At 37.2% G+C, this 238184-nt stretch overlaps 6 protein-coding genes and 1 long non-coding RNA gene across 18 annotated transcripts; 6 read left to right on the top strand and 1 right to left on the bottom strand.

Moving 5' to 3' along the window:
• Positions 1-1409: 1409 nt before the first annotated feature.
• erbb3b (erb-b2 receptor tyrosine kinase 3b) lies at positions 1410-28628 on the top strand. Its single transcript, XM_079848399.1, has 28 exons — positions 1410-1956; positions 8994-9145; positions 9254-9434; positions 11628-11753; positions 12618-12680; positions 13720-13838; positions 13975-14116; positions 16333-16446; positions 16591-16708; positions 17002-17075; positions 17196-17286; positions 18609-18823; positions 18932-19064; positions 19157-19250; positions 20372-20529; positions 20614-20667; positions 20763-20904; positions 21716-21835; positions 21939-22037; positions 22119-22304; positions 22418-22573; positions 23034-23109; positions 23189-23335; positions 23422-23519; positions 23613-23789; positions 24407-24478; positions 25200-25446; positions 25898-28628. The coding sequence occupies exons 1-28, from the start codon at positions 1878-1880 to the stop codon at positions 26710-26712; spliced, it is 4248 nt and encodes a 1415-aa protein (XP_079704525.1). The 5' UTR covers positions 1410-1877; the 3' UTR covers positions 26713-28628.
• Positions 28629-29374: 746 nt separating this feature from the next.
• pa2g4b (proliferation-associated 2G4, b) lies at positions 29375-38117 on the top strand. Of its 2 annotated transcripts, none has more exons than XM_079848655.1 (13): positions 29375-29616; positions 30329-30457; positions 31421-31526; positions 31626-31695; positions 31779-31871; positions 33039-33102; positions 33185-33263; positions 33348-33426; positions 33518-33651; positions 34776-34870; positions 35952-36079; positions 36830-36883; positions 37331-38117. In XM_079848655.1, the coding sequence occupies exons 1-13, from the start codon at positions 29529-29531 to the stop codon at positions 37394-37396; spliced, it is 1185 nt and encodes a 394-aa protein (XP_079704781.1). In that variant the 5' UTR covers positions 29375-29528; the 3' UTR covers positions 37397-38117. The 2 variants fall into 2 exon arrangements, with proteins under 2 accessions (XP_079704781.1, XP_079704780.1); XM_079848654.1 differs by having other exon boundaries at positions 29410-30226; positions 30270-30457.
• Positions 38118-39962: 1845 nt separating this feature from the next.
• LOC307145507 lies at positions 39963-41420 on the top strand. The gene is made up of 5 exons (XR_013818964.1): positions 39963-39977; positions 40242-40325; positions 40438-40464; positions 41009-41031; positions 41117-41420. It is a non-coding gene; the product is annotated as an uncharacterized lncRNA (long non-coding RNA).
• A 1428-nt stretch (positions 41421-42848) lies between these two features.
• esyt1a (extended synaptotagmin-like protein 1a) lies at positions 42849-56272 on the top strand. The gene is made up of 31 exons (XM_079848725.1): positions 42849-43391; positions 45750-45791; positions 46471-46605; positions 46743-46816; positions 46940-47012; positions 47094-47183; positions 47277-47332; positions 47630-47750; positions 47986-48162; positions 48502-48584; positions 49162-49210; positions 49388-49477; positions 49568-49669; positions 49777-49848; positions 49956-50042; positions 51078-51227; positions 51306-51464; positions 51544-51720; positions 51927-52009; positions 52766-52814; positions 52908-52997; positions 53088-53183; positions 53333-53404; positions 53489-53575; positions 53696-53842; positions 54236-54357; positions 54482-54580; positions 54704-54835; positions 54914-55019; positions 55110-55159; positions 55248-56272. The coding sequence occupies exons 1-31, from the start codon at positions 43050-43052 to the stop codon at positions 55273-55275; spliced, it is 3240 nt and encodes a 1079-aa protein (XP_079704851.1). The 5' UTR covers positions 42849-43049; the 3' UTR covers positions 55276-56272.
• Positions 56273-57573: 1301 nt separating this feature from the next.
• Positions 57574-104815, top strand: fmnl3 (formin-like 3). 8 transcript variants are annotated; one of them, XM_079849085.1, is made up of 27 exons: positions 57574-58163; positions 77812-77895; positions 78735-78815; positions 79907-79983; positions 84851-84934; positions 85278-85412; positions 86621-86729; positions 86967-87043; positions 88077-88170; positions 89073-89147; positions 89222-89332; positions 89490-89639; positions 90667-90768; positions 92802-93144; positions 93960-94043; positions 94231-94355; positions 94448-94650; positions 94743-94977; positions 95308-95376; positions 95475-95555; positions 95646-95775; positions 96969-97129; positions 97217-97318; positions 98044-98136; positions 99503-99626; positions 101156-101286; positions 103021-104815. In XM_079849085.1, exons 1-26 carry the CDS (start codon positions 58050-58052, stop codon positions 101245-101247), a joined length of 3135 nt encoding a protein of 1044 aa, XP_079705211.1. In that variant the 5' UTR covers positions 57574-58049; the 3' UTR covers positions 101248-101286; positions 103021-104815. The 8 variants fall into 8 exon arrangements, with proteins under 8 accessions (XP_079705211.1, XP_079705212.1, XP_079705213.1 ...); XM_079849086.1 differs by lacking the exon at positions 101156-101286 and adding an exon at positions 101717-101765 and having other exon boundaries at positions 103021-104778; XM_079849087.1 differs by lacking the exon at positions 101156-101286 and adding an exon at positions 101720-101765 and having other exon boundaries at positions 103021-104778.
• Positions 104816-105411: 596 nt separating this feature from the next.
• lrp1ab (low density lipoprotein receptor-related protein 1Ab) lies at positions 105412-231252 on the bottom strand. 4 transcript variants are annotated; one of them, XM_079849082.1, is made up of 90 exons: positions 230720-231252; positions 206728-206850; positions 194093-194230; positions 185568-185687; positions 185311-185439; positions 184937-185191; positions 169270-169432; positions 168402-168624; positions 167114-167303; positions 166779-166922; positions 166417-166653; positions 166112-166292; positions 165584-165806; positions 164821-165010; positions 164465-164593; positions 164184-164324; positions 163542-163667; positions 163320-163436; positions 163141-163221; positions 162880-163047; positions 157135-157317; positions 155785-155982; positions 154119-154364; positions 153270-153467; positions 150788-150992; positions 150516-150680; positions 150171-150415; positions 149705-149836; positions 146219-146446; positions 144994-145168; positions 143912-144006; positions 143663-143812; positions 143393-143533; positions 142448-142573; positions 142227-142358; positions 141995-142129; positions 141785-141914; positions 141544-141670; positions 141199-141350; positions 140565-140689; positions 139663-140037; positions 133412-133601; positions 132470-132674; positions 132059-132248; positions 130941-131066; positions 130700-130828; positions 130469-130588; positions 130225-130338; positions 128420-128569; positions 128147-128269; positions 127352-127468; positions 126759-126887; positions 126540-126662; positions 126302-126442; positions 125592-125779; positions 125315-125498; positions 124978-125063; positions 124761-124880; positions 124416-124603; positions 123863-124068; positions 123123-123311; positions 122879-123027; positions 121977-122070; positions 121771-121887; positions 121556-121675; positions 121325-121447; positions 120455-120580; positions 120199-120315; positions 119176-119282; positions 117609-117741; positions 117376-117498; positions 116532-116654; positions 116312-116443; positions 115775-115912; positions 115534-115653; positions 113908-114185; positions 113648-113826; positions 113348-113454; positions 113140-113259; positions 112078-112254; positions 111833-111973; positions 111339-111503; positions 111085-111246; positions 110786-110954; positions 110550-110651; positions 110112-110182; positions 109909-110002; positions 109142-109180; positions 108356-108500; positions 105412-107066 (listed from the first exon to the last, which is right to left on the bottom strand). In XM_079849082.1, exons 1-90 carry the CDS (start codon positions 230814-230816, stop codon positions 106929-106931), a joined length of 13665 nt encoding a protein of 4554 aa, XP_079705208.1. In that variant the 5' UTR covers positions 230817-231252; the 3' UTR covers positions 105412-106928. The 4 variants fall into 4 exon arrangements, with proteins under 4 accessions (XP_079705208.1, XP_079705207.1, XP_079705209.1 ...); XM_079849081.1 differs by having other exon boundaries at positions 125592-125775; positions 126298-126442; XM_079849083.1 differs by lacking the exon at positions 109142-109180.
• LOC307145690 (galanin receptor type 1) lies at positions 135552-136740 on the top strand. The gene has a single exon (XM_079849094.1). It carries the CDS (start codon positions 135638-135640, stop codon positions 136673-136675), a length of 1038 nt encoding a protein of 345 aa, XP_079705220.1. The 5' UTR covers positions 135552-135637; the 3' UTR covers positions 136676-136740.
• Positions 231253-238184: the final 6932 nt, after the last annotated feature.

Raw genomic sequence — 238184 nt, forward strand, 5'->3', positions numbered from 1 at the left:
ATATGACAAGACCTGTTTCTTCTGCCAATCTCTAATCAGTGATATCCTAATAGGCAATATAATTAAAATTTCCATCAATGCAAAGACAAGAATCACATATCAGCTACTGTTCAATAAGAAACATGTTAGCCAGACTTTCAAAAATTTGAAAAGAAGTACCACAAAGCAAGGTTTTGATGTCAGATAAGAAAATGAATCAGCCTGTAGCTGCCATAACTGTACATTCATACAATGAAGCGTGATCTTAAGCGTTTACTCTTCTCTCCGATGGAAGTGTTTACCACTGTAGCCTACAGTGGACAGTCTGTTGAGATCAGGCATGTTCTGCTGTGGGTCCAGAAGTCGCCAAACCCCTTGACAATGTGCCTATTGTGATAGCTCGGTCTATATGCATCAATGGGGGGGGGATTAAGCAGTTGGCATGGCACGAGTACAATAATGCTCTTCACTGTGAACAAGAAACCCATGCAAGTCCCCCGGCGGATGACGGCCCGCTCATAAAACTCTGCGAGACTCTGACAAGATAGGCTACCTGTAGAATTATTACCACTCAACCAACCCTATGTAATTAGCATAACTAAATGCCCTGAAGGAAGGTATTTAATGGCCTCGTAAATTAGTCATTCTTCGATTAGGTGAACGTTCTGTTCCCTAGATTACTTCATTTCTATGAGTGTTGAAATGTATTTTTTTGCCAAATTTGAAAGGGGGAAAAAAGCGACATTTGTAGAATTCTAACTAACTTTTCCTCTTTATATGAAACATTGTTGCTGTGTGTTACAGAGAGTGACTATTTGAAAAAAAATTCTCTTTAAATCATTTTACAGTCCTCACAATATAGCAATTATAAATATATATAGTCTACAGTTTATTCTTTAAACTCCGTATAGCAAATAGAGGGGATACTCAATTAAATTTGCGAAAGAAAGAAAGAAATTTGCCTCCTTCCGCATATATATCCAATCATTGACAGAGATAACCATTCAAGCCAATCAGCTTTTAGAAATACGCTAGTGCGTCATCATACTTTCAACAGGTAACAAGAAACTTTAAAGATTACAATACAAATCAACGAAGAATCACAAAAAAGTGAGACCGAACGATTGATCCATTTATTTACTATACTGACAATGTTGTGTTGTTGATCAGGGATATTAAAATGTCTCATTAATTATGAAGACTATTTTAAGATGTTGAAATGATGTTATTTCAGGACATGGATTCAACATAATCTAAAAAAAGTTTTTTTTTTTGTTTGTTTGTTTGGTTTTTAAAAAAAAAGATTGTAAGTAGGCTATAGTCAAAGGTGTCCCTGATTTTAATTCTTTACTTCGTGAAGAAACATATAGCCCATTGGTTTGTGAGTCACGGCAGGCTGTTGTGCCAGTTTCCGAAGGGTGGAGAAGCGCAGTGTTCATGCAGTGATTGGTAAATAGCACAGCGCTCTATCGGGCCAATCCACATCTCAACATCATAAAGTGTACACTCAGGGAGTGGTGAGCCTGCGTCATACTTTCAACTTTCCCTCTCACTCTCTTAATCTCGTTTTAGCCTAGTAAATAGTTTATTATCCGTTGACTAAGTGGGAAAATCCAATGGGAATGGTGCTACTGTAAAGCGGAACTTTTTGATGATACACACAACGCGGATTATCTGACAGGGAACAGAGATTATTCAACAGGGAGAGCAGCCGAAGTAAACAACTAAATGAATTTCGTGGATGTTTTATTTTAGCATAAAACTTCATCCAATATCACCCTCACGCTGTCCATCTTCCGTGAGAGGGGAGCACTTGGTGTCTGGATTTTCCGCAGCGCGCGGTATGTCTGAGGGCGCGCTCGTGTCAGCTCGAGACGATCCTTCACTCGCGAGACGAGATGAGACAGCAGGTGCTCGCGCTCAGCGCGCTGATGTGTTTCTGTCTACTCCGGCCAGTAACTTCACAAACTCTAGAAGGTATAAAAGTCTTAATTCTCTTATATAGATATAAATATTATTGTTAAAATGCCGTTATAAGACACACACTTATAGTCTATACCTAAATACTGTGAATTTCTGTTGAAAATTATCGTTGTCTCCCCTAACAATTCTTCGTTTGAGTTTAAAAATTAACGATTTGTTTGATTTTCTTGTCATGGTTTATGCCCCCTTAAAACCCCTGGGTCTATGCCCTTGTTTAGATTTCATGGGTTGTTTCACATTTAAACTATGTAATATAATGTAATCTTTACCTGGGTAGTTAAGCAGTAACACACATTAACTTTTTATATTTAAGTACTAGCCAATATCTGTATAAAGGGAAGCAGGTGCTGTGACTGGCCACAAGTTTTTCACCAGTTTAAACAAGCTTTTTGCACTTAAATAGTCCTGTGGTGTGACAAATGGATTTTTAAAAGCACAAACTTTCCGTGTAGTCATTACAACTTATGTAGAAATCATAATAGTGGCATATATAATGTTTTATATGAAGTTTACCATGTCACAGTGCAGGACACTGCTGTCACTGCTTGACGTCATAATGTCAAACACTCACTTGGACTTTCTAGACATCGCTGTTGACCACAACCCTAGATTAGAACAACGTTCTTATAAGAATGGACAAGAGTGAATGATTTGGGAAGTGTGTGTGAGTGGGATGAGCTTAAACATTTCTAAAAATAGGGGAACATGTCTAACATAATGGCGACTATATGCTTTTACAGTAGGATTTTGATTATCTGATTATGCCATTAGCCAGACAACATATGAGGCAAAATAATTAGCCTATGCATGACCCTCAACTATAACATGTGGCACAGTGGTGAGTCATGTTGACTTGATATATTTACTCTCTTGAAATGATTAAACCAGTTTCAACTTAAGCTTTAGGGCACAAATCTTTTATCCTCAGGAGCTCTTTTTCAGAGAACATTAGCTTCAAGCACTGTGAGTCCCTTGATAGCCAATCACACGTTACTCAGCTGAACAGAATAAGGTGTGGGACTATAGTGCCATATCATAAACGACTCTTTAATAACTCCTTTACAGTCATGGTTCCAAAGTTCAGCCTCTTTTAAGCATACAAGAGGTTTGATAGGAAGGACTTTACTAAGTTAATAATCTAATCACCCTTTCCTTCCGGAGAGAAAAAAACTGAGAAGATTTTGAATGGAAGACATCTGCTTTGACCTAATAAAAGTGCAATATCCAATATTAAGATACTATAGATAGGTAAAGCCTGTTTGTTTTCAAAGAGAAATGCAACACTTCATTGAACAGATTTAAAAAGAAAAGACAGAAACCATGCATACTTCAATCCAACAGCCGAACGTAACGGCCTCAGATCTGGAGCAGTCTGTACTTGCAGAAGTTCACGTGAATAGGCGTGGATGTGTGTTTTGGAAGTTGTCTTTTTTTGTTTAACGTCGGCTCTTCTTTCAGTTTGACACTAGTACTAGTGTCATATCTTTCTCAGTGTGTCTACTAATCTATCTTTGCTTTCCCTCATGGGTTCTTCCACTCACCCTCTTTTTTCTGTCTCTTGTTCTGTCTGTCATGAGTGCCCAGTCCCCGCCCTGACTATCTTTGAACTATAATCATTGTGTGCTGCTGGATTCTATTGTATGTTCCATAGTGGCTTCTGCTCACTGTCTCTGATACTGTTGATTTAAGATTACTTGTGTGAATGAACAGGACTCCATAAATCCATACATTATTAGCATCCAAACATCATATGTGTGTGTGTATTAATATGCACATGCTATCTAGACAATACCTGGCACAACAGCAAATATGTCATGTGGGTGTGTTCACCTTTACATGTGCATGGCTGCATAGCCTTTTCTATAAGGGTGTTTCTCAGATTTCATTCCTCATTCATCATCACTGACTGCTGGACAGATAATAGGGATGCACTGATTAAAATTCTGGTCAGTACAATAATTACTCAATTTTATGGCAGGTAAATATTAAAAATGTCTACTATTTTGTCTAAAAAATCATTTTATTCATTTTGTAATGCAAGTGAAATTAGGCATCACAATATTATAATGTACAATATGAAATATGGAAGAATGGAATGACAAAAAAGGGATGAAAAGTCTTATAGTATAAAAAAAGTGCTCTTAAAGGATTACATTTTTGCTGTAAACTTGCACTGTCCATTTAACCTCATAACACATTAGGTCTATTTTGACCTGGAAGCGAGAAATTAAAAACAATACTTTAGGAACCAAACTTTGGGTCAAGACTATCATCAAATACATATCACTTAGATTTTTTTATTATGATTTAGAGATATAACCTTTTTTTTTTTTTTTTTTTTTTTGCTCCTTTTGCAATCTTGTCTTTTTTTTCTTTCTTTCTTTCTTTCTTTCTTTCTTTCTTTCTTTCTTTCTTTCTTTCTTTCTTTCTTTCTTTCTTTCTTTCTTTCTTTTTTTCTTCCTTCTTTTTTTACATCTATGAGATAAATTTGTCCCAAAAATACTTTTGTAAATTATATTTAGCCTTTTTACCATGTCTCACAAGCACTTTTGGGACTGAATTATGTTGATAAGCATGAATATGCATGCAATTAATAAACCATTGCAGTACAAAAAACATAATCCTCTTTTTCATCTGAAAGTGAAAGTTTTTGCAAGTAAAATTAGGCTAATATATTTTGTTTGAAAACTTTCCAGAGTAATATTAATCTTGTTTTGATGTTGTTTTGTTAGAAAATCAGGTAACACTTTACAATAAAGTTTCATTAGTTAACATTTGTTAACTACTTTAGTTAACATGAACTAAGAATGAACAATACTTCTACAGCATTTATTAATCATTCATTTCAACATTTTCTGATACATTATTAAAAAGTTGTATTTGTTAACATTAGTTAATGCACTGTAAACTAACATGAACAAATAAGGAACGATTGTATTTTTTATTAACTAACATTAACAAAGATGAATAAATACTGAAACAAATTATTTGTTCGTTGTTAGTTCATGTTAGTTAATACATTAGTTAGCCTAATGTTAACTAATGAAACCTTATTGTAAAGTGTTTCCGAGAATCAATATAAACCAGACCCGGGAATGCAAAAAATTGTATGCCAATTTTGAATGCATTATGTAAAAAGTAGCAAAAAAGTCGATTAAAATCTAAGAATATGCAGAAAAGACCATCTACAGATTAATATCCAAAATTGGTCAGTAAATATGTGTATAATAAAAATATGTGTATAATAAATATAAATATCCACTGATACCAATCAAATATTGGCTGATAACAAGCGTGGTTATAATAAAGTGTGCAATCCTAGTAGCCCTAGTTAACATTCAAAGTCAATATATAACTTATATTGCAGAAACTAGAAATAAAAGGGCCATGTTTATAGATATATTTATTGTGTTTACAGTGTTCATACCTGTTCAAATGTATTCATTATTAATTAATTATTCAAATTTTGCATTTGTTCTTTATCTAAGATAAAATTGCATACAGAATAGTGCAAACAGCAATCCATGTGACAGCACTTCCTGTAAGCAGCACATTTTTATGCATTCCCAGAATAGATGCTGCCATAACTCGTCCCCTCCAGCTTCATTCCTCGGGAGTATCAGAAGCACAGTTAAGTGAGTTTGACTGCTGTTGTAAAGTCACTCAGTGGTATGGTTGTACACATTTCAGGATGCAGTAACATATAGACTGGAGCAATGTAAAGGACACCGGTCACACTTAGATTATGTCCCTATGCATCACCCCCACCCCTCCGGACTCCCCCCTCCTCTTGATAGAGTACTACGCTCACACTCATCCTATTGTCTGGTTGTATGATCTCAGCCCCGCATACACACACACACAGTCAGTGTCAATCAGAGCTACACATTAACAGAGCCACACATTTATAGCTAAGTGACAATACTGTGCTTTGTTCATTAATAATGCCCCTCTAGATCTCATAGCCAGATAGAGCCTTAGGCCTCAGACATGCAGCTGAGCATTACACTCTGCCAGTCTCGGGAATATACCGTTTAACCCCTCGCAAAATACACCCACAATGCACACTAGGTTCTCTTGGCTCTCAGGCAGTTGCCGGCTCCCAATGTTTAAAGATTTTTTTGTTCTTCCTGAGTGTTGTTTGCACACAAGTAATATTTTACAGCAACACTATGATTAATGGGTTTATTGAATGCGATCGCAAGCAGGTTCACCAGCCAGAACTTGCTGTGTTTGTTTTACAATGTCATTTTCAAGTTCTCCTATGTTCTTAAAAGCTATATTCAAAGTTAAACTCACGCCCCATTGACATATTTGTGGCCGGCTCGTCCCACCTTTAAAGGTTGATTTACACAACTCTGCTCTACAAAGGCAAATCACAGTACAGATTTTGTCTAAATTAAATGAAATTGGGTTTCTTAAGCCAGGTGAACACTGAAGAATTTATAATAGTCCTTCATGATTGTTGCTTGTCTGACTGTACAAACATGATTCCTGCAGTAAGCCATGTCACACTATAGGATCTCAGTTTTCATTAAAGTCAGACCGTACGGCAGTCAAGACACGTTAAAAACAGAGACTTCATATTTTGGCCTAGGATCGACAAAATTTGTCTCAGACGACCAAATCGTGGCAAAAATCGCTTGCACCCGGCTTTAGGCCAGTTTTCAAACCCAGTGGATCTCCTACCATTGTGTATTTTGGATGTCTCACTCATCTAACACACCTGATTCAGCTCATTAATAAAGACAGCAAAAACCCAAAATGGGTGTGTCCGATTTGAGAGACATCCAAAATGTGCAGTGGTAGGGAGTCCCGTACTGTCTTAGACTGTGGTCTGTTGTGTGACGTACAGGTTTGGCTCAAACATGCTCAGTTCCTGTGCTAGTTTGCTTTGCCTTTGTTGAGCAAAACTTATGCAACAGATTTTTACAGAAGGTGCTTTAACAACAATATAAACTTTACATTATGCAAATGTTTCCAGAATGTTCATATTACCAAGAAAAAAATTCTTAAAACATAAGAAATTAATGTTTTTGTTATCATTAAAGCAACAAGAACATTAGGAAAACGTTCTTACAACATACAACTATTAAGGGCCGTTCACCAAAGATGATAACTATAAACTTTAAATAATTGTACTAATTCTATGAGAATAGATGTAATGATAATGAGAAAAACAATATTTTTGGAATCACTTTCAGAATTATATTTTCCAGCTAATGAACAACAAAATTGTTGACAGCCAAACAGAATCCACTAGATTTTAAAAGAGCTTGAATATAACAAGTACCAGATGTCATGACCACAGCTCGCGATTATATATTAAACAAAGCGGTATCCTGTGTTGGTGTATAGTTATCACTATAGTTATTCTTGGTGTGAACAGGCCTTCAGCTGGATGGTTTTTATTCTCAGTGTACTTCTTTAGACGCATTCTCTGTTCATTTTCAAACTGAAGTTGAGTTTTACTAAGTCTATTTGTACTGAATTTAACCTGAAATATTCTTGATATAACTAGAAGATTAGGTTTATTGTCATGTCTCACAAAACCAGGATCTCAAATCTGTATGCTACAATGCATCTTGGGTAATTTTGGATGCCACAGTATTATAGAGTGATACACAGAGTGTCAGTTAAGTAAGTGCATGCACACACGTGCTCATGGTAAACATGCACTGCAGTACACTCAAGGAAGTCCCTTGAGTGTTTTATAGGTGGGGTGAGTGAGAGAGCAAGAGTGATTTCTCTATCAGTTGTCATGTCTCAGTCACCTCAGGCCACTAACCCCAGATTCCATCTCTGTCTGAAGCTGTTTCCCACTATTATGCTCGTCTCTTTTTAAGTCTGTTTAGGGACTTTCAGTTGTCTTGTACTACATCCTGACCTGCAGCATCTTGGTGACCTCTGACCTTGCCCTCACATTATGTAAATGACCTTGTGGTGTGGCTGCTGCATGATGTCTTTGTGTGCGCTGTGAGTGGAAGCCTTGTGTGGAAGTGGCCACTTCAAAGGGGCTATATATGTGTACAGAGGCCTCTGTGACTTTTCTTCTGCAGTCTCATACATTATTGCCATTTACAAACAGATTATCAGCCTATATATTTGAACGGTATATCATAAAGAAGTGTTCCGGCCCTCCGGGTTATTTACTACTTAACATGTCTACGGGCAGCATATCTAGCATTACTAGATTACTCCAGGAAGTTTACTTTGCCCTTTGGTTTGTATAGGGAAAATGCATGAATATTAATATACTTGCACTTGGAAGTCATGCAGGCAAGTGAGCAGTAACATGAGTAAATGTTTAAAACACCCAGTATCAGACTAGTTCATAAGCCAAAACTAAGGGCTGTGCTAAAATTAATCTTTGTAATAATATACAATTAAAAAATGTAAGGTTGTCGGCGGCAATTGCCTCGTGGTCAGTGCGCCGACATGTAGCGCCTTTGCGCTCGGGCGGCCCGAGTTCGAGTCCCGGCTTGTGGACCTTTCCCGATGGCATCCCCCGTCTCTCTCCCACCTCGTTTCCTGTCATCTCTCTACTGTCCTGTCACAATAAAAGGAAAATCACCAAAAAAAAACAATATACAAAAAAAAGTAAGGTCGGTAAGATTTTAAAATGTTTTTGAAAGAAGTCTCACCAAGGCTGCATTAATTCGATCAAATTGCACTAAAACAGTAATATTGTGAAATAGTATTACAATTTCAATTAATTGTTTTGAATTTTCAGCATCATTGCTCCAGTCTTCAGTGTCACATGATCCTTCAGAAATCATTCAATAGGCTGATTTTCTGCTCAAGAAACATTTTCATGATCAAAAACACTTTTCAAAACATTTATTTGAAATAAATAAAAATGTCTTTACTGTCACTTTATTGTCTGCTGAATAAAAGTATTAATTTCTTTCTTTTTCATTTTTTTAAAAAGACATTGAAGGTTGTGACTTTAAATTTCTTTTCAAATGCCACAAACTCAAATACAGTAGCCTACAACATAATTAGATGTAAGCAATCTCTTTCCCCACCAGTTTGCACGGGCACCAAGAATGCTCTGAGCTCCACTGGCACCCCTGCACAACACTACAACAACCTGAAGGAACGCTACACCGGATGTGAGGTCGTCATGGGCAATCTTGAGATCACACAGATGGAGAATGACCTCGATTTTTCATTTCTTGGAGTAGGAGAATTTTTTATACATATATGAAATGGTTGATTTGGCTGTAACATTACTGTAACATAACATTACTGATTACTGTAACATGCTTGTCTTATGCTTCTCTTTCAGAGTATCCGAGAAGTCACAGGCTACATCCTCATTGCTATGAACCAGTTCCGTAGGTTGCCTCTGGACCAGCTCAGAGTGATTCGTGGTAGCAGCCTGTATGAGAAGGAATGGGCCCTCTCTGTCTTCCATAACTTTGAGAGTCACAGTGGCCTGGAAGATCTGGGCCTCACCAACCTTACAGGTGAGACAAGATTGTAAAAAAAATCTGTGAGGGAAAACACATGACAGATGTCACATCGAGTTTCCAGCAATGAGTAATTTGTCCAAACCGAACATGCAGCGTGCCACTGCAGAAACAGAAACCAAGTGTCAACAAAGTGTCCTGCCATTCATTGGTTGTGGATGGTTAGGACAAAAATCTCTTGGATTACAAATGCTTCCTTAGATAATTCCTTTATGTGGAGCATTTATGATCTTGTAAAGCTACCTTCTCAAAACAAATGTGACAGAAAGTAAATTTGATATCAGTGTTTTGCGGAAGTGTCTAGGAGTATTTAGGAATCTGGCAGATTTGCATAGTGTAGCTCTGGCACACCCATTTCACTCAATAGAGCAAACTGATATACAGACAGGCCCTCAAAAGAGCTTGAGCCTGGCAAAAGTGTGTCTTGTGTGTTTTGTGGATCACATCATTCAAACTGCATATTTTATATAATTTGACCTGTCCAGACTCATATGAGATGTCAGAAAAGATGCATTGAAGGGGCACATACATACCCTGGTAATCCAGAGTAGTTCTCGCGACAGCACAAGTTGTATTTGCTCAGCAAGTTACTCTGGTGTCGAGTAATGATGCTCATTAAATATGCCCCTCAATCTTAACTGCACCAATCACATCGGGTTATCTGATATAGGCGGGCCAGAGGTGAGCTAAACAGATGACGACAGTGCTGTGACGTTGAAGTCATTAGTAAACATTGCAAGATGGCTATGGATGAACACCAGTTGTTTGAAATGGCTTTGGCCGCTACAATGAACGAGTTAGACTTGGCTTTTTATCTAAAAGAGGAACAGAAGACGCCGCTCGAATCGTTCCTTTGCAAGAAGGAAGTTTTTGCTGTTTTGCCGACTGGATACGGTAAGAGTATAATCCACCAGTTAGCTCCGCTGGTAGCTAAGCGTATGGGGTTTATTGTTGTGATTGGTCGTAGTGTTATCCAATTGCGTGCAGTGAGATTTTCAAATGCATGCTTGGTGCCGCCCCTCGAGCTGGCCGATTTTCATTAGTCGATGCCAGACCATTCATCTTTTAGATTTAGGTCTGGATTTCCAGGCTAGCACATACAGGGGTTGGACAATGAAACTAAAATACTGAATACCTGGTTTTAGACCACAATCATTTATTAGTTAGGTGTAGTGCCTTTGTGATGCCAATACAGCATCAGTTTGTCTTGGGAATGACAGAAACAAGTTCTGCACAGTGGCTAGAGGGATTTTGAGCCATTTCTTTTCCAGAACCGTGGCCAGGTCACTGTGGTGCAGGAAAACATTTTCTGATTTGCTCCTCCAAAATACCCCAAAGTGTCTCAAAAATATTTAGATCTGGTGACTGTGCAGGCCATGACAGATGTTCAACTTCACTTTCATGTTCATCAAACCATTCTGTCACAAGGTTTGCAGTGTGGACTGGTGCATTATCATGCTGGCCTGGTACACAACCACCTTCAGGGTTCAATGTTTGAACCATTAGGTGCACATGGTCCTCAAGAATGGTTTGGTAGTCCTTGGCAGTGGCGTGCTCATCAAGCACAGTAGAGAATGCCATGATATTGCAGCCCAAACCATCACTGATCCACCTGTGCTTCACTCTGGGCATGCAACTGTTCGGGTGTTAAGCCTCTTTGTAGCTTCTCCACACCGTAACTGTACACGTGTGAGAGACAGTGAAGGTGAACTCATCAGAGAACAATACATGTGTCACATTGTCCACAGCCCAAGATTTGCACTGGTGGCACCATTGAAACCTTGTGACCAAAGGTTTGGCTATTGCAGCCCAACCATGAATATTGACTCTGTGTAGCTCCTGACAAACAGCTTTGGTGGAAAGAGTAGAGTCAAGGCACGCATTTAATTCTGCAGTGAGTTGGGCAGCTATGTTTTTAAGTTTTTTGGAGACAGTCTGGGTTAGTACAAGGACATCCCTTTCAGACAGCTGCTTCTTTCGTCGACAGTTACTCCTGTTTGATGTGGTTTGTCCTACGTGGTGGTTTGCTGACATTACCCTGGACATTCTGAGACATTTCCAAGAACTATAACAGCACCTCTTGATGGGAAACAGAAACTTAAAATTAACCTTCATGCTCAATACAGTGCAGCCAGCTATATATATATATATATATATATATATATATCCCCCTCTATGTGTCCCCTGCAGAGATCTTGGAAGGTGGAGTACAGATTGTCCATAACAGGAACCTCAGTCATGCTCCATGGATCAACTGGCGGGACATTGTCAAAGACAGTGATGCTCACATCCAGATCCAGCACAATGGAGAAAAAGGTTTGTACATTCACACCCTGATTGGGTGGTTATAGATTGAGTGTGTGAGATAAATGTGTCATTGAATTGTTTTATATTCATGTCCAGAAAATGTTGTAATCATTTACTCACCCCCATGATGTCCCATCCCCATATTGTTGTCTTCCATCTTTAAAGCATAATAGATGTTATCTACCATATATAGAATGTGCATGATGATGATGATGATGATATGAAAGAAAAGTAGCCTAAAAGACTTCTTCTGAAGCCTTTTTAAATCTTTTTTTTTTTGAGGAACAGTCTCTTGAATATTGTAAAATGATCCACTGGAGGCAAGTGTAAATGAGAACCCAAATGCAGTTTATTATGAACAAAACCAAACATGAAACAAAAACATGGCGTGGCATGAAAACTCAAAACAAGACATGAACAGAACTCACAACAGTGGTTACAGGAAACAATACTTGACAAAGACACATGGCAAACATGAGGGCTTAAATACACAGACTAATGACAAGGGACACCTGTGAACAATGATCAGACAATTAACAAATGACAAGACACATGGCAGGATCACATGACAAACAGGGAATCACATGACAGACATGAAGTATGACAAGACACTGAAACATGACAAGAACAAACCCAAAATCGTGACAAATATATGTTCAAGAACCAATGGCATTTAGCACCAATGATTTCATTGTTTAAAAATGCGGTTTTGAAACAAAAGCACAAAATGAGTTTAAATGAGACAATACTGGGTTAGAAATGAGTTTAAATGAGACAATACTGGGTTAGAAGAACCAAATAAGAATCTATAAATGATAACAAAGTGTAATTTATTTTGTGAACTATTCCTTTGACCTCTCTTTGTGTTCATAGGGTCATGTGATTCTGCATGCGGAGAATTCTGCTGGGGTCCACATAAAGATCAGTGCCAGAAATGTAAGTAACTGAGATTAATTTCACATACACCACTGTTCAAAAGTTTGGGGTTGGTTTAAGTTGTTTAATGTTTTTGAAAGAAGTCTCTTATTCTCAACCAGGCTGCATTTATTTGAACAAAAATATAGTAAAACTAATATTGTGAAAAAGTATAACAATCTAAAATGACTGTTTTCTTTTTTTTTATTTTTTTATATTTGGACATTTCATTTTATTCCTGTGATGTCAAAGCTGAATTTTCACGTGATCCTTCAGAAATCATTCTAATATGCTGATTCAGTGACACATTTTAGAATAAGAATTTAAAACTAGAAAAAATGTAGCGCTCCAAACAGGAAAAAAGTCCTTGTACTGCAGGTGCGTTGAGCCAATGGTATATTGAAGAATGAACAAGAAGGGTGGCTGACCGCACACTGATCCACTCAAGACTGGAAAAGTCTACAAAAACATTTTTTTACTTTATAAAATGCATCATGCAAACAGTGCAAAGTGCATGTGCGTTAAAAACAAATAAACACCAGCAAGCAAACGTTTCAGCACATTGCTATCTTCAGTGCTCACTTAGCAAACAACATTCACCCTTTTTAAGCAGGTCAGCAATTAAGGACAATCAGCTGAATACAATTATCTCAGATAAACCTCAATTATCACAAGTAGAATTCCAAGCAAGTTCCATCTTGCACACATATAGCAGAATGTTTCAGATATACAGCTTCAAAGGATGATACAGCATTACAGACACAGCAAATATGAAAAAAAAAAAAAGTATATAGAATAAGAATTTAACAATGAGAATCATTTATCAATGTTAAAAACAGTTGTGCAGCTAAAACATTTTGGTGAAACTGTGATTTTTCAGGTTTCTTTAGAATTTTTTTTTTGTAACATTTTAAATAACTGTCACTTTTACTGTCAATTTAATGCATCCTTGCTGAATAAAATTATTAAAATTAAAATTTTGTTTGAATAATTTAATAACTTTCTTTTAGTCATACACAATGAAACGGAGGTATTTTGTCTGTGTGTGTGTGTGTTTCAGTGACAAAAACAGTGTGTGCACCTCAGTGTCATGGCCACTGTTTTGGGACCAACCCTAATGAGTGCTGCCACACAGAGTGTGCTGGAGGCTGCATTGGACCAAAGGACACAGACTGCTTTGTGAGTACTAGCACTATTGTCATAATGCTCTCATTGCATTGCTCAAGATCTGTCACATCTATTGTAAGAAACAAATACAATGAAAACAAAAAAAAGCATTGTAACAAACTTTAACTCTTAATCCTTTTTCAAAAAGGCATGTTGGCATGTCAATCACTCAGGCTCTTGTGTCCCTCACTGCCCTTGGCCTCTGGTGTATAACCGGCAGACCTTTCAGCTGGAGCCAAACTCTGAAGCCATGTATCAGTATGGTTCGATCTGCGTACTCAAATGTCCCCGTGAGTTACAAGCCACAACACCCGGTTTACCACAGAGAAGGCCTTCACTAAAGCATGAGCCAGAAAATGAATAGTTTCTGGGGAATGGTGGCTTGGTGGATAAAGATCTAGGATTGTAATTCAAAGATAACTGGTTTTTAACTTGGTAGAACTGATGTATGGTCTAGTAAATTATTGTAAATGAACTGTGAATGAACTATTTGAGCATTCAGTGAGAGCTTTGGGTGACATGCCTCATTGACAGTGCATCAGAACTGCATTGACGTATCCATGGAAGACCATAAACAACAACGTTAAACATAACACAAGTTTAAACAAATGCCAGATTTGAATCGTGCTACACCACTCCCCTTACTGTGTTTTACTTTTAGATTAAATTTGAGTCCACAATTAACACTCTCCAAACACCACTTGCGTTGGCGTTGGAAAGTAAATAAAACACAGGATAGTTGGCTGTTGACATTTTTAGGAATTTCAACCTAATACATGGTTCTAAACCACAATGTATGATTGTTAGACTATGATTGCTAAATCTGACTTAAGCAATATGTGACCCTGGATCACAAAACCAGTCGCACGGGTATATTTTCTGGCAATAGCCAACAATACACTGCATGGGTCAAAATTATCGATTTTTCTTTTATGCCAAAAATCATTAAGCTATTAAGTAAAGATCATGTTCCATGAAAATATTTTGTACATTTCCTACCCTAAAGATATAAAACTTTTATTTTTGTGAGTGAATGCAGCACAATCGCGAACATAAATGGACAACTTTAAAGGTGATTTTCTCAATGTTTAGATTTTTTTGCATCTTCTGATTCCAGATTTTCAAATAAGTGTATCTCGGCCAAATATTGTCCTATCCTAACAAACCATACATCAATGGAAAGCTTATTTATGTATACTATGTTATATATTATTAATATGTAATATATTTATGTTATATTATGTATATCAGTGGTTCCCAAACCTGTCCTGGAGTACCCCCAACATTGCACGTTTTCTTTGTATCCCTAATCAAACACACCTGATTCAACTCATCAGCTCATTATCACATGGGTTAATTATCACATGGGTTAATTATCACATGGGCCATTTTGAAGTGCGTTCCACTTCGTGAAGTGGACGATGGAAGTTTATATGGACAAACCCTCGTTCCCTCGATTTTGACCGAGGGAGCGAGTCTGCTTCAAATGTACACTTCAGGCACCTATATGTCCCACAATGCAGTACGATTGTGACGTCACCATATATCTCGTCTAATCACCACCACACAGACAACTCAATGATATATTAATTATAATTTTTTTAATTTAAACCAACCCAAACACACCTATAAACATTTGGATGCTGCATTAAACAAATTCTTAAAGGGAAAAAATTTTTAAATAATAAATCAACTCCATAGCTGATTCCAAGTGATCAAGGGCTTAGGACGTTCCAATTCAGCCCATTGCAGTTTCCACCAGTAGTGGGCACTCGCAATGACGTACATCCGAGTGAACGAGACGAAGTGAAGTTAGCGAGTGAAGGGCATGACAATTTTGGACTGGAATGCAGCACAGGACAGGTTTGGGAACCACTGATGTATATTATGTATACATCTCAATTTCAAAAAATTGAACCATGTGACTAGTTTTGTGGTCCAGGGTCACATATGAACAAATCAAATCAGAGATACAGGAATGAAGAAAACAGACTAAAAGTTTCCCTTTTCACTAAAAATATATCCAGAAAGACACCGAAACAAAAACAGAAATAACCACTAAATAATTCCTTTAAAAAATAAATGTTTTTATAATATTATTATTTTTTTTATATAGAAATGTTATTGATATTTATGTTTTTATGTGACGTAAGCAATGAGAGCAAAGGAAATAAGTTACCAGAAGTCTACCAAAAAGCCACCGAAACGGAAAACATGAATAACCATAAATAATTACTTCCAAAAATAATAAAAAAGTAAATAATTCCTTTTTTTTTTCTTTTTTTTTTTTTTTAAGAAATACAAAATACACTTTCATGGCAGGCGGCTCTTCTTTAGGAACTATGCCTATATATGTATCTGTAATAATGGTAGTCTACAAAGCACATTAATGGTTAGTCACACACACACACACGCACACAAAAAGAGAATATTGTAACTCTCTTAACACATAATAATGAGTGCAGCATGTAGAATGGGTGACCTTTCCTCTTATTTTTTTCTTCAGCAAACTTTGTTGTGGATGGCAGTGCATGTGTGAGCAGTTGCCCTCCTGGTAAAACAGAAAAAGAGAAAAATGGCATTAAACAGTGTGAACTTTGCATTGGCCTGTGTCCCAAAGGTAAAGTGCCCATCCAACCATTTTAATTACTGGATTATAGCAGATGCATGCATTGAACTCAATGTGCTTAAGAGTCTTGAGTAAAGAAAATTAATCTGTTGTCATGTGACCCCTCATATTTTACACCCCTCTTTCTCTCTTTAGTATGTGAGGGAACGGGAGCCAATCATAGACAAACAGTGGACTCCAGTAACATAGACAGCTTTATTAACTGTACCAAGATCCAAGGAAGTCTACATTTTCTGATCTTGGGTATCAAAGGGTAAGACACACACAAACACACTTTGATAAGCTCTCTCAGACCTGAACAACACTGTACCATAAACAGTCTGTCCTATATTCCAGACCTTTCCCCTGTAATGTCATCGAAGGTTTTAATTAGGTCTTTACACGTGATACATGGGCTATTTCTCATGAAGACTCCAGCTCAGATTCTTTCACTGCCTTCCACAGGTTATTAATTAATGAATAAACAGAGAGCAGATTGATGAGTGCCCACAGAGAGTCCATTACTGAGATTGTTTATGCTAATATCTGCACTGTTCTATTCCGCAGAGACGTCTATCATAACATACCACCTCTGGAGCCTGAAAAGCTCAAAGTATTTAACACTGTCAGAGAAATTACTGGTATGATACTTTACTTTAGGCATACCCTGATTGCTCTCTGTTTGTGTTCTTGTTGCTGTAGTTTTTGGTACGTCATTCCGTCTCATGTTGTGACTCAGTGTGCGTGTGTGTGATTTGTAGGCATTTTGAACATTCAGTCTTGGCCCGATGAACTCAGCGATCTGTCTGTTTTCTCCAGTCTCACTACCATTCAAGGAAGATCTCTGCACAAGTAAGACTGAGTGTGTGTAGGTGTGTGTGAGAGTGTTTTATGTGTGTTTGCATGGTCTAATGTTAACTTTTTGCAACATACGCAAATGGGTGAACTGACGTAATGGAAATGCAAATTCAAATTGCATTATTGTTATTCCAGAAAACCTTTTTCTTCTTTTACTTTGATATTTGATACACAAAAGGTTGGGGTTAATAAAATTGCTTAATGTATTTGATCAAAAATACAGAGTCAGAGTTCAGAGTCAATAGCCTTGTGGGCAGCGACATGTAGTGCGGTTGTGTGTTGTTGTTTACTTTTATTATGCGCATGGAGACATTTTATTTCAGTGAGTTTCAACATGCATTCACACACACACAAAAAAGCAACGTACACAAATATGAAAATCACACAGTATAAAAATCTCAAAATCAAAAAGACAAAACAATCCCCCCTGACTCATCACTGAGACCCGCACAGTAAATTCTACAAAAATACTATCTTTCATTTAAGCATTTTACTGCCTGTGGCAAAAGGGATTGTTTCCCCCTATTTTTAAAAAAGAACTTAAATCTCCAACCCGAAGGTAATAGCTGTTTATTACCTATATTAGCTATTACCTTCAGGTTGGAGATTTTAAATGCCAGTGGGTTTTTTTTGTATGTGTTTTTTTCATTAAACAGTTGATGCCTATGGTCTGATATAATGGCTTTGTTGTGCTTCAGATGACCTGAGTTTGAGTCCCGGCTCAATAAAAGTATTCATTTATTAATTTTTAACCTGTGTGTGTTTGAATAATCAGTCATTATTTTGTGTCATATCCTGTTTTTTTATTCCTTTAAATGTTTGTCTCTCCACTAAGTGTTTTATTGCTTTTTATTCCTGCAGTGTTTAACATTGTGCATGCGTCTCACCATTGTTTTTTGTTTTCCCTGTGTTTTGTATGTTACTCCCCTCATTCTCCACATGTGCTTATGTCTGTCCTGCAGCCCTAAGAGGTATGTACTCCCTGCAACCCATCTAAAAACCGGTATTTCTGTATCGCCAAATCTCTCTCAATCACATGTGCAAACATTGTCTTTTTTCCTGCTGTGGGTGCCAAGTAATGACAACAATCTTCCTGATGAGTTGTGAAATCTTTCTGTAGGGATAACAGGGGCATGTATGAGCACATATTCAAACTGGCATGAGATGAGGGTCATGAATGGTTCATGTGCTTTCATTTGTGATCTGGCACTGGGAGCCTGTGGTGTGCTCAGGGGAAATCACTGTGGATCTGTCCCTTCTTTCGGTCATTCTCCCTTTATGCTCCAATTTCTCATTCATTTCATCCTCTCCATTAGGCCCTTCTCTTTGTTGGTGATGAAGATTCCCTCCCTCACATCTCTGGGACTGTATTCCTTGCGTGAGATCAGCGATGGCAATGTATACATCACTCAAAATATAAACCTGTGTTATCACCACACTGTCGACTGGAGTCAGATCTTCACCGGTAACCGCCGGCAGCGTAGACGTAATAACAATGACATCAAGGACAACAAACCCCAGACCCAGTGTGGTCAGTTAAGTTCCTCCCTAACCGCAGAATGTGTACTGTCTTTTTCACATATGTTATTATGTTGTCGTCTATTGTTAACATGCATGTCTTTGCATTTCGTGTAAACAGAGGAAGAGGGCCATATTTGTGACCCGTTGTGCTCAGACGCAGGATGCTGGGGCCCGGGGCCTGAGCAATGTTTGTCATGCAGGAACCACAGTCGGCACGGTACCTGTGTGTCTCACTGCAATCTCTACTCCGGGTCAGTGTGCTTGGTAGATTTGTTTTATTTTTATATATTTATAAGTTTATTGAAAGTTGGTTCAGTGTATGAAGAACTGTGTGTGTCCACAGAGAGCCACGGGAGTTTAAAGCATCTAATGGAGAGTGCCTTGCTTGTCACCCTGAGTGTCTGCCCCAAAATGGGAAACAAACATGCCAAGGAGAAGTATGCAACTTCAAACTTTTCTTTCTTTTGTTATGATTTTGCTACCCATGGGGGCTTAAATAAGTGTTGGTATAAACTAAAACTAAAACGATTGAAAATCAAATGAGAAACTTAAACTTAAAAAAACGTTTTAACTTTCATTTAAGTTGAAGTACTAAAATGACTAAAGCTAAAACTGAAATAAAAATAAAAAAAGCTTTATTAAAAGAACAAAATGAATAAAAATGACAAAAGCACAATAAAATTACTTACACTAAAAGTAAAATAAAAGCTCATTCAAAATATGAATAAATGCTATCTTAATGTATACATAAAACTTAAATAACACTGGCCCAAAATTTACATTAAATATTCATTTCAGAAATAATTAAATGTCCATAATTCGTTTAAATTCAAATCAGTTCAATTATAGACTGCTTTTTTTTTTAAATTGATTTGTTTGTTTGTTTATTTATCTATTTTGATAATTGATTCTGATTCTCAAATTTTTAGTTTCTATTTTTATAGAGAATTTTTAGATTCTCACTTTTTTGGGGGGTCACATTTGAAGCCACATAGCTTTCTCATGCATTTTTTCTATCGGTCTGGGAAACCATTTTAGGCATGTAGATTCTTAAACACATTTCTGTTCCTGTGCACAAGTCACATCCTCGCTTTTGTATTCTGTCAAATAACACAAATAATCTGTGTGTCCTTTGAAATAGTTCAGATTTTTCCCCACTTAGATCAGCTGTTCTAGTGATTTGTTTTACTTCAACTTTATGGTATCCAAGTCTTTGTTTTTACCGGTGCCTGTTTGACACATTTTTAATCAACCTCTCACATCTTTCTTACTGTGTATGATAGTGCTAAAGGGTGTTATGATAATGATGTGAACAACTTTTTACGGTAAAAAAAAAAAAAAAAAATCCAACCCACGCACTCTCTGTGTAATGTCTGGTTGATTACAGTAACTTGCCAGACAGGCTTTGCTGGATCTTTGCTTCAGATCTGTTCATTGTGCAATACATCACTATTAACAGTGACTTAATAAAGAAATTCATTCGAACTGTTTGTCCTAGTGCAGGTGCTTAGTGACAGGAATATTTGTTCTATTAATATATAACTTCTTTGTGCATCAGGGTGCTGATCAGTGTGTAGCATGTTTAAACCTGATGGATGGCCCACATTGCGTTTCTACTTGTCCTAATGGAGTGAATGGGGAAAAGGGTCAGACCATATTTAAGTACCCTAATGCAACAAGTCATTGTGAGCTATGCCACCTCAACTGCACAAGAGGGTAAGTCCAATTGAGAGAGTTTGCTGAAAACACTGTGTATTGGAATGTGAATGTGTTCCTTTGTTGTATTTGTCCCCTCACCAGATGCACAGGCCCTGCGCTCAGAAACTGTGTAGATCATGACAGACTTGTGAACAGGTTTGTAGCACCATCTTCTGGTTACAATTAGAAAGTACAAACGTTTTCAGATATACACATCAAAAGTTTTCCTTCACCAAGCATTTTCCTCTCAGCTCTCAGATCGCAGTTATAGCAGTTGCTGTATTTGCTGGTATCATTGTGCTCTTGGCACTGTTTGCGCTTGGCATGCTGTATCACAGAGGCCTGGCAATCCGTCGCAAAAGAGCTCTGAGGAGGTACCTTGAGAGCGCTGAGGTAAGTAATTTGGTCTCTTTGAATATAATGCTTTTTACTTAACCTATATGTAATTAAAGAAAACAAGGTTCCTTGCATTTTTAATACAATGATCGGATACACACTACCGTTCAAAAGTTTGGGGTCAGTAAGATTTTTTAAAAGAAATTAATGCTTTTATTCAGCAAGAACCCGTTAAATTGATCAAAAGTGACAAATAAGTTCAAATAAATGCAGTTTTTTTAAAGTTTTTTTTTTTTTAGGATTGACTTCCTATTTAAAATGTATTGCTGTTTCCACAAAAATATGAAACAATACAACTGTTTTCAGCATTTACAATAATAATTCTTGAGCACCAAATCAGCAAATTAGAATGATTTTTGAAGGATGTGACACTGAATACTAATGACTCCTGAAAAATCAGCTTTACCACCACAGGAATAAATTCAAATAAAAAATAGTTATTATAAATTGTAATAATGTAATCATATTTCTCAATATTACTGTTTTTACTGTATTTTTGATCAAATAAATGCAGCCTTGAGCATTAGAGACTTCTTTTAAAAACATTAAAAAATCTTAATGACCCCAAACTTTTGAACTGTAGTGTATATAGAAAAGTGAAGACCCTTTTAAAGGCATCACAAATGTAGAGTCTAGTGATACAGATTAATATTGTATTTGAACATTGCATGCGGAGAGTAGCTAAATAAACAGTGGCATCTGAAAGTGACATTCAGACATTTCTGTGTCATAACTGTGTGTTATTGGTCACTGTACTTCCTTGGCTATCAATATTATATAATGCGCATTTCCTCCTGTCTCCACACAGAGCATTGAGCCGCTGGATCCTGGAGAGAAGGGGACAAAAGTGCATGCTCGCATCCTAAAACCACAAGAGCTGCGAAAGGGCAAACTTCTGGGCTACGGAGTCTTTGGCACTGTGAATAAGGTTGGAATGCCTCTCACATTTAAGTTTGCCTGTGGTCAATTCAATCCTGAACTGAGTTACCTGTTCTCTGGACCGTGATTAAGCTTAAGTGACTTATCCTCAGGGTTTCTGGATCCCTGAAGGAGACTCTGTAAAAATCCCTGTGGCAATAAAGACCATCCAAGACCGCAGTGGCCGGCAGACCTTCACGGAAATTACTGATGTGAGACATCAGCTTGCACTAAAGGTACACTCATACATGCATTGCTTCATGCCTTCATACTTATTTTTCACCTGTCCACAGCACATGCTTGCAATGGGAAGCCTGGATCACCCGTATATAGTGCGTCTCCTTGGGATCTGCCCAGGGACAAGTTTGCAGCTGGTCACCCAGCTCAGTCCTCAGGGATCCTTACTGCAACACCTTCGCCAAAACAAAGACAGCCTGGACCCCCAGCGTCTGCTCAACTGGTGTGTGCAGATCGCAAAGGTGAGATGAGAAGAGTATGTTCTGAAGTGTCCTGATAAATTCTTTACAAATGGTCTTTACATAAAGCTCTTCGGTGCAAAATTATTATACACAACATCTGTATGTATCTTTAGGGCATGTATTATCTGGAGGAGCACTGCATAGCACATAGGAACCTTGCTGCACGCAACGTGCTGTTCAAGAGTGACTACATGGTACAGATCTCAGACTTTGGGGTTGCGGACCTGCTCTATCCAGATGATAAGAAATATGTGTACAGTGAGCACAAGGTAATATACAGATTACATTTCTCCTGAAATAAGATACACACTACCGTAGAGTTTGGGTTTTGAAAGAAGCCTCTTATGCTCACCAAGGCTGCATTTATTTGATAAAAATACAGTAAAAACAGTATTATTGAGAAATATTACTACAATTTAAAAATAACTGTTTTCTATTAAATTTTTGTGGAAACCTTGATACTTTTTTCAGGATTCTTTGATTATATTATTATATTATTATAGAAATTTCGAAAGAGCAACATTTCACTTTTGATCAATTTAATGCATCCTTGCTGAATAAAAATATTAATTTCCTTCAAAAAATATTACTGGCCCCAAACTTTTCAATGTTAGTCTATATATTTTTAAATATCAATAAAATGAATATAAAATGATGTATATGAGAAATAAGTTTACTAAAAAGGCATCATCTGTTGAGGTTGCTGATGAAATGGCCTCTTTTTTTCAGACGCCAATAAAATGGATGGCATTAGAGAGCATCCTCTTCAGAAGATACACTCATCAGAGTGATGTGTGGAGCTATGGTGAGTCTCAGTACTGTTGAATATCAGTTTTAGTTGTTTAGAAGTTTATCTGAGTGAATGTTCTTCTTATTTATTCCAGGTGTGACTGTATGGGAGATGATGTCATATGGAGCAGAGCCATACGCAACTATGCATCCTCATGATGTGCCAGGTTTACTGGAGAAAGGAGAGCGGCTGGCTCAACCACAGATCTGCACCATAGATGTCTACATGGTCATGGTCAAGTGTAAGGCGGATGCTAGATGCATTTGGGCAATGATTTAAAACATTGAAGGTCCTTATAAACACTTTTTATTCCCCATCTTTCCCTAGGCTGGATGATTGATGAGAATGTAAGGCCTACATTTAAAGAACTGGCCAATGAATTTACAAGAATGGCAAGGGATCCACCACGATACCTTGTGGTGACAGTAAGAAACCAAGATTTTCTTTGCAAGTAGTCAAATATAGACACTAGAAGTCAGTTTGTGACTGATTTCATTGATTTCTGTGCCATAATGTAGCCTGCTCAGAATTGCACTGGTTCAGAGGAAAGCCACCAACGTGTCAAAGGCACTCATTTAGAGGCAGACTTGGAGAAAGATGATGATGATGAGGTATTGCAGGATGGCTTTGCTACTCCTCCCCTCCAGCTGTCACCAACTAGAAGTCATTCTCGCCTCCGTATGGCCTCCTACAGGGTGAGATGTCCAACATTTCTATCATGTTTACACTATCGTTCAAAAGTTTGGGGTTGGTAAGATTTTTTTAAATATGTTTTTGAAAGAAGTCTGCATTTGTTTAATCAAAATACAGTAAAACTTTAATGTGAAAATGTTCTAATATTGTTTTCTATATTAGTATATTTAACATTTAGATTTATTCCTGTGATGGCAAAGCAGGATATCTAGTAGCCATTACTCCAGTCTTTAGTGTCACATGATCCTTCAATAATTATTGCTGATTTTGTGCTCGAAACTTTTTTTTATTTTTTGTTTTTTTATCAATGTTGAAAAGTTTAGCTGCTTAATATTTTTTCATGATTATTTGAGGAATAGAAAGTTCAAAAGAACAGCATTTATTTGAAATATAAATATTTTGTAACATTATAAATGTCTTTACTTTTTAATCCATTTCTGCTGGAAAAAAACAACAACAAAAAAACAAACAATTGTACTGACCCTAAAACTTTGAATGGTAGTATATGTTTGTTATTCTTGTCTGAATAGAACTAATAGTATTAAAGTAACATGTCCTGGGTATAAATAGAAACTGCACAATGATCATCTTCTCACTCTCTCTCTCTTTTTCTCATTAGGGCACCTCAGAACACACAACAACTATAGGTTATCTCCCTATGACCCCTGGCCCAGGGGACGACCCTAGACAGGTCAGCTTATATATCATGTCATCTATCATGTTGACTTTGACTACAAGCTTTCATCTTAAATAACTGTTTTGTTATATCACAGTATGGACATGCATTAGATCAGGAGTTTTCAAACATTTTGATGCCAAGATACCCCTTTCCTAAAATATAAAGGCAGCCATATATATTTTCTTGTATAAAGACCCATTTATACTGTTAAATAATAGTACAAAATTGCATAATAGGCTTTTATATTACTTTTATTATGAAATATTATTTATTTATGTCATAGCTTGTTACTGTACTGGAGCAGAATAATTTATCTAAAAAATACTGACAAAGATTGAAGGTCCTACGATGTCCAACACAATATTCAAATATTCAATATTTCCAGTATTTCTCCTGCAATAATGACTAAATGATTTCAGTTTACATCTTGATTGTTTTTTAATTTAGATTGTTATTTTAATATATTAATAATTTTTAATTATTTTTTTTAGCTATGTATATCTATATATTATAGTATTTGTATGTATGTGTATTAAATGTTGTCTATATATGTGAAGCATCACAATAGATGGAACTAACTGCCCCCAGGGATTAATAAAGCTCTAAAATAATAATAATAATAAACAGTCCTAAAAACTTCTCCTTTTTTTCTGTGGACCCTTATTTAAAAAATGCATTATTTCACAAATAAATACAGAATGTGAAATAATATACTTGCGTTGTTTCCACCCAGATGAGAGCCCAGAGGAGGAAGACTGGCTCAGTGAGGACAGATTCAGAGTGCTCAGAGGGCAGGGGGACCATGGTGGACATTGAAATGGCTGAACTTACTTCTCAAACAGGTAGTCTTCGCAGAGGTCGTAGTCGTATGGACAGCGCCTACATGTCCAACGGCGTGTCTGTGGCGTCGGATCCGTTCTCCCCAGGTCTGGAGGGCGTAGATGAGGACCATTATGGATACGTGCTGCCCACGGAGAGAGGTAAAACAATATTGACCTCAAATGTATTACTTGCCATGTACACACTGTAAAGTTTCAGGAGTGACAACTGCATTAAATACATGAGTGAATTCCCTGTATTATCGTTCTGTGTGTGCACGGAATACGACTAACTCCCGAAATTCCTATGATTGATACTGTGTTAACCATAGCAACATTCTGGTGTCTCGTGTGTTTGGTATCCGCTATTTTTGATCAAAGTAATATTACAGCGACCAAAGACTCGTTCTGTTCTGCAATTTTAACAAAACCACTGCCAACAGCAGCAATGTGTTTTGTTTATGCTTGGAAGGCTGCTTTGCAGTGCTCTCTTTTGCTGTGTTGCAGAATTAAGCACTAAAAAGTGAAATGACATCCGACTTTAGCTGCAGTGTGTACGTGGTTTTTGGGACTCAACTGTGTGCATTTTTATGACGCATATTTTCTCATTTAGATTCCAGAAGCACTATTTCTCATAGAAGGATATCCAGTAACTCCAAGAGTGCTCTCTCGACACCGAAAACAGACACCACACAAGAGTACGAGCTAATGAACAAAGAGCCCCCTCGACTTTCTCCTTCAGCTACAGATAGCGCTGACGCTTCGTCTGCACCGAACAAACCATCTTCCCCTGCTTCTCCTTACACATGCAACATTTTACCACAGAAGAGAGACACTGACTTAACACAAACTGAACAGTCAGATAAGGCCACTAGTCCTCCTGAAGAGGACAGCCTGGAGTCTGGTGAATACGGTCTGGATGAAACAGTAACATGTACTGGCGGGAGTCAATCTGAGATCAGCGCTGTCGAGGAAGAACCCTCAGAGGAACGGCAGCCACAAGAAGCGGTGGTTGAGTATGAATACATGGACATACGTGCAGACATACACCAGCAAAACGTAGCAAGGGAGAGCACAGCGAGCAGTCCGGATGAGGTGGAGAGTGGCGTCAAAGAAGCAATTTACCAAAATGTAAGCAATCTGCCAAGGTTGACTCCAAGACATGAGGATTCTGATTGCACTACACAGCGCAGTGAATATGTGGACATGGAGGCATCTGAGAGAACTGGCTCTGAGGATGGAGATCAGGCTGATTATCAGAACATTCCACTAAATGGAAGGCCTGTTGTGGGAGAGGAGTCACAAAAGCCTGGTCTAAGGTCCTTCATAAAAGTGTGTACTGGAGTGGAGGCGCAAAACACTTCATTTGACAACCCAGACTACTGGCACAGCAGATTATTCCACAAGCAGGACGCTGTATGCACGTAATTATTGACCTCTACTCACTAACAGAAACAATGTGATGGATGAACGATGGAAACTGAATGGACTGGGATAACCAGGATGTTTCTAAGGATGTATATCTACCATGTGTTCAGTATATGAACACATGAATTTATGCTAATGTGCCAACAAAATAAACTTTATAAAAGTATGAAATGTCTTGTTGAAGATTGGCCTACCTCTATTTGTTTGTCTCTGAAGTCCAACCCCTGTGGTTTTGTATACAGATTAATGTTTTTTTTTTAAGACGATGATTTTTGTTTACTCAATGAGGAACCGTTCTTTTTGGAAAAATACTGTTGTTTAAATTGTATATTGATTTTCTCAATAAATAAAGTAATTTTCATTTGATTACTTACATTTATTGTCTCCCATAGTTAATTGTTCACATTATTATACGTAAAGATTTTGCTATCACCAATGTCAAACAAGCGTAGGTCATTTTATTTGAAAATATTTTTCATTAAAAAATGAAAAAGTCACTTTATTTAAAAAAAAAAATCTGTTTTATGACACCACAAAACAGTTTTCACTCAGAAATTAGAAATCAGCTATTAATTTCACAAATAATTACAATGAATGAAACAGCAAGTATTGATAAGTATTGATAAGGCTACTAAAATATTAGTGAGAATTGACTGCTGTGATCAGACATTAAAGGCGTGAATGTGTGCAAATTAGAGACAAAGGAATGCTTTTCTAATCAGAGATAAAAAAGACTGAACTAAAAACTCCAATTCTGTGCGAGCCAGATTGTTGCATATTTTATTAATCTATAGGCAAAATGAGAAAATAAGGGTTTAAAACGAAACTGAATCTAGAACATTTTTATATGGTATGTCTGAAATAAAGATATTCTTTTGTTTTCACATGTTATGTGTTTATCAGGTTTCATTTATTTGTTATATATATGAGTCTGCACTCATTACATCAAAACTCATAATCTTCATTAGAGGCAGTAATTATAGGACACTGTAATGATAAAGGTTTAATTTCATCTTTGCATGACTTGTTTGTGTCTGGGTCTGATGAATCCTCAGAATCAAATCTAAGATTATGGAAAGAAGATATAGATGATGAAATATCTTTAGAAGATTGGAATGAGGCATGTAAGGAGGCTCAGATGAAGAAAGTCAACAGTAGCTTGAAACTCATTAGGTACAAATGGCTGATGCGGACATACATAACTCCTGTTAAGTTGCACAAGTTTAATGATAACATTCCTGATACCTGCATAAAGTGTAACGAGGCAAGAGGTACATTGTCCCACTGTATATGGGAATGTGTGAAAGTGAAACCCTTTTGGCAAGGTATTATTGATATGATTGGCCAAATTCTATCCAAGATACCACTGGATCCTAAGCTTTTTATCCTGTGTATATATATCCTATCAGTTCTCCCTTATAGAACAAAGAGGTCAGATTCATAGACGTGTATTTTACAAGCTAAACGTATAATTGCTCTTAATTGGAAAAATATCAATGAGCCAAGAATTGGAATGTGGATTAAAGAAATGGCGTCAAATATGGCAATGGAAAAGATAACGTACATTGTCCAAAATAAACTACCGTAAATGCTTTTGAAGATGTCTGGAGAACTTTTACTAACTTCTCAAGGCACAATGTTAATGTTGGTAACCTGCTACAACAAGAACAAGCTCTGAGGGATCTTCTACATACATCTGTGAAACACCCTCTACCTGATTTAGGTATCTGTAAAATCTACCCCCTTTTTTCTTTTTCTTTATAATTTTTCTTTTTCTTATTTATTTATTATTTTTTCCATCCGGGGATGGGGTGATGGAAGGAAGAACAGGGTAAAAAAAATGTTTGCTGTGTTCTACATGATTGTTATTCATTGTGTAATCTGATGTGATATGTGAACTGAAAATGTAATTAATATATTGTCAAAAAAAAAAACATAATCTTGCATGTTGTTGTCATCTTAAGTTCATCTACGAAATTTGTACATTTTAAGTCAGACATGGCAATTTAGGATTCAATATTTGATTTAGATGACACTGACATATTTTAAGATATAAGTTTCTATCAGTTAAAACAGCTCAAACATGCATTTTAGTCTGGGACTTGGTTTAAGCCTTGTCTGTGAAACCAGGGTCTAAAGTCCTAAAGTCTATTGTCATAAAATAAACTTGTTGTGCATGTTATTCTGAGGATTGAGACTACACAAAATCTGATGGAAGCACTAAAATATTATTTAATTAATTTGTATTTCAGTTGTTGACAAAATTACAGCTAGCTTGACTGAAAAGTCGCACAATAAAACTATTGTTTACAAGTTATGTTTACCTTGGTTTTCATTATTTTCTTCACACATTGGCTAAATTCTATGAAAGCACATTTCCTCCACATAAGAAAAAAAAAATCATGATTTTGTAAAATCATATTTATGACATAAATGTCGAAAATATTATAACTATGACAAAGAAAGTCCAAATTACAACTTTTATCTCGTAATTATGATTTAGTCTTTCATAATTTTGTCTTGTCATGTGTATAGTATAGTATGGTATAGTAAAATGCCGAACTAGAAAGGATATGAGATATAAGGCCTACTATTAATATTTCCTCGAGCTCCCGCAGAGGTCACTCTATCAGTGTGCCCGCATGTTTGTGACTTTTATTTTGAAGAGCAGTGCAGTAAGCGGCCATCTTGCGCGTTTCCACGGCTGCTGGTGGCGCAGGCTGTGAGATCTGAAGCGTGCTGTGCTCCATCATCCTACAAGCGAAGCGAGGGAAAAAGTTACGAGCTCCTCTTGAATCCCAACACTGACAACAAGCATGTCAGGAGACGACGAACAGCAAGAGCAGACCGTTGCTGATGACTTGGTGGTCACCAAGTACAAGATGGGGGCCGACATAGCAAACCGTAAGGATGATTCTGGAGCTTTATGCGCGATTAAGGGTTGAATTTGACCGAGCGGGGGTTCAGCTCAGCGCTCGGCCATGTGTCCGCGAGCTGTAGTGAGATTGCCATCGATGCCAGTCATGTCTGTTTATTTGACTTGGCGTAACTTGCAATGGTATCGACAAGCATCAGCACCCTATGTTTTGTGAACTTAACTGCGTTATTTTATCTTAATAAATATTCGGCTAGCGGGTTAGCCAGTTAGCTTTAGTTGTAACGTAGGGACATAAAGTGATTGCCCAGAAAGTTTAATTCTGTCATTTTTACTCACTCTCGTGTTGCTCTAAATCTGCATGACTATGAACCCGAAAAGGAAATGTTTGACAGAATGTAAGTGATTGACAACCTGAGTCACCATTCACTTTCATTGCATAGAATGAGAGTAAGTGGCGACTGACCCTGTGATTCTGCTTATCTCCTGCAGAGTTTTACAGTCGTCTGTGTGCATATTTAGATCGTAGTGTCATAGTGTCCAGTATTGTCTTCAAGTCAATTTAATGCCAGGTGCTGAGAAAGCTTCAGCAAATGTCAGCCTTCAATTTGTTTGTCACGAAGTGCTTACGGATTTAATGTGTATTGATCTCCTTCAGACCTGATCATAGTGCTTTAGGTAGGGTTTTCAAATCCTTTGGGAGGGAAACTTTGTTGTTTCATGTGAAATCTTTCCCCTCAGAGGCTTTGAAGACTGTCATTGAAGCAGCCAAGCCTGGTTTGTCTGTCCTCAGTCTGTGTGAGAAAGGCGACGCTTTCATCACTGCGGAAACAGGCAAGGTCTTCAAGAAGGAAAAAGAAATAAAGAAAGGTAAGAATATTTCTGAAAACTCAGTGTTTTTCCATTGCATTTTATTCATTAAAATCTAGAATGTGGTGACTTTTTAATTATTTTAAATTTAATTATTTTTTTTATTTAAAGCTGCATTCTGTAACTTTTTTGGGTTAAAAATGATCCAAAATAAATTTTTGAGCAGGTACATAACCAGCCAGTGTTCAAAACTATCTGCTTGCCTTAGCTCGATTCTAAACGGTAAGCTTGTAATAATGTTTTTAATTCCAGTGGTACTGGTGGATTGCCACGGGAAATTCGAGCATGTCTTTGCGTCATTACGTCACATCTGTAGACATAAAGAAGTTGTCTCGGCTACGGCTAGTATTGCGTGTGAGGATGTTGGAGGTGGAGATTTATAGCCTTTTTCTCACAGCCCTTGATATAATTAAACTTTTCAATTTGATGGCGGATCCAGAAAGGTTCAAACGACAATCACCAGTGACAATTGGAAATTCACCCGTTGTAAAATGCAAAAGACTTTGGACTTCAGAGTGGCTGCAAAAAAAAGAGAGACTGCAACCGGGCCCATGCAAAAACAAGGATAATATCGGAAGGTCATTAAATGTAGTCACGCAATGCTGATGTTGTTAACATTAACAATTTGAGAACAAAGTATAATTTGTGATCGTGTCATACTTCCAAAAAAGTAGAATCTGTGATTCTGAATGACAACATACACACCGGCACGGCGACTGACAGCCGCACATTCTCCTCAAAACATTGGATTCATCCGCGCTGTGCCATGCCGAGGCACAACCCACGTAAAGTTGATAATTCCGCGAATAACTGCAATTGCAGATTTCAAACAGAGATGGCGACAAAGAGGAAAAACTACGGACTGCAGCTTTATTTAAAAAATGTGGAAAAATTATTTCTTATTGTTTATATATATATATATATATATATATATACAAATGTGGTATTCTTCTTGTGTGACAGGGATTGCCTTTCCAACCTGTGTGTCTGTGAACAACTGTGTGTGCCACTTCTCACCAATAAAGAGCGATCCAGACTATACGCTTAAAGACGGTGACTTGGTTAAAATGTGGGTATTATTTCTGCTTTATGTATATATGAATGTGTATATATATGTCCATCTGGTTATCAGAACATTTCCTCATTACTGCATTCTGTTTTTACACAGTGACCTTGGAGTGCATGTGGATGGCTTCATCTCCAACGTTGCCCACAGCTTTGTAGTTGGTGCAACCAAGGTATGTCTCTCTTCTTTGTGGATGCCACATTCTGTTTCATTCTGTTTAAACATGCACTAATGTTTAATTTGCTGTTCTTCTAGGACAATCCTGTGACCGGACGGAAAGCGGATGTGATCAAAGCTGCCTACTTGTGTGCAGAAGCTGCTCTTCGGCTGGTTAAGCCTGGGAATCAGGTTAGATAGAATCAGTCTGGTCCTGTAAATAACCGCTTATAACATCCTCATGAATAATAGTGAATAATGATTTAATCTTTTTTTGAGTCACAATAAATTCTCTATTATAAAATGGATATTTTTGTGGAAGCTAACTAATAACCTTGGTCTACATGTAAAGGACAATATCTTGGGAGAATGGTACTTAATAAAATAATGTTTAATCAGTGTTATTTTAGTATTATTTTTAATTATATTTTAGCTTTTTTAAAAATATATATTTTCAGTTTTCATTTAAATTTCACTTAAAAAGTTAGTTCCTCCAAAATTTAATTCTGTCATCAGTTGCTCATCTTGTTCATCATCGCAACACAAAAGATGTTTTGAATGAAATCTGAGAGATTTGTTTCCCTCCAGTTAAAGTCTATTCACCTAAGACTCTGATGCTTCTAAATGTTCATAAAGATATTTAAAAGAAATCCATATGAATCAAGTGGTTTAATCCAAGTCTTCTGAAGAGTCGCTTTCTATGATGAACAGATTGAATTTATTCTTTTATTCACATATAAACATTGATCAGTGAATGTAATTAAGTCTATATCATATAATTGATTGTGTCTATTCAAAAGACTTGGACTTGGATTTCATCGTTTTATGAACGTTTTTAAGCGTATAGAATAGACTTTCAGTATCTTCGTTTGTGTTCCAAAAGTAAACGAAAGTCTAATGGCTTTGGAACGACATGAGATTGAGTAAATGGTAACAGAATTTTTCTCATTGCTTTTCCAACTTGAGCACTACACATAGTCACAAAGAATTGTTCTCTACACAGAATCTGAACCAGTGTCACAGACCATAATAATGCCAGCATCACTTGGCCAATAAGTAGGCTAGGCTATCGTTTTATTTGTAGCGCAGAAATCCGTAATCGCAGTAAGATTTGTAACCTACTTAATTGTCACATTTAATGTGTTAGTTAATTTTATTAAACAATTAACAAACTTTTAGCTTTCATATTCTGTCAATTTTAGCACGAAATACTAGCAATAAATGTCATTTTGGTTGTTTCAACTTATTTAACAGCTTAAAATTAAACCAAGGCAACATTTTCAAATTTTAATTTAAGTTCAAGTTTTTTTTGGCTAATAGTTGAAATGATTTTTAATATTCTGTTTTTCTGTCTCATAGAACACTCAGGTCACAGAGGCCTGGAACAAGATTGCCCAATCATTCAAATGCATGGCCATAGAGGGTGAGCTGAACATTACATGAACTCACTCACTTTTAAAGCATAATGGCGTGGTTTTTAAAACTCATTCTGTCTCTCTACACAGGCATGCTGTCTCATCAGTTAAAGCAGCATGTCATTGATGGAGAGAAGACTATCATTCAAAACCCCACCGACCAGCAAAGGTCAGGACGATGAAGCGTTAGATTGTTTTGGAAAATAACTGAGTGTTCCTCTGCTAAATGCTCTCTGTCCTTGTCTGCTCTAAGGAAGGACCATGAGAAGGCAGAATTTGAAGTGCATGAGGTGTACGCTGTGGACGTGCTCATTAGCACTGGAGAGGGAAAGGTGAAGACTCTTCTTAGCGTCACTGTTCCCTCAATGTCTACCATTAACATGCCATAGATAGCTGATAACCTCGCTGTCTTTCTCCCTGCAGGCTAGAGACTCCGGGCAGAGGACAACCGTTTACAAGCGAGACCCCAGTAAGCAGTATGGCCTAAAGATGAAGACCTCCAGGGTGTTCTTCAGTGAGGTGGAGCGGCGATTTGATGCCATGCCATTTACTCTGAGGTAATTTATTTTCAGTTCAAGTCACAGTTGAATATCTTTAGTTATTTGAAGGACAACCACTTCAAAATTAAATGAATAAATCCTTTATTAAAGAGGTAAATCACAGAGGTAAACCTGGCTAGAAAGCGAAATTGTTTTTTAAATAGTTCCTACTTAACTAAAGGAAATAGGGAAGTATGATCTGTAATTTTCACAACAGCCCTGGAGCTGTCAAAAGTCCATTCAATTACTTGATTTGTTTTTCTGTAATTCAGTAATGCAAATGTAAAAGAGCAAAAAGATGTATCACTTTCAAACTGAATGTAAGGGTTTCTTTATTTCATGTATAAATGTTACTTGAGTGTAAAATTAAGTCAACTTTTTTCCTTTTGCCAAATGATCAATTGTTCAATTTAGTTAAAAAAGGATAAATCTCAATATGAATAAAATTTATATAAAAAGGTCAATTAAAAGGTAATTTTTTTTCCATTTATAAAATGACACAGTATTAAGTATATGTACTGTTCAAAACATTAGGGTTGGTACGATTTAAAAAATATATATATTATGCTGACCCAAGCTGAATATGTTTGGTCAAAAATACAGTAAAAATAGTAATATTTAATAAAAAGAAACTCCTGTGATGACGGCTGTATTTTCAGCATCATAACTCAAGTGTTCAGTGTCACATGATCTTTCAGAAATCAGTCTAATATGCTGATTTGATGCTCAAGAAACATTTATTATCAGTGTTGAAAACAGTTGTGCTGCTTAATATTCTTGTGGAAACTGATTTTTTTTCTCCCCAGGATTCTTTAATGAATGCAAAGTAAAAAAAAAAAAAAAAGCATTTATTTAATCTTTTGTTACATTATAAATATTTCTTTTGATCAATGTAATGCATTCTTAGTATTAAAAGTATTAATTTCTTTAAAAAAGAAAACTGACCCGACTGAACGGTACATGTATTAATAAATATGAATGCATTATATAAATAAGATATTAGACCAGGTCACTTATGCATTTGACTTAATGTACTCTAGTTGTTTATGTGCATTTTCCTCCCAATCAAACATATGCAAGACGAACTATTCACCTCTGTTGTTCATCACATTTCATTTAGTCTCTCTCCTGTGTGCTATCAGGGCATTTGAGGATGAGAGTAAAGCTCGGCTGGGTGTGGTTGAGTGTGCCAAGCATGAGCTGCTTCAGCCCTTCAGTGTCCTGCATGAGAAGGAAGGTGAGACACAAGTACCTCAGACTTAAAATTTCACTTCTATATCTAAAATGTTCAACCAAGCATGAAGATAATACGGTTAAGCTTTTACAACAAATCACTAAATGCAAATGAAAAATAATTTCCTGTCACGTCGGTGCTCAGAGAAGCGCATCCAGCACATTTTTCCGCATGACCAGGTCAAAAGCCCTATTCGGACGGGACTAGTTTTCCAAATGACGTTTGAGTTACAATTCTTATCAACCTACGTCTGTGATTTCATGTACGGCTTCGGACGGGACTAACATCTCCGTGTTTATTACCGAGGTAGGAGTGTCTGTGTTTTACATGTGGGCATTGCAGAAGATCACGTGTTCAGAATGCGTGGATTGCGTATGAAATATAAAGTAAAACGTATTTAGTGTTTTGTAATCATTTTATAAAAATTGTAGTATAAAAAAACTAAACCTACATGTATCATCATGATTTTATATAAATGGGTTCTTATAATAAACTTACTGGAATAAAAAGTTTTAACTTTTATAATTTAGGCTACACGTTATGTAATGAAGTGCAGAAATGAAAGTAATCTTACCTGAAACTGATATTACAGTAGCCAGTCTTAACGGTTTACGTGATTTGGCTCTTCTTGTTGATTTCATTTTTTTATTTCTTCGCAGTGTACCGAACACGCAAAAAGCAGAAACTTGAACACTGGCGCGATAGCGAGAGATTGTACGGTAGTTCACGTTGACCAAAACACAAGAAAAAGCGTTTTGGAAAAAAACATTTTCGCCAATCACAGACATTCGCATTCGGACGGGATTAGATTTCTCTGAGGACCGCCGAGTTTGACGAAAAACAGTAGGTAATTTGCTCTGGAATTTTTACAGAGGTCGTGTGAGAAAAAGACAGACATGGCAGATTCGGACAGGATTAAAATCTCAAAGTACGTCTGTGAAACAGAAATTTCTCTAACGTCCCCCCGTGAAACCTGTCCCGTCCGAATAGGGCTAAAGATGGTTACTATTTTAGAAGTTTGGTGTCATCCGCAAAGTTTCAAGAGTCACTTTGTTAAACCTTCACTCTCTTCTTCTCTTTCAAGGTGAATATGTTGCGCAGTTTAAATTCACAGTGATGCTAATGGCAAACGGCCCTCTGCGTATCACCAATGGGGCTTTTGAACCAGAGCTTTACAAGTCTGAGTTTGAAGTACAAGACCCTGAGCTCAAGGTAAGAGACTTACAGGGAACTAATGTGTGTTTAACCCCAAGGGGCTGCTAAGGAGTCTATGAAAAATGTAAGTAAAAAAAAAAAAAAAAATTCAAAATATATAAAAAATGATTTACAGAATTTGACATTATTTTCATTCTGATTTCCATAGAATGATCATTGGAGATGATCGTTGGAAATCATGATCATTTTTTGACAGAACAAATTTTTCAATAATATATTAAAAAAAAAAAAAAAAAAAGTTAACTGTTTCAACTATACAAAGTACAAGTATGACAAATTGTCTAATTATGAAAATAATTGTCAATAGTATCAAGAAAATATTTAATTTAGCTTTTTTCTACCCAATTTTTATTGTTAAAAATGAATAAAAATCGAATTGACATAGTCTCTGGAGGGGTGCAACAGATTATAGTTGACAGGCCAGGCGCATGTGATTCGCTGATTAATTCCAAAAGTTAACCATCATAGTTAAAGATTATCATTTGCACATGTTTTTTCTTGCCAGTTTACATATTCAAGCGCTTTTAAACCATTCCAGCACAAGAAGAGGTGAAAGAGAAGGCGCGCTGTTATCTGTGCGCACACTGATAGTGCGCAAACACAGCATTTATTCCTCTTTCATTTACCATTTTAGTGAAGTGGTCCCTTGAAAGGAACATGGGACACAAATTTGGGGGTCCTTGGCAACAAAAAGTTTGAAAATCTGGTCTATACAATGAGACGTTTTTTTGTTTTTTTCTTCCGCAGGCGTTGTTGCAAAGCTCAGCCAGCCGCAAGGCACAGAAGAAGAAGAAAAAGAAGGTTGGTTGTGTCGACAGCTGCTTACACAATTTTTAATGGCACTTTGTTGTGAATATGAAACCATATCAGCGACTTAAGATATATAAAGACTGACAATTCATCTTACTATGAATGGGAGAAAGTGCACTGCGCAATATGGTGAAATACAGCCTGCTTTCTAAATAAAAGAGCCTCTCACCAATTGGTAAAGTCATGGCGTCACTGCAGCTGCCGTTAGAAGCTCCGGGTGCTATAGAATTTCAATAAATATAATAAATATGAAATCTAATCGTAAGCTTGGTGAACAGCTTTGGAGAATATGATCTTTCAACACTCAAAGAGCTGTACTTGCGTGACTGAAATAGCTGCCCGAGAGGCGTTTCAAAGATGTCCGCCAAGTGAAATGAATTGCCTTAAAAAATAATTTACATACATTGACCATATTTACATCATAATTCTTGTCCCCAGGCATCCAAAAATGTGGAGAGTGCTACAGGACAACCAGTGGAGGCTGAGAGCGAAGCTGCTGCATAGACTCCCACTGCCAACAAGCTGACTGACAGAGCCTCTGCACAGCCCAAAGAACAGAACCGTTAAAGCTTATTATGACCTGCCCCACTGAGAGGCCTTCCGGCCAAGCCTTCTATCTTTTTGAATACCTCCTCATTAGATATATAAGACTGCTACAGGGTTTGTGCAGTTTACTTGCAATTGGTTGTCTTTAAACGAGACTGCTCTTAGAGAGGAGTGTACGGATGAGCAGGCAGACACTGTCCAACCGTGTTTACATGAGGCGAGTGCTGGGGTTCTTTTGACCCTCTCTGTCATTGTACAAGCCATCATGAACAATAAAAGTGTAATGGTGGCACTGTTTAAGCAGCATTGCTGTGAAGTGCCATTCATGTCCATGCAAATGAAATCCCTGTTTGAAATCTGTTAAAGATTGAGTTTTTTTTTTTATTATTGGTTTTTGGGAAATTATGATTTGTATGGAGCGGTAACTGCCGCACCACAACTTAAATATAGCAAACAACTACAATAGAAGCACTGTTTATCAATTTGATAAGCTTTGAAGCATTCATTTTCTAGTATTTCACAAATTACAAAATTGCTTTTCCAGAATCTGTTTCAATGTAGATCTTCCCTTCAGCTTATTGGTCTGACTTCTGAAACCATTGTTTTGTTTTGACTAAACTGACTGACCAAATTATCCTGCCATTTTATAAGCGTACATCTAATAAATTTAATTAGCCAATTTATGGATCAGAGCCTGGTTTGTTTCAATTTAAGCACTCAAATATGAATTAATATTTTTATTTGTTTACTCTGTGGATAACCCTTACGTTCTTCTAAACAACTGTGATGCATGAATCCATCAGAATGCAGTCATGTGATAAGCAGTGGCCCCAAAGGGAAAAGCTGTTCGAATGTCAGAAGATACAAAATGTCAAACCAAGTGGCTGGCATCTGCAAAACCAATGACATTATACTTTTTTTTTTTTTTTAGAGAGAATGTATCTGAGCCATTCTTGCAATAACTTGACCAACTGGTCCTAATGTGTCCTTGTAGAGAATCCATTAGTGAATTCATATTAACTATGGACATGGTCTACTAAATCTGACAACTAGAAGTGTCCACATTTTTTATTTTAAAATCTAGTGAAATGGTTTGCTTAAACAGTTTTTTCTTAAAATGTGTGCCATTTGTTGTGATATTTGAAAGTTTCATACATTAAGAGTGGCTCAAGTGCTTAAATGCTTGTGCTTATTGTACATTAACAGAGAAAGACTTTATTGAATGTGTTGGAGGGAAGTGGTTGTAGGTCCACAGTTTCATATCAATTACTATTATTATATTAGTCAAATCTGCATTGTACTGGAGCCAACACGTTTTATTTTTCTGCTAATTACTGTTTTTACTCCAACTACGCCTGAAACTCCTCTGTTATCTCTAGCTTTTTACAGTTGGATGATTAAATGCTGTGGCAAAATCGTCAAGTTGGTAATTTAGGCAATTGAAAACGTTGTTTTTTCATAAATAGAAAACGATTAAGAATATGTCCATGAGAGGATCAAATTACTCTGAATCATCACAATGTTCAATATATATATATATATATATATATATATATATATATATATATATATATTAGGGGTGTAACAATATCCTCATGTCACGATTCGATACATATCAAGATACTGAACTCATGATACGATGATGTTGCGATACTCCAAGACATATGATAAAAGGTTAAAAAAAAGCTGAAAATACATTATTATTATGTCACTGACTAGATATATTTAAAATAATCTAGGCCACTTTTTATTGGTAACATAAGACATTTGGCATTATCAGGAGCCATAGATATTCCCCCATTGCTTTATACATTATATTCAACATTATATATGTAGTATTGACACTAAAACTCTTAAAACGTATAAATTATATTTATAATGTATAATTATATACATTTTCATTTTGGTTGAACTATACACAATACAGAATCAATGTGACACGATATATTGTTACAACACTTCTAATATATATTTATATATTATTATTATTATTATTATTATATACAACACCCTTTTATATATTATGGGTGTCAACATTTGAAGTGGATCAAAAAAGTTAATCAAATTTGTCCAAAGACAAGAACGGGTATTGTTCAAAATGAATGTGCAGCGCGTGCAGAATTATAGGCACGTGGATTTTCTGATCTTTTTTTTTTTTTTCTCGCACATTTTACCAATTCCAAACCACATTACACTTAATAACTACTATTCATTTTGTATTTAATAATTTATAACTAAGTGATATATAATTGTTCATGAAGGCTGGAAATGAAAAACGCCTTATATTCAGGTGTGCATGAAGACTGTCTTTTTATAGGCATTATAGACAGACAGATTTGAGAAGGACCAGCACCACATGCTCTCGTACCATGCATGTATGTATGTGTGTGTGTGTATATATATATATATATATATATATATATATATATATATATATATATATATATATATATATATATATATATATATATATATACACCCCTACTAATATGTAGGCTTTTGTAGATCAGTGGCCACGTGATAGCCTACACCTATTTTTGTAAGGGGAACTAAGTTGTTGAAACGAAAAAATTGCATTCTTGTTTCTTTTTTTAAAAACGTTTGATATGTTATAAATAATGATTAATATAGAATGAATAATGCATTTACATGTTATATTTAAAAAATATATATTTTTTTTAATTTTATTTTATTATTTTAGTTCAGACCTTGTTTAGGCAAATAAACACGGCTTGTGTAATCATTTGCGTTAATTTGATGATTATTGACAGGTGTAATAGAATAGCACACGTTTCTTTCATAGTCGCTGAAAAATGACGCAATCGAGGCGTATAAAAGAGCCCGTCCTCCTCATGACGTTCTCTTGAAGTCGTTATCGCTTGACGAGGTAAGGAAGTGGTCTCTGCCGACCTTGTGTTAACATCTCTTACAATCCATATTAATCCAAGATATTTACGTGCCATCCAGCTCTATCTCTAACATTACTTGTTTATTTACAGGACTATCTTGTCATCATGAGAGCGAAGGTAAGTTCAACTTTCATGTATACGTTAAATGGTGTTTGTCATTATCTGGCTAGTCTTGAAAGCAACTAGGATGCTAATACACTATTTCCTATAGTTTTTTTACGCGATAACTATTTGTTGTTTAAATTAGTGTTTTGCTCAAATGGTCTTGTCTGTTTTTAGTTTTTTTTTTTTTTTGGAGCGTGGAATAGCCACACGCAGTTGTTATGTTTGGGCCTTCTCTGCCAACTGTTAACGTTAGCTTGCCAAGGCGGTTGTTTCTCAGGAGATATTTCGCTGGCTCACGTTGAATTTGCAGCTGCCGCTTGTTGCTATTATTGTTTGCTTAAAGTGAAAAATGGCACTCTGTTAGAAACTAAGTCGTATTCATTGTCGTTGTTTCTTGCATGTATTTTTCCGAACCGCCATGCTGCATGGCGATCTGGCGAAAATGTAGCCATTGCGCTAGTTGCTAATGCGCATGTACAGTTTTTCTCCTTAAATGCTTTGTTTGTCTGAATTGCCTATTAAATTCAAATGTATTAATGATTGTGCTTTCTTTTAGTGGCGAAAGAAGCGCATGCGCAGGTGAGATTAAACAAATGAGCTCTCACTGTTGTCCCTCCTGCGTTGAAATAAGCATGAAATAACGTTCCTTTTTTTCTTTCTATAGGCTGAAGCGTAAAAGGCGAAAGATGAGGCAGAGGTCCAAGTAAAGCGGCCGCCATGCGCTGAAGCTGGGAGTGCTCCTCCACTTCAATCTCAGCACGAGTCTGCTGGAAGCCCAACTGAAGCTCCACTCAAGCACCATCTATGAGGCCTGCTATCATCTGAATGAGGATTTGGTTTTCCATCACCTGGTTCCGTGGAAGCATCCTGGTCTTGATGACCATGTGAACTGTTTTGGACATTCCTCAGACCTGTCAGCTCAGCGTGTTTTTGTTAATGTCTTCAATAAATCTTTTTGGTTTAAAGAAGCCTTTTTGTAATGTTTTATTAATGAAGTGAACTTATTTGTTAATGTTACAGCGAGATAAGTCTAAGGTTGTATTTGCAGGAGCAGTAGTGTGGCCGTGTAAAGCAGTTTAGGTCACAATTGTTTGCTGCTATTAGATTTGTGCTTGCTCCAGTTTTCCCTATGCCATGTGGAGTTAATCTTAAAGAGTGCTAAAACAAGTTACACTGAAGCAATTAAATAGTTTATACTCCTTTAAACTACAGCGTTTCATAGTGTCCTAAACATGAAGCTCAGACAGAACAGCCATTTCCAGGCATAGTGTTCAAGGTCTGGTTATGGTCTCCTTTATATAGCACTTTGCAACATTTATTGATTAAAGCAGCTTTACAGTGACTAATGCAAAGTTCATTTTGGCTGAAAAGTTGGTCATTTTTCATATATCAGTTGTGTTGTATAGATCAATTATATTAACTAATTTAACCCATGAAGTATTTCTGCATAAGTGTCATCCATTTCAGATCTCATATAATAGTGTCAGTGTAGTCAAATCCATGATGTTGATTAAGATAATTATAGTTGTAATAGTAGTTAGAAAAAAATCCTAATAGATGTATCTTATTTTAATGATTGTATAAACAATTAAGGCCCCTTGCTAGGTTGAGAACCACAGTGACTGGTATAGTTGACCGCAGCTTTAGCTATTTGAAGTTAAATCAACTGTGCTTTTAGTAATCTGACCGCAGTAGTAGCTGTATTAGTTCTTGACATTACCTCTGATCTTTGGACAGAGTAATTGTAGGAAGCATGTCATTGAATAGAAAATGCCATTGATTTTAGATTTATGAAACTGTTGCATTACTAGGCTACCTATTAAATCTCAGTTGCGGTTTTGTGTAGCAACTAACTCGGTGATGTCAGAGAATGTCTATGTATGTTGCTACGCAACAAACTCGATGAACAAACTCGGTGACTACAGTTTGCAATGCATTCAGTGTTTTGATTGTAATTCACTGCAGCTTTGCCGGTAGGACATAATTTAGTCGAATTTTGACTAAAATACTGTTCGTTTGCATTACACTTCTTTAAACAGTTAATTTTCTGCTTAGCGTGTCGTGTACAAAAGCACACCGCATTGGTTGTCACATGACAGTGCTATAAACACCCACGCGACAGCTTAAATGTGTCCTGGAGGATAAATATTTTTAACGTAACTTACAGTATTTTTCTTTTTTTTAAATAACTTTAAACTCCCTGATTTCGCGTTTAGTATTATATGTAGCGCAGAGCACCTCTAACAGGGCTTCAGTGACTGGTGAATGGCTGAGTTTACAGCTGCCGTCTTCGTGAAATATGCATTATCCAACACCCAGACATTTTAAGGTTCTCGCTGTGGTTTTAACAACCGAGAAGGGCTGAAGCCTTTAAAACACGCCCCTACACGCCCTTCTCTTAGCAAACTAACGTTACAAATGCACAACTTTCCGCTGCTAAGGAGCTGACGGTGGTGCTGTTTTTTTTTTTTTTTCCGTAGAATGACAAATTATAAGATATTTTCTGTTCATATTTAATCGTACGTGTATAGCACTCGTTAGTTTTGAGCTGTATTGCCTGGTTGTTATTGTCTAGCGCTCACGGTAGACAGGATTTGATGCAGAAAGAGCCGATGTCATCTGATGATGCGGGGCCGAGAGCGGGTGCCTCTCCGGAGGCTGCGGATTTGCCTCTGCCTCAAGACTCCGCGGGGAAACACGCCGTGTCAGTTCTCTGGTCCTTCGGAAAGTGCGTCGCTGCCTTACTGCCAGTCTACCTGGCTGGATATTTCGGATTCAGCATTAGTTTAGTTTTGCTCGGTCTTCTGGTTTATACGGGATGGAAACACAGTCGCGATGGAAAACAAGCGCGACTGTTAAGCGCGATGTATCTTTTGGAGAATGAGCAGGATGTAATCCCTACAAGGGTGTTTCGAAGTAAACGGGACTTACCGGCATGGGTAAGTGTTTTTATACCATAATTGGTATCATTCTGGAATGGTTCTCAACCGTTCACCACCGCAGTCTGCAGCAAATGCTTTGCGCAGTAAGACCGTTTTTATCATGCGATTTCTTGCTATTAGGTCTATTTTTGTTTACAACAAGCGTTAGAAGTGAATGGGTAGCCTACTCTCGTGGCACTGACAGACTGATTTCTTGTTACTGGTATGATTTTAATATTTGTTCCCCTACTTTTACAGTGCAAATTGTTAGCTATGAAAACAATCCCATCATTCTTCAACCTGTGAATATTTCCTCTCATAATTACACACTTATGATGCAAATTATAGATATTTCTTTAACATCTATTTTTTTATTTTTTTGTTATTACTAAGTAGCTAATCCAGTAGTGACCAAGTACTAGTACTAGTTAGAGTATCTTTTCCTATTTCACAATTTAACTATTGATTATATTAGTACTTCCAATAGTGACTAGTAGCCTGACTATTCAATTAGTCACTAAAACGTTACGTGCTGGTACATTTACCTGTTACTGGTCACTATCCCATTAACAAGTAAATATCCCATTTTGAACTGCTGCTAACCAAATGCATTTACCATTGAATTTTAGATCTGTAATTCAGATATAAACTATTCACTTCTGACATACATTCTTGTAAGATATTCATTACATATTAGTACATATAGGCCTTATAGGCTGCTACTAGTGAGTCACTATCCCATTCACTAGTTAGTATAGGCCTACCACTTGTGACTGGTAACCATTACATTTACCACTGAATTTTAATGAGGACCTGTAGTTCAGATAGTAACTATCCACTTAATGTATGACTAGTATGCTTTCCAGTTGCTGGTAGGCCTACCTATTTCAGTTTTACTAATAACTGGATGACAGTACTTAGTCTTTAGTTAGTTAGATTAAAATAGTTGCTGGTATCTGTTCCAGGTTTCCTAGCAGTAATTGAATAGAGACGGCTGCCTGTGTATTAGGCACTATTAATGTGTATTCCAGCTTGTAGTAGTAACATGTTATTCTTACTAGTAAGATTATTAATTGAATAATAAAGAAGCTAAATCACTATTCTGACTAGTCTACATATGACAGGTAAAAAAAAGTAGTTGTAACTGGTGAGTCATAGTTTTGGTGCTGTGTTCATAACAATATTACAACATTATCTTCAGTCAGAATGCATGATCATGCCCCTGCATTACAGCAACATCATTTTGAAACCTGCTTTCAGCCACTTCTGACAATTACATTTTTTTTACAGTTTTGTCCCTTTCATAAGCATTCCTCTCTGAAAAAGTTGAATGTTTATATTCTTCTCTCCTCACTCCTTTCTTTGCCCAGCCATCCCTCATTAACTTCATTACATTCCAAAGTCAGACCAGCCCTTGCTATATTTGGATCATTGAAGTATCCAATCTCATGGGACTGAGTCACCAGCAGCAAAATGGCAAAATGAGCCATTTGCAGCAAGAATTTGGTGAGGGGGTGATGGGAAAAATGAAGAAGTTGAGAATTGTTTGGAAAAGTTTGACTTGTGCTCAGAGAAACAGTGGTACCACTTTCCTCACATACCTCAGTAGCTTTTACATAGTGGCTTTATTTAACTAATGTTTTTTTTTTTTTTTTTTTTTTTTTTTTTGTATAAACCTACCCACATCCTATTACAAATTATGTGTTTAAATTTAAAGTGCACCGGTGTCTTTAAATATATATTCATAGGTAAATATGTATTACATATATTTTAATACCTTTTTCCAGTGTCTTTATTTATGCATATAAATATGTATTAGCCTATATCTTTTTCTAGATATTAAAAAATGTATATCTCAAAGTTCCTGGTTTGGGAATCACTTATGTAGAGGATCAAGGATTAAAATAGTTTTTTTACATTTATTATTATATTTAATTGTATTTATTTGAATGTATTACTTATTTACAGTTAAACATTTAATATGAAGTCAGAGATTACCTTTAATCAAGGTTTCATTTGCCACTAAATACTTGTTTATAAACACACCATGCTTTATACATGCTCTCTTATGATTCTTTCTGCTTACTATTATATGATCTACCATTGCCATATAGATTTTGTTATACATTTACAAGTATTTTTGTGCAAGAATGACAGTATTTTCAAGAATTGGCAGAACTTAATATTCCGGTGTATGCACAGCTGATCTCTTCCCTGGAAAAGGCTGTGTTTTGTTAACAACAGCTCCCGACCTTCACGGTATTTACTTAGAGTGTACAAAATAAGAGGTCTCCTTGCATACAGCATGTAAAACCGATCTGTTATACAGCCCGTGTTGACATCGGAATTCAAAGTGTACTCCTTGTTTTTCCACAGGTGAACTTCCCTGATGTTGAAAAGGTTGAATGGATTAACAAGGTATTAAACTCTGTTCAAATACACAAATGTGCATGTGACCTCTGTTCTCATTATTTCTGCTCTGTGTCCCTGGGGGCACTGTGTATGTTTTCAAATTCAGTGCCTAAAGATAAATAGTTGAACGGTTATTCTTGCACACCAGGCTTGTTGTCAGGATTCAGGCTTCAAAGGTTTGTCTCAAATAAGTTTGGATAGTGAGAATGGGAGGGTGGATTGTGGGATGTGCTTTCAAAGCTCACTACAAACACACACTGCTCTTAAACATTACTTGAATTGGTGACATTTGCAAACAGCCTATTATGATGCAGGTTTTGTGATTTTGATCGATTTAAGTTGTTGTACCAATGTATAGAAAATCTAGTTTTATTGATACTCAATCTAAAAAGGATTTTATTAGAGTTTATTGAGTGCAGCAGTCTGATAAGAAAATAAATGCTCTATAGGGGTTTCCTCCTAAGTGCTTATGGTTTCCGTCTGAGGTTTGATTGGCAAATTAGACTTAATGTGTATGGAATCGTTTCAACAAATGTAATGCTCTAATGTTTGTTTATCTCATGGAGTAAATTATATCCCATTACATATTTATATAATATGCTTGTCATCAAAAATGTCTTCATTGACTTGTCATCTTTGTGAGTCTCCACCAGTTCTTATTGTTTGTAACTGTCCTGGCTCTTAGATATTGCAGCAGGCCTGGCCGTTTATTGGACAATATCTGGAAAAGCTGCTGGTGGAGACTATTGCCCCTTCGATCCGAGCCGCCAGCGCTCATCTGCAGACTCTCAGCTTCGCCAAAGTTGACTTGGGCGACAGGGTATACAAATCTGTGCCTGATAAAAGTTATTTGCATGTGTTTCTCATATTTACATTTGATTCTCAATTGCTGTTCGCCAGAGATATTTTTTTAAACACAGACTATTGACTAAGATGTTTAAACATACTTTTTAACAGCCTCTGAAGGTAGTTGGGGTGAAGGCCTACACTGAGTTTGATAAGCGTCAGGTGATACTGGATCTTTATATCAGGTAGTGTTTTGGTCTCTTTCTTAGCAAACAGGTTCTCAACTTTGGAGTTGTGACCTCATCTTATTTTATAGAATTTTTTATAAACTATTTTATTGTAGGCCTATTTTTTTATCTGTTTTGCAGTTATGCTGGAGATGTGGAGATTAACGTTGAGGTGAAGAAGTACTTCTGTAAAGCTGGAGTGAAAGGCATTCAGGTAAGGAAGAGGACAATGGGACTCCTTAAAGATAACCGATAAAAGACTCATTGACTGAAACCAGTATCCCTCCTTCTATAGCTCCATGGAAAATTGAGGGTGATCTTGGAACCTCTAATTGGAGATGTTCCTCTTGTTGGAGCCGTCACCATGTTCTTCATCCGCAGACCTGTTAGTCAAGCATTTTCCATTTTAATTACTATATCACATCATAATAACCCCATTTTACTACACAAGCTTTGTTTCTACTTCAATTCCCCATAGACACTTGACATCAACTGGACTGGCCTTACCAATTTATTAGACATACCTGGTTTGAAGTGAGTGCATTTGTTTTGTCTTTTGGGTTTATGATTCAGATATACCACAACTCCACTGGACCTGTTAATACTGTAACTCTTTCTTCTCGTATGCTTCATTCATTGATAATCAGTTGAGCACTGGTCTGATTATTCAATCTGCTTCCCTCTATTCAAATAAAGCAGGGAAACATGCAGTCATTCATATTTATCATAGCTTAACCCATTATAATCACCCAGAAGCCATGCTGTCAAATATTTTAAATGTATTTTGTTTGTGTTCCATCCTCTGTACGAACCCCTTGCATTCATTTTCAGTGCCATGTCGGACACTATGATAATGGATGCAATCGCCTCTTTCCTGGTTCTCCCCAATCGTCTCACTGTGCCTTTGGTGGCCAACCTGCACGTAGCACAGCTGCGTTCCCCTCTCCCACGGGTAACACTTCACTGTGCTTTAATGGAGTATTTAACTATATTAACCTCCTTATTTGAACTATTCATGATCCATCAAATGTACTTTAATACTCCATAGTTTCATCACGCATGCTTGTCCAGTGTAGCTGCTTCATAATGTTGAACTGCAAGGGCGTGTGTCTCATTTACATAATTACATATGCTAATTTAGACACACCTCATGCACTCTGCTTACTCTTGTTTGTGTTTTCCGACAGGGCATTGTGCGTATCCACTTGCTGGAGGCAGAAAACCTTGCTGCCAAGGATAACTACATGAAAGGGGTGATATCTGGCAAGTCTGATCCGTATGCAGTGCTACGGGTGGGAACGCAGATCTTTACCTCTCACCACGTGGACAACAACCTTAATCCTCAGTGGAGAGAGATGTACGAGGTCAGAGAGAGAGAGATGTGCATGGGTATCATGTGATCAGTGTGGTTTATGTGCACTCATTTCTGAGTAAAAGGAAGCTGTGGTTTTTCAAGCTACTAACACTATTCAGATATCTGTGTTGTGACTGTTGTAACGGCTGGAAACAGCAAGAAAAAACAAAAACAAAATGTGGTAGTGCAGGATGTGACTATCATGTGTTGAGATCAGATGAGCATTGAGCAAAAGCACAAGCTCAGAGAAAACAACTACAAGATTATTTGTTCCAAATCTTAAAGATGTCAGCATGTTAACTGCTCAGTGCTGTTTATCATATTTTATATGTGTTTGTGTGTTTGTTAGGTGATTGTTCATGAAGTACCTGGTCAGGAGCTGGAGCTGGAAGTGTTTGATAAAGACCCTGACCAGGATGATTTTCTTGGGAGGTATTATTTTATATTACAGATTATAAATTAAATTCTAATTAATAATTATATAAATATAATATATACTTTTTTATGTATAAAAAGAAAAATATATGTATATCTTAGAATTAATATAAAATGATCAAAATATGATCTAAACATGATTAATATTATAAATAAACAAATAATTTATTATATATATATATATATATATATATATATATATATATATATATATATATGAAGAGTTCAAATGCAAAAGCCTCTAAGTGCCATCTGGAATTTTCTTCTAGAATGATTATTTTTATAAAGCTTGTATATTTAAGTTAAGTAATTTCACTTAAATGACAATTAATAGGTAATTTGCATTGCCATTTAAGTGAAATTATTGAACTTAAATATACCAGCTTGATAAAAATGATAATTCTAGAAGAACATTTCAGATGGCACTTAGAGGCTTTTGCATCTGAACTCTTCATATATATATTCCTTATGTATCATTGTTTTGATTTCTTATTTTATTAATGTCTTTATTAATAAAAGAACTATGCTTTCCTATTTTTTGTGTTCCTCTGTCTCTGAATTATTTTCTTTTTAGAATGAAGCTGGATTTAGGTATTGTAAAGAAAGCAGTTCTTTTAGATGAGGTACATCTTTTACATTGACTTTCTTTTATTTATATATCATTTTAGATGTTTTTCTTATACCAAGAAACCTTTCTATTATTGTTCTGTCTATCGATCATATTTATTTCACCACCCTTTCAGCAGTGCAGTCAGCATTGTTTATAATAGTAATGTAATGCTTTTTCCCTGTGGTTTTAGTGGTACACTTTAAAGGATGCAACATCTGGCCAGGTTCATCTCAAGCTAGAATGGCTCTCTCTGCTGCCCTCTGCAGAGCGCCTTAATGAAGTAAGATCTTACATGATAGACTATAAAAAAAACGGTGTATTTGCTGCTCTGCTCCTTTAATTTCCATACTAAACCTTTTATTAAATACAGGTGCTGGAGAGGAATAAAAACATTACGATATCTGGTAAGACAGCAGATCTTCCTTCTGCTGCCATTTTAACTGTTTATCTGGACCGGGCTCAAGATCTACCAGTAAGTTTGTATCCTGAACCACTATTGTCCTTCTTTCAACATCTATTGTTTTGTTAAAAGAGTGCTTTAGATTTTGACATCATTCAGTACAATGTATTTCTATTCAGTTTAAAAAAGGTAACAAGGACCCCAGCCCCATGGTGCAGGTTTCTGTGCAGGATACCACCAAAGAGAGCAGGGTATGATGTCATCGCTCTTATTATACATCATATGTAAACATTTATGGCATATTTATACATTTTGGAGTCACGCTATTACATATATTCTCTCATTATTAATAATCCAGACGGTGTATGGGACTAATAATCCAGTATGGGAGGATGCCTTTACGTTTTTTATTCAGGACCCACGCAAACAAGATATCGACATCCAGGTACAGTAGGTATAGTTATATTGTTAAATATTGTTTTTCATGATCCTTCCAAGTGCATATTTAAAGTACACGTAAAATGTCTGTAAAGTTTCAAAGATCAAAGTGAACAATAAATAGAGTTTGTAACAAATCTGCTTAAAGGGATGGTTCGGAGTAAAATCAACCTAAATTTGCACCATGACCTTGAGCCAAACACCCCCCCCCCCCCAGAAGCCTTTTTTCCCTTGGTTGAACATGATTAAAGTTAGAGCTTATTTCGAGATATCAACCGAATGGCTTAGTGCAGGCGCTATTGGCTCCAAATTTGTATCTCATAAATTACCCCACTAATAATGCCCAGAATGGTACCAAACTTCTACAGTAGTACAAATAGGTTCTGTACTAAAAATGTTCAACCAAGGGGAAAAAGGCTTCTGGGGGGGTGTTTGGCTCGAAGTCATGGTGCAAAGGACCCTAGGTTGATTTTACTCCCTTTAATGCCACCCTGTGGTCTTCATTGGCTGCCTGTGAACAACATACTTTGACCAGCCCTCAAACACTGTAGTTGTAGCTGAGGCCTGGAATTTGGTTTATGTTGTCGACATGTCGAGAAGACGCTGCTTTTTGTGCTGTTCGTATCACTGTGTACAAGTGCTGAGGAAGCCTCCGGAGCTGAAATTCAGATATCGTAATATGCGTTTTGTTTCCGAAACGCGCTGTAAGCGGCAGACCAATCACAACAGACTGGGCCGTCTGACCAATCAGAGCAGAGTAGGCTCTCAGAAAGAAGTGGTTTAGAGAGGCCGAATCGTTTATCGAACTGTTTCAGACACTGCGAGAAAAGCGATGATACTGTTGTGCAATGAGAAAATTAAAGCATTTATTTGTACCTTGGATGCATATATTCCTATTGTAGGAGATTCCAAGACAAAATTAGGAACCTTTAAAACTGCATAATATGGGCACTTTAATTGTAAATATTTATGTTAACACCTATTTATGTTAACACCCACCATTCAATGTAATTGTGTTTATCTTTGCTTCCACCTGTTCCAGGTGAAGGATGATGACAGGGCTTTGACTCTGGGCAGTCTGTCTATCCCCATGTCCCGTTTGCTCTCCAGCACTGAGCTCTCTATGGATCAGTGGTTTCAGCTAGAAAAGTCTGGACCGGCCAGCCGTATCTACATCACAGTTATGCTCAGGGTAGGATTGATTTTTTTTTTTTTATGATTAAAAACTTTGAGGACACATAATGCAGGAGTTCTGTGATGTTGGTTTCAGGTGTTGTGGCTAAATGAAGAAGCCATCCTTACCACACCTGTGTCTCCATTACCCGGAGATGGAGATGTTGAATCAGAAGTATCTCCAGGGGCAACAAATGTGACTCCTACTTCAAAACGTCCCGAGCACACTAGTCCAGACAGCAATTTTGCTTCAGAGGTGAGCCTGTTGAGAAGTGTAGAACTTCGGATAAAAAATACAGACTTGAAGTTATCAATATTTGTAATTGTCAATATAGGGTGTTCTGCGGATCCACCTGGTGGAAGCCCAGAGTCTTATCGCTAAGGACAATTTAATGGGTGGCATGGTAAAGGGAAAGAGTGACCCATATGTGAAGATCCGAGTGGGAGGAACAGCCTTCAAGAGTCAGGTCATCAAAGAGAACCTCAACCCCACCTGGAACGAACTTTATGAGGTATGCATGCTGATTTATTTTGTGTGCAACATGGAGGGATATGGCTTCTTTCTCAAAACAGAAGGATTCCATCTTGATTTCTGCTTTAATAGATGCTTCATTCCTCCACTGCTGCTGGCTTGCCTTGTTCAAACATGTATTTTCATCTCTGCAAACTGCAAAGGGTATATGCAAAAGTAATGCATACCTGCCTGTTTGTACTGTAGGTGATCTTGACCCAGCTCCCAGGTCAGGAGGTGGAGTTTGACCTTTATGATAAAGACATTGACCAGGACGACTTCCTTGGCAGGTGAGACAACAACCTTCCTCTTCTGCTTTTAGAATGTTATGCTGTAGTTTAGTTGTATTTGACTGATTCTTGAGTAATAATGGAAAAAAACGTTCTGTTCAAAGTTTGAGGTTGGAAAAAATATTTTTTTAATGTTATTGAAAGAAGTCTCTTATGCTCACCAAGTCTGCATCTGTTTGATAAAAAAATACAGTAAAAACAGTGATGTTGTGAATTTTTTTTTATAAAATAGAAATAGAAACTTGAAATTGATATAATTTGTAATATTATAAATATCTGTATCGTCACTTACTGAATAAAAGTATTAATTCCTATAAATAAATAAAAACTTACTGACCCTAAACTTTCGAACTGCATTGTATGTTTTAGTGCAATATCCTGCTTCCATTTTTGCACAAAATGTGTTTTTTCCTTCCTTTGACTCACTGTGGATATCACACATGTAGTACCTTTTGGTGCCACTAGCTAATAACAGGACCTTATTAAAATGAGGGCGATTATTTAAAAAATTGACAAATCATGTTATGGTTATGGTCTGAGGACAGATGGTTTTAAGGGTAGTGAATGAGATAAAATAAGATACGGTAAATACAATGCAAGTGTACATTTGTGTTAAGAATATGCTAGTGATAAAATCTGATTTGTTTCAAAGTGGCAGGTAAGATTGTGTTGTGTGTTATAATATTTTGGCTAGTGTATGTAGAGTATCAGTTCTTCTTTTAATGAATATCAGTATTGTTTAATATCTGCTTGCAGGGTTAAAGTAAGTCTCAGAGACCTCATCAGTGCTCAGTTGACTGATCAGGTGAGTCTCTCAGTGCATGTTTTGTTTTGTTTTTTTAAATGTTTTCTATATCTGGTTGTATGTTTGTTTATTTATGCCGGCTTCCTCATACAGTGGTATACTCTGAATGATGTGAAATCTGGAAGACTTCACCTTGTGTTGGAATGGGTGCCTAAAGTTTCAGATCCAACCAGACTTGATCAGGTAACAGTTTATATATGCTTTTATTGTTCATCTGAATTCATTAAATATTAACATTTTGTTGATTGGTTTTGTGCTTTTTTTTGTATCCAGATTCTACGTTACAACTATCGTCAGTCTTACCTGAATAAAATGGTTCCCTCTGTTGCACTTTTTTTTGTGTATATCGAGAGAGCACATGGTCTGCCTGTAAGCTTCATTTTATTTTCATCAAAATATTTCATTTATTTCGTCACTACTTAATTTGCCATAGCCAGTAGTTAGCATCAACTTCGCTTCAATGAACTGTATGAATATATTAGCAGCACCCGCATTACAAAATTTGATGTTGTTCACAGTTAAAAAAGAGCGGGAAAGAGCCCATGGTGGGAGCGGAAGTGTCATGCAAAAACATATCCTACCGGACCAAAGTAAGGCCCCTTAAATCATGGGTAATTTATGCTGATGTTATTAATATATCAAAGACTCACAAGGGATCATTTTTCCCCCACTAGGTTTTCAATCGCTCGACTTCTCCACAGTGGGATGAAGCTTTTCATTTCCTGATCCATAATCCAACAGAAGACACTCTTGTAGTCAAAGTGAGAAGCTGCATTTTACAATAAATATTGATTTTAAGGTGTGCATTTATGTCAGAAGGACAATAGTGACATACTTTTTTCTGCTCTGGAGTGTATTTTATGTGAGTTTGGTGTGTGTAGCTCTCTCACAGCTGGGGTCTGGCTCTGGGTTCACTTGTGCTTCCGCTGAGGGAGCTGCTGAATGAGAAGGATCTGGTGCTGGACCGCTGGTTCAGTCTGGATGGAGCCATGCCTGAGAGTCAGATTCTGTTGAGAGCTGAACTCAAGGTTAGAAATCACACATATTTTCAACATGTGCTGAGCAGCAGACACATTTACATTCAGCCACATCCACATCCACTCTTTTTCCATATAATGTGTTCTATTCAACATGGAATTAAACACATGCTCACCAATACTGCATGTATTTAACCAAAAACATTATTACATTATATTATATTATATTGTATTATATAGAAAATGTAAAAAAAAAAAAAAAAAAAGGGATTCTGTGATGGCAAAGCTGAATTTTCAGTATCATTACTCCAGTCTTCAGTGTCACATGATCATTCTAATATGTTGACTTTGTGCTCAAGAACCATTTCATATTAATATCAATGTTACTTACCCCAAACTTCTTGACAGTATGTGTAAAATAAAAACATCTTACCTGTTTATCAGCTCCTAGACAGCAAGCTGGCACAATGTAGTGATGCGGAGGATGCTAGTCATGTGATCCCCAGAGGAGAGGAAGCTGCTGCAGCCAATCGTGAGCTCCGACACAGAAGTGTGCCCGCCCAAGGGTGAGACACAAAAGGAGCTATATTTAATTTGCAACCGTAGGTTAGTATTCATAGGTAGAGGCAAAAAAGTAACTGACCTTGACATATGTAATGGTTGTATGTTTGTGGATGGATGCAAATACAGAGGTGAGGATGCCAGTTCATCCGGGAATGCCCAGATGAAGCTCTCTGTTGCCTACTCATCTGAGGAGAACCGATTGGTTATAACCATCCATGCCTGCAGGTAGGAATCATACAAGTACCACAAAAACAAAAAATAACGACTAATGTATATTAAAGGAAAAAAAGAGCCTTATTACTGGTTATGTTCCTCAGTTTATTTTCATAATTCTGTATTCTTGCACAGGAACTTGCCGTCCTATTCTAAGGATCCTCCAGACACTTACATCTCATTCATTCTTCTTCCGGACAAGAACCGGAACACCAAAAGGAAGACCAGTGTTAAGAAGAAAAGCCTTAAACCTGAGTTCAATGAGAGGTTAGTAAGAACATCATTAAATCATTATCTGATGACACACAGAGCCAAAGGTTAACCATCTTTCACTCTCTCCTACAGATTTGATTTTGACATGCCACTTGAAGAAGCTAAGCAGAAACATCTTGAAGTGTCTGTCAAGAACAGCGTTTCCTTCATGAGTCGTGAAAAAGAGCTTCTTGGCAAGGTATTCATCACGCGACGTGTCAGATAACAACACCACAAACATTATAGACCCTCTTAAAATGACTAAATTTCAATCACCATTCTGTTTCAGCTTCAGATAGACTTGAGTCAGCTGGATCTTAAGACAGGAGTATCACAGTGGTATGTGCTATACTGTTGTTCACTGTAGATTACTCTACAGAGATTACAGAGTGTTTGCTTACATCTATTCTTATTTGTATAATTTCAGGTTTGACTTGTCACATGAGACCAACTGAATGGCCTTCCCATGTTGACTTTATTCGCAGTCGTTTGAAGTGAAGGTCGATTTCACGGATGTTGACTTATTCCGACTCTAGCAGGGGGTCGGAGTGTTCCTAAAACAGAGTGTCCTGAGTTTGACGGTGTAAGGACTAAGATTGTATCTTGCTGTGCAACTAGCTTTGACCCAAAATATAGCCTGCTTGATTCCCATCATAAAGGATGTTCGCACAAGAAGGCTACGAGGATGCCGCCTTGAGTCAACATGACAGCTTGTTGGAGAAATGTTACATTTTTAAGTATTTAATTTGTAGCTTGTACTTTTTAATGAGCTCCTGCACTTTATGGGTCATTGAGAATGCAGCAATGGGAAGTTGGAGCTTCTGTTCAGCTGTGATTTTTCAGTGTTTATTACATTTCATTCCAACATTTTAACAAAAATGCTTTTGGAATTGCTTAGTTCCACATCAAAATAACCAAATTGCAAAATATTAGTATTCAGTATTTCTTATTAAAAAAAAAGAAAGTCTATGAAGAAGCCCAGATAAAAGGAACATTTTTAATTGTTTCCTCTTTGAAATCTAAGGCAAGACAAGGGTTTTGTTTAGTTATTATCTGAGCACTTCTTTATATCTTTGTGTTTCACATATTTTTGCTTCATGTTTGTGAGTTGACACATATCAAAAAAGTTTCAATCACTGTGCTAAATCTGTACTTTCCCAAAGATTTTTTTTTACAAATATTTTGCGTATGTATGTTTGAACCAAAAGGTAGCATGAATATTTAAATTTGAAGTGCCAATGAGTCTCTGAGAGATGTTGGTCAAAAATGTTACAAAAAATGCTTGAGTTGTGTCTTTCAGTAAAGATTTAGTTTCTGATGAGAAAGACACTTGAATAAACAGGTGTGGGGAGGAAAATAAAGTGTTTCTTTTTTACATTGAAATGTAGTGCTTCTGCACCCTATTATTCAGAGCCTGTATTGCAGTTTTAATAAATATGTCATTTGCACTTAAAAGACACGTGCTTTATTGATCGATATTTTAACATGCATTTAGTGCATTTAAAAAATTGAATTTCTTTATTCAAAATGAGTTCAGTAATTATATTCAGAATTATATACAGTTATGATATTTGATGTTTGATTACAGTCTGGAAAACAAAAAAAGTAGTAGGCTTCGCTACTATGGCAAGCCGTTTAGCTTAAATTGTACCCAGCGTTACTCGTCGTAATTGCATTTTTACTAGTAAGAATTCAATTAGAGAGCTCTACAATTCAATTCTTACTAGTAGCAATTACAATTATAGAGCTCTCTTATTCAATTATTACTAGTAAAAATTACAATTAGCTCTCTAATTCGATTATTACTAGTAAGAATTACAAATACAGAGCTCTCTAATTCAATTATTACTAGTAACAATTCCAATTAGAGAGCTCTACAAATGAATTGTCTCCATTGACTTCCATTCAATTTTAATTACAACTGAATTGTTACTAGTAAGAATTACAATTAGAGAGCTCTCTTATTCAATTATTATAAGTAACAATTCCAATTAGAGAGCTCTACAATTCAATTATTACTAGTAACAATTACAATTACAGAGCTCTCTAATTGAATTTTTACTAGTAAAAAAACGAATTAAAGATATGTATAATTGCAGAGCTCTGTAATTGAATTAAAGAGCTCTGCAATTGCATTCTTACTCGTAACAACTGAATTAGAGAGCTCTCCAATTGGAATTGTTAGTAGTAATAATTGAATAAGAGAGCTCTCTTTAAATTGTTACTAGAAACATTTCAGTTGTAGTGCTCCGTAATTAAAAATGAATGGAAGTCAATGGAGACATATGATTCATATGTCTCCTTTGACTTCCATTCATTTTTAATTACGGAGCACTACAACTGAAATGTTTCTAGTAAAAATTCATTTGTAGAGCTCTCTAATTGGAATTGTTACTAGTAATAATTGAATTAGAGAGCTCTTTAATTGTAATTTTTACTAGTAATAATTGAATTATGAGCTCTCTAATTGTAATTGCTACTAGTAATAATTGAATTATGAGCTCTCTAATTGAATTCTTTCTAGTAAAAATGCAATTACGACGAGTAACGCTGGGTACAATTTAAGCTAAAACGGCTTGCCATATTGCTACCGCCAAATAGTCCAGAATGAAGTCATTAAAATGCCACAGCGGGGGCTACTGGGATTCCCAATTAGAAATGCTGTAGTTCCAGCTTCCGTGTGCAGGTGGCGACAGAGAGAACGGAAAACCCCAGCCATTCATCTACGCTAGCGATGTGCAGTTTGTATACTTGTAGTTAGAGGGTGGGATGGGATCAAACGCATCTCGCATGTCGAAAGCTTTCATTGTGGACGCAGTGAGTTCACAGATGAGCACTAATCGGGATCCCACAAAATAAACAAAAACTCGACAGCATAGACAAGAGAAGAGAGACAACAGAATAAAGAAGAATTAAGAGGACTGACTGCTTGACATGGATTGTCCAGACATCTGCAATACAATACTTTTTAAGAGGACAGCAAAGTAATACTTTTGGGATTTTTATTCACTTACATGATTTACATGATCTCATCATTATTTAATATTAGTGCAAATTAGGAATCGGTTCTGAAAAGGATAACTTTTTTCTTTTTTTGTTTTTTAACAAAACAAAAGTGGAATGTAATCGCACGTATTGGATGTATATTGGATTTATAAAGGACGCCGGGAGGCAAAGACTGAATTATACACAGAGCATCTGAATCCTGTATCACTTTATAAAAGTAAATATGGGGAATATTGAGAGCGTGGACGGGCAGTCTGAGATGAAGCATCATATCATGCCCTTGAAAGTTCCAATGCCTGACCCAACAGAGCTGGAAGAAAGATTTGCCATAGTTTTGGTGAGTATGCAACAGTTACGTGTATAAATATAGAGTGTAGTGTGTTTTTACGTTTAAAAAATATATTTCAAACTTTTTCTTAGGCATTTAAAATATTTGTATTAAGTTTATTTTCACTTTATCTTAAAAGTATTTACACCGTGTATTTACATTAAATCATAATGTTAGCGTTCCCTTCATTTAAAGTAACTATTATTGTTTTCATCCAGTGTTCCTATTGATATTGCTTGGCATCTCAAACTTTACAGTGATAATCACAACGCTTAGACGAGCTAAAGAGACGTGTTGACATTTCTCTGATATGTTCCGTATGTCAGCAGCTTTATGACTTTCTCAAATGTTTCACTGCCACCCCCATTTTGTTACTCGCACGCTTCTCCTCAGTCCTTTTGTCTCTGAAGCTTCATCACGAGCGCTGACAAATGATGTGATATTTCGCGTGAGGGTGAAAGACACAGACACAAAAGTCACTTTACATCCCAAAAGTTTTCTTTGGTAAAATGACATACAGGGAAAGAGTGTAATTTTGTGAGGGATGTAATGTAATTCATCTCCTCATAGAGCGCAGCATTTTCTGAATTCCCCCAAAACTCCTACGAGCGAGAGATGGTGAGAGATCCGCCTCCTCTCTCTCTCTCTCTCTCTCTCTCTCTCTCTCTCTCTCTCTCTCTCTCTATCCAGCGCCTGCTGCTGTGAAATCTTTGAGCAGATCTGTGTTGAACACACACTTACACACTCATCTGTCATTATGAATCTGACATTATGAGGCAATCAGGCGTGTTTATGTAATACAGTAACTGAATCAACATCATAGCATTTGTAAACATCGCCCACCCCTAATCTGTCATCTTGTAGATTCTTTGTAGTTTTTTATTTAGACTTTGTTGTTAAACTGTTTATCTTTGTTTGCGTTTAAAAAAAAAAAGATTAATAACTACTTCCTTACATTTCATTCTTAGTTGTTCTCTGAGGATAAAAAGTCAGTCAGTCGGTCATAGATAGATAGATATTTTTTAATTGATCAAAGAGTTGTAGTTTAGCAACAAAGTGACCTCATTCTCTCCATACTGGACTGATGCTGGAAAGACTGACCATCCCAGGGTGGATCCGAGGTCAGTTTTAGAGCCTTGTCGACAGTCTTTAAGTTCGGCCAGATTTCCTCTCACTGCTTTAACTCTGTGGGAAAGCATAACATTTTGAGTCACATTTGTTTCAGTGCTGTTATCGAATGGCAGCATGTGCTGGGCTCTGTCTGTCCCACTCGAAAGATAAAGGAACATCAAAGTGTGTGTCTCATAGTCAGAGAGCGCTCCACTCAGGAAAACAGGCCTTCGGCTTCACGCTAGATACTGATTAGACTCACACAGGTTGAGAGTGTTTCTTCCGTCATCGATTCAGTCTGAACAAAACCACATTCTTACATAGTAGTCACATGTGCGTGTTTATATGCATTCAAAAGAAACAAATAGGAAAAATGTGATTCTGACAGCCACAACCTCTCTTTTATTGTGCATTTATAACTTTCCTGACAGCATACAGTGACGTAACCCTTTGATTTCCGATGTGCAACTGCTTGTGATGCACATTTAGCTCAGTGTGAGGTAAGGTTGTATCTGCTCGTACCATCTTTCCTCCCTCAGACACACGCTCTCAGACGGACAGCGCATAATGATGTCATAGGTGTAGGCTGTGCCAGCCCAGCACAGTAATATCCGTGCACTGATGGCTTTAACAGGAGCTTAGCACACAGCAGGGCGGGCTGTGTGTGGAGATGGATCAGGGGATGAGATCCCTGGGTTACATCAGACGACTTCATGCACCCCGCTAATAAAACGCTTGGTTCAGGCCTAACCGAGCGCATGTGCCGTATACATCGTTTTGCTCTTTTTCCTTTGTCTGGCTGATTCAGACTCTGCTTCATCTCAGCTCTCTGCGGCTGGAAACAGCTGCCTGACATTTTTCCCTCGTTTGCGAAAGGAAATTGCATTGTGGAGCTGGCTGAGGCTAGTTTCTCCAGCAGTGCCTAGAGAGTTTAGTGTGTTGGCTACTGGCTTTCTTGATGTTCTCAATCTAGACTATTGCATTGGTTTGCTTTGGTCACGCTGCCTTCAAGCTTCAGTCAGAAGACTGATGGTTTTCTTTATTTAAATTAGCAACATCTTGACTAAATATGTGTAACGGAGGCAAGCTAGTAAGAGCTGTGAGAGAAAACATCACTCCCCTAGTCTAAAGAGTCTTTAGCATCCTTGTTAGCTCGCCTGCCTCCCATACTGGAGACACAGGTTCTAATCCTCCTCGGAGCACCTTCCATGTCGGAGACGCAGGTTCGAATCCTGATTGGAGCGCCTCCCATGCCAGAGATGCAGGTTTGAATCCTGATTGGAGCGCCTCCCATGCCGGAGACGCTGGTTCGAATCCTGATTGGAGCGCCTCCCATCCCGGAGACGCAGGTTCTAATCCCACTCGGGATTTGAGTAGGACCTGTTACATATGTACATATCAGATTTCATAATGACTTAAAAAGGATAGTATACCTAAAAATGAAAATTCTGTCATTTTCCCACTTTTTCTCCCAAAAAGATTTTTTTTTTTTTGGATGATTTATCCCTTTAAGAAGAGTTTTTTTGTTTGTTTGTTTTGCAAGCTTACGAAGTAGGTGTGTTAAAGTCAACATAAAGACTGTTCTCTCTCTTAATCCGATCCTGGTCTTATTGTGCATGATTCATCAGCACACATTATTCCAAATACATGTTTGTCTTTATAATCTTCATCAAAATGTAGGCTCCACCTTGTGATCACCATTCCCTCTTATTTTCAACACTTCTCCTCTAACCACCTGACTTCGTTCTGGGAGCTTTTCGCAATCCAATCAATTCGCAAATGTCTCGTCCAATTTTTATCAAAAATCATACTTTTTCATTCAGAAATACATTAAATTACAGAAATAATATCACAGGCAACCAATGAAGACCATATAGGTTGGCATTGTGTGAATTTGTTACAAATTTGTTACAAACCAACATAGATTCGTGCATGACAAATAAAGCTTATTACTGACGACTTGTTTCAGGCAGTTCAGAATCGGTTCCTTCTTTTGGGAGACAATAACTCCATTTATTGTGCACTTTGATCTTCAAAACTTTGCAGACCTTTTACATTCACAAGCAGCTACATTAAAAAGGTAGCCTAATATCAGAAAAAGCATAATAGGGGCACTTTAATGTGAATTTATCAGGTGTAACTCATTCTTTATCCTTAATTAGGTTTTTTTGTATTGTTCTTTGGCTATTTGTTGCTATTTACTTCAGAACTTCTGCCTTTTTATCTAAACTGTGGCTGAAAGGCCAAATTGCAAGTTACGTGTGAGGTTGTTGTTTTTTTTTTCATTTACTGATGTGTGATGTAAGCATGCAAGAGGATCAATGTAAACCTGAAATTTCCCACCAAAATCTGAACTGACAGCTCAAAAGAGACTGCCCGATAATGGATTTGTGTTCATTTTAACCTTGCAGTTTTAACAATGTAGGTGGAACCCTAAATCCATATGGAATATTCTATGGTAATGGAACACTCTTACACCTCACTCTCTGTCTGAAACTGAAGTTGGGGTCTGGCTTCCTGGCTAAACTTCTCCATATGGGCCTCTGTTTTGTTAAAGAGACAGGAGGTGTAATTTTTTTTCTGGTGCAGCCATGGAGCGGGAGATGTGTGTGTGATATCCTCTTTCAAAGTGCTCCCGCTCGACTGCACTGCGGCGGATTCCTGCGGTCTGCTCTCGGTTAAAGCCACGGGAGAACTTTAGAGAAGGAAAATTCCCTTTGAACTGGCTGTCTGCCACTATGCACCGTTGTAATGACTTTACCAACACTTTTAGCAGAATGCCATACTGTGGGGCTATTTCAAAGTCCTACTGGGTTTATTGTCTTGTTTGTCTACTATGAAGTACACGCAGAGAGATTTGCCATCTTGGTTATTGTAGTAAACTTCTACTTTTCCCAATTCAAAGAGCTTTAGTTGTGCGAGTGTTTAAGTGCGTGCTTTGCCACACAGGAAGAAGCAACAGTGACCCTTCCTGCCCCATTGCTTGTCAGTGTGACCCTTGACACTGTGCTGTCCATCATGTCACAGTATTTGATAGATGTCACTCAAGTAGAACTAATGGAGTCAAGCTGTGGCTCCTGTTTATGGGACATTAAACCTAAATCATTTTCATTAGTTTGGCCTGTGTTTCGGTTATCCGCTCTGTGTGTCCGGTCAGCCTGCTTTCGGGCCGAGTGGAGCGCTTCTAAAGAGCCTGCAGGTGGGGAGGAATCGGCCATTGTTTGTTTGTTATGCCGCAGACTCATGCTGTGGGAGTGTACATCTGTCTCTCGTATGGCCCCGTCGCAATGTCAGCGCTGGGATGTCTGAGGCTCCTCTCTGTGGGCATCCTTGTCCTACACGATAACACACGTATGCATTAAGTCTGACAGGTTTTTGTGTTGTGCTAAGTTTAAAGTGCCCCTATTATGCTTTTTTTAAATTTTCCTAGTTTTGTTTTGGAGGTCTGCTGCAATAAGTTTACATGCATCCAAGGTCAGTACATTGCAGCATCAACTCTTTTCTCTCAGTGAATGAAACGGTTCAATCAATGATTCAGGCTCTCTAAACCTCTCTGAGAGCCTACTCTGCTCTGATTGGTCAGATGACTCAGTGCGTGTCGGAAATGAAACGCACAATACCTCTGAATTTCAGCTCTGGAGGCTTCATTAGCAATTGCAGTTATACAATCAGTAACGATGGTGTCGGTTTTACTGTATTAGTTCGAGCCTGAGTTCGAGCCTCATCCTTTGGAAATGCATACCAAGTGGATTTGCTTTTGCAGCTCAGGGAACTGTCTCTCAGCTACAACTACAGTGTTTGAGGTCGGGCCAAAGTAGAAGTTGTTCGTTGGCAGCCAATAAAGAAAATATAGACTGGCATTATGCAAATTTATTACAAATCTACGTAGATTCATGCAGGAAATAAGACTGGAATTACTGACTGCACTTTGATTTTCAAAACATTGCAGACCTTTTACATTCACAAACAGCTACATGCAAAGTAATATCAGAAAAAGCATAATAGGGGCACTTTAAAGGGTTAGTTCACCCAAAAATGAAAATTCTGTCATCATTTACTCCCTCAAATGTTGTTCCAAACCCGTAAGACTTTCGTTCATCTTCGAAACACAAATGAGCTTTCTGTCCCTCCATTGACAGTCTACGCAACTACCAATTTGATGCTTCAAAAAGTTCATAAATAGATCGTAAAACTAAACCACATGAATTGAATTGAAAAGAGACACCATCGCTTTATGATTAACAGATTTAATTTAAGCTTTCATTCATATATAAACATTCATCAATGCACACATCAGTTGTGGTAAATGGAAGCTCAAGCATGTTTGCTTGACGTGCGAGAACCAATGAGGTTCATTCTTGTGTTACGCAGCACGTTTGAGCTTCAGCGAGAACCAATGAGGTTCATTCTTGTGTTACGCAGCACGTTTGAGCTTCAGCGAGAACCAATGAGGTTCATTCTTGTGTTACGCAGCACGTTTGAGCTTCAGCAAGAACCAATGAGGTTCATTCTTGTGTTACGCAGCACGTTTGAGCTTCAGCAAGATCCAATGAGGTTTGTTCTTGTGTTACGCAGCACGTTTGAGCTTCAGCAAGATCCAATGAGGTTTGTTCTTGTGTTACGCAGCACGTTTGAGCTTCAGCGAGAACCAATGAGGTTCATTCTTGTGTTACGCAGCACGTTTGAGCTTCAGCAAGAACCAATGAGGTTCATTCTTGTGTTACGCAGCACGTTTGAGCTTCTGCAAGAACCAATGAGGTTCATTCTTGTGTTACGCAGCACGTTTGAGCTTCAGCGAGAACCAATGAGGTTCATTCTTGTGTTACGCAGCACGTTTGAGCTTCAGCGAGAACCAATGAGGTTCATTCTTGTGTTACGCAGCACGTTTGAGCTTCAGCAAGAACCAATGAGGTTCATTCTTGTGTTACGCAGCACGTTTGAGCTTCAGCGAGAACCAATGAGGTTCATTCTTGTGTTACGCAGCACGTTTGAGCTTCTGCAAGAACCAATGAGGTTCATTCTTGTGTTACGCAGCACGTTTGAGCTTCAGCGAGAACCAATGAGGTTCATTCTTGTGTTACGCAGCACGTTTGAGCTTCAGCAAGAACCAATGAGGTTTGTTCTCGCACGTCAAGCAACTATGGTTGAGCTTTTGTTTATGTTTGCTGATCAATGTTTATATGGTATTCATTAAAAGTATAATGAATATATATTTATTTTCTTTCCTGTTAAGCATAAATCGAACAAACTTTTTGCTTAAACAAGAAAAAAAATTGCTTGCACGGTAAGAAAAATTCAATTAAATCAACTATATAGTCTAAATTTCTTATGCAGTGTTTGTTGCCTGTCAAGTAAATTTATCTTGTTTCAAAGATTTTTTTGCTGTTGTTGATTTTTTACTCAAGTCATAAACACCAATTTAAAGATGTATTTTTTGTAGTGTAGCTGCCATGTACAATATATCGAACAATATATGCAAATTTACTTGTGGATGGTTTATATTTGGCCGTAGGTGTGTGTGTCAGGCTGTTCTCTTGCAGCTGTGTTGAGGGTCCACTCTGAGCAGTGGTTTCCTCTCCAGCACAATGGAGGCTCTGTGAGTGTGTGTTGTTTTAGAGAAAGGGCCTCTCCCCCCGAGCCCTTTGTGCTCGTTTCTTTTACTCTAGAGCTCGCAGGAACTGCTGCAAGAGTTCTTACTTACAGATAAATACTATTTCTGCACATGTCTGTAAATAAATGTTGTTTCGTTTTTGTCAGTATCACAGAACTTGTGATAAGGAAACCTATGTTTCCTCTTTTTTGACTCCTTTTCTCAGACTCACGTTCAGAAAAGAGTACATCCGTTGTTCCGTGTATTTTAAGGTTGGCAGGACTAAGTGGGTGGTGACTCTGCACTATAGAACTCACCATTATTATTATCTCAGGGTGAATTTACTCACCACATCATTATGACATGGGTCTGGTGGCCTCCTCAGCTACAGATTTTCTTCAGGATTCTGCACAGCAAGTTCCACTTTTCCATGCTGGCAGCATTTTGAGCCACTATGGTGTTTTCATGGATAGATCTGTCTGTCTCCATCTGTCCATCTATATGTGTGTATGTATGTGTTTGTGTGATACGTTTTTCTTGTTGTAAGCATAAACCTCACTAAAATTAGATTAATTAAAAAAAAGAAAAAAAAGACAAATTTAGATATAAATATAAATGAATATATATATATATATATATATATGAAGAGTTCAGATGCAAAAGCCTCTAAGTGCCATCTGAAATTTTTCTTCTAGAATGATCATTTTTATCAAGCTCGTATATTTAAGTGCAGTAATTTCACTCAAATGACAATTAATAGGTAATCTTAATTGTCATTTAAGTGAAATTATGGAACTTAAATACACAAGCTTGATAAAAATGATCATTCTAGAAGAAAATTTCAAATGGCACTTAGAGGCTTTTGCATCTGAACTCTTCATATATATATATATATATATATATATATATATATATATATATCAGGTCAGTTGCCATAAAATATACGCTATGTGTACAAGAGTGTGTGCAGTCGTGCATGTTTCGATGTCAAAGTGAAGCTGTCTCCTGTTATCCCATTCCTGTTGTACTCTCTGTGTATATCCGTTATGACCCTGTTCCTCTCCATCTCCTGTGTGGCCGACCGAAGACGCAAACAGGACATCCTCCTTTTAAGTCAGCCAGAGGCTGTGATTCACTATAAATTATATTTGCCGAATGTTTATCTCTATAAGCTCAGTTCCTTCTTCATAACTCCAGATCTGATTCACATGGTTAGAATTAATTCTGCCCCTATTTAATAACTGAGATGTGTTTGATCATGACACCATTAAAGAGAGTCTGAATAATTAATGTGCCGCAGATCCTGTCAAGTAGAAAGAGAATTGCGACGTCACATCTGGAATCCTCATCATGATCTTCAGCAGTTCCTGAAATCAAAGGAAATATTTCTAATGAACCACATCACTGAAAAGAATAGTTCTTAAATGAAGCTCAAGAAGACACTTTCACATAGCATGCTTAAAAGTGTACATTTTTCTCAACATTTTAGATAAGAATGGCCAGGTTGTCTTACGAGCTTCTGAACTTTTCTGTTTTAAAGGGAAATGTGTTTCTGTGTCTTTGACCTGACTTATGATTTGTGGCAGACATGAGGAGTTGCTAAAAGCTCCAGGGAATCTGTTGGTGGAGAAGAGCATAGTTCAGTAGTTTGCAGGAGGCACACCACAGCTGTAGACCATCGAGGCGTTAATGGCCTCATCAACATTACAACATCTGTGTTCACCAGTTAACGCTCGCTGTGTTGTTGAGAAATTTGAGAGGGAAATTTCATATGCCGTGCTTTTTCAGTGTTCTCTAACAGTTCTGAACTGCTAGTTTTACTTTCAATGAGCGAGTTCATTCTCTTTTCACAGCTGATAATAGTGGTGTGTCCTGGGGCAGATAAACAAAGGCACCACAATCTGCAGTGAAACCTGGTGAAATGGTCATTACAGAAAGGTTTTCGTGTGTAAATCATTTTAATTAATAATTATATATATTTTTAATAATAATAATAATAATAATAATATATTACTATATATTGTTATTATCATTTTTATTTATTTTTAATTATATTATATATTTTAAATTATTATTATTATTATAAAAAAAATTTTTTTGAATATTTTATTGTAGCCTTAGCCTATTATTATTATTATTATTATTATTATTTTACGTATTTTTATTATATATTTTATCTACTTCAAATTATTATTTATTATTATGTATATAAATTAAATGTTTTATTTTGTTTATTTTACTTTTATTTATTATATTTGATTTATTATATTCAACTTTAAGCCCAAACTATACTTCGGTTTTTATGCTTATGCGCAGTTCAGTGCGCGTGACGCAAATTTCGTCACCAGAATAGTACGCATGCAGCCTGATATTTGTAACAGCATGCACTTTGTACACGCAGGTCCCACATGGGCATTGCATTGGTTTTGCGCTAACCAGTTTGTTCCACAAGCCATTTTTTCACAGTAGAAAACAGAACAAAAGAGACAGAAACAACAACAAAATATCGGAGACTGCAACAACAACAGAAGCCTGAAAAGTGATTGTGTGAGGGGGTTATGAGATGGCCGAAACTTTAAACTTTAAAGCTACAATATGGATTTTCTTTTTCGCCGCTAGGGGTCGCTAACTTCTTAAAATAACAAAGGCGTAGGTTGATGACGCATAAGCGGAATTATGGAACTTGCCGTCATGCCGAAGGATCTAATAATGTTTATGGATGAGTGTGAATACATTGATGTTTTTAATAAGACTGTGGTATAAAGCAGGTCGTGATTGCTAATGAGAGAGATATCAGCGCCACACGCGAGTCCTGCGGATATAAAGGAATAAGGACATTTCATTCTACCGAACTACCCACAAGTGCTGAATTAATACTCACACAGGTCATTTTATTTATCGCTGTTTCACTTGGTCTACACTATCACACTAAACTGCATTTGAGTGTGTTGAAAGTTGTAATGGTATTCTATGTGTTAGTTTGTCTGTATGAGATTAGCAGTAAGCTAGATCAACATTAGAATAACATACTGATCACATTCTAACATTTCATCATGTTGAGGTGTATAACATTGATTAGTTTTATGTACACTTGCTCACCTCTACATTTGCGTGTCACTGTCAAGTCGAAGTTTGTCACGGACGTGGAGCTTTCGGCATATTAATCCTCATTGTAGTTCTCCTTTTGTCCCAAAGTCTGCTTGCCATGGTCCATAATGTTCGAACGAAACAACAACAGCGTGAGCGTGCCGCTAGACGTAATGCAGTTGTCCACGTCTATCACCATGGTTACTATGGCAGTACGAGCGGAAACCAGGAATAACGCGGATATTACGTCATTGACAGGCTACAAGTGGGACAGGGCGACAGGGACGAGCCATTATTTAAAATGGGAATTTCTCTGAAATTAAAAATCTTTGGGAACTTTTGGGATATTGTAAGTACGCAACTGCAGGAAATATATCACACTGTGCAAGTGATTTTTGGATATTTTATTACAAAAATCGTACATATTGTAGCTTTAAAAGAATACAAAGACATTTTTATCAGTCATAACTTAGACACTGGACAAAGATGAAACTTTCTAGAGCGCATGTGCCTGCATCCGTGCACGCTATTAAATGGAGTATACTTTACGTTAAAAAAATAAGTATACTTTGGGCTTAAATCCTGAATGGTTTAGAATGGGGATTGTTTGTGTTTCTTATATAAACAACTGGTGGGGGATGGTGTGGCAGTTCACTAGTACCTTGACCTCACTCTTTCTGTGGTGGGTGGATGGGACATTTGTGTTTTGTGGATTTGCTTTGTTGTGATTGCCTGGTTCAGGTTACTGGTTAGGATTGGGAGATTAGGTGTCATTGCAGTGAATGGAGGATAGCATTTTCTCACACTCCATTTTGTCTTGCTCAGTGCCAGGAGACTTGCTTGAGAACTGCCCTGTTCTCCTTTTGGTCAGAGTAAACTGTTACTTTTAAACTAAATTTAAAGGTGGAAGTCCCCCTGGGCTTGTGATACCCTTCATGGCTGAGGTGCCTGTGCTTCTTTCTTGTATTATACTCTGTTTCAAGGAATAAGAGGAACAGAAGCTTAAAGACTTCGTGTTGATGTGGTTTTGTAAAATATGGAAATTCACCCATGAACCCAATACTGTCGTTTACATGTGATATGTGATGTCATTGCTCAAGGTCATTTTCTTCAGTGAGACTCTGTTAGTCATTCTTCTGGGAATGTCCTGCAAGAGGGTCCATAGACAGATATATAATTTTATTTAAAAATATAAATAGCATTAATTCCAAATATCATATCATATCATATCATGTTATACTATATTATTGAATTAATATCTAACTATGGTATAATAATGATCAGTGAAGGATCATAGAAGGGTATTATCTTTTAATGTTAATAAAATTCGTCCATGTTTGTCGTAGGGCCAGTGTTTTCAACCAGGGTCTACAAATGTACTGCAAGAGTTTTTTTTGTAAGGAAAGAATGTTTGGAAAGTTTTAATATTTTACTGCTTTATTAATGACTGTACAGAGGGGTTTCTTCAAAACACACTTTTCCCCAAAAGTACCAAACAATTTTGGAAAAATGGGAGGAAAATGCTTCAGCTCAGTGTGACGTTCAGTAAGAGCTATTATTTCCCATTCAAACTCGCAGTCCACTAAATCTGGCTGGGTTGGTGTACATTCCTCAGGCCCTGCGTTGACGCTCGGCGCCTGGGGACCTATTAGGTAGAGCTCAGTAGCTGAACGGCGGAGACGGTTTAGATGGGGAGACGGTGTGTGTCTGGCGGTCTGCTCTGGTCTAGTCGACTATGCTGACACATGCTAGATCCATTGAAAGAATATAAGATCCCAGACTTTCCCCCTCATTATTCCTTTACTACAGTAGGCTACCATTAAAACTGATAAAATGGAGTGAAGTTGGAGACTCTACCTGTTGACTTAGTAGTCAAAGAGCCATTTAGATCAGTTTGTAAACCACTCTTATTGGCTTTACGGTTTAAATTACATTAAGCTTGTAGGTTTAAGTGGGCTTTGGAGGAGTTTATGTTGGATGTCTCCCAGAGTCTAGGCTCAGGCATGGGAGCAGTCCCTCGGAGCTGTGCATGGGCGCAAAACATATTTGCATTGTTTGTGTTTATAAATGCAGCTAAGAATTTTTGCTCACATGAACTCCTACTGACCTCTCAGAGCGGACGGAGGACCGGCCAAATAAGGCTGTAAAAGTGTGTGGCCCTCTTTTAAACATGCCATAGCTGTCCCCCTGGTGAAGACTAATATTTGACCACATTAATACGGGTAAGAAGGGCCATTTTGATGCTGATTTGTGATGTTGGCCCTTAAGCAGGGTCTTTTATCTGTCTTTTAAAGTCAATATGAAATCAAAAATTGACCATAATTACTTTATTAATACATGTTCCTGGTCTTATTATGAATGATTCATCAGTGCATGTTATTTTAAAGAAAAACAGGTTTGTTTTCCTAATCTTTCATCAAAAATAGCAACTGTAATAGCAATTGTAAATAATATCAATTGATAACAATAATACAAATTTCTCTATCTCTAGTCTGGGATGCTGATAGGCTCCAGCATCCTCATTATTATTAATTGTAATATAATATAAATACTTAAGTAATAATAATTATAATAAAATTATTATTAGTATTTAAACAAATAGCATTATATCTTGTTTTACCAGATGTTTTCAGATGTTTCTCTTAAAGTCGTTTATGACATAAGGAATTTCTTGATGTAAAGTAAAAGAATAGAGCTGTGAAATGAATGTGAATTAAGTCTAGATTATTTGGTTTTGGAAAACACTGCTAAGAAAGTCTCTTCCTTTGGTGTATTGGCAAATATAAGATATTGTTGAAAAATACAGAAATAGATCAGATTTATGTCATATTATAGAAGAAAAAAATTGTGAATACATTTCATGTTGAATTTGAAGAGTTTACACTGGTATTTCTGGCAATGTTACAATTCATAAACAGGAGGCCAAACCTCCAGATGAGAAAGCACAGATTGGTTTCTTTGTCTGTATGTTGTCTTCCTGTCTGAACTGTGCTCTCCATCATGTGTGGTGTTTTGTAAGGAGGGCTGTGCGTGACTGGGGTTTGTTTCCCCCTTCTGTTCTCTGTCTCTTGGGCTCTTTACTTCTCTTCATTCTCTGCAATCTGATACCCAACTACAAATCAAGCTACTGTTCTCCTAAGACACATCTTTTGCCTGTCCCACTCCCTCATCAGCCAACTGTCCCAATGTCTAGTTAATTTTCCCAACTCCACCTGTAATTTGTAGCATGGTCTTTGCTCACTTTAATTTTCAGTTATTCACATGGTTCATCTCATAATGGGTCTTTCCTCTCCCACACTTCTGTTCCTCTTTTTTTGAATTTGTTTGGTCTTATTAGAAAGGGGTTTTCCAAATTTGTCAGAAAATGTAAAAATTCATGTTCCCAGAAGTTAAAATACATTTCACTTGAGTATTTTTTGTTGTTGTTTTACTTTAGTGTTAAAAAGCGAGTGTAACTGATAGCCACAGTCTATTGTTCAACATAATCATTTGCCAAACAACTCAACATGCCAGAGAAAGGCAATGGTTCTTTGTTGTGTCCCCACAGTCACCCTTTTACAAACTATACTGGGATCAAACAGAAGCTCTTTTTGTCCCTGTCGTGGGTAGCGTCACTCTATTCTGGAAGTAAAGAGCTTTAGGGAGTTGATTTTATGCTTTATTTTCAGTCATTGGTCCTACTTTAAAAATTGAAGGTATTTTCATCTCACATGTAAGATGTGGGTCTCTTTTTAAAGTCATTATGGCAGGGAAACAAGACTGGACTTTTGTAGGAAAAGTCAAATGAGATTAGCAAAATTAGATTAGGGATTGCCAGTTAGCTGATCCTTTTACTCTAGCAGAGTAGCAAGGAAGGTCTTTTGGGGAATGTAGAACATCTGGTGTTTTTTGTTTTGTTTTGTTTTGTTTTATCATTCATATTTTTGGACATGACCACCTTTTTATATTGTATAATGTTTGCAGACGTTTCATGCTGAATATGTGGGACTTTTTATGCCAAAATAACATGTTCTTCCTTTCCAGGAATTGACAAAGCACTTTCATTCCATTGTACTGTGTGCCATCTCAGTGGTTAGGACCGAATTCAGCATTTTGCTATTTCAGACTGCTGTTTTCAGTGTGGCCTGGGGTGGACAAGCTAGTTTTTCTCATTCAACTCTATAAATATTAAAATCTTCATAGTGTTTTCTTTGATCTTACTTCAGTGAGTTTTAGTATTGATGGTTTCCCCTTTGATTCAAAGACGTTTATGTGTTCTATGTTTTTTTGTGTGTTGTACTTATGCAAGTTTCTTTGTGTTGGTGTAGCACTCCAATGGTTTGGCTAATAATATCTGTGCAGGAAGCTCTTGGGGCCTGAGAAAAAACCCCTAGGGTAAATACTGCAGAACTGAATCCGAAAAGTGAAACTTATTTACTTAGTCACTCGTTTCTGGACCAGAAAACAAAGAAGCCTAAAACTCAGAGAGCTACTGTAGATCAGATAAAGACTCATCTGAGCTCTTTGCAGCCGCTGTTATCAGTGATGTGGCACCAGATCTTGGATCGTCATGTGAATGGAGGACTGGAACCTCTCTGTGTTCTAAGTGCCCTAATTACATATCAGACCAACAAATGGTCACTAGGCAGTCCTGACAACCCAGCAACAGACATATGGCCAGATCCAACCTCTGACTTGCTCTTTCATAGCTTAGGGGGCTGGAGCTATTTAAGTATCATCTTTGTTTCAGATGTTTCTTATAATTTGCTTATGAGAAATAAATAATGCAATTGTTGACTTGAAGTAAAAGAATACAGCTCTGAAATTAATGTGGATAGCAAAGTATTTGGTTTTGGGGAAAAAGATGAAGAAATGTTTGAATTCATATTGAAATCTTTGACTTTTGATTCCAGACTTTAGTATATTATCAAATATGAGACAGTAAGATCTCTCCTTTTATATACATAGCATATATGTAGAGGCATTTTCTGAGAATTGGGAAATTTAAGAAAAAAATATACTGTTTATTTAGTCTCATTTCTGTCTAGGTGAAAAATATGAGAATAATGAGATTATATTTCTTTCAAACTGGATTTGATCTACAGCCTCTTTTGCAGTTGACATAAAAATGCAGTATAGTTGATATTTCCTCAGAGACTGGATGCTTTCATATTGACTAAGCATGGATGATGGTATTTTTGTAGGCTTTTCTGTCCTTTCTTCCTCAAAAACAATGGATGCGGTTTGTTGTGTGAAATGTTCGGAAGCAGTGAGCTCATCAGAAAGAGCTGTCGTTTACGTCATTTATTACATGCTGCATGCTAACAAGTGTAGGAGTCACCCACTCCATCTTTGACATTTGAGTTGGAGAGAGTAGAGAGAGAAAGATTTAGAGAAAGAGATAAAACTTTTATCCTCCAAGAATGTAAAATATATACGCTGTGTCAAAGAGAAGGGAATGGAGGGAAAATAGAGTGAAATAAAAGATGAAGTGGGATCATTTATAGCCAAATTCATTACTGTTATAAACACGACACATTCCTTCTGTAACTGTGGACATCTGGAATGCACAATGTCGGTCACTACTGAAGAAAAAAAAACTTTGGAAGGGGAATTGTGGGAGGGAATGGTAATGCTTGAGATCTTCACAGACAGAGCCAAATAACATTCTCCAGGGCCTCTTTTTACACATTGTCATTTCTGCTGAATTTTGTTAGCTTTTCAGACATTACAGACCCTAGTCATCATAATTGGGATGTGTTCCAGTCGAATGTGGTTTCAAACAAAACAAATTTACTACATGGTCAGTTGAGTCTGTCTGCTGTTGTATTAAATGTTGGAAGCTGAACTGTCTGAGAAACACATCGGATTCATTAGTCAATTCCTAAATCTACAGCTCCATTGTAACTGAACAGCTGTGAACTTTTATAAATTATTATATAAAAAAAAAAAAAAAGTTTACTAATGATTGGTGCATTCTTCAAAATCTTTAGTTTCGAATCTGTGTTTTGGAGCGTGTTTGAACAAGTAAGATGATGTTTTGTTGTGTAATCTTTCTGATATTATAGATTACAATTTGATAAAAGTGCATGCAGTTGTTTAGTAGAACATGTACTTTTACACTGTCTTCTGGTTGCTTTTACGCAACTGAAAACTAGCAGGTGGCCTTGGCGTTCGGACTTTTAAGTGCTTCGAAGAATTGGTTCAGTTGATTAAAATAGAATTCACTTATGACCTGATTATTTTTGTGAATCACACAAAAAACTCAACAGGTTATCAGTTTGCATTAGTCTGACTAGCCTAATCCTTCACTGAATGAACTCTGCTGCAAAACTTTGAGTTCTGTCATGACAAGAACTCAGCGTGATTGACATGGTAATGGATATGACAATGTTGATATGTTTGGTCTTGGCGGAATAGATCTGCTATGCTGCTGCTGTTATTGCTGCTGCTGTAGAGCAAGTACGGGACTTGCTACTACCAATACATACACGACACACTGCTGTGAGCAAGTAAGACCTGCTGCTGCTGTACAATGTAGCATACATGAATTACCCGTAGCAGATATATACAGGTGGAGTTGGGGAAGGTGGAGGGTTTCTGAAAGTGTGCTATGCTGCTACAGCAAATGCTGACCAGTGTTTGAAGGTTGAGCAGCGAGCTCATTGGCTACTGATACAGCAAGAACCAATCAGCTGTGCCCTATAGAGAATGCTGGGATTTCATGCAGATTGAGTTAAAGGATTAGTTCACTTCAGAATTAAAATGTCCTGATAATTTACTCACCCCCACGTCATCCAAGAAGATGTTCATGTCTTTCTTTCTTCAGTCGAAAATAAATGAAGGTTTTTGAGGAAAACATTCCTGGATTTTTCTCCATATCGTGGAAGGTCCAAATTGCAGTTTCAATGCAGCTTCAAAGGGCTCTGGAATAAGAGTCTTATCTAGCGAAACGATCTGTCATTTTCTATAAAATAAAATAAAAATATATACTTTTTCACCACAAATGCTTGTCTTGTGCCACGCATTACTTAATCACGTTGAAAGGTCACGTGTTCCGGTTCAAAAAGGTAGGGAAGGATGAAAACTTCCAAAATCATCCGACATCTTTGTTTTACCTTTTTTTTTTCTTTTTTTTTTTTTTTGCAAATGGCATTTGACTTAGTCTTTGCACGTTTGCTTTGTAAACACTATGTTGGTATTTCCGCCTATGTCACGCGTGACCTTTCAAAATGATTACGTAGTCGTGCGTTGTTAATCGCAGAGCTAGTGCAGGAGGAGCATTTGTGGTTTAAAAGTATATAAATGTTTATTTTTCTTTAGAAAATGACAGATCGTTTCGCTAGATAAGACCCTTATTCCTTGGCTGGGATCGTGTAGAGTCCTTTGAAGCTGCATTGAAACAACAATTTGGACCTTCAAACAGTTGTATCCTATTGAAGTCCACTATATGGAGAAAAATTCTGGAATGTTTTCCTCAAAAACCTTCATTTCTTTTCAGCTAAAGAAAGAAAGACATGACGTGGGGGTGAGTAAATTATCAGGAAATTTTAATTCTGACACTACTGTAATACATACTGCATTCACCACCAGCCTTTCCCAGACTTGTCACTGAATATGATTCATATGGGCTTGTGGAAAGGTGTAATCACTTTAAAGTGGAAATAAAATAAAACAAATTCTTTCAACACACAATATTCACTTTCCACAAATCATCGAGTCAGAATGACTGGAAAAATATGTTGTTTATAATGATGTGGTCATGTAATTTCACTGAGATGATATGTTGCCTTGGCTGTAGACTTAGAAGCTGTTGACTTTTGGGGTGGATGAATCACTCTAATGTGGAGTGCAAGGATGTAGGTGATGCTCAGGCGGGTGTTGATATGGGCGTGAATGGCATCTTCAGAACAAACACCTTTTCCATCTTCAAAGGGAAACCCAGTGAGAGGTCTGTAACATGCTGTGATAATCTGGCTCAGTGCCTATCTGCTGTTCGCTATCTTTAATCACAGGACAGAGTCTCAGGTTAATAAAGGGAAATTCAGTGTTTGTTGGAGACAGTTGTCAGCTAACACCCCACAACGGACTCAGTGTGTGTTCCACCATTAAAGACATTTAGAAGACAAATCACTTACAGATCTGTTTGTAGTGCAAACGTGACCTGAAATAAGAGAGTAGAAGGCCTATGTGCAATGTCCTGGTAATAAGTGGCATGAAGTACAATAATTTAGATATCAGTAGAACAATAGCATTATTATTATAATCACAATGATTTATGAGAATTATGAGAACATACAGTAAATCTAACACTTAGTCTACTGTTTAAAAGTTTGGAGTCAGAAAGATTTTTTATTTAAAGAAATTAATACTTTTAGGAAGGATGCATTAAATTGATCAAAAGTGACAGTAAACATTTATAATGTTACAAAAGATTTTAAACTTTAAACTTTGTATTTATCAAAAAATCCTGAAAAAATGACAGTTTTCGTAAAAAATATTAAGCGTTTTCAGCGTTTCTTGAGGACCAAATCAGAATGATTTCTGAAGGATCATGTGACACTAAACACTGGAGCAATGGCTGGTGAAAACTTTCCCATTACAGGAAAAAATGTAAATATATAAAACATTATTTCAAATTTCACAACATTATTTGTTAAGTATATGTTTTTATTGTATTTTTGATCAAATAAATGCAACCTCGTGAGCATTTTTTCCAAAAGCATTAAACATTTTTACCGACCCTCAAGAAAATTTGATCACATAAACGCAGACGGTAGTGCTTGCGTTTGTCTGTACTTAATAAACTTCAGTAGTCTAGGGTGCGACAGAGTTACATTCAGATGCATGTGTCATGATTTAACCGAGTGTGTTACTCTTCACGCAAGTTTCTGTAAACATACTGACTTTAACAAAGTTCCTTTAAGACAAGTTATTTCACTCGGCAGACATCTTTCAGACATCAAACTCCTCTCGGGCATACAAGTGCAGCTCCTATCTCTCTGAATGGTGAAACATCCAATTCTCCAAAACTCTTCACCAAGTTTACAATTGAATTTCATATTTGAAATCACCAATGAAATATAACAAAAACTGTCTCATAAATTTTGTTTTTAAATGCTCTAATCATGACAAAAATGTCATGATTCAAGCGTTTAGAAACAAAATGTATGCACTTTCTCCCATTCCTAAGTAATAGGAGTGAACCGTCTTTCTGTATATAAAGTCTTTGACTTTAATAAACTTGCAAGCAAGGTTCTATTTAGCTGTTGCTCCGCTGTAAAATAAGTTTATACTTATGTTCATAATATCAGCTCTTGCGGCACATTGTGTGCTCTGTACACAGTAACACAGCGATGCACAAAAATTAACTTTAGTAAAAGCATCTACTTTTACTTAATTACTTAATTCCGAAATAAAAAACCTTTGTTTAAACCTGCACTTGTGCTATGGACATGAATGCTACTTCATGTGATGCAGTTTGTTGTGTAACTTTCTAACAACCCCTTAGTAAACACATAACAACACACTACAAACTACTCAGAACACTATAGCAACTGCATAGCAACACCCTGGCAATCACCCACAATTGTGGCAGTGAGTTTTGCAAAGGCAAGCACTGCTCATAATTTCCTTCATATAGTTTGAGATGGAGAATTCGGTACAAAGATTTCCTTGATGTCTGACTCTGAAGATACATTTTAAACAGGATATAAGAAGTCAGCACAGGACGTGAGATCAGAGATTGCGGGGTTTCGTGTCTGGGTAGAAACCACTGTGACCCAAAGAAAACGAGCACAGAGACGTCTCTGCAAGGTCGTTGCCATGGGTACACGGAGGAATACATGACTTCCTGTGTGTTCTGATGCAAAAGCGCTCTCTGTTTTTCAGAACTCAATGAACCTGCCGCCAGATAAAGCACGTCTCCTCCGGCAGTACGATAATGAGAAGAAGTGGGACCTCATCTGTGACCAGGTACAGCCTCCACAGTGACCCACTTTTATGCCACACCCTTGCTTCTGTAATGCAGTCCAGAAGAACATGCCTCCAAGAATGGTGTCGTCGACATGGCCTTTAAAATATTATTATTAACAAGTTAAGAGAACAAGATGCTTGACATTTTATAGACACTTAGAAAGTTATATACAATTTTAATTATTCCTTACAAAAAAGACAAGGTAGATTACAGGATTCTGAATGACAGGATATCATTTAAAGGAACAGTACACCCAAAAATGAAAGTTCTGTCATCATTTACTCTCCCTCATGTTGTTTTAAACCCATATTCTTCTGTGAAACTTCTTTTCCATGCAGTTAAAATGAGCGGGGACTGAAGTTTTCCATTAGTCGTATGTATGGATTCTTTTTATTAACATTTTATGGTGATTTTGGTCCCCATTCATTGTAATTGCATGGAAAAGAGCAGCCTGTACAGTCTTTAGAATTTCTCCTTTTGAGTTCATACTGTCATGCTGGCTTGGAATGACATGAGGGATTTTTTTAGAGAAACTGTACCATTAGGTAAAATTGCACATCTTGTTAAATACAGGATCATGTAGAAAAAATGATGACTTCAATGTCTTGTAAAACTACTATTTATAAACGTCTAGTCATGCATCTTGACAAATCTATGTGGCTGAAAAAGGGAGTTCACAGTTACAGCAAAAAAATGTTTTAGAATAATGTCAAAGTTTTTTAAACAAACAATATGGAATGTTAAAAATATGTGCATGTGTTAGATAAACGCATTCATATTTTATTGGAGATGTTTAATAATCTGTGTATAACTTTCTCCCCCTCTTCTGGTGTGTTAGGAGCGTTTCCAAGTGAAGAATCCTCCACATACATATATCCAGAAACTACGTGGATATTTAGACCCAAGAGTCACACGCAAGGTCAGCATCATCCTCTAGAAAATAAAACCAATGTCTGTTTCTCAGCTGGTTGCATGTGAACATGATTTACAGCAGTTAAAGCGGTTGTGTTGTGAGAAATCTAATTGCCCTTCATCTCTTTTAGTGAATGTTCTTTTAAAACAAATTGTAACTTTAAAACATAAAATTTTCTTCCCTGTACAAAAAGACTATCTATTGAAACTGACCTGGACAATTGGGTTGTTCTGAACTTCCACAACTTACTGAAGACAGAGGAATTCTTTACATAGAAGACTAAAATCAACAGCAGAAAAATAGCCTTTAATTCTAAAGACAGGGAGGAAAATGCTAAAGAAAATACATATGTAAAAAAATGTATATACATTTATATACAATATATAAATTGTATAAAATGTTGGGGTCAGTAAGATTTTATTTAATTCAGCAAGGATACATTACATTTAAAATCAAAGACATTTGTAACATTGCAAAAGATTTCTGTTTAATACATAAATGCAAATTAATGCTCATCTTTTGAACTCTCTATTCATCAAAAAATAATAATAATCCTTAACAAATGTATCACAGTTTCTACAAAAATGTTGAGCAGATAAACAGTTTTTAACTGTTTTCAACATTGATAATAAGAAATGTTTCTAATTCAAAGCAAATCAGCATATTAGAATGATTTCTGAAGGATCATGTGACACTGAAGACTGAAGTAATGATGCTGAAAATTCAGCTTTGCCATCACAGGAATAAATTACATTTCAAAATATGTCAAAAGAGAAATCAGTTGTTTTAAACTAATAATATCTCACAATATTGTTTTTTTTTACTGTATTTTAGACCAAATAAATGCAGTCTGGCTAAGAATAAATACCTTCTCTTAAAAACATTTAATAATCTTACGTACCCCAAACTTTTGAATGGCAGCGTATGTGCAGGACATTAGTGTTGACATATTTTAATCGCTAAAAGGTTAACCATAAATGTTGTTTTACCCGGCACCAGTTAGTGTTTATTGAAATGTTTTAAAAAAAACTTTATTCTGGGGAAGTTGCAGAGTTTTCTCCAAACATGCCGATAATCATCAGTTTCTCTGTGTGCAGAAATTCCGCAGGAGGGTTCAGGAATCCACCAAAGTCCTGCGAGAGCTGGAGATATCGCTGAGAACCAATCACATAGGGTGACTAATTCCTGTCTCCTCTCATTTAATCCTTCTTTTACATCTCTTCGTCTTGTGCTGATCTCTATAAATACCCTTCCCAGCAATCACCCAGAGTAACATCCCATGATCCTCCAGTAACCAATGCAGTGAGGTTATGAGGCTCCTGTATACAGTGCAGGGAACAATAGCACTGCTAGTGGTATGGGTGGGAAGCTGTGGTATTGTTTGGCTTTCCCCCCTCTAAAGAATCACTCTTTCTTTGTTCTTCCTGTTTTAGAAAGCTAGAGGTAGTGTTTGCCCGTGCACAAATCCCTGCTGTTGGGCTGTTCTGCCAGCTTCCCTGTGCTTATAGCACTGTCTGTAGACCTCGGCAGCGTCCAGATGGTTTTTATTCATCTCGTCCCTCACACACAACCCCCTTAGCAGCTTTAGCAAGCAGGAAGCTGAGTAGTGTATGCCGGAGAGCCAGGAAGCCTGGAGCATCCAACAATGTAGTGTGTGAAAGGACACGTACACACACACACACACACACACACAAAGGTTTATAACTCACATTGATGAATACAGACAAAACACTGACACAAATCTGCAACACAGTGAGGTACAATGAAACATTGACAACTGGGAACATCTTTTCACTGTTTATATTCCGCTTTCAAGGACACACACACGCTTATACATACAAAAAATCAATGTGTTGTGAAACTGTGAAGCCATTCACACACAACTGCATGCTTTGTTATATCCGTACCAGCTAGATGAACCCATACACACAAGCGATGGGAAGTAACTATTTGTTTGGGCCGTGCAAATGAACAATTAAAAAATAATGCTTCATCGCTCTCCACATAGTAGCAAATAATTTGAGAGATTTTTTGTAGCAAAATATTCAGTTACATGCTGCTGTTTGGTGTTTTTAACTCAGTTATATAAATTAGGTTGCATTCTAGTTTTTTTTGTTGTATTTAGTGTGAACTTAGTCTGTTTATTTTAAGAGAAGTTTATCAATTCAATGCTAATTTACACTAAAATAATATTATTTAAATTGACATTTTTTATTAAATATTGTTATATCATTTATGATTTTTTAAGTATTATCATTTTGTTTTATTAACATTTTAACATTTTATAAAAGCAATTTTATATTTTAAATGATACATTTAAAGGATAAATTATATCATCTTGTATTTAAATATTTAAGAAGATATTGTTCTTAAGTTTCTAGCAAATTTTTTGTTAGTTGTGCGTAGTTCAGCTAATGCCACGAACAATCAGTTATCTTTGATTTTTTATTCTTTTTCATGGACTTTTAGTTTATCTTCAATCACGTGTTTCTTTAGGCTTGTTCGACTTGAACCGGCGCTGCACAGACCGATCGGGAATGACATCAAAGTACCTCGAGAGCGAATAGAGAGCAGACGTATGATTTTGAATCGCTCTCGCGGTACATTGATGTCATAAACCGATCGGTCTGTGCAGCGCCGGTTCAAGTCGAACAAGCCTTTTGTCTTAGTTTCCCGCCAGTCAACAGTTGTCATGGACACTCATCTAATCATCACACCTGTTCGTTATCATCTCATTATCACTGTGTATTTAAGTTGTTCTGTTTCATCCTTCAATGGTCGGTTGTTGTTCGTGTTTGTGTGTAGACACGCTGTTACTTTGCCTTAAAGGACCATTTTTGTTTATTGAACCCTTTTTGGACTCTCCTTCATCTTGTGACAGAACAACCGACCTAATATGGATTATGCTGCGAAATTTACGGCTGTGGCTCGCATGAGCCACAATTTCTTTACCTTCACTGAACATTTCTTTCGTCTTGCCATCACCAGCAAGACCCTAAAGTATTTTTTTCTGGATTGGGGCTAATTATCATCACCCTGTAGACCTCCCAGACACCTCTGGACTAGACTGGAGGGAAGCCATCATCTGGTGTCTGGAGAACATCTATCCCCGGTCCAGAACACAGCCAGACCCAGAGCCCGTTTCACCACCTTCGACCACGGAGAAATCGGAGTCCCCCACAGACAGAGAGCTACCACCTGCTGCGACGCGTGGGCCAGAGCCCAAGATGAAAAGGAAAGAGCTGAACCCCGCGGTGAGTCTGACCAGGGGTGCGAGCCCACAACACTAAAGGTTGAAGGAATGCTGATGGAAACTGAAGACTGGCTGATGATCTTCAATGCGGACGTATCAACTCTGTACTTCATCAAAATTCACTAAATCGAGAACGATTTCCATCTGCCGCCATCACTGCAGAGATCAACCAGTCCTACAGCCCCGCCTCTGCTAGATGTTTGCAGCCCTTCGCCGTCTCTAGGGATGCCTTGCTGTAACATCGAGCCTCAGGTCGTTCAACCACCAGCAGTGCCTGAGCAAAAGGATCCTGCTGCTCTTCCTCCAGCATCTGATCACTTCGCTCCATCTCGGCCCGTCGATCTGACGGCGCCGCTTTGGCTCCTCCCACCTTCAGCTCCAACAGATACCCTTGGCCTTGCGGCTCCACCGGGTTCCCTAGTTCCACCGGCTCCCTAGTTCTTGCGGGCTTTCAGCTACGCTCCGTTCCTCCACCTCTACTGCTACAGCGGGTTCCTCTTTCCCTTCAGCTTCACCTCTGTCCTCCGTCACACCGGCTCCGCCTCAGCCCTCGGATACTCTGGCTACGCCTCAGATCAACATCATGGTGGCGGCATCACCTGGGTCTCCAGTGCCAGCGATGTCGCTCAGTTCCATCGGCTCTCCGTCTGCGCCAGTGGATCCTTCGGCCTTGTCAATGTTGGTCATACATCAGTTGTCATCAGCCACTGTTACACCTTGGCTCCTCTCTCCCTCAACTCCGCCGTTGGCTGTCGGCACTGGTTTTAGGCTGCATCGGCCTATCATCGTCATCCTCACGTCACTATTCCTCCATCGCCATCTCCTGTCACTATCCCTTCGCCGCCCCCTCGCCCACCTCCTAAGCCCTCACCCTCACTGCTCCGTTATCTGTTTGTTATTGTTATGGTGCGAGGTTGTGCCTTCCGGGAGGGGGCGTAATGTCAAGAAATGCTCAGTTATCTCTGTTTTTTTCATGGACTTTTAATTTATCTTCAATCACATATGTTTCTTTGTCTTGGTTTCCCGCCAGTCATCAGTTGTCATGGACTCATCTAATCATCACACCTGTTCATTATCATCTCACTATCACTTTGTATTTAAGTGTCTCCGTTTCACCCTTTAGTGGTCGGTTGTTCATGTTTGCATGTAGACACTGTTACTTTTGCCTTAATCTTCACTGGTTACCTGAGGTTATTGTCATTAAAGGACCCTTTTTGGACTCTCCTCCTCAATCTTGTGACAGCTAACTACTTCTTAAAGTGTAAAAGGCGGTCATTTTAATTACTATATATTGAGTAGCTGTTAAACTACTGTTTCAAAGTATCTTCCTGAACAATCATACACACTCACATAGAATGTGAGCAAAATCTCAGAAGACACTGGTAAAATATGATTCTGAATTACTTCCTTTGTCTTCTGTGTGAGCCATAAATAACCAATACACTCCTCTCCTGCATTATTAAGAGCTAGGGGTAATGTGTTTCTCATTAAGAACAAAAGGAAAAGAATAGGCAGGCCATTTTCACTGACTTTTTGGGGCTGGATGAAATGGAACAGAGGACTGTTTATTGCATGTGTCCGATCCCTGGCCTCTTTCCGATGTGCTACTCCTTGCTTTGCCAAGACAATCTGAAATAGCATCTGGCCGGACAGGAAAAGAGTCTAAAGGGGAGCGGGGAGCGGGGAGGGGGAGGTGGTAGACAGGAAGCTGATGATCGAGTGAGCCCCCACCACCTTTTCAATCTGAAAAGTCTGTTTCTTGCTCAGTTCCACTTTCTTGTCTGTCTTTCCTGTGCTCTTTTGGGAGTCCTGTAGCTTTTTTTCTGGTGCGTCCATGGCCATTTAACAATAGCGATAGATTTCAACTAATCATTACAGCTTGGGTTTGAGAGGTTAAAATAAGAATGAAAATGAGAGACTGGCAGAAAAAAAAGAGTGCATGTGTGTATATAAATGAATGCTTGCTCAGGGGAGGCAGTCTAAACACTCCCACTGTCAGAGATTTAACCTCCTCTCTCAAGCTATGATCTCCACGTTCCTTTGCTCTGCATGGTGGGAATTCCTTTTGCTTAAAGTTTCCCCCTAGAAATCTGGAGCTAAATGAAGGAAATATAAAACTAGCCTCTATTCTGGACTTTCCATATTAGTCTTGCCAAACCAGTCAACTCTGAGCTTGATTTTAAAGTCAACATGAAACAACATTTGCTACTTCTGTAATATGGTGTATTTAATGCTATAGGACATTTAACAATAAAAAGGGGCTTGATGTTATCCACCAGTGATGAATCATTAACAATAAATCCATTTTCACTCGTCAGTCTGAGGTTTAAGTTTGATGTCATATTGACAGTCTAGAAAAATAACTGTTTTATTTCTTCACTCCTTTTTAAAATCTTTGTCTCTGTCTTTCATGTTTTTTTCATATTTTTAGTCTTTGTTATTATGATCTGTTTGTTGAAGTTTGGGGTCTGTAAAAAAGATACACAACAAACATTTCTTATTATCAATGTTGAAAATGATTGTGCTGCGTAATATTTTTGTGGAAAGAGTGAGACATTTTTTCAGGGTTGTTTGACGAATAGAAAGTTCAAAAGAACAGCATTTATTTGAAATAGAAATATTTTGTTATATTCGAAATGTCTTTACTGTCACTTTTGATCGATTTTATTAGATCCTTGCAGAATAAAAGTAAATATTTCTTACTGACCCCAAACTTTTGAATGGTAGTGTATAGAGAGTGTTTGATTTCAGTAGGATGTTAACATCATCTGTTTCTTTAATGTGGCAGGTGGGTTCGTGAGTTCCTCAATGATGAGAACAGAGGCCTGGACATCCTGGTGGAGTATCTCTCCTTCGCCCAGTGTGCCGTCATGTAAGTGACACAACCTAAAAGCAACCAACCACAGTCAACTTCACAACACGCCAATCCATGCACCGTCTTTAGGACATTTAAAAGATCCCAACAAGAAGCCAGGCTTCTGCTGTAGATAAGGACCGTGATGAATTCACTGTTGTTTAATGATTATGAGGGTGCTGAAGGCCCTGTTGTAGGTGCGCTGCATTTTGTTTTGTGCTTTGTTATGCTGTGCTATATTGTGCTTGGATGGTCCTGTGCGGCTCTCTGCAAAACCCTGGACCCCCTGTTACTGAGCTCTGTTGCTAACCCTCCCCACCCTTACCCCCGCTCTGTGCGGTTCCCTGTGTATGCGGCTCAGGTTGGATTTTGAAGGGCTGGAGATTGGCGAGGACTTTTCGCTGGACAAGGCTAAGTCCTGGAGCAGGTCCATTGAGGATCTGCACCAGAACGGCTGCAATACGCTGGTGCGCTCTGCGCGGCAATCCGTCCTCCGGTATGTACTGGCCTGCTTGTGCTTGCTAAGCTTTGCCTCGCTTTAAAACGACTGAATGTTCGCTTATGTGATAACTTGCATTGGTTTGATTCAGGCTGCTGGTAATAGTAAATGTAGTTTGGAGAAATGTGAAGAACTGGCACTTTCCAAGAACAGGGTAAAAAGAGCCTCAAAGTACCCCCCCCCCCACCCCCCCAAAAAAAACCCTATAAAGCCAACCCAAATATTTGACATGCAAATTTCTAAGGCCTCTAAATTATCAACATGATCAAAACTCAATCTACTTCATGCCTTCTGTCATGTGATTAATAGTTTATACTTTTTTAGAAAGTAAAAAGGCCTTTTAGTATCATTTAAAAAAACGTCCATCTTCAGGTCATGGTATATGTGTGTTTTTGCTGTGAAATATTTACTGATTTCTATAAAGTAAACATACGATTTTTTTATGATCTTTCTTATTGTTAGTAATATAATTGGGAGATATAGAGTGATAACCGATATTTATATGGATCTTGAGTAGTCTGCTATACTGCTTTAAAGATCTTATTGATTTACATTATAATTATCAGAATTTCATCTACATTTTGGTCATATTAATATCAGCAACTGGCCCTATTTGCATATTTTTGCTCAGTTTGGACCTCTGAATAAAACTGAGGTGTTTTTTTTCCCTCCTTAAGAATGCGTTCCAAATTATCATTTTGAGCCATAAAGTCCTGATGTATCAAATATGATTTTTTTTTAATACAACCATTTTAATACAGGATTTTAATATAACCATTTGATGTGTTTTAAACTAGCTACTCATCCTAGGTTAATTTTATGTTGGATAATTACTATAATAAATATAATAGTTTTCACATCAAAAACTTTTAGCCTCTTTTTGCATTGTTTCATGAGTAATTCAACCTTATTTGAGGAAAGTGTCAACTATTGTTCCTGACTTGTCACAGTTAGCTTCCTGTCTCACTTCTCTGGTAATAAGAATGCTCATGCTATGATAGGAACATTAGTGCTTTGCACGAAACTAGGAGTTGCATGCGTGCATTATTTTGCTCACTAAGCCAAAGCCACACTTCCTGAGGGTAGACAACTCACACAAATGAGAGTATTTCTTTATGTGGTGTGTATGATTGATTGTTTGTGTGTGTGTTCTGTCAAATCAAACACTGCACTTGTGAACTACTAACTGTGTCCTTTTATTACAGCTATGGCTCAACTGCCAACAGCAAAACCATCAAGAACTCCAGATTAGTCAGTCAAAAGGATGATGTACACGTGTGCATCATGTGCCTCAGAGCTATCATGAACTATCAGGTACAGGATGCACAGACCTGATTGGTCACAAAAACCTCAGGGATGTCTGCTCATTCTGAAACTGCTTCTTAAAGTAGTATGAAACCTTATCAAACACAAGAACTAATCCATATTGTTTTTCATATCAGTGTCTGTCCAATTTACAAAGGCAGCACAACATTTTTATTCAATAACCATTGCATTGGGGTAAATGTTTTTTATACTCAAACCACATTGCATTTTCCTTTCTCACCCTAGTATGGCTTCAATCTCGTCATGTCTCACGCGCATGCGGTCAACGAAATCGCCCTCAGTTTGAATAATAAGAACTCAAGGTAAGAATTAAGGTATTGGTTAACAGTTTTAAGGGACATTTACACAGAATGTGTTTTAAGTTAAAAAAAACGAGTATCAGGGCAATGAAATGGGAAAAAACGAAGAAAACATGGTCAGAAGAGTGCAGAGATGGCTCTGCGCGACTGGTATATACGACAGTAACGTTAAATACAAGTACTCCACAGCGACTCTAGGGGTCGCTGTTTGAGAAAAACGAAAACTGCATAGTGTGCTTTTAATATGTCTTAATGGTTTCACTGTAAATTATAAGATGACTTGATCTTTTTCACCTCCAAAATCTGTACATTTAGGAGTATTTCACTGTAAAATTACATAAAATGTTTCATTAGATCTATTAAACTTTTTCGTTGTATAGAATATGGGATCTTACCGTTAACCAATTAACAGGTTTTTACCATAACATTTTTACACTTTTTTTTACAGTGTAGGTAACTAACAGAGGAGCCTGTTAAATGCAATACTGTCAGTGGCCTTTAGTTTTCATTAGGCTGTGAAGTTGGAGATTAGAGAAGTGCATTTGTTTGGTAAGAATGAACTCTTTAGAGCGGATTACTGTCAGTCTGACTAACTGCATTTGTAGTGAAAGCTTAGATCATTTCAGACTGAAGCATGGAAAAACCCCAGCCTTTCTTACATCTTGAACAGCATCATTCCTTGAGCTCAATGAATCAGTGCACTAATCTATCACTCAATCACAGCTGTAAATGTTTTCTTGGATTGTGTCATTCAAAACATCTCTGAAAAAATGACCCCACCTACAATTACTGATACTCAACATCAGACCTGACCCCTATGAGAGGCTCAAGATGAAAGTGCGATATCACATTTCTGATTTAGAAAATTGTATAACAATGGACACAAAGCTGCTGTTCTCCCTGAAGGATAGATCTAAGCAGGTGTGGGTGGGTGATGATCTGTCAAGTTGGTAATGTTACCCGTCTTATTGTGCGAATCCTGCTCTGCCACTCTAGGCCAGTTGAATGCTCACTGATGCTTTTGTTCTGCTTATAGAACAAAGGCGCTGGTCCTGGAGCTGCTGGCTGCTGTATGTTTGGTGCGAGGTGGTCATGAAATCATCCTCTCAGCGTTTGATAACTTCAAAGAGGTAGATCCTGGGATATACACACCTGCATGTGTATTACAATAACCACTGATGCTATATTAAATGTTAAAAAAAGTTGTTTTGTTTTAGTTTGCACATACAAAGCCAATTAGCTGGGAATATTTTTTTGCTTCCCAAATGCATTTGTGGGAAAACACCACATTTTAAGCCAGTCGTTTCATTAAACCCACATCTTTGATAAAGATCTGTGTTTTGGGGGGAGTGAATTGCCTGCAGACTCAACCGTTCACTCAACCTCTCAGTTTTGTTTGCCTAGTCATTTAAATACCGGAAACGGGCCAATTACCCCGTAACTGTCCAACTCTATCCTGAGAAAGTAGGAGAGCTAATCAACACAGCAGTTACAACAATGCTGTGAGAGAGACTGAAATAATATGCTGCCTGCAGACTGGCAGAACTAGTCTTCAAAGAGTCTGTGTTAGAACTAACTTTGAATTTAGACTAATGAATTAAACGTTCCACATTTAATTCAGCAGGGCATTATTGACCAAAGCAAGAAGCTGATTGAAGTATTTTAAATAGTTAGTAGTATTGTTAATAGCAGCATATTCTGCAAGTTTCCATTTTTCCATGGTGAAACATGAGGCCTAACGTTGCTCATTTGCCCTTTTGATCCCCCTCTTTTTCCATAAAGTCTATAAAGAAGTCTGACTTTTTCCTGGTCTGAATTCTCCATCTCACCTTCTCTGAACCCCATAACCTCATACCCTGCTGTTTTGAGAAATAGAAAACTCAATATTTTTTTCTGTTATGTTTGTTCTTCTCAAAGTGTTGTTTATTTGTGAGGATATTAGAGTTGTAACTATCACTTTTCATATTTAACACTTGAAATATCTGACTGTACTCAGCGGTTTCTGTGATTGTCTAAATAAAAATATCTGCAGGTTTGTAAGGAGAAGCACCGCTTTGAAAAGCTGATGGAGTATTTCCGTAGTGAAGATGGGAACATTGACTTCATGGTAGGTGCATGAAAGCACTTGGGTATTTTTGTACCTGTTTGTTTGTGCGAGACATGAATGTGTTTGTGTCTCAGGTGGCCTGTATGCAGTTCATCAATATTGTGGTCCATTCGGTGGAGGACATGAACTTCCGTGTACATCTGCAGTATGAGTTCACTAAGCTGGGGCTTGATGACTTCCTGGAGGTATTCAGTCAATGTTCAAAATACTCTAAAATTATTCAGTGTTTAAATGGGCAAGTCATATGTTTAGTGTGTAGATGCCTTTTTTATTTGAAATACTATTTAATAATTATAAACTATAAAAAGTAACCACATTATGAAATCCCCTGTTTCCTCGCAGAAATCCAAGCACACAGAGAGTGATAAGTTGTCAGTGCAGATCCAGGCTTACCTGGATAACGTGTTTGATGTCGGAGGTTTGTTGGAAGACGCTGAAACAAAGAATGTGGCCCTGGAGAAAGTGGATGAGCTGGAAGAGCATTTGTCTCATGTAAGAACCATTAGATACTCCCTTTCCTTCCATTGCTAAATGTTATTATTATTAAAAAAAAGTGTAGAATGGTAATAGAATAGCTGCACTCCTGTCTTATGTTTTTCTTTTTTTAAGAATCCCAATTTGTGCACTGTGAACACAAATTAAGCTAAATATAATTGCTTGTGGGGGATATATTAGTTACAATTACCAGTAGAAATGTAATGTGATGGAGAATCTTTAGAACCAGAAAGATCTCAATTTATCAACTAAAATGAGAAAATCATACTGGGTTACATTAAAAGTTATGCAGAGCAGATTATATTATAAGAAATAAAACTATTTTTTAAATAATCTATCTATCTATCTATCTATCTATCTATCTATCTATCTATCTATCTATCTATCTATCTATCTATCTATCTATCTATCTATCTATCTATCTTAATGACTTCACCCTTATCAGAGTTCACTGAGTTCAGGGAATTCAGAGTTATTCCCTATCATTCACCACCACAACATAAAGCAGCACACACAGCTTAATCATTCACTTTTGGTGCAGAGGGATCTTAAAATATAATTTATAATCTGACTTGCAGACTGATTTGGCTAAAAGTGCTTAGTTTAGCACATACTGGGCTGTAAATCTGAGAATGCAGACAGTGTGAAAACAAACCTCAGATTGTTCCTCTGATCTTGACTCAGTAGTGGGCCTTTCTGCTGGACTATGTTATGCTCATGGCAAAGGTCATGAAATGAACAGAGAATCACACAACAATCCCTTTGCTCTCGCTGGGGGTGGGGGACAGAATTCCCCAAATATTCCACTATGTGTGTAATCTCCACTGTGAAAGTGAAAGTGATGCTGCCTCATCTGCTGTGTCATACTGCTGGGAAATTATCTTTATTGATCTGTTAGAGAGTGAGAGACACGGAAGAAAGCTTAAAAGGGTATGGGATAGATGTTCTGAACTGCCTCTCTCCTCTCATGTTTGTTTCACCACCTCTCACGCTGTCATGTTTGCTCCCTTTCTTTTTGTTCTAGGTGACAGAGAAGCTTCTAGATGTTGAAAATGAGACCATGATGAAGGTAGCAGACCTGGAGAAAAAGCTGTTACACAAAGACAAGGAATTGTTAGCCATAAAGGTAGGCCACCATTAATCGCTCTCAATCACTTAAATCACTTTCACTCATGAGCTTGACATGCAAATAGCTCATAGAATTATTAATTTATACATAAAAGTATAACTTATAATATGAATAAGTAATAGTAATGATGATGACAAATTTAATCAAGAATTTGTCATTAGTAAGGACTGATTATTCATCATTTGTAGCTTTTGCATGGTCTGGTTACTAGATATATAAATGTTTAAAAACATACCATGATTTAATGTAATAAAATACTGTTTTTTTTTTGGACGTTTACAATGGTACAACCACGTTTTTTATATGCTGGTATGCTGATTAGCATCTTAATATAAATATGTTCTTACAGTATATCACTCACACTTTGATTTACTTTAATTCATAGTTACTTATGATGTCATGTAAATTCTCTCTCTCTCTCTCTCTCTCTCTCTCTCTCTCTCTCTCTCTCTCTCTCTCTCTCTCTATATATATATATATATATGGAGAGATTGAGATTTGGATATCTACTAATAGGGTATTCTTTAAAGTGCTGTCAAAGAAAATACCATGGCAAATAATTATGATAATCATTTAGTTCAGTGGACCCTTTTCAGTTATTAACATTGTAAAGCAAAGTTGAGTATTGTATTGATGGATTCTGACCAACTTAATCTCTTGATATTTTTACCTTTTTTTGAAAGTCATAAAAATGCTGTTTCATGAATAGTGGAATTTTTCCTTTGCTATGGGGCAATGGAAACGCAAAAATTATATTTGTTGTAGTTTCAGTTCATAATTACAGAAGTTTACCCAACTATAACAACGTTCACTTCTGAGAACCCCCGAAAATGTTAAAAAGATGTTTATATATCAAAATATAGTATCACATACAGTATCATCCAAACAGGGGCCGGTTTCACAAAGATAGACTTTGACTATGGCTTAGATAGTAGGTAGTCAGACTTCAGATAGACATCTAAATTAGACCGTTGCACAAAGCACTTAAGACTCTGACTATCTTAAGTAGGACTACACTGCAATGCATTCTGGGTAAAATAAGACACTTTTCAAAACAAAAAACATGGCGGATCGAGTAAGCGCACTCAACCGCTCAGTGCAGTTTACCCCAGCAGAAAATATGTGTTTGTTGGAGGAGTATAAATGACGGAGTATGTTTTTATGTTTCCACTGTTCGATCGCGCCCGTGCCTCTCCCTCTCTGACACACACACACACACACACACACACACTTCAGCATTGCAATCTTGACATCGCAGCCTGTTATTATGCAGCATTCACACCAAACACGAATAGAGCGTCAAATTCGCGTCTATCGCGTCTAGTTCGACGCTTGAACATTTTGAATCCATTCACGCGTCCAAGGCGAATAGGACGCGCGTATAAAGCGAGCGTTTGAAGCGAAATAGACGGGCGTTCAGAGCTATGACTCCACTACCCCCAGTTGCGTGAGCGGTGTATTGCATTTCACGCATCGCCCGTGACGCTTGCGTCCACTGCTCAGACTATGAAAAGGGAGCGCGTCGATCGTTGCTCGCGTTGACTATGTAACGGCCCTAACAGTTACAAGGACATTTTACTTGGGAATGTAATAACTGGAAGAAATTTTTAAATTATGAGCCATTTTCCCTTTTCTTTTGGCAGTTTGTAACTGATTGTTACTGCTGGTTGCCAAGGTAACAGAGTCTTAGACCTAAGTTAGCCTGGGGGTAAGGTGTCTAATTTTTTTGGTCTAAATTAAGTCTGTCTTTATTTTTGTGAAACAGTCTAACTTGCATTAGACTAGTCTATGAGCAAATTTTAGACTTGTCTAACACTATAGACTGGTCTAAAATAGCTTTGTGAAACCGGCCCCTGGTTTTTATGACTCACTTTGAGTCATAACCAAACAGAATGTGCATGAACGGAACCATATTTAGTACTCAAAACAGGACTGACAACCATCTATCCACCATAGTATTTTTTGGGGAAATTACATATGTTGTATGTATGACTCTTGACTGCTCTTCTTTCCTTCCCATGGTTATCCAGGAGACGTATGAGTCCGCCAGCACACAGGTGCACACACTGCGGCGGATGATCCAGGAGAAGGACGCTGCCTTCCAGAGGCACAACAACATCGAGAAGCGGCTGCTGGAGCTGGAGCAGCAGGGCACCATCCGTTTACGCAAGCAGCCTGATGGGGACATTGCCATCGAGGCTCTGGGTGGTGGAGCAGCAGCTGGAGCTCCTCTGAGAGACCTGAACTCACTTACTGCAAGCATGAGTGGGACTGGAGGTCCGGGTGTCACTTCATTCGCTCCTATTGAAGCTGTTTCTCCAGCCCCGCCGCCACCACCACCACCTCCACCTGCCCCACCGCTCCCTTCAGAAGGTACTCAGAGAATAGCCAGGAAAAACAATAGGGTGAATGTGTGTTCTGCATATGAAATTCACTTTATCATGTGTCACATATATTCATTATGCAATAAGCTATCAAAGATCTTCATGGGGGTGCTCTTGGAGACTCAAAGCAGATTTTATGTGACAAAAGATTTGCAGTATAAACCTTCCATAAGAGGGATAGAGAGGGAGATGCATTTATTTGATCAAAAATATAGTAAAAACAGTCATATTTATTTGAAATAGCAGCATTTATTTGAAATAGAAATCTTTTGTAATATTATAAATGTTTAAATTACTTTAATTACTGTCACTTACGATCAATTTAATTCATCCTTGCTGAATAAAAGTAATTAAAACAAATCTTACTTAACGGTAGTGTATATAAATAACATAACATAAAATAAATCATTTGATTTTAGGCAGACAGGGAAAATATTTGATTTGGCACCAGCGCAAGCCCACTGTCAGTGGAAAGCGGGTATGTAGGGATTCCCTTAAAGCTCCAGATTATGGAGACTTTATTAGAGTTATTGTAGAGTAAGATAAACAGAAAAACAAGGCAAAGCTGTGCACGCTGTTTCCCTCTGAGCTACAGACCTTCAAATATACAAGTCATTGCATGCTTAGCAGGAAAAGGAAAAGCTAAGGGTGTTTCCTTTAGCTAAGGAGCGGTTTCTGCTGAGGAAGCAGCTGGACTGGAACTAACTAAATATCCATTAAGCTTCTGACTGTATAGGAACCGTTTTTAAGAGTAAAACTGAAAATAAACACATGCTAATTTATAAAATCTCTCTTGTTTTATAGTCGAGTGTGTTCCTATTCCTCCTCCACCTCCTCCACCTCTGCCCGGATCATCACCATCAGTCATCCTTAGTGTTGGCTTATCAGGTAATACATCATTAAAAATAGTAATAAGAAAACTGCACTAAAGTATCTTGGCTCCAATTTGTTGACAAAAAAAGATCAAAGTGAGTGACAAATCGCTCATGATCTTGTCATACACAATTATATATACATATATATTCTAAGTTAGTTAAGGTATTGCATGACCCTTATGTTTCTTCATCTCTCATAGCCATACGCATCAAGAAACCCATAAAAACCAAGTTCCGCCTTCCTGTCTTCAACTGGGCTGCACTGAAACCCAACCAGATAAATGGCACCGTCTTCAACGAGATCGATGATGAGCGTGTGCTTGAGGTAATATTGAGCGTGAATCAGATTTGCACATATTTTGAGTGTGTTCCTTGAAACTCTCCACTCATCCTAAGTGCTTTTGTTCTGTCGTGTAGGAGTTAGATCTGGAGAAGTTTGAGGAGCTGTTCAAGACTAAAGCCCAGGGTCCTGTGGTGGATCTGTCATGCTCAAAGAGCAAGGTTTCCCAGAAGGCCATTAATAAAGTGCAGCTACTTGATGCCAATCGCTCGAAGAACTTGGCCATCACTCTGCGCAAGGCCAACAAGACCACAGAGGAGATTTGCAAAGCCATTCAAACGTACGCACATACTCAAGATTTTCGTCATATTGTGTCTTCATCTTCTCAATAATCTCATCTGAGATGAATATGATGCAATTTCCATGTTGCAGGTTTGATCTGAAGGCCCTGCCGGTGGACTTTGTGGAATGCCTGATGCGGTTCCTGCCCACGGATGCCGAGAGCAAACTACTGCGTCAGTACGAGCGGGAGAGGAGACCTCTGGACCAGCTTGCAGAGGAAGACCGCTTCATGCTCTTCTTCAGCAAGATTGAGCGGCTCACTCAGAGAATGAGCATCATCACGTTTGTGGGCAACTTCAGTGATAATGTCAACATGCTGACCCCGGTGAGCAACTATGATGGTCAACAAATGGAAAGCTGGGAATCTTTTTAAATGGATTTTTTTGTTTTTTATTTTTTTTTATCGACATCCTTGTTGTTTGTGGAACAGCATTTGAATTCAGTATTTACATTTTAGGCGTAGGCACAGGCGTAGACTTATCAACCTGTCATTACTCTCTGATTTTAGAGTTGTTAGGCTTGTGGTAAAGTTTGTTTGACCATTTTATTCCTGGACCAACAAAAGATGTTTATCTAGAAACGCATTCTTGCCAATATCATGGTCAGCTTGATCAAATCATGAATTGACATCTCTTTAACTCTTTGACATCCACAGCAACTCAATGCCATCATCGCGGCATCAGCTTCAGTGAAGTCTTCTCAAAAGTTAAAGAAGATTCTTGAGGTAAATGTCTACTTGTCTTGTTCATTATAAATGCTCAAGATCATCTGAAATTTGTCTAGAGTTATGCTTAACTGTCTGTTTTTTTCGTCTCCACACAGATCATTCTGGCTGTGGGCAACTACATGAACAGTAGTAAAAGAGGCTCAGTGTATGGTTTCAAACTTCAGAGTCTGGATCTGGTGAGCTTGGTTGTAGAAGTGGCTTTCTACATGATGGTGTAGTTAAATCACAGTGCTGTTCTCACTCATGCTGTTGTTGTTCTCTCTCAGCTGCTAGATACTAAGTCTACTGACAGGAAGATGACACTGCTCCACTACATTGCTCTGGTCGTCAAAGAGAAATATCCTGAACTGGCTACCTTCTACAATGAACTGCACTTTGTGGATAAAGCTGCTGCAGGTCTGTGTCCTACAGGGTTGGAATTTGAATTGAATTGACCATGTCACTTTGGATGTTGAATTGGTATTTCAATTAGAAATACAAAAAATGGAATTGTACAGAATGGCAATTCAAAGAAAGTTACACAACAAAGGAAATTCATTATTGCTTTGTTTGGCTCCATTTAGAAGCGTTTTGGGGTAAATTAGAGCATTGAGTAAAATAAATTATTTATTAATTTATTAAATATAGTGAAAAATACACTACCGTTCAAAAGCTTGGGGTCAGTATTTTTTTCATGTTTTTGAAAGAAGCCTCTTATGCTCACCAAGCATAAGATCATTCATTTGATCAAAATACAATATAAATGTTTTCTATTTCAATATATTTTTAAATGTAATTTATTCCTGTGATGGCAAAGCTGTATTTTCAGCATCATTACTCCAGTCTTCAGTGTCTCTCATGACCCTTCAGAAATCATTTGAATATGCTGATTTGGTACTCACGAAACATTTATCTGCTACTTAATATTTTTGTTGAAACGTGATACACATTTTTAGGATTTTAGCTGAATAGAAATATCAAAAGAACAGTATCTTTTATACATTATAATTGTATTTACATTATATGATCAATTTATATTGCTGAATAAATGTATTAATTTCTTTTTAGAAAAAATCTTACTGACCCTAAACTTTTGAATTGTAGTGGATGAATAAATTTGTCCAATAAGGTTTAATACATTGAAGTCATTTTTATCGAATTTATTCATCTACATTAATGTTAGTTTATAAATATATTATTGTTCGTTGTTACTTCATATTCATTCATAACACAGTAATAATGAATAATTAATGCAACCTGAAATGTTAAAAATGTCATTAGTATATGCAGACATTACCAATAACCTAGATTGATAAATGCTGTAAAATTTCATTGTCAGTTAATGATACCTAAAGCATTAACTAATGTTAAAAAATTAACATTCATTGTGAAGTGACACCTACATTTCTATAGGTACCATTTTAAACAATGAGTACAAATGCTATGTAATGTTTATGGAAATACCTTTAAGTTCTGTGTATGATTATCTTAATGGGTGATCCACACTGAAAAATTAACTGGAAAATCTACTATATAGCAATTATATTAATTTATTTGGATTTATTTCCGTTTTAACTGTAACTACATTCATTTCAAATCTTCGGTGACAGTGTCCCTGGAGAACGTGTTGTTGGATGTTAAGGAGCTCGGTAAGGGCATGGATCTGGTCAGGAGAGAGTGCAGTCTGCACGACCACGCCATACTCAAGAGCTTCCACCAGACCAGCGATACACAGCTGGACAAACTACAGAAAGATGCCAAGACTGCTGAGGTGTCCTTTCTGTCTTTTAGAAAACACTTTCTGGCAATAATTAAACAGTACCAGATTATTTCAATCTCACATTGTATCCACTTACAGGAGGCCTTCAACAATGTGGTGAATTACTTTGGGGAGAGTCCTAAGACCACGCCGCCCTCTGTCTTCTTCCCAGTGTTTGTACGGTTCATCAGAGCCTACAAGGTAATCCATTCAGTTATTCACTCAGCAGTTCTAGGCACAGCACACTAACGGATAATGAATCTTCATATTCTGACTAGGAGAAAACACATTTGTGGTTCTGTATAGTCATCAGGTCAGGAAGAGACTTTTAATTTCTAAGCCTCAGGGGGGAAGGTGAACCCGACCTGCTTTCAAGTCATTGAGGACAGGAAGGAATAGTCCACATGATCTGCTACCTGGCGTGTTTAGTAAACATGAAGTGGTGAAAGATCTGGCCTGCTAACTGAAGGGTTGTAGGTTGAAACCCTGAATGGACACACATTTTCTATGTGTGTTTATATCCTTTGGCCATCCCAGTTTGAGTGTCTTCCCTGTTGAAGTGTCAGCGTCAGAGCGCTGGGGTGGAGTAGCAGACGTTAGTAGAGGGTGAATAACAGGAAGGGGCAGCTGGGCTGAGATTTAAGGGCAGCTGCTCTGTTTAGACTGGGCTTACCTTCACCGCCTTTAACCCGGACACACACGCATACACACACCTCTTCCTCACATTGTTCTGCTGGTGGATTTATGAGTCTACATGAGGAACCGCAAAAAGCTCCAAGATCTCTGTGTGCTTGTGTGCGTCCATATTCATATCCCTTCTCAGAGGTTGCTGTGATTGTTTAGATGTGAGGTCGTGGCCTGTGTTTTGTGCAGTGTCAGGGTCCGGATCACACTCACATCTCTACCGGAACTGTTGTTTTCTGCAGGAGGCTGTGGAGGAAAACGAACTGAAGAAGAAGCAAGAGGAAGCCATGAGAGAAAAGCTACTAGCACAGGAGGCCAAACAGCACGACCCCAAGGTGAAATCTGAACCCGTGAAAAATAACTAAAATATCCCTTAAATTGTTTATCATACTAGAATTTAAAAGCTTGGTAATATTTTACAATAGGGTTCCATTTGTTAACATTATTTGAAGTCCCCCTGTAACTCTACACCCTCGCTTCATTTAGTATACATGCATTCATGATTATGCAAATTAGCCCCGCCTCCACTCACTCACACCAGCTCAGAGACCCACTCGTTCAACTCGTATACAAGTTGATTTATCAGAATGGTAATGCGTTTTAGGTATCGCTCTCTACAACGGTAATTAATATGATTATCATTTTGCTTGACTACGTTATCAAACAGCTAATAATGTGTTGCTAATGTTACACAAACCATGTTCCCGGTCGCCATCTTAGAGTCAGACAGCTGCCTTCTAACAATCAGCATCCTTAGAAAGGCTTTGAACAACTTAGAACGTCAGCGGAGAAAGGCATTTAGTTTATCATAACATTGTAAAATACATCACATACATAATTCACCCGCTATATTGCTAAATGTACCTGATTTTTCATATCAACAGAAAAATATACCGGGATAACCTGGCTTCTCTCGAGACCGCAGTTAAGGATATGCTAAAGCTCGTCCCCACGTTGACGTGATTGGTTACATGGTAGTTTGTGACGCCAGAAACACCAGCGATTTCAGCATTCTTTTTTCACTGCAGTTTTAAAGAGAAAATACTCAGCAATGGTGTTGACTTATGACTCTGCACATGGTTTGTCTTAAAGCATATTAAAAACCACATAGACATATAAACAACATTAAAAACTTGATTTTCACCACAGGGGGTCTTTACATGAACTTACAATGAAAGATATTTCTAAACCATTTAGTATCTTAGTTAAAGGAATAGGTCGCACAAAATTTTTAATTCTTTCATCATTTACTCACCCTCAAGTTGTTCCAAACCTGTATGAATTACTTTTTTTCCCTGCTGAACACAAAAAAAGATATTTTGAAGAATATGGGTAACCAAACAGTTGATGGGCCCCATTGACTTCCAGAGTATAGAAAAAAAAAAAAAAAGAATTCTATAGAAGTCAACGGGGTCCAAATGTTTGGTCACCCATATTCTTCTAAATATCTTTTTTTTTGTGTTCAGCAGAAGAGAGAAATTCTTTGGAACAACTGAAGGGTCAGTAAATGATGACAGAATTTTTATTTTTGGGTGAACTATCCCTTTAAGGACATTTTCAACATTATATTTATGCAATTGGTTAATGGTGCTTCTGGTTTTTGTTACAAACAAAAAAACAAAAAAAACAACAACTTGAATTTGCCCCTGATTCTTTTAAATATTTAAAGTGGTGAATATATGTCTTGTTTCCTCAATGCAGGTCCAGGCTCAAAAGAAGAAACTGCAGCAGCAGGATTTGATCGCAGAGCTCCGGCGCAGACAGGCCAAGGACCACCGGCCTGTATATGAGGGCAAAGATGGCACCATTGAAGACATTATCACAGGTGGGCTAGGCAGGACTGCAATACCCATCAGCCAGGGGTCCAGAATCACTGTGGTGGTCCACTGCTCTCCGCATCAGCAATGTACACTCTGTTATGTTAAACAACAGCCCTTACAGCTCGATCAGCACACTTTACAAGTGCACATCAGTTAAAAACAATGGAATTTGAATCAACTCTCAGGGATCTTCAGAGTTAATTATATGGTGTATTAATTAAGCTCTTCTCTTTCTAAATTATGTAAAGAAATCATAGAGGATGCCTATACGAGATATTGCAGAAACTGTACAGGAAGATATAACACCCTTAAATTCATTGTTTTTAACAAAAAAAACAAAAATAATCATTATCTATTATTAACACAATGTTCTCAGACAAGGCTATTTATATTTATCTAATTATGAACCACAGAATTGGCACTTTTTTGGCAAACACTTTTGTGAGGATTTTGATGCTACAATTCTAAAACAAACAGCCAAAAATGGATCTTTGTAGGTTGAGGACTTGTTCCGCAAAGTTCTAAAATTGCTACTTTTACATTTCATAAACAATGCTCCAGACTTATGAAGCCATAGATATTATTGATAGAATGAAGAATAGTCACTTTTTCCTCTCCTGTCACTCCAGTCACAAAGAAATCAGGATTTAATATGTAATACTGCTTAACTTTCAAGGAGTTTTAGCATAACTTTAACATGTGTGTGGTTTAATGGTTTATTCCAAAAGTTTACTATGCTTCCTGTGCCTGGGTTAATTATTAATTAACAGACTAGTTTTTCCTTAAAACCCCCAAATTCCTGTATATGAGGTATATAGTACTGTTCAAAAGTTTGGGATCTGTTAGATTTTATTCATGTTTTTAAAAGAAGTCTCTCCCAAGGCTTCATTTAATTGATCAAAAATACAGTAAAAACAGTAATTTTGTGAAATATAATTTTTTTTCTATATTTTAAAATGTCATTTATTCCTGTGATGGCGAAGCTGCATTTTCAACATCATTACTCCAGTCTTCAGTGTCACATAATCCTTCTGATTTGCTGCTCAAGAAATATTTCTTATTATTATCAGTGCTGAAAATACTTAATATTTTTTATGGAAAGTGTGATACCTTTTTCAGAATTTTTTGATAAACCGAATAGACTATTTGAAATAGCAATCTTTTTTGCTGTCATTTTTTGATAAATTTTATGCATCCTTGCTAAATAAGTGTACATTTCCTGGAAAAAAACCCCTCACTGATCCCTGTGAATGGTAGTGTAGAAGATTTTATGATGTCTTGTGTGCTTGATCATACAAGACCAAATATACAACCAAAAGGCGGCAAGCAAAGAGACATTAATTAACAGAGACAAAGATCATTTTTTGCCTGTCATAAGTTGAAATAAGTTTGCTATGGCTGTTAAATAAGATTGAGAACATATTGCACAAAAAAATCCAGGAAGTTGCAAAGATCAAAACGAATGGTTTCTTTTTTCGGAACACTCATATATAAGGTTCTGTCTCTGACCTCCTTCCCTCCCTCCCTCCCTCAGTGCTGAAGAGTGTGCCCTTCACAGCCCGCACGGCCAAACGGGGCTCGCGCTTCTTCTGCGATACCAACCTCTTCGACGAGTCCATCTGCTAGCCCCCCAAACCCCCCCAAAAACTGCCCCTAATGCCGCAGGTTGTCCCGTTCTCTTACCAGTCGCAAAGTGCATGCATACCCCCACCACTCGCATGACCCACTCTGTCACTATGGTTACCCAGCATCCTCTACTAACCCAAGCACAACAGAATAGTGAGAAACACAAGCTGTAGCTGTTCACAGATCTGAAACAGGGACAGGTCAAATCTTTCTTAAGGGAATTATGACAAATGAACTGAAAATGCATTAGTATATAATAAATATAATATAATATAATATAAAATGCTGATTTGATGTAATATTAATATATGTTCAGGCTGTTAAAAGAATGTTCTTATCATGGGTCTTTTTATTTGTCATATTGTCCAGAGAGATTTGGCCTGTGTAACAGTCCTTGTTATGTTTCACTTGGTTTGTTATCTGCTAACTCTCATCTTCTCCCCCATGACTGTTTGTTCTACCTTTCCAGCAGAACAGGGGATTAATCTGAGTAAATTTGAGCACAAAATAATTGGAGGGTAAGAAAGGCATCATGGAGCTTTATCTCGCTTTGCTCCTGTCTGCCTTTTTACCGTCAGCTCAATTGCTTTAGCTGTGCTACATTTTGCACAACGCTACAGTGCTGAAGCTTATGTGGCCAAATGTAGTCTTGTACTGAATATTGCTTTTTTTGCATTGCTAATTATATAGTTTATGAAACTTTGTCACTGTTTGAAAGCAATATAAGATATTTAGCCTTAAACTGTGGCCTTATTTGGCTGTTTTTATAGCACAGAACAAAGAACCACATGATGGTGGTGATAGTTTGTAGATGTCTAATATTATTACAAACTGAACTTTGAATGGCACAAAACTTAATATTATTTTGCTAGTATAATTGTTGGTGGAATGAAATCTTTTCCTTGTCATGTCTGTTGCATGTGAAGCTGTTTGTCCGCTGTATCTTTGCACTGTGCTGTTAAGCTAACATGTTTACGTATGTCCTCTGCTGTATATCGTCACATGCATGCAAATCTGTGTTCTGTTCAGCAAGATCTACAGTACATGTAATGGTCATTTAGTGGTATAGTGTTTCACTATGTACAGAAATGTTATAGTATCTTTCAAGACCTTGCTGAACACTGAATCCATCAGTTCAAACGTATTTGTAATGTGCTAAATGGTCTTACTGCAGTGATTATGTCTTTGTTAGTGTTTTACATTGTATGCTTTATACTACAAGCAGTTATTGAGATTAATATTAACTGCGTATTTTAATACTTTAAAGTGTTAGTTTACCTAAAAATGAAAATTCTGTCATCATTTTCTCACCCTCATGTCGTTCCAAACCCGTAAGACTTTTGTTCATCTTACGGACCAAAACATTTGAACGCTAGTGTACAACAAAGTTAGACGTGACCAATTGCTTTCAGGCTCCAAAACGATTATATTCGATAGCTTTGTATACGTTTTTTGTCCTTTTTGGAGCTTGAAAGCTGCCAGTCACTGCTGCTTTCATTGTAAGTAAAGACACAAACAGTGTCAACATTATGCTGAATATCTCCTTTCACAGATAAAAGCAACCTGAGGATGGGTAAATGACAGCATCACATTTTTGGGTAAACTGTTTCTTTAAGATCTGGGAACGCAAGAGCAAAAAAAAAAAAAAAAGCATTCCATCAACCTTTTCAAAGACAGCATAATTATTTGCAGCCAACTGAGGTGCTGAAAATGACCCCTGCTACCCTGAGTGTTCCCTGATCTAACTCTAACTCTCTCCCTCCCCACTCACAGATCTCCGAAGCCAGCCCTTCCTGCGAGCTGACGCGGTGATCCGGAATGGGTGGAAGCGACCCTAAAGACCCCTCACTCACTCACCCTCTGCTACTCTCCCCCCGTTTTCTGAAATGGCATCTTCCTGCAATTCACGGTGACTGAGGGAAGTGCAGGACCAAAACAATGTCTTTGGTTTTAAGGGGGTGGGGAAATTATTTATTTATGAAAATCCTTTTTGGATTCTGCACTGGAGGCTCTTTCAATAAAGCTATTACAGCACAGACATTCAGGGCTGCCACCCTGGCCTCATGAACGCTCGCGCACGCAAATCCTGAGGAGCGTTGGTAAAAGCTTGTGTTGGCACAGGAATAATGGTTGTTGTGGTAGCAGTATACACAGATAGCAGTAACACTAGCCTGCTGACCTTGAAGAGCCTTCCAACGGGATCTCAGGCCCATTAACGTGGATTTCCTCTTATTGTGCAATGTAAGCATGACTTTCTGTCTAGTGGGATAGCGCTGAGGTCACTGACTTTCTGGCCAGAGTCCGTTTGTACAGTTCTTTAAGTATGAACAAGTTATTTGTTAATCCTATTCCACTACCTGGCACAGAATAGCCTGTCTCCAGTATTTTAACCCAGACCAGTACTATGGTTACAAAGAAGTGCCTTTCTGTTGAGTCAGTATTATTTCTTATAGCCAATATTGATGTATCTAAGTTTATACTATTGTTAATCGTTATGTTGTAACATTTCTTATGCTTAATGTAAATATAATATGCAATTATCCAAGAAATGCATTGCAGCGTTAACAAAAGAGCCTGGACAAGTGCTCTGTTTGACTGACTTTGTGCCTTGTATTGATTGTATTGATGCCTCTATCTTCACTCCGTTCTTTAAATCTGTTTAATGCTCATATACCAGAACAAAGTGTACGTAACTTTGTCATGCCGTGAAACTTCTCAGAGAATAGCGCTCTGGTCCATTTTTTACCCCCCAGATTTGTTGTATATGAATGAATTTTAATCTGTTTTTAAAAGGATACCAAATGGGAACCACTCCTAGATTGTAAACATGACTATATAATCTTTTGAGTGCGCAATTTGTACGTAATTCGCTTTAAGTTAGTAAATGAAGGACAGTCGTCATGATTTGCAGGAATTAATTCATTCAAAAAATAACGTTTTATAAGATGAATTTGTCATCACTTGTCCTAACCGAGTAATTACTCTATTTGCACTAACACTGATTAGGCCTAGCGATTCGGAAATCTCTATTTAAGCAATAATGTAGTTACGCTAGGCCGCGAATTATTGTGAAACGGCCTCAAGTGTCTATTGCTTTTATTAGATAGACAGTCTATAAATGTTAAAGATATTAAGGACAGAATAAATTAAAACGGTGTTGTTTCGCGTCATAGTTGGAGGAACGCTGTTCTGACCAATCATAAGCCAGGACCGGAACTCTCCGTTAAAAAAGGAACATATTACTGTACGACACTGCATGTTGACTCAAGCTCGTGAGAAGTGAACAAAAATAAAAACAACACTAAAGTTTTTTTTTGTGTGGTATTTTCTAGGAGTTGTTTCTTAGACTGAATTTTTTTATTTACCTACTGTTGTACCACAGCATAAACTAAATCAAGCCATTTGGGAGGAAAAGCAAAGCACAAAATGAATGTACCAAAGTTTTAATGTTATTTGGTTGATATGGACCAATGAATGCAGCAGTTAACTGGATATTCTGTTGAAGTGGCAAATAAAAATATTTGAGACTCGACTTATGTTGTCAATAAATGTTTGCACGATATACTGCAGGAGCAATACGCTAAAGAGGACAAGTTTTTGTATTTAATATTTATTTTCCCACTGTATATTGGTTAGATTTAAAACATCTGGGATCATATTTTAAAATGACACCAATTACAAATGATCAGCGTGTGTCCCATTTTACCTGTATTCCCCCTTATCATATCTAATACTAGAACAACAGTAAAGTTTAGATTGATTATTTGATTTGTGACATGGGCTTTTAGGTAATACATTTTGTATTACAAGCCCAATATTAGCTTGATTTTATTAAATCTTGAGACAGGACCCTTACAAAATATATCAGTTAAGAGTTAAGACTTGACAATTTCTTTTCTAAATGGAAAATAAACAACCATGCACTTTGAGGCTTTTTTGTCTATCATCCTGGAAACCTCTGAACTCTTGAGAAAAGCTTTTTGTTTTTAAACTGTACCCATTACCAAGCTACAGCAGAGCACCAATCCAGAAACCACTTATTTTGTTCTGTACACATTTTTATTTCTCAATATGTGTTATTGTCTGTGATTCATGAAGTTCTCTAGCTGGAAACAAAAGAAACAAACATCACGCTGTCTCTCCAAAAGAAGGGCTGAGCCACCATGCATTTCTACTATAAAAAGCAGTTTAATTATTTTGTATATAAAAAAAACCCATAAAAATAAAATGATCCAACAAAACTACAGAAACGGTTGCAGGGTTGTGACACTAGTCATCTGTGACAGTAAAAGGCCACTAAGGGCCGCGCTAAATGACATTTGATCGTAAACAGAGCAGACACTTTACGTTAAGTCCAGATGCTCGGATGAATACTGTTAACATGTAACTGTTGAGCAGACGCTAGTCTTTTCGTGCTGTTGGATCCATGCATTAGCCTATGGCACACGGGTTACCTCCATTAGAAGCAGTGGAGGCTCGGCCGCAAGCGGGGCTAGCCGAGTCTCTCTACAGGTCAGGCAGATGAGAATGATGGAAGAGTAGCAGCAAGGCAGTGAGTTATTACTGGATCCACACGCACCTCACAGGAATGCACTTACACTGAGCATAAAAAGTCCATAAGACACAAAACTAGAGAAGTAAAAGTGACACACAGCTCCCACTGAAGTGGTATGGAACAGTTCTGTCAAAAGCACACAGACCGAGAGCAGACGACAATCATCTCCTGGCTGTTTCCGGCGTGCTGGAAGACATGGCGTCAGATGAGGCCTGCTCTCCGTGAATCAGTCTCACCCATCCTTTGGACGTACACACCAAGGCCACTGATACCCTGGAAGAGTTCTGGAATGTTCTTACATTTTCCATCTGTTTGGATTCATTCACTCATTCATTCAATCCATGTTGAGACACATTTTGCATCTTTTCATCCATTTAAAAAAAAAAAAAAACCAAGCTAAAACAAAGACAGTTATATACTGCTAATCATACGGGTGTCTGCTTGTATTCCTGGGTATATTTGTCAAGACACTTTGTTAATTATATATGTAAATATATATAAAATCAATCTGTGCAAGGAGTATGACAATCATCGTAAGCGTTGTTCTCTGAGATAACAGTATAGAAATAAAAGTGATGCTGACTCGTCGCAACACTCACACAAGCGTATTCGTTCTCAGCCATCTGAAATCACACACGGGCGAAGTCAGCATCAGTATCATTCAGTCGGCCATGCCCCCCTCCCTTATATTTCATTAGCAACACTTTTGCTTTTCCTGAAACAAACATTGATCTCTATACAATTCATACAAAAATAAACTTAAAAGAAAAGAAAAAAAAGAGCGAAAAAAAACATTTCCCATATTGTTGTTGGCATGAGGTGTTGTTGAGCACAGAGGTAGTGGCTAAATGGAGGGGAGGGGCGAGAAATTGGGTAAGCAAACATTTGAAAAAAGGAAATGAAAAAAAGAAAAGAAAAAATTCTTGTATAGAAAATGCTTTCTTTTGTTGACCAGAAGGATTTCTCGAAGAATAAAATATAATACTGCAATCACATACAAAAGTGTCCTTCATTTTTTTCTTATCTTTTTTCTTTACATTTTGTACAGTGTTCCTGCTCTTGTTGCTTTTCCTCTGACGTGTAAAGGCATAACGGTCTGCGTGAGGGTGGGCGTCCGGCCGGGACTCTACGCCAGCGGGTCTCCCATGTCATCGTCTCCTGCAGACAGCAGCTCCTTCTTCTCGTCTGTGCTGGCCAGAGAGTTACGGCTGTTGTGGGCGCCCATGTAGAGGGTGGCGTACACAGGGTTGGTGAAGTTTGTGGGCTGCAAGAGAGACACTGATATCAAACTTCTGCCTGATGCAGATAAACTGATGCTTATTTTTGTTATGGCCCACAACTGATAAATTACAGACATTACAATTCTATACAATTCTATACAATTCTATACTATACTAATTCTATACTATAAAAATTAAAGACGAAAAATAGTGAATTTAGGCATCACAACATTATAATGTCAAGTAGGCCAATGGGTATTCATTTTGGGATTCGCTAATTATTAAATTGAACAGTGTTATAACATGTTACTTTACAAGTAACTTTTGACTCTCTTTTCCAGCACTTTAAACATAGTTGCTCCTTTGCGCTTAAAGACGATTAAAGATAGTCCAACGCCATGGTACAACGAGCACACTCAGGCCCTTAAGAAAGCAGCCAGAAAAATGGAGCGCAACTGGAAGAAAACAAACCTAGAGGTATTTCGCCTTTCATGGAAAGAGAGCACGATTGCGTACAGAGAGGCTTTAAAAGCTGCTAGATCTGCTTATTTTTCAACCATATTAGAAGAAAATAAACAAAACCCTAGGTATTTATTTGAAACAGTGGCTAAATTAACGAAAAATAAAGCTTCAACCCCAGACGTTTCTAAGCAGTAATGACTTTATGAACTTCTTTACTAAGATTGATAATATCAGGGAGAAAATTATAACTATGCCACCGTCTACTACAGTATCGCATCAGGCAGTGCGTTCTAGTCTCCTTGAGGAAAAATTTGATTCATCATTGCTATAGGAGAGACAGAATTTTCTAAACTCGTTAAATCATCTAAATCGACAACGTATGTTAGACCCTATACCGACTAAGCTACTGAAAGAGATGCTTCCAGAGGTCACAGATCCTCTTCTTAATATCATTAATTCATCTTTGTCATTAGGATACGTACCAAAAACTTTTAAGCTGGCTATGATTAAACCGCTTGTTGAAAAAATGCAACTTGATCCTACAGAATTAGACAATTACAGGCCGATCTCGAATCTACCTTTTCTGTCAAAGATACTAGAAAATCATATCGGTTATGTGCAGTTGATTTTGTGTGTGCATACATATATATATGATATATATACACAAAATCAACAGCACATAGCCGATGATTCGGACACACTAATAATTAAAAACAATTATAATAGATAAAATTAAAATATTAAAGAATATTTTAGATATATAATATAATGTATATATACACACAATTATAATGAATACAAATATTCTAAAAAATCAAAATGACCGAGTGCTTAAGAACATAAAATATCAAGAAAATATCATTAGTGTCACCTTATCTGGATCCAAGGTGAAGTCGGAGTCCAGCAGCTCCCCCGCATCATCATCGGGCTCTCCTTCATAAATCTTGTATGCTGGGTTCCCGATCTCAACGTTCATGGCTCCGTTGGTCATCCTCTGGTGCTGGAATCCCTTAGCTCTGCAGACACAAACACCAGTGAGCAGTTACATCTTTGTCCATGTCTCTTCGCAACACACCTCTGCAGGCCGAGCCAAGGCACAGGAATTTACACTCGCGCATACACAAAGTAGCCTATCATCAAGCAACTCACAAACACAAAGACACAGCTACATCCACCAGGGTCTCTCCTGCCGTATAAAAACATGTACAAGGAGCAATGCCACTTTGTGGAACCATCCATGTGCTTTCAGGAGGAGACTGCCAGCCAGAGTGAGCAACTCTGCAGGGTCTTAGAGAAAGCTGGATGTCCACAAGACATGGTCCATTACGATCAATGAGGAGCCAAACACTTCAAGCACAGCGACACTGCTCTCACAAACAGATATAAACTGACACACGTCTACAGGATGGCACAAGGAGGAGAGAGCGGGACAGGACGCAGACCAGTGCTGCATCTTGCACCAACCAGTTGATCTATTTTAGGTTTCGGTCAATAGATCCATGTGTTGAAACTGGTGAAAACCACAGGAATAGCACAGTAACAGCACAGGATCAGGCAGGAGAAGCAGGGAGAAAGAGAGGTAGAGTATAATGATGGGGGAGGAAGAGAGGAAAGGATGGACTAGGATGGGACCCTGCTGTTATAGAGTCAGAGTTACCGCGAACATCTGGAGCTGGGCTTGCCCCGCCTCACAGACCTGAGAGACAGAAAGTTGCAGTTTAACTACAGAGAGAGAGATGAAGTGAGAGATCTGGAAATTGAGTTTAGTGTTAAAATAAAGAGGAATGTGGAGAAATGAATGCTCTAAAGCAAGGGTCTTCAAAAGGGGGGCACTAATTATAAGTTATTTAAGTTTTGTGAAAAATGAAAATGCATATTATTAAAAACTAACATGGAATTACAATTATTAAATGATTGTTTTTGTATATAATTACTTTTTTTACCTTTTATAATTTTGTATATATTATATTTTTAGTTTTGTAAACATATTGTCTTCATCCAAATAAAGCATAATATTTATTATATGAAATAATTACATACAAATATTTTCTTCAACCAAAATAATAAAGTATAATTAATAAATAATATAATTTTTATATTAAATACATTTTATTACATAAAAATATGATAATATAAATTCAAAGCACAAGCGAAGTCTTTAATTTTCCCTTCTAGATGAAAACATAAGTAAAATTAAAACAACGTACATGTATTTAAATGTACATAAATAATGATTATTTTAATGTCTTTGTAAAACATGACTCTCTATTTAAGGCCCTTGGACTGAAACAGGTTAAAGACCCCTGTTCAGAAAAAAAGTTTGATCAATAAACAAAATAAGTTTGGCTAGAGAATAACTGAGCCCTGGAGTGTCTCTAAGTACTAAGTTCCTCTGTACACAATCAAATTGCTGTAATTACTTACCCACGCATTCTCTTCTTGTACCACAAGATGGCACCAACTACTAAGAGCGCAAGTAAGAGCAGTAACATCACTGGGATGACCACTGACGGAGTATCTACACAAAGGAGAAACATGCATTATTACTGCCCAGATTTGCCAATGAAAAGCTTTTTTTATACCTTGAATTGAATCTAAAAGCAAAAGAAAAATATGTGGGCACTTACTTCCAGAGTCTGTGTTCTGAACAGGGGCAACATTTTGCTCACAGCGAAAACCTGACCAGCCTGTGTGACACCTACATAACACACAAACACACTTTAAATCACTGGCAATCTTGACAGTGTTTTGTTCAAACTTTGTTAATCTATTGTTGCAGCAAGCTTGTTAATAAGTTTTTATGACCATGCTATATGTTGATTTGTCAGATATCTTAAGTACAGAACCCAGCACATTCAGGTAGACAATGTTTGATCTGGTGTACCACAAGGCTCAGTACTAGGCCCACTTTGGTTTTCTATTTTTTATATTCTATTTGCACTTACATTTTTTATTCTTTTTGGATGATATTTATTGCTGTGCTTCTAATATTTGTACTTTTTTTGCAACAAAACATTTACAAGAACATAAAAGCAAATTCCTTTATAAAGCTTTGACCACTTTACCTGCACTGTGGCAGCATAGTATGAGGGTCTACAGAGCATTGGCCCTCAGTGCAGAAATCATCACAGGTGTAGCAGCTGGGACGCTGGATGTTATCAGCACATCTACACACAAAATATTAATTATCTTAGCACCCACATAAACAGCACATAACTGATTCAAATCCATTTCTATACAGCACATCTCAAACCTGTGAGACTCTATGAAAGCCTAATCAGTTGAATATGCTGGTACGTACTTGCATGTTATTCCAGATCGTAGCACTTCACACTTGCCCGTGCCGCAGTATTCACACTTGTTCAGCTCACATTGTGGACCAAAGAAAGACTCATTACAATGGCAAAGTTTTGTGCCGTTCATCGTCTCCATACAAAGACCTTCATTCTTACAGAAGTCATCACAATGACCTGCACAGATTAATTTCCAGCAGTTATTTCACTTTATCATGTATGTTTCATTCATTAGCAAGGCTTTTGTGGACACACACAGCTAATAAAAGACAATCCTCTGTTTACAGTCACAAGGAATCAAACTTACGGTACTGGCACTGGTCACCCAGGAAGCCCTTTGGACAACGACAGGTTGGCTGGTTGCCCTGGTTGACAGTGCAGGTGCCCTCATTCTTGCAGTAGTTATTACAAGTGTGCTGTTCACATCTGGACCCGGTGAAGCCAGTCTGACAGCGACAGGTAGGAGCACCTGAAGAGAGGAAACAGATAGATAATGTTGCTGATGTGGTTATAGAGATAAATGTGCAAAGCCCTGGCCACAATCTCTGCGAGTGTGTGTACCTGTGCGTGACGGTGAGCAGGTTCCTCCGTTCTGACAGTAGTCCCTGCACTTGTTGATTTCACAGCGTTCTCCACTGTAACTGGTGGGGCATCGACATTTGGGCTGGTTCCACGGGGTGAGGAAACAGCTTCCGCCATTCTGACACTGAACGTTACAGGTGGGAGCTAAATGAAAAACACATTATTGTTGATCATCTGAAGCTTTATAATGTAATCATGATGAGAAACGCCTGATTTAATTTATGCACATGAAGTATGAGGAAAAAAATATTAACTTTATTAAATATCATAAATGATTTCAATCAGGCTGAAAAACATAGCATACAACCGATATTTACATTGAACTTTGAATATTTGGTCTTGATATGAAATATTACTTTTTTAAATGGTTATTCCATATTTCAGTGCATAACGTGGTTTCAGCATAGCTCTGGTTGTGGTATAAAATGATTTAGTAATATATAGTGTGAAAGCAGTTGATTGGAGGGTCTTACTGATGGGGGACTGGGTGGCGGGAGGCACCTCCATACAGGTGCCATTGTCAGGTATGTGGTCGTTAGGGCAGGTGCACACTGGCCCGCTGGGACTGAGCAGACACAACCATTCACACTTCTTCCTATCACATGGGTTAGTCACTGTAAAAAAAAAAAAAATACATTAGACAGTGGGAAAAGACTCCCAATATTTGTAATCATGCATTTGTAATGCATCCAAAATACACTTTTACACAGACACTCACTCTCAGGCTGTTTGTAGCGGTGATAGAGGGCTATGTCAGTGGCGTGGTTGATGCCAGTGGTCAGATTCTCCGCCTGGCCTATACCAAACTTGTTAACCCGGAAAACAACGTTATTGGTGTAGGTAACCCCATAAATGTAATCCTCAAAGATATCAATGCTGAAGGGGTGGAGGAGATCTGTATGAAAGAGAGAGAAGCTGAATAATTCCCTGAAGATGACACTGCATGCTATAATTATAGCATTAAATAAAACAAATAACAATATAACATAAATATTAAAGAAAGAAAGAAAAATACACATTACCATTCAAAAGTTTGGGTTCAGTAAGATTTTTTGAAAGAAATTAATAGTTCTATTCAGCAAGGACAAATTAAAATTTGACGTGGAAAAAAATTACGTGGATTTCAAAAGGCTTTTTCACTTTCTATTCATCATAGAATCCTGAAAACAATCAGCACAACTGTTTTTTAAACACTGACAATGTTAAGAAATGTTTCTTAAGCACCAAATCAGCATTTTAGAATGATTTCTGAAGGATCATGTGACACTGAAGACTGGCGTAATGATGCTGAAAATAATTAACTACATTTTAAACAGTTATTTTAAATTGTAATAACTAACAACATTACTTATTACAGATTTACTGAATTTTTGATAGAAATAAGAGCAGCCTTGGGGAGAATAAGAGTCTTTTTTCAAAAACACTTAACAATTTTACTGACCCCAAACTTTTGAATGGCATTATATTATATTATATTTAATGGTGTAAAATCGATGAATCGCAATTAATCGCATCTAACATAAAAGTTTTTGTTTACATAATATGCATGTATATATATATTATTATATTTATATACATTATATATGTCTATGTGTGTATATATACTGTATACACACTCATATTAATACATATACATCTACACATACATACACATATATATTGTAAACAAAAACTTTTACGTTAGATGCGATATTATATTTATTCTATTATATTATAGATACATTTTTGCTGATATTTTAATACCAGAGTATACTATCATGCTAATAAAAAAATACTGAACTGTTTTTGATGTTGGATACAGCCACAACAGGGTCAGAGCCATCCAGACGCACACTGCCAATCATGGAGAGCTTGACATCTGCCCAGTACAGACGCTCATTGAAGTAGTCCACTGCAAGACCTGTTTTAGCGAAGAAACATTAACACATGGATTTCATCTTAATATAGTTAACAAATGTCATTAAAAGCAGCAATTCTGCTGGTAAGACCTGTAGGCCACTGGATGTTCTCATGGACCAGGGTTTGTCTAAGAGTGCCATCCATGGCTGCCGTCTCAATCTTTGGATGATTACCCCAGTCTGTCCAGTACATTGTTCTGAGATATGAAACAAAAATTGTCATGAAAAAAATCTAATTAAATACACATTTATATATAGCACATCTCAAACCTGTGAGACTCTATGAAAGCCTAATCAAGCCTAATCAAATTAAATACACAATACAGCATTAGTGCATTTGAAGCGACTGTACCTTAGAGTTAATGAAACATACAGTGCAATGTCTCTTACCCTCTCTGAGGATCCACTACAATTGCGTAAGGCTCGTCAATCATGCCAGAAATCAGCGTCTTTCTGTGCTGGCCTGTAAGCTGAGCAACCTCGATCACATCACGTCCTGAATCAGTCCAGTAGAGGTTACCAGCCACCCAGTCCACCGCGATTCCACGTGGCATTTTCAAACCTGAAATCTAAAGCGGAGAAAGGATATATTCAGAGAAGATATCGCAAAGCACGAAGTTCAACATTGAACATTGAAGGTCTTGACTCACATCCAGGTTGGTGATGCTGCCCTCGCTTTGCCTCGTGTTCCGGTGAGAGTTGGAAGTAGGACCTGATGATGAGGATGGAGCGGGCAGCTGGAAGCAGGAAATGCCAGAGGTGTGCCAGTTTGTCCAGTAAATGCGATTGGTCTTGACGTGCAAGTCCATGGCATCGATGCGCACGTTGACGTCGCCCTGGAACGTCTGCTCGTAAACCATCCCAGGATTTAGACTGCGAATCTCATTGTCATCAGCAATGTAGAGCACCTGTTTATTAATGTTCAGACCTGCAGACGGACACAAAATAGTTTAGTAGAATAGAGGGTAAAATAGAAGGTTTGTGAAACTGTCTAATATGTGAAACTGTTGGAGAAGGCACACAACTTCACATTAAAGGGATAGTTCACCCAAAAATGAACATTACCCCATGATTTACTCAACCTCAAGTCATCCTAGGTGTATATGACATTCTTCTTTCAGACGAATACAATCGGAGGCTCTTCCAAGGTTTATAATGGCAGTTATTGTTTTGAAGTACATAAAAGTGCATTTATCCATCATTAAAGTGCTCCACACTGCTCTGGGGGGTTAATAAAGGCCTTCTGAAGCAAAGTAATGCGTTTGTGTAAGAAAAATATCCATATTTAAAACTTTATAAAGTAAAATAACTAGCTTCCGGCCAAACTAACATAAGGATTCCACTTACGCCTAAAGCGCAACTTACGCAACTTGTGACGTCGTAAGTAGTCTGTCATGGCGTAGTGTAAATAATAGCAGTACGTCGCATTACTCGCTTAAGTTGCGCTTTACACTTAAGTGGAATCCGTATGTTAGTTTGGCCGGAAGCTAGGTATTTTACTTTATAAAGTTTTAAATATGGATATTTTTCTTACACAAACACATCACTTTGCTTCAGAAGGCCTTTATTAACCCCCGGAGCAGTGTGGAGCACTTTTATGATGGATAGATGCACTTCAGAACAGATAGACTTAAAAACAACCATTCACTGCCATTATAAAGCTTGACAATAGAGCCAGGACATTTTGTTAAAGCTACACTGTGTAATATTTTAAGTTGATTTTTAGCAAAAAACACGCTATTTCAAAATTATACGTTCTCATTAATGTGTAATCACTTCAACCAACTAATTAAGTATTCTCGTAAGTGTATAATCTGCCATTTAGAATACATACGAGCGAGTCGCTCGAATGGCGGAAGCCATGTTGCGCATCCATCTTGAAAATACATTAGACAAAGAGGGACATACAAGCTTCACCTTTCGCGTTTTTACATGCAGTGGCACCGTGACGAATGCGAGAGAGAGATTTGCTTGCGTTTGCCGGCAGATTTGAAATAATACGGCCACCGTAGGAGTTAAAACGCCCTCGGAATGGGAGGGGCTAGAAAGTAATATTCAGTTGGTAGTCATATACAATTTCACCGCTAGATGGGAGTAAATCCTACACAGTGTAGCTTTAATATAACGCCGATTGTATTCGTCTGAAAGAAGAATGTCATATACACCTAGGATGACTTGAGGTTGAGTAACTCATGGGCTAATTTTCATTTTTGGGTGAACTATCCCTTTAAAGACAAGCTCTTGAAGATGATTTAAATAATAAAATCAGTACGTACTGTCAGCCTTGCATGTGTGGTTCATCCTGGTGAAGTATTTGTGGCAGCTGCACTTGTAGGAGCCCTTGGTGTTGTTACACATGTGAGAACATATACCAAACTGCTTGCACTCATTCTTATCTGAAAAGAGATGAAATGTTGATATGCACGTTGTAGCTGGTAATAAAAATCTCGGACATAAATCGGAGAGGAAGAAAGTCTCTTTAGGTCATTTTAAGATGTCAGACCATGTGTGCTGTACCTTCACAGGTGTTGTGTCCAACGCTCTGGAAACCATTTTTGCAGGAGCAGAACGTGTCCGTGCCGTTGGAAACACAGTGAGCCTCATCGCCGTCTCCACATAGAGATTTGTTACTCTTACAGTCATTCAGCATGGTGTCTACAAAAATACAGACACATGAAGTCAATTCAAGCAGGACTTCAAAAATGATAGATAAAATAACACTGAAATTAAAAGCCCTTTTCAATATCAAATTATAAAAATTAAAACTGATTTTATCCACAGAGATTGACACATTATGATAAACTATTAGATGGTGAATGTGCTGATTAAAAAGTACTTGAAAATAGTTAATTTCAATGACTGTCTATTTGAGATAAATGTACTCTACGTGACGAATGCATTTCTGTCTTAATCAAAGAAATTCGTTACTGGAAGGTTAAGGGTTTCATAATATATTTGATATACAATAAATTATTTGAAAAACCACGTGTGTGATAAAATAATAGTGTATTAATTTGTGTGTAACTATATAGATATGGTTTTTCATGACCTCACCTGTCTTGCAGCCAATCTCATCTGAGCCATAATCTTCACAGTCGTTGAAGAAGTTGCACCGCAGGTTTGCGCTGATGCATTTTCCGTTGCTGCACTTGAACTGGTCTTTATCGCATGTGGATGTGTGGTCTCCTGTATGAACAAGAACCATGTCACAGGTCATGAAAACAAACACTCACTGACTCCGATATAAAATCTTTTTATAGAGCAGAAGACTAACCACAGTTGGTCTCATCTGAATTGTCCCCACAGTTGTCCACACCATCGCAGCGCTTGCCACTCCAGAGACAGACACGATTATTCAGACAACGGAAATTTCTAGTGGGTGGGCACTGGAAGTTTCCTGAATTACAGAAAGGAAGACTTTAGTCTGAGCTTACTGTGCAATTATGTTTTTTTTCTATTAATTGACAACAAAAACACTGCAAATGTATCTCAAAGGTACAATATGTAACTTTTGGCTCTCTAGCAGTTAAAAACAAAACTACTTTAATTTTGCGGAAGAACATTGATTTGCTAGTGCTTTGGCTCTGCGTGACTGTGTGAATGAGTGTGGTTACATTCAGTACTAGGCTTAAGAGATACAGTATAACCAGTTTAGATATCTGTTCAATAAAATACCTTACTCACCTGTTGTGTAATTAAAAATGCATCTCTGCATTGCTTTTACAACAGTTCAAATCCCTCAGTCCTCGTCATCTCCGAAAAGCCAAGCAAATGTTGATTTTTATTTTATTTTGATTTCACATTCTCTTTTTGCCTGCAGACTCTCCTCTGTTCTTTTTTTAAAACAGGTGATTCTCAGGATGTTTGAGATTAAGCTGCTCCATGTCATCCTTTCTCACTCGTTGTGGCAACTAACTTATGCCACATACACGCGTCAAAGCAGCCGGAGCTACTTTTCTCTAATGATGTATATAGGCAATTTTTCCATGAAAACCGAGAAGGATTGATGATGTATTGACTTATTTAAATTTTGAACAAAAAAAAGTTACATAATGTACCTTTAATAATATTTTTTTTTTTTTTTTTTTTACAATTCAACAGTATGTGTGTGTTCTTACTGCACTCCTCAGGGTTCTCATCTGAGTTATCGCCACAGTCATCCTCCCCATCACACTTCCAGGACAGTGGTTTACACAGTGTGTTATTACACTGGAACTCATCATGGGGGCAGTGCCGTGCCACTGAGAGAGGAGAGATCAGAAGGAGGAATGTGAAATAAATCCTTACATTTAAAAAAGGACACGACACATAAATAAGCCCATTTAAGAAAGAAACAGACATGCATACTCACCAGAAATGTCACAACTCTCTTCATCACTGCCGTCAATGCAGTCAGCATCTGCGTCACAGTGCCAGCGGAGCGGGATACAGTGACCGTTCTTACACTGGAACTGATCCTCCTCACACTTCAGATCACAGCCATGCTGAGAGACACAATAACAGTAAATATATGTACTGAGTGTATATAAAATAAAATACAAAATGGACCTGTGGATGTATGCAGTGACTACAAAAACAAAGTTAAACAAACCAAAACTATATTATATTTCTTATATGTTGTTGCCACAGCTCTGCACATTCCAGACATCTCTCTCAACCAACTTAACTAAGTGTATCTTGGGATGCTTTTTAAATACCTCTGAAAGATTTCACATGTATGCTGGACACTTCCCTATCCCTCAAAACCTCATGGTTCAAAAACAATGAACACATTTGAATTAAAACACCTTTGTAAAGGAATTACTACATGTGCATTACATTTAAGTATAAACCAAGATCTACCGTTTTTTTAAACTAATGGCAGTCCATATTTTTCAGGAAAAAGCTTAAATTGTAGAAAAGGGTGTTCCACAGGGTTCTACCTTGGGACCACTACTTTTGTTTATCTTTATTAATTACTCAAATCATGTTCAAATTGTTCTGTACATATTTATGCAGATGATACTATTTTTTAGACCACTAATTCTGATATGTTACAAATGCAGAATTCTTTACAGTCTGATTTTAACTTGGTTCAAAACTAGTTTCATAACAATATGCTTATTCTTATTCATTATAAGTCTTGTTGTATTGTGTTTGGTACACGACATTGTCATTCTTTTCCCCTTCATCTGAAAATTACTTTTGAGGATAGTTTACCCCTTGATAAAGTTGATTCATTCAAATATTTTGGACTTTGGATTGATCCTGAACTTTCTTTTATGCCTCATATTTTGATTATATCGTTTATGGAATATATGGTTGTCTGAGTTTACTCAATTCATTTTAACATTCAAGGTCAGGAAAATAATTTCTCAGTTAATAGTACCTCTTGTTGATTATTCTGACATTGTTTATCAATAATAACACTAACAATTATCAGAGGTAAGCCTCTTAATGTTGTTTATAATTCTTTGTGTAGATTTGTCTTAAGGTGTCCATTTCAAACTCAATCACTGGCTTGTGTTCATTTTCAAATGTTTATATTAACTGTCCTTTATATTTTTGGAGATCTACGACCTCTTTCATTGTTTTACGTTATCTTTATTTTCCCATCTTAAAACTACCCGTTAATGTTTTTAATTTGTGTCATTTTCTTAGGGTCCTTGATTTTATTGAGGACTTACTGGTATTAATTGGTTTCATGCTGATGTAACTGATTTATTTGTTGAGTCTTTGTAATTCTGTTTTTGTACAATAGTTGTGGTTTGTGGGGAGGGGGAGAGGGTGAACATTCTATTTGTATTTGTATATTTGTAGTGTATGTTTTGTAAGATTGTTTATGTGTTGTAAAATTGTGTATTAGTGCTTCTAGAACCCCCTCGAAAATAAGACATTACATCTCAAGGGGCTATCCTTACAATAAAATAAAATCAAACCTCATCAGATCCATCTGAACAGTCATGATCTCCATCACACTTCCACCTCCCAGCGATACAACGGCCGTTAGTGCAGGAAAACTCGCTCTCAGAGCACTGACGCGGCTCTGATAGGGAGAGAGAAACAACTTAAAATTGAAGAAAGAAATATGTGCCAGAGAGCACAAACACTACAATGACTATAAGGAAAACATAGGAGGAAAGAAAGGGACACATTTCAAGACAAGGGCAACAGGTCAGCTTAGAGAGTGAGAAAATACACAAATATATTTAGGGTTCCCACACATGATGATCAATTTACTTGAATTTTAGAAAGAGCAATTTCTAGACGGTGTTATATTATATAAAATAAATAAAATAATTATGTAATCCACATCTGTGAATATAATTCTGTGTGTGCATTTGTGTTGGAAATATATTTATAGAATTTTCTATGACTTTAAGATTATTAATTTGCATAATTGTAAGATATTTTCCAGGGGTTTCGTGACCATGATAACCTTGCTAATTTGTTCAGAATCATTATAAACACTTTCATTTTGAAGACAGCAAAACCACAATAAAGACAAAACAAACCCAAACCTCAAAAGATTTGAGCTTATAAACACAAATGTTCACTGCTAAAAGCTTCACTATTCATTTGGAGGAGGAAAAAGAACTCTACCATTTCTCCACTAGGGGGCAGAAGCTGCAATTCTGTCACAAACACACATGGAATCATGGGGGGATGAAAAGAGAGAGGAAAAGGAAGGGGAGGCTGGAATAGGTGGTTTGGAGGGAGGAGAGACCTACCTCTGAGTCAAGCCAATGGGTCAGTGTGAAATGAAGAATAGAGACAACATGAAGTGAGATGCATCAGTGAGCAACGTGAGTGAGCGATGACATAGGACAAAATACCCACAATGCCTCCCACAGATATGTTTGATGGTCACGACTCACAAATAATGATAAAACATTAGATTCAATCCTATAAATGGCTGTGCGTGTACATGCAGTCTCAGGTGTGTCAGTTGAAATACGTACGGCACTTTTCCTCATCCGAGTTATCGCCACAGTCATTGTCATAGTCACACTGCCAGCGGCCCGGCACACATCGGTTGTTCTTACAGCGGAATTGATACGGCTCACATGTTCTCTCATCTACCACAAGAAATAATAATAATCACTTTTATGTAAATAAAATCAAAATGAATCACTTTTACACACTTCCCTGATTAATAAACGTTTTTAAATGAATATAAGGTGTAAATGGAGCAAATGAGGCGATGGCCAGTCGTACCGCACTCCTCTTTGGGCTCATCTGAGGCGTCGCCACAGTCGTCCTCTCCATCACACGTCCAGCGAGACGGGATACAGCGGCCCGAGTCCTTACAGCGGAACTCGTCCACACCGCACTTCATTTGAGCTGTAGAAAACAAAAACGGCTTTAATAAGGACGGTCAGTCAATAATTCATTATATTTATTTATTTGGTTGTTTATGCCATATCAGCATATAAGGATGTTTTCATGCCCAAACAAGATGAAATCAGTTAAAACAGGCAAATAAACAGATGAATAAATATATTTAAAAGGAGATCATGGATAGGTGGATAATTGACATTCTTAAAGATAAAAAAAATCTTTTCCCGTTTTCCTGTTGACACTTTTCTAAAATCATCCTTAAGAGACCTTCCTGAATAAAATGGTCTGATGATATTAAAAGCAGTATATTTGAAAAAGGGTGTAAAATTATTTACATGATGTGCAATTAATTATTAAAATACATGTTCACAATATAAACATTTGCCACCATTTGCTTAAAAGGTTAGTTCCCCCAAAAATGAGAATTCTCTGTAAAATTCTTGAAATTGATGTGGATAAAAGCTTTAATTAATTACATCCACTCGATTCAGATGGATTTACTTCACAATCTTTTTATTAACTTTTTGAAGCATCAGTTTTGGGTGAATAGATTAGAATAGAGACATAAATCTCTCAGATATTATAAAAAATATCTTGATTTATATTTCAAAGATGAATAAGTCTTACGGGTTTGCAACAACATGATGCGGAGTAAATGACGACAGAGTTTCCATTTTTGGGTGAGCTATTCCTTTAAGATAAAAAGTGGCTTTATAAGTCTATATTTTGTTGGTTTTATTTCCTTACTGCAGTTGGCCGGTTCGTCGGATTCATCAACACAGTCGTAGTCTCTATCGCACACCCAGACTCGTGGTATACAGCGTTTGGTGATGGCACACTGGAACTGGTTAGGAGCACAGGTCACCTCAGCTACAAGAGAACACGACACTCAGCCAATCAGCTCATCATAAAACAGCCTCATACATAGTGTAGATTAAACACTGATCCAATCAATGAGAGATATAAGAGCAGACGTACGACAGTCCTTCTCATCTTCTCCCTGGCCGCAGTTGTTCTGACCGTTACAGCGCAAGATTCCAGGGATACAGCGACTAGGATGCGAGCACTTAAACTGACTGGGCAGGCAAACATGGATGTCTGAACATGGAGAAAATTAGTTTTCACTAAGCAAATGTTCTAAACACTTGAATTAGATGATTATTCAATTCTACACAATTGACTGGACATCATACCACAGTTGGCTTCATCAGAGTTGTCCTGGCAGTCATTGTCTCCATCACAGATGTAAGCTGGGTTGGTGCAGAGACCTGTGCCGCACTGGAACTGGCCTGGTCTGCATCTAAACTCGGCTAAAACCCAAGAACACAGAGCATGAGGATGTTATGTACAACTGAAAGTGGCCATGGGGTAACTCTCTCGTCAGTTAGCTGATACTCACGACATTCAGCAGGCTCATCCGAGCGGTCTCCGCAGTCATCTTCAGTATCACACTTCCACCAGAAAGGAATACACTTATCATTCTTGCAGACATACTACAGTCAGAGGAGGAGAGAGAGAAATAAAAGAGAAGCATAAACAGTTAGAAGAGTGTGATTCCTGACAAGACCGTGGCCAGATCATACTTCACTCCAATTTCAAAAGAAAAACATATTTTGCTTAATTTTTTTAGGACAATTAAGATTTTTGCATGTTGACATTTTCATGTTACTCCTACTTCTCATTACTATATGCAAAAAAAGTCATTATGTCAGTGTTATTTTTAGTATAATTAAAATAATATTATAGTATTTATTAATACTTTAAATTAGTTTTTATTTTTATATCTTTTAGTTTTCGTTTTAATTTTAGTCCAAGTTTAGTAATTTTGTTGTGTTTTGCCATTTTTTAGTTAAATATTTCTATTATATAACATTTTTATTTCAGTAATTTTAGTACTTAATCTTAAACTTATTTTATTTCAGTTAGTTGACAAGCCAGCATTTCTAATTTTCATTTAGTTTTAAGTTTCTCTCTCATTTTTATATTGTATTTTATTTCTATTAATTTTGTTAACGATAAGCACACTGCTATAATGTGAAAATAAAATGATAGTTTAAAAAGTATTTATTAGGTCTGGTAATGTGTCTAAAAAATGAACAGCCTTAGACATATTTCATTAATCAAACAAGTTAGCTGTCTCTGTACATATATCTAGTTTTCTTTCTATTAAAATGTATAGAATGCACTAATGCTTTTTTTTTTAAATAATTAATGGCAGTACATTAAACGCTGCCATAATGTAGAAACAAATCTCATAATGAGAATCTAATAAGAAGCACCCCTGAGAATAAAGGAAATCACCTGGCTGGCAGTACAGTTGGACAGGCACTGTTTTCCATCAGCAGCCAGATAGAAGTTGGTGGGACAGGCACACTTGTAGTTTCCTCCAGGAGAGAGCAAACACAGGTTACTGCAGCCACCATTATCCACCTGACACGGGTGACCCGACACTGCAAACACAAGAGGAGCAGAGAAGAGAACATTTAGAAACCACATCAAATACTGCAGGAACATTTCCATGTACAGCATGTGTTTATCTTCTCACCCTCAGGTTGTCTGGAGGGATGATAGATGTGTATGTCCATGGGTCTGTGCAGGGTGCTGATCAACATGGTTTTGTTAGTGCCCAGTGTTTTGTGAGCTCTGTTGATGGACTTGGTCTCCCAATCGGTCCAGTAAATGAACTCCTCAAACAGAGTCATGGCAAAGATGTGAGGGATGTCATGATTCAGCACTGTGGGGAAGAGAACACAAGCTTCACATTTCATAGGTTCAGAGGCAACAAACAGAATATTCAGTGTAAAATAATGAGAGTGAGACTTGATTGTATCCATCAGATTTGATTGGATCATGAAAACCGGTCTATAATATTATGGGTTAATATGATTTTTCTTGAGTAAATATTGTGTAAAATAAGTGTGTAAAAGCTCCTAAATTATCTAGATGCATATATCTATATATCTATCTCTATCTCTCTATCTATATATAGGGACATAATAATATCTTAATTTCAGTTTTAGGTTTTAAATTTGAGCCCTTTCAATGAAGACAGATTTAGCATGTTCTTGGGTAAGCTTTCTGAATGTGAGAAACAAAACCTCCTCAATGCCACATTACCGCACAAAGCGGTCTCAAAAACAATAGATCAACTATAATATTACATAATACGGAGCGTTTATGATGTCATTTATTGGCGAATATAAAGGTCGAGTCACTTCTTTGTCTAAACTAATTGCCTGAAGAAAAATTACATCATAAGCAATGTATGGGTGTCTTTGTATTCACCAATGTGTCTGTTGGTTCCGTCCAGGCTGGCAAAAGCAATGTAGTCTTCGCGAGCGTCTGCCCAGTAGATGCGGTCATTAATAAAATCTAGTGTCAAGCCGTTAGGCCATGTGATCTTATCCTGAATAATGATGTGACGATTTGTGCCGTCCATGCCGATGCGGCCAATATGTGGCACGTCACCCCAGTCTGACCAGTACAGATACCTGGAAATAATTAAACCACCAAAGTCAGACAAGCTCATAACACACATCAAGTGCAAATGAAATATTACACAATAGTACACAACAACAACCATATATTCACATAGATCCATTAAGAGAATTTTTTTTTTTACAATTAAATACATAAAACAATTCTGTAAAAAAAGAAAAATCATTTGGAGGCTTTTCTCCGCAAATGTGAAATGTGATTAACTGCAATTCATTTGACTAATTAATCAGAACATCATGCAATTTAATCACAATTTTAACAGACTTGCAGCTTAAACTGGGATAGTCAGAGACTTATGTATAATGTAAGACCTTATCAGGAACTGAGTTTGGACTCTCACCCATTCCTCACATCCACCGCCACAGCTCTCGGCTCCCGCAGGCCGCTGTTGACCAGCACACTTCTGTAAGCCCCGTTCAGCTTGGACACCTCAATTGTGTCTCTGCCCTTATCACACCAGTACAGGTTTCCCCCAACCCAGTCCACGGCCAGACCGTCAGGGTTACTCAGAGCGGTTCTGTGCAGCACCTATCCATCAGCCAATCAAAAGAGTCACAAACATGCCCATCGGCCAATCAGAACAAGATGACATAGATGAAGAAATCTGTCATAGGTTGAACTCAGTCAAATGATTTTTAAACACATGCAGGAATCATCAATGCACATCCTCTTGAACTACACAGACCTGCACGTTACTGCCGTTGATGTTCATGCGACGGATCATGCTGCCTTGTGTGGTCACGTCCGTCCAGTAGATCATCTGCTCTGCGTAATGATAGTCCAGAGCCACTGCGTTATTGAGCCCCTGTTAACACATAAAATAGTAACAGTTCAGCAACATTAGAAAGGTACAATACTCTACAAATAATCTCTTTGGTCTTTTAGACTGACAGCCACCTCACCTGTTTAATCAATGTGTAGTTAGTGCCATCCAAGTTGAGTTTTCGCAGGTAATACCGGTTCGCAAAGATGAGGAAAGGTTCCTCCTCTGAAATTTAAGCAACACTCTTATCGAACAAGCAGACTTTGAAACAGAAATTACAGAACAACTTCAAACATTCTGACGAGCATTGACTGGCTTGGGGATTATTCTTAAAACGTAAATTCTCGTAATTGTAACTGAATCTCATAATATATATATATATGGTGGTTGACTTTTTACTCTGAGACAGAAACACTTCCATAGCCGTTTTGATAATAAACAGAGCGTAATAGATCATGGGGAGGGGAGAGGCTCACCAGATGTGGATTTGCAGCTGGTGGGGTCATCAGGACGCGGCACAAAGCCATCAACACAGAGGCAGTGGAAGCTACCGTGTGTGTTGATGCAACGCTGAGCGCAGGGGTATGTGGTGGTGCACTCGTCCACATCCACACACGTCTTCCCATCTTGTTTCAGCCGGAAACCTGGATGACACCGGCACTATGGGGGCCGGGCAAGAGGCATGTCATGTCTTCACTGTTATGTCCAACTAATTAGTTCACACAAATACTGAGTATAAGGAAAAACACATACCTTAAAGCCGATCTTGAGATCTTCACAGAGCTGTGAGCAGCCGCTCTGCTTACTGTTGAGACACTCATTGATGAAGCAGTTGTTTTCATCAGAGCCGTCACCACAGTCATTGTTACCATCACACAGCAATGTCTCGTTCACACACTTGCCATTGGTGCACAGGAAGGAGGTGTCATTACAGCGCCTCTCTACGGACAAAAACAAAATAACAATGAGCACATGGTTCTCATTTGGGCCTGGGGAAGAGGATCCCCACCTGTAAAACTTTTGTTCTGGGTCCAATAAATTTCACAGACGGACATTGGATGGTAATATTATGGCACTCTGATAAATACCGTGGTAGTGAATGATTACCATATTCATGCCCCATGGTGTTTGTATTAGTGATGGGAAGTTTGGATCATTTTACTGACTAAGATTTTTGAGTCTCGTTCAGGAAAATGAATGGATTTTTCAAGTCATTTAGTTAATTTCAGCAGACTATAATTGAAATGTTACATGTTAATAGCCAAATTCCCCAACACAACAACTTACGCAAACGTTGATCACATTAAAAACCTATAATACAGCCAAGGCCAAATTTGAACTAATCATTTCTGTTTCCGATACAGACTGCATACTGTATCTTCAGCCTATGGGGCTGTCACAGACTAAACAAAATGGGATGTTGTGCATTTTTTTCACTTGTCCTTCAAGGTTTTAATACTCGCCTGGGTCTGTGCAAAGTGGGTTTTTGGGAGCTTCGTCCGATTGGTCCCTACAGTCAAACTCTCCATCACATTCCCAGTTCTTCTGCTTCAAACACTGGCCATTAGCACAGCGGAAATCATTCGGCCCACACGTGGGATATTCTTTGTTGTGAAAGGGAAGACAACATTTGACATGCATGATCACTTCATTGGTGTGTGTGACCAATAATAAAAACAGAAGACTAAAAGACATGCTTACCACACTCGGGCGACTCATCAGAGCCATCGCGGCAGTCAATGTCATGATCACACATGAAGTTTTTGGGAATACACTGATAATTCTGACATTGGAATTCGGAGTCATCACAGGTCTTATTGAATGCTTTAGAGAAAGAATAAAGAGATAAACAGAAGGAAATACAGAAAGATTGCTAGAGTTTAAGGGTATAAACCAAGTTCCGATATAAGTGATACTCACCACAGCCAGCCTTAATGCCTTCATCTGCACCATCAGGACAGTCCTTATCCCCATCACACTTCCAGCGCTGAGAAATACACATGTGGGAGCCGGGACACTGGAATGCTTCTGGACTGCAAGTCTTTGTCTCTGGAAGAGATACTCAGTGTTACTTATACATTTAATCATCAAGCATTAACTAGATTAACACTGAGATTCATCATGGCTTATATAAAGTGTAAAGAGTTCAAATAAAGGCAAAGTTAAATAGAGCAGCAGTTCTCAACTGTTTTGTTATCACAAGGTCAGATATGAGGATAAAAAAATAATGCTTAATGCAAATAAAAACACAACTAACCATAAAAATATTGTATCGTGAGGTCAGAAAGGCAGCTTTTAAAACGTGAAAAACGTGCTGCGTCCAAACAAACTTAATGGTGGTACAAATTCTTCCATTGGTCCTCGCATGACATGTTCTCATCATCAAAAACCATGAACAGAGGTAAAAGTACGACCCGCAGCGCATTAAATAAAGTTTCACTTGCAGTGAGGAGAAACATGGTTTATCTGAGTTCAGAGCTTTGTTTGTTGATGTAAGTTGCAACGTGACTCACTGCATTTGCTGTCCTCATCGGTGCCGTCTCCACAGTCATCAGTGCCGTCACACACCCAGGATTTGGAGATACAGCGATGGTTTCCACACTCAAACTGATTCGATGCACAGAACTTATCTGAGAAAACACAAGTAAAGAACTTGTTCCTGTCAAACAATCTAAATAAAATCAACTAGTTTTCTTGATAAACTTAAATTTCAGGTGTAGCTGTGATCAGATTAACAAATCACTCAGATACATAAAATACCTCTCATTTAAATTTGATATAACTTAATTATATTATATATCTATTACATTCAATTACAGAAGTAAATATTTACAGTAACTTTTTTAATAACAAAAACAGGGGTACAAGAGGTACAAGATAATAATAATAATAATAATAATAATAATGACCTAATTTATGATAACTTTTTCATTTTTTATGATATAATTTTTAAACAAAAACTAAAATAATAATAATAGTTGCTGTTGCTATTATAAAAAATATTTATAATAATAATATTAATAATAATAATACATACAAATAATAAAATATTTTAAAAAAAATCTGAAAATCAGTTCCAGGGAGCAAATATTTTTCCTTAATAAAAAGTTTCTGACAATAAAAATTATAAAATAAAATAATTACAACATTGGCTATGATGAAAGCACATGGTTATTGTTTTTAGTGTCTTGAGACAATAACTACAACGAAGATAAAGTATTAAGTGACATTTGTAACAGATTTGACAAAGTGCAACAGAAAAATGTAGAAAAAAAAACTAAGAGAGAGAGCTGTAAATATTTACTGACCACAGTGAGACTCATCTGCTCCGTTCTCACAGTCGTTCTCTTTGTCGCAGGTCCAGCTCATGGGAATACAACGGCCGCTCGGACATGCAAAGAAGTTCACTGGACATTTCTGCTTCCTTTTCTCTGTGGGGAAGAAAGTAAAAAAAATGTTTTACTATGCAATATCACATATATATCATTAGCTGTGAGAATAGGAGGCACATACATATATATATATACATATATATATATATGTGTGTGTGTGCGTGTGCATGTGTGTGTGAAGTGTCTAACCCGGACAGTTTCTTTCATCTGAGAAGTCTCCGCAGTCATTGGAGCCATCACAGCGCCAGGAGGGGGCGTAGCAGAGTGTAGTGAACTCACACCTCTCAAAGGTCATGCCCTTCACTCCAAGCAGATAGTAACTAGAGCAGTCAGTGGGGCCTGAAAGAGAACGTACAAAAAGACTGTATGTGTGCAAGAAAATGTATAGCTATATTCGTCCACAAAGTTGCACTTAGAATTATATATATATATATATATATATATATATATTAGGGCTGTCAAATGATTAATCGCGATTAATCGCATCCAAAATAAAAGTTTGTGTTTACATAATATATGTGTGTGTATGGAGTATAATTGTTTTCTATATATAAATACACACACATGCATATATATTTAAGAAAAATGTGTTATTTATATATAAAATATTTATATATAATATAAATTATATATAATATAAATATATATACACAGTATATACATGCAAATAATTCTTAAATATATACATGCATGTGTGTGTATTTATATCTAGAAAATAATTATACACACATGTATTATGTAAAAACAAACTTTTATTTTGGATGCGATTAATCGTTTGACAGCCCTAATATATATATATATATATATATATATATTTCTTCTTTCATATATACAGTATATAAAATGAAAACAATTTGAAAAATATATAATAATATACTACTACTAATAGTTATTGTTGTTATAAAAATACCCTTGAAAATTTTTATATTATTTGTATTTATAAAAAGGTTTATTTCCAACACTGGCTATGAAGAAAGAACAGTATTGTGTCCTTTTTTGTCTTTTAGTTTGGGAATTAATTATAAAATTGTTTAAAATTAAACCAATAATCTGAAAATGAATCAATTTGATTTCTTTTTACTTAAAAAAAAAAAAATTACTTTTTAGTTACTTTTTTCCATGACTAAGACAAGACGACACCAATGTCATTAGATAATAACTGTGATTATATTAACATGCAATATCGTTGACGAAAAAAGAAGAGACAAAAATGTGGTTAAAAAAATAAAAACTTCACTCTTCACTCAAATAAAAGTTAGAGACAAAACATTTCAGACTGTTTTTAAGAGCATTCATGCATAAGGTTGCCAGATTTCAAGAATTAAAATCCCCCAATGAGAGCTTTTCTGTTAAAAGAACACGTGTTCTACCCGGTTTCATTCTCTACATTGCTGAAGAAGCGCAGAATAATCTGAAAACACAGACAAACAAGAAAGCTGGAGTTCAGCAAATTAAAGTGTCATTCAGTCGCTTTGTGTTCTGCAACGAGCCGCTTGTGCTGTTTGCTGCGACTAAATCTGCAATCAAAGTGCAGGCTGATATCCAACTAAGAAAAAGAGATATGTAGAATTGCTACTGCTAAGAGTGCAATGTCAATACAGCCTGTAACCTTGATTCAAATTTCTCATAAGCTTAATTGAATTGGTCTAAAGAGAGAAAAATTATAAATTATATAATAATTATATAAGACTAAATATAAAATAGCTACCAAAATCAATGTTGGTAACTGCAATTTGACTAAAAGTAATGACAAAAATGCAATGACTTTTCACCGACTAAAACTATGAAAGACAAAAATGACAAAAATGTGACTAAGACAGATAAGCATTTTCATCTGAAAATGAAGACTAATACCAAATGAAAAATTTGCTCTCAAAATGAACACTGATGCCTTCACATGATTTTTGAGTGACTGTCTCCTTGGAGTCATGTTTGAACCTAGTGGCGTTCAAACAGGCAACCTTTTGGTGAACAGCCCATCGATTAATACTTACTGCAGTTCATCTCATCACTGGCGTCCTCACAGTCCGTCACCTGATTACAGCGACTAGAGTTAGTGATGCAGGAACCGTCTTTGCACTGGAACTCCGCAGCGCTGCACAGAGTCACTGAAGAAAACAGAGATGGAAACAGTGAGGAACTAGTGCGGCTGCACTTTTTTTTAGTCAACTGCACAAAAAAAGATTGTGTATTTCTCCTATCCCATAATCTCGCCATTTATTTCAAACAATCACATACTGTTGCATGGCAGCTCGTCTGAACCATCTCCACAGTCATCGGTGCCGTCGCACCAGGAGCTGTGTTTGATACAGCGCCCGTTGATACAGCGCCGGTAGCCCTTCTTACACATGCGGTTCACTGCAATCAGAAAAAGAGAGAGATCAATAATTGATTAATACTTCAACTACAGATTAGGAAATGCTTATCAAAACTGCAAACCAGTGAACAGAGCCGCAGTGTCATGCTTACCGCAGTAGGACTGCTTCTCATCAGACTTGTCTTTGCAGTGAGCTTGACTGTCACAGGTCAGGCTGTAGTCGATACAGTCACCGTTTCCACACTCAAACTCATCCACGCTGTTACAGGTTGTGTTTTCCGCTGAAAGAAAGAGATTATGTTTATATTATACTGCACTTCTCACAGGAAACTAATAGAGTATTTTCAGGATAGGCTTATATTTAGACAGTAGCTTCCTGTTTGTCCCTCTCACCAACACAAGTGTTGTCTCCCAGTAGTTTGCGCTCTCCACGGCAGCTGCAGTTGACTCGTCCCTCTGACATGAGCAGACACAGGTCCTGACAGCCTCCATTATTGGTGAGGCATGGAGAAAACTCACCTATAGATGTACACAAACACAAATGACTCATTTAAAATGGATATTGGGACTGAAGCAATCATCGTTATATATTTATGAAGAGTTCACATTTCCCGTCATTTTCATAAATGAGTTAAAATCAATTATTAAAAACCATTAATACTATTTTTTTTTTACTATGAATTGTTATATTAGTACACTTAACAATTAGGTTTCATTTGTTAACATTAGTTAACATGGACTAAGAAAAAACAATTTCGTAATACTTTAAACTCAGGCATTAGGCAATAATAACTCTCAAGTAAATATGTATATTTATCCAGTTGTATATACACTACTTAATATGTAGATATGTACATAGGCCTTCTACTTACAATCTAAATGTATATCATTTTTTTGGTAACACTTTACAATAAGGTTCAGTAGTTAACTACATTATTTAGCAAGAACTAATAATGAACTGCACTTATACAGCATTTATTAATCTTTGTTAATGTTAATTTCAACATTTACTAATACTTTATTAAAATCTTTTTAGCATTAGTTAATGCACTGTGAACTAACATGAACAAACAATGAACAGCTGTATTTTTCTACATTCTAACATTAACAAAGATTAACAAATACAGAAACAAATGTATTTCTCATGGATAGTTCATGTTATTTAATACATTAACTAATGAACCTTATTGTAAATGTTACCATTTTTTTTAACCTTAAAACTCTACCTAATTTTTCTAGGTGTATGTTACGTTGTTTTTCTTTTTCTTTACTTCAACATATTTAATTATTTCTCTCTATTCTGTTGTGTTAAATCTATATGCAAGTACATAGAGCTCCTGAAAATTATATATATATATTTTTTATAGTTTTATTATTTTAAACACTACAATGCCATTTCACACTTTTTAGCCATTTCAGAGCAAATACATGAATAAAGATATATTTTTGACTACTTTCATATTGCTGAAAAAAATCTAATTATGTAGATTTAACACGGATTAGTCACTCACAGCTATTGGTGTCTTTGGCCACAGCAATGATACCCATTGGCTGTTGAGGAATGTCAGCACGTAGGACTTTCATATCTCTGCCGTATTTATCAGCTCTGAGAACAGCTCTGCGCACCCAGTCTGTCCAGAAGATATATTCACCGTACACAGCCAAACCGAAAGGATGCACTGGCTCATTCTTTAGGACCACCTGATCACATAGACGCACACAAGTACAATTTAGATTCATTTATTTTGCAAGCAAATTCAACATGTTAGTAGTGTGTGTTGTCTATGAACTAAGCTTATGAACTCATTGTATGAACATGCATTGTTAGTGTCATGATATACTAGGTAAAAGTCAAAAATACCATCTCTCACTTTTCCATGAGCAAACATAAAAAAAATAGACATAAATACATAGGAACTCACAAAGCGCCGGCTGCCATCATACTCGCAGCGCTCGATCTTGTCAAAAGTAGCGTCAGAGAAGTAGAGTTTCTCAGCACGGTGGTCGATGGCCAATCCGTTCGGGGTGCGGATGTTATTTCCGATGATCACAATGACGTTAGCTCCAGAAAGAGATGCTCGCATGATACTGGGAGACTGTTCATTCCAGTTAGTCCAGAACATCAGGCTGAAGGAAAGAGCACAGGAGGAAATGGAATTCAAAGATGGAAACTGACATGTGCTTGTCTTCTCACACCAAAAGCAACAAGATTTGTTTTCAACTTATGTGATTAAAAAAACACGTAAGCTGTCACAGGGCAAAGTAAAGTTATTAAATGATTACATGAACATATTATAAAAATAAAGCATTCAATAATTATACAAACAAAAACTATTTGATTATTAATTACGTGAGTAGAAAAAATGATCCGCACAACGAATTAGGCAAAAGTTCTCCAACTGTTAATTTATTACTTTAACGAGTATATAACATGCACAATATGGACGCAGGTGTGTATCTGCAATTATATGGCACTGATGAAGAGTTGATCTCGAAAACGTTTTGCATTTCACAGCACTTTTTTGTCTTTTTGAGGCCTCTGTTGAAGTAATAAATAAACAGTTGGAGAGCTTTTGCCTTATTCGTTGCGTGCGGATCCTTTTTTCTACCTTTCTTTTGAATTTACGAACTCAGTAAGTTTTGTGACATTGGACTGTGCGTATACATTTGGCGCTACACCATTTCTTTCACAATTATTAATTACTTGAACTTTACTTTGGCAGTCAAAACGAATATGAATGTTTTTGGTATTTGGAAGGGTAATAATTCATACTGCGTATACTTCAAAACTCTTGGGATTCCTCACCAAGTAGAATGAGTATAAAACATTGCATCATGGAAAATTTGATATACAAAGTTCGTACTCTTGACATTCATCCAGAACAAAGGCTCTGGGGTGGTCGTCCCCAGACATAGTGACTACGGTGTCTCTATCGAAAGCTCCAGTGCGACTCTGGTCCACAGTGTGCCGTGTGATGGTGGAGGTGGTGTAGCTGGTCCAGTAAAGTGTGTCCCAACCCCGGTGATAAGCCAAACCTTCAACTGACCCTACACCTGTTGAAAGAAATAAAGAGAAAAATTGACTTGGATTTATAAAGAGAATCCTGCTCTGACTGCTTGTTACTAATCCAAGAACAACTCAGTCTGTTTCTCTTAATTATAATTCAGTGCACAGTTGTAGACACACTGTATTTAGTTTGAACAAACTGTTCATTGCAGCTCTACTACAGCTAAAAATGACATAAAAAAGAGCCAATTGAACCACCTTCAAACATGTTTAGTACCATATATCCTTCAAAGAGTAAATGAATATGATTAACACACTGCAAGTCCACAACATCTCTTTTAAAACTACTTATCCGGTCCCAGTGAACGGTTTAATCCTATGATACGTGCGCAAGTTGGTTTCTGCGGGTTGTGAGATAGCCTTTGTTGCTGGTGCTTGTGTGTGTTTAGTGGCTTAGTGTCATCCGGTCATTTCATGGATGGGTGCCTGTGCATACAAGACCCCTCCCTTGGTGAATCTCTTTAACCACGGTCACTAGTTCTTCCACAAAGAGAGGACTGCTGGAAGAGTCTCGAACACAACGCTGGGGTGAGAAGCAATGTGGTGCAATGTGCTTCAGTCAACACCGTCGAAAGAGTCTCAATGAGTCAAAGTCACAGTGAATAATAGTCGCCCTCTACAGAATAAATGAGCTCACGAGGGGCTTGCAGCATCTATCTGCATCACACCAATGACTGCTTTATGACAGCAATTACTCCCCCCATAAAACAGGAAGGACACTCAACCAAGCTGTTTACTTTTGCTAAAAAAAAACCCCAATAACGATCCTGTAAAACATATCAGACTTTAGGCCAAAGGAAGAATAACAAGATACTTACGCAATAGCCACCGCCCACTTCTAAGTTAACAGGTGAGACGTCATCGTCACAGAAATGATGATGTAAAAACAAAAGGCCAGTTAATCTGACAATCAATATCTTAGATGATGGATACCTGAACAACTACCCATCCTACTTCTAACTTGAAGGTCAGGAGGATATCACTTTAGGACAAACTGATAAGTCGTCGTCTTGCGTTCCTTGCAGACGAAGGTCAAAGTCCTGGAACAGCCAAGCTCAAGGAATTGGAATGAATCTGAAGTGTCATTTAATTGATCATAAGAGGGAAGCCGCAATGGGTACTTAGATTCAAGTTGAATCGACTGTTCGTAATTTGGCAGCCTTTGACAGATGCAGGGAATCAGGTTTTGTAAGGTTGCCTGGTTTCACTCAATCAATACAAGCAAACAGCAATCATGGATGGCTGTAAGGTAAGCACCTTCCATAATCCCAAATAAAAGATGAAGTTTAATATTTAATGTGAGATGAAGTGCTTTCATATTACAAATTATGAAATACAGATGTTTATGGTAATCCTGCAAATCTTTGGCCACATTCGAAACAGTGTTGGTATTGTAAATTAAAACTAAAACCATTGTAGTTAAACTGTATTGTAGTCAAAAACGAAATAGTTCTTGTTAACTGAAATAAGGCGGAAATAAAAAAAAATGGTGCCTTCACAGGTAGTCATCAGGATATCTCTGAATCCAGTACATTTATAATATAATATGATTAATATTATATAATATATTTTTTCTATTTTCAATTCTAGAAACTAGCCTTGTAGTCATTAAATATTTGCTTGGTTATTGATAAACCTCTCTTGAATTTGTTCTACATCATTAAACATAACATTATGGATCCTTAATGATGAGTGACAGGGCAGTGAGCCAGATGCACTTTCGGCTGTAGACTTTGTGTCATTAAAACCTTATAATAATAAAAATTCGGAAATGTAAAATTTCTATGTACAAGAAAAAAGCATTAACATGAATTCTCAACTTCCCAGGAAGATGCTAATGCTAAACATTAACAACCACCCCGGCGGAGACTTCCTTTATCTCTTGGAGTAAACACTCCAATGATGCTTTGCCATGTGAGGAAGTTATTAAGCCCTGAAGGAGCTAATTATTAGCCCGAAGCAGACGACAATCTTCATCTTCAGTTTGAACGTATGTCATTCTACACTTCATTGTGATCAATTCATGTTGAAGTGTATATCAAGAGGATTAGCAGGTGACAGTATGAATATTAGCCATGATTTTGGGAGTCTGAAGTGGGAATTGACACAGGTTTTAGCACCAATTCTGGACACAATAGTCATGGTGATCGGGCTGGTAGGACACTCCCTGGTCATCTACGTCCTGACCGGACGGAGGAGGAAGAATGGGCTCCAAACTCTTCAAGTGACAGATTCGTTACTTTTAGTCTTGAGCGCCTCGGATCTGCTGCAGCTCATTTGCCTGCCCTTCCACACTGCAGCTATAGCACTGGGCTACTGGCCCTTCAGCAGCATCCTGTGTAAAGTCATTAGTTTCTTGGGAGTGGCCTGTAACTCGGCGAGCGTATTCACTCTAGCTGCATTAGCGGTAACGCGCTACCTGATTGTGGTGCACCCTACCTGGACGTATCGTTTCATACTGCGCCGCTGGCTGTGGGTTTCTGTGATTCTTATGTGGGTTCTGGCTGTGGCTCTTGCAGCACCTCAGTTTGCTTTCCGGCAGTTGAGAACGATGCCTATCCTCTGCTTTGCCTTTCTGTCAGACCTCAGCCAGTTGGTCTACAGTGCTATTCTGTTCCTGATTGGCTTCGCTTTGCCTCTGATCATCATTATCATCATGTACACCAAACTCTACGGTTTCTTACAAAGGAAAAGACTGCAAAGTTGCGCACCGCAAATGGAGTGCTATCAGAACCGGGTGACAAAGACGTCGGTCCTGTTGGTTTTAGTCTTCACCATCTGCTGGTTGCCATCCTATGTCCTCATGTTCATTCTCATCGCTACCAATAAAAGCAATATACACGGACATCATCACGACTTCACCATTATCGCCCGGCTGCTAGCGAGCTCTTCGGTTGTAGCCAATCCGCTGCTATATGCTTTCATGTCAAACAAATTTCGGCGAGAGCTGCTGTCACTGGGACGGATGTGCTGCAAAGGCTGCGGGTGCATTATGTGTCCAGGAAGTGCCACAGTGCAGCCCTTTAACCCTGTGGAGTTGAACCCCCCTCCACAACCCTGAGGATAAAGAACTGGACTATGCAGAAGCATTACATGTGTTTATGCTATAAAAGCCATTATCAGTAATGGGACTAATGATGTACTGAGATAAAGATACTAAATATCAGGTATATGTTTGAACTACATTGATTTGTTATGCCAGAAATAGCCTTTTACCTGAATTACCTGGGAACACATCAATGATATGATCTAATAATGGTGTCATTATGTGAAACTGTACAACCATCATTCTTTGTTGAGCAACATACTTTAGTTGACCTGAAACATCCAAGCCAGATGTTTAATAGATTTGAAACTATTGCTGAATGCATGCATGTTTACTTTCTTGACTGATTCATCAGGAATAAACCGTTTACAACAGCAATGCAAACTTTGTATAGAGGTTCAATACTTTTTCAATGTTTGCACTGCACCAAACTAAAAGGAATAGTTCAATTCAAAATGAAAATCATGACTTTGAATGAAAATCAAAGTCATAATTTACTCACCCTCAATTTGTTTCAAACCTGTATGAATTTCTTTCTTCTGCTGAACACAAAATAAAATATTTTGAAGAATGTCGGTAACCAAACAGTTGATGGGCCCCATTGACTTCCATTGTATTTTTTTTCCTACTCTGGAAGTCAATGGTGTCCATCAACTGTTTGGTTACTGACATTCTTCAAAATATCTTCCTTTGTGTTCAGCAGAAGAAAGAATTCATTTAGGTTTGAAACAACTTGAGGGTAAGTAAATAATGACAGAATTATCATTTTGAAGTGAACTTATTCCTTTAAATTGTGTTCTTACTACTTCACATTTTCAGGCTAAAATGAAATGCATTGAAAAAAAAAACATTCAAAGATAGTTTTAATCAATAAAATAAATGTTTGTACATGTACTACACTGGACTACTTGATTATTGCTTCAGATTGGTCATTCTCAATTATTTCCATGTGTCTATATATATATATATATATATATATATATATATATATATATATATATATATATATATATATATATATATATATATATATATTCTCATTCAAAAAATATTTTTTTGGTTTCTTCTCACCAAGGCTGCATTTATTTGATCAAAAATACAATAAAACAAGAATATTATGAAATATTATTACAATTTAATATACCCGTTTTCTATTTTAAAACATTTAAAAATGTAATCTATTCCTGTGATGTCAAAGCTGAATTTTCAGCATCATCATTATAATTATCATTATTATTATATTTTTGTGGAAACAGTGATACATTTTTTTCAGGATTCTTTGATGAATATAAAGTCCAAATGAACAGCATTTACTTGAAATATAATTTTTCTACAACAATTTAAAAGTCTTAACTGTCATTTAATGAATTCTCGCTGAATAAAAGTATTCATTTCTTTAAAAAAAAAAAACAACTTACTGACCCGAGACATTCGACACAGTTGTGTGTGTGAAGCTGAGGCAAAACTGAAGAGAAGACCGATTAAAACAACAGATTTTCATTGAGTAGGTCTATATTTACAGGTCTATATTTAAGTGCTTGGTTTCATTATCATTTTTTACACCGTTATATTCTTGTTCCCTCATCCACGTGGTTTGCGCAATACTAGGGTTGGGTATTGGTTAGGTTTTATCCGATACCAGTACCTACTCGGTATTTTTCAAACGGTTCCGGTGCTTAAACGGTTCTTGAAACGGTACTTAAGAAAACTAAACCGCACACACTTTATCAAAAAAATAATACCTCTCTCTGTGTGTGTGTGTGTGTGTGTGTGTGTGTGTGTGTGTGTGTGTGATTTTCTGAAAAAGATTTTCTGATTTCTGATTAAATTAAAAATTGTGCCCTTTAAAAGACTACTGATGTAGCACAAAACACTTGAGTTAAGATCAAAATTTTGTCTTCTCATATTATGACTTTTACAAAACAGAGAAATATCTGACACTGAGCAGAAATATTTAACACACAGTATAGCCATATAAATATACTTGATATTGATATACTTCATACTTGATATTCAAGATTTGCAGTTGGCATTAAAATACTAGACTTACCCGAAGAGGAACACTGGCAGCTGAACTTGAACTTTAGTCAAGCGTGTCAGAGGTTTTGGGTTCTAATCCGCATTCGTAGTTTTTTATTTTTTAATTTTTTTATTTTTTAAACCGATTATGCTCATCAGTGGTTGTATATCAAGCAGGGACACTTTGTGTCCATTATATTTTGAGATTTCACCAGAACGAATAGATATGAGGCGCCGTCTATGGCTTAAATCAAACTTCATTCACGCACATATGAAACCCTTGCATACACATGTACTAGGTAGTCACACATACATGTATACTACTGAATGCTCAAACTAATACATATGAAATGCACAACTTCTAAAGTCGCTCACGCACACACACGCAAACTCTACACACACGAGACGCGCGGAACTCTCCGCGCACATACTCATCTGAGACGCGAGCACACATACACACACACACACACACACACACACACAAACTCTCCGCGCACATACTCATCTGAGACGCGAGCACGCACACACAAACTCTCCGCGCACATAATCATATAGACGGCGCCTCATAAATAGATCGATCTCCGCAACGTATTGAAGCGCGCGTCCGAGTGAAGCCAAGTGTGTGCGCGAGCCAAGAGAAAACACTGTATCCGCGCCACTGATCGCAGCGGCAACGAGCACTTTGATCACTTGATTTAAAAAACACATTTCAGCGCTAGATCTCTTATTTAACAAACGAACTAAATGAATCCTCTGCTGGTTAACTGGAGATGTTTTATTATTGGATCATTCGTGCCGCGAGATGTTTTATAGGGGGCGGTAAAAAACGTCAGGCACCGAAATCAGGCACCGAAAGTTTCGTTCTTATTCGGTCTGGTTACTACCGTTTACGTCGGAACCGGTTCCCTATTGGAACCGAGTTTCGGTACCCAACCCTACGCAATACAGAACAATGAAAATGAATGAAAAGATTGGACGCTTACTTTCCACTATGGTCTTGCGGTCGGAGCCGTCATCGCTGATCTGCTGAATGTTACCGAAGTGGATGTCACTGAAGAAGATCCGATTGGCTCCCTTCCCACCGCCGCCTCTGTAGTCGAAGGTAAGAGCTATGACGTTCTTCATGTGCTCTGGGTCTTCAAAGGGTTTAATGGGAGCATTGAGGTTTGTTTCATCCGACAAGTGGATGCTCTTCAGTATTGTGCGCTCCGAGTAGAGGAGGTAGCCATCATAGTCCCTGCAGCTGTGGCCGTCCTCTGCCAGCATGCCGTGTGCGCAGGCGCAGGTACGATTGCCGTTACCACGGAAAAGACACAGTTGTTCACAACCACCATTGTTCACCTTACAGACGTTGGTACCTGCAAAAGGAATTATGTTAATTTATGTATTAAAATGAACAGTTACTATTGTTATAAGCTACAGAGAGATGTTAGTATAAGCTTTCAGAGAAAATATAGCTTTTTATATACTGGGGTCTATGGATTGGCTGAGAGCCTGCGTGCAGTGCGTGGAAGGGTCTTTATGGCTGCACGATTTTAAAGAAATATGGCTTAGTGCATGGTTCCTCAAATCCGGTTCTAGAGGGCCACTGCCCTGCTGAGTTTAGTTCCAACCCTAATTGTGTTAGTTCTTGTAAAGCGTAAACTCAAGTGAACAACCAAACTTAAAATATTTTTCAAACTTTTTCACTCTCCAATAAAATTACTCCACTCATTATATTTCTTCATATTGCAATATATGAAGAAAAAGAAAATATCATCAGTATATTGTAAATATACAATGTCAGGTTTTTCAAATATCGTGCAGCCCTGATTCTCAATGTTGAAAACCCCTGCTTTATAGTAATAAGTAGTTCTTGGGCATCCTTGTTTAGGAAAATACCCACCTTGCTGCCTAGCACGGTTGAAGACTTTAATGTCTTTGAGCTGCACACCAATGCCTGTTCTCAGATAGACCATATCTGTGGCGTTGTCTTTGTTTCCTCTCTTAATGGAACCATTGGCATGGGTCCTATTGGAAACAGAAGAAGATAAAAAGCTGTAAAATACACTGCAAGAGCAAGGCATAATCATCTCTAAATTTAAATAAATCTGAAAGCTGAATAAATAAGCTTTCCATTGATGTATGGTTTGTTAGGATAGGACAATATTTGGCCGAGATACAATTATTTGAAAATCTGGAATCTGAGGGTGCAAAAAAATCTAAACATTGAGAAAATCACCTTTAAAGTTGTCCATTTATGTTCGCGATTGTGCTGCATTCACTCACAAAAATAAATGTTTTATACATTTACGGTAGGAAATTTACAAAATATCTTCATGGAACATGATCTTTACTTAATATCCTAATGATTTTTGGCATAAAAGAAAATTATACAATGTATTGTTGGCTATTGCCACAAATATACTCGTGCGACTTGTGACTGGATTTATGATCCAGGGTCACAAATGAATATGAATGAAAGGGGTCACCTAAAAAAGGTAATAACAGACAATAGTAAAGGAAAATTGCATTCGCACCTGTCACTCCAGTAGATGTAGTCCTCAAAGACAGAAACAGCAAACATGTCCATGTTGTTACTAGACAGCACCAGCTCACGGTTTTCTCCAGTCTCCAGATTTATGCGCTCAATTTTGTCTGTGCGGGCATCACACCAATACAGAAGGCCCTCCTACACATTATACAAGATTAGTGATACAGCACTCACCTTAGCGTTTTGGTTTAACAGCTTTTTTATATAATATTAATAATAGTAATAACTAAATGTCTTACAAAAAGTACATTCTGATTAGCAATTACATTTGGTACTAGAACCAACAACAAACTTGTTCTGGAAAAGATGCACAGTTTGTTTATGTACAAACCTGGTAATCAATGGAGATGCCATTGGGCCAGCTGATGCTGACATTGACAAGAACTAATCTCTCAGAACCGTCCAGACGAGACCTTTCGATACGTGGATACTGACCCCACTCCGTCCAGAACAGATACCTGTACACACAAATACCTGAGTCCAAGACCATTTCTTCCCTCAACACAAAGGAGAAAGTGCAAATACACCATTTTCTCATCACCTTTCCTAAACAAACAGACACATTTCCTCACCCTTTCTCTGGATGTACAGTAATGGCACGTGGTTTGTCCAGACCGTGAGAGATGACCACATAGCGGAAGGAGCCGTTGAGCCTGGCCACCTCGATCACATCAAAGCCTTGATCCGTCCAATAGATGTTGCCTGTTTAAACAAAACAACATTAAGTGTTAGACACACTAATATATAATGTGTTTTAATTGTGTGTTTGCACATTTACACACCTGCGATCCAGTCAACGGTGATACCTTCCACACGTCCGATGCCATTGGTCACTATGTCCTCCCTCCAGGTCTGGTCTCTCTTGGCTCGACTAATAGTGCTCAGGCCCATGTCAACCCAGTAGATGGTGTCATTGTCTACAGGGCACAAGAAGCACAAAACACCAACTTAGTTGCATTCAGGGCAATTTTCAGGCTGAATCCATGGACACAAAGACATCTGCGTACTACTCACCAGCATGGAAGTCAATGCCCACAGCAAGAGAGGTGCCCGACACCGGAACCAGGGCATCAGATTTATCTGATGGGTCCAGAGGAATGCCACGGATGCCCTCATGCACGGAGTAGAGCAAAAACGAGCCCATGCCTTTATACAAAAGTACAATATACACAATGTTAAAATGTGCTCATATGAAAGCAAATGGGTACATTAGTGATGCTTGTATGAGATCTTGCCTTCACAGGACTGTTGGCCACTCTTCAGACTATATCCAGCAGTGCACATGCAGGCTCTTGTAGTTGGTGAAGTTGGCAAGCAAAGCTGAGAACAGTCACCATTGTTCTTACTGCAGAGGTTGGTACCTATAGTAGATATCAATCACATCCAAACTGTATCATTCTGTGATTAAAAGCATCACAGTATCTGTATTATTTATAATAACCATTAATAAAAATGTATTACTCTATTATAATTTTCTATTTTATTAATATTTTGTCTCTCTTGTCATCTGCCAATTCAGGAATTCCCCTTTAATTAGCTTATGTGAATTATTTTAACATTTAATTGGATATTTTTTAAACTGAATATTTAGTCAGTTAAATAATGATTTAATTGTTATTATTATTAATAATAATGTTTTATTATTTAATTGTTATTTATTTTAAATTATAATTAATTAATAGTTTAATTAAAATTAGAATAACACATTTTCCTTTTAAAATTTTGTAATTTTATGAAGAAGAATGTCTAATTTTCACCTCCATATGCATTTATGGGGACAAAGTCACATTTGCATTTTAGGGTAAAATAATTAATATAAATGTATATAATTTGAAGAATTCATTAAAATGTAATAACATCTATGATCATATTAATATTTAATCTGTCTTACCATCTGACAATCCAGGAATTCCTCTTTGATTATGTGTGCTATTTTACCATTTAATATTCTTCAAATCGAATATTTAGGCAAATTAAGTAACAACAACAAAAAAACAACAATGATCACCAAACTAATCGTAATTTTGATGAATTATTAAATATTTAAATATTGTTTTAATTAATTAATTAATTAACATTTACAAAGACCAATTTCTCATTTCACTTCCATATTCATTTATGAGGACATAGTCACATGCATTTTAGGTTTACATAATCAATATAAATATGAAAACACACACCTTGATGCACAGTCTCATTATAAATCTTCATATACATCATGGGTGAGGTGTTATTTCGGAGAACCTTCCAGTTGCCTCCATCGCTCTTGTCACATGTACCGATCTGATCTGTGCCCTTATCGGCCCACCACAACTTATTTCCTACACATAAAAGAGGTCATTCTGTTATCCCACATTTAAGGTTTAATAATGCCGAGTGTGGAGCTCTAGATATACGCTCCTGAATATCAAGAATCCGTGTGGAGAAACAGGTTGATGGTGCTCTCTCACCCATGATGGCGAGGGCTGTAGCTTTGGTAAGTTTTCCTTTCACGCCCTCAATGATCTCCAGTCCGGAGCCATCCAGCTTACAGCGGTTAATGGTGCTGTTCCCTGAGCTGATCCAGTACAACTGCTGCATGTCAAAGTCTATGGACAGACCTGTCACAGGAAGAAGTCAACGTGTAAAACATCATCTCCAACTGGCCTTCTTTTGGCTTTAGGCAAACAGAAGGTAAAGAATCAAGACAGGTCACTCACCCACTGGGCCTTTCTGATTGGAGAACAGCAATGTGTGGTTGGTGCCGTCCATGTTGGCCATACTGATGTTGTCCCCATCGAGCCAGTAGAGCTTTCTGTAATGAAACAATAAGCAAAGCATAAGACCAATGGTAGCTGACAAAGTAGATATCAATCAAGTAGATATCAGCAAATGATTTGCAACAGTGTTATTTTAGTACTATTTTGATAGTGTAGTTTATATTTAGAATGAGCTTTTTTATATATATTTTCAGCTTTCATTTTAATTTGATTTTTTAAAAGTTTTAATAATTTTGTCTTTTGAAAATATTTTTATACAGCTTTAATATATTTTTATTACAGTTTTCGTGTTTCCCTATTCATTTCAGCTAGTTGCCAAGGCATTTAAGTTTTACATCTAATATTTACATTTTATTGCAGCTTTATTTCAATTACCAAAAACATTTTCAATAGCTTTGGTTTTAGTTAAAAATAGCAATACTTATTTCCAAAATGCACCATGTTGTTAAATGTTTGTTGAGGTTCGATTATTTGAGATTTTGCACATAAAAAGGCATTATGACACTTCATTTTGGATTGGTTTAAAAATAAACGCCTGGGAAGTGTCTTCAACAGAATGCTCCAAAACGCTGTGATGTACTGCCAGTGACAGAAGAAATAAACAGTAATTTATCAAAAAAATATTGTAGAGGGAAAAACATATCACCAAATGAAAAAAAAAAAAAAAGAAAAAATAGTTGAGTGACTTGTATTGTCTGCAAGGACAAGCTCATTATCTTTATTGGAAAGTGGCACTGCAACAAGTACATCTGGTTCACATTAACCACACAGCAACAGATTGAGAAGTGCAACATGAAGGCAGCCATATTGTCCGACCTAAAGCTCACACTAATGAGCAACGTCTACATTTCTCATCTACAGCCTTTAAAATCTCTGCCAGAAGCATACTGGCACAGCATCTGCTCCTCTCCAAATGTGGCCTACTAAACAACCTGAAAGAGACTAAAGAGACTAAAATGACAGTAAATCTCAAATGCTATGCCTACACTAGCAATTGTGCATGTGTGCGTTCTTGTACTTACCCCAGGATAGGATGTAGCACCAAAGAGTGAGGCTTGTCCAGCCCATGGATTACAGCATTCTTAAAGGACCCGTCCAGACGTGCAACATTGATCTGCTTCTTATTCGTATCGTAGCTGGTCCAGAAGAGGTTTCTGGAGACCCAGTCTACAGCTAGACCCTGAGCATTAGGGAGGTCTAGAGGAAAAAGGGAAGAAAATTTGGATTAGGATTGGAAACTGATCACACAGGTTGAAATACAGAGCAAAATAGCAAAAATAAATGTGTATTTGACTTGCTTTCTTTCCTCCAAAAGACATTTAATGTGAATAAAAGTCACTGAAGTCATACACTACTGTTCAAAAGTTTGTGGTCTGCAAGTGTTTTTAATGTTTTTGAAAGAAGCCTCTTATGCTCACCAACATCAAAAGAACAGCATTTATTTAAAATTGAAATCTTTTGTAGCGTTATAAATGTTTTTACTGTGATGTTTAATCAAATTAAAACCCAAAAATAAAAAATTCTGTCATAATTTACTCACCATCAAGTTGTTTTAAACCTCTGAGTTTCTTGGTTGTTTGGTAAGTAAATACTTTAGTAAGTTTATTTGTTCTGTTGAACACAAAAGATGATATTTTGAAGAATGTGGGTTACCAAACAGTTTCTGACAGTTAATGATCCCCCATTGACTTCCATAGTATGAAAAGTAATGCAAGTCAATGGGGGATCATCAACTGTTTGGTTACCCATATTCTTCAAAATAGTTTATTTTATGTCCAACAGAACAAAGAAACTTACAAAATTATTTATTACTTTCAAAAAATGTACTACTGATGCCAAACCTTTGAACACTAGTGTATATACAGTAGTTCACCAAAAACGTCAGTAGGTTATAATCACTGTTTATTATGTTTTAAATATGTTATAAAAGATCAAATAGATACCCTATTCAAAATGAAGACGAAAAATATTTGGACAATTTCAAACTTAATCGACCATGAACATAACAGTTATAGTGATTTTAAGGGAAACTGTCTTCTGAGAAAATGACTAAAAATGACCAGGAGATCAGATCAGAAATGTAATTGGAAAAGTTAGATCTCTTTTATAGTATTTTTTGTTTGAAGGTGTCTATCAGTTTGATTTTTTGCTTTCTAAAGCAATAAAATATCTCCATTTGTTCAAATACTTTTTAGGGCCAATGTATATTTCAAATAATAGATATTGAAGCTCAAACTCTTATCTTACCAGCTGACACAACAGTCTCAACACCAGTCCCATTAATGAAGGCTCTTTTGATCGTTTGAGTGCGGACATCAGACCAGTAGATGCGGAGCTCCAGAGCATCATAATCCACCACTGTAACATTGTCGATGTCAGGCACAGTGAAAGAGATGATGTAGTTGTAATAGGGATTATCAATGTCCACCCCTCTGATTTCAATCTGACGAGCGTACAACAGGAACTGACGGTTCTCTGCAAAGTAAAATCAGAAGTGTCAGTGTCACTAGAAATATAATATTATTTCAGTTTTTCCCCGTCATCCTTTGGCTAGCTTTACATTATATGACCACGTTCTTATTCATGCAAATGCTTTTAAACCACAGAAAACCACTTCAGACAGTGCTTGAATGGAAAAAAAACAAACACAATTATGCCAAAATGCTCACCCTTCAAGCGCAAGCACAGTCTTAAATTAGTTCAATGAAGTCTTAAATGAACGTAAAGATTGGAGAGAAAACAGGATAAGTGTCAGATCCGCGTCATGTGCCGCAGGTCTTAAAGTGACAGCAGCCTAATAAACCTGCTGCTGTTTGTCATTAAGGGTAATCAAAGAACAAAATAAAAAGAGAAAATCACTCACTGCTCTAGACAGAATAACTTTTGTAGCTTTAATAAGGATTAATCTATATTTCATTTATTATTTAAGCAGTGAAGACTGGTAACTTTATTCAATTTATGTGTATATCTGACCTGTTAGACCTACCTAAAAATCTGAAATCATCGTTTACAAAGTTACATGGGACAAAAACAATGAATACAATAACTTTTTGTGCATTTTAACAGGGCAAGTGGCACATGTAAATGTGACATTTATTATAATGGGTTTATGTGTTATGGGGTTACAGTTTAAAATTGTTTTAAGTTACCTTAAATTAAAAAGTTGTAATGCTGAATAGCTAATTAATGGCTAGAATTGAGAAAAAAAAACAAAAAACTATTTTATAGATCACATCAGTAGCAGCATTGGTATCTGTGATACTGGCCTTTTTCATAAAAAGATGACATTCCATTTTTTTTTTTTTAAATAGACTACTGCCTTTGTTGTTTTTACATTAATTTGGAGATTTAATGTCAAATTATATATGTGTGTATATATATATATATATATATTATATATATATATATATACACACATATATACACACATAGTATATGCTATTGTAGTCATTATTATATATATATATATATATATATATATATATATATATATATATATATATATATATATATAAATACATAAAACTGTTAAAGTAAAAAATGTACAGTAGTAGCAAAGACTACAGTTTAGTCTGAAATACTGATGTGCGTTCGCCATAGCGATTAGCCTGAACAGAGAGAGCGGCTCCTACTCCTGTGTTTGCCACTATCTAATGTCAATGGTAATTCATCACTGAACCTACAGGTCCTCTTCTCCAATCACTCTGCTCTCCATAAGCCATTATTGGAAGCTGCGCTGCTGAATACTAAACACTGATCCTGCATCTGGGCGACAGGGTGCACTGTTGTTTTCTTGACTGTTAAACGAGATTTACAGCCCACACAAGACTACTGACATACTCAGAGCCAGACCTAGCAGATCTAGCGCCAACGCGAATGGAATCTAAAAGAAAGGTCTCATGCTGTTACGCAATTCATGTACTCACAGAAAAAAATGTACAAAAGCTGTTACTGGGGCGGTACCCTGTACCTAAAGAGAGCATATTAGCACCTTAATGGTACATATTAGAGCCTTTTAAAAGGGTACTAACATCACAGTGACAACTTTTGTACCATTTTTTGGAGTGTATACAATTTGCCCTAAAGATATAAGAATGAATGCATTTAAAATCACAATAAACTAAAAAAAAAGTAAGCAAAGTATGATTTTTTTTTTGTTCTGTCTTTGTGTTTTCTAATTGTATATACATGCATGTTTTTAGTTACAGCTTTTTAAACTCTTCAATTGAAGAAAAATGCAGATTCCACAAGATTATATTCCATAAGACTGAAGCTGCCACAAGTTTAAATGCATTAACTTGAAAGTGAAGTTATAATGAAATGCTATTGAGTTTCGCTAGATGCAAACAAAAACTATACAAGGTAAGGAGGTTTGTGGAATTGCAATTTTGCTTACAGCTCACTCAAATTGGATTGAGATTTAGGCTACATTCCAAATAGCTTACTATTACTGCAGTACATGTTTGTATGTACTATGTAGAATACCTGGGTGACCTACACTAGATTACTGCATGGACTACTGTATCACACAATGCAATGCATTCAACCTTCCATTTCCAGTCAGATGGATTAAAATGGAAATAATATCAGTAGCAAACTGAACAGCTATAGTTAAAAAATTTGATAGATAAAATGTAGTGAGGTGACAATGGCTGTGTTCGAAATCGCTCCCTATACCCTTAAATAGGGCATATTTGAGGGGACAGCCATTTGTAGTGGTGTGTGAAACCATAGTGAACGTTATCGTGCACTCATTCAATCCCAAAATGCACCGCAATAACGAGCAGCATACAACCGATGTACGCTCAACCATATCATTGAATATATATATATATATATATATATATATATATATATATATATATATATATATATATATATAAAAATAATGATATGCATGTATGTAATGTATATATATATATATATATATATATATATATATATACACACACATACACACACACACACACACACACACACACACACACACACACACACACACACACACACACACACACACACACATATATGCGCTCAACGGCTAGAGAATACCCACAATGCACTGTTAGAGTCACATCGAATGAATTCCTGTGTCTGACCAGAGGATGCCACCTGCAGCTGAATCATCCATCCATCCACTTTCCAAACCACTGGTCCAGAGTAATATCATACAGGTATAACAGGAATATATATACAGGAATATATATTCCTTTTAAATTGATTATTAATTGTTATACATGCTAGTAGTTTCCATGACAGAGTTCAAGATAAATCTTTTTAGTACTACTAGAGCTGCCAGTTTGCCAAATTTTAAATGATTATTAAACAGCAAGCACAAACTATGCAAAAGCGGCAGCCCTTCTGGCACACTAAGTGGCACACACATTCGCTCACTCATTTTCATTCACTCTGTCAAGTGAACTATATAAGTGGACTAATGCAGGGAATAGTAAATGAGGGTAATAGGGGACGACTATGAACACAGCCTATGATTTCTGTTTGAAATGTTTATCATGGAATAATACCTACTATTATTTATAGTACAGGGTATATTAATTAATTATATTGTTCCTATAGCTTATAGAGCACGTTGTCTGCAATGCCAAGGTCATGGATAAAGTAACATATTGTGCAGTATTCAGTAACTAGTAAAACAGTATTCCATTCAGAACTTGCTAATAAATAAAACATGAGATTTGATTGGATCTAAGGGCTGAGAGAGGTGGAGCCTACCGTAGCAGGTGTGCTTGTCTGCCTTGAGCTTCATGAGATGTGGACAGGCACAGGAGAAGGTCTGGTTGTAGTTGATGAGACACAGGTGAGAACACGGCCCCATCCCGTCATTCGCCGCACACGGGTTTGGAGCTGCAAAGGAGTAAGAAAATGTTCACCAGTGTTATTTTAATCATTTTTATATACTATTATAGTAGTCATTGACAGTTTGAGTAAGCTTTTATTTTTTATTTCAGTTTTCATTTTAATTTTAGTTTAAGTTTTAGTCATTTTGTTTTTTGTCACTTTTATTTTGCTTTAATTTATTTCAGTTTTAGTAATTTTAGCTTTATTTCAGTTAACGAAAATTATTTTTTATATTTTAGATAACAGAAACAACACTGATGTTTACAACTAACACAAAAGCAACAAAACATACGCAAATGAAGTGGAATTTTTTGTTTTTCTTAATCATGCTTGTTCTCACCCTGAGGTTGTCTAGATGGATGAAACACTTGAAGGTCAAACGGCTGAGTGTTTGTTCTCTGGACGACTGTCACATTGTGCCCCGTCCATTTGTTGGCCTTAGCCAGAGTGTTGGTCCGCCAATCCGTCCAGTAGACCTCTCCTCCATACATGGTGACTGCGAAGGGGTGTGACAAGTGTTCATGACCCCGGAGCACCTCGATCAGGCCGGAACCGTCATAAGCCGCAGAGTAGATGGCATCGGATCTAAAGATACATTTTTATTTTTAGAAGATCAAGGACACCAACTGTGGATACTTTAGCATTTTCTGTTACTTCGTTTTTAGTGCCAATTGTATGTGCATACCTGGCATCAATCCAAAGGATACGGCGCTCTAGGTAGTCCACAGTGAGACCGTTGGGCCAGCCACCATTCCCAGTCTCTTTGTGGATGGTGCGACGGCCCTCCCCACTCATAGACGCAGCCTCTATCCTGGGGGAGCTGGCATCCCAGTCAGTCCAGAACAGAATACTGGGGGAGGAAAAAGAAAAAAAAGAGAGACATCACTTGTAACAACCTAATTCTGTCATTCAGAACACTGAAAAATAACAGCACTGTCAAAGTATAATGTGTTTTACCCATCTCTTGGATCAAGCGCAATTGCACGTGGATGCTCCACCTCTCCGGCAAGCAGAGTTGTACGCATGGTACCATCCAGCTTGGCCACCTCAATCTGATCCAGGTTACTTTCCACCCAGTAGATGTTTCCTGCGATCCAGTCCACAGCCAGTCCCTCTGGAGTGGCCAAACCATACTGGATCACCACCTCAAAACTTGTGAGAGCTGAAACACAAAGACATGGAGATGTTAAACCTTGAAATAAAATGTTTAAGATGTTGAAAAACGTACCAAGAGAAGATGAAAAAGAAATTGTGGAACCGACATAATAATTCTGACCAATACCGATAAGCTGTTAATAATTTTAATAATATGAGATAACCTCTAAATTGCAAACATTTTATAAGAAAAATGTAAATGCTATACTATTTTTAAAAAATTATAATACAATTATAAAACACTAAAAATACTTTTAAACACTACAAATGAAATTAGTCATCATTATAACATGTAAAGTATCAAACATTAATATTCATTTTGAGATTTGTTAAAGATTACATTTAACAGTGTTATTAAAGAGAAACTTTAAGTTAACAATAGATGATGTTATATAATGGAACATTAGAATACACGGAAACAACATGGAAATGAGAATACACAATTACTTACCAAATATAAACAAATACTAATAAACAACTCTAATCTAGCCAATAATTAATACAGTGCTAGTATATTGTGCATCCCTAAATAAATATTTAAGATCCTTATTTAAGATCCTTATTAAATATTTAAGATTTCTAGGTCACTAATCAAATAAGAAAAGTTGTTACATTGGTCACGTGACTTAAGATGCTCTTTAGATAATTTCAAATCATGCTGGAGAACATGAACATGTTTTACACAAGCTTGAGTGCAGTTGTAAGCAAAAGAGAGACAAACCAAAAACTAATGCATTCATGTGTTCAACTTTTCACTCAGATTATGCATACAATCCATTTTATAATGAAAAGTTTGTATTAAAAGAGGGGGGGGGGGGGGGGGGGAGCGTAGTATAAGCATTTGCCAATGGTCTCCGACTGTGTATTGGCTGAGAAATCGTTTGATTGCTTCCAGCCTGAAAGCTATATAAGTCAATGCTGCAATAAATATTCTCTCACTTTGAGCTACAGCCATGTGGAAGACAAAAAAACATTTCCAATTAAGACAAGCCGTTCTCTGATCTGTGAGAGACTCTCATACAGAGCAGTAATTAAAGGTCTAGAACAGCTCTCTGTTGGGCTGGAGACAGAGAAGCCTCTCCGGTGGGGGTTGAGAAACAACACTTTGTTACTTTGTTTCAGCGTTGGCAGCCACATTGGTCATATTTTTACTCTGTCAAAAATGCCAGCAGGGATCCAAAGGCTTGGACAGTGTATCGTATCGCTGGAAAGACCTGGACAGAGAGGGAGGGAGGTGTGTGTGCGCGTGTTTGAAGCAACATGGTGCTTCTGACACTTTACTTTTACTCTGCCTGTAGTCACGCAATGTAGGAATGAGTCAAATGGGTAAAGACAGAGGCGTCCAAATTCCTATGCTACCATCACACGCTGTGGTTTTGTGAATTACGGACTAAGTTGGTATGCTGAAAAGAACAGGACCGTGTGGGAAAACACACAGCAAGACAACAAAGTCAACTCAGAACTTTAAACAAGTGTGTAAAACAAGAGAATGTGATTGAAGTTCCTTTTTCCCTAAAGCCATTAACTAATGAAGTTTTCCAACTAAAAATAAATGTTTGTGTATATATGATCGGCATATACGACAGCGTGTTCTAGGTCCTGCCAATATCCAGCAACTTTGCACAGCCATTGAAGAGGAGTGGACCAACATTCCACGGGGGGGGGGGGGGGGGGGGGGGTGTTCCCCATTACAGTAAAACTCCACATTTTAGAGTGGCCTTTTATTGTGGCCAGCCTAAGGCACATCTGTGCAATAATCATACTGTCTGATCAGCATCTTGATATGCCACACCTGTGAGGTGGATGGATTATCTCGGCAAAGGAGAAGTGCTCACTAACACAAATTTAGACAGATTTGTGAACAATATTTGAGAGAAATAGGCCTTTTGTGTACATAGAAAAAGTCATAGATCTTTGAGTTCAGCTCATGAAAAATGGGGCAAAAACAAGTGTGTTGCGTTTATAATTTTGTTCAGTGTATATATATATATATATATATATAAATTATACATATAAATATATAACTATACTAAATATTCCAAATATAAATGTTCCATATATAATATAAATTATTTACAGAATATTAAAACTAATGGAGACTGCTGCTATGTACTTCAAATCTTCTGGGTTAAATACAGTTTAAGCTGTTAATAGCATCTGTAGCACTCTTAACAGTGTGTAAGTGTAAGCTGTATTTAACCAGGAATAAACAAATTCTTAACAACAAAAAACATTTACTAAGGAACAACCACTCCTCAAAGACATTTGTAGGACATTCATTTACCTCCGCTTTCCGACAGCTTTCCCCGATAGATCTTGTCTTCCACCACATCCGTCCAGTAGAGGGAACTCTGGTTGAGGTGAAAGTCCAGGGCAATGGTGTTACGCAGGCCAGGCACCAGCACGCTGAACTCGCCCTTGTACAAATCAATCCGACGGATCTCATGCCGGTTGGAGAAGATGATGTAGGGCTTGAATGGATCTAAAGAACATGAACACGGCACATTAGGACATCACACATCTAATCTTTTATTTTGGAATTACTACAAAAAGGTTTATTAGTTAACATTAGTTAACTACCTTAGTTACCATGAACTAAGAATGAACAATACTTCTTCAGCATTTATTAATCTTAGTTAATGTTAATTTCAACATTTACTAATACGTTATTTAAATCAAAGATTGTATTTGTTAACATTAGTTAATGCACTGTGAATTAACGAACAATTAACAGCTGTATTTTTATTAAATAACATTAATAAAGATTAATAAATACTGTAACAAATGTATTGCTCATTGTTATTTCATGTTAGTTAATACATTAATGTTAACTAATGAACCTTATTGTAAAGTGTTACCGCCTTTTTATATAATATAATATACTATTTAAAAGTAATATAACTTAATATTTATAAAAATATAATTAAGAAAAGAAATGTTGGAGCTGAATTTCCAGTAAAAACAAATTATATAAAAATGACTGTACTGTGACTGCACTAAAATGCCTGTTTATTTCATAATGCCCTATATATTATATACACCAGTGTATTGTACATCTCATCCAAAGATGTCATTCTTTTATTCAGTCATTTCTAGAGGTCATATCATCTTCTCCATCCTGTCTCTCCCTCACCAGTGCTCTTGCAGCTCTCGCTGTCTGGCCCGAGCGCCCAGCCCTCATAGCAGGCACACTTAACAGTGGCCTTCTCTTGCACGCAGCGCTGGCTGCACTTCAGATGCTTGGCGCAGAAGCTCTGGATCTGGCAGGTCTTGTTGTCAGTACCCAGCTCCATGCCAGCTGGGCAGGAGCACAGGATGCCCTCACCAGGAGCGATGGTACAGTTGTGGCTGCAGCCGCCATTATCCATCGTACAAAGATCTACAATAAATAGAGGCGAAAAAGAGAAAGAAGTGGGTGAGATTGAAAGGGTGTTTGTGAGTAACTCATAAACATAACAGTTGAAGAGAATGTGCTTATTTGATTTGAAATCAATCCTGAAATTTCTATCATATGCTAATGGAAAACACAAGTAGAATTGTTGTGCTCTGTGCAAACTGTGAAACATTTAAAGGAATAGTTCATGCAAAAAATTCTGCATATATAATGAGTGGATCCACTGACTATCAAGCTCAATAAAACACACACAGACACAAAAAAAAGGTACACAAATAAGTAATCCATAAGACTTGTGAACTATATTCTTTTGGAGCTATATGATATAGAATACAGCAAACAAGTCATATGGACAACTTTTATAGTGCTTTTTTGTCCTTTTTGGAATTTGACAGCCGGGAATTTGGTCACTATAGATTGTCACTGTAGATATCTGTAGAAACTATAGAAATCTACCATCTAACATTATAATGTCACTTTTGAACAACTTAAAGGGATAGTTCACTTTGAAAATAAATTTTGGTATGTTTTAGCTTACCTCAAGGGCATCCAAGATGTAGGTGTCTTTTTTTCCGCAGTAGTTTCAATTTTGATATTTTTAGGTCAAACCGTTCTAGTCTCTCAGTCATTTCATGCAGATCTATGGATACTGTCTCAAAGAGCATGCACAAAGTCCAAATTAAAACAATTCCCCATCGTCCAAATTAAACAATTCCCCATCGTAAGTACACATTGATGGCCTAAGACACGAAACGAGCGGTTTGTGTGAGAAAACGAACAGTATTTATATCGTTTTTAGCTCTTATAACACAGCCGCGTCCAAATGATCTGAGGGCTCGGGCGGGTATAGATATATACACTAGATGTCGCCTTGGCTACGGTTTCGTTCCAATGAACTGCAGTAGCGAAGGCGACATCTAGTGTATATTACTATACCCGCCCGAGCCCTCAGATCATTTGAACGCGGCTGTGTTATTAGAGCTAAAAACGATATAAATACTGTTCGTTTTCTCACACAAACCGCTCGTTTCGTGTCTTAGGCCATCAATGTGTACTTACGATGGGAAATTGTTTAATTTGGACGATGGGGAATTGTTTTAATTTGGACTTTGTGCATGCTCTTTGAGACAGTATCCATAGATCTGCATGAAATGACTGAGAGACAAGAACGGTTCGACCTAAAAATATCAAAATTGAAACTACTGCGGAAAAAAAGACACCTACATCTTGGATGCCCTTGAGGTAAGCTAAAACATACCAAAATTTTATTTCAAAGTGAACTATCCCTTTAATGCGTCCTTGCTAAAAAGAAATATGAATTTATTTTAAAAGTCTAAAATGACATGAGGTTGAGCTAAAATCCCTTTAACTTGAGTGTATTTGTGTTTGTGTGCATGTGCATTACTGCAAAGCTTCTCGTCCGAGCCATCAGGGCAGTCGTCCTTGCCGTCGCACAGTTTCTCAGGAGGTAGGCAGATAGAGTCATTGCTGGCACAAACATGGTGGGAGAGCTTGCACTCAAGAGCCTCACAGTTTTCTTCATCCGAGTTATCCTCGCAATCGCTGTCCCTGTCGCACACCCAGGCCTTACTGATACAGCGGGCTAAAAACACACAAAGAAAAGAAGCCCAAAAGTCAGAGATCACTTGCAAAAATGCTTCTATTTAGCATTTTATTTATTTCAAATTTAATAAAAGAAATTTCTTCACAAACTATATTATCATCATGGCAATATTCCATGTTGATGGTAACGCATGACAAATACTTTGTTACATAATTGGATTACTTTTTTCAAGAAACGAGTAAAGTAACGTATTACCTTTTAATTTACTTTTTTAAATAAGTAACGCAAATGACTTTGTTTTCCTATTTATTGATTGCCACATCTCCTGTCCCCATGTTGAGAGAAATCGCGAGTAAGTACTGTAGTTCTAGGCTAAATGTAAGCATGCATTTACTCATCTCACTGGCACAAAAACAGATTCATGTTTGATTAACTCCTCAAAATGAATAATAACAGTAAAATGCAAACATGAATATGTTAAATATAACAAATATACTTTATGTATTTAATCTCACTTCAATGACACAATTCAACCATACCAATAAGAAATAATGACTTCAGATAAACATCACATTTGTGTTTCTTTTTTGTTGTTGTTTTTATTGCTGAAGAGTGTTGAACTTTCTTCTCCTGTATCCAGACTTTCCATTTGCATTCAGCATTGAGTGCATTATTAATTTAACTTTTGGTGTGAAAAGGCCTTTACATTTGCCAAAAATATAACTTTTGCTTTTTTTATTTAGGAAAAAACAAACAAACAAGCAAGCCCAGCCCAAATGAGAAAAAGTAACAAAAGTAAAGTAATGCATTACTTTCCATAAAAAGTAACTAAGTAATGCAACTAGCTTTTTAGGGAGCAAAGCAATATTGTAACGCATTACTTTGCTGGTCAGGTATTTATAACTTGAGGGGAAGGGCAGTCTCATTTTATTGGACACAAATGCAAAAGTGCAAGATGTGCAAGCAATAATTATGGTTTATTTCCTATAAGAGAAAACAGTAAATGTGCAATCATTTTTAGGAGTACAATAGCATATAAATGGCGTTCAAGCTAACACAGATAGACTAAAGTGACAAAACCTTTGATTTTGGGTCTTTAAGGAGTGCTGTTTTGATGTATCATGACTCAATCCGCTGTTACTGTTACCGACACGTGTATGATACATTCAGAATGGCCAAGCCTGTACTAACCCGAGTCCTTGCAGGCGAACTTGACGGCAGGGTCACACATATGTGTGACGCCCTCGCAGTTCTTCTCATCGCTGAGGTCCATGCAGTCCGTGTCTCCATCACAGCGCCATCGCATGGGAATACACAGACCATCCATTCTGCACTGGAACTCATCTGTGTGGCAACCGCCGGGCGGCCGCGTGGCTGGAGAGAAAGACAGAAAATTAACACGCAATTACAACGCAGCCGTGAGAATATTCATACAAAGGCACGGATACAGATCCTATTATATGACATAATGAGAGCTCGGCTTTCTGACATAAAAAATCAGTTCCCAGGGATGGAGACTGTAACCAGCGTGAGGCACAACCACAATGAACTCTGAACCAAAGCAAACTTTCTCACGAACAGCGGTCCAGGGCTGGCACTGTGACGGCCATCATTAGGCATCGGACATAAAGGCTTTCCCTCACGACAAAGGTTAGCGTTTGGCAGAGTCCGGAGAGGAGGAAGCGGAAAACCAGACCTTGTCTGTAAACAGAGTGAAGTGTGTCCTAGAACAGGGATCTGCTGGGGTGAACTGACCCGAATGACATCATACTGCTCAAGTTGCACACACACTCTCACACAAACACTTTCTCTCTCACACACTCCCGAACACTCACACAGACACACCCACACTTACCTACACTCACTAGTCAATACTGAAATCTGACTGTAATATTACAATTCTCAATGTCAGTTTCCATAATTTAGCAAAAATATATATGCTAGTTAAATATAAATTCTGACAAACTAAAATAAAGGCATGTAGCCTTCAAAATTTTTTAAACAAATTACATTTCTATTTTTTGACAAATTCAAAAAACAAAAGTACATAAAGGTCCTCAAATATACTCAGTTACATAGTGCTAAAAACATTTTATGTAGTAATAAGAAAATTAATAAATTCCAATATTTAGCAAATACTTTCACTAAAAATAAATATGCTACTTAACACAATGTTCTACTTTTTTAATGTTAACATAAATATTAACTTCAATATTAAAGTTGAATTAAGATTTCAATACTGCAGAAAAACTTTTGCATTGACTTGGTACTGAAGTACCGTTACTTTAAACGTCCCTACTCCAAAATGTAGCAAACTCAAAGAAATTGTATACACAACTCTCCTCCACAACTCCCTAGCACGCCCTCTTACAGTTCGAAATCTTTACACAGGCACAAACACACTGCCAGGCTCCCACAAGGCCCAGCACTCTCATTAGGCCTCTGGCTTGGTTCTGCTGCATTGATTCTGTGAGTCTATTAAGCAAAAAGCCACAGGGATTAGAGAAGCGAAGGACAGAGCCTAGTCCCCGAAAACAGAACCTTACCCTCTTATTCCTGTTCCATTCAGGGCCCAATTAACAGCTATGAAGACACATGAATGGAACATGTGAAGAGGGATAGAGAAGGAGAGAGGGATGTACAAAAATGCACATGTGAGTGGATAGTCCAGCGGCTTGTGCGTCAAGCGTCCTGGCACATCTGTGCTAGTGTAATCCCACAAGACAGCAGCTCTCAGAGCAGTCATTAACACTGCTCTCCAGAGGGACTCCCTGCACTCCTCTCAGACATTCTTCAAGATTTTGTGGTTTACGCATTTCACCACAAGGCCAAAAAAAGAAAAAGATGACAGTCCAGTTTATGAAATTATGATTTACTCCTGTTAATGAAGAGCTCAGCTGCATTAGTCATTGTGGTTTCGCTCAAAATCTAGAGACACTTCAGAAGGTGTACACACCTAAAATAGCTTCAGAGAATAAACTGTGACAGTTTACATAATACAAACAGGGTAAAAACAAAAACAATTTTTTTCTTTTAAACAAATCAAATCAAGTCAAGTCAAGTTTATTTATATAGAGCTTTTCACAATACAGATTGTATCAAAGCAGCTTCACAGTATTAAATTAAAATAATACATCAATGTTTGTTTCTAGTGGAAAATGTCCACGTTTGGTAATACTGATCAATAGTATTGTTGATAGTATTGTTGGCTCAGTTGGGGGCCAGTTCTCCTCTGGCGTTTATGAACTAGAGGTCGGATTTAACTGTAAGATTAAAAGTATTATATGAATGCCTGGCTGAAGAGATGCGTCTTTAATCTAGTTTTAAATTGGGAGAGCGAGTCTGAGCAACGAACAGTATCTGGAAGACTATTCCAGAGTTTTGGAGCTAAATATGAAAATGCTCTCCCTCCTTTGGTGGACCTAGATATCCTAGGTATGACCAAAAGCCTCGAATTTAGTGATCTTAAAGAGCGTGATGGATTATAGGGCGATAGAAGGTCCGTTAAATAGACTGGAGCTAAGCCGTTTAGGGCTTTATAAGTCAGTAGCAATACCTTGTAATTAATACGGAACTTTATAGGTAACCAATGTAGTGATGATAAAATTGGTGTTATATGATCATATTTTCTTGATCTAGTAAGAACTCTAGCGGCGGCATTTTGGACTAACTGTAGCTTGTTTATTAAGGATGCAGGACAACCGGCTAATAAAGCATTACAGTAATCTAGTCTCGAGGTCATGAATTCATGAACTAACTTTTCTGCATCAGAAACTGATGTTACGTAGCTTAGCAATGTTTCTAAGGTGGAAAAAGGCTGTTCTTGTAACATATGAAATATGATTTTCAAAGACAGGTTGCAGTCTAGTATAACACCCAGGTCTTTTACTGTAGAGGATAAAGTAACAGGACATCCTACTATGATAAAGTTGTAGTGTGAGAGGTTTTGTGGGCGGTTTTTAGAACCGATGATTAGTACCTCTGTCTTGTCTGGATTAAATAAAAGAAAACTGCGCGTCATCCAATCTTTTATATCTTTAACACACTCTGTCAATTTGGATAATTTAGCGTTTTCATCTGGCCGTGATGAAATATAGATTTGAGTGTCATCAGCATAACAATGAAAACTAATTCCATGTTTCCTTATAATATTTCCAAGTGGCAGCATATATATTGAGAATAACAGAGGGCCTAACACAGATCCCTGCGGCACTCCATAGTTTACTGGAGTTATGATCGAATTTTCTCCATTTAAATAGACAAAATGGTAGCGGTCAGATAGGTATGATCTGAACCAGCTTAATGCTTGTCCTTGAACACCAGTTTAATTTTGTAGTCGATCTAAGAGTATTGTGTGATCTATAGTATCGAACGCAGCACTAAGATCAAGTAAAACTAGTATTGAGATACAGCCTTGGTCAGAAGCTAAGAGTAAATCATTTGTGATTTTAACGAGCGCAGTTTCAGTGCTATGATGCGGTCTGAATCCAGACTGAAACTTTTCATAGATGTAATTTTCTTGCAAGAAAGAGCCCAGTTGGGCGGACACAACTTTTTCTAGTATTTTAGACATAAAAGGAAGATTTGAAATGGGTCTATAATTTGCTAGATTATGTGGGTCTAATTGTGGTTTCTTAATGAGAGGTTTTATAACTGCAAGTTTAAATGTTCTTGGAACATGACCTAAAGATAAAGATGAGTTAATAATATTAAGGAGAGGCTCTTCCACTATAGGTAACACTTCTTTCAGTAGTTTAGTGGGTATAGGATCTAACAAACATGTTGTTGTTTTAGATGAAGTGATAAGTTTATTTAACTCTATTTGTTCTATAGTTGTAAAGCACTGTAATTGTTCTTGCGGGGTGATAATTGAGGCTGAATTATAAGGCGCGATTGAGGATTGAACGTTTACAATTGTGGTTCTGATGTTTTCTATTTTCTCAGTGAAGAACTTCATGAAATCATTACTATTAAACTGTAACGTTCAGGTGACATCTGTTCAGGTGACATCTGTTTATTTGTTAGTCTAGTCACGGTGTTAAATAAAAACCTAGGATTGTTTTGGTTGTTTTCTATTAGTTTGCGGAGGTGCTCAGCCCTGGCCGCTTTTAGGGCCTTTTTATAACGTGACATACTGTCTTTCCAAGCGATTCTAAAGACCTCTAAATTAGTTTGTTTCCATTTACGCTCTAAATTACGGGTTTCTCTCTTTAAAACATGCGTAGTATTGTTGTACCATGGTGCTTTACTTTTCTCTCTGACCTTTTTTAATCTAATGGGTGCAACAATATCCAATTTTCCAGAGAGAATGGTGCTCATAGTGCTAGTTAATTCCTCTAGTTCATCTTTTTTTTGGGGTTCACTGAGCAGCTGAGACAGATCAGATAAGCAATTTGAAAAATTATCTATGGTGGATGGAAGGATTGTTCTGCCTGATCGATAACGCGGCGCAGCATGATATATTACAGGAGTACAAAATATGCAAGTTACCATGTAATGGTCAGTGACATCATCACTTTGTGGAATGATATCTATATCGGTTGGATCGGTTCCATGTGATATAATTAAATCGAGTGTATGATTAAAACGATGAGTTGGTCCGGTAACGTTTTGCTTGACCCTTAAAGGAGTTTAATAAATCTGTAAACGCAGCCCCGAACGCATCATTTTGATTATCTACGTGTATGTTAAAATCTCCAACAATTAATGCTTTATTGACATTGACTAATAGATCTGAGAAAAAATCTGCAAACTCTTTTAGGAAATCAGCGTAAGGCCCAGGCGGTCTATATACGGTAGCCAAGGCTAGAGATAATAGGGATGTTTTTCTAACATCTAAGAGCGTAAAATTTAGTACAAGTACTTCAAACGAAATAAACTTATAACCCGTTTTCTGAGTAACATTAAGAATATCTCTATAGATTGTTGCAACACCGCCGCCACGACCAATCAGACGGGGCTCATGCTTATAGGAGTATCCTGATGGAGTAGACTCATTTAGACCGAAATAATCATTTGGTTTAAGCCAGGTTTCAGTAAGGCAAAGTACATCGAAGCTATTAACTGTCTTAGGTGTGACGATCTAATGTTTAGAAGACCTAGCTTTAGAAATTGTTTTTGTATACTAATAGCAACATTTTCTGTTTTAATAACAATTAGATTTTTCCTAGATCCTGCAGTAGATTTATTATTTGATCTCACTAAACGAGGAATAGACACATTTTCTATGCAATGTTCTACACTAGTATTTATATCAGTTAAATTGGTGCAGCAGAGACTATGATTTGGACTTTTGGTTACTACTCAAAAGGTATTTAACATTTTGGAGATGTTATCCGACAGAAGATCCGCTCCGAATCTGCTTGGGTGTAAGCCATCAGCACGGAAAAGCCTAGGATGCTCCCAAAACAGATTCCAATTATTTACAAAGAGCAGTTCCTGATGAGAATGATCAGTGAAAGAAAGTGATGAAAATATTGATCAACCAACCTCAGAAAACTAAACATATGAACAATTATTTTCAATGGGGTTTACAACATACAATAAAAAGTAACCACTTTTTAAACAATTCATAAAATAAAAAAAAATCATCAAAATATAAAATAAAGTATAAGCAATTATAATAAGCAATTATGTTTAATGTTGGAGAATAAAATAAGTTTGTTTATTTGTTTAATTATTTTGTTATTTATTTTAAAATATTAATAAATTGTTTCATTTTTTATTACATTTTTACACAATTTTTATTATTTACACAATAAATAAGACAAAATAAAACAAATAAATAGTATATATATATATATATATATATATATATATATATATACAAATAATGCTAGTTTAGGATCAGATTTCTGTTTGTCGCATTTTCCAAAAACTGATGAAAACTGTATGTTTGGAATTAGACTTCATTCACTTTAACAACTCCAAACTCACCCTGATTGGTACAATTGGCATGAGTCTCATCGCTGTAATCTCCACAGTCGTTGTCTCCGTCGCAGGTCCAGTACTCTGGAATACAGCGGCCGCTGTTGCATTTAAACTGCACACTAGAGCACGAGTGACTGCAACCGGCTTCATCACTGTTATCCCCGCAATCATTATCTGAGTACACACGCACACACATTAAGGTGGTTATTGGACATAGTTAGCCAATGTATGACGCTGGCAATTTTGTGGATGGCATTAGAAACTCACCATTATCACAACGCCAGTTGACATTGATGCAGCGTCCATTGGCACAAGTGAACTGAGTGAGTGGGAAACAGGTAGGATATGCTAGAGAGAAAACAGTGAGGAGGACAGGAAAACGGTTACCATTCTAAAATGTCAGTATGGCATGATGAAAAAAGGAAAAGAGGCTCAAATTTAGATACCACAAGATGCTGGTTCATCTGAGCGATCTCCACAATCATCATCCAGGTCACATGTCCAGGAGACAGGGATACAACGGCCACTGGCACATGGGTACTGATTAGAAGGACAAGTGCGTGCTGGGAGGGAAAATAAAACCGGATTAATTCACAAAGCTGTACACCAGGAAATATTTGCACCTGAATCTAAAAAAATGCTTAAAAATCATTCAGAGTTCACAATACCCAAGCAGGTGCTGTTCGATTCATCTTCATCATTCCCACAGTCATTGTCTCCATCACAAAGCCAGCGCAGGGGGATACAGCGGTTATTCTGGCACTTAAAGCGGTCTGCAGGACAGGTGTGCTGGTCTGAAACAGGACAAATAGAGGACAATTTAAAGGTGCACTAAGTAATGTTTTGTTTGTTGCAATGGCCGATATAACAGACCAACTTATACTCATATGGTATGGATGCAGAATCACACAAAAGAAAATATTTACAGTTACTGATGGCATTGTAGAATGATATTCACAGTCAGCCATGATTAACTTATTCTGTGAGCCAATAATTCTCAGATAATAAAATGTTTATATATATATATATATATATATATAATATTGTATATTAAATAAAAAAAAGTTTTGGTACAGCAAGATTTTTAGGGTTTTTTTGTGGGATCATGTGACTCTGAAGACTGGAGCAATGATTTACAATAATTACGATAGAAAACCTATATCTCAAAATATTACTGTTTTTACTGTATATTTTTTTATCAAATAAATGCAGCCTTGGTTAGCATAAGACACTTCTTTTAGAAAAAAACTTTTGAAAAGTAGTGTATCAGTAGTTGAACAGTGTGATATCTGAGACAAAAGGACACTAACGGCACAACTCGGGGGCCTCATCGCTGTTGTCCAGGCAGTCATTGTCCCCGTCGCACTTCCAGCGGTCTTGAATACAGCGGTTATTCTTACAGGCAAATTCTCCAGGCTGGCACTGAGGAGGAGGCACGTAGGAAGGGTTTGCTGGCAAGAAAGAAAAAAAAAGAACAATATTTTAAAACTAAAAACCTCCCAAAAATCTCAAACAGGCCATTTTCGAATAATTTCAGGTTATTTGTAGTAACTTTTATACGTCAGGCCACTTAAAGCACAGCATACCCCACCTTTACAGGTCTTGTTGTCAGTGTCTAGTATCTGGTCGTCGGCACAGGCGCAGGAGCGTCCCGTGGGCGTCAGCAGACACAGACTGCTGCAGCCACCATTATTGGCACGGCACACATTGGAGCCAATGACTACACACAACAAAAACATCCTCAGCAGATCCCAATTAAACACACAATATAATCCCTGAAACTCTGACCTCATTAGTTTGTAACCACTAACATTATATAAATAATGAGGCTGTTGAGACATGTTACCATACAAATGTAATTAAGACTTTGTTTGATCTGTCAGCTCATGCTTTGCATATGACTCATATATGACTAATTTTTCAAGAATAGCTCAGGGTGTTCAGTACTTTGCTGTTGTTGTGCATCGTAGGTGCGAATCTCGTAGATTGGTGGTCGTTCATTGCGTAGCAACGTGGCCTTCTTGGTATTCTGGTCCAGCTTGTAGATTCCTCCACCGCGGTACTCATTCCAGAACAGGAAGTTCTTATAATGGCAAAGGCCAAAGGGATGATTTAGCTCGTGTCCTTCATATACCGTCTGGATGAAGAGAAAAGTATGCTTCTTATGACCTTTTCATGCAAATTCTGAACAAAGGTTAAGATCAGGAATAATACATCATAATTACAGTTGATAAATATGATGTGTTAAGTCCTCCTGGGACGTACATATTTACGAGTTGGCATGTTGTAATTATTATGATGTTAGGTGTGTTCAAATTACTTTTGTCACAGCAAGATTGCAAAGTACCTTTTATTTAAAAAATAAAGAAACATTTTTTAACAATATTACATGAAGATTTTATCAATTGTTTAAAATGATGAATAAAGATGCTCAACCGCTCAAATCATATAGATTAGTTATACGATCTCTTTATGAACTTTTTGAAACGTCAAAGTGGTAATTGCGTCAGACAAAAGTCTTACATTCTGAGTGAACATTTTTGGGTGAACTAACCCTTTAAGATGCTAACATGAGTTTCCTTGGTTGTACCCATCCATAGTGCAAGTGCAAATGCACCTTTCTTTTTCTTTCTTTTGAATAAAATGGCATCACTGATGCGCTCATCCACCAAAAGTCAAGCCTTTTATGAATCTATATGCGTTTCCTCACCCTGCGTTCTGTGGTGTTGAGAAGCACCATCTCGATGCGGTCATAGTATGCATCCACCCAGTACAGAATGCCCATCTGGATGTCCAGGCTGAGGCCATTGGGCCAAAGCACAGTTTTAGACGTAAGCAGGATACCAGCGTTTGAGCCATCCATCCAGGCCTTCTTTATACTGCCACGATTGGTCTCTTTAGGCTCCTCCTCCCAGTCACTCCAATACATCATTCTGCAAACATAAACAGGCCGATATGAATTTATACATTCAAAGCTGTAGATGTAACTCTAACTGGCTTATCTGTATGTAGGAAGTGGTGTGGCATAGCGTTTGCATCTGATTTGATAGCTTTGAAGGTTTTTGGTAGGTTTGGAATGTTAGCATGCCACACAGAATTGTCAGTGTACTGTGACAAAATAAAATATCTAAAATCACTAATATTTCATCACATTATAGTAGATGATTTTCTTTCCAAGTGATTGTTTTTCTTTTTTAGGGCTCTTGAATGTGTAATTGAGCAAAAATAATTGATATACCCATGGGAAGGGTCTACTACTATGGCCCTGGGATGGGTCATCTTGCCCTCAATAAGAGTTTTGCGGGTCTGAGAGGCTTTCTCCAATTTGGCCACACTGATGGTCTTTTTGGGTCCATCATCAGTCCAATACAGGTTTTGCCCCATCCAGTCCACAGCAATACCTTCTACTGTGTGAATACCTGTGAGAGACAAAATAAATGGGATGAAGAAGAAGAGACTGATACATGAAGGAGTAGTTCATCTAATTCAAACAACTTCAGTGACACTCCAACAAAAACCATCCCAGCATCATGCTGCACTCACCATCCTTCACTATGATGTCTCTCTCAGTGCCATCGATCTTCTGGCGGCCGATGATGTAGCTGGTGGCGTCAGCAAAATAGATGAATTCGGTCTCAGCGTGGAAGTCCAGTGCTCTTGGGTTATTCAGGTTCTCAATAGGGATGATGTGCTCGTCATACACCCTAGCGTGCATGTCCATACCGCGGATGACTCCAGGCCGGCCTTTACCGTACACCAGGAAGAGCTCGTGCTCTGGTTCTGAGGAAACACAGGGAAAATGATCATTATATGCAAAAAAGCACTGCAATGTGGAATGCTGTTATGTAATGCTGTTTGGAACTGGTTTGGGTTGGTTTGAGCAGGCTGGGTTGAATTTTACTCACTCTTGCAGGACTTTCCGTCACTGCCAAGGCTGAAGCCAGAGCGGCAGCGGCAGGTTCGGCTCTTGTGACTGTTACCCAGCAAGCAGATATCAGAGCATCCGCCTGCCTTCCCAAACTGATCCGGAGCACACGCATGACTGCGAACTAAGGATGGACACAAAGCATAATTTTAACATAAAGAACCAGTGGGGAAACCACTCTGAATAATACATTGAGTCAGAGATTGAAAAATGTACCTCCCATTAAAATAGAGTAAAATGAAGCTACCCATTAAAATGCACTTGCTGAACCCTTAAAAACGTTTTGAAATGTCGAATATAAATCCGCAGTCATACCTGCAGGCTGACGTCTCTGGTGGTAAACGTGAAGGGCGCCACCTTTATCCACGCGTGTCACCACCTGGAAGTCAGAGCTGTTGAATCGGTTGACTCTGATCACACTGGTTTTGGGCTGCATGTTGGCGTTGTCAGAGTTGGTGGCATACAGATAGTTTTCAAACACTGTTAGACCATAGAGATGTTCAATCTGCCAAAACAAACACAAAATGTATATTCATTATAAAAATGCCTTTTGAGGTTTAAGATTCATATATGTTTACATGATCTTTACAAATCTAAAAATCAGACTAATAAGGCTTCCTCATATATACTATTTTTCTAAGACTGTGGGAATCCTGGTAATTCAAAGGGGACCAATCAGTTGTTTTAGTCAGTCAGTGAATTAAAATAAGAAATATCTTGATTTTTTATAGTTTTAGCTTATTTCAAAGGTTGTTTCATCTGTTCCTAAATCATTTAAGTTATCTTTAGGACCCCTTGGAAGTTTGCTGGTTAAGAACCACTGAGCTTTATTAGTGTTTTAAAATATGAACTGTGACCCTGGATCACAAAACCAGTCACATGTCGCACGGATATATTTGTGGCAATAGCCATCGTATGGGTCAAAATTATCGATTTTTCTTTTATGCCAAAAATCATTAGGATATTAAATAAAGATCATGTTCCATGAAGATATTTTGTCAATTTCCAACTGTAAATATTTAAAACATTTATTTTTGTGAGTGAATGCAGCACAATCACCAACATAAATGGACAACTTTAAAGACGATTTTCTCAATGTTTCGATTTTTTTGCACCCTCAGATTCCAGATTTTCAAATAGTTGTATCTCGGACAAATATTGTCATATCCTAACAAACCATACATCAGTGCATAAATATCATGTGGTCCAGGGTTTTGTGGGCCTGTCTATTATAGTCCTAATAGAAAAGAATAACTTGTACCCTTTACAAGTTATTCTTTTCTATTAGGACTATATGAACATCACATACAGTGATCGCACAGTGAATGTAAACTAAAGATCTAAAATCTATTAAAAAGTCCTCAAAAAAAGAGTGACACTGCACTTGCACAACACTCAGTTTTCACTGCTGCAGCAGGTTTCAGATGAGCTAATGCTGATCTTTCAGTCCTACTGATCATGTGATGTTCCAGAAACTCATGTGTGATGACGTCAATGGAAGTGACATTCTGAAATCGAGTTCATGACTCCAAACAAACAACTCTCATACAGCACACGTGTATGGCTTCCACAAAAGCACATGAACGTGACACTTCACACGTACCAGTAAACCTTGAATGATGGTGTGCCGGTTCTTGCCTTCGTAGTCCACCACCTCAATGTAATCCAGGTAAGCGTCAGCCCAGTAAACCAGCTTGCTGACCAGGTCCAGAGTGATGCCATGAGGGAAGACTATTTTACTGTCTACAAGTTTGGTGCGGTTTTGGCCATCCATATCGCAGCGCTCCACCTTGGGGATCTGCCCATAGTCTGTAAAGAACACTTTCCTGGAAGAAGAAAAGACAGAAAAGAGAATGTTATGATGTACAGCAATCAACCGCAAAGAATGCATAAATTGTATAAATTGAGGAATGCTGATTCCATTTAGATTCATCCTGCCCAGAACCAATAATAATATTCATATATAAAATTATTAATACTAATAATATTTAATAATTAAAATAAAAAACATAAGACACATAAAACACGTTTACACTTTAGTCACTTTACAATTAAATCATATTTATTTATTTATTTGCATTCAAGCATGCTTTATTTGCAGTAATATGAATGATATCGTTTTCCACATTATAGTATTAAGAATTTAGTGGATAAATATGCTTAACTGATATTGAAATAAAGTTAAGTAAGTGAGTAAGTAAATTTTCCTCATTTTTTGTTTTTTGAGTTGAAAAGGTTTATTTTATTTTATTTTTAGAACTAAAGAAAGTTGAGAAAGTGAATATGCTATCCTCATAGAAAAAAATCATCATGGACCCTTGTAGGAACTGATACTATGGTATGGTGCAAAAACATGGCATGGCCACTAGAATTCTGGGTTTAGACATATGTCTGCAGAGAACTAAAAGTGACATGAGTGACATTTGTTGGGTCTAGACAAGGATTAAGGAGTAATGGTCTTAGGTTTTCACCCCATGGCAGGGTCCAGTGCGATTCCTTTAGGGTTATAGAGCTCCAGGTCCAGTAGGATGACACAGGTGAGGCCGTCTTTACTGCACACAAATATGCGGTCGTCCACATCATCCACAAAGTAGAAGTTTCCCGTCAGCCAGTCAATGGCCATCTGCTCCACATCTGAGTTTGTGTGAGAGAATCAAGACAGGAAGAGAGAGTGAGGACAGAATAGAGGGAATTTTCAGTGTTTGCTTTATTTTTAGTCAGTCATAACTGCAGCTTCTCTCTGACTTAGCAGATAGATGCTGCATCGTGTTGGAATGCAAAACTTGGAGGACTGGATAACAGGAAAGAAACTATGTAACTTTAGAAGAGCTACAAGTGTTTGTATCTGTCTATCAGTGTAGCTGGCTCGAAACAGTCCCATTAGATCTACTGTCAGAGGAGAACCAATAAACCTGGACAATAGTCAAACACATCAACTCTGAATAACTAACCATATTGCTGCTAGACTGTTCTTTGAATTCTCACTGGTACAAATTTCTGCATCTCATAGTTTAGTTTTAATATTAAACATAAAAAGATGATCTAATTTAATACTAATTTGATTTTCACTTTGGTTTTCCATCCAAATTGCAAATTTAATTTAAGAAAAAAAGTGAATAAACCAGTGTTTTTTACAAATTATAATTTGCCCCATTCACTAAATAAAAGCAGAACAAATATATCTAACTCATTTGTTAATCCATTCTGACGTAAAACAGTTACATAAGAATTATATTTGCAGAAACTCATTCTGCTTGTGTTTTATGAATAAGGCCCGATGGATTTTTATACGTCTCTGCATATGCATATACTGTATGTGTGCGCATCAGCAACTCTTGACTCACTGTCACAAGACGATTATTCACTCAGTGTTTCTCTCCACTTTTACAGCAATTAAAAAACAGCAAGCAACCAAAAAAAACCTGATAGCAAAAACGAAGAAAAAAAAAAGAAAAAAAAATGAAAATCTCATGCTAGGTGAGATTCCATGCTGAAGTGTTTTTACTAAACCTTCAGTTTAAAAACCTGACACAGACACCCGCTCTCCATTACAACACCTTTCCCAGCACAGGAAGGCCGGACTTGGCTGTGCAGTTATCCTCAATTCTGGGAAAAGAGTTTGAAATGGTAATTCAGTGGATACTGAGTTTCTCTTTCTCTTCTCTGACAATAAGACTCCTTCTGTGCGTGCCGTCTAGAGCTCCAGCTGTGCGGGCCGGCCTGCAGTGCCTCCCATGAAGTTTGGTGTTACAACAGCTGCCACCGTACTTCCTGTTACTGATTTGTTGGTTTTTTTGCAGGCATCCACTAATGATCCTCAGGCATAGGGACATGTCCTTGTTGTGCAACCAAGTGAGGCGAAACTTGTGCAAACCAGACACAAACAGTTCTCACACTTTTCTAAAAAGTCCAGTAAACAGCAACCCTGCCAGGAAAGGCAGAACTACCTCCAGGCCACACTAAACCTCCACCCCCCCCCTCGTCCCTGAGCCTGCAAAACAAACAACCACAGTACCTGTTGCGCAAAACTGTAAAAGACACGTTATTCCAGAGGGCATGTCATCCTGATACCCTCTTTCTCTACAATTCCGCTAAATCAAACCAAGTCCTTTCTTCACCCCCTCATTCCTTCATAGGAAAAGTATAAAACAATATGTGCAAGGAACATCTGTTACCAATCAGAAAGCTAAAAAAAAAAAAAAGTACAGACGAAAGGTACCACATATGGTTATGAACTGGAATTAGTTGTGTAATAGCAAATGCAGAAAGTGATTTTGAAAGCAATGCAAGGAAAAAAGAGAAGGGAAAGTAAAGATTGCTTAGGTTTCTAATTACTCTCAAGATCTACATTACTCTAAGTGGATACTGATATAGGCATGTGTCTGTGAATATATCAAGTGTAACTGTGGTAGAAAAGACAAATGTTACAGCTACCAGTAAAGTGAAGCTTAAGTATATCAGTGACAAACACAAGAGATTTAAAAAGGGTGAGGGAAACAAAGCAGTGAGTGTCTTTGAGGCCTGGCACACGCTTCTGGGATTCTTATGAATGGAAGATCCTTTTAACAAGGCAACAGTTAGAAGTTCTCAGACGTATGGAATATAAAACACTGATGAATCAAATAACTGGATAATAACGATCCTGTTATGGTGGTTTGCTTAAATAATGCATATCATAACACCACACCCAATGCTGGTGTCCGATAAAGAGCTATTAAATAAATAAAGATTAAGTAAATAATCCCACAGCATGAAATTAATAATCAAGTCACTTAATATAAGGCCATACGAACTGTACATGTAATAATATTTAGTGGTTGTCCAATATATTCTCAAGGCCATTATATCGGCCCAATTTTTTGTTTCAACTATTGGCATCGGCTGATAGGTTTTTCTGTTTGGCTGACAAGTGTCGGAAGAGAACTTTGCGACTTTTATTTTGACAGCACTGTGAACGCCAGTGTGAACGGGATGCAGACAGTTCCGCTGACACTGGAAACGTACGAGCGACCTACTTTAAATCCTTCATTTTAAAACTATGCAGTGCTGTATCAAGTTTGTTGCGGTGTCTTATTCACTTGATCAGTGTATGTAAAATTAGAATTACCATATCTTTATTTGATAAAATATGATTCCCAGAGCAATTTACATAGTAGCAGATTACATACTGCACTGTTGGTTACAGTGTTTACTTGAGTTGCCATCTAAAGTATATCTTTTTTTATTATGATGTATTTTACAGCTTATTTTAAAACAAAGCTCAAATAATTTGAAATTGAATCAATATGAAAACATTGTCTAATTTAGTAAATATCACTATTTAAATTTAAACAGCGTGATATCGTATATCACCATTATATCAGTCATCCTGCTCCCAAAGATATTGACAATGGCCTTTAAAAACATTCACATGGGGGGGCCCAAGATGGCGGCATGAGAAGTGGATGCTTTTGCTGATGCTCCTGCCTCACTCAATATAAAACTCATCATTTGTTCAGTTGAGTGCGTAATTTAATGCATTTTGGCAATGTAACCTGAGGTACTATGTCATTAGAAACTTTTTGGCCTGATTCTTTTGTGAAAATGCCGAAACCATCGAAGAAACTCGAGAAAAAGGATCTACCTGAGGGCGCAGCTAGCGAGGATTGCCACACGAGCGACGATGTTGGCCAACTTGATCCAGCGTTATCTAGGGCGCTACAGGAGATGACTGATAAAATCACAAAGGTGATTGACGAAAGGCTTGGGTCGCTTGCGCAGACTATTCAAGCCCATTCGCAACAACTTGAGCAAACGACGGGTAGACTTAATGAAGCCGAGAACAGAATTGCTGAGGCCGAGTCGTCGGTTGATACCGCGAACGCGCGGCTTCAGTCTCTCGCGCGCCAAGTTTCGTCACTCGCCGAACACCTGGATGATATAGAAAATCGAGGGCGGAGGAAAAATGTACGTATCATTGGCCTTCCTGAAAATGCTGAAGGAACTAATCCGACCGCATTTCTTCAGACCTGGATCCCAGAGTTCCTCGGCATTGAGACAAAGTCGGGGATGCTTAAGCTGGAGAGAGCCCATCGCATCTCTATGCTGAAAGCCGACGCCAAGGGTAGGCCTCGTCCGCTTATTGTTCGCTTCCACAACTTTCAAGATAAGCAGCGGGTTGTGGATGCCAGCAGACGCGAGGCACAAAAGGGAGATCTGATGTACAACAGCTGTAAAATATCGTTTTATCAGGATTTTTCCGCTGATGTTCAACGCAAGCGAAAGGAGTTTTATGCGGCGCGGCAAAAGCTACAGCAGATGGGAGCTCAGTATGTCATGCTTTACCCAGCCAAACTCCGAGTTACCATCGGTAAAGTTACTAAAGTTTGTGAGTCCCCTGATGAAGTTCTGGCCTTTATTGACTCGACAAAGTGATCATTTTGTCTTGAATGGAGGTGGACTGTACCTGATGGTTTTAGGTAGGCTTAAATAATTTTATGGATCGTTTTGTTTCCCGCCTGCCTTAGTGGTATGTCTAAAAAAGTAGGCCTATCCTAATTTTTGTTCTGCTTGATTTCGTACTCTCTAATCTGTCAATGAGTGAGACAGGTTGCGTTAAAGTGCATGGTTTCTTGAGTTGTTCAGTGTTTATCAAGTAGCCATATCTCTTTGAGGTTTGCAAGAGCCTTTTGCGCTGAACGGCGCTTTGTTGGTGCGCATCGTTCCCCTTGTTATGGGGGAAATACCCCTTGTAAAAGTATTGTTCACTGTTTTTTTTGTTTCTTTTTGTTTTTTGATGATATTTGTTATAATGTTCACTGTTGAAGCTTGGGCAGGCTCTTTTTCATTTGAGTACTTAATCTGTTACTTTATATACAGGGAGGAGCACTTCCATATATCTGCATTTGCTCTATACATTAAAATTTGCTCTATAGATTAATGTTGGGTAGTAAATTAAGAATATGCACTTGGAATGTTAGGGGTTTGCATGGAACACTAAAATTAAGGAGGGTTATGTCTGTTCTCATTAAGGAAAGGGTAGATATTGCTCTACTACAGGAAACACATCTGGATGATGAGGCACATTTAAAGTTAAAGCACAATTGGATTGGCCAAATCTTTTTTTCATCATTCACAACTAGTAGTAGAGGGGTTGCTATACTTATTAATAAGAACATCCCTTTTAATGTTGTAAAGAGTGACAAAGACCGATTTGGTAGATATGTTTATCTTAATGGGGTTCTTTATGGGGAAGAGGTATCGCTGCTAAATGTGTATTTTCCTCCAAATTTTTCCCCTGAATTTCTCATCTCAACCCTTGTTAAATTCTCTGTATATCCCTCTGAAACACTTATAATAGGAGGGGATTTTAACTGCCTGATGAACCCTTTGATGGACAAATGGCCTGTTAGAAATCCCTTTCATACTAAGCAGTCAAAGGCATTAGTAGCTATCTGTGAAGAACTAGACTATTTAGATGTTTGGCGAACTTTAAACCCGACACAAAGGGACTTTACCTTCTATTCTGCCCCGCACAAATGCCATACAAGAATTGACTATTTTCTAATTAATAAGCTGTTTTTGCAATCGGTCGCTTGCTGTGAGCTGGGTAACATTCTGGTATCAGATCATGCCGCTGTATATTTAGATTTATTAGTTCAGGGAGTCCCACAACGAACAAGAAGGTGGCGTTTCAACACTAGCTTACTTAAGGACTCGGCTTTTCTCTCTTTTTTTTGTACAGAACTCAAAATTTTTCTTTCAATTAACTCTACTGATTCAGTGAGCCCATCTTTAGTATGGGAAACTTGTAAAGCATATGTTAGAGGGCTGATTATTTCATATTTGTCTAGCAAGCGACACAGACAATTGGCAAAACAAAAACTTCTTGAAACTGAACTTGATAATGCTAAGAAGGAATTTAATGCAACTTCAGATTCTAAAATGCTTGAAAAAATATCTAACATTAGGACCTCTTTGGATTTGTTATTAACACAAAAAGCTAATACAAATTTTTTATTTTCGAAGCAGAAATTGTATGAGCATGGTAACAAACCAAGTAAATATCTTGCTCAGCTGACCAAGGTTAGGGCAAAACAACAATTAATTACCTCTGTGTTGGACACATCTGGCAAACGACATTTTGATAATCCTTCAATTAATGATGTATTCAGGGAATTTTATGCAGATTTATATAAATCTGAAAAATGTGTGGACAGTGCAGAGCGAATGTATTCATTTTTTTATAATTTACCCTTAAAAACTCTCCCACAAACTTATAAGGACCTTCTTGATGCCCCAATCAGTAGAGAAGAGGCTATGCAGGCACTTCAGAGTCTCCAGGCCGGTAAAGCACCTGGCCCGGATGGCATAAGTTCTGAATTATATAAGGAATTCCATTATGTCCTGCTGGATCCCTTTCTTGAGATGTTAAACCACTCTTTTGAAAAAGGATTGCTACCTGATTCACTAAGAGAGGCTGATATCTCACTAATTTTAAAAAAAGGGAAAGATCCAGAGGACTGTGGATCTTACAGGCCGATAGCACTGCTCAATTCGGATTTGAAACTGTTATCCAAAATACTTGCACTTAGATTAGAGCAGGTATTGCCAATATTAGTCTGTGAGGACCAGACTGGTTTTATTAAAGGAAGGAGTTCTAGCCACAATGTCAGAAGGCTTTTAAACATAATTAATATCTCACAAAATCAAAAACTTGATACTTTAGTTATTTCATTAGATGCCGAAAAGGCTTTTGATCGTGTTGAGTGGCCCTATTTAGTTTACACTTTGCAGAAATTTGGGTTTGGAGATACGTTTTTGAGGTGGGTGCAGCTGCTCTATAATAAACCCTCATCTGCCGTCATCACTAACAGCATTAGATCTAAAACATTTCTTCTGGGGAGAGGCACTAGGCAAGGCTGCCCACTTTCACCATTATTGTTTGCCCTTGCCATTGAACCCTTGGCAGAAGCAATAAGATATGATTCGGTGATTAGAGGGGTTACAATAAATGACAGACAACATAAGATTTCACTTTATGCAGACGACATTCTGCTATTTTTGTCGGATGCAAATACATCAGTTCCACGATTATTAGATGTTATACACTTCTTTGGAGAATTTTCTGGTTATAAGATTAATTTAACAAAATCTGTTGCTTTACCATTGGGCAGCCTTACCTCGGAAACACAAATGCTCTCCTCTTTCCCTGTTAAATATTCCATGTCAGGTTTTACCTATCTAGGGCTTCACATAACCCCAACATTCCAACTTTTATTTAAAAGTAATTTTGATCCTCTTTTGAAAAAAATTCATAGTGATTTGCAGAGGTGGAATGCTCTTCCCGTATCCTTTTTGGGAAGAATTGCTATAATCAAAATGAACATTTTACCTCGTTTAATGTACCCCTTAATGATGCTGCCTATTTTACTTTCTAGCAAAGTCATTAAGGAGCTTAATGGATGGCTTTCTTGTTTTATATGGAGTAAAAGGAAACCAAAGTTAAAAATGAGCAAACTACAGCTTCCTAGTCATAAGGGTGGTCTAGATGTTCCCAATATCAGACTGTATCAGCTGGCGTGTCAGCTTCGTTTTGTGGCGGATTGGTTGAAGAATGATCCAGGTTCTATTTGGCTTGATCTTGAAGCCTCACAATCTCTGTGCCCTCTTCAGAATCTTTTGTTTGTTGTCAACCCTAAAAAGTTAAAAGTTCTATATGATAGCCCAATCGTACGGAACACTCTTAAAGCTTGGGCGCAGTCGCGCAAGTTAGAGGGTAGGTTTAATTTGTCATCAGCTCTTACACCAATTCAAAATAATCCAGATTTTCCTCCTGGTACTGATGACTCTGGGTTCAACCTCTGGAATTCTTTAGGTATTGTGAGGCTGGAAGATACATTTGAGGGTTCATCACTTATGTCTTTTGAACAGTTGTCTGCTAAATTTAATCTGCCAAGACATCATTTTTTTAGGTACTTGCAGCTAAGGGACTTCATTGGTAAAAAGACCACTTTGGATACTGATAGTTCCAGGACCGAAATTGAGAAAATACTACTAGAAGACACGAGACAAAAAAAGATATCTCATATCTATGTTACATTGAGTTTGACTCTCCCAGGGGACACAGATAATCTTAGACAGATGTGGGAAAATGATTTGGTAGTAAATATCTCCAGAGAGGATTGGGATTTAGTCTGGGATCATGCTAAAAGAATATCAGTGTGTAACAGAGCACGTGCTATTCAATTCAAAATAATACGTCGGCTACATATCACCCCTTTTATCAGGAATAAAATGGACCCAAAACTTTCCCCCAATTGCTCAAAATGTAAAATATCAGTTGGTAATTATATTCATTGTATTTGGTCTTGTCACAAAATTCAGTTGTTTTGGAAGAAAATCGCAGACCACATTGGCAACATTCTGGGAATGACAATTGATGTTGATCCTTGTTCATTTATTCTAGGTCTGCCAGCTGGTATTGTTTTGAATAAATATCATAAAAGGCTTTTTAGTATTTTAACTTTTGCTGCAAGAAAAAACATTTTGATGTTCTGGATAAGTGAGAAGACTCCTTCAATTAAAAAATGGCATAGCCTTGTGAAAGAGCTCATCCCAATGGAATTTTTAACATGCATACTACATTCTTCTACAGACGTTTTCAAACGAATATGGACACCCTATTTAGACTATGTTTCTCTTACTTTGGACAATTGCTTATATTTTTCTTGAAAACTGTTGTAATGGCTCACGACAAGAAGCCTATTCCTGTGAGTATTGATGTATCTTCCCTTGTCACCTATTTATTTTATTAATAATTGATTTGAGAATTGTGTATTTAAGGTCTGCCTGAACTGTTGTTCTTTTTTTTCTTTTTTTTTTTTTTTTTTTTTTTTTTTTTTTTTGCCTTGTCTATTCTGTTGGGAAAAAAATGGAAAATTTCAATAAAAATATTTGAAAAAAAAAAAAAAAAACATTCACATACACGAATTAGAAAAAACTGTTATACACTATACAGATATACTATATACAAACTGAATAGTTTATATACGCTACCGTTCAAAAGTAATAAAGATAAAGAGAAAAGATTTTTAAAAATGTTTTTGAAAGAAGTCTCTTAAGCTCACTAATGCTGCATTTATTTGATTAAAAATGCAGTAAAACCAGTAATATTGTGAAATATTATTATTACAACTTAAAACAGCTGTTTTCTGTTTTAATATATTTAAAAATGTCCTTTATTCCTGTGATGGCAAAGCTTCATGAATGAAAGACTCTAGAGCTCAGATACATCGGGATGAGATGTGGACCACTCTTAAAACTGTAGGACAGCTATTACACAACCAGTGGCAAGGACGTCTTGAGCAGATGACGTGTTGAGACACCCTCGAGCATGACCAAGAGAGAACAGATATGCACTACCCAGGTTCGTCAGCCACAGTGGGGACGCCCACTCACCCACCACCCCTCCAAACACACTGAAGATGAGTTTGTGTGTGCGTCATGGTCTGTTTTCAGGCTTTTTACAGGAGAAAGCGGTCACAGGGCACATCTGGAGTGCTCATCTGCCCAGCACGCAACAGTTATAAATCACTACTCCCTGTGTAAAACTGAGTTATACAAGTCAATGCTGCATGGCCATTACAGTACGGATCCCCGAAGCATCAGATGAACCTTCTTCATCACAGGACTATCTACTGCATATGAGCTCATTAAAAAAGCTCATCAATCTACTGTCCTTCCATTTCTCCTGCCTTTCCTGCAAAACGGCCACACAGAGTCATTAGGGATGTGGCTGTAATAGCAGATGTCCTATTCACACTGAAGAGCAGAGGCTGTTGATTTATAGGTCCAGTTAGAGAGAGATCAGAAGTTTGATAACATGTAATTATCTCAGCCCTGGTGGCGTAGCGCCTCTGGACACAGCGTAATTGAACAAGGTTGCTCTGATTTATAACCTCTTTGAGGAAGTTTGGTGGCTGGTTTTATAAAAGGCCTGGGAAGCTACATAATTGGTGGCGTAGGTGCTAACAGCACTAAACCTACAGTGAAGCAGAACAGAAGAAGAGATATGCTCTCTTTGAGGACATCAGGGATCATTGTCAAAGCATTCTGAGAGTTTATTTCTTTGCATTGTATCTTTAAGACTTCTGTATCCAAATGTTTACTGTTCAGCATCCATTTTCTGAAGCCATATGTTTGCTTTTTATATGAAAAAGACACAAGGCTATACAGGCTTGATTATAAATACTGTTTTTGAATAAACTATCCATTATATATTGTGTACCCAACATGCTGCTTCTGGTCTTGAACTTAGTCATTGGGACACATTCTTGTGTACTCTGGTAGACAACTGAAGCTTGGGCTGGATGGGAGATTGAGCCAGGATCCATGCTTCTGGATTACTCGGACGGACCCAACCAGCTCTCGAATCAAAAAGAAAAGAGAAAGAGAACCGAAAGAGATTGTGACTCACTGTTTCCCCTAGTCTGTCTAGCATGCAGATAGGTCTGAAATCAGAGGAACAGCAATGCACAGGGTCCAGACTTCCTCTAAGACTACTCTGAGACAATGAAGCTCTGTTCTAAAATCTTGTAAGCTGCCTTACTGTCGATGATAATAATGATGAAGATTCATCATCTAATGAATTCATATTAATTTGACTGATTATTATTGTAAAAACTATTAAATAATTTTTATAATATTTTTTGTATATTTATTTCTTCATATGTTGCTATAATAATGGTAATATATTTTATATTATAATTAGATTATTAATATAAATAATTTGTTAAATTACTATTATTAGTAGTAAATTTGTGTATATAATATTTTAACTAACATTTAAATGTATTTAATTATTATTTATATAAATGTTAAGTTGCTATAATTATTATTATCATCAGCTCTACCTGGGAAGATACTTAAATCATGCAAAAAGCGCTATGCACGTGAACTTACATGCCACAGTTTTATACTTAGGGATATGTGAAACTGTGTGCTGCATCAGTCCTAAAGAGTAAACAGGGCGTGATTATTTCAAGCAACAATAAACTACTGTGCGCTAACTCGTCCCACCCTGCGCACCCTTCCTGTGAAACTGCTTCCTTGGTGTGCTGGCGAGTGGCTTTCCCTGGCACTCCAACATCACACACACACACAAAGAGAAGAAAGTGTTGCATATCAGACCTCTGTGTCTCTGCACCCATTATCCCTCTGTGTTGGTAGTACACACAACCACACTTGGCAGCATCTTCATCAGAGAGCAGCCAATATTTAGTCTGAGCTGGCTTTTAAGACACATCGATTACAGGAAACGTCCACCACTTATCAACAAGCACATCAGCAAAGTATTTTAGTATCCTGTGAATCATTTGGGTCATTGTCTAAAGGTCATTGTATACCATTAATGGAATAAAGTTCTGTACAAACGAAGAAGACGTGACATGAAATGCTTCTGGGACAATCAAGAGCTGTTATAAAAAAAAACATTTTGCTAATTAAAAAATATATATATATCATGCATTAAATTGCCTTTTTTTGGGATGTGCAATGAATGACTAGTTGCCTAATCTTAAGGAAGCCTTAAATAATTTGGCTGGTTTCAGGTTCACTTTATTACAATGAGTGAGACATTTAGTTTTTTGTTCCATTATGTTGCAATCCATCAAGCTGTGTTTGAAGCCAATAATATGAGTTCAGATTGTGAAGAGGTATTTTTAACTTGATTCACTTCTTAAGACTTAAAAACCAATGCTGATGGTGGGATGCTTAGAATAAATAAAACGCATGAAGTGTGACAACATCTGAAGACATTAAATTTGCATTGACGGATGAACTGCAGGATGAATTTTAAAAACTTCTAGAATGTTTAACTTCACAAAGTAAAAGCTAAAGCACATTGCACTGTCAGCATAATAACTGAAGTACCGCTGCTAAACATCAAAAATAAGCAAATTATCTAATTCTATACTACCCATACTCATCGATGCACAAGGGCAACGAAGGCTATCCCGTCTGGACCGAGCCAACAGAAGGTCTACTGTGGAACAAGTCAAACTAAATTTTAATGATGGGTCGCAACACACAGTGGAAGAAGGTCGCCTGGTCCGATGAGCTGCATTTTCTTTTACATCACATGGACAGCCATGTGCATGTGTGCCGTTTAATTGGGGAAGTGATGACACTCTCAATCCAATAAAGCACCTGTGCTGGACCAACAAGTTTAATCCAAGGCTACACCTAGCAACCTACAGGATTTAAAGGATACCACAGGACACCTTTAGGGGTCTTGTAGAGTCTATGTCTCGGCGGGACAATGCTGTTTTGTCAGCACCCGGATGAACAACAGCATATTAAGCAGGTGGACGATGTTTGAATATTATATATGGTGAACATTTTTAAACAGATATAAGACCAAAAATATATAATTGTTATTATACATAAATACATCTTTACCAAAAATTTTGATGTTAATATAAAAAAATGATATGGTCATGTAATGGATTACCTCCATGTTTATATTTGCATGCATGCCTACATGAATAAGTTATTATTGTCTTTGTGCTGAAGACAAGCAGCAAAATGAAGGTCAGCATTATTTAGTCCAATGTCAGCATGCAATTCAGTTACAAGGAAGTTATATGGAGAAGCATAGGTTATCCGTGCCCTATTTTTCTCAACACTTGTGTTCCTGACGCACTTTGTGGTTGAACTCATTTAAGCCCTGCAGTCTTCGGTGTCAAAACTGTGGAAACATGCAAGGAAACACGCAAGAGATATTATTTTAGAAAACCTTCTTGCCTGAACACAGCTACAGTAGGAAGAAAACCAGACCAGGTGGCAAATAAGACATAGACCTAATAATGCAGAAACTCCCTACAGGGCAGGAATGTCCAGGTGATGTAACGGCTGATGTTCAATATGTTATGAAAGGTGTCATAGCAATTGCTGCAATGATTTGGGCAGTAAACAGTGTATCCTTGACATCCTAAATCACAGTTATTGTGTTATACAATCTAGAACAAACATGTCACTGTCAGTATGTCACCGCAAAATTAATTATATGATTCCCAGACAAACATCAAGGCTAATCATATACTAAGCAAGCTGTATTAAAAGTAATAAATACTGACGCAGACAGTCCTTTCCCTGTCACTGCAGACAGAAAACGGGACCAAAGACACATCACGTTAAGGGTGTGTTCGCTTGGTTCTTTTGGTCCAGACCATAAGAGAAAATGATCTTTTTAGTCCTGGTTTGCTTTTAATTTTAACACCGAACGTAAAGAAAAACAAAACAAAACAAAACTGCTACTATGAAGTATATTTTGCGAGAGAACTTACCAAACATTCATAATGCGAACATTTTATGGTATTTTTACCAGCTGAGATCTCACGAAGAGCTTATAAAATGTTTAGAGGAGTCAACATGCATCAGGGTTCGGATGGCAGCGTTCACACTTATTCAAATGAACCGCACTAACATAGCAATTATACCAGTTTGTTTTAATCAAACCAAACGGCCAAGTGTGAACACACCCTAAAGGAATAGTTCACCTCAAAATTATTATTAATTCACCTTCATTCTGTACCAAAACCATGTGAATTTTTTGTCAATGGAACGTCAAAGTTCAATTTCTGAAGAATACTCTGGCCACTCGTGAAGATAATGAATGAGAATTAGGTCCAAAATAACAAAATAGAACCATAAAAGTATCATAAAAGTGGGCAAATATGATTATGCTCAATATGTCAGACAAAAATGTAAATTGCTATTTAAAATATATATTTTAATGACATTTAAGTGAAATTTAAATAACTGTAAATCTTGACATCCATCCCTAACTCTCTCTCTCCTTAAGGCCCTGATGTATATTCAAGCGAAATCGAAGAGCGAACTGGTGTGACGTCATTTCCAAAGAAATCAGGCCAAAGCGAAGTGTGTTTCGTGTTCGTTTTCGGGAGTTTAAAACAGCTTGCTAAAGCGAACTATCCGGAAAAGTTTGCTCTGGTTGGTAAACACCATCAAAATACCATTGGTCCATGAAGATGATGTAATAGGTAGGTGTTGGTCTGAGACACCGCCTTCTTTGACCTGGAAAAATCTTCTTCTGTTCAGTTCATCGAGGTCAGAAGTCCGCAAGTAAAATGAATACACTGCAGAGTCGCTTTATAGCAGAAATTGAAGTTGTAATTCTAGTTGAAAGAGATTTTCATGTTTAATTCTGTTAAGCTGCTTGCTTTAAAAGCGATCGTATAACGTGCTATATAAATAAACATGACGTGACTTACATGGAGTACTGAATCGCAGAGCTGGTGAAAACATATCCACATTACTAAGATCAGATGCTTTCCTAACTGCGGTTTTCTTCTTTTCTTCAAACTTCTTTTTACCCCTAAGCGTGAGTATATCGGGGCCTTCAGAGTTCATTACAGTTCATGAGAGAAGTAACAATGTCCGATTCACAAACTAAATGTTCTTTTGAGTCAGATCTCTTCAATAAATCGCTTGATCCAAGTAACAAAACCGGTTTGAATGATTCATTCAATAATCAGACTGGTCTGTTTGTTTTACCAGCTTAGTCTGCTTCTCACACAAACACTCGGTACAGTACACAGCACATGAGTCATATATGGACCACTTTTGAGATGCGTTCATGGATCTTTTAAATTGTTTTGGAAGTTTGAAGTTCGGCTTCCATTTCTTGTAACTGAATGGACAAGACCAACCAGTACATTATTCAAAATGTCTCCTTTCGCAGAAAGTACACCGTTATTCAAAAGTTTGGGATCAGTAATTTTTTTTTGAAAGACATTAATACTTTTAAGTAAGGATGCATAAAAAAGATAGTAATAATTTGTTACATTTATATATACGCTTTTCTCTACACTCAAAGCACTTTCATATAGAAGGGGGGAATCGCCTCAACCACCACCAATGTGTAGCGTCCACCTGGATGTTGCGACGGCAGACATATTGTGCCAGAACGCCCACCACACACCAGCTTATTGGTGGAGAGGAGACAGAGTGATGACGCCAATCAGTATATATGGGGATGATTAGGAGGCCATGATGATGGACAGAGGCCAATGTGCAAATTTGGCCAGGATGCTGGGGTTAAAGCCCTACTCTTTTTTCGAATGACATCCTGGGATTTCTTAATGGCCACAGAGAGTCAGGACCTCAGTTTAACGTCTCATCCAAAGGACGGTGTTTTTTGACAGTATTGTGCCCCCATCCCTATACTGGGACGTTAGGACCCACACAGACAACTGGGTGAGCGCCCCCTGCTGGCCTCACTAACACCTCTTCCAGCAGCAACCTGGTTTCCCAAGGAAGTCTCACATCCAGGTACTGACCAGACTCAAACCATGCTTAGCTTCAGTGGGCAACCAGTCTTGGGCTACAGGGTGATATGGCTGCTGGCCTTGTGATCAAAAAATTATCAAAAGTAGCAGACCTTTTAATAATTACTAAAGATTTCTATTTCAAATCAATGCTGTTCTTTTGAGCTTTCAATTTACCAAAGAATCCTGAAAAGATTGCATCGTGGTTTCACAAAGATAATACGCAGCACAACTGTTTTCAACACTGTTAACAACAAGAAATGTTTTTTGAGCAGTAAATCAGCATATTAGACTGATTTCTGAGGGATCATGTGACACTGAAGACATGAGTAATGATGCTGAAAATTCAGCTTTGCCACAACAGGAATATATTATATTTTAAAATACATTAAAATAGAAAATGTGTAAATTGTAACAATTATTTTGAAATTTTAACAACATAATAATTTTTATATTTATGTTTTTCTTGTATTTTTGATCAAATAAATGCAGCCTTGGTGAGTATAAGAGAAAATATTTTGAAATCTTATCTTACACACCCCAAACTTTTGAACAGTAGTATAAGTCATACGGGTTTGAAACTAAATGAGGGTTAGTATATGATGCCTTTCATGAACTTTCATTTATAGTTGAACTATTCCTTTGGCAGCACAAATCTTTAATTACAGTTACAACACAAATAAGGTAGCTCATTAAAATTATTTCTTGTATACCATGAAGTAAATTTGTTCAGTACGTGTTTTTTTTAGATCATCTTGCCCAAATGGACTCCAGACATAAAACACACAATTAAGAACATGGTACTGACGGTGCAGGCTGAGGGAGATGTTGATGGTCTTCTCCTCTGTGAAGCTCTTGGCATTGGGGAACTTGGCACACTTGAGTTGGGTGGCAGCAGGAGAGTCACCCATGTGGATCCAGCACACAGTCTCCTGGGTGTAGATGAAGTCCATAGCGGTGGTCTGCTTAGTGTTGATGGAGATTGGGTTGGCTCCGCTTAGAGATGTGGCTTGGATGTTCTGGGAGTTGGCTATGAGGAGGTATGGGTGCCGATCCACGGGGTCTTAAACAGAGATGAGAAAACATGGTGAGGCCTTGTCACTAAAAACAAAACAAAGAATGTGACCACACAGCAAGACAAATGAGCACAAAGGAACAGCAAAAATTGTGTTCATTCCCTACCATTCTTGGCCTTGCAAGAGCGGTTGTCTGGTTGAGGCAAGTAGCCCTCCACACAGCTGCAGGTGTAGGAGCCATCTGTGTTTGTGCATGTCTGACTGCAAGTCCCGTACACTGCACACTCGTTGAAATCTGACGCAGAGTAAGCCACATGGTTGGAAAAAGTCACATTCTTCCTGTTAAATACTTCTACAGTCATCACAATATTATAAAATCACAAAAGACAATCATTAAATACAGGTGAAGGATTCAAAGCTCACCTTTGCATGCCTTTCCATCTTCTCCCACCTCATAGCCGTTCATGCAGTAGCACTTTGGACCCGACAGTGTCACCGAACAGTTGTACTGGCAACCCATGATGGTACAGTTATGGGCGAACTCTATAGCACAAGAAATAGTGAGAACGGACTGTTAGCAGAGAATCATCCACTGAGAATAAATATTAGACAGAACAGATTAAAGTAACTAGTACAGGACAATATAGCAAATAAATAAATAAATCACAATAAAATACATTTTATTTATATGGCGCTTTTCTCAAACCCAAAGCGCCACAACACAGAGTAATAATAATAAAAACTGAAAGACAATTAAAGAACAAGATTACACAGAAAACAAACAAACAAGCAAAAAAACAAGCAGATTTAAAAAGATTAGTCTTAAGAGACTTCTTGAAACATATTTTCAATAAAAATTTCATTCAAATGAAAGTAAAACTTGACCAAAATCTAAAATTATCAAGCTATAATATAATATAATATATTTTAAAATAAAATTTGAATTATTAAAATTAAATGAAAACAGGCAACGATGACATTTAATCATCTCTATTGGTGTACACAAGTATAACAATTTACTTTTCAAAAGTAATTTACTTAAATATGTGCAATAAAATATTTAAAAGAAAGTATATAAATCATTGAATTGAACCATTCTAAAGATGTATTGGCTACGGCCTCAGGAAACTAGACTGATAAAAGGAGCATTACAATTATTGTGATATTCACAATGTCAATTTTATATCACCAGCTGAATATTATAAATATTGTAAACAGTCAGAATACTGCCTGCCTTACTTCCAACAAAACCAGGTCATATCAGTAAGCTCAACATTTTTTGATCAAGTCATCTAACTGTTTCAAGCTGTTTTTCTAGAACACAGATAAACAAGACCTTCATCTCCCTTCATTAGGTAGATCTGTTACGAGTGTCCTCTCAAATATGTGCGAAATGTGACACTTATCTAGAGAAATCGTATGTGATTTCCATGTGTGCAGTGTACAGTGAAAAGCCTTTAATGCTCTTATAGAAGCCTTTAGGACATCTTGGCACAATATGAAAGCGCAACAGGGGCTTCACTGCTCAACCAACCAAAAACACATACACACAGAGCATATGATTAAAAGGTTTGGGTGGACACAGATGAGTGAGCTTGGTTTTATACTGTGGGTATTGCTGTGCTGCCAAACACAGTATCACTGTCCACCAAACTCTGCGTGAACTCAGACTGCGGCTTCACTCAGACAAAAAACAAGTCTCTACGTGCCCACCGGATACACGCAGGTCTGAGAAAGCCATATCCATCAAAACATGCTTTTGTTTGATATGTTAATGTGGGAACGGTTCAAGAAAGTGCAAAATCACAATGCTAATATTTATTGAAGGAACTCCTGTAAAATCCTACAGGATTTATATACCGGGCACATCCGTCTCGGTTGACCTGATCACAAGATGGCAGCGCTAAATACAGGTGTAAACCCAGTCTGATGAGTCTTGGTAGATGCATCATGATACAACTGCTCAAATCACGGAAGGGCAACATTGCATTTTTAGGTAAAAGGTAAAAGTCTTTACTGAAACTTTTGTTAAATTTAAAGCATCCTATCAGAATAACAGTATTAATTATTATTTAACTAATATAAATTCATTTTATATTAGCAATGATGTATAAATGGCGGAAAACTAGATGCCACGATTGCCACTATTAAGCATTCGGTCATTCAGTTATGATTTGGAGAGTTCACAATGTTCAAGTCCAATCAGCCCACAATGCACTGCAACATTGTAGGAGAAAGAGAGGAGGAGACAGTCTCAAACACACAAATGTACACACAGGGACAATGAGAGTCCTCATCACACAAAAAGCTGTGGCACTGAGGGGCACAATGGGGCTTTTGTGGAATGTGTAGAGAGGAAGATGTGCAGGCAAAACACTACGGCCTGTATCGAATCAATTTCCCCATACCATCCAACCCCAGCTCATACACTGACCTCACACCCGCAAACTACTCCAAACAGAGACAAGGGAGTTCAAGGCATAACGCTGGCTACCCAAAAAGCAGGTCAAGACGGAGTCTGTGGACTTTATCTGTATTTTCTGGATTGATTTTATGGGGAATCTGTGGAATTCTGCAGAATGAATTTGAGTATGGTAAAATGTGTGTACTACACACAAGCTGAAAGCATTATGGAATTTAAAAGTTGAATATTTATGAACATGCAAAGTGTGAAACTGACATATAAAAAGTGATTCTGCAGAACGCAACAGGACTTTCTGCAGGCACAGATTCAAACTGAAAATGCATTGACAGTTAAAGACTTAGAATGGAAATTTATGGAGCAATGTGCAACGCTTCACCCAATGACGTCTATTGCAAGTCCATTTCTATCAACACCGAGTTTCTTTTGTTTATTTTACGAACTGAGGTATGCCACAAAAGTGGTCAATAGACATTCATTTGAATATAATGGAACACAGCAGTGTTTCTCAACCAGGGGGCCGGGCCTACTAGGGGACCTCAGCAAACTTCCAAGAGGACCAGATATATTTTATGTCAAGCTCTTAAAATGAGCCAAGATAACTAAAATCAAGATATTTCTTATTTTAATTCACCCCTTTTTCTATAAAGGACCAAAATTTCCACTGTGTACAGTACGGTATCATGGCTCCGCCCTCCTACGTACTTCCGCTCAATTTTCATTTTCCTTCAGAACTCCGTCTGGGTTTGCGGTATATTCTTGGGTTTTCCCCGGCCAATTTTTTGGCGGTCCAATCAGCGAACAGAGGGAGTGGCTGAGAACGATGACGTTGATGTCGTGCGCTAGTTTGAGTTGTAGGGTTACGTCACGACCAAACGTTAGCAATTGGTTATGGCAGATGCAGAGTGGCTCTGGGCAGATCCAATAGTTTTAAACTTCAACAGAGTACCCGCCTTCAAGGAAGCTAACGCTTGTCAATGGAGAGTGGCCAGACTCTCTGTACAAATGAAATGTACGAAAGTCTGGTAGGGCCAGGCTAACGGTACTGTAGTCTAATTTTAATTTCTATAACAAAATAAGTCATGTAAATTAATATAATTATATATCTCCACGGACATTTTTTTATTATGAATATACATTTTTTATTATGAATATACATTTTTTATTATGAATTTACATTTTTTTACGTGTGCCAAGATTTAAATTGTTTTATCAGGTAGAAAATCTGAAAAAAATAGTGAATTATTCCTTAGTCAAGGGGTCTTTGAATATTGTTGTAGACAATGTGGGGCCTTGTGGTCAAAAAGGTTGAGATCCACTGCTTTAGACCGATGAAATCCCTTAATTTTCCAATAATTCGTGATCACTGGATAATCACTATTATTTAAAAAAAAAAAAAAAAAAAAAAAAAAAAATATATATTCTATACTCATTGGGACTCAGGGAATAATCCTGTAAGATAGAATTTAACTCCAGTCTCCAATTTCCACAGCCATGCCTTGTGGGTTTTTAGATTGGTATGCAACCCACGTGTTAGTGGTTTATCAGAGCAACGAAAATGATTTTAGAACTGTAAGAGTACGGCCAACATTCCATTATAAATAACTAATAAGACAGAGAGTGACAAAAATAAAGAGATAAAGAGAGATAGAGAAGGTTGGAAGGTTTAATACCACACCACAGAATCTCTCAAAGACGACAGCTACAAAAACACTGGCAGCCAGACCTAAAATCAGTCTTCAACCGCACCGTATGCAAACCACTCAACCTGTTACAGCACTACTAAAAGCTGATCCAGGGTCAGCTCTGTTCCTCATGTCTGGAGCAGGAAAACCTATTCAGAAATGTGTTGTGTTACTGAACATCCAGCTCTCTCGTTCTCAAGCTTGACCTAACACAGGCAAAGAATCAGGACACGCATCCTGCATGCTTCATGAGGAGAACAGGAAATGCTGAAAATTTCATGCTTCCCATTTTGGCACTTGGTGATTTCTATTAATATTTCAGTTGACGAGTGGGAGATCAGGCCAGTGTTGGGGAATAACTAACTAAAAGAAGAGATGCTACTGACTTACTGACCATCTGTTCCAGTAAAAGCTAGTTATTTCAACAAGTAGCTGTGAAGCATGACAAAACGCTGTATTTGTCACATTTACTCACACAGCCTTACAACAATGCAAAGTGCGGCAGTCAGCAAACACTTTCACTGCTTTGCAATGTCAATTTATTCAGGTCAGTGAGTCAGTCAATTCAGTCCACTTCATTTCAATACTGGTTAAAATGATTCATTTGAAAAATGACTCAAATTTAATTAAATGCTGTTCTTTTCTCTTCAAAAAATCCTGTAAAGAAAAGAACAGCTTTTTTCAAAATAAAAATCTTTTGAATGTTTCTTGAGCAGCAAATCAGCATAGTAATATCATTACATTACGTTTAATTATTTAGGCAGACGCTTTTATCCAAAGCGACTTACACCACATTATAAATGTCATTATAAAAGTCTTTACTGTCACTTTTAATAAATGCATCCTTGCATAGTAAAAAAAAAAGCATTAATTTCTTTAAAAAAAAAACATCTTACTGACCCGAGACATTTGAATGTTAGTGTGTAATTAAATAGTATTCAAATGTATAGAATCACTGCAGACTGTCAACAAACAATTTTTGGATTGCATTTAGTTTTAGTTGTGGAGGAAAGTAACTTATGCCACTCTGCATTGGCATGCTGCATCAAAAAAAAAAACCTTGGCCCGCTTTAAGGCACTTTGTAATACACTTTGTAGCATGTTTATGTGTAATATTTCTTATGTCTGAGATATCGTTGTCTGTCTGGTGGCAGGTCCCTGCATGCTTGAGTGTATGTGTATATGAGAGTGTGAATGTGTTTGGTAATAATTGAGAATGTGGGGAAAGGTTTTTCTGACAACAAGATGTCAAGTCATGGGGTTGATGAACTTCATCTTTGGTCTGTGTGGTGTGTTTGTTCAGGAATGACTGGGAAAGATAAGCAACCTTTCTTCAGAAAGCAGTTTGAGGACACACAAACACACCAATGTTGAAGTCCTAACTGGATAAAAAAACGTTCTTGTTGCGTCCTCAAGATGAACTCAAACAAATGTTAGAAACAAAACAAATGTTGACATTAAGTATCCTATTTATCTGAGCAGTGCATGGTCCAATCAATACTCCTGATCGCCCTCCCTGTTCTGTCACAATAATACGCAGTGATCAGAGCCAAACTCATCCAACAGCGCAGTGAAAACATTGTGAAGCCCTACAGCGGAATAGAAACAAATGGATAAGCCACTGCCCAGAATGATATGCTATTGCCAAAGATGAGCTCAGATTAAGTTGAAAGGCACAGTGGTGTTTGCCAATAGCAGTGCAAAGTTCTACTTTAAAGGGCTAATCATTCTTGTAAGTGCTGTGTGTTTGCCTGCGTGTGTGCACAGCCTCTTGTGTGAATAGGTCAGCTAAACATGAGCAGAACAGAGAAACGGTCAGCTAATATGAAGCTAACAGAGCAATAACACAGGATAAACACAGGCACCATGGCCACATTAGCAGACAAAGTCAACAAAACTGCATTCTCCAACCATTTACCCTGTAATGGGATGTATTTTCCAAAGAAAATGGAAGTTCAATGACAGAAAAAAAAATAGGACAAAGAAAAAAGTAGTGAAAAGTAGTCAGTTTGGAGGGGCTGAAATATAAGAAGGAGGCAGAACAAGCTATTGCATTTGGATGAAAGATTATGAAGACTAACAAAACATGGATAGAGTGATTAATTGTGCACATGGAGGAAGAAAGTAAATAGGTTCATTTTGATTTCTTGTTGACTTATGAGTAGCGTGACAATCTACAGTTTCAAAGAAGATAAGTCATAGTCACTTTTAAACATAAAAATGTAAATGTCTTGACTCGACTGTCATTTTTGATCAATTTAATGTGCCCTTGCTGAATAAAAGTATTAATTTCTTTCCCAAACTGCCCCTAAACATTTGAACGGTACATTTAAGTAACTTAAGGAGGTAATAATGTAAATTGATGATGCTAAAGCCCAAAGTATACTTCGGCTGTCCGCATTCCGCGACAGAATTTTTTTTGTCACCGGGAAGGTCTGTGGACCCCGTCCGCGTGCAGCCCATTTTCTTTGTCCACGCAGATCGTGCGGAAGTCGTCCATCCACGCTAATCCATGGTTGAGTATACTTTGAAAGCTGTGCAGACACGACTGTGTGCGAGACAGATTGGAATTCGGAAAATGAAGTATTTCCAGGCCTTAATAAATGCAAGTGAATGAAACTAAGCTATAAAAAAATTGGATCGCTAAACAAAGATTTCTAAAGTCAACGGATTTTACTAATAGACCTACAAATAATATGTGTAACCTGTATTTTGGCTCCTAATCTCAGGTGAAATTGTCATTTTGACCCACCCTCTACAAAATAGTGGATTACTCAGCAAATATACAGTACATCCATGACATTTCATAACTTTGGCTTTATCACTATTTATATTTGCCCTTTTTTTTCCAGCTGCCCTGGGAAGTTTCTGAAATTTGGTTGATTTGACCCACGGAATGACCCAAATGAGAAGACTTTCACTGTTAATTGAAATAGCAGACTGCAGGTAAAAACTAAACTAGTTACTAAAACATGTAGTGTAGTTAGCTACTTCCACTATCAACAGCTAACTTAACTACTCATTGTTAGCATCTTGAATTCTGCAATTAGCATGCAGTCGTGCACATACACATACTCCAACAAAAGCAATATGTTCTGCCTTCCTTCAACAGCTATAAAACATCACCATATTTCTTATCTCTAATGCCTCTGCCAGTAAAATAAGGTCAAAAGTTGGGAAATGGCTAACTCTCTACAATAAAGATGTTCCTCCCTTCTGTTGTAAAATAATCCAGTTTGAGGAGTCTAAAAAATTTAGGAAATGTGCAGGCCGCAATGAGAGCTGAGAAGAGAGCACAACTTTTCAGTGCAGCCTACAGTGAAAACTACAGATCTTAAGTTCCTCATCAGAAAGTTATTTTGGAGAGGGCTGACAGATTTTGGCCCGTGTTTTCATAGAGGGAGGAACTGGACAGACCTTGAAACATCTCCGAGAGGCTTTAGCGCAGAAAGATTAAATCAAGACTGCGGGGAGCCAATTAAATCTGCCAGGAGGGAAGACACAATCAAACCAGCACTGAGAAGGTTCCCAGCTCAGTGAGGGGTTGAATTTACAAAACACAGTATAAGATGAACCAGGCTAGCATAAGCATGTCTTGTTTCAGAGGTTGGCTGAGTTGTTAGCGTTCCCATCACTGATTTCTTGATCCTGACCCACTACTTTGTTTACATAGCAGCTAGAAGTATCACACAGTCATAAATTCATGCCTGCCTCCCTCTCACCCCACTTGTCAACAACTCTGTGATAATTACTTAGAAATATAGACTGACAAAGCACGTTTTGAAAACTGCAGCTAAGTTTCTTGCTCAATCTCCATGTCTGTTCCAGGGAACAGCGCAATGCTTGTGAAACGGTAAACCTTTCTGTGAAAGCAGGAACAAACAAACATCCAACAGGAAAGGCATATGAAAGGCGTATGTTTGTGTGTGTTCTGTGCATCTGAGTGCAAGGGGTTTGTGTGGAAGAGTGGGTGAGTGTTTACCTCAGGGTTCAAAGGGTCGGCATTTAAGGGAGAAGACAAGTGAAGTGTGTGTGTCTAGGCTCAAAGCGCTGGCCAAGGGCCAGGTCAGGAAGGTACATTATTTATCATTCGGCCTTTAAAACCTCAGGCCCAGTCTGTCATTCTAACATTCCATCAGAATGGAATGATGGCGGTGGATAGGACAGGACTAACATTACGGGGATTTATTTGACCTGACTATCCAAGCCTTCCTTTTAAAATGAGATTTAACTGTCTGTCTGATTTCTATCAATTACTTCCTAAGTGGCCGGATCATTACTTTAAAGATATAGGTCTGCCGAATCAGACAGAGTATCTATGGACTTTGGACACAAACAAGATGAGTGCATGATAACTCATGTGAGGTTGATACTAACCATACTCAGAAGCCAAATCTTTGTGGACAGTCTGGACATGGGTTTCAAACACAGATCCTGGCATGATGGCGACTAGTTATGATATCTCTGCCTAAAAGACTATCAGGGCTCACATATGGATTTCTTGTGCTAGAGTATATTTTTCTTGCCAACAACTTGTCCCACCAATATAACCACTTTAAATAAATAAATAAATACTTGATATATATATATATATATATATATATATATATATATATATATATATATATATCAATTATTTATTTATTTAAACAAGAAATGTTTCTTGAGCCCAAAATGAGCAGTAAAGCACTGATTAAGTGGAAACTGACTTGTAAAGAACCCATCAATCCCATCCCTAACTTCAACTTGACAAAAAAAAAAAAACATTTTGATGAAATTTATTTGAAAAAGATCAGTCTCAGGTTCATGATCAGACTGTGATTTGTCTGCATGCGTGTTACCTCGACAGTGCGGCCCCTCGTCACGCCCATCTGTGCAGTCTGGGACACCGTCACACAGCTTGCTCAGGTGAATGCACACATCTGTTCCTCGACACTCAAACTCGTTGGGAGGGCACTGTGACACCTGGGTGTGATGGCCTGCAAAAGGTACACAACAAACAAACAAGTCAACACGCTTCAACAATACAAAGAGTTGCAGCTCCATTCAACTGCTAGTTTAACAAGTCATGTCTATTTCTTTTAGAGAGTTAGCAAAGCTAGCACCTGTGTGATGCCACTCATGGTAACTTGCACACTTCATTGACAACAGACTCATAATATGACAGAGTGTGAGAGTATGTGGATTTGAGCTTCAAATCACTCTTTGAAATCATCCTTCTTACGGTTTTCACCATTTGTCAAACCATGAGATGTAACTTGCAGGCAGAGACAGTAAAGTTTAGTCAAAAAAGGACACTTACTTGTAAAATGTTATGTTTTTCATTGGTGCAATTGGTTCTGCAATTGGTGTTAATATCAGATTATTTATGTACTTTTATAGTATTTATGATTATACTGAAATAGTTTTATTTTTACTTTTAGTCATTTTATTATATGCTTGTTATTTTTGTTACTTTTTATATTTCTATTTATCTTCAATTTATATTTATATCAGTTTTAGGTTTAGTGATTTTAGAAGCCTACTTTAACTTAAAAAAATGATTTCAGTTAAGGCAACCTATCAAGGCATCATTTCTATTTATCATTTAAATTTGTACATTTAATATTATATTATATTTTTTTTATACGTTTTTCGTTTTATTCGTTTTAGTTGGCTATATCAACACTGTTCCTAATGCTCAATGAAAGTCCGATGAGTTTTTTATTAGTTTAATATATGTGTCTTAATCTGCTTGCACATTTCCAGCATCAGTAACATCTTTCAGATGGTAGGACAGCAAAAGTCACTAAAAGGACCAAACAAAAAACTAAGACACTACAAACATTGTCTCCAAAATGGTTAAATAAAACACACAACCACAAGTTATAATTGAGACTACAACAAAGAACTATTGCTTTGTGTTTAAAAAAAACTGAATGGCAAGACTATAACTTGCTCTCTCCATCCAGAAAACAAAACAAAAAGAAAACGCAAACCGTTCACAGCATCGCTTTTGTCCGGAGCCGTTCTCTCTCTGTGCGGCCTACACTGCAAAGCAAATTGTTTATCTTGGATATTTTTCTCTCTTCCCCTCCACATCTACTCATAACATCTGCTGACCCATTTTAGAAAAACACAAGAAAAGGAGGGGGAATTCACCTCCCATATAGCTGGGTTAACACTGCACCAAACAGCTTCTTCTGAAGGTCCATTAGGTTTCTCTGCTCTCTTAATACCACATGTATGAGTATCTTCTGGGACGGAAATGAAGGGGCCAACGTGCTTATTTGGTTCATTAAAGCTTGGCAAAAACAGACTGGAAAAAATGTTTCTGTGGGAGGCCCCGACAGAGCTTTAATTTTTATACCAAGGGCAACATTATAGCTCTGTTCCAAAAGCTAGTGAGCTGTCTATGTAGGAAGCAGTTTAAGGCCTCATAATGCTACCTACATAGAATGCTCAAAAGGTTCCATCTCTGCTTTTGGAACAGACCCATAAAATAGCTCCCATTTGTGCTCAAATTCTATTCTCAAGAAACGGAATAAAAGCTGAATGAAAATATTCTGATTGAACCGTCAAAGACAACTTTTGCACACACACAAAAAAAGTAAACTTATGTAATGTAACATTTTCATATGGAAAGATGTTCATTGTGAGATAATGTAGAGTGAGATAATGTAGCGTGGGATATGATCCATTGGGATTTGACTGGATTTGTGAAAAGTGGGCGAATGATGGTATTTTTCTCCACCCACACAGTCTTCAAACGAGGAAAAAAGGCTTGTACATTTTGAATAAAGATTATAACAAACATTTTTAAATCTTGAGATAGGAATATCATCCCATAACTGCACAATGATTGTTTCTGTAACTCCAAAGATCACAATGAATACTTCCATTTCTGTACTAAAGCTTTTCAGCAACACCAACAATACTGGATCTGAACCCGTCTATCAAAAACCAGGCTCTGTTTAATTTTAGCTGTTCCACTGGATTCAGGAAGGAACATTGTGTACCTTCCTCTTTTACGAACACTCCAGTCTCATATTTATAATGGTTCTGATTCATATCACATGATGGCCATGATCAGCTGTTATGAGAGAAGCGAATCCAGTATGACAAATACCAGAGAGCTTTAAACAGACCAGAGGTCGGACACCTGGAAAACGTATAGAAATTAATATTAAATGTTTTTTTATTGTAGAAAGGTCAAAGTCACTTGCATCTGCATGTCAAACTTCATCTAATCGTTCCTCGTGGTCACACTACCCATTTAATTTAGTTATAAAGTGAACTGAAGCCAGACACTCTCTATCTAGCTACAATCTACACAACTATGCAGCAACCATAATGATATGACTTCTCTAGGTAATCACATGACACATAACTAAAAAAAAAAGCACACACAGTAATACCAGAGCAAATAATGCCTTCAACAGCTAAAAACAGTAAACATCGAGCAGCAATTTGATGCATGCTAGAATTCACTACATAGATGGCAAGTATCTATTGGAAATAACTACGGGCTCTTTCTCTGACCCTCTCTCCACCTCTCTGTGTTTTATATTAAAGCATCAAGATCCTTCCCTCTCGGGGATTGCTGGCAGGATAACAGCCTAAATCCAGCTCTTCAAGTTCAAACATCTCTTCAGCCACCGTTACCCTTCTGAAGCACCAGGCTAAAAGATTCTGTGACTAGTGTGGAAAAGAAGAGGCCGATCTGAACAAAACTCACCAACTAATCCGAATTCTGCTCAAATAGAAATACTAATGACTAAATCTCAAGTTGTGAAGTTGAAAGAAATGGAAAAGAGAACAATAAGGGGTGATGTTAAAGTAGTTTCGCAAAAGAGGAAAACAAACAGGGGGAGCAGACAGACGGATGTTGTGTGAGTGAATTGGAGGCAGATCTCTGTGATCTTAGAGTGAACTGGGAAGTCGTTGGCCGTTTGCTAACAGGAGCCCTTTCAAACAGGCGACGACTGCTTCCTTCCTGCGCCTGAAGCACATGCACTAAACACAACAGAGAGAGAGGGGGACTAAAGAGAAAGAGGAGGAGGAGAGGTGGACATCCACAGATAAACAGATATAAGGCTATTGGTAAAGAAAACAAATGCTTTAAATAATTAAACTCATAATTGAACACGACAAATGGATGAACCTCATGAACCCTCATGAATACATCCAAGTCATATTTCATCCCAAAAGAAATAGTAAGAAAGAAGAGTAAGACTATGTGACCCTGGACCACAAAACCAGTCACATGGGTCAATTATTTGAAATTGAGATGTCTGAATAAATAAGCTTTCCATTGATGTTTGGTTTGTTATGATAGTACAATATGTGGCTGAGAAACAACTATTTGAAAATCTGGAATCTGAGGGTGCAAAAAAATCGAAACATTGAGAAAATCACCTTTAAAGTTGCCCATTTATGTTCACGATTGTGCTGCATTCACTCACAAAAATAAATGTTTTACATATTTACGGTAGGAAATTTACAAAATATCTTCATGGAACATGATCTTTACTTAATATCCTAATGATTTTTGGCATAAAAGAAAAATCGATCATTTTGACCCATACAATGTATTTTTGGCTATTGCCACAAATATACCCGTGCGACTTGTGACTGGTTTTGTGATCCAGGGTCACATATTTAGGATGTTTTTTTTTTTTTTACAGTGACATTATTTGACTCAAAATTAAGAAGTCGGCAATTTTCATTACACATAATAAAAAAAATCATTGGAAATGTGCTACTTTGTTTTTTATTTTTTTATTGTTTTTAATTACAAATAAACTCAAAAGTGTTTAAATATGATTTCTTAACTGAAAAAATGATGTAAATGAAAATATCTGAATGGTTTTGTATTTTTTTTCTAAAAGTAAGGAAAAAAATTATATAATATAGACATGAAAATAAATAAATGCAAAAAATTATAGTCCTATATTTTAAGAAAAGGGTAAGTAAAAAAAAAAAAAAGAAGAAAATTGAGAAGTTTGCTTTCCCATGGCTGGAAAAGATGACTGAGTAAAACTGGGCTCATGCTGTTAAGATGAGCTGTACTTAAGCATTTGAGCAGAGCCACAGGGAGTCTAAATACTATGTGAGCAGTCAGTATATGCGTGTCTAAACTCAGCTTACCCTATCCTTACCTCTAGTTACATAATGATCTCCCATTTGGCTTCCCTGTTGTACTTTTGTTAATTGTGTGTTTGTGTAAGATGTACCGTTTCCTCCCCCCATTTAAGGGTCTGTTTCTGTCTCTCCGTCTCATTCATCCTACTTTCAGCTCTGATGAACACACCCGGCATACTGACAGGCCCATAATAACGTCTGCCTGCACTGGCCCCAGCGGTAACATTTGCCCTGTGCATATTACAAGCATTTTTCACACGTCATGTAAAATAAACGCTACAATATTCGAGATGCGTTAGAAACTATCTGAATTATTTATTCCTCCAACGGCCATCACTTCTTTTCCCATGTGCTCGCCAAAAAAGCTTGAGAGCAGAACAAATTGGTCTTTAAACAAATTGTCCTTAACCTTCCGTTATCTTCAAGCCGCAGTGGAGTCTCTTTTTTGACACTTAATTTTATGCTGTCTTTGTCCAGCTGATCCAGGGTCAGCGATGACATGCCATTAACGCAATGTCCTTGCAAACCTTCTGTTCCTGTTCCCAATAACAGATGATCGGGTCAGGCGATGAAACGCACCTCTGATCTTGGTTTCTGCTATCCAGAATACTCATTGCAACCAAGGTCATTCCTCAACAACAGAATAGTTCATACCTACACTTCCATTCATTTACGTATTCTATTACACCTTTGCTCTTTTCCTCATTCATGAATTTCACCTCCCTTCTCTCATGAATTTATCTCCCTCTTGAAATTATAGGTTACTTTAAACAAATAATTTCAATCATTGAATTCTTAAAAACATTGAAAGACATATTCAAAGTAATGTCTAACATTCTGACAACAAAATACAAAAACAAAACTAAGGAGAATAAATAAAATACTGATAAATATAATGCATATGGCAACTGAAACACATTTATCTGACTAGTCCTTGACTGGTTTCAAATACTACAGACTTGTGGGCATATTAATATAATCTTAACATTGAAATAAATGATAAAACTAAATACACTTTTATTGTTTTATGACCTCACAGTCAATAATTCTATTATTATTTTACTAAACTCAAAAGTAATTTATATGAAGAAACGTATCTGATAACAGAAGGTTACACCAATGTTAGCTCAAGTAGAAAAAATTCTTATAAAATCAACTTACCACTTTTTACAATGTATTATGATATATGATATATGGTGAACAACAAACACAACCAAGAAAACAGATCAGATCATGTCGTTTCAGTCATACTTCGATATGTTTACAAGACAGCAAACTCTGTGGAGTAAAAGAAAACACACTCTTGGGTTTGATTTGGCTAGTGCTAGAGTCTGTCTGTGTATTACATCATAAACTAAAAGAAAGTTTATATGGCTGCGTTTACACTTGGCATTAACATGCGATCACCGTGATCCGATCAAGCAGATCGGATCATAAGCCAATCAGGACACGGTGCGTTTACACCAGTCCACATCAAGTGGCTTCTGTATCTGGATAACAGATCGGATCTCGCATTCCCGCGAAAAAAAATAAAATTAAATAAGGGTCTGATGACCTTCTCTCAATCCAAGTAATGGCTGTAATGACACGGGTAGATATCAGTCTCCTCAGGGGCGGCTGTGGGTGGCAACAGCCTTACACAAGTGCAAATTACACTGAATAATCACTCCTCCTCACCCATTCAATCAAAGAGTCTAAAACAGCATCTGAATGTGAAAAGGCAGCATTTACATACACACTCAAATGCATGTGGCCCCACGCTGAGCACTCTCCTTTCCCCAGAGCTTTCTGGAACAAGACTGCTGATTTACCAATACATTTTGTGCAGTTAGTGTCTCTTTTTTTAAAATTACATTTCTTCCATGGCCCAAAAGTAACCCACACAGATGAAAGTTCATTCTCCACTAAAGCGTCTGCCCTGACCACAATCATGCTGGATTGCTGGCCATAAAATCATTATGTGATATTCTACACACTAAAAAAAAAAAAATCTTGTTGTAATTGGAGCTAAATATTAAATAAATAGAACAGGCATTCCAAATCCAAACCATATCCCCATGCAAAATTATTCTATTAGCTGAAAGAATGGGTAGTCTATTTGGTGCCTGATTAAAAATCCTACATTTTTTGTAATGTTGTGCAAAAATGTTCTTAATTTTTAAGGTAAAAGACTAAAAATGCTACGGTAAAAACCTATTAATTGGTTAATTGTAAGTTCCTTTCCTCTATATGGTGAAAAAAATGAATAGTACATTTCATGTAATTTTATAGTAAAATATGGTTAAATGTACAGTTTCCTGAATTGAAAAAGAACAAATCATCTTATAATTTACAGTGAAAAAAACATTTGACATTCCCAGAATTCTGTGTGGCAGCTCACATTTGATTCTTTTTTTCATTGAAATAACTGTTTCTTATTTATTTTTTCTTATCAGTTATGTACATCTTATGTTGTTATTGCATTATTTTAGTATATGTGTGTTACTGAAACTGTGCACATATATTTGTATTTACCTCAGCTTGTAGAAAATGTGAGTGATGAACTTTGATTCATCAAGTGTTTTTTCTCTATACCATCTATTTTTAAGGGGGTTGTCAGTATATTATAATTAAATAAAGTATATATGAAGTAATATCGGCATATTAATATTATTTCAGCCAATGAAATATGCTAATAACCTTAAAACTAAGTAAAATCTGTAAATTTCTGGCAACCACAGCTGCCATTTTTTACCATAGATTTCAGATTTTTTACAGTCTGTGTAAATATGACAATTTATTAACTACCCTAAAACAGTATAAATTTGCTGCTTACTGATTGGGACAGCCAATGATTTCTAAACATGCCTTCTAGGTAGGTGGCTTACAAGGGTTTGGAACATAGCTGAAGAGTAAAATTAAAGGCAAAGACTCAGAAACAAATTCACAGAGAAGCAGCAAATGAGAGAGGAGAGAAGAACAAAACTGGAAAAATGTCACAAAGAGAATCTGATATCTCATTTAGCTTCTTTGAGTCTGCCTGGGAAAGATGAGTCAGATGAGCTCCACGGGCGTGCAGCGTGATGCCCTGAAACAGCCAGACTGTGAGAGTCTGTCTTTACCTCTGGAGGGTAATTGCAGCTTAGGTAAGACACCTGGGAACAGTCGTGCAATTAAGACACAAGACAAAATGAAAAAGCGCCATGACTCACTATGGCATACTTCTAAGGCTGGCGCTTACACATACTAAGGATGGGCAAAAGTACCGATGTATGGAAGTGGCAGCAATTATCAACCAAGAAAATCCAATAATGTTTCATTTCACAATAATCAAATGAAAACAAAACAACTAAATAAACATGCCAAAAAGGGACCTCATTTATTTTTTGAATGTTAGGGTTTTAAAATAAATAGTAAAAAAAAAAAATCTAACTTTGAATACATATCAAATATATATATAACATATTTAAATATGTTAATAAAAATAATAATAGTAATCATTATTATTGCTATTTTACTACGTATATTATTATTATTAATTAATATAAATAGTTATTTCAACTCAAGTAATTGATAAAAATGAACAAAATGACTATGCTGAACACACATCTTTAAAACTTCAATTCCACACGCATAGAGCGCTACCTTCACATTTAGACATGATGCAACAGTTGACTTTTACTACAGGTGCATTATAAATTATGATAGATAACATCACCATACCATTCCTAATCTTCTTTCTGATTTTGAAGGAGAGAGAGAGAGAGAGAGAGAAAACAGGAGTTCCTCAGTGCTCTCGTCTCTTATCGCAGTGCTTTTATAATGATATACTGACCTACTTAAAGATATAAACAAGACATACATTGGGCGCCAGGTTCGTTGAAAAAACTGATTTACACCCAGAGAGAAAGTGAGAGAGAAGCAAAAGAGAGAGAATGAAAAAGAGGGAGAGATGTATGTGCTCTGGCAGCATGACATTGGTGGGAACTCAGTCTGTTAGTTACAAATTAACCTGAACTAGAGAGAGAGTAGAACACAAGGAAAGCCTTCAAACACACACCTTACGAGCACAAGACAAGTCTCAACTGAACCCTGAGCTACAGCCACCAGACTTGGTCCGAATGGAACGAGTATGTTTGTTTCAAAAACAGAACAATTGATAAACAAGTTTCTGCAACCCATCTCATTTTATCTATTCAATCCTCTCGAATCAAACATATGTGGCGTTACATCCGGCAGACACCGCCTGGTGAATTCACAAAGGCTCTAATAACAAAATGACAGTTAAGACCAGGATTAGATGTGACACTAACTCAAAAATGTATACACAGTTCATTCTCATTTGAAATGCTCTTGAATTTTAAGTGTTGGAAATGGCTTTAACAAAGAGGATTAAGTGTGTAACGTGTGTAATTGGCAGAAACAGATCATGATAAATCAAAAGGTCAGAGCTTCAGTCTAATGAAAAGCCCCCTTTGTGTGTTCAGCCAAACTGCATTAGCGCCCTTGAAATGATATTAGTGGCGCTTTTTGAGCGGCAGATGGTGGGATCGCAGCACAAAGTTTATTTGAGGGTGGAAAATTCTTTGATGTTTACGTGCTTTGAGGACATCGTTCACAAACGCCCAGGAGCCTGTGTTAGATGTCCAAACGATGGGGCACACATTTGGAGGAGTCCTGTGTGAATTTCTCATCAAAGCCCTTAAACTACAGATGGACATATTGTGTAATTCTCTTCTCTTGGAAGAGGCTTGATGAAACTTCATGAAACTTGATGGAAAAAGTATTTAAGAGGTATTTGATGTCAGTAAAATGGTATATGAATATCGTAAACATTTAGTCTCAAAGTACACATATATATTTATATTTCAAAGTGCCATAATATTAACACCAGACTGTACCATGGTACCCCACAGTACTTTTTTTGTAAGGGAAGCTGTGCATTCTGTCAATTCATTTAGCAGAGACTGAATGGCACTTACAAAAAAGTGCCAGAGAATTGCCATGAATTTTGGACAAAAAGTATTAGATGTGAGTGTGTACTGTATGTAAAAGTACTATGGCACTAAAATTCATATACAATAGTATTAATATACATGGGACTATATGGCATATTTCCTATATGGTTCTACAATAGTATACATCCAAAATACTATAGTAGTATGTTGCACCATGCCCAAAAAGTTAGTTGATATGATACTTTTAAAGTATGTTTCTGTAAATGTGGTTTCTTGGATATGAACATTGGTACTACCATTGTTTCTTTCTGAAGTACCTAAGAATACCATGGTATTTACTATACAGTACTAAAGTATAAATCAAAGTACCACAGTATTACAATCATATACCATCAAACTGTGCATTTCTTTAATTAATTTAGCAGATTCACAGATAAAAAAAAATTTAAAAAGATTTTCGGTTTCAAACAAAATCATTAAACGAAATATCAAGATGCGGCTCATGGCTGAACAACTTTACTGCAATTAGTTGAATTTATCACCTGAGAAGACATTCAAGATCAACATGAACAACATACAGAGATCAAACAACCTAATTAAAGTGCCGAAACTTTTGTTTACAGGTAAATGAAAACTGTCATTTAGGTTTAAAAAAAAATTTGGTGCATCATTAGTTTTACCATAAGACACCATGGGTCACTTCCAGTACTTTTTGTTTGAAAGGATAGTAAAAATAAAATCTTAAAGTGGTCATTGGATGCAAAATTCACTTTTAAATGGTGTTTGCATATAAATGTGTCTTTGCAGTGTGTGGACACAACCACCATACAATGAAAAAAATCCATTCACTCCTTTTTTTTTTAAATCCTCATATAGCTTAAACACTCTCAATAATCAAGCCGTTTGGATTTTCTGAGCAATATGATGTCATATTGCTCATGCTCCGCCCACGACCACTGGCGGACTGTCCCGTATTAGCATATTTCCGCCCTCAGCCATTTGTTTACTGTACCAAGGCAGGCAGGTTGCCAAGGCATCACTTTACGCATCTTGTGTAGACACGCCCCATGGAAGAGAGGGTTGGGGTGAGCAGTTGCTCATTATGATTTAAAGAGACATGCACCGAAACGGGTCACTGTGAACAGAGCTGTTTTTGAGGAGGTAAAAAAGGTGTTGTTTTACACAACCACTGAAGAATTTTAACCAAAGTATGTTACAAACTTTACATGAAGACCCTAAAGAATCATACCAACTTGTGGAAAATGGGCATCCAATAACCCATTTAAGAGCTTAAATAAAAATAAAAATAAAAGAATTCCACAATTTCCACCAAGAAATTTGTATAATAAAGAGAGGCTAAATAAATAAAATCCATTAGGTGTAAACACGGACTAGTGAACATTACAAAGAAAGCATGTTTGCAGTTTGTTTGTCAGCCTGTGAGGATTAAAAGGCGGTTGCAATTACAGCACAGAAGGTCATACGTAAACACTTAACTAGCTCTGTCTGTTCCCCTGCTGGACAGTAAAGCACTACCCAAATGCTGATGGTGAAACCATCATGGCTGCCTGCTGTGAGGGTGTCTGGCTCGTGTGACAGATGTAAAGTAAGGTGCGGTACAACCGGCTTCATTAGGCCTGCGTGTGTGTTAACATTTAGGAGCCGGTCAGTGCTAAATATAAAGAGCTGGGCTCCTGTTTTTGCGTTTGAGAAGAGCTCACATCACAGGACTGTGTGCAGTCAGCCAGACTAAACAGAGCAGTTTAATTAGTGACATCGCTCAGAAGAGACACACAGAACATCCTTCAAACACACACTTTGTAGTCTGTGTTTGCCGTTAACCACCATTTGGTCGCCTACATAACACTATGCATACATGTTGATTGATATATATATCTCAATAAATGGCCACAACTATTCAGAAGAGATGGTCAATCATAAAACACTTTAAAACATTTCAGAATGATCAAAATCACAACTGCATGATAAACTGGTACCATATCAGTCATCCGTCGATATCACAGATTTTATCATTTAGCAGATCTTTATCAGATATTGGATATTTAATGCAGTCATCTAATGCTTACTACAATTTAATCTTTAAAAACACAATTTAATTTTATAATTAATATTTTATTAATTAATTTCATTTATTACCTTTAACAACAAGGTTTAAATGTAATCTTTGGCCAATCTCAAAATGAATACAACTAAATTTGCTTGTAGCACCTAAACATTTTTTTTTTTTTTTGTATTTTGACAAAGCAAACAAACATATACAAAAAAAGTAAAGAATTTGAATATACATTAATTTTTTATTGGTCATAATTATTGGCTCATCAGTATTGGTTAGAATTTTAATATCAGTACATCCCTAATCAAAATGCAGTGTCTCTAAATAATTGTTAATTTAGTGATTGCTTGCACCATCATTTTCAGCTCTTCCTTGCTGTCCAATTCATCAGAGAGCAATTTCCGTGCTTCATGTTAAAAAGTTATTAAGCACAATAAGCTGTGAAAAAGAACTCAATGCGGTGCTCGCGCTGACTGACACACTGCTGAAGCGCGTGCACAGAAAGCCACGTCTCTCAGACAGCATTGTCAATTCAGTTCTCTTTCACGTCTTATTGCACTTGAACAGTCGAATATACACACATTTGTCAAAATGTCTATCATGTGGAGTATTCATGTAAACACAATTGGTCATATCTCAATTATAAGCAAACAGATGAGTGTATACCGGATGTGTATCAGTATAATGGATCCGTGCATTCGGTCAGCCTAATAAACGTACTGCTCTTCACTGAATTACTTTTTGTAGCTTTATTAAGAATACATTTATATTTCATTCATACAGTGAAGACTATGCGGTATTTTATCTTTACATTTGATTATTCAATTTCTGTACTATTTAAAATACATGTTAAATAAACCTATTGTACATGAAAAACTTAATTTGTTTAATTCATATTTTTGGTTTTATTGTATATGTCCTTATAATATTTTTTTATTGTGTTTGTAATTAGCTTTTTTCTTATTTAAAAAAAAAAAAAAAAAAAAAAAATGACGAAAATAACTATCGTTATCTATATTGTTATCGTGAAATAAAATGTTTCATGTTGTGAAATAAAATTGTCATATCGCCCATCCGTAGCAGGACATGTTCTTCCTTTCAAAAACAACTAGGCAAAGCGCAACAGATCATACAGGTTTTGATATGAGTTTTTAAAACTATTTTTAACTTGACACAAAAAAAAAACAAGTATCTGAGAATTTATCTGGACTGGTTTCAGTTTATAACGTTGCAAAACGAGCCAAAATATTTCAGCTCTGCCATGATGACGCTTATCATATCATCTCTTTATGTCATGATATCATCCCGTTCACGTCTGAGGCAGATAAACCAGTTTACTCACAGATATCTGCGGCTTCATCAGACCCGTCTGGACAGTCTTTCTCTCCATCACAGCGCCAGCCTTTGGAGATGCAGGTTACCTGGTCTTTACACACAAACTGCTTCGGACTGCATGTCTTTGGAGCTGGAACAGAGAAATACATTGCAAGCATGAAATACATCACTCAGACCAATTATTCTAACAATATGTGATCATTTTGAGTTGAATAAGCAATACACTTAATATTATTTCAAACAATCAAAGCAAATGTAATAAAATCGAAGCATTTTCGATTCGTGGTCTCAGGCTTTTGGATCTTATGCATAAAATGAGCAAAAATCAGTCATCATCCAGCATCTAGACATCAGCCAATGAACAACCCATATGGTCAACCACTAAATGCTTCTGCAATAAGAAGTCCATTTTTTGTTGAGGAGAACATTTAGATGTACCACTTATGAAATAAGCAAATGTGACAGGACAAAACTTTTAGAAGAAAAACCTTGTGGATGTGGTCGCAGGCTTTGCTGAAAAACTACCATTCCTCATGCCAAAGTTGACTGGTTTCAACACAGAAACACAGCAGGGTCATGCCAAGTTCACAACTGTGCTTTTTATTCCAAGAAAACTCATTCGGCCGTAATATTAAACCACTTATTTCAGCGTAGGTGCTTTATGTTTGTTTATTTCCCAAGTGCTGCCCACAAACAGTGGTTTACTTTTGCTCTTTATAACCTGAGAGATGTTTTCTCTCGACGTGTGGACAGAGGTCTTTTCATTGTCGGAGGTAGGGCGAAGTATGCGTCAGTTCTGTCTAACTCCGGAGAGAGCCCGACAATCAGAAGAGTATTTTTGCTCAGTCAGTCTGATGAGATTGTTGAGGTAAACCGCAGAAACGCCTCAGGACTGTGGGTAATCTGGCCCTGCCCCACTGCTGACACTAGTCCACTCAGCTAGAAGTCAGAGATCCTCAGCAAAACCGCTGCTGTATTTAAACCATTCTCAGTCTGTCAGTCCCCCAGTAAAACACTGCAGCTTCAATACCTCCTGTGGGTGCGGCCCACTTGCATATACAACTGACCACAGGCCTTTTCCAAATACAATATTCAGACAAAACTGCTAAATGGAAAATTTTTAAAACAATCATCCTTACAAGCCTTGCATGTATTTTAAGCTATTCTTTAAGCTCACAATTTTTCAATCTATTAACATTACTCAATTTCTAAATTGTAATGTAATAATATTTAGACATTTATGTATTTTCTCTGAAAATCTCTGATTCGGTCAGAGTAACCTAAATATCTTCAAATCATTTTAATTTATATGCACTAATCTATCAACACAGATGAATGTATAAGTAGGCAACCATCAGTGTTTATTACTAAAACATTTTAACACATGAGGGACTAAGAAACCATTTCTTAGTAAATTAAGGAAAATCACTGAAACCTATTTTTGAATCGATTTATTGAAAAAAGACAGAAACTGTTTTACTAATCAAATGACAGCGGCATTTTTAAATCAACAACAAAATCATTTAGAAATTTGAATGCACTATATCAGCAAGATCTATTTTAAGCACAGAGCTCCAAACACAAATCTACAAAAATAGCCATTAATAGGGACATCAAGGCATACTTTTTGATTTTAATTGGTCAATGTTCTACTAAAACAGTCTGACTAAAATTACTGTAGCGTTGTACACTGTATCTTAAGTAGCAGTTGAGTACAGAAGTAGAACAGCAGTAACTATCTGATTGAGATTCTCTGCAGGACCTTCCCTCTCTAACACATACAGTACCTCTCTGCACACTTGGCAGGAGGAGAGGTGTTTTGGGAAAGGGAACCAGGGGAAAATCTGCAAGGGGGAGAAGATGTGACTGCAATCACAAGGGAGAAGAGAGATGTGCACAGTATCAGTCACGTGTCTATACATTTTTGAAAGTGCTGAGAAACCTGGACCATTGCCTCCATTCTCAGTCCATCAATTCTCAAACTGTCTGTCAACAGTTTGGTCACTTTGGTGAAAGATGATATCCCCATGGACAAGAGAGGATAGAGACAAAGTGGGTGAAATTATGAAGAGAATTAAGCCATCTAGTGAAATGGGTATTTCTGACCATCTTTAGATTTGTTCTACAACATACTTAGCTCATATGCCTTCTAAAGAGGTTTCCTAATTCTAATGGAAATGACTCATTCAGAAGGTTCCACATAGGCAGCAACCTTTTAGCATGCCACATGAAATGCAATGGATACTCTATTCCTAAATGGTCCAGTAGAGTTTGAAGTTAGCATGTTGCTAAGCTAACAAAGTTACAGTAATATGCGTATAATATACAGTAATATGGTAAAATAGCCTGATGTGCGAGACTTACGGTGGGCTCAGAGAAATGTCCACTCTAAGTAGAGCTGCACGATTCAGGATAAATTGAGAATCACAATTTTGGTTTCAAATAGAGATTGCGATTCTCCCACGATTATGAACAGGCAACTAAACAAAATATGTAATTTACTAGAGGTCCTGACAAAATGTTATTTGCTAAAGTCTATTAAAATATGTAATTAACTGAATGATTTATTTAAAAAAAAAAAAATCTGTTTGAATGAATGATTCAATGACTCACTCATAAATATTCACTCATGAATCAGCATTTTTGAACGAATTTCTTGAATAAATGATTCAATGATAAATAAAAAGTTTTAACAGTCACTTGTTGCAACGTAGTGGCAAAACGATGCAATCGTTATTTGAGGCCCAAATTACTTTCAAATGGTAAACTTTTATCCCAGTTCTTCTGTGATAAAGCATTGATTGTCTGTGATTTTACCATTCACGTTGATAATACAAATGATGTGTTAGGGTCTGCGTTTACAGATTTATTAAACTCCTTTGGGGTCAAGCAAAACGTAACTAGACCCACTCATCATTTGAAATCATACACAAGATTTAATTATATCGCATGGAAACAATCCTACTGATATCTATTCTACCGCAAAGTGATGATGTCACTGTGATCACTCCCTTGTAACTTGCATACTGCTGAAATGTGCCATGTCTGCCGAGTTATCGGCCAGGTTAAACAATTCTCCCAAATACTATAGATAGATTCATGCCTAATCTGTTTCAGCTGCTCAGTGTACCCAAACACACAAAAGAACTAAAGGACAAGACTAGCTGTAGGGGCACCATTTTCTCTAGTACATTAGAAACTGTTGCACCGATCAGATTAAAAAAGGTCAGAGAGAAAAGTAATGCACCATGGTACAACAGTGCTACACACGCTATCAAGAGAGAAACTTGTAATCTAGAACGTAAATGGAAACGAACTCATTTAGAGGTCTTTAGAATTGCGTGGAAAGACAGCACTTCCTGTTATAAAAAGGCCCCAAAAGCAGCCAGGGCCGAGCATCTCCGCAAACTAATAGAAAATAACCAAAATTTTTAGGCTATTTAGTACAGTGACTAGAGTAACAAATAAACAGACATCACAAAATATTTCATCACAGTTTAGTAGTAATGACTACATGAATTTCTTCACTTCAGAAGAAATCAGAAAGCATCAGAAATGCAATTGTAAATGTTCAACCTTTGACAGTGTTTTATGATTCAGCCTCAATTATCGCCACTCAAGAACAATTGCAGTGCTTTACAACTACAGGACGGGAATAGTTAAACCAACTTATCATTGCATCTAAACTAACAAAATGTTTATTAGATCCAATACCCACTAAACTAGTACTGAAAGAGTTGTTACCTGTAGCAGAAGAGCCTCTTCTCAATATTATTAACTCGTCTTTATCTCTAGGTCATGTCCCAAGACCGTTCAAGCTGGCAGTTATTAAGCCTCTCATTAAGAAACCACAATTAGATCCAAATTAATTAGCAAATTACAGACCCGTTTAAAATCTTCCATTTATGTCTAAAATACAAAAAAAAAAAAAAAAAAAAAAAAAGTTTCCGCTCAATTGTGCTTTTTTTTTTTAAAAAAAGAAGAAAATAATTATATTTCTCAAAAATTTCAGTCTGGATTCAGGCCCCATCATGTTAAAATTACAAATGACTTACACTTCTAGCTTCTGACCAAGGCTGTGTCTCAATACTAGTTTTACTTGATCTTAGTGCTGCGTTTGACACTATAGGCTAGATCATAAAATACTCTTAGATCAACTACAAAAATACACTGGTATTCAAGAACAGGCATTAAGGTGGTTTAGATCGTACCTATCAGACCGTTTCCATTTTGTCTTTTTAAAACAGGGAAAAATCTAAGACAACATCAGTAAATTATGGAGTACCGCAAGGATCTGTGTTAGGCCCTCTGCTATTTTCAATATATATGCTGCCACTTGGTAATATTGGAATTAGTTTCTACTGTTATGCTGATTATATTTATTTTTATAATAAATTTAGTTATTTAGTTATATATTTCATCACGACCAAATTAACTCTCTAAATTATCCAAGTTGACAGAGTGAGTTAAAGATATAAAAGATTGGATAATTTTCTTCTATTAAATTCAGATAAGACTGTAATACACTTATTGGACCAAAAACCTGTACACTACACAGAATCTCTTAAGATAATTTGCATTTAGAAGGATGTACTGTTACGTCATCCTCTACAGTTAAAGACCTGGGCAACTTGTCTTTCAAAAATCATATTTCATATTTTGCAAAAACAGCCTTCTTCCATCTCAGAAACATTGCTAAGCTCCGGAACATGCTATCTGTTTCCGATGCAGAAAAGTTAGTTCATGCATTCATGACCTCTAGACTAGATTACTGTAATGCATTACTAGCTGGTTGTCCTGCATCCTCAATAAACAAGCTACAATTAGTTAAAATGCAGCTGCTAAAGTTCTTACTAGGTCAAGAAAATATGATCACATAACACCAATTTTATCATCTCTACACAGGATAAGTTCCATATCGATTACAAAGTATTGCTACTGACCTTTAAGGCCCTAAACGGTTTAGGTTCTGTGTATTTAACTGATCTTCTATTGCCCTACAATCCATCACGTTCTTTAAGATCACAAAACTCAGGGCTTCTGGTAGTACCTAGGATATCGAAGTCCGCTAAAAGGAGGGAGAGCGTTTTCAGATTTGTCTCCTAAACTCTGGAATAGCCCTCCTGATAATGTTCGGGGCTCAGACTCTGTCTCCCAGTAGATTAAAGACACATCTCTTTCATTTGGGAAAGTAGTAAGAATAACCTGGTTTCCCATGGTTATTGGTACATGGATTCTGTTATCCAATTCATTTGATCATCATTTTAAACATCATAAACTTTGGCATGTAAAAAAACAACAAAAAAAACATCTCTTTAGCCAAGCATTCACATAATGCACCTCATAACCTTATACTCTAGTTACATCTCTACAGACTTTGTAATATTTCCACACAAATTACATTTTGGGAAGTTATTGCAATAGCCTTGAATAAAAATTCTAAATAGCTCCTTGAATTTAAGTTATTTTCATCATCTGTTTAAAAAAAAAATATAGGCTACTACTACAGATTATTATATATATCATATTTTTTTCATATCGGACCATGGCTTATTACATTTTAAGCCTTTATCGTCCGATTCTGATGTCTTGATGTTAATATCATGCTTCCCTAATATAACCAACTATCTCAGTCTCGACACGTCAACCATCTTGGATGGTCATTAACACAAGACACATTTGAGCATTCAAGTACAGCTAGATGGAGTAAAAACTAAAAGTATGACTGAAAGAAACATTTAGCAACAGTCTAGCTCATATTAACAACATACAAAAACGATTGCAAAAAACGCACAAAAGGACAACCCCATACAATTTGGCCAAAAGGGGATCTTCAAAGCAACTACCTACACCACACACAAGAAAGTACTTGAAACCTTGCTGTGAGTTCTCCTTCAGGACCACTCACAGGATCCAATAAACACAAGGCATGTCAACATCCAGGACTTTTTATCCGTTCCCAAACAAGCTTGTAGAACTATGCTTTGTTCCAGTGCACCAGTTAAGCTCTCAGAGATCCGGTCAGCAGCATTAGGAGGATGATAGATACAAAGTGGAAAGTGCATATAAAACTTTACAAGCCCTGAATAGAAGTTCAGGAGAGGAAGGAGGACTATATAAGAGACTGTATAAGCTTCTAAAATATGGAGACAGCTGGTAATGGAGATATGCATATCTAAACCCATGACTGGCAATTATCTCCAAAAAAAGTGTTATTATTGTTAATGAAATTTAAAATGAAAACATTTGTTAAGTGAATAATTAAAAACTGGGAAATACTGAAACCTAAAAATATATATTAAATTAATTTAGACTGCATTGAAAAAAAAACAAAAAAACTTGAAACCTTCACAGTATTACACATGAAAACATCAATAGTGAGCAACTATATAACACTATACTATGAGAAATTTAACATAATTAAACCTTTAACTTTGGCAGCCCTAAAATACTAAAGTCAAAAACAAAACACAAATGAAACTAAACTTGAATAATAATAATAATAAAACTAAACTAAAATGAACAGAGTGAAAACTAACAAAAACTAAACAATAGAAAAAACAAAAAGGTAAAAATTCTTAACAATAATAACCCAAATGACCAAATATTGAGAGATATATTCATCTAGAAGTACTTTTGCTCATAACACAGAGCTCATATCACCATCAACAGCATTAAGCGAGAAGCATTAGAGGACATGTTTGACACTGTTACTGACTGCGTTCCGAAGGTCTAAATCTTTCAAGCAGACTAGGGCATTCTCATCACTCACACTGTACATAAAAAGCCACACTAAAAACACTCAGCATCTAAATTTAACGCACGATCACACAGCAGCAACGAGCGACCGCGAGGAGGAGAGTCTGTGACTCTAATTGGTGGTTTTGGGGTCGTTGGGGGGAACCGAGTACACAGGCAACTTTTCCCACAGAGCTTGCCTTCATTCAAAGCACACAAATATTTCAGACAGAGATGTGGATTGTTAATTCAGACCCCTGTTTTTTTCCAAACGCACAGCCAAACTACTGACAAGTTTTTGAAGGTGCAAATCAAGGGGGACTGTTAATCATTTCAAAGCATCGGAGTCTATGGTGGGGAATGAAGAAGGCCATTATTTGTTCCTCTGGGCCTGCACCCAACTGCAAACATCAGGAGCATCCCAAAAAGGTGCACCGGCCAGGACTCCTTGAGCTAAGCGACCCAACATCACACTGCAGTCATTCGAAATACCACACTCCTGCTATAACAAAAGCTGTTTCCACACAAGGGCTGGGAGCCGGCCAGAAGACCGGCCAATGCGGGAGAAACTTCCGTTTCATTCATTAGCGCTTTGTCTAGGGCATTTAATAATGACAGGAGTGTTTTACATCCAGGCACCTTCACAGGTTAAAAACATTGATCTTTTCTCTAAATTCTGGCCGAGGGAGTTTAACCAATTTATAAGTTTGTCCTCTGATGTTAATTTTCTAGGACAACCCTTAGTTGTGCTGGGCGCTGAAAAATGGGGCCAGTTTCTAATGAGATGAAATTCCAAAGAAATGAGGCTAAAAAAAACAATCATTCACACATCACCGTCGTTCAATGTTCACCCGTACCCTCCGGGCTGGCACACTATCGTTTTTTCACTATAGGAAGTATCCGCTTTACAGATAGTGGGGAAAACGCTGGATGGAAGCAAAAAAGGAACCAGCATGCGTTAGCAAACAGCAATGTGCAGACATGTACACGTGTATCGCTGCTTTGGGGCTGTAATCAGGATATCAAACTTAGATTGTGAACATGCTCCTGGTTCATTACAAAACAATACTCACAAGGCACTTTGGCACACTCTACTTACAAGGACATCTCCGTTACGTTTGCTTGAACTTGCTCCTAGTTTCGTTGAGAGATAAAATAAAAATAGAAAACAAACATAAATGCTGCCTTGGTAGTACATTTTGGTGCATTATTTTACACTAATATTTGACCACTGAATACCTGGCATGTGGGAACACCTTCACAAGTCTGCTGGACAGCATTATCAGATTGGAAAATATCTGTAGCCTACAACCTCAGGACCATCAGAGCCTGCACTTAGGGGATGAAAAAAAGAGACTGACTAAACCTTCAACCTTATTTGTTCACTGTGGTTTGTGTCCTCAAACTGACTTTTTTTTTTTTTTGTGCCTTTGGACAACATCTGAGACTGTGAACACCAGAAGAAATTGCAATGCATTTCGGCCATGATTTAAAACAATATAATCATTCAAAAGTGCCATTTAACTTAAAAAAAATGTTAATCGTCTGAATGATAGTGAGCCTCAAATTTTACCTATTTTCCTTAACTAAACCTAAAAAAAAAAACACTTGATGCCACAAGTACATAAAACTTTCAGATGAAAAGTTATGAGTTCGAATGGGCCAACAATCAACTAGTTCACTAATTTATCAAGATATAGTTTTCTATTTATTTTTTTCCCCTTAAAATCACAAGCATTACATTGTTAAGAAAAATATGTAGACAATCATTGCAAACAAACAGAGATGGTTCAAAATGCATGCGGCTCTTCATTCATGATAGAGGCGAGGTGAAGTTGAGGCTTTACCTACAGTTTGAGGATCCAATGGAGTTACGAGGTTTAGTCAAAAGCTCTTTTTAATACTTTTCATTGGTTAAATATTTGCAAAACCCAAGGACAGATGTAAAGAATGACCAATAGAAATGATTTATGAAAAATTTAAAATGACGAAATATGGAGATACAAGGTTTGCGCCTGACAGCGACATGTCTACATATGTTTGAAAGCAATAATGTTTTTTGTTTTGTTTTTCATTTAAATGCCACAAAGAAATTCATCCATTTTGGTCACATAAACCCAAAAACAGATGTTTTTACTTAACTGGATAGTTCAACAAAACATGACAATTTGCACTTACTTTCTTCTGTGGAACAAAAGAAGAATGTTGCCAAACAAAATTGGAGCCCACTGACTTCCATTGTATGGACAAAAGAAAAGAAAATACTGAGACATTCCTAAAAATATATTTTTATGTTTACCAGAAGAAAGTAAGTCATGGAGGTTTGGAATGACATTATGTTGAGTAAATGAGGACAGAATATTAATTTAAATCCTTTATAGATAAATAGTCAAATAATCTTTCAGGAAACCCATCCTGATTGACAGAAAACTAATCCTGTTTGGTTGTAAAACATTTTGCACAATTCTAATCAGAAGTTCACCTCAAATCTTATCTTAGTTGAAATGAAAAAAATACAATATTGAGTTATAAAAAGGGAGGGAAACCACAGTTGAGGCAGATAGGAGATCGGAGAGCCAGCTGCTGTAACATGTCCATGTCGCGCCAGCTGTAAGAAGTAGGGCTGGGCAAAAAAATCAAATATTTTGTTGTATGAATATCTGAATATGCAATATATCAAAAGAAAGAACAGACCCTCTGCTTTTAAACAAAATAAATTTGTTTTATTCTAACTTCATGCATTTTTGATAACAAATCGCATTTTTGTCCAAGACTAAGTCTGGATCAGATTCGGTACGATGATCAAAACATAGATGGAGTAAAAACGAGTCCATCAACACCCCCAAAGCTTCACAGTCCTAACCACTTCCTGGGTCGACATTTCACTCGGTAACATTAGGCCGTTTTGATCTATATGCTGTTTATTGTTGATGATCACATTAGTTTTCATATGCATCTGCTTACATATGAGATGGCTCGTTTCTGCTTCTTTGCCTGTGTTTTGATCTGGAGATAATGTACTTGTTCAGCAGATGCATAATAGCGCCCCCTACCATATAACAGTGAAATCACAGAAAGCAAAAAAAACGAGATAACTCAATTCAGTGCTTAAACATGGCGGATGCAGGTGCGGCTTTCAGCATGAAGTTCCAGACACTCACGACAGTTGAAGGAACAGTCACAGTGCTGCATGGTCACGAATGTTTATAATTTGCACACGTTTTCAAGCCTTGACAATTTAAGCATTCAAGTGAAAGAAGCTGCGCGTCTCAGATCAGCGTGCAAATAATAAAATTTATTCTATTTCACCTCTCCCTGCACTTAAACAGGCAAATTCATACAAATTTACCTCAAAATGCCCGCTTTTGCAAGAGAATCCAAGTAAACAGTCAGTTATGGCTTAAGTAAACAGTAGAGAATACATGTGTGTCATTATATTGGATACGTGCATTAGTCAAAGTGATAGCAGCCTAATATTCTTGCAGCTGTCTATGTTTTTAATGTTAATCAAACTACAAAAGAATAAAGTTTTTGTAACTTTAATAAGGATTAACCTTTATTTAATGTGTACAGTGAACTTATTTGCAGTGCTTTTTTACATTTGACTACTTTATTCATTTTCTGTACCTGAGAACTACTGTTAGACCTATCTGAAAAACCTTAAAACTAAAGCATTGATTATTTCATTGGTATTTTTGTTCTATTGTATTTATTATATGATATTACTTGTAGTTCAATTATTTGTTCTTTATATATATCTATATCTCTCTCTCTCTCTCTATACACTCACCTAAAGGATTATTAGGAGCACCTGTTCAATTTCTCATTAATGCAATTATCTAATCAACCAATCACATGGCAGTTGCTTCAATGCATTTAGGGGTGTGGTCCTGGTCAAGACAATCTCCTGAACTCCAAACTGAATGTCAGAATGGGAAAGAAAGGTGATTTAAGCAATTTTGAGCGTGGCATGGTTGTTGGTGCCAGACGGGCCGGTCTGAGTATTTCACAATCTGCTCAGTTACTGGGATTTTCACGCACAACCATTTCTAGGGTTTACAAAGAATGGTGTGAAAAGGGAAAAACATCCAGTATGCGGCAGTCCTGTGGGCGAAAATGCCTTGTTGATGCTAGAGGTCAGAGGAGAATGGGCCGACTGATTCAAGCTGATAGAAGAGCAACTTTGACTGAAATAACCACTCGTTACAACCGAGGTATGCAGCAAAGCATTTGTGAAGCCACAACACGCACAACCTTGAGGCGGATGGGCTACAACAGCAGAAGACCCCACCGGGTACCACTCATCTCCACTACAAATAGGAAAAAGAGGCTACAATTTGCACGAGCTCACCAAAATTGGACAGTTGAAGACTGGAAAAATGTGGCCTGGTCTGATGGGTCTGATGAGACATTCAGATGGTAGAGTCAGAATTTGTCGTAAACAGAATGAGAACATGGATCCATCATGCCTTGTTACCACTGTGCAGGCTGGTGGTGGTGGTGTAATGGTGTGGGGGATGTTTTCTTGGCACACTTTAGGCCCCTTAGTGCCAATTGGGCATCGTTTAAATGCCACGGCCTACCTGAGCATTGTTTCTGACCATGTCCATCCCTTTATGACCACCATGTACCCATCCTCTGATGGCTACTTCCAGCAGGATAATGCACCATGTCACAAAGCTCGAATCATTTCAAATTGGTTTCTTGAACATGACAATGAGTTCACTGTACTAAAATGGCCCCCACAGTCACCAGATCTCAACCCAATAGAGCATCTTTGGGATGTGGTGGAACGGGAGCTTCGTGCCCTGGATGTGCATCCCACAAATCTCCATCAACTACAAGATGCTATCCTATCAATATGGGCCAACATTTCTAAAGAATGCTTTCAGCACCTTGTTGAATCAATGCCACGTAGAATTAAGGCAGTTCTGAAGGCGAAAGGAGGTCAAACACAGTATTGGTCTCTATCTATCTATCTATATATATATATATATATATAAATTTGACTGGCATCTAAAATTTCACGTGTCATAACCTTATTTATTACAATACAAGGAGGATACATGGGTCAAAAACAATAACCATTTTATTAATTTATTACTTTTTCAATAAAAATGTAATCATTGAATTCATTGAATCAAATCGAAAATCGAGAATTTAATCTAATCGAGAATCAATTTGGAATCGAATCGGGACACCTGTAATCGATACCCAGGCAGCCCTAGTAAGAATCGTGACCCAGTTTCGGCCCCTCAGTCTCAACTTCCCCCCGCACAGCGCAACGCCCCTCCAAATCAGCTCCAGACCTTGGCCACACATTCCAGCACCTTTTAATTGATTTCATCTGCAGACTCGTCCTCTGTGAGGATATGGGCTTGTAAAAGGCGAGTTCTCGGGTTTACCTCGGGTCTTTGGAGCCCACAATGGAATTTTGGAACTGAATCGAGATTTTTGCTCAAAATGACAATTATATCAGGGTGGTTCTTATTACAGTGCAGAACATTTCTGGAAGTTTCACCAAACGCTGTTACATAACCTTTTAATTCTCTGTTATGCATTCTCGGGGAAATTCCTGAAGATCCTGTTTGTAATTAGAAGTTGTAACATAAAATACAGAGAAAACAGGCAAAGACAGAGGGGGGAAAATGACAAAGAAAATGAGAGATCAGTTGCAAGACTGGTTCTCATCAGCTTGCACTGCTCTCCTCCCTTTAGGAATTTTCCATCTGCCTCACAGACCTGCAGGTGACAGTGGAATCTATACGCAGTGTATTCAACATTAATAATTAATAAACGTTTCTTGAGCACCAAATAAGCATATTAGAATGATTTCTGAAGGATCATGTTGACACTGAAGACTGCAGTAATAATGCTCAAAATTTTTACTGTATTTTTCATCAAATCATATGTATTCACCGTGTATTTCTTCTGAATGGTACTGTGTGTGTATATAAAATAATTTTTTTAACAAATATGCAGCCTACAATCTTAAGGCATCCAGACCAGCAAGAACACTGACTACAAGCCACAATACATAAACTAAGCAACAACCAGCTGAGTCACTGCCACTAGGAACGAGGCTTCCGACAGAGAAAGTTGGAGAAATCTACAGGGACAAGATAGTTCTTACCACTGCATTTTGCCACCTTTTCAGCACAACACTCCAGTACCCCTGGGAAGGGATGAGTGTTAACATGAGGGTAAAGGGAAGAGCAATTAGGCTACATTCTCTGTTCATTGAGCTCTATTTTTGTGCTTAACGCCAGTGTCAAAAACAGTCCAGTGACCCGTTTGAGGAACACCATACTGAGCAGGTCGCGGTCAGGGGTCCACCTCCCTCGAAATGTAGAAAAGGGCCTCAAAAACACATTGAGTGTACGTACACACTGAAGCGTGCAGACACACACACACACAAACACAACAGGACAATACAGTCAAACAAGAAAGCTTTGTGAATAACAGGGCATGTCCTGGCCTGCTGCTCACACATGATGTGGTCAGACCCTCTGAACAGTCATTCTGACTGTAAGTGACCACCAGACGTGCACATGATATGAACACATTTCTGCTCATTTTCTGCATTAAAGATCTTGCGGTCTTCGGTATGTTTTATGATGATACCTTGATAATGTGGATTCATTACCCCCTAATTTAAAAAAAAACACAAAAGCAAACTTTGTACCCATGTTTGAGAAGGTAAGGTCCATTTCCAGGACGTATATACAGTACATGGCTAAACTGCTATACTACGGCTGCCATATCTATTCCCGATAAGTTATATTCTCTAATGAGGAAATAAAAGGTGTGAATGGCCAGTTAATTTTTAATTTTTTTTTTATAAGGAGTGCCAGCCCAAAATCTTAAAGATGGCTTCCAGATACCAGGTTGTACAGGCGGTCTAGACTAGCCAGACATTTATCAGTTATATTATCAGTGATCTGAAACTGGAAGTGTAAGCTTTGTCAACCCTAACCAAAGCGGTTTGGTTTAGTTAGGTGGTATACCAACCCACCTAACCAACTGCCAAGCGGTGGTATTAATCGCTTTGATGTTCCCTCATTATGACCCAAATTGATGTCTGATATTATAGAAAATCTAGTTTCTTATGGCTAATGAGAACTAATGAGTATAATACACTCATGGGTTACAGGCAGTGTTATTTTAGCATTATATATACTATTATAGTATTTATTAATGTTTTAATTTGATGATTTTATATTTTTTCATATTTTGTTTTAATTTAAATTTAAATCTTTTATTTTAATGAAATGCTTGTCAGTTTTTGGTTTATTTATTTAATAATTTATTTATTATTTATTTAATAAATTTGGTATCATTTATTATTAGCTTTCTTTTTTTTATTTAAGTTTTTGTACTTTTAGCACTTTATTTAAGTTTTAAATCAAATATTTACATTTTTCAATAAAAGATTTTAATGGGTTAAGTTCACAATAACACTTGCTGCAGTATAATGATATTTTTGGTATAGTGATGAACAAAAAATAAGTTAAGTGATAATCAAGTGAAAACTGATAAAGGAGTATTGTAATAAATTAAAGTGCCCACTTATTATTGTTATTGTTAAATCACATTAATGGTTTGCATTTTTCTTTACTCTGTGAGATTTGTTTTGGATTCTTTTACCTGCAATTTGAAATGGAAAATACAATAAATATAATCAGAAAACAAAACCTTTTCACCAAAATAAAAATTAAAGTGCTACATTGTGGCCGCCGCCCTTCTGCATTCACAAATAATCTATTCATGAAAGGTCTCACCCTGCTCCTCATTGTATATTGATCAACTGATTCTCTTTTAACATAACAAGTAGCTATTTATTTGCTTAGTCTTGCCCACTGTATTCACTAAGCTATCACAATCATGGCTTTCTAGCCATAATAAAATATTTTATATCTGACACATGGATCAGTAAACAGGATTTACTGAGATTGTAGGAGCTGCCCAGGCAAGTTCCCAGGTGTGAACTATCCATGAAACTATTAAAGGGCAGGTTTGATTTCCACAGAACACCTGTTTCTTTCCTAATACCATTCATTTCATATAAACAACATAATGACTGATTACAAGTCAGGACTAAGGGCACAATGAAGGCCCCAGTCATTTTCATGACTGCCAATTGTAGATTTCTAGTAACTGCTGTCCATAATCAGGATGAGTAACTTGAAATATTCTGAAGAGATGCATAGATCATACGGCTCTAGGTGTGATGCAGACGGACTTTAGTCACAGCACCAAAGATTATTTGGATTTTAATTACTTTCATACATGAGCAGTTCTCTGACAGCCAGATGAGAGTGAGAGATGAGGAGCGTTAAAACAAGACAAAAGCTTCATTGAGTTGAAGTCACCAACAAATAAAAGTTCTTTCATGACTTACTAAACCCCTACACCTTCCAAAGCCATATGATTATATTGTATCCGCTAAAAACAAAGTGAGGTGTTTTTCTGTTTTGTTTTTTTGCGCTCCTAAAATGACAAAAAAAAAGGAATAAAGATTATATATTTGATTGGCTTTATAAGCCTTGGAATATATAGCACACAAGTGATATGTACTACTTTTAATATAACTTTATGGTGTATACTCATACATACCTTTTAGATGATAGATAGATAGATAGATAGATAGATAGATAGATAGATAGATAGATAGATAGATAGATAGATAGATAGATAGATAGATAGATAGATAGATAGATAGATAGATAGATAGATAGATAGATAGATAGATAGATAGATAGATAGGTTCCTATTCACTTTCACAATGCAGAAAAGTGCAGCACAACAAAAAAATAAATTTATCCCCTTAACAGTTTTTTTTTGGAAAGGAATTAGGGCATTAAATCAGGGCTGAAATATATTCAGCGAGGATTCATTAAAAATGAGTTATATTTTAAATAAATGCAGTTCTTTGAACTTTCTATTCATCAAAGAATCCTGGCTAAATGCATCACGGTTTCCACAAAAATATTAAGCAGCACAACTGTTTTCAGCATTCATAATAAGAAGAAATTTTACTTGAGGACTAAATCAGCATATTAGAATGATCATGTGACACTGAAAACAGCTTTGACGTCACAGGAATAAATTACATTTTAAAATATACTAAAAAAGAATCATAAGAGCATAAGAGACTTCTTTCAAAAACAAAAAAATAATACAGATCCCAAACTTTTGAGTGAATGAGAGAAATTAAAAAGGTAAAAAAGAGAAAGATATAAGAGTTCTAGTGCGTGAGTGTGGGATGTTTAGAAAACATGACAATTGGCCTCAACATTTGAGCAGCCATGTTTGCGCCTCATGTGAGGAAGGAAGAAGGCAATCCAGTTAGAACTAGGGGTGTGACGGTTAGTATATAACTGTGAGACCGACGGTTATAGTTGAACACCGTCATTAGAACTCTATAACCGCCAAAACCGTGTTATTAAAATATTTTTACAAACATTTTTTAATCATAGAGAATGTTTAAATACTAATTAAAAACAAATGTTAACAGTCTGTCTTATTAATGGTCTACGTCGTTTCCAACTGTATTTGATTCTTTGCCAAGTACCCCTTGACCGACCGCCAATCATTTGAGATAGAAATAAAAGCTATGATATAGCCTAGTGATGTGCCATCATTATGAGATTTATTAAACAAATGAAAAACATTTGCAATAATAAACATTAGCAATGAACATTTGCAATCGGGAGACATTGTTTTTACCACTTAATGAAGTTTTGTTTTGTAAATCGTCAGACATGATTTTTACCACTTCATTAAGTTTTGCTTTTTAGAAAGCCTTTCTTTAAAGCGAATTTCGTTTTGTACAAATTGTATCTTAATTTTAATAAATGTTTCATCAACCAATTGCATGTATTTAATAAATAAAAAGCAAATATAGGAGACAATATAATAACCGTAACATTGAGGCTCCGATGCGCCGCGTTCACTTGCATTGCATTGTGAAGTTGAACTAGAGCACATCTCATCGTAAATGAATGAAACTCAGCGTAGGCCTATGCCTCATACATTAGCATTAAATATCTTTGCTGTATCCTTTCTAGAACAGACAATGGCTTTCTTGCGGCCCGCATCAGCAGAGCATTGCATCGTCCATAGACCGCAAAACAATCAGCGGATGGCGGGCGGGTGCGGCTTTGAAATCTGGTCAAAAAACATTGGTGCGGATGATGAGTTATGTGATGCGGTTGCGGATGAAATAATACCCCATCCACGTAGCTCTATTGGTAACAACATTGAACACTACACAAATATTAATTTTATTCAAAATAAGTTGTCCTATAACAGACGAACGTCGCAACCCCCACCGGACGACGGTTATGTTACGAACCGTCACATTTGACTCACGTCATAACCGTCATCACCAATTCTGAAACCGGCACACCCCTAGTTAGAACCTTCAACATCGTCAGATCTTCATACTCAGACTCTAAAGAAACAGCCAAACACTTCACACAACATCCCATGTCTGCGATAATCATGACATCCCACCAAAAAGAACCTAGTAGTTGACAGAAGCACTTGCTAACCACTCGCTTATGTTTCCTGTCACTGGCACATCAACAGCACCCACCTACTTGTGTTTTGCTATGCAGCCATGTCCTCCTGGGTGTAGCAGTTAAATAGGGTAAACATTAATACTGCAAGCTGAAAACACCAATTACAGCATATTTAACTCAATACCATCAACAATATCCTCTTTTATCCACAGCTCCAAACCTCTCACACAAGGAGGAACCATGCGATATCTAGTCGGTTATGCAAATCCAGGTTTAGCCCTCAGTCCCAGAGGAGTCTACTGTGTTTCCCGGGAAGAAGGGAGGTTAAAAGAGGGAGATTAGAGCCTCCTCAGGCCCTGGGTGGTAAGACTCCAGCTGAGCAATCTAATGCTATTACATTATGCTTTGCTTATTTCAAAAGACAATTCCTGTACGCCGACAAAAATAAACTGTTGAAAATCTGATTTTCGGTCAAAGCCGTGAATATACTAAAAAGGAAGGTTCCGGGTTCATTGCAAGTTAAGCTATACGGACAGTAACATTTCTCTCTCCAATATTACATGCACACACACAATTTTTTTAGTACACACTTGGGGTGTAACGGTACCGTTCTCCACCCACGGTACGCACTTGCACCGCGATTCATCTCGAATCTGATGATGCACATCTATAAATGTTGAGTCCTCTTTCAAGTCTTGCACTTGAACAGACAAATTCATGTCAACTTGCCAGACTTGGCGAGTATCCTAGCAAACGTAGTAGTTTACGACTTAAGTGAACGTAAACAGTCGATAAAGACAATGCATTTGTATCAGTATTAGTGTACTGAATCTGTGCATTGTGTCTTAAAGTGACAGCAGACAAATATTCCTGCTTAAGGTTAAATCAAACAACAAAAGACAAGGAAATCACTCACTGCTCTTGACTCAATAGCTTTTGTAACTTTAATAATGATTCATCTTTAAAAAATTCATACAGATTATGCAATGTTGTTTTACATTTGATTACTTTATTACATTTTTCTGTACATAAAAATTACTGTTAGATACCTGAAAAACTTGAAAAGCACTGTTTATTTTATTTGTGCATTTGCTCTACTTTATTTATTTGTGCTGTTGCTTTTAGTTTTGATTATTTGTTCTTATTTTCTTTATTTTTATTTGACAGTAGTCCTTTTTTACCTGAACATATAGCGTAAACCGAACCGTACCAAAACCGTGACTCTAAAACTGTGACAAAAACCAAAGCGTGAGTTATTCGAACCATTACACCCCTAGTCACACATACAAACCACACTCTGACATCTATACCAACACACCCCCAAAATTATAACTGCATAATTTATGCAATTGGCTCTATAATACAGCACAAGCAGAAAATAGGAAAAAAGTAAGTATTTGCTTTATAGGCCAAACCTAAGAAAATTGTTCCATCTGGTAAAGAAATATAAATAACATTTTATTTTGAAGCTTTGCCAACAGAGTGAAAGCCTATTACAAAGAATGCATTTTATTATTAAATTCCCCTCGGATTAAAAATTGCAGTTTTAACTTTTAATGGGGACATTTTTGTCCTTAAGATCCTAAGTGTAACTATTTTGCGTACCTAGTGTAAAATTGATTTATAGAAGATTAGATAATAGATTTATTCCATTAAAAATACACACTTAACACAGGCAAAATTAATAAAAAAAATAAATAAATGAAAAAGACAAAAATGTCCTTAAGAAAGCAAAAGCTTAATACAGATTTTTGAGTAATTCAAACCTACTTTTCCGTAGTTCACAGAACTAGAAATTACAAACAAAATGCAAATAAATGAGCTCACCTGACTCATAAATATCCACTGTTTCTTTAAGTAAAAAAAATGCATTCCTATAAGGCTGACATTAAAAAAATCAGTTTTGACCTGGAAATGAGCAAATACTATACTACAAACCTGATCTCTGGATCTATACACAATATACACTAATTATAGAAACAGTAAAATATATTGTTAAAATATTTGTGCATAACCTAAGTAATATTCACGAGCTATAAGAATTCCCCATTTTGCGACCTCAAAAACCAGCACATCAAACAGCACTGACAGTGTGTCACAGATGCATAGACCCTGGAACTAATCCTTAAGTGAGTAAGCGGTCACATTTGAATATCTGATGTGCAGTGTTCACTTCAAATAAAGGTTACGTAACAGAATTTGCTGTTGCGGTGCTCTTCAACTAACAACAACAAAAAGAAATCCAAGCCTGAATGAGAATGTTACCAAGAGGTTTATAATGTAGCTCTATTCATTCATCAAATGGGGCAGAGATGGTGTGGGAGAAACGAATGGTTGAACGAAAACTGAATGTATGAGTAGATGTATTAATGTATGAATGTGGGAGGATTCATGGATTTATCTCAGACTATAAGAGGATTGTAGAAACCTCCGGAGTATCTGAGCCACAAAGACAGGTGTGTACATAAGATAATGCACTGATCAAGCAGAGGACAAAAACATTGGTTGGTTAGGAGGATCAGTGTTAATATTGTTAAAGAAAACTAAATGAAAACATAAGTAAAAATAAAACATAACCAGAAAAAAACTGAAACTAAACTAACATGTTTTAAAAACCAACTAATAACACTAAGACAGTGCTGAGAAATTTAAAAGCGTTAAACCTTTTTAAATACCAGTTTGCTCATTAACTTTGGCAGCCCTAAAATCAGTATTGTAATTCTCAAATAACTATTACAAATAGTTTTTGTAAATCGAAATAAAGCTTAAATAAAATAAAAAATATTAGATAAACAACTAAAACGTAAAAAAAACTTGTCCAACTAAATAAGATAATAAAATAAGTTTGTTAGAAGTACTAAAATGACTAAAACTTAAAAACAAATAAAAGCTAAAAGAGAAATATTTTTAAAAACCTGATAAAATTACACACATACAATTACTAAAACTTACACGGAAATTAAAATTAAAATGAAAACTGTAAATAAAAGCTAATTCAACATATTAATAAATACTATAATAGTAATAAATATTAAAATAACATTTCCAAAAAAAGACTAAAAATTAAAACTTAATAAAATGTAAAAATAAAATTAACTACTATGAATGAAAAATTTGCCAATACCAACAAAAACTAAATTGAAAAGTAAAAAAAAAAAAATAATAATAATATTTTTTTCGATTCCTGTATTTACAGACATGTTCTAAAGAGGGGTCAGCAATATACCGGTACGATTAACCAGAAGAAATTTGTCATCCGGTAGAGAATTTGGACTATCGTCTCTATTGCGGTTACGCTCACGTGATGTTGCTGTGCAGTCACGAAAGCTTTTTTAAGTATACTGTAGAACTGAACTGAGTGCTTTTTGCTAACTAATTGGGCGATTAAAAACATATACCTATGTGTTAAAGTAACCATATATTTGCAAGTCAACACAGTCATTTATGTCGTAAGTGAACATAAACTGTTGAGAAAGAAAACACACCAGTATATTTGATTCATGCAGTCGCTCTTAAAGTGACAGCACCCAAATTTACCAGCTGCTGTTATTAATGGTAATCAAACAACAAAAAAGAGAAAATCTCTCACTGCTCTTAACTGAATCACTTTTGTAACTTTAATAAAAATAAATGTATAATTTACACAGTGAAGATTATGCAGTGTTTTTAAATACATTTAATTACTTTATACAGCATATGTAGTATTTCTTATTTCTAGTGTTTGAAGTTCAAAGTGTTTCAGTTATAAGTCTATTTCATTTGAGTTTTTGTTCTATTTGTTTTCTTTATCACTGTTGACTGTTTTTTATTACTTAGGCTAATAACTATATTCTGATATATATTGTTTTCATGAAAAAATGACTGGTATCTTGATATAAGATTTGGGTCATATCGCCCACCCCTAGTTCTAAAGCAGAAAAACTGGTCTACTCCAACACTGAAAAAAGCATCAGTTCTCCTGTTCCAACAGTGATCCACACAAAGCCACGAGTTCCTGCTGTAGTCATTGACAGTAGACTGATTCCAGCTCGGGCCCACTCACCACCTACGCCTGAACCACTGCAAGGGTCACTCTGCATTCCATGAAGCCAAATGCTAACACATACATTAAATCAGTGCTTAGCATTACATGCCAAAATGTGATCTAACAGTGAGGCAATGCCTCTGCAGATACATACTCCCAAACCTGCACGCCAAGGCTGGTCACTAATGGTCTGCAGTGCTTTCCTATTGCTCCCCTAAAGTTAGTTATGAGGTGGTCTAGAATAATGGCTCTGCTCTATCCAGATGTTCCAGAGAGCGTGGAGGTGGAGCAAGACAATACAACACAAGAACCTCCACCCTGCCTCTGTCCGCCAGACCACTTCCTCCTCATTTTTCAAAGAGCAGACAAACTCCCAGGTCATTCACATAGCATAAAACCAACATATTACTCTCATTCCATGCCAAGAAAATCTCATCTCATTAGTTTCATGAATGAGGAGTGTTCAAATATAGAATATTTGTTTATGACAGTAATCTTTACGTTCCAGTATAATAAAAATACCCACATCCCTCAGGCACCAAATCCTGTCTAGACAAGATAACGGTTCATCTGAGGTCTCCTGAGGTTCATTTGGTTCATTTTTTTGTGGTCGAAACTCGCAACTAAACCTATTATCAGAGATCAGCAGAGGCGACTCATCTGCGACAGTCAAAATCATCTGACAGGCCGCCTGTCTGTGGTGGCTGCAAACAAGTTGAACGACTACATCACATAACTTGCGACACAATTGTTCATACGTCATTGATTCAACAGTCATATAAATTACACAAATGTTTCCATAAGTAATTGAAGATGACAGATTAATGTAATGATTTAAAGGGATAATCAAAATAACTAAATATGTTCTTTTGTGTTCCCGGCGGTTACATTTTTTGTCCATACAATAAAATCAATCCGCTCCAAAAACAACACTGAACATCACTGGCTTTCATTTTGTAAGTATTTAATGAGAATATTCCACAGAGATAATAAAAGTCAAATAGCTTTGGAATGCCTTGAGAATTAATATAAGATGATAGAATTAAAAAAAGAAATTGCAGTTAAGATGTGATGCACTACCTAGTAAATGACTTCTGATCAGGCTTACATATGCACTTATTTCTCTGGCATGAGCATTGCATTTAGATCTGCATAATTCAAAATGTGGGCCATTTTTCTGAGCCCTACAAAAAAGGACTGTTGCATAATTTATACAGATGTCACAGAAAACTATCCGGAGTATTTATTCAAAAGGCATTCAGTGTGCTTTGTAGGCACTGCATTTATGTGGGTCGTTACTGTTAACATCACAAACTATAAAACAAAAGCTATAAAAAGTAATAACTAGGTCAAGCTCTTTGGTATTTTAAAATATTTAGCCAACTTAAATACCTCAAACTGCCTTGGAACAATCAGATGTGTCAGACAAAGACAACCATACTATGAATTACTTTGGTGGTTCTCAACTGGTGGGTTACAACTCAAAAATGGGTCACTGCTCTGACAGAAGGGAAAACAGAATGCTAGATGCAAATATTAAAATGTAACTAACCAGATAAAAGTGCACAGGCTTGACAACACTAAAAAGGGAGGAAAATGCTACTCGAATCTTTTAAATCAGTGTCCAATCATGTTTCACGGTGCAAGACATTTGAAATTTCCATAAGCCAACACAGATTTGTTTTGTGGCATGGTAAAAAATTACTATTCAATAAAAAAAAGAGAAATATTCAATGGAATTACATGAAATACAGGTTCATTTGCAGCATAAACTTGGTTTGTACCATTTGAATTTATGACAATAAGAATATTTTTGTTTCATTTGGAATAATAATTAAAAGTGCCTCTGTCAAAATCTGGGTCCTGAAGCAAAACTAGTTAAGTGCATACTCGGATTCAAACCACTTCTAAATAAACTAATTGTACAAACTTGGCATAAATTGGAGTGCAAAGACATTATCTGATTTTGGATTCCTGATTGTGGAGAGCAACTAGCCCTGATATATCCGTCTCAGATTATGGTGTTTGCGTCACGCAAAACAAACGCTAAAGAATCGACAAGACTCTTTTGTTGGCGATAACGACTAAACGAAGCACTAGTGCCTATCCGTGCACTTGAATAGACCGCTAAGAATGCGGGAATATGGAGCCTGTCCACTGCATGCAAATAGACCTGTGGCGAGCTCCGCTTTCACTCATACTGTAACAATTCACCCAAGCACGAGAATAACATTTGACAGGCGTTTGAATTCATAAACGACTACAGCGAATGCACAGGCCTATTGAAGCTATTGCAATATAATTCAACTCCCACATCTCCAATCTGTCCCTAATGGCACAAACGCGTTAAAAACCGGGCGATTTGTAGCTTCTCTGCACAAATGCTGATAGTGCGAATGTTTCATAATGAAATAGCGCGAGTCTGGATGAGGATAACAAGGACGTATGTAGCAATCACAGCACAGGTGATAAGAAAACTGTGCAAATACTCAGTAACTCAGTACACAGCAAGCTATTTAATTTATTCCAAATCGATCCCCAAACCTGAAATAATCACATATCGCTGCCCACAGAGTGCGTGTCGAAAGCAGCAGCCTGCACGTACTGTACGTTAGCTTGGTCACTATTACCAGGCCATGTCTGAAAACTTTACAGACTGTCTTCCAGATGCATGCATGGACAAAACAACACGTTTAATCGTGGTTACTCACCTTCAATGGCTCTGGTGGGATCTACAACCTCTACTGCAAAAACTACTCCCAGGTAGAGCAATCCAACAGCCAGCATGTTTGCATTGTAAGATGGCATTGCCTATGAAAATATCACAATTGTTCACGTAAAGCTGGATTCGAACACCTCATCCAAACCTCACAATTGTCCGCCGTGGTCTGTTGTTTCTTGCGCCCTCCGACACGCTAGAAAATGTAGCTGAGCAGACAATATGCGCGGTAGAGAATGTATCATTCAAATGTATAAATATATATAAAGGCTTTTCCAGCCTAAAAAGGCGAGGTGTTGTACAATGGCACGGTCATGTATGTTGCTTACTGATTAACAGCATGCAAACAGAGGTTTATGGTGCCTTTTTTTTAAAAAAACGCTTTAAAATCAAAGCGGTCTTCTCTGTGATGAAATTATTCCTTTTGCAAAATGAGGATAATAAAAATACAAGATCGTCAGTTAGCGGTCCTCGCTGCAAAAATAAAATAAAAAAGGCTCCTCTCTTCTGTGCCCCACCGCTTCTGATGCTGGTGGTTACAATTTAAGTGAGGGGGGAAAAGTGGAGCCTCTACTGGACTGCTGCATGACGTCACCCACCTCGACAGGAGTCCAAAAAACTCAAAGCCCTACGCGGCACTGGGCTCCTGCGCATGCGCGGCTCAGCTTACGGATAACCATTTGTTTTCCCCCTCATTCGGTGGAAACTGATCCCGCCACGCAGCCATCTTGGCTCTTACTTCATTGGCTCAAGTAATTCATTTGTATGCCTATTAATTGACTAGCCTATATGAAAGATTGCAATCAAATAATGAAGTTTTAAAATTCACATGTGGTAATGAATCTATTACTTTAGTTTGTATTGTATGTTTTTCTTCAGCATCAATGATACACATGATGGATGAAGAACACAACAAAGAGCCTACTTGGCTAGCCTACTTATATAAATAGTAATAAAAATGACAATAAACAATACTAAAACCAAAATTAATGTTGTTGCTAGTTAGTTATTGACTCCTTTGAGGTACGTTTAGGTGGCTAAAATTTCGCCTTTTTTGTATTTTGATTTATATAGCCTAGATTTTAATGCACCGTTTTTTTTGTGTGTTTTTTTTTAATGCTGATACATGACAAGAGGGGGAGTTTCCTTTTGTGGGTCTTTTTGTGCCTTCTTGCTTAAATTCACATGTCTTTTATCCAGGAGGAAGTTTAATGTCACAGTCCAAGGAACAGACAAACACATATCTGGAAGCTTGGAAAATCCACCTCACTAACAGCAGGAAAAAGAGTCATGAACTTTCGTTTCATACAGCCCAGACAAACAGCCCAGGTAGTAACTGTACGGTTATTTATCATGTTAAGACTGAAATTTAATTGACATAGAGTAGCTGTGCAATTAAGTTTCGCAGTTTCTTTTTCTCTATTTCTTTGTTCATCTTCGAATTCTTTTGTCTCTTTTCGTACACAGATGACATGGGTCCATCTAGTGGTCAATATAAATTATTGCATTGAGTGGAGTTGGTAGTTGCCAAAGGTACTGTATGTTCTCAACTCTTCATAAATAAAACAGCTTTTCTAATTATATGGGGGGGGAAATGCATTTGTAAAATCGGTTCAAACAACACTATTCGTGATTGAAAGAGGGGAGTTTCCTTTTGTGAGTCTTTTTGTGCCTTCTTGCTTAAATTCACGTCTTTTATCCAGGAGGAAGTTTAATGTCACAGTCCAAGGAACAGACAAACACGTCTCTGGAATTATCTGAAGCTTGGAAAATCCACTTCACTAACAGCAGGGAAAAGAGTCATGAACATTTGTTCCATACATCCCAGAAAAACAGCTCAGGTAATAGGCTTGTGTCTCTGAATGTGCCATTTTCTTATATTGTGTATATCTTGCACTCATTTATGCATTTACACTTTGAGCACCAACCAGAAACAGAGAGACACCACAGTCACATAGGCTGCTATATTGTAAATAGGCCTTAACTATGCTTGTTCTTATTATAATATATTCAGAATAATGTGTAAGTGGCCTGGGCTTTACAAAATTTCAGCATGGCACTTACATGGTGAAAGTATATAAATAAAACATGACAAATTGTATAATTATTAAATACTTTTTAAAATCTTAGTTCTCTCTCAACATTTGTAGGGTTTCTATTGCAACTAACTTAAAATAAGTTGAGGTATACTAAACTAAACTATAATAGGTATAAATTAAATAAAAATAATAAATGATAAATGACAAAAGCATAAAGCAGAATTACTAAAACTGAACCAAAATTAAAATGAAAACTGAAAAAATAAAATCTAATTGGTTTAGACTTTATTTTAAGGTGTTACAGTGTAATTATAGGCTATATTAATATTGATTAAAACATTTACTTTGTAATGGGATTAGGATTTGGTTTAGGGTTACTATGCATAATTTACTGTTATTACTAAAAGTTATTTAAGGCTGTACCAGTGTATAATAATACCAATAACAATAAACAAGAGCAAGAAAATCAGTAGGGTAGGATGGGGGATGATGCCCCCCTTAATAAAAATTTGTATTTACTTTTAAATTGTATCATATCTAGATACTGTAAGTTCAGCATGTGACGAAGCATAATCTGAAATGTTTTATTAGAAAATAAATAGAAACATTTGCTAATTTAATTGTTATTGCACAAAATATTAAATTTTATTGTGTCAAATATTAAAAGAGGGGTAACATGGCCCCTACTGGGGTAAGTTGCCCCCACCTGGGATAAGAAGACTCCAGGTATAGACATATGAATATTTACTTATTAAATTGCCCATATTTTAATTGAAGATATGTCATAATAGCAACACCATAATAATGATTTCACTTAACTAACCTATAAGTTTTAATGAAAGCAAAGATGTCTAAAATCTTCATCTAATTCATACTGAATAATAACCCCATTACTTACAATAATTATTCCATTTAAAAATAATAACACTATTAACAACATGCCACTTGCCTCATTAACAAATAGACACAAAAAACATTAATATTCAACATAATACAGTATCATAGATCACTATTTTCCAGAGACACAACACATAAAACATAAAATATCTAATTAATTCCATCAAAGTGTCCTGGCCACTGGGTGGCACTACACACCAGCCTATATTAGTCTTACTCTTCTCCATAAGCTGACCTTAAGGAAGAGTGCACATTTTCTACATTTTATTTTAGCGCTTTTTGTTCCACCCTCTCTAATAAATCCCACTGTTGTACATTGAACAAGATACACAGCTCTTAAAGATTTTACAGCTCCCACTGAAGCGTAGCCTAATATACTATTAAGTGCGCCCGGCTGTTGCTGACTTTAAGAAAAATCCTGTCAACAAAAAAAGTAGCTATACCTCCTTGCCAAACATGAATCATGCCCAAGAATGATGCATGGAATACCGCCATAGACTTCTTTTTAAGGAAGGTCCAATAGATCAAATGATGTCATGTAACATACAGCCTGTTGTGAATCAGTGATTAATTCACAGTTTTTATCTTCCTTGATAGTTTCCTTGTATTGTTTGGTACACTCTGTACTTTCAGTTCTTTTATACCACAGTTTTAAATCTTGGCTGAATAGCCTTCATGTCTTTTAACATCTGATAAGTTGGGGGGGAAAAAATCCTACAAAAATTTAAAAAAATACATTCTTCATCCGAATGACATCTGCAACTCATAGAGAGGTCACGACAACAGACAGAGTCTCTGATGTGGGACATCCATTCCAGTCGAGTCTTTTGGGAAGATGTGCAGCCGGCAGATGTTGTGGAAAGAGAACAGCATTCTGGCTATGTGGAGCATCTGGGAGTAGCATAGTCGGGATGTTTGTTCGTCCACGTGCCTCAACATGTATCTACCCTCATTCCCCATGCCTCACTGGGAGAAAGGCTTGGGGGTGGTGATAAAGCTCATTGTACATTGGGGTATAAATCCAACAAGCTCTTCGTCTGACACAGCATGACAACCATGCATGCTTAATGACCTCCTCCCCCCTAGGCATCTGTGACAATCTGTGCATTCAACTGTCTCTGAAACTCACCCAGTACAAGATTTGGCTGCCAATTTGGGTAAAGCAACCTCTTTTTTTTCCCAGTTTCAAGTGAGCCATTAGATTTGTCATCTTGTGCCACTATGAATCTGTGGTTTATTATGCGTATACCTATCAAAACATGTGGACTCATCCAAGAAACCTTCATTAAAGGGAAAGTTCACACAAAATTCAGTCTCCATTTATTCATCCTCATGTTTTTCAAACCACAAAAAAAGATATTAAGCATGTCCATGCTGCTTTCTCCATAAAATGCAAGTGAATGAAAACCTATAAAATCCCATAATAGAGCTTCATATTCTTCTCACGACAGATATTGAAGTCGTTATAAACAGAAAACCTTTCTCTCATTATAGCTCTGAAATCTTATTTGCGAACCAATAAAATATGGTATCTCTGACGTCAAATCTGATATAACACATTGACATGATGTATTTGAAAACCGTGAAGCAGATTTAAGAGCAAAAAGCGGCAAAAAAAGATCAATAAACGTCAAACTAATGTAGCATTTCAGGATGAAATGGAAGTAGCGACAGATCTTACGTATTGTGACGGACATCCCATCAAATTAGCGAGAAAAAAAAATTGTAGGGCTGAGACTTGTTTCTATCCATCAGGTGTTGGCTGGATTGTGAGATGTGGGCGTTGCCAGCTTGTAGGGGCGGGGTTTAAGCGGACTAAATGATTGGAGGAGTCCTGCATACATCACCAGAGAGAAGTCTGTAATTTCCCCCGGGAAGATCCAGTTAGGACATTTTGATTAAAAATGACCAGCTCAAAAGCAATTTAAAACAATAAAACACATGCATGGATGAATCATTCACAATAAGATCTATAACATGCATTTAGAAACATATTTCATGCCAACTTCAACTAAATTAAGTCATTAGCCTACTCAAAATACATTTGCTTTATTTCAGGCAGTGGATGCACCTCACGCTCAACAATTGACATGAAGATTGATGCGGATCAGTTAGCAGAACGGCTCCTGACTAGCAGTGGGGGAAAGAGATCTGTGTGTGTGTGGTGTCCTGTGAGGCCTACATGTTGTGTGGGGGTTGATTTGAGACAGTGCCAGCGTAAACAGTCCCAGACCACATGTTCTCTCAGGGCAAAGCGCTTGGCCACTCTCCAAGCACATCTGCACACAATCCCCCGCCTTCACCATCCACAGTGCTGGAGACTGAGCTGGTTACAATGGGGGTGGGGGGGGGGGGGGTTGCACTGTGTTCCCAGACTCCACCAACCTGCTGCAGACAGTCAGGAGTGCGAGAGACGAAAAGTAACGATTTATTGATTAGAATCACTCAGTCCCTGATGATTTGGTTTTGGTGTTATTTTGCGTGCACGCATCTAGGGGTTGCTGTTTGTATGTAGCCTATATGAAATAGAAAATGGACCTGAAAACGTTACGGCTCAGTAATAGCTCATATTGCATAGCTGTGAGCCTTGCTTTCCGTTACCTTTGAGCGTCACCCAAATGTGTGAGAGCGCTATGAATAATTGGCAGCAATTGAGACCTTTTCTCTAGTGTGCCTTCGTGTTTGTGTATGCGTGTGAACATTGGGTAAATTACATCACACATCTTGGACTGTGGGATGTCTGCTAGGCCAACATTACTCCTCTGGCCCACAGCCTTGAGAGAAGAGACATTGCATAAATCAGGCCTGTGAATCTCCCAGCCCTGCACTGCAGATGTCACCGCGCTCAGAATGTGTTTGCATTTGCCAATGGTGACAGTGGAAAGATATGGCTGCGGCGTCCTGTTTGTGGTAAACAAAATATTTGCAACAAAATATGGAAATCCTAAAACGCTTGAACGTATGCGACCTGAAAGACAATGCATGATCTTTCTGTCCATTTCCTTCAAAGGAAGACGTCCTAAATAGCAGGTTAGGAAGTGAGCCAGGCTTCCACAGGGTGATAATTACGGCAAGGGCCATGCTGACAACACCTGAAGAATTCAAGGTATGCGCAAACACCAAAGATATTCACAACCCCCATCAAGACTTCATCCTCCTGCTGCAAGCCACAGTCCCTCTCTCGAACACTATTTTGCCTTAGACTTGTGGAAAAGCTGTCGATTACTTGATATATTACTTCACCATCCTTAATTACGTTGTCATCGTTTTTATTTGAAATATATCAAATATTTATGTCAGAAACAGCGAAAATGTGCTGCCCAGAAAAATATGTATTGTGCAAAGAGACAACCTTAATACATATATTGTTCAAATGTTGATCTCAGTACTAGACAGTAAAGACATTTATAATGTTACAGAAGATTTGTATTTCATATAAAAGCTTAATTTAACAAGGAATCCTAAAAAAAGTATCATGTTTTCAACGTTGATAATAATGTTTCTTGAACACCAAATTGACCATATTGATTTCTAAAGACTGGAGTAGGCCTAAGCCTGGCGCCATGACTAGACTAAATTACATTTTAAAAAATATAAAAATATAGGTCTATTTTTTTCATAAGGTGTTTGTAAGTATCTTTCTGATGTTAGATTTGCTCTGTGGAAGGCCAAACTGTTTATCTTGTGTACATACATTAGCTCAGTGACCTTCATTTGTCCAGGAAAGCTTAAAAGCTTGGAGACAAACTCTTATGTTTAAAACCGTATTTTCTGATATTACCCAAGGTGAAATTGATTGCAATACTAAACCGAAATCTCGGCAAACCATAAATCATTTCCGAATATGGATGTACATTTCCAGTCCTGTTTAGATTCTAGAAATTCTTTGAGAATGCCCAGCAAGGCTCTAATCATTAAAATGCAGAACGTATAAATATGTCTACATATTAAACACAGTACCAACACCGTAAGAATGTTGCATGTAGCTCTTATCTTCATAAACAAGCAACATGACAGAGACCGGTACAGAAGACTACAAGCAAAGAGATTTCATCTGCAGTGGCCAAACAAAGAAATCAGACTTTTAAACAACTATCCTCCCACATTAGCCACTCATCTGACTTCAGATAAACACTGTCGGCTCCTCTGCTGTTGTGTGATGCTGCAGGAGATGACTTGGCGGTGTATGACTGGGTTCTGCTGTGGGCTGACACGTGATCCTATGTGTCTTTTGGGCTTTGCTGGCAACATGGTGTTCCTTTGCTTACACTGTAAAGTGGTTAAATGGCAGGTAAAAAAAATTCCCAATAAAAATGACAGTGTTACAGGGATTATGGGATGCATTTCGATGAGTTTGATCAAACTCATAACTTATATCATAAACAAATATGCTTATGTACAAACCTAACCATAATATGCACAAGTGATAAAAAAAAAACATAACTAATTATGAGATTTATGCAGACTTCTGGGAACATCCTTGTACTGTTTTCACGAAATTAAAAGATAATTATTTTAAAC

This window comes from Squalius cephalus, assembly GCF_949319135.1.
Source record: "Squalius cephalus genome assembly, chromosome: 18".
In the NCBI taxonomy this organism is placed as follows: domain Eukaryota; kingdom Metazoa; phylum Chordata; class Actinopteri; order Cypriniformes; family Leuciscidae; genus Squalius; species Squalius cephalus.

Coding starts and splice junctions, on each gene's coding strand:
- fmnl3 (XM_079849085.1), top strand. CDS start 58,050: ATGGGGAATATTGAGAGCGTGGACGGGCAGTCTGAGATGAAGCATCAT. Junction 85,413..86,620: donor GCGCGGCAATCCGTCCTCCG/GTATGTACTGGC, acceptor CTTTTATTACAG/CTATGGCTCAACTGCCAACA. Junction 95,377..95,474: donor AGTTAAAGAAGATTCTTGAG/GTAAATGTCTAC, acceptor GTCTCCACACAG/ATCATTCTGGCTGTGGGCAA.
- esyt1a (XM_079848725.1), top strand. CDS start 43,050: ATGCAGAAAGAGCCGATGTCATCTGATGATGCGGGGCCGAGAGCGGGT. Junction 49,849..49,955: donor ATACCACCAAAGAGAGCAGG/GTATGATGTCAT, acceptor TTAATAATCCAG/ACGGTGTATGGGACTAATAA. Junction 52,998..53,087: donor ATCCAACCAGACTTGATCAG/GTAACAGTTTAT, acceptor TTTTGTATCCAG/ATTCTACGTTACAACTATCG.
- pa2g4b (XM_079848654.1), top strand. CDS start 30,153: ATGCCAGGTGCTGAGAAAGCTTCAGCAAATGTCAGCCTTCAATTTGTT. Junction 30,227..30,269: donor GAAGTGCTTACGGATTTAAT/GTGTATTGATCT, acceptor TGCTTTAGGTAG/GGTTTTCAAATCCTTTGGGA. Junction 33,652..34,775: donor GCCATGCCATTTACTCTGAG/GTAATTTATTTT, acceptor GTGTGCTATCAG/GGCATTTGAGGATGAGAGTA.
- lrp1ab (XM_079849082.1), bottom strand. CDS start 230,816: ATGCCATCTTACAATGCAAACATGCTGGCTGTTGGATTGCTCTACCTG. Junction 194,231..206,727: donor TGATGAAGCCGCAGATATCT/GTGAGTAAACTG, acceptor TACCTTTTGCAG/GCCATCACACCCAGGTGTCA. Junction 124,604..124,760: donor TCAACGGCAGTAACGTGCAG/GTCTGTGTAGTT, acceptor GCTGATGGATAG/GTGCTGCACAGAACCGCTCT.
- LOC307145690 (XM_079849094.1), top strand. CDS start 135,638: ATGTTGAAGTGTATATCAAGAGGATTAGCAGGTGACAGTATGAATATT.
- erbb3b (XM_079848399.1), top strand. CDS start 1,878: ATGAGACAGCAGGTGCTCGCGCTCAGCGCGCTGATGTGTTTCTGTCTA. Junction 20,668..20,762: donor CATGACAGACTTGTGAACAG/GTTTGTAGCACC, acceptor TTTTCCTCTCAG/CTCTCAGATCGCAGTTATAG. Junction 22,574..23,033: donor ATGTGTACAGTGAGCACAAG/GTAATATACAGA, acceptor TCTTTTTTTCAG/ACGCCAATAAAATGGATGGC.